The sequence below is a fragment of the Notechis scutatus genome, chromosome 2 (assembly GCF_049901735.1).
Source record: "Notechis scutatus isolate UNSWTSFEM ecotype Mainland chromosome 2, rNotScu1.2, whole genome shotgun sequence".
Classification (NCBI taxonomy): Eukaryota; Metazoa; Chordata; class Lepidosauria; order Squamata; family Elapidae; genus Notechis; species Notechis scutatus.
This window is the reverse complement of record NC_142010.1, coordinates 101,191,537-101,479,894: the sequence shown is the minus strand read 5'-3', so window position 1 is coordinate 101,479,894 and position 288,358 is coordinate 101,191,537. Positions and strand designations below refer to the sequence as shown.

The 288,358-nt window shown below is 40.1% G+C and overlaps 2 protein-coding genes and 2 long non-coding RNA genes across 18 annotated transcripts; 2 read left to right on the top strand and 2 right to left on the bottom strand.

Annotated features, from left to right (window-relative positions):
* Positions 1-6,574: 6,574 nt before the first annotated feature.
* On the bottom strand, positions 6,575-61,833 carry ADGRE5 (adhesion G protein-coupled receptor E5). 3 transcript variants are annotated; one of them, XM_087955593.1, is made up of 20 exons: positions 61,509-61,663; positions 36,978-37,022; positions 34,046-34,192; positions 33,431-33,511; positions 31,103-31,252; positions 26,378-26,512; positions 22,252-22,395; positions 20,540-20,586; positions 19,267-19,359; positions 16,712-16,880; positions 15,766-15,879; positions 13,801-14,030; positions 13,491-13,664; positions 12,118-12,306; positions 11,298-11,515; positions 10,736-10,802; positions 10,139-10,230; positions 9,683-9,851; positions 9,297-9,404; positions 6,575-8,443 (listed from the first exon to the last, which is right to left on the bottom strand). In XM_087955593.1, the coding sequence occupies exons 1-20, from the start codon at positions 61,591-61,593 to the stop codon at positions 8,411-8,413; spliced, it is 2,490 nt and encodes an 829-aa protein (XP_087811719.1). In that variant the 5' UTR covers positions 61,594-61,663; the 3' UTR covers positions 6,575-8,410. The 3 variants fall into 3 exon arrangements, with proteins under 3 accessions (XP_087811719.1, XP_087811718.1, XP_087811717.1); XM_087955592.1 differs by lacking the exon at positions 34,046-34,192 and having other exon boundaries at positions 61,509-61,833; XM_087955591.1 differs by lacking the exon at positions 26,378-26,512 and having other exon boundaries at positions 61,509-61,652.
* Positions 61,834-80,186: 18,353 nt separating this feature from the next.
* Positions 80,187-81,422, top strand: LOC148132146 (uncharacterized). The gene is made up of 2 exons (XR_015747633.1): positions 80,187-80,226; positions 80,726-81,422. It is a non-coding gene; the product is annotated as an uncharacterized LOC148132146 (long non-coding RNA).
* Positions 81,423-89,525: 8,103 nt separating this feature from the next.
* ADGRL1 (adhesion G protein-coupled receptor L1) lies at positions 89,526-239,975 on the bottom strand. Of its 13 annotated transcripts, none has more exons than XM_087955586.1 (25): positions 238,752-239,975; positions 159,468-159,613; positions 149,414-149,630; positions 141,493-141,602; positions 130,232-130,246; positions 127,914-128,109; positions 121,164-121,964; positions 118,758-119,069; positions 118,094-118,197; positions 117,765-117,950; positions 116,875-116,913; positions 115,069-115,252; positions 112,453-112,575; positions 112,081-112,286; positions 111,618-111,788; positions 111,043-111,252; positions 108,319-108,539; positions 107,900-107,966; positions 107,485-107,576; positions 101,397-101,565; positions 100,055-100,183; positions 99,790-99,886; positions 99,276-99,404; positions 98,910-98,927; positions 89,526-97,008 (listed from the first exon to the last, which is right to left on the bottom strand). In XM_087955586.1, the coding sequence occupies exons 4-25, from the start codon at positions 141,559-141,561 to the stop codon at positions 96,230-96,232; spliced, it is 4,317 nt and encodes a 1,438-aa protein (XP_087811712.1). In that variant the 5' UTR covers positions 141,562-141,602; positions 149,414-149,630; positions 159,468-159,613; positions 238,752-239,975; the 3' UTR covers positions 89,526-96,229. The 13 variants fall into 13 exon arrangements, with proteins under 13 accessions (XP_087811712.1, XP_087811706.1, XP_087811705.1 ...); XM_087955580.1 differs by lacking the exons at positions 127,914-128,109; positions 238,752-239,975 and adding exons at positions 187,612-187,684; positions 191,349-191,530; XM_087955579.1 differs by lacking the exons at positions 127,914-128,109; positions 238,752-239,975 and adding exons at positions 187,619-187,684; positions 191,349-191,530.
* Positions 124,485-126,807, top strand: LOC148132145 (uncharacterized). Its single transcript, XR_015747634.1, has 3 exons — positions 124,485-124,550; positions 124,658-124,727; positions 126,722-126,807. It is a non-coding gene; the product is annotated as an uncharacterized LOC148132145 (long non-coding RNA).
* Positions 239,976-288,358: the final 48,383 nt, after the last annotated feature.

The window sequence follows — 288,358 nt, the reverse complement described above, 5'->3', positions numbered from 1 at the left end:
GCAACGAGCGCTGCCCTCGGATTCCCTGTCCGGTTGCCCCCCTTTTGAGGGCGATGGCAGTAAACTGTTCCCGTAGCAGCGGCTGCTCCTCTTTCCCGGCTGGGCTGGTGAACGAGGCTTCGCAGGGCACCTTCGGCTCAGCAATTCTCTCCGCCGGAGCGGCTGGTCCCGGGAGGCCGGCCCCTCTGCCCGGAGGGGCTGGGGGGGAGGGGGCTCCGGTCTGGCCTTCCGAAGCCGTGAATTCGTCCCTCTCGCTGATACGCCTGAGGCGCCCCTGGTTGCCTTGCCGTCTGGTTCCTCCGCCACAGAGCGAAAGACGCGCTTCCCTCGAGGAGAGCAGGGGATGCGGGTCCTGAGGCAGCCAAGTCCCCCCAAATGCTCGCAGTCCCACCTGCCAGCCGGACGGTCGCCGCGCTCCCCTCTGGACTCTGCCTGTGCCCTCCAGAAGGCAGGAGGGTCACCCGGGTGGTTTTGTTTTTAGCAAACAGAGGAGCACCAGGGTGGGGAAAAGGGAACACGTGACTACGCAGGAGCTGTTCTGGGATTCTTTCCTGCTTCTTGTGCAATCTCACGCCCCTCCCGAGAAGGGACACCCTGACCCCCATTTGGGACTTGCGCCTGACAGGGGCCTGATGGAGTCCAGAGCTTTGGAAGTCATTCATTCTTCCAGGCTGCACATGAAGGACATGAAGAGCTTCCAGGCTCTTGAGAAGGGGAGGGGGGGGAGAGGCCAGCCTGATGAGGTCTCTGCTCCATCTGACCCTGCAGTAGTGGGGTAGTTGTGATTGCAGGGAAGCCAGGCAACAAATTACAACTCTGGCCTGGCGGGTTGATTCAGACCGCCCTGAAGGAGGACAGAACCCACATGAAGTTGTGATAACATTCAGAGCCAAAAACAGCCCCCACCCCTCTTCGGAGAACCCAGTAGTTCCCACCAAAGAGAGGGCGAGGGTGCAAAGGCTGGTCTGAACACAGCTCAGATCTGGCTTTTTAATCAGAGCCAGGGGAGCCCCCTGAAATGCAGGTCCTGGGCCGCATCCTGATACTTTCCTTGGTGCTCCGGGCAGAAGTACCTGGCCTACTTCAGTCACAGTTCAGCAGAACACCCCACTAAGTACCCCAAGGTTTAGTGAACCATAAACCACTGTTGGCTCCAACAAGGGGACAGGCCAGGAAGAAGTAACTGGGGTTTAGTAAATCTAGAATCATTTTAATCCCAATCCAGATTGAATTCATACAGTCCATACAGTCTTAACTCTGCGAAGCCTCGTTCACCAGCCCAGCCGGGAAAGAGGAGCAGCCGCTGCTACGGGAACAGTTTACTGCCATCGCCCTCAAAAAAGGGGGCAACCGGACAGGGAATCCGAGGGCAGCGCTCGTTGCGTGCCGGAGGCGACAAGCCCGCTCGGGTGGACGTGTTTGCCCAGAGACCCCGGACGAAGCAGTGGCAAAGCTCCGCTGACATCCGCGGGCAGACAGGCGAACGCGGGACCTTCTCCTCCAAGGGCGCCCGGCGCCTTTCTACCCACCCCCGGCCCGTCTCTTTCAAGCGGCGGCGACTGCGGGGCGGGGTCGTCCTGCGGGGACACTGGTGGGCGCGGAAAGAGGCGGGCGGAGAAGCTCCTCTCCCTGCCCCGCCCGGGGGTGTCTTCCCTTCTCCCGGTACAGGGAGCTCCCGGCGCTGGGCGGGCGCCAAAGACGACGCTCGGGGCTCGGTCGGAACCGTCCGGCGCGCCCGATCCGATGCTAGCCCAGCGGCTGCGCGCAGCTTCACTCCAGCGGCGGCCTTCCAAGCCGTGGCCTTTCCCTTCCCGAGGCGACGCGGGACTGGGGCGCGCCGGGCGGCAGCGACTCCCAACAGCCCCAGCCGGGAAGGGAAAGGCAAAAGCGCTTTGCCTTTCCCTTCCGAGGCGGCGGGACTGGGGCCTCCGGCGGCAGCGACTCCACACCATTTTTTTTTCAGAGGGGAATCTGACTCGAGTATAAGCCGAGGGGGATTTTTTCAGCACAAAAATGGGCTGAAAAACTCGGCTTATACTCGAGTATATACGGTATATAAAAAACACCATATACTTCCTAAGATAGATAAAATCAATTGGACATTTCATCATTTTAACCATAGATGTCAAGGCACTGTGCTAACATTCTCCACAAATTTGGACATCAAACTATCATATCTTGCCACTATGACTGTATGCTGATACATCGGCAACGCTCAACCTTTTGGGCACCAGGGACCATTTCCATGGAGTGGTTTTTCTGTGGACTGGAGGGGGCGTGGTTTTGTGTGTTGCCTGCATCCTGTGAATAGGGCTTCACTTGTTTGCATGGCCAAGTTTCTGGCATGCCACGGATTGGTGCCAGTCATGGACCCTTGTGCTACTTGACTACTTCACCTTTGACAATAACATACTTTCAGTCAGCAATATTTGAAGGTATATTGTGCCCATGGCTCCAAATTTGCGAACATCTTCATGTCTGACCTAGTAGAATTGCTCTTTTCACTTGAGATTCATTGATGACATTTAAACATCTGGACCTCTGGAAATGAATAATCAAATTACCCCATCATCTTTAAAAAAAAGTCCACTTTGATGTCATGGTAAAACAACACAATAGACACAAAACAGCATTCAGGAACCCTACAAATCACTGCTACGTGTTTCCAGTTTCCACCCAGAATATGGTATCAAATATATCTAGCAGTGGCTCCTCCAAGTTTTTTGGGCACCAGAGTCTTGTTCTATGGAGAAAGGTTTTTCCATGGACCAGTGGGGGCATAGTTTTGCATCTGCCTGCATCCCACGGAGGGGTCTTCATTTGTTTGTGTGGTCCAATTTCTGGCATGCCACGGACCAGTGCCAGTCCAGGAATCGGGTTGGGGACCCCTGATCTATAGGATCTACACTACAACTGCATTTGTTCTGGCCAACTTGCAGTGATGAATTAAAGTAGACATTCTATAAACCCACCTAAATTCAGTAGATAAGATAGCCAGAAAAGGGAGGATGTATTAAAATACCACAAAAACACATCATTACTGGTTATGTGCAATTCAAGCCACTCACACAATAAATAGTAGCCTATATTGGATATTGCATTTTTTAAGGCACTGGGTGGCAGGTCTATACTTGACTATAGAAAACCATTCAATATGAAGTAGATGACAAGAAATAACAGGGTTATGATGCTAAGGAAGTGGATAATCCCAACCAACTCCCCACATTTACATCAACAGCACCATCAGGCCCCACCAACTTCATACACATCAGAGGCACATAATGTAATAGATGATATTATCTCTGGATTTTATGTAGGCCAAACAGGCCAAACTTTGCAAAAAGAATTAATGGATGCAAGTTTGATACCAGGACTTAGAAAGAAATGGCAAAGTAATCTTGGAGCATTTGAACCTGGCAGGACACTCCATTACAGATTTCAAAATAGCCATATTTTGGGAGGGGGAGGAATAAGAAACGAGTGAGATTGCTCAACTCATACAGTTAAAAGTTTCAGGCTAGCTAACAAATACTATAGGATTTTAATGTATTACAATTGTTAATTGATATGGTGCTTGTAATCTGTCTCATATATAATTTGCACCTGCCTAACCACCCTGTCTTCCCCCTCCCTTCTGACCCGTCTCATCCTAATTTAAATTCTATGTCAGTTTAGTCTCTCCATGCATCCATGAAAGCTTAAGCCTTTTAATAAAATGTGTTATGAAATCCTTGGTACTGTCTGAGCTTGGTGGTTTGTTTGCAGTCATTTCATTACCAGTTTAACGTCATCAGAGTGAATATGTGATTTGCTCCCTGTTTATATATAAGCACCCCCAGATTAAGAAGAAGTTCTGTTCATTGTCTTTAACTTTGTATTTAAGTCGGAACTCGTGTTTACAAATGGACTGCCTATTACTTAAAATGACATGACAGAGTGTATTGTCCTTTGTCAAACCAACAGAGCACTAAAACTAGGCAATATTTTCAGGAACTATTGAAAACAGATGAAAACCACTATATACCAGGAACACATGGTTTAACTGCTTCATCAGAATGAGGAAGAACTATGTTGTCTGCTGTTTTTAGTAATAGGCAGCATACTTGGGGACTGCCTATGGCAGTAGCTTGCCCTGTCGGTTTTGGTGAGGGTGCTATTCCTTGGTATTCCCTTGATTAGGGTATGATTTTCTGCCTGTTTGCCTGGTGTTAATCCCTGCTTATCTGGGTGTCAGCTGTTGGAAAGAATGCTTCCTGATCTTTTCATTTCCTTCTTAGCCTTTTTTAAGTGTCTCTTGAATGGTATATAAATATGTTTTTCCCCCCTGTGTCTATTAATGGATGATTTGCCTAGCATTTTTGGATTTAGCTTGGTCCAGAATGTTCGTAATGTCTTACTTAAACTATTGTTAAATCTGTTTATGTGTTGTGACAGTAAGGAATTTTCTGTTCTCTGACTGCTAATTGCTGTTCATGGATGTATTCTACCATCTTCTCTGCCTGTCCATCCTACATAATGGTAGGATGGACAGGCAAGAGGACAGGCATAATGGTTGTTACAGTACTTGAATTGTATGATATCGATGACTTCTCTGTTTTCTTCTTCTTGGGCTCCTGGGTCTTTTGGTTTACTTATGTTTTGGACAGCTTTAGTAGGTTTGCGTGCTACATTAATGCCAAGGGCTTGTAATAGTTGATTGTTTCTGAGATGTTTCTGATGTAACGCAGCATTATCCTTTTCATAGCTTATGTAGATTGTGCTGCACTGGATTGAGTTGTCAGGCACATTTGATAAAGTTGTATGGATATCTATTTTGTTGGAAGAGTTGTATAGGTCAGCGGTGAGAAAATTTTGGTGGGCCACAGAGAAATCGCACCCCCAGAGCACCACCCCCCTCAAAGCAATTAATCCAGGCTGCGCAGAAACACAAAGCTGCTCAGCCCACATGGCCCGCGGGAACCCTCCCCGCCCACTCACTCCTTACCCGGCAAACTTGTCTGTTAAGTTGCTGTTTTTCCTGTTCTGCTCTGCCAGGAGATTTAGATTAGCTAGGAAGCAGGAAATGGTTGGATTTCTTGCTTTCTAGCTAAGCACAGCCCAACCTCCCTTAGGACTGAAGGTTTGCTTGCAAGCAAATTCAGTGCAGACTCACGGCAAGCAAATTTGAGAGACTGAGCTAGCCGAGGGCAGATAGATTTCTGAATGAATCTGTGATTCTGTGAGCAACTCAATCTGCCTGCCTGCTTTACCTGATTTTGGGTAAAAGTTGATCTTTTTTTATAAAAAAATTCAATATTTATATAAATATTTATAATATTTACATACAAGCCATGCCCAGCCAGTCACATGACCCCCAAGCCACACCCACAAATTAGGCCACGCCCACAGAACCAGTTAGTGGTCCCTGGGATCTAAAATTATGAGTTTGGTGGTCCCTGAGGTCCAAAAGGTTGGTGACCCCTGGGATAGGTGGTCTATTTCTTTTTTCTAGTATTTTTGGATTGCTGCAGTCTTTGTACTTGTGTGATTCAGAGAGTCTATGAAGATTCTGAGTCATCCAGGTCATGGTTGTCCCAAAGGTACTTTTTCAAGAGGCAACTGGACTTTCTGGTTTTTCTTTGAAGACATTTCGCTTCTCATCCAAGAAGCTTCTTCAGCTCTGACTGGATGGTGGGGAATGGAAGGATTTATATTCCTTGCAGACAACTAGTCATTTGCATTCTTTTAGAGAGTTATTGAGGCCACTTGGACGTTTATCTGTGTTATCAGGGTCACCTGAGTGATGCAAATGGGCGTGGAGCCTTCTTGGAACTGTTGAAAGGACTGTGTTTAGGGTGGAGATGTATCCCTCCCCCTCTTTTGAGAGAGGGCTGTTCAATTTTGATATAGAAGACATTGGGGTGGGATGCAAATATTTTTTCTACCGGTTCTGTAGGCATGGCTAGGTGGGCGTGGCCATGTGACTGGGTGGGTGTTTTTTTTTTTTTTAGCAACATCCCCCCCCCCCATGGTACTTCATTTTTTTTGCCTCCTGGGCCTCAGGGAAGCCTCCTCGGAACAAAAACAGCCCCCCAGGAGGCAAAAAATAGAGCGTGGGGAGGCTGCGCAGCACACACACCCCCGTGTGCCCCCTTTTGCCTCCTGGGCCTCAGGGAAGTCTTCTGGGTGAAGCAATAAGACAGCGGGAGGGGGGGGGGAATCCCGGCACAGCTGATCGTCAGAACAGCTGATCATCGGGAGGAGGGGAAAAAAGCAATACTGAAAGGAGTGACTGGGTGGGCGGGTGAGAATGCAGTCAGCGATGTGCGTGCCTGCGATGTCGCGCATGTGCAATAAGGACCGACTGGGAAGGGAGGGGAGGGACAGGCAGAGAGGGGTGGGGGCCAGCCAGGGGCACGATTTGCCGGTTCTCCGAACTGCACAGAATCGTAACAACCGGTTCTACCAAACCGGTCTGAACTGGTAAAATCCCACCCCTGGATGACATTGACATAGACTGAGGGAAAATGCTTTAAGAAAGTAGGTAGGTAATTGGACAAATGGTTTTTTTTTTTAAAAAAAAAAATTGAACATGTTTAAAGGCACTCTTAGAGTGAATATATTTCAAGACAGGGCAGTTACTGAAACTGAGGGACCATAGTAGAAGCATCCGTAAAATGAATCCATTCCATTTTTTCCTTCAAGTACAAATTTACACATTCCAATACTATAAAAAGGTGCATGCAAAGACTAGGTCTAACTTGTGAATAATTTTAACAGCAAAATTCAGTAGAAAAATATCAGCTGTGAACTCTGGTGTTTCGCTATTTACATGCAAATAAGACAACACCTGGAATTTGAGATACAAGTAAAATAAAAATACCAAACACTTTACAAAAAAAGTTAAGAATACTGAAAACAATTCAAGCCTAGTTGGCAGTTCTTCAATATGTTCTGGGAATGGCCACTGTAGGAAAAAAAAATCATTAACTTCATAGGAAAAAAAAAGGAAAACTGAGTCATCCTTCACTCCTGAAGATTTTGTATTTGTGTTGTTTTCTTATAAGAATATGGAAGAGTTTTTCCATCCCCGCTTCTTGAGATATTGCTTTTAACGTTCTAATCTAACCAAAGCTCTGCTGATCCCTGGAGGTGTTTCATCGAGGTAATAAAAAAAAAAAAACACCAAAACTTTTTCCTTTTCACTGGCTCAAGTTGCTACTTGTCTGAATAAACAGCATTACCTGCATGCTTGTAGCTGAGATTGCTGTATACCCTATACCCATTTTTGTCATTGCATCTTGTTACCGCATGCAGAACTCCAGGGAACAGCAGTAAAACAACATCAAATGAAAACTCTTTCTCTATTTCTGTGCTTCTACTCAAACGTGTCAGATATGAAGCAGCCCATGAGATGCTAGATTATTTAGATCTGCCTTTTGAGCTGAATCTGAATTTTGAGCATGGCAGACATTTAATGCACCAAGAAGCAGAACTATAAAATCTTTAGGCAATGGAAGCAAACTATAATTTAAACAGATTTATAACACAGGGTTACTTATACCTAAATAAGCCTGGCTCAGTGTGCAAGGTTACAAATGAAAGCTTAGTTTTCTATTAAAAATAAATAAAAGGCCTTTTACATAAAAAATTAGATCTCACTCTGAAAGGTCTGTATTTTGCCTACACCATACTATGTTTCTACATTTAGATACATTTTTTATGTGCAGGACTATTCAAATAGCCTCTAGACCTGGCTTTATAATCTCACTGATGGGCAGAATTCAAAATTTATATCATCTTTTGGACAAATATAACCACAAAGCAAAATAATGTGAAGTTCTTTGTCCAGTCCTAAATTACAGCATCCTTTCTGTTTTGCCTAACTCCTTGAACACTCTTTGATATAGCATATTTACCACTCTTGTTTCTATCTCTCTTAATGAGTACTGCAGATAATCATAGGTTTATACTTGAAAATAACTTAATAAACATTAGGGGAAGTGCTATCAGATCAATCCATAGACCGGATGAAAAAGATCATGCCTGTTATGCAAAATTCGCTTCAAAATTTTGATGCATAAATAGCCAGGCAGAAGGCTAACCAGTGTCCACGGTAAGGATCTTTTATGGAAGTGTTATATGTAGGAGTACCTTTTAAAAAGAAACGATCCTCTCTTTAAAAGAGAAGAGCCTTAGCATGAAAGAAAAGGGAACATCTGATGAAGTCCTGTACCAATATAAGATTAAGGTGGGCCCAGTTCCGGAGCTTGCTAGATGGCTCCCTGCATAGGTTTCTGGCAATTTCAGTGTCCTTATTGCAGTAAGTCTGAATCAGCAGGTAACAGTTCTGTTTTCAGCCCATATTTTCCCTGGAAATGTTTATATGCAAAGCAGCACACTTGGAATTCATTATTTCTGAAAACTGTTGTTACATTCCAGATTCTTTCAAAGTTTTGGGAGACTGTGGAAGACAAGAAAGACAGCCTTTAGAATTATCTAGTAATTGTTTGCCTCCACTAGAGTAAATATTTCATTAACTCTTGATAACAGACAAGAATTTCAATAGATTTGTAAGTCCTTCTGTTTTAAGGAAGGACATTTTCCTGTCAATTAACTTATTTATAGGACAGTGCAACCTTTATCTATAACTTTAAAGCAAATAATATGAAGCCTGTAGCACTACAGTTAATTTTTAGTTCAAACTACAGTCAATCACTTCAACTTAAATGTGAGGCATATGGCTTTTAATAATCCTTGGTTAAGTGATCTGGATTCTGCTTGATTTAGAAGCCCTAAATAACTAACCTGTTGGTAATCTACAGAAACTACTGAGATATAGTAATGTTCGGGGATCATGCTCTCTCTCTATTCCTACTTATATTGTGCAATTGGTCAGTTTTATTCTGTGTTCACACCAGGTCATCTGAATTTCCCTTTTCCTGGATCTTAGCGTTGTTTCCTATTTTCTTGACCAAGGTTTCTGGTCAGATTAATCTTTATGTCAAATGTTTTTCCCTCAATTCACATTGACATATATTCTCAAATATTCATATAAAACGACCGGAGAGATATCAAATACACCCACTTGCACCTCGTTAGAAGAAGCAGTCATTATTGGCGATTGATTTGCATGGCTTCTAAAAGCAGGATGACAGGTTCCAGGTCTTAATTCAGATCTAGTCTGAGTCTTGATTGTTTTTAAAAGGACCAAGTGGAGGAACATTAAGGCCAGGCTCGAAATCAAAACAGTATTGCAGGGCAGCTCCACACTCAGAGGGGGAATCTGGAGGATGAAACCTTTCCTCAGCTCTTACCCTTAACGTGTTGGAACCGGATGTGGAACTGAACTCTGAGTACTTGTCAGAACTCTTGGTCTTGCCACGTCTGCCCTGGCACAACCAGCGGTAGTAGTCGTCACGCACCTAGACACAAACAATAACTTTAGGAAATTCTGGTCTTTGTATCTGTTATCTTTTCACTGCTTTGCACACATCCACACCTTGATGCTTGTCTTTTTTGAGTCTTTTTTTTTTTGCCAACACCCAACATTATATGCCCAACTTACAGTGCAATGCTATACTTGTCTGCTGAGAAGTATATCCTATCATATTCAGTGTTCTTTACTCCCAAATAAATGCCCGGAAGACTTCAGCCTCTGAGTTGGTTCCCAACATATTTGCCTTTCTACAAATACAGGTACCTGTTTTTTGAGTACGCAGTGCAGGAGGAAGATGAAGAAACCCTGTAGGCTGTTAAAGATGGTGAAGAGGTAAGACAGGACAAGAGTTTGATTGCTGAACTGAAACAAGCCAAAGATCCAAGTAATGCCTAGAATACAGAGCTGTGCAATGGCTGTGATTGTGAACATCCTGTAGGAAAAGAGATTTGGGACACAACTTAACACCTGTTGCTATGGTCCTTAACCTTATGTAATGAGGGCTAGCCTTGAAACAGAATGTGGAGGACGTCTACTACATCAAACAGGGCTAGGTAACAGTCTATGCCCTAATTCTCCACTAGGATTATATTAGATGGAGCTTTTGAAAATCATTTTATTAAATAAATCATTTATTATTCAAGGGATTATTATAATCTCACCAGTTATTAATTCCTGATCTTTTAAGACACAGATGATCGCTTTTTCTTGGCTACTTACCTCTGCTTTTTCAATTTAGTCAAATCAGGGTTAATGTCGGCAAACTTCTCAGAAAGCCTCCAGACAGTAATAAGAAAGACAACAGCATTGACCTGTGTGGAAAAGATTGGATAAGGATAATCAGGCTTTGAGATGAGCACTAGCGTAAATATCACAGCTTTCCTAGCTTCCTTAATGGAAGCTTAAAGATACGAGTATTAAGCTTTTGAAAGCTGGACAGTATTAGAATTAGAGAATTCTGCTTTGACAAATTAAATCCAAGCTGTATAGTCATTTCAGTTTCATCAGTTTATTTATATCAGATATTTTTTTGGGGGTGGGGGGAAGCGTTTTAATTTGACATTAGATAAGTATGTAAGAACTGGGGTGAATGCTTTTCTATAGGAGAGGCAAAAGTTGTCCCTAACAGAGATGGATCAAGGGACATAGAGCAGGAACAAGACCACTACATCCAAAGTTAAAATACAAATAAACGGTGCCTTTAAAAAAGTTACAATAGACAAGCTGGGATAATGTTCAAAGATTAATATTTTAAGTGATTTCCCAAGGCAGAGATTAGAAGGAAGGAAGAAGACTTGAGTACACATTCAGCATTACCACGATGATGAAGGAGACAGGTCCCAGGAAGCTCCACAAGAACCCACTTTCCCTGGAAAGCCAGCAGCTGTGTAGAAAGGCAGAGGGTGACTTGTTTTGTAGGGAACGACCTATATCGTTCTTTTTTTTGACCATTCACTTAGATCTGCTCCTCTGCCCCTTTAGCAATTCATTTTCAACGTGCCTACCGTCCCTGTCCTTTTGTTTTTCTTGTATGTACCCATTTCATGTATTCACAACTATGTATACACTTGTACTTATAATCTTGTAAACAATTGACAAATCAAATAAATAAATAAAGAAAGAAAGAAAGCTCACTACAACTTATGCAGGAATGTGTAGAAGTGAGGAGGGTCATAGGGGATTTAGGCTGGCCAGGGTAGGTTCCTCTACTTGCCTGCTCAACCGCTTTACTTCACAAGCAATTCCAAAATGACATGCACCAGAGGACCTAGTGACACATTCATATTCAGGATCCTGTCACCTGTACACAATGCCCAGGTACTCTCTGGCTCATGACTGGGGGAGGGGTGGTGGTTGGGGACCCAAATTCAGGACTCACTTTCTGCTGCTGTATCCTTTGCTGTTGATGGCAGCAGAGATGCCCACCAAGACAGCTGGGGTTCCATATCCCACAAGGAAGATGTGCCAGTGTTTAAGGCTATGTGTGTTGAAGACCTGAACTACCATCACGTAGAGCTGCACACCCTCGAGTAGCATCCAGCAGAAGACGCAGAGGAAGGAATAATGGAGCAATCCAGCAACTACAGCGCATGCCGTCTAAAAAGGGAAACAAAAATTAGACTAAACAATTCTGGCAGCAGTTTCAAAATCCAGTCCACATCCTTCTTCCTAGAGGAGGACATCATTCATATTCAGGAAAATTCTCTTCAAGCAGTAATGTGATGCACTCTTCCTACTTGTTTAAGGTCCAACAGCACTCCTTAATACTTCTGCCTCTTGGCATCCTCACTGGTTTGTTAGACACTTTTATCTTGAAGGAACAAGTACAGACCTTTATAATATTAGGAACTGGACTGGACTTATTGACCATAGAAGGAGCTGTCAAACCATATTTAGGCAACTTTCCCCTATGCAAGTCAATGACATTTAATTTGGATAGTGGGAAGGAGGAACGCCCCACTATCAGCTTGGCTAGAAATCCAATCTCTCCCAAATTCTCTATTAAAGGAGAGGGAGGTGCATTTTAATGATATTTTAAAAGTGGGAGGTATGGATTCCTTTTTTAAATGCACATTATAAGGGATTGGCCACACCCAGTCTTCTCCATTAAGTGGAAGATTTTCCACTTATTTCTTTCAGCTGTTTTCCTCAGAAAGCCTCCCCCGAGTGGGTAATCAAAATCCTTAGCAATTACTTACTGTATTGCTAGATATCCCAGTGCCCAAGAAGATGACATGGGCAGCAAAGAGGGACAGGCAAAGGTGGAGGTGGATGGTGGTGCGGATACCTTGGATGGCACGGCAGAACAGGAAGGTGAGGATGGAGAAGAATAAGCAGATCAGAGACACAACCAGCCCAACCTTTGTGATGACAGACAGGCCCCAATCCTGGAGTAAAAAACCAGTATAGGCAATTAATGAAGGCAATGAATGTAGTAGAAGTCGGGTCTTGTCAACTTGAAAGAACCTCACAGAAGCTTCAGGTAATAAAAAACCAATGACTTAAACTTAACTTGCCAATATCTAGTGACAATTCTTTGATGCTTCAGCCCTTCTTATAAGAAGGGCTCAAAAATCAGACTGAAAAGGAGTTGACCAGCCCAGATCTCTGGCTGAAATGTTTTTTGTTTTTGCTTTCTGGACAGCCTCCTTTGATCGTGCTACCTTCTTAAATACCAGGAACCTGACTCTCCTTAAAGCAGTAAATTTCAATAATCTGATCAAAATCTTGGTTCTAATTTTGTCTCAATGCTTTCACTTTAGGAGTCTGTCATCTTCACTGCTCCCACGGTCTTGCTACTATTTTTGAAGTTCCATGGGCAGTGAAGGACCTGAAGGCACCATTTCCCCAATACTCTGCTAGAGGGAGAACAGGCCAGTCTTTCCACAAGCCAACCGAGTTGGCCACCTGCAAAAAAAATCTCCTCTTTTTTTCTTGCCAACTTGGGCTTGCTTTGACTTTATCTCATGACATATTTTGTCTGAGCCTCGTGTGCTTGGATGTTCTTCTATTGGAGGGCTACACTCCAAATGAGTGAGCAAACTGGTCAGCCAAGGAGAGACAAGATGATAGTGGGAGTGGAGAAATGGGTAGAAGTGCAAAAATGTATTTATTTCGACAGATGCCTCCCAACTCCAGGTTGACTCTGGAATGGTTCACAATATGAAAACCAGAGTGGTAAGTAGGCCATGGTGATGGGGATGCTACAGAAACTGAATAGCCTGAGACGCCTGCTCTCTTCTGTTTAAAAACAAAACAAAACTCTGCTATTGCCTTAAGTTGCTTTCCTCTGTTTCTAATAAGCAATTTTATACTGTAATTAGTTCAAATAACTTGGATACCTATAATATATAATTTTTCCATCTCTAACACAGCATCTTAAAAGAGATGGTGCAATTTTATAGGTAAAAGATATGAGTACTAGTACTTGTATCAGAAATGCATATTTCTTCTCTGACAAGGAACTCCAATTATGAATAACAAATCAACCCTACACCCATTTCTTTCGCTTCTCTTCCCTGACTTAAACCCATTCCTAACTTGTCTACAGTATTTTCTTGTTGGGACTTGCCTCCACATCATAGAAGGCCATGAGGACTGCAAAGCTGGTTATGTGGTTGCAGCGGCAATATGTCCTGTTGGCAGTACTGGTGTTCAGACGTTCGCACCCTTTTTGAGACCAATGTCCACCTTTGTCGGTTGGCTTCCAGAAAGCACAAATCACCTTTGCATCAGGCTTTGATTCCTAGAAAGGAAATATAGGAATACGGAGACAGGATGAAACGAGCCAACATTGTCCAATGCATACACATTTGAACTCTGCATATATATTATTGCCATTCTGTAGACCAAGAGAAGACGAAGGAGAAATGGATACTCACTGGTTTTGGATGGTTAAAGGAGAATGTGACGGGACTGCTCAGGGCAGCGGTTTCATTATGGCCTACAAAAGCAGAGACCACCTTGGACAACACTTTATATTTGGGCTTGCTGGTCTCTTTCATCAATTGTTTGGATTTTCCTACTTGTTTCCAGTCGTTTCCTTCAATATCTGCACTTGACAGGATGCTCCCTAGATTCTGGTAAGACAGGAGGCCAACAACACTGGGGCCTGAAAAGGAAAGAGTAATTCAAATGTGAGGATGCAGAAGTTACTGGGATGAGACAATCCAATGCTGGTCTACATAAGCAGGAGAAGGCAGTGAGTGAATTCTCTCTGTTTAAAGTAGCAATGGAGAGAAATAGTATCTGCAAATTCAGGTCTATGTGGGAAAATAATCTTTGCAAGCGGAGAACTAGCCCAGCAGGGAATTGGACAATCTTGGAAAGAGACTCATATAGAATTTTTTTAATACTCCTCTCTCTCCATAGTCTCATTGTACAATTCCCAGTTCATAATTATGTGGTGCTAATAATTCATTTTATTACTCTAGATATTTGTATTCTGTATAGAGTTTAACTGGCATTTTTAGGAATTTAAAGAATATATAAATAAAACATATTCAATTGCTTATTGGAATAATCGCAAATTATAATTTATATAATATAAATTATAAATGATATTAAACAATATATCCCTTGTTTATTCACCTGACTCTATTCCTTTGTCTCTTTTGTGCCTTTTCCTTCTGTGTATATATTTTCCCTGTGTTCAATAAAAATGTATATTAAAAATTTATTGTGGTCATGTATCATTTAGTTTTAAGAAACTTATCAACACAAAAACTGCCTATCATTTCTTCAAAGTATGAGAATTGCCTTTCATCAGACTGAAAGCCCGTTCAATTTAGTATTCTGTTGATAAAAATGAATACACAGATGATTCTGGGAAACACAAGCAGAAACAATCTTTCCCTTAAATTCTCTAACCCACAACATTATTTAGAAATACTTCAGAAATTGAATGCTCTATTCTTCATTCTGTCAAATATTGTGATTTTTAAAAACTACACAAGGTCTCCACTAATAGTGGTAAGGAATTCCATACATTAAATCCAACATTGTGTCCTGAACATTTTCCTAATTAAACTCCTTTGAGAAACCCTCTAACAGAGTAAGAAAAAAAAAAAATTAACAACCTTCCTCCTTGCCATTTTTAAAAACAAAACAATAACATGTCTTCACAATCCGTTGTTTTCTAGTACTTCCCTTCAAAGGAAATGCTCCCAAGATTTCCCTTCTGCTGGCCCACGTTGGTTTTTTAATCCTATTTCTCTGCCCATTCCAGTGGTGGGTTTCAATTTTTTTTACTAACGGTTCTGTGGTCATGGCTTGGTGGGCGTGGCAGGGGAAGGATACTGTAAAATCTCCAGTCAGAGGTGGTATTTGCTGGTTCTCTGAACTACTCAAAATTTCCGCTACCGGTTCTCCAGAACTGGTCAGAACCTGCTAAATACCACCTCTGGCCCATTCCCTTGGTGAGGCAACCTATGGCCCAAAGAAACCTATTTGTCTGCCTAAGTGATGCTGGGTGGAGCAGAAGAGGGATGGGTTTACAGGTCTATAAAGAAAAAGAAGGCAAGTAGAAGGAAGGCCTGAGTAAGAAAGGAAACCCTCTTCCATGACCTGTATCTCTGACAAGAAGTCTTCTGGAGTAGCCTGCTGAAAGAGCAAGTTCCACCCTCCAAGGGCATAAGTTTCTCAGCTAATTACTCCTAAGACAATGTGGCTCCCCACAGAGAAGAGAACTTCTCCCATGCCTAAAGACTGGCCCAGAAGCTTTGACCCCAAGAAGAACTTTTCCCTTCTGTTGCCTTCCCTTCAGCTTTTGTAGGCTGTTAACAGGCATATTCTGTTCTTCTCACGTCATCACCCACGCACTTCATTGAGATGCTGCAGCTTTTTACCTTCTCCCTTCTTGCTTGCTACTTCCCAGCTTACATCCATCTGTGTTTCGTTCAGCCACAGTTGCGCTAGATCTTGGCTTGTGTTGTCTGCTGTCCTGATTTCCATTGCCAGCTCTGTTACAAAAGGGAAGGAAGATGACAAGGTTAGGAAGGAACAGAAAAGGACAAGTTGGCAGGGTCTCTGAAGTAAACACCACTTTCCTCCAAATTTTCCAATTATTCAAGCAACAGATTTACCCAACAAGGGAAGGGGGAACTACCACAAAGCAGAATGAAACTGGGGAAGGAGAGCTCATTTCATATTTCAAAAGTATCCTCCTCATCCTCCTTAAACATACTTTAGGATGGGGTGAGGAATCATGGCTCTTTTATGACTTGTGGACTTCAACTCCCAGAATTCCTGAATTGAGATCCACAAGTCATAAAAGAGCCATGGTTCCCCACCCCTGCTGCAGCACAATTCCCAATCAGCCACAGTCAAATTCATCTGGAAGGCATCACGTTGGGGTGCATAAGATAACAAAGGAGATGCCTTTGCAGCACTGGTGGTATTCAGCAGGTTCTGACCAGTTCTGGAGAACCGGTAGCAGAAATTTTGAGTAGTTTGGAATTACACCTCTGACTGGCCCTGTCCCCCTCTATTCTCTGCCTCCCAAGCCCCAGCTGATCGGCTGGGTCTTCTTTTGTTGCCCTGTATACAGGAGTATGGAGCTGGAAAGCAGGTTAGTGGGGTGGGGGAAGAGAACGGATTTTACAGTATCCTTCCCCTGGAGTGGGGTGGGCATGGAGATTTTACAGTATCCTTCCCTTGCCACGCCCACCAAGCCACACCCACAGAACCGGTAGTAAAAAAATTTGAATCCCACCACTGCTTTGCAGTGGAAGAATTCCTCGGCAAGGCCAGCCATGAGGGAAATCTCAAATCACCCCAACTCTGTATACTAACCTGTGCCTGCTTTGGACCTGATTGTGGTGTTTCCATTGGGTAGGGCCAACGCAAACATCCTGAGCCAGGTTTCCATCACTTGCATTACCTCGGTGGCCACCTGGTGACTCTGCTGCTTATTCTCAGCCTCCATCAAGTTCAACAGATTGTCCAATTTGTCCAGTGTTTCCTAAAGCATGATGACACTTGTGTTTATGGGAAAAGCAATGGCACTCAAGAGACACACTCTGGCTCATTGTTAAATCCACCGTGCATAGATAAGCACAGGAATGGAGAATTTCAAGTGGGATTTTTGAGCATGTAAGATCTAAGAAATAATCTGCCTCTTTACCAGCAGCCAGCCGAATATGCCGGGTGATGTCTCCATTGTTATCGCATTAAAATATTCTTTTAATTAAAAGGTAATCTAGCATGCCATAAAGCAGAGGGCTGGTATCGAGCATTGTATTTGTGTCCATGAATGCCTCTGGGTCCTACCCAGAATGTACAATTTTCAGAGAAAAGAAGGAAAGTGCTTTATTGAAGGGGTGCCCTTCTACTCCTCCAAAGGACAAATGCTGAGATGGAAAGAGAGTCTTTCCTGGTCTGTAGGGACTACGAGCGGCTGATGCCTCCTTGGAGCCATTTGGTGGGTGAGCCTATGGCACATATTCAGAATGCCACATTTTGATCCCATGTGACTGATGATCCTCATGTGAGAGTATGAGCTAATGTGTAACAGCATCAGCTTTCCTCATCCTATAGTTCTTTAGTCCACTGTTTCCAGAGCTAATGACCACATTGGAGGTGATGGTGCCAGTTGTGGACACAAAACTGCTAGAAAGTACTTGAGTGACAAAGTCAAGAGGGGTGGGTGGGGGGGACCCTAAACAAGGTTGATGTGTCCTTCAAATTGACTTTCAAACTATAATCTCCCCATTTTTAATTGTAAAATTATTCAGCTTTTCCAACTTTCTCAGAAAACCACTCTGGGTTAATTGAGATTGAAGGGAGACATTCTGCACATTAATTCTTTATTCAAAGCACAACTATTCAAGATAAAGGTGTTATTCAGCAGGTTCTGACCAGTTCTGGAGAACCGGTAGTGGGAATTTTGAGTAGTTCGGAGAACCGGCAAATACCGCCTCTGACTGGAGATTTTACATTATCCTTCCCCCTGCCACGCCCACCACGCCACACCCACAGAACCGGTAGTAAAAATTTTTTTTTTGAATCCCACCGTTATACTTGCTAGAAAATGGCTAGGAAGGTTACAAATGGTGATCACATGACCTAAGAAGAGTGCAATTGTCACCCATACATGCCAGTTGTTAAGTGCCCAAATTTTGATCATGTGGCTGTGAATACTGATTTGTATCCTCTTGCACTACATTAACGATCACCATAAAAACAGCACAGTGAGGTTCATCCCCCTGCATTGTTTATGAAATGGGCATTTTCTTTATGAAATGGGTGATATGAAAACTGTTTCCTTCCTCATTAACAGCTGGCTGGGATCTATTTAGAAATTCACAAGTAAAAGGATCTATAACACAGCCCAGCCAGGAGTCTGTCAATAAAAAGGATGGTAATGCTGTTATAGAGTACATGTTTCTATATAGTGCGGATACTCACTTGAATTGTTTTTTTGCCTGTTATTATTTTCCCCTTGCTTTTTAGAAGTCATATAAAATAGTACATGCGACTGGAATTGCAATAGTTTTTGTTGTTGTTTACTTTTTAAAGGAATTCATGGAAGAGTATTATTCTACTCTCCATTCTTTTGGGAGGCAGAAATATCTTTCTCGGAGTTAACTGCTAGTGTCACGGATTTACCTATTTGCTAATTTCTTACTTACTTACTAGATTTGCACGGGGCCTTCTGTGGTTCCAGAATAAAAGTTTTCTCCACTACCCATCTATTTGATGCAGCCACCACTTTTCTTTCTCTCTCGCTCCCTCTCCCTGTTCCACATGAAGCGCACAGCTGGGACTAGTCTTAAACAGTCTCTAAACTAAGTTGATCTGCCAGCATTGAGCAATCCTTGTTTGTGTTAAGGGATGGGGAAGGGATGGGGAAGGCCCAGGGAGCCTTCAGAGAGAAGAGTGGTTGGAAGGCAGGGATGCAAATGAAGAAGGCTAAGGCAGGCTCTGCTGAAGCAATGGACCAGTGGGAAACAGGAGCCTCTCGGCTGTGGGAGAAATTAAAGGCTTGCAGAGTGCATAAAAGATGAGAAACCGATTGCTGCTTTTTTTTTTTTTACATCATATCTAGATTGACAGTTCATTTATTGGAGAGTGGAAAGAAACATACACACAAACACATACGCATAAAGGAACCATTGTTATTTGACTAGCGTGTTATCACTGGCTACCCTTTTAGATTGGGACGTTGTGCAATCATGTGCAATGTGAAAAATGCCAAGGATATGAATTGCTTTAGGTCTTAATATGTGATGGATGTAGGGTAAACAGGGCAGAGAGCAGCCTTCAAGGCATCTCCTGTCAGCTTGTCTTCTTAAATATTTTCCCAAGTTGCCTTTAACTCTAAGCCAAGAACCAAACTGAAAACATACCCCCAAATGCTTCTTCGAATCCATTTGGCTGCTCAGAATTGGCGGTGAACTGAAGAGGTTTCCCAGCTGAGTAGTAATGTTGCAAAGGAAACTCTGCAAAGCAATACCCGGCAAACACCATTAGGGGACAAGGATGAGGGGGAGAACCATGATGATGGAATATGAAATCAAAGAACAGCCTTTAATTCACTGCAGTTTTTTATATATATATACCCTACACTGGGATAGAAAACTTAACATTTCGAAAGCCCTATTAACCAATAAATACATTTCGAGAATAAAATTCCAGGAGAATAATTTCCACAAATGCTATAATCTGCCCTTGTTTACCTTAGTGAACAAATAAACCACCATTAGGTATACTTAAGGCTCTCAGCAGTTTGGATTCAAGTCCAAATAAGCTTGAGAGAACATGGGAGCATGACTATAGCATGACGCCTTAAAACAACATTTATCTTTTCCCGATATCACATTCTTGAGTCCAATCCTGCAGAGATCTAATATATTTTATCCCTGCGCAACATAAATGTAGACACCATATACTGTATGCCATTTAATTCTGTAACCTGAAAAATCCTACTGTGTTTACTTAAAAAAAACCATTATCTTCTGATCCTTAAGATTACAAGGGAAAACACAGGCAAACTCTAAGTAATTACTAGGTTGAGGCAGTTCAATGAGATAACTAACTACATGCAACTTTCCACAATTTGATTAACCAAGGCAAATCATGTCATTAAATTGTTTTGTAATGTTAGGTGTTGTTGCTGTTTATTTCCAATGCCATTAGACAGCTGCTCAGGAGGCAATGATTTGCCAATTTAGAAAGCAAACTTAAGTCTGGAGATCCATGGTGGAGATGTGGTGGCTTAGTAGGTGAAACAGATGCTTCTTTTCTCCTTCTTTTCTTCTTCACATGAATTATAGTGAGAAGGAATTCAAGCCATCTCCAGTGAGAATGCCTTTTAGATCCAGCTAATGAGTGTGTCAGGCCAAAGGGAATGAAAGGAATATGTAACCTGCAAACCCAAGTCCATAGGCGACCTCACACCTCATGCTGCATTTTTGTGCCTCCCTCCACAAGCAGGAACTCCATAGGTGGAACAGGGATGTTCTCACATCACCGAGAGCCTCCAGGGTACACAGACAACCTCCTCTTTGTCAGTGGAGCAGCACTTACACAATATCTTCCCCCAAAAGGAAAATTTAGGATTATTCTACACATATCACAAAATTTAATTCCGACTTCAAGGTCTAAGCGTTTAGGACTCACCTGTTTATCTGAACAGTTATTCCATGAAGGTAAGGGAAAGTTGAATTCTGAGGACAGAACAAACAATTTATGGAAAAATATAATTTTTCATTTCTAAAAATCTCTTCATTTTACTTCTTTTCCTAAGCATGTTAAGTTATACTCTGTTTTGACCAGATCACACTTTAGCTCTATCTATTCTGGAAATGAACAGGACCAAGTCTCAGGGTGCAGTGAACTTGCTTTGGCCTAATTCAACTAAAGAGAAACTATGCATGGCACTTTCCCCATATTAAATGCTTTTTATTAGGTTGGTCCTCTTAACAGTGTCACAAGGCTATCCACAAAAAAAAGAGGCTGAACAGTCACCATGCCAAACAAGGGTAGAAGCTGTCCACCAACGTTTAATCCAAAGAACCAGAAGGGCACAGAAACCACATGACAGAAGCGAAAAAGGAATAAGAAAATGGTTGTTCTGTGTACAAAGGCCCAAGGTTGGAAGGGATGGAAAAGGCACCATTCTTTAGCTTTCTAGCTGCACATTTGTGCATGCTTTATTTTCTGAATGTGACCCAACCTTTGGCTCTTGGTCCAAAAATGTAAAAGCCTGAATACTAGGAGCAGCATAAAATATTTTTAAACATGAGATTGGGAACTGTGCAATTTGGGAAGATTTTTCTCTGATGATGACTTGCTGAGTCGCTTCAGTCTGGTAATCCATATCTAACCAGGACTACACTGGAATATATTTTAAGATAGTCTAACTGCATGAAGCCTGCTTGTCCAAATCATATTGGCCCCATAGATTTTCCCATCTGAACTGCTGGGCTCTGGCAAGCAATGCTCCTAACCCCAGAATGGCCTTAATGAGCCAGAACTGAAGAGCAGAGGGGGGCTAATTGTTGCCAATCACTTAGGCTGGAAGATAAAGCTGTCAAACCAGAGTTCCAGGGGAGTGGAAACTTGTCACCCCTGCAGAGATGAGCCATCAGTGGAAGCTGTAAGAAAATAATGCGCCCAGGTAGCCTATTTAGATGTGGCCTGAACAGAAAACGATCACTCTTAACAGGTCTAGAATCAAATTGTTTTTATATGCAGGGAGCCAGTAAAACAAGCTGAGCAAGGAAAGGATTTTCGTTTATTGAGACAATCAAGGTATCTTGTTAAAATGATATTTCCCTTGCATGAGTTTAATTTTATTATAATAAATGCAAACCAAATTGTAATGCTATTTTAAAGCAAACACAATAAGTATTCAATTTTTGAAATTTTAAGACCATCATGATCTTGAAATATAAGTTAACATGAAAATCACTTCTCATGCTGTCTGTAAAAAAAAAAAAACCAATGAAAGAACAAAGCTGACCATTGCAAAACAGAAGAAAAGAGATTTAACGAAATAGGTGGCCAACTACTTTATTAGATAAAGTGGGGTGAAAAACTAAGCCAAAGAAGATTTGAACTTTGCCTTTATGAAAAAGCTTCTTTTTGTTTTACCTCAATTGCTGAAATGCTTTTGATAATAGCTTCCAAGTTTCTTCAATAAATCTTATTTATTCTCGGTTCTTGGACCATCTTATGTAAGGGAACTCACCTAAGTGGTTCCAGCCCTGCCTCTAGCTTGTTGCCTGACCACAAGCTCCTGTGTGGTCTGAGTCATTGTGGGGTTGTTCTCTCTAAAAAGGCTGCTTCTTCCCTTAATTTCTTTGCTCCATTTCTCCTTTTGAATTTACCTTTGCATTTTATCTTTGTTTTATTCTCCTGAACAGTATTGGAATATTGGAAATATCCTGGCGGGCAGAAACATAAATAACTTCCTTCAGTGTTTCTGCAGAGAGCAGTTTCATCACAAACACTTCCATTACACTCATTAATATCTGTTAAAAACAAAAGAGAGATGAATATAAAACTAATGTGAAACAACATAATGCAAAAAAGGACAAAGAGAAGGGAAAAAACTCCAAACAAAAAAAGGAGCTCAGATTTGTTACAAGTATTCCACCTGTGACTTATTCTGTATTCTGTGACATTCTAATCATGCTTCTGTCAACCATCACAACACGGTCACATGGATTAGGAAATTTTTTGCAATAGGAAATTGCTCAATGATCATACAACAATGTCCGTCCTATGTTCCAAATACTTTCCTGGTTATAGAAGTGAAACTGTTAAGCCTCAATATGTGCAAATATTGATGAACAGATTAGAATCACAGGACACTTAGTTTTGACAATTTTGTAGAGGTATTTTAAAATGTGCCAGGAAAGATTTACAGGTAGTCCTCAACATACAATTCATTTAGTGACCGTTCAAAGTTACAACAGCACTGTCAAAAGCGACTCGTGACCATTTTTCACACTTACAATCATTACCACATTGTCACGTGATCAAAATTCAGATGCTTGGCAACTGGCTCATATTTATGATGGGTACAGTGACCCAGGATCCCCTGTGATTCCCCTTTTGTGACCTTCTGACAAGCATAATCAAAGGGAAAATCAGATTCACTTAACAACCGGGTTATTAACTTAACACCTTCAGTGGTTCACTTGACAACTGTGGCAAGAAAGGTTGTAAAAACTCTCATAACAAATGTTTTGCTTAACAACAAAAAAATTGGGCTCCATTGTAATCATACGTCAAGGACTAACCGTACTTACATATCCAGAACCTATTCATTGAGCAATGAGAGGTTTTGCAGATGATTTGCTTTTGATTTCACAAGATCCCCTGAAAGGGACTGAGTTCTTGATGAAAAAAAATTGAAATATTTTAGTAGAGTAGCAGATTTTAGGATTGGCAAATGAATAGGTTGGTAAAAAGTATGACTAGACAAAATCAAGATAAAAAACCTGATTTTAAAATTGAGGAAAAGGTTAAATATTTGAGGGTGATCTTGACTAATATGAATTGTATGTTGTTTCAAAATAACTGATGAAGTTAGAAAAGATATATTGACATGGGAAAACTACAAGTGTCACTTTGGGGAAGAGTCAATGATTAAAGTGAATGTTTTACCAAGAATGTTATTTCTATCCCAGACAATACCCATCCTGATGATTTATGTACCATTTAAGTTATGGCAAGAAGATAATTCTAAATTTCTTTGGCAGAGCAAAACAAAAGAATATCAAATACAAATTTATGTAGAATGCTGAAGAAAGGGAAGGGGGTTGGAATCCCCAAATTTGAAATTAAATTTTGCAGTTTCTTGTTCATTTTAGATAAAAGACCAAGTAACTTTAAGAAATAGGAGGTTCCTGGAATTGGAAAGATAGGATTTAAGATTTGGATGCCAAGGTGTGCCAAAGTTAAAGTGAATGTAGAGTTCAAAAATCATTTGACATGCCACATTGAGAATTTGGTCCAGGTATATAGCAAAATTGTCTCCTAAAATCACTTTATGGTTGTCACCCTAAGTAGCCATTTCTAGACGGGTAATGATAGTTAAACCAAAATTGTTAACTTATGCTGACCTACTGAATTTTTCCAAAGGAGAGTTTAATTTAAAAACAACAAAAATTGTAGCTGGAAGGATTTAGATGCCATTTTTTAAATCTTTGGTGGGCAGTAACAAAGCTAGAAAATATTGGGGATCAGGTATTTATTTTGATGCATAGGATTTTAAAAATGAATGTACAACTGAAACCAGAGGCATTTCTTTTGGGTTTAATAGACAAAAAATAGAAACATCTTACGAACTTTGTTCTTTTACATGCTATCTGGCAGTGAAACTTTTATATATGCTTAAAAAGGGGAAGGATTTATAAATACCTACAATGGAAGAATGGATGGTGAAGCTGATAGAATTGGTGGGGATAGTAAAATTGATAGCCTTGCTGAAAGAACATACTTTGACAAATTTTATTTCCACTTGGAAACCACTTTGGGACTTTTTATAAGAAACTGAAAGAAATTAAAAGTTAATTTTGGTATCTGATGATTAGAATTGCATGGGACTATGGAAATAAGGTGTATTTGTTTACTTATATCTATACCCCCCAAAATTAGAAGTCATTGTCTATTTTTCCTTTAATTTCCTTTTTTTGCATCTTCAGTTTTTTCTTCTCTGAACTTTTGCTTTCTTCAAATCTTTTTTTATGTTTATCTTTTAATTTGTACTTTTTTGAGAATACACACACACACACACGTAACATATTCAATAATCACTGGTAAAGATAACAAAAATGAGATAATTTTCACAAAGCATGGCCTTCATTGTCCAAGGGTTGCTAAGGGTCATCTGCTACTATTAGTGTTGCAAGTCAAAGTGACTAAAATGTTACTTTGCTCCACTGTCTCAAGGAATACCTCAACTTGACGTCTCATCTATACGATTACCAAATAATTTTCAAATAATATGATTTTTGTCAGCCTCTTCTCTCATGTAATTCACAAGCCCCTCAAATATAGTCATTTCTTCATCAATGGAATGACAGAATGTGGTTTCCAACCAGACTGTGACCAGATGGCAACCAGGACTAAACCAAGATATTTTGCTGCCCAAGCTAAACCAATGACATCTTCTCACCACACTAGATTCTGGATATTTCAAACTAACTTAATCAGCAATTGCATCTTATTTCAGCATTGCAGAGGGAACAGGTGTCCTCCACTGATTCTGGGGAAATTGGCTGGTAAGTCACTATGCCTGGGATCATAAACAACTCTCCTAATTCCTCAACACTATTGAGAAACTATTCCCTTCATCCTTAGGTACAGCTGCTTGGATCATAGGAGCACAGTGCATGGACAATGTATATCAGAAAGTGTGTCATGGATTAGGGGTCTTCAACCTTGGCAACTTTAACCCTTGTGGACTTCAACTCCCAGAATTCCCCAGCCAGCTGAAGTCTGCCAGGCTTAAATTTGCCAAGGTTGGAGACCCCTGTAATGGATAATTGTCATATATTTGTTTGCACCATGAAAGACCTTTCCCAAACTCTTTTTTATCCATTAGAAAAAAATTGAGCAAGATGACTTTTGACAATTTTCAGCTATTTAATGTAACTTTTACTGACTAAACAACAGGAATTAACTTTTTTCCATGTTAACCCTATGAATGGAAATAAATGACACTATTAGAAAACTAAGAGAGACAGCAGAAATAAGTTTCCCTGATTTTATCTCCAGACTTGTGACCATGTAACTTCTCCAATTTGAATCCCAGCCACTCTGTGGCATTCTAGGAGTTCTAGACACAGCACATCTGGAGGATGCCAGCTGGCAAAAATTATATAAGAAAACCAGACCCTGCCAAGATCTTACCAGAAAGAGAGACACTGGTGACTTCAACTAGCATGAGCATGTTCTGAAGTAAATAACACATAAAAACCCCAAACATATATGACTGAAAGGAACTGATTCTCCGTGGTAATTCATGCCCCAAACATACCAGTTTCCAAAAATGTTTCAAATAATTGCCCACAATCATGGTTATTTCAAAGGTAAATACTTTTCTCATACAGTCTGTTTTATCTGGAAACTTCATGTGCGGGGTCCTTGGTGCTCTCTGAGCTTGGTTATTTTCTTGCAGATGTTTCATCACCCAAGCTAGGTAACATCATCAGTGCACTGCATCATCAGCGAACACTGATGATGTTACCTAGTTTGGGTAATGAAACATCAGCAAGAAAACAAGCAAGCTCAGAGAACACCAAGGACCCCTCATATCAACCCTTAGCTACATATATTTCTCCTCTATTGGTAACATTCTTGTGAATTTTGACCATCTCTGATTCTATCATCATTTCAAAATCAGTCAGCAAAAGTAGTTAACTACAGTAGTGATTTGCCACCCTTCAATGTATTATTTTGGTTGCATAACATATAAATTGTGTTCTTCTCATTCGGCTGTACCTCTGCATAGCTTTCTATCATCTTTAAAGCTCTTTCCATATCCTTGCTTGCATTTACAGTGATAATCTCCTTCAGTGTTAATGCAGCTCCCGTTGGGACCACAGATGGAAACATTTCTCTTGCACTCATCAATGTCTGCAAGAAGAAAGTAGGGCTAAATAAAACATGGCAGAATGCCACAACCGGTTATGCCAGCATCTTCCAAGCCGGGTATTCTGCAGAGGAGAATGGACTTCAGCTCTTGGAATTCCCCATCCAGCATGGCCACTGAGAATTATAGGAGCTGAGTCCACGTAAAGTGGAGAAGGCCCAGGTTGGGAAAGCCGCGTTGTAGCAAAGAAAAAACTGTTTATAACTGCAAAAGGCCAAGCCATTTCCCATGCAAACTCTGCAGCAAAGCAACATGCTGTAATATATGTGCTTGAGACAAAAACTCTGAAGTGGTGAACTGCATGGGCATTGGGGCTGGGGCACCATATTGTGAGCAGAGAAAACGGTCTCCTACTTTATCCATTTGATTTAGGTCATACCGTTCTATCCATGGGACAATCTGAAGTTTTTGGTTTTTTTTAAAAAAATGACTAAAAATTACTACAACCCAAGGGGCCTAGCTGAAGAAGACAGTCTTTAACTCTTGAAAACTACTCTTAAGCGAGTACATTCCCCAGCTTGGGAGTAGGGTGGGAGAAAGCCAGAATTCTCTTCTCCTTGATTAAACAATGGGCTCTGAAAAGTGGGTTTCTCTTTAAGGAGGCTTAAAAAGTGTTCATGTATTCTAGACGAATACAGATTTGCCTAGAATACAGGAACCCTAACCCCAAAGTCTGGTTTTCTATCAAACGATAATACTTCTGTCTTGTCTGAGCTTATTTTGAGCTTGTTCATTTTTATCCAGTTTCTCCTTACACTCAGGCACTGGTCAAAGGAACTGAGCACATTTTTTTTTTGCAATTAGATGACAAAAAGGACCAGATCTGAGGGCTGTCAAATAAATTTATTTTGAATGTCACTATTTTAAGTAACTGAGAAATCTCCTGCTTAAAAGAGTGAAATAGAGATTGCCCAGAGAAACGAGCAACTTCAATTTTCCAAGTAAACAGAAGCTCATTTCCAGTTATGGCAGCAACAGATAAGAAGGAAATGAAGAATAGGCAAAGCTGAAACCATTCCCTCATCATCAGGCATGGTATATAAAATGAAAGTGAAAACATGGAGATGATGCCCGATGAGCCTGTGACTATAATTCGCTTTCCGTACAACTACTACTTTTTATGCCATTCACTGCAAACCCAAACAAAATAGATAACTACAAATGCTAAGTATTGCAATGACATTCTGGTCATTTTGCCATGAATAATTAGTGAGATTCTTAGTAAATCCTCAGTCCCAATTATTTAATTAGATTCAAAGATGCCATGGATACTAAGACAGCAGAAAAGCGAAAGGAGAACAAGTCCCTTTGGAGAAATTGCATTCTCGTTTTCATTTTGCAGGAATAAAGTTCTAGCAGAGTGAAACAGATAATACTCCTATCTGTGATAGCGAGATACACATTCTTTTCATAAAAAGATCCTGAATTTAAAACCATGCCGCCACCAAAGATGAGGGAAGAAAAAAATATGTAAGCCTAATTTAGAGTATTCTCAACAAACTTAAAACTATTCCCTCCCCCAAATGGAAAGGCAAAGGAACAAGCAAATATTCATTTTAAGTTTAAAATACACATGTTTAGCTGCGGTTAAAAAAAAAAAAACATATTCAGCTGCTGGGAGTCAATCATAAAAAATAATATTCTGATGTTTTCTCCACATGTGCAGTTTAGTAGTGTTAAAATAAAAAAGTAGCATAGATGATTGCCTACTAGCTCAATATTGGCACTGTGTTTACTCCAGTTACATTTAACATATTAAAGATTCCTTTCTTAATATACTCCTAGAAAGGTCCATTTCCATGGATCACTTGGCTTTGTTTGGTCGATTCTGAGAAGTAACTCTTGTAGGTCAAGACATCCACACTTCTACATGTAGGAAGTCAGTGGGAAACATTAGGAAAAGATAGCAGAGTTTGGAGAGTACCTCCAAAATAAGAGCACCTACACCGTAGGCCCTAAGGGGTGATAAAACTCATGAAAATCATTTGGCTGTTTTATAAATTGCCATCAAATTATAATTTTTAACAAAACTAAAACAGGAAATGAGTAAGTACCCCTGTTTTCCCCAAAATAAGACCGGGTCTTATATAATTTTTTTTATTACAAAAGACCCACTAGGGCTTATTTTCAGGTAATGTCTTTATTTTTTTCCACACAGGAGGCTACACAGCACGTCCAGTGGGCAAGTGCTGCTGCCATAAGGTGAGGCAAGGTGGCCCCCATGTATTCACCACCTCCTGTGTGGAAAAGTAAGAGAAAAGGAAAGAGAAAGCAGGAGGGGTATGAGAAAAGGTCTGTCTGGGAAAAAGAAACGGAAAGGCAGAAAGAGCCGGGCAAAAAGTCACACGCTTCTGCCCGCTGGGTCATTTGACCCTTCCAGAGAGAAGCCAAAGTTTCGATCATGCTTCTGGGGTGAAGTGCAGAGTGAGGCACACCTGGCCTTTCCTGCCAGGAAGGAGACAGCTGCCTCCTGCGGGGCCCTTTCCATTCTTCCTGCAGTCGCAGCCCCTCTCAGGCCCCACAAGGCCAACCATCTCTGCATAAGCCCCATCCAAATGGGTGGCCAAGGATACTGCTGGGGTGGCAGTGCATGCAGAGCCCTGATGCTTGCAATAGTGGCATCCAGCAGGGCACCTCCTGCCGCTGCTCCCGTTTCAACGTCAGTTGCCATGGCAGTGGCTGGTACTCTTCCTGCCACTGCCACTGCCACGCCACTGCCATCTCACCCCATCAGTCTTGGAGGTGGGCATGGTCAGCATAGGTGGAGGCGAGCACGCGTGGGCTTAATTTAATGCTCTTAATTTAAAAATGGAAAACCTGGTTGCTAATACTACTTTTCCTTGTTCTCTTCTTTCTTAGCCTTGCTTTTTTCCTTCTCCTTTTTCTTGTCATCTTTCCTCTCCTTCTTCCTCTCCTCCTTCTCCTGCCCTTCCTCCTTGGCATCTCTGTTGGCAAGCTTGTTGTGCAGTGCTACCACTGAATAGATCAGGCGAGGCAGGAGGCAGGGTGGGGGTGGTGCCACACCGCAGCCCCTGCACGCTCCGCCCCCAACAACATCCTCCAGCACTCCTTAGCTTTGCCCGTTCACACTTGTTCTCAATAACTGCCGCAGTGGGAAAGAGGCAAAAAACCCACTCGAGGCTCCAAGGCTCTGTCCGTTGCTGCCTCAAAATGCCAACTCGAAGAGAGCAAATTGATTTTTCTGCAAACGGTTTCAGGAAGGTGCACTGAATCCACTCAGGGTGATGAATTGCTGCAGCATTACCACTGAACAGTTCAGACAAGGCACAGGACGGGGCGGGGGTGACATGCTAGCGTCCTTGGTCCCTGCCATCCAATATCATCCTCCAGCGCTGATGGTGGGGGCCGAACGTCTAGGAGCCACAGTGTGGTGCCACACCTGCCCGGCTTATCTCGCCTGATCTGTTTGGTGGTAGCACTGCAATTCACTGCCCTGAGTGGATTCAGCGCACCCTTCTGAAACTGTCTGCACAAAAATCAATCCACTCTCTTCGAGTTGGCGTTTTGGTGCAGCAATGGAGCCTCAAGTGGGTTTCTTGTCTCTTTCCCGCTGCAGGAGTAAAGCGAATAAGCATGGATGGGCAAAGCTACAAGAGTACTGGAGGATGATATTGGACTGCAGAGGCAGAGCGCGCAGGGGCCTGGCGTGGCGCCATCCCCACCCCGCCCCCTGCCTCGCCTGATCCATTCAATGGCAGCACTGCCCAACAAGACTGCCAACAGAGATGCCAAGAAAGAGGGAGAGGAGGAGGAGGAGAGTAAGAAGGTGAGAAAAGATGACAAGGAAAAGGAGAAGAAAAAAAGCGAGGCCAAGAAAGAAAGAGAAGGAGTAGTATTAGTAACCAGGTTTTCTATTTGTAAATTAAAAGCATTAAAATAAGCCCCCATGCTGGCCATGCCCGTGCCCACATTAGGGCTGACGATCTTAATTGGGGTTTATTTTGGGGATAGGGCCGATATTAGGCACAGGTTAAAAATTATGCTAGGGCTTTTTTAATGGTTGGATCTTATTTTTGGGGAAATATGTTAAATGCAAATTACGGTGTTAATTTGTAAGGTATTCATTGCGTTAATTTATAACACTTACTTTAATTAGTTGATGATCAATTAGATTTAGATTTTGTCTTAGTTTGCATACTTTTTGAAGTACAATCCACAGCAGACTAAAAGCTTAGTGGCCAATTAGTTGGGCCCATTACCAGATCACAAGCAGTCACTGATGGTCAGAAACAGACACTGACAAGCTTGGTAACATGGCTACAAATACATGCTAATCCCAAATGTTTAAAACCATGCAAAAAATTGTTGAAAAAATACAGATGGCAAAAACAGCAAGTGAACTTCATTCTCTTTAGCTATAGATGCAAGAAACTTTCAGTGCTGGGTGGAAAGACACAAGTTTATTGAGAGTTTGCCATAACATTTCCAGTTCCAGAACAGTGTAACATTACAGACTTCTGCCTCTGCATTACTTTCTATTCATGTGCTATCAGTGCATTGCCTGGAATAAGCACACGTGCCATGCATAAACAAGATCTCCAGAAAGCACTTACCTGTACAACTATCTTCATTTGCACTTTTGAACTCACTTCCCCCATTAGGTAAGTGAAATCCTGGTTTGCATTTGCAGAATAAGTCATCACAGTCTCTCATACATGTACCATATTTTCCACAGTGTTTATGTTCACAGATGCTAGCATCAACTAGAAGAAGACCATTCGGGAAAAGAAATAATTTGTCATCAGAAATACATTTCTTCACTAGTTTTTAAAAAATCGAGACCTATCTCAAGAGGCAGGAAAGGAAGGGAAATCTAATTTGTAGAATCAGACTGAGAAAAAGTTTGAAATTTGAAACTTATCCCTTTTTTGTTTTTATATTATGTATTGCCAAATTGGAAATTAAAGGTTTGCCATATGAAAGTTGTTCTTGCATTATGAACTGTTTGCCTGTTGCCCAATCGTTACACTGGAAAATATTTTTTTTCAAAGGGTTTTGCTTCCTTTCTGTAATCCATCATTAGGTTATCAAGCATCCGCCCGGAGTGCACCCTCCTAATATCCGCCCGCTATTCTGCCCCTCTTATCACCCTCCCACTTCGCTTCCCTTTTCACACCCCCATTTCTATAGCCCTGTGCTACCCAAAATCTCCTATTCCACGCTATCTCCCTCCTATGCTATCCTGTCACCTCCGTGCTCCCCCGTGCATTCCAACCTATGCATTCCTTGCAGCCGCCTTCATTAATCCAGCCTGGCTGTGTATGTGTGTGCCCCTCCATTTCGCATCAGCGCCGATGGATTTCATGCCAGATCAACGAGCGCTGGATCGCCAGGAAATTGGTGCTTAGTCCCGGTCTCCTGGGTGGCTGCAGCCTGCCGTTGGCAACCCCTCGTGCCCCGTCGATGTGTCAGGCTCCAAACAGGTCGGAAAGCACCCAGAGCCCGACAGTCTCCTTTCCAGCCTCTCTGCTGCACAGGATCATGGCCTCCAGAAGCTTCCAGTCTCAGTGTGCAAAACATTTGCACGTTGACAGGAGGGTTTGGGGCAGCAAAAATAGCATCGCCTCAAAACGTCCCATTGGCTTGCAAACACTTGGGCAAGGCTTTGCAAGAAGCCTTTGCCAGCAAGAACAGTGCCTGGGAGGGTCACAACAGCCTCTCCCAGGCTCTGTTCTTGCCAGCAAAGGCTTCTTGCAAAGACGATTGGAACCTATAGAGACACAATCTCCCTGCAGGCTTTGACAAGGAAAGGGCAAACAGAGGGAAGGCCTGAAGCACCAAAGTCTGTTTCAAAGCTTTTTGCCACAGATCTCATTCATAGAGGCCTGAAGTAGTGCGAGATCACACGAGATCAGTAGCACGAGATCAGTTGCACTAATGATCTTGCAGTACTTTAGGCCTCTGTTCTCTGTGAATGCACCGAAGGCTTGAAACAACGGAACAGGGAAAGAAACCACAGCAGAGAGGAGACAGCTTACTAGATATTTGCAACTTAAGTCTCCACAGGCACACGGCAGATGGGTAGGGGGAACAGGCATGGCAAATGTTGCAGTGCCCCTGCGCTCATTCGTAAGGGTGAACAACTGATATGGTGCTGCAACATTCATAACCTTGAGACTGTGTCATAAGTACTTGGGGTGGGCTATGTTGCAACTTCAAACTCTGACTAAGTGAACTGTCATAACTCGAGGATTATCTGTACTTGGTATATCAGGGTTGCAAAAGCAGCAGAGCTACTACTTTTACATCCCCATAGCTATTCCAATTATAGTGTACTGGATGTGCTTCAGCAACAAATCCGTGTTTTCGTATGTTTCTTTCATGTGTGTAGCATGACGAACAGGTACTGAAGGGCGTACATTGCCATTGTATAAAAACAGATTATTTCTATAAAACAGTACACGATATGTCAAATTACAGATTATTTTCACGATGAGCAGCCAAAATTCTATAAGTTGCACCCAAAAGTGTTCAGGAAGCAAAATCTTTATTGTACAGTGTTATTAAATTGTGAAATGTTTGGATTATGTAGAGTTATTCTGACTAGGCAAAACTAACATTGGCCAGTTCCCATTTTAAGGTTGAGTGTTAAAAGACCAAAGTTAAGGTACCATCTCCATATTCTAAAGAACTGTTTTTGCTTCCATCCTATCATATCAAAATCCTCAGCTGATGAGAGACAATAGGAAAAACAATGCCATTTCTAATTGCCCTGTGCATGGAATATCTTCAGCTCAGAGTCCCAAAAAACTACAAGCAAGGTGGATGGGGTGATAAACAATCTGCAGGTTGTAACCATGATGCTAGCAACAGTTTGCCATTGCTCCCCTCCCCCCAACGTTAGCTACTCCCTTATGGAAAGTAAGATGTCCAATTACCACAACATGTGTGACTATCATCATTGCACTTCTGATATCCGTTCTTACATGTACCATTTTCTTTTCTTGGGTATTTCTGGCAATCTTTTTAGAATATACAGAGGGAAGGAAAGGCATTAGTTAGAACACATCCATGCTCTAGGCCATGCTATATCATGCGCCTTCCAAACTAGAGTCTTTCTTTAGTAATAACTAATATTTCGGACAGATTCTCAAACTGTATTTCCATCCAATTGTAATTTTTAAAAGGGAATACAATTAATCAGTAGGACATTACATCAGAATACAATTAAACATAGGACATTACATCAGTATACACCAATTAATTAAGTTCTAATCCATTTCAATTAAATCAAATTTAGATTTTCTCCTAGCTTTATCTACCCTTTGGAGTGCAAACCTCAGCAAAGCAAAAGCCCAGGGGTCAAATTGTTTCCTAAATATGGATATATCTATTGCAAGACCTCAAGGAGTCACTAATGGTCAGAAATAAACATTAATAAACAGGCTTTCAGAGACTTAATTGGTTTAATACATGTAGTAACTCTATTTGTTTCTGTGCTGTCAGCATATAAAGAAAGCATATTTGCCATGTTTAAAGAAAGAAAGGCAACTCACCTATACATTTATCTACACTGGAATTCAGGAAAGTTTTCATTTGATTTAATTGTGTCCAAAATCCTGTTTTGCAAGAGCAGCTGTAATTCTCAGAGACATTCTTACAGAAAGCATTTTGTCCACAGATATTTCGACATTTATTGTCAACTATAAGAAGAACAGAAGAACATTGGGGGGGGGGGGGGAATAGATTATTTTCAAAGTTTTTTTTAAATGGCCAATCTGTAGAGAGGAAAAGAGAAAGGGGGGGGGAGTGTGCCTTGATGCTGAAATCATGTAGACTGCAGAGTCAACCGGAAGAAATTTGGATGAAAATTTTCCCATCACTCTATGTATGTAGTTGCTGATCAATTCAGGATGCATCCATGGTGGCCTGTAGGATAGCTATGATGGGGAAATATTGTTCCATTTTTCTTTTCATGCAGTGCTTTTCCAAATGTTGAAATAAGAAACTGATTACAGGTAGTCCTTGTTTGAAGTTACAATGGTACTGAAAAAGGTGACTTATGTCCATTGCAGCGTGATTTTCCGCATTTATGACTGCTGTAGCATCCCCATGGACACATGGTCAACATTCAGATGCTTGGCAACTGGCTCATGTTTACCTGGCATGACAGTTGCAGTGTCCCTGGGTCATGTGATTTTTTGTGACCTTCTGACAAGCCAAGAATCTGGGAAGCCAGATTCACTTAACAACCGGGTTACTAACGGAATGACTGCAGAGATTCACTTAACAAATGTGGCAAGGTCGGTCATAAAATGGGGAAAGATTCAGTTAACAACTGTCTCACTTAGCAATGGAAATTTTGGGTACAATTGGGGTCATAAGCCGAGCACTACCTGTATTGTATTTTAAGGTTTGTCATTTATTTTCAGTTGACAAATGGAATCTTAGAAATTAAAGCTAAGGTACCATTTCCTTCCTTATTCCAATAGATCAACATTTTGATTTTATTTTCATTTTTTGCTGCTGCTGCTGCTCTCCCTAACAATATTATTTTTCCGTACTCACCCAACCCAACCTCCCTGGTTAGTTGAATAAATCTTATAGATAGTAAGATGTCCCATGCCTGCAATGTTTTCCCACCATTGCCCAGGCAAACCTGATGTCCTGACTCATAGTCATCAATGCCTACACCAGATTTGCTATAATAGTTGCAATTTGTTTAAAATATATAGAGATAAGAGCAACATTAGCTAGAAGAAGTCTATGCTATGGCTGTGCTGTAGTGCACATTCTCCAAACTGGATCCTATCCCCACTTCCACCCCAAACATCAAGGTAGATAGCATCCTCTTTATTACATTCCAAGTACCTCATATGATTATTTGGCATAAATAGGTTTCAAATAGTTCAACCCATGAGAACATGCTGTTGCTTCTCATCTCAGTCTTGGACAGAAGTCATTATGACAGGAGCCACAATTCTGTATACGGAGTAACTGTATTTAGCTCTTATTATTTTATATTGATTTATGCTGTCTTCCCATCTCTAAGTGATTTTAGGCATATTCCAAACGTACGTCTTACTTGCACAAAGTATTGTTAATTTATAAGATGTAGGATGTACTTAGGATACAGCAGGGTTCTGAAATTAATTGCCTGTGTATAAACAGGATGATGTCTGGATTTCTTTAACTATGTGAACAGCAAACTAAATGTTGGCAAGACAAGGAAGCACCTCTTCAGAATTAAAACTTTTGAGCCAAGAAGTTGCAATTTTGAATGTATTGCAAAAATAGACAGATTTAGAGTCCCGTCTGTTTTTACTGATAGTCCTATAAAGCTTTTTTACAGTTTAACGAAGAAGTCTTGATAACCTCTAAATTTATTATTTGTGCTGCTGCTTCTGCACAAGGCTTCATCTCTGGACATGAGTTATCAACTTTACCTGACATCAGGGGTGTGATTCTAACAGTTCGCATCTATTCGCTAAAACTGGTTGTTAACATTCTAAGCAGTTCGGAGAACCTGCTGTTAGAAGAAATTACTGGTCTAATCCTGTAAGGAAGGCAGGCAGGAAACATTCTGGTGTTGCTTACAGAAACTGTCTCTCTGTTAACCCTTATTACATTCTTGGCAGACTAGACTTCCTGTCTAAGGAACTTCTCTGGAGTTTTCCCCCCCTCCTTTGCTGGTACTTTGCTTGTGTGGAGTGACCATTCAAAGTTACAATGGCACTGAAAAAAGTGACTTATGACCATTTTTCATACTTACGACTGTTGCAGCATCCCCACAGTCATGAGAGGCTAGGCGAGGAGATACGTGCCTTGATGTGAGTGATATTGAGTTGGCCACGCCCAGCCAATAACATGATCACCAAGCCATCTAAGCCACACCCACAGAACTGGTTGTTAAAAATTTTAATCCCACCCCTACCTGACATGCAACTATATATCATTAGTCAGCTTCCACTCTGGTCCCCCATCTTTTCCTTTTCCTGTCGCTCTAAATGGAGATAATCAGTTCCATCCCAACTGCATGTTTTTCTCTCTTAAAGAAGTGTCATGCTTAGGCTCATTGTGATACTAAAAAACACCAGATATCCATTTAAAATGTCTAAAACTTAAAGCTAAATTCCAACGGTGCATAATCACACAAACTCATTTGAAAAAAAACACGCTTCTATAAGACCCGATCCTTCTGTTTTTTTTGCTTTCAGCATCTCTTGGTCTGATTTTTTTTGGAATGTGACTGCACAATAGCTCTTGCTTATGGAATTTCAGCATAGTTTACATTACTCAAGAGTAGGTCGACCAGTATTTGGATCTAAAGAATTAAGAGTCTTCTCTACCTTGATGCTACTTAGTAATCAATACTTTTGCTATCCAATTTTGGTATACCTACTCAAGAGAAAGCAAATTTGTTTCATGACAGTGGATTTGAATGAGCTTTCTAATGCTTCCAACAATTTCTTCATCCGAGAAGCTTACCTTGATTTTGGACCAGAACTGATTGGAAAAGAAAAATGAGGAGGCCTGAAAAGAAAAAAAAGAGAGAATATAGAGTCAGGGAATATCTTATTCCACAAACTGGCCATTCGCAATTTGGCCCCCTTCAGATAGGTTAGACTACTTCATCCTTCATCTCCAATTTGCAAAACTAAAGAATGGAGAGGTGTAAATGCACTAGATTGCACACTAATCTTTCGCCCAAAGATGTCAATGGTCTTAATCCACGGTGCCCTGACTCTTATATCCTGACTGAAGTTCTTCTCCTCCAGGGCTATTAAGTTCCACCTAAAAGCTCTCACATCACTTTGTTGGAAATTGACCAATTGCTACAAGCAAGTTTATTGTTGCTGGGAAATATCAGCTCTTTGACTTGAATGCCAAATGGATGACAGATATGGGGATTTCACAGATATCAGAGCATTTCTCCACATTAGGAGATTATGAATAATGTGGGATCCAAAAAGCTACTCCTATGGGCCTTATGTATTGTAGCATCATTTTCCCCCCTAAAAGAATTCTCTCAATTTTAACTGGGTGGGTGGGTGGGCAGGATTGTCTTAAATTAGGAAGGAACTCAAATATTCTGCTAGTTGAAACCCAAGTACTTTTGAGGAAAGTAGAACAACACTTGGGGGCTGGTGTTTGTTAATTCCTCCTGGCACAATGTTCAAGTAATGGGAAAATTACTACAGGCAGTCCTTGACTTACAACAGTTCATTTAGTGATTGTTCAAAGTTACACCACCACTGAAAAAAATCATTTATGAGTGACCATTTTTCACACTTATGACCTTTCTAGCAGTCCCATAATCATGTGATCAAAATTCAGATGCTTGACAACTGGTTCATACTTATGACTGTGGCTGTGTCCCAAGGTTATGTGATCATCTTTGGCAACCTTTCAACAAGCAAAATCCATGGGGAAGCAATGATACTAACTTATCAACTACAGTGATTAATTCTCACTGAACAAATGCCTCCCTTAACAACAGAAATGTTGGGCTATAAAAAATCAAAATATTGGGAAAGCACCAGGCCTGGATGGTTTGCCAGCGGAATTTTATAAGACATTTCAGGAAACATTGAATCTGCATTTATTAGAAGTTATGAATGAAGTTATGACAAGGAAAAGAATACCCAAACATAGTCAGAAGCATATATTACACTTATACTGAAGGAGGACACAGACCCACAGCAAGTTAAAAATTACAGACCTATATCCCTATTAAACTCAGATTATAAAATTTTTGCTTCAATTGTGGCAGAAAGACTGAAAAGATTCTTAACAATTTTATTCATTCTGATCAAAATGGATTTCTGCCGAAGAGACAAATTAAAGACAATATGAGAATAATCTTAGACACACTGGAATACTATGAGGCATATCCCGAAAAACAAATGGCTTTGATGTTTTTAGATGCACAAAGCCTTTGATAATGTGAATTGGTGTTTTATGTTGCTACAATTGGACCAAATGGGCTTTGGCAAAAAATTTACCCAAGCCATAGAAACGATATATTGTAAACAAACTGCAAAGGTTATGATAAATGGAGAGTTAACAGACTTTACAGATATAAGAAAAGGGACTAGACAAGGCTGTCCACTGTTGCCTCTGTTGTTTGTGTTAACACTGGAAGTGCTGAATAGGAACTTTAGAGAAGAAATAAAAGGAATGAAGATTAAAAAAGAAGAGTATAAATTGCAAGCTTTTGCAGATGACCTGGTATTCATAATAGAGGATCCATTGGAAGTCAGCACCTAAACTGATAGAAAAGATAGAAGAGTACGGGAAAGCAGCAGGTTTGAAAATAAAGATAAAACAAAGATCTTAACAAAGAATATATTAGCAAGACAAAAGAAAGAATTGGAGGAAGTTTTGGGGATCCAGGTTGTTAGGGATAACATTGTTTACCCTAACTGTTTTGGGTAAAAATAATAAATAAGGTATCATGGTTTGTTAGTTAAAGTGTGTGTAACTTTAACAGCAAGAATGTAATTAAGGGTGTGGTTGTAAAAGCACTATATAAGAAGCGAGGCAATTGCAGCTCTCTCTCTCTGGCTTACTGATCCCTAATTACTGGATGGATTGATGACTGCGTTCTTGCTGGAACGGGGAGAGAAAAAGGAGTGTTGATTTTCTCAACGGAGAGAAGATAAAGATTGGACAGATTTATTGTAAGTGAACTGACATTGGCTATTCAACACGGACTTTGCAAATAGAGTATCCCCGACAAGACTTGACTGAAATTGATATATGACTAATGGACCGTTACATTTTGACTATGCTATAATTCTTAAATGGAATAAACTATATTTTTGATAGTACAAGCGTATCTGTATTTTTACTGCGTGTTAACTAGAAAACTTATCTCACACATTTACCTGTCTTCCTATCTGACTTCGCTGCACGTTCTGTTTAGTTTGTTTTCCTTAACACCCGTTGGGGAATCCAGGCTTAACACAGGTCACAAATAAGGTTATGTATTTAGGGATACATGTAACACCAAAATGTAGCACACTTAAGGAGGATAATTATCTTAAACTCAAACAACAGATTGCGACAGATTTGATAAAATGGGAAAATTTACAATTATCATTGATTGGGAGAATATCTACAATTAAGATGAATGCACTGCCTAGAATCTTATATTTATTCCAGACAATTCCAATTAGACTAGGAAAAGAATTTTTTGAAGATCTAAATAAAATAGTGCTAAAATATATATGGCAGGGGAAGAAAGTGAGAATAAAACTTAAACTGTTACAAGATGCAAGAATAAGAGGAGGATTCACTTTGCCCAATTGGGAATTATATTACCAGGCATTGAGTTTGATGTGGGTAAAGGAGTGGATATCACTAAGGAATATTAGACTTTTGAATTTAGAAGGACATGACTTGCTGTTAGGGTGGCATGCCTTCCTCTGGTATAAGGGAACTAAAACACAGGGGTATTTTAGAAGACATTCGAGAAGCATTGTTTTTAAACTGGGAGAAGATAAAAAAGCAATATTATCTAAAAATTCCATTATGGTTATCTACTATTGAAGCTTTTTCTTGTCCAATAATATACTGTATAAAAAGGAACAAACAGTTCGATATGGTGAGATATTGAATGAAAAGGGTGAACTTAAATCTATGCCAGCGTTGGAAGAACAAGGTGAAAAAATGAATTGGTTTTCATATTTGCAAATATGCAAATACAATCTAGATTTTATAAAGATATTAAAACAGAAGGAATCTATGATAAGTTGATCGATGTAGATAAAATTTTGACAAGTACTGATAAAAAAGTAATTAAAAAACTTTATGGACATTTGCTGGAGTTTAAACTAGCGGAAGAACAAGTTAAAGAAACGATTGCGTGGGGGGAAAATTTTGGATATGGAATTGATCTAGATAAATGGCAAAAATTGTGGTCTCAAAATTATAAAATGACAATGTCAACTGCATATAAAGAAAATTTGTATAAGATGTTTTATAGCTGGCACTTATCCCCAACGAGAATTGTGAGAATGTTCAAGAATAAATCGGATAAATGTTGGAAATGTCATCAGATACCTGGCTCATATTACCATATGTGGTGGACATGCTCGGATGCAAAAAGATATTGGACTATAATCTACACATGGTTGGAAAAAATGATAAAACACATAGACTTTAAACATGAGATATTCTTATTGGGAATTATACCGGAAATATACAGTAAAGAACTGAAATATTTGATGGCAAATGTTTTAACAGCGGCTAGAATTGTATTTGCTAAGAATTGGAAAAATGAAAAAATATCTATGCAGGAGGAAATTATTAAGAAAATCATGGATTGTGCTGAAATGAGTAAATTGACATTTGAAATCAGAGAACAAGAAGATAAACATTTTTATATGATATGGGATTTATTTTATCAATGGTTAGATAAAAAGACATGGTAAAGAAATAGATTAGGAAGCCTTACAATAAAAAGTTAATAGATATAGAATACAATATAAAATATATAACCATTGGATGAATGTATAAGATTAAATTATAATGAAATTTAGAATGTCTCGTATAGAATGAAGGAAAAATAGTTTAGTGAAATGAATGATTAATGATTGATATTATATAAGCACGTTAGATTGGTAAGGTGAGAATTTACATAATTTGTGAGCAATGGTTAAAAAAAAGGATGGCACAAAAGATCGTAACCAACTGACACACTGTATGTATATATTGAAAGATGGTTTTATGTTTCTATGTTTTGTTTGTATGTTTGTTAAAAATAAAAACTTAAAAAAAAAGAAATGTTGGGCTCAACTGTGATTGTAAGTCGAGCACTACCTGTATAGTCTTTGTGGAAAGTTTAAGGCACAGGCTATGAAGAATTAATATGAAGAACGGTTGCAGGAATTGGGTATGTCTAGTCTAGTGAAAAGAAGGATTAGGGGTGACATGATAGCAGACTTCCAATATTTGAGGGGCTGCTATGAAGATGAGGGGATCAACCTGTTCTCCAAAGCACCAGAAGGCAAGACCAGAAAGAATGGATGGAAATTAATGAAGGAGAGAAGCAATCTGGAAATAAGGAGAAATTTCCTGACGTTGAGAACAATCTTCAGAAGAACAGCCTTCAGAAGTTGTCAGTGCTTCATCACTGGAGATGGAGGAGACTGGGCAGTCATTCATCTGAAATGGTATAGAGTCTCTTGCTGGAGCTGTTGTGTTGGACAAGAAGACCTCCAAGGTCCCTTCCAATTCTGATGATGTCCAGGCAACTTCCTTCTCCCTGTATAATGTTTCTACCATTTCCCATCATTTTTAATACCACATTTGTTTTTAGAGAGAAAATCTACTAAGGATAATATTTGGTATTTGCACAGGTGTGCTCTGCATCCGGACTGTCCATCTCCCAGGCCTTTGTGTTAGGAAACCTCATTACTACATTCCTGCCTTCTGCAATATGTTGCCCTCATGATGGAATGCAACTGGCTTGGAATTCTGGGAATTGCAGTCCAGCACAACTGGGAAGCAGCAGATGAAGAAAGAGTAAGTTATATTTGTTTACATTAACAAAGAATAAGCAAAAATATTAAAAGGAAGCTATGACTTTATTTGGGACAGTGGCAATTTGTTGCTTCTTTTATTTGCCATTTAGACTTTAATGTTTACAAAAGGGTTTGCTAAGATGTTTTTATTTCCGTGTATCTAGCATACATTTCTTCAATAACCAAGCACCTATATACATTGTTTCTTTAATTTATGTGTATCCAAGAGTTCATTCTACCAAATATTTATAATTTACAGATGATCACTATGAGCACTGTTCTGTTTCTAAGAAGCATTTTCAAGTCTCGGCCAGCAAGACACGCTTTTTTCACTTGGATGTAAAATGTATTTAGAACACACCATGGCTTGCAAAATGCTTCCTGCATGTTCTTAGAGGGTACTTTCTTCTTTAATATTTCCCAAGTTCTGTTACTCAGTTTTTAAGTGCGCAAAAGATTTGAACACCCTCTCAAAGCTGAGTACATATGGCTCTATTTGCAAGATTTGTAAATTTCCCCAATGAAGACAGACTCTGGGTGGTAAACACTGACCCGAGAATAAAACAATCAAAATAAAAATGCACTTTAACTATGTTATTGTTGCTCTTAGTCCAAAATACTCGACCAGCTTCTCCCTCAGTCAACTCACTTATATATCTGAACTAGCAGCACACAATTTGGAATAACTAAGGCAGTTACAAATTACCAAATATGATCCCCTCCCAGCTGCCCCAAAAGGATAATTTCCTGTATTTTTTTCCCCCTGACAGTTTTAAAAAGACCATTTCAAATTAAAATGAAGAACAAAAACTGTGTTTAGTCACCTCCACCTTTTCTACCTCCTTTTCACAGCCAGGGTAGGTAGCCACAGGGGAAGTGAAAACTAAAGCAATATTGTACTCTAATTTTCTCTTCATCATGGCAGGAAGGAAGCTGGCTGTTAGTCCCCACTCACATAAGCTGTTCTGATGAACCAGCTGATTGTGGAAAGATGCTTTACTATGCCAGTCAGTTTAAGGCTAACCAAAACTTCTCAAGGTTGATCAGTAAGATCAGATGCCTGGAGTAGGATATCCACATGACATGTTACCCACCAGCCCAAGACACATGGGAACACGGCCACTTCAGATCATTCTGGATCATGGCCTCATTCTGTAACCCATTCTGTGTCTTATCAGCCACAGTACTGGCACATGTTATATGCTATTATCAAGTTTCTGTAATATAGTTTTTTTTAAAAAAAACCTCTACATTGTATCTTCTCATTAATCTTTGTTGTTTCATCATGTTTTCTCTAGCTTTTCGTATTGTAGTTTCAAGCAAGTATTTTGAAAGTTTTCAGATTATTGTGAAATAAAATGTAGAATATTTTTCTTTTTGCTTACTGCATGCTATGAAGTATTATATCACAGATTAATAGTATAGAGCAGTCCAGTACTCAACAGTTATCTGCCAAAGGGGCCTTTTCTAGCTCAAAACCTCAGCACTAACCTGCCTCTCTGGCTTGGAATTTGCTTACAGTATTTGGATAGGCTTTCTCAGATTACACCCTGTTTACAATGCTCCTGATTTGTTATACTCAATAGTGAGAGGATGGGGTTCAGGCCTCAAAGCCAAGAACTGTTCAAGAATCATTAATCACAGTTACTCTGATGAGGCAGGCAATCTTCAAAGTCATCCTCCCTGTGTCTTGATTCAAATGGACAATATGCTACCCTGTTTTTAGCAACTTTGAAATTTTCTTAGCCCCTGAATAGGTTCTATTCAGAGTTCCTCTTCCAAAAAATCAGGGAGAGTTCTTTGTTTCACTAGCTTGCTTTCTGTCAACTGCATTTTGGGGGGTGGGGGTGAGTGGCCCACACCAGCCATATCTCAACACACTTACACAATTCTAAATATTATATGCTGAACAGACTATAAAATTAAGCCTTGCCCAAATCTACCTGACTGCCCTTCAACAACATCTGAAATATTTCCCTGAAAAATACAGAGTTTTAAAAGCATGGCTAACATTATTCAGGTTGATATGAAAGAGCCTCAGTATCTCAGGGCACTTTTACATGATCCACCCATCTGTCTGCAAAGCTCTCTGAAGCTTTTTAAAAATGCAGTGGAGATTGACCCAGACCGCTCTATTTTTCAGACCTGACTGAACAGAAAACATGAATGTAGATGTTTCTTATGCATTTGTGTGGCTTGAGTTTGCAGAGAGCCACTGTTCCCTCTTTTGACCAAAATCAAAGATAATAAATTGCTATCATTTCCCTCTGTTTTTGTGTTTGCCATGGTGATGGGCTTCTGTTATTTTCAAAATGCCCAACACTGATAGGACGACATGCCTATTTTACCCTGATCATGCCAGCTCACTCTGTCTGTGTTCCCAGGAGCTGGGAGGCTGGCAAGGTTCAAATTCTTTTCAGTGGAAAGCCAGAACAATCCTCCCAACACAAGGCTACTTTATTTTAAACACATTGCCATTTCTGAAGCACTGGTAATGCGATACGGCAAAAATGCCTGCGGTTGCAAGCCCCAAGGCACAAAATCCCAAGATTAATAGCATGTGTGTGCGAGTGAGATGTTATCACTCAATGTGCTGTTCTTTTGCAATTGATTAAACTGGGCCAGTTCTGGACATGTAGAAACCTGGGTTTTTGCCTTTGTCTTTTGGCTCTGAAATAATATCGCAACTATTTTACCACTAACCTCATGGCATCCCTCAGGACAGTGGTCCCCAACCCCTGGTCTGTGAACATTGCAAACAAGTGAAACCCCATCTGTGGGATGCAGGCAGCATGAGAAACCACGTCATCTGTGGAAAAACCTTTCACCGCAGAACCGGTCTCTGGTGCCCAAAAGGTTGGGGGCTGCTGCCTCAGGGGACTCATTGTGAAAGTCTAACCAGAGGAAGTTGCAGTGGCAACTACAGTAATTCTTTCTATAGAAACTTCTAAGGAGAAGGAGAGCCAGGAACCAAATTATGATGCTTCAGATGTACAGTCTGATACCGATTTACATGGTAATCTGTCACAAGAGACATGTATGTAAGAAAGGTAAATTTGCTCCAGAATGTTCTACCCTTCGACTGTACAAAACAGTTTTCCATATCTGTCTCTGTCTCTCTCATTATTCTGAGAAATTCAGGGATTTGGGTACAGAGTTTTTAAATATGTACGTAGCTGTTTACACAAAAGTTGCAACAGCTGACAGTTTCTTCCGAATGATATCTGAAACCATCAAGACACATTTACCACATGGTTTAACCAAAACAAGGTTTTTTTTTACATCTCCTTCAGAGGTACAATGTTTCTGTTAACCACTCTGCTTCCTTGAGCATTTCTATTAGCTGTCAAACTATTTTCTTCTTGCGTGTAGCAGCTTTCAATATCTAAAGATCTCTTTATGAGAATTCTTACTTTCATTGTTCTGGGAGTTTAATGGCTCCTGACTTGACTTCTAACAGTATAATAATCCCTGTCTCCTAATAAAAGAACCAAATTTGCTGAATCTTATAAAATAGATAATAGCACCACTGATCTGCATGAAGCAGAAAAATATTTAGTTCCAAGCTTGAAATAAATTTACTCCTTTCAAGCATTATGCCAATAAGACTCGATTTTTTCAAATTCCATTGGAAGAAAACACAAAATTGAAAGTTCCAGCGGAGTAAAATTCAGCATTCTACTTTAAGGTATAATGCACCTTACTCTTTTGTTTTTCATATATACTACCGAGCATTATATAAAATCAGCCACGGGACCAATTTAACAATAAATAAACATTTTAAAAATCCTATGCTAAATGATAAAAGCAACCATGAAATGTATTTTTGTAGCCTGGTTTGCAAATAGTCTCAGAACTAATCCAACAAAAAAAGCCATTATTAGCAATAAATTCACTTCAATCAGCCCTTCAACAATATAATAACACAAAAGCACATTAGTCTGGTTATTGGCTTGAGTCTCTAATATATTCTCACGCTGCACTCTTTTTCATTTGGCAGTCTGCCTGCTTAACTCAGCAAACAAATCAGTATAGCATATTTGATTGTCTAAATAAAGCATTCACACATGCAGAGAATATACTGGGATCACTGCATTACATTATAAAACCTGAACCCTAAAGACTCCATAGAAAGAGTTTGCAAACAACAATACATTTGTATATTGGGCCTCAGTCTTTTTTTTTTTTTTAATGTTTTGCTAGTTGGGCGTATAGATGGAAGTTGGACAGTTGATGGATTTCAGTGGTCTGAGAAAGAAGAAATATTATCTTTATTCTCTGGTTATTCTTCCAGTGGCAGGAGCTATACAAATCGCTTCCTCGCATGCTTGTTGCTTGGGATGCTGGTTGATTGACACAAGGAACTACTTGCCACAAAGAAGAGGGAGTCAGTCTATTCTCCAAAGCACCTAAAGGCCGGATAAGAACCAATGGATGGAAACTAATCAAGGAGAGAAGCAACCTAGAACTAAGGAGAAATTTACTGACAGTTAGAACAATTAATCAGTGGAACAACTTGCCTCCAGAAATTGTGAATGATCCAACACTGGAAGTTTTTAAGAAGAGATTGGACAACCATTTGACTGAAATGGTATAGGGTTTCCTGCCTAGGCAGCGGGTTGGACTACAAGACCTCCAAGGTCCCTTCCAACTCTGTTATTCTATTCTATACTGCTGAATTTGGCTAGACCTGAGTGTTGATAACTTAAAATACATTAGACCGCTCAATCTCTTCTATCTTGAAGGGTAGCACAAAAATATTGTATTTTGCAATATCCAAACAAGAACCAGCAGATGTCATTTTTCTTCTCCTTGATAAAGAACCAAAGGGTGGGAGGAGATGCGCTTGCCAGGGAGAAGCTGGGACTCGACTGCAGCTACTGAAATGGACTATTTTGTTCCACATTCTAGCCTCTGCTCCGGATCTCCTTTCCTCTGTGGAAAGCCCATGCTCCACCTTTGTTTCACCCAACCTCACCAATACTAAATTGGCACTTTGAGGCAGTGCACAACAATCCCAACACTTTGGCTTGCCTTGCAATCCAACTTGTCCTTGGATATTGGTGGCTTTTACAAGAAAATGGCTGAGGGTAATTCTTGGCTTGATAGACAATAAAGCTGAGTTTAATCAATAAATGCACAACAAAGTTGAGTAAAAAATCAGCATATTGCTGGCACTTCACTTTTTCCTGACTTGTTCCTTTCTTAGTAAGTGCTTGTGTAAGGCTGCTTGACCTTTTGGTGCAAGTTTCCTGTTGAAATTTCTCAAACAGAAGTAAACCTAGGCGACAGATCACTGCCGTTTTCCTGAGTGATTTATTTTGGCCATTTTAAATGAGAAAGAAATAGGATGCTTTCTTGGCAAGTTCTTTTTATGACAATACTGACAGGTTGGTTAATTCAATGTTCCCTCCATAGAGGGGATGGGATACCCCTCTCTTCTTTGGATTGCTACACACCTTCCACAGAAAAGCTGAAAAAAGTTACTTCTATATGGTAAGCAGTGATGACATCAAGAAATGAAGGAAGAGGAAGTATGAGTGACTCCATCTTTCATGGTCACAAACTCCATTAAAGCAGGGGTGTCAAACTCAAGGCCTTCAGGCTGGATCTGGCCCATGGGATGTTTAAATCTGGCCTGGAAATATCGGTGCCTCTGCCAGCCAAAATGGGCCATGAGGGGGCCACATGACCCCCACCGCACCCTGTTTTTGACCTGGACGGCCTCCTGCAACATTCTCCCGGCTGAAAACAGGCTGTGCGGCAGTCCCGTGAAGCCTCTGTGTGGGCCATTTTCGGCCTTCCCAGCCTCCAGCAGCACTCTGCTGGCCAAAATTGGTCCCATCGTGCCCTGTTTTTGGCCAGCAGGATGCTGCAGGAGGCATCTGTCCCATCTCCCCCCCCCCCATGGTCCCTGCCCCCCACTGGCCCACAGAGGAGAACTACAATGTTGATCCGGCCCTCGAAGAAATCCAGTTTGACACCCCTGCATTGGAGGGTAATGTTTGGAATATATATTTGAAATCGCAATAGCACTTAGATTATATATCACTCCATAGTGCTTTACAGCATTCTCTGAGCAGTTTACAAATGTCAGCATAATGTCCCCAGCTATTTGGCTCCTCATTTTAACCGACCTTGGAAGGATGGAAGACTGAGTCAATGTTGAGCCGGTTGGGATCAAACTCCTGGCAGTGGGCAGAGTTAGCCTGCAATACTGCATTCTAACCACGGTGTCACCAGAGTTCGTATAATTGTCAGGCACTATGTACCAATGGGTTTGGGGTTAGTTAGTTGGTTTCTGTCAGGGTAGAAATAGACAAGCTGCTCTCAAAATGGTGTAGTTAGCTGGAAACCTTGTCAATTAAGCCAAGATCAGCAGGGGGCATAAGCTCATTCTGATTCCTCCTTTCTTCACCTGCTCCTCTCCAGAGTACTTCCTACTATAATGGATGTCTTTCACGTGTTACTTTGGGCCAGTTGTGATATCTAGGCCAATTGGTACTTAAAAATAGAAGTGTGAGATTTACTTTACGGATTGAGGTTTATGGATTTATTGAGGTTTACGGATTTTAAAAACACGTGCATTTTTCCCCTTAGCTCCTTCTTAATTTTCTTGGAGACGATTCCTGGTATTGACTAGATACAGACGATGCAGGCAGGACAAAAGTGGGAAAGAAGGCTCTCTCCACCATAGTGAAAGGCTATAGATTTGACCTAGATGATAGCAGTTACCAGTAACATCATTGAGGGCATTAAAATTTCCGTGTACTGAGAAGATAGGAAGATTTAAGGATAAAGTATGATAAAATGGCATGGTAAGTTCTGCATAGGAGTTTCAGGCTTGAACTCTGGCATTTCGGTTAGAAAGTCATGTAGCTTTTGAAGTTAATGTAGAGTTTAAATTTTAGAGCAAAACAATCCTATCTATTTCCATAATATTCTCTGTATCTTCTAGGTATGTCTAAATCACATACATAAGTTAACTTTCCATGTGAGAAATTTTGAAAACTGAGGTTATATGCATGTGGACATGTACACCTTGCTAAGCAAGCCATAGTTAATAATGAATAAACTTAATTGTAAACTAAGCTACGTAGAACATAGCATACCAAGCATATTGGTTAGATTCACAAGACACTTTAAGCCCAAATCAAATAAGCTGCATCATGACTTAGCATGGTATCTGAACCCAATACTGCATATACCTATGTATGTGGGGCAGGCGAAGCATCTCTTAGCACAATCAGCCCATGGTAGAAAGTAGTAGAAAATCCAATATGGCAACTAAGTCGAACAATCTAGACAGAGTACAACAAGGCACTAATACTACCAGTATATACTAATCAGGACAAGTAGAAAGCCCATGACCACGTAGAGTGGGAATTCTTTTTCTTTTTTTTAATAAAGTTTTATTGAGTTTTAACAAAACAAAGAAAACATCTTATTTGAGTACAGCATCGTTCTGGGTTATCACATTTCCATACAGACACAATTTCATATGCATATTCATCTTATGTATTTAACTTCATATCTTATTACTCTTTTTCCAACTTCTCACTATTTCTCCCTTTACTTCTCTTAATTTTCTTTTATGGTTATCTCATTTTCTTCTTATTCAATTATATTTCTTTTACCTAAATTTCTTTATCTTTTTATTCATTGTACTTATACTTTTGTCTGTCTTGTTTACAATTTCATATGTTCTCTTAGTGGGAATTCTTGATACACAATTACAACACATATCACATATTGATACTGGTGTATCATATTGTAATCAGCAGTATAGTGCAATGAGATGACAAGTAGGTACACATAGGACAGTGTACACAGAGAGACAAATATACAATAAATATACTGAACTCATCAAGGCTACTAGAAAACAAAGCAGTCTAGCTACACTGATTAGCTTTAAGCTATTTGTGTGTTGTCTCCATTCATCTCTACGGAAACTTGAGATTATTTTATTACTGTAGCGGTTAGAGTGCAGTACTGCAGGCTACTTGGGTTGACTGCCAGCTGACTGCAATTTGGCAGTTCAAATCTCACCAGGTTCAAGGTTGACTCAGCCTTCCATCCTTCCGAGGTGGGTAAAATGAGGGCCCAAATTGTTGGGGGAAATATGCTGACTATATAAACCACTCAGAGAGGACTGTAAAGCACTGTAAAGTGGTATATAAGTCTAAGTGCTATTGCTATTGCTGTAAATCTAACCAATTATACTTAGTTTAAATGGCTGAGAGTTTTCACAAACCTCTGGTGCCTTCAACACTTGTGTGACCCAATGAGATCTAAGTAACCAAAATCAAGAAAGCAAAATTTAGTATTATGATCTCAAGTCTGCTATTATGAAATATGGCTGGGGAAGATTATTTTGGTATATGACGTCAATCATTAAGTAGTACCCACGATTGGCCAAGTTACAGAAAATGCCAGTCATTCTTCTTTCTGTCACTGAAATGCAATATTATACTGAATAACCAACCATTTATAGCCTTTTTGGGACATACAAAATTACCAGAGGCAATTCCCTCACATGCTGATGCTAAGGCCAGACCCTTAGGGAAGTTCCATAGTTTGGGGATAAGTATTTGCTAGTGTCTTAAGACCAAAATAACAGGGATGGAATGGGCTATTCACAAGAGGACCCACACATCTGAATGAAATGGCATGGAGTTTTCCAGGGAGTTTTCTTTAGTGCCTACTAAATTATTCCTTTAAAAAAGATTTATCACATCCTTAGCAGCTGAGATAAAACAAATAAAGGGATCAATCTGTTTTAATTTTAATAGCAGATTGTAGCAGATGAAACTTTTCTTTCATGACTTATCTCCATGCCAGGAGAAAAAAAAAAATAGGACTGGCTTCACACATTACATTAAACCTTAATGTAAAGTGTTAGGTTTGACTTATCATGTTTTACAAACTATCACTTATTTAAAGTTTAAAGGCACTCACTGGGTGAACCACACTGATGTAGCAGGCTTTTGAGGTACTCATATCTAAACAGATAGCAGTCTTCATTAGAGTATTCAAGCGCATTTACAGGAGGGAACCAAGGAAATTTTTACAAGGTTTTGTAATAGTCAGCAAAAATCATTTGGATTCCCTGAGTTAGACTCCAGTTTTGCAAATCTCTTGAAGATGGGCAGGACACCATCTAGTATGATTGCTTAGAAAAAGTTTGAACCAGTGATTCTGTGAAAATGGAACTGTGAGGGCAGCTACCTCTACATCTCTAGTGATTGGTTAAGGCCACAACATGTCATTGGATCTAAGGGGTAAAAAATGATTTCTTGAAGGAGACAGTGATACCTCTTAGCTCTTCAAGAAGCCTTCCCTGGATCCAACAGAATTTGACAATTTCCACCAAATCTCTAACCTTTCCTTTTTAGGGAAAACATTAGATGGAAATCTAAAACTTCATCTGTCTCATTGCTTGATTGCAGGAAAGTACAGATTTTTCATCCCATTTTGAAATTACCCTTTTTATCTAGGGAACAACAAGTGGAGGGAAGAGTAAAGGAAATTGTGGCAGTTTTAGAATTACTATATGAAATCAGGGGTTAGAAAGGCACTTCGTTTCCTGAACAAACTGTGAAGAAATAACCAAGGTCTTTCTCCACCTCCAAAGCATAAACAAATGTTGCTACCAAGGAAAACAAATGTCATATGACCAAGGGCCACTTAACACAAAATTTCTAAAGATTCCCACTGAACTGCTTTATAATCATACAATGGAAGGCCAAATCTGGGTAAGACACAACAAAGCACTGCATAGGTTATATGAAAAATATATGAGGATCAGAATTGGATTATAATGTTCTTTCCCATAAGACTTTACTCCAGTTCACATCAGCTAGGGATCTATCACTGCTAACCTCCTTTCTCCTCTCTCGTGTGGAGTACTTCTTCCAGGAGAGTCAATATTTTGATCTCCACAAGAAATAACTATCTACATCAACGACTGTGATAACTTGTCCCATAGACCTTTGTACTTAATATTTATTTAACTTAATGTTCAGTGACCACAGGGCCACTGTGAATTGATGGAAATTTCCATAATATCCTGTTTTCTGGCTTCTTGTAGCCATTCTATTATGAATGACCAGAAAATTATTTGAAGTAACACCTCAAATACATTGATACCTGAACTCAGATGGGAAGGCTCATTAAGAGCGTGTAATACAATCAGAACAAAACAACTTATTTTTTTTACTGTGATGCCCTGGAAATACCCAGCAGCTTTTGTCTTTCCTCTCTGAATGACTAAAAGACCAAAACTCTGTTGTGAAGTCAAGATCAAACTCTTTCATACTTAACTACATGGATGTTGATTAGAAGCTGCTGTTCCAGGACCTACACATTCCATATGAGCAGGTGTAGCAATAAGTCATTGTTTTTGGTACCTGATATAGCCTTCTGGAGGGCTCTCCTACTCCAGCCTTGAGTGGGAGTTCCTTGGTCTTATAAATAGAAGGAGGAATTCGTCTAGATTCTTCACATTTTATGTCTGCAAGATATGCAACTAAAGAACAACTGTGGCTACAGATATATATTAAATACAAGGTGCAATTCTCTCCCTAATTTGGTGATCCAGAAACCAGTCTGATTTGATTAAAACCAACTTGGGTATCATCTGGTTTGTTTTGTGGTACAAGAATAAAACATCTTTTATAAAAGGTTTCATTCAAATCAAGCGGCAGCATCCTGACATAACATGAAATAGTTTCCCACCCTTTTTCTTTCTAGGATAAATAACAAACTCTATTCTGCTATTTATAGGTCATCTGAGACCCTAGATTACATTGTCTAGGAATAAATTCCTAATGGGGTAATACTTAATCTGAAATATTTTTAATCTCCTTGATTTTTAATTCGCATTGCACTGCTTTGATCTAACACTTTAGCACCAATTCAGAAATGAGGGAAAAATAATCAAAGGAAAAGAATACTGTATAGCACAATGTTTCAGAATGAAGGGAGAGACCAATGTGAAAATTTTAGTTGGTTGCTATTACAGTATAGAATTAAGATTTTAAACTTAAGAATTAAAACTTAATTAAGAATTAAGAATTTTTTTTTTCACATTCTGTGAAAGGCTGCCTAAGCTTTGATAGAAACTTTGATATATACGTCAACCATATGACAGAGACCGGGCTAAGGCATAATATATTAGCTTGAGGAATATATTTAATACAAGTTCACTAGGGACACAATTATAAGTAAGTCACGTGTGACGCTGAAAAAAATCAAGTCCTGAGGGAAAGTGCACTGAAGTGTATATCCAATGTCACGAGGGAAGCCATGGCTAGGAAAGCTGATAAAGTTTCATCAGAGTTTACAAGGTTAGAAATTGGAGGGGATGGAGCAGATGAACCTCTGGTGTGATTGTCATCAGAGAACGGAAGAAATTGACATGGAAACAAACTACAATATCTCTCAGAAGTGAACTGGCTCAACCAGAGGCCTGTGCAAATCCGGTCATTTAGCAAATATAAGCCTAGGTAACTATGACAACAAAAGAAAATCATTTGGCTTTGCGGGAGAAATTTGATAGACAGTTCCACAGAGAGCCCTGAAGAGAAATCAGAATAGGTTTCTAATCAATCAAACTCTCTTCCTCAGTACTGACTAAGCAAACATACATAAACATCAATTGCTCTTACTTCTGTGCTTCTCTCTGGCCTGGGCTTTGTATATTTGAATCTTCTAGATTCTATTTTGACTGCACCATCCTTAAACTCACACACACTATCCACATTTTTTAAAATGGCAATTTCTAAATTCTCTTGTTTGAAAACATTATGAAGTTAAATATTGGTTTTTAAATATCCCTCATTATCCCTCAGACAGGATAATGTCATTTGCTTATTGCCCGGGCTGGGAGTTGGGGAGCCTTTACAGTCAATACCAATGGGATTTCACCATTTCACCGGTCCATTATTTTCATAGAAAAGGCAATTCTTATCAGATCAGTGAGCACAAGGATTAAATTGGATTATTATATCTCATTGAAAAAATGTGTTAAAAAACTCATCTCCCACATAACCGGTCCTTTTGCAGGAACTGTAATTAAGCTAAAAAGCAATATATAATCAAACTTTTTTAAAAAAAAATCAAATCAAAAAGTTAAGCCAATTGTAAATCTTAGTTTTTCCCTAAGAAATAATAAGCACTGTTACTGAGAATATGGGAAATTTTGATTAACCGAAGATAACTTTTTCATTTCTCTACATTAGAAAGTGATGCAAGAAATCTATATGCATGGACAAAAAGGTTTATTCACCTCTCAGTTTATTAAATCAAGCTATGTTTGTCTAACTCAGCTACACCATCATTATAAGTTAAGGAAAGTTTGACATATGAGGATCAGTTTTAGAAAACCATCGCTTCAGATCTCACATGTACAGATACTGTAGAACATTTAACATGTTATATGCAAATAGTCCTCAACTTATGACCATAATTGAGCCCAGAATTTATGTTGCCAAGTGAGAAATTTGTTAAGTGAGTTTTGCCCCATTTTACAAGTTTTCTTGTTGCATTTGTTAAGTGAATCACTGCAGTTGGTAAATTAAGTGTATCTGACTTCCCCATTGACTTTGCTTATCAGAAGGTCGCAAAAGATGATCATGTGACTCCAGGACACTGCAACCATCATAAATATGAGCCAGTTTTCAAGCATCTGAATGTAAATCATGTGACCATGAGTGTAAAAAATGGTCATAAGTCACTTTTTTCATTGTGACTTTGAATGGTCATCAAACGAACTGTTGTAAGTTGAGGACTACCTATACAGTGTATTAAGGGAATCTTTGATCACATGCACTTATTGAAAAAGCAGCACATAAAAAAAGTTTTAACTTTTAAAAAAAATAATCTATAGATATTTTAAGGGAATGGTAAATAAATAAATTTAACACCAATTTGATTTAATCTCCTTTCATGAACTTTTCTCGCAAGAAGCATGAAGATGGATGGATGCTTACTCTATCGAGAGAAAAAGAGCTAAGCTACTAAGCAACAGGGCTAGACATTCAGTCTCTATAAGCACTTAAGATTTAGAATTTACCATCTCTATGTTTTGCAACTGAAAAACAGTATATTGCTAAATCACATTGATGTCATCCCTTCTTCTCTCTAAAAGTCACTTAAGAAGTGGAACCAGGGTCAAAGAATGTATAATTCCAGGAAGTTGTCAACATGACAAATATTAAAATATGTCTTAAAGTTAAAAATATAATCTTTCTGCCTTATATTGTGGCCCCTTCAACTGTTTCCAAGACTACAAGTCTTCCCAAAAAATAGTAGTAACCAGAAAACTATGATGGAGCCGATGAGAGGGGGAAAAAAGGATTAGTGTGGACTATAGATAAGGACATTATTTAATTTTTTGGCCAGGATTCCGGGTGCCCTATCCTGAGTGGTACATTATTTGTAGCCTTTGAAGTCCTTTCACTATAATCCCACATATATGGGCCCCCAAAGTCATTTGAAAAGTATTCTCCGAATTGCAAATATTAAACCTGGCAAAGGTGAAACAGTATTAACTGTATTGAAATAAACCAAACTTAGCTCCTACACCTTTTTCGGATTATACATGGCATCCGACACAAAAACTAAATCTAGATTTTGGCGCAAACATTACCGTATGGAAAAATCCTGCTTTATATGGTGGTGATGTGTAAAACAGTAATCAGTTAAAACTTTTTAAATGATAAAAAGTTAAAAATGAATAGTAAAGCTATGGAAACTTTATTCTTTTTATTACTGCTATTGTTATTATGGCTGAGAAAAAATCTGAACAAAATGTGATCCTTACTGTACACAGACACTTAGGCAGCATTTGTTCAGACACGTTAAACTAAACATATCTTTGCTTAGGTTTATTTAGGAAGAGATTTGTTCATATAAGAGTCTTCAAATGGGGGATCTGCATCCCATTGAGCACTCTGAATTCATTCTGAATTCTCCTTGGAACCTAATTGTTATTGACTAGTCATTAATTTTATATACAAACTCTCATAAAAATTATTTCTATGCTAGTAAAGATTGTATGCCTTTTCCTCCCTCCCTCCCTCCCAGTGTTGACTCCTGGCAATTGACTCAACAAGTCCCCACAGTTTTCTTTTCTAAGATTTCAGAAGGAGTTTTCCATTGCATTGTTTCTAGGACCGGGAGAGCATGACTGGCCCAAGCTCATCTAGCTGGCTTTGTGATCTGCAGTTTTTAGCCTGGAGTCTTAACCATGACACTAAACTGGCTCCCCGTTGTCTAAATGTAACTAAACAAATGCAATCGAATACAACACTACCTACTCTACTAAAATGTATGTTATTTATAACTGATCAAGTCCTAGGCAGGTAGTCCTCAATTTACCCCCATAATTGAGCCCAAAATTTATGTTGCTAAGCAAAACAGTTGTTAAGTGAGTTTTGTCCCTTTTTATGACCTTTCTTGCCACAGTTGTTAAGTGAATCACTGCAGTTGTTAAATCAGCAAGAATTATTGAGTGAATCTGGCTTCCCCGTTGACTTTGCTGGTCAGAAGGTCGCAAAAGGTGATCACATGACCCTGGGACCCTGCAACTGTCATAAATAATGAAAACCAGTTTCCAAGCATTTGAATTTTAATCACATGACCATGGGGTTGCTGCAACAGTCATAAGTATGAAAAACGGTCATGTCACTTTCTTTAGTGCTGTTTGGATGGCCATTAAATGAATGGTTACAAGTCAAGGACTAGCTGTGCTTTCGCCCACAGAAGCCTGTATGATTTAAAGGAAGTAAAGGTTCCGGTCTAAAAATATATACAGGTAAATGTTAAAAAAAAGAGGGAACCAAAGTTAGCACTGACTTAGCCACGGTAAAATTCTAGGTTAAAACAAAAGGGCCATTAATTCTTCAGGAAAAGCTTTCTGATAAAGCCATGGCTTCACCCTGTGACATCAAGATGACAGACTGAGAAGATAGCTGGCGAAATGTCTGTGAACTAGCTCCAGAAGTCCTGGCGGTGTGTTTTTGCAGCTCTAAAAAGAATGCACAAAGCAGCACCTCCAAACAGATTGGAAGAGGGTGGGGGAATATTTTGTAAGAATAACACACACAAGTAAGCCTTGAGCTCATGCCAGGAATAATATATATAGTCCCTTCAAAGTAAATCCCTGTTTAGGGTTGTATACTCATGCAATAGATTTGAGAAAGAAAGAAGAGCTGCTCATTCCCCATTTTTTCCCCCCCTGAGGTAAGTATTTGACATCACCTCAAGAGTCCCCTCTTTCACAGGCTAGGTTCACATGACACGCATATCCACGGTTAAATAAACCATGACTTTCTCTATTGACCCAATTTTTCTGTGTTCACATCACATACTGAAGTTCACACAATATGTTAGAGGAAAAGTATGGTTGGCTGTGGTTCAACATTTTGGATAAACACTGTTTTTGTGGTTTTTTTTTTATGTTGCCTTGAGCTCCTGTAAGAAAAGGCAGGATATAAATAACATAAATAATCATGAAAGAGCTTTTCACTGAAACTTGCCAAACTGCAAGCTGAAAAAAATCTCCTTATTGTTCCCACTCCCCTCAGCCCAGGAGAAGGAAAAGCAATCTTCACCCTGAAGGGAAAACTTGGTTTTATTGTTTTAATTTACTAAATGTGTTCATAAAATGGCTTATAAAGCATTCCTTCTATCCTATTTCAAAAGGAAGTATCAAGTTTGCTGCTCCACTAAATAGCCTCCTGTCCCACCCCATTCTGTCATAACTATTTTTCTGATATCTTCTCAAAACCTGGAGAATTCTTGGACACGCAATCTCTTCAACTCCTATTTCCAACAACAGACATATATATCTATATCTATCTATCTAGATCAGGGGTGGGCAAACTTTTTGGCTCGGGGGCCGCATTGACTTTTAAAATTTGACAGACGGGCCGGGTCAGCAAAAGATTTTTTGGGAATCGCCCCCCCACCCTTCCCCCCCTCTTCTCCCCCTTTCCCTCCCCTCGGAGGCCCCCTGAGTCAATAGTTGCTACCGCCGGCGCGGCTCCGCGCGGCTCCAGTCCCACGTTGCCTCGGGAAGGGAAAGGCAAAAAGGAAGAGCCGCGGCGGTGCTTTGCAACGGGAGCAGTGGCACCGGAGGCTCAGGCTCAGCGGCTCCTGGTTTTGCCTTTTCCTTCCCAAGGCAACACGGGACTGGAGCCGCACGGAGCTGCGCCGGCGGTAGCAACTCCTGACAGCCCCAGCCAGACACCTGAGCGGAGCCCGGGCGAAACTGCCTGTTGCTGCTGCCGGAGCACCGCCGGGTCGCCTCCTCCAAGCAGCCCGCCCGCCCGCCGGGCTTCCCCTCTGCCGCACGGCTCGGGGCCAGGCGCGAGCGCCCGCGAGTTAAAAGGAAGCCGAAAGTTGCTGGGAAGTTGCTCGGGTGCTGGGAGCAGGCTTTTAAAGTGCCGCCCGAGCAAAGTTTAAGCAGCCCGCCCGCCCGCCAGGCGGAACCCTTCCTGCTCCTCGGCGGGAAGACGCTCCAGCCTGCAAACTTTGCCTTTGCAAAGTTTAAGCCTGGAAGCCCCGGAAACCCAAGCAACTTCCCAGCAACTTTCGGCTTCCTTTTAACTCGCAGGCGCTCGTGCCTGGCGGAGGGGAAGCCCGGAGCCTCCTCCAAGCAGTCCGCCCGCCCGCCGGGCTTCCTGGGCCAGCGCGGCCCCGAAAGGAAGCCAGTTGCCTCGTGCGCTGTGCCCACGGAGCCCGCGCCGCGGAACTTCTGTTCGGTGAAGCCAGGGCCTTGCAAGAAGCGGAACCAAGCACTTCCCAGCAACGTTCCTTTAAAGGAAGCCAGCCAAAGTTGATGGGAAGTTGCTCAGGTTTCCGGGCTTCCAGGGCTTTGCAAAGGCAAAGTTTGCAGGCGGGAGCGTCTTCCCGCCGAGGAGCGGGAAGGGTTCCGCCTGGTGGGCGGGGCGGGCTGCTTGGATCGGGCTGCTGTCGGCAGGCGCGAGCGCCGCGAGTTAAAAGTTGCTGGGAAGTTGCTCAGGTGCTGGGAGCAGGCTTTTAAAGTGCCGCCCGAGCAAAGTTTAAGCAGCCCGCCCGCCCGCCGGGCGGAACCCTTCCCGCTCCTCGGCGGGAAGACGCTCCAGCCTGCAAACTTTGCCTTTGGAAGCCCCGGAAACCCAAGCAACTTCCCAGCAACTTTCGGCTTCGTTTTAACTCGCGGGCGCTCGTGCCTGGCAGAGGGGAAGCCCGGAGCCTCCTCCAAGCAGCCTGCCCGCCCGCCCGCCGGGCTTCCCTTCCGCCGCGCGGCTCGGGGCCAGGCGCGAGCGCCCGCGAGTTAAAAGGAAGCCGAAAGTTGCTGGGAAGTTGCTCGGGTGCTGGGAGCAGGCTTTTAAAGTGCCGCCCGAGCAAAGTTTAAGCAGCCCGCCCCACCCGCCGGGCGGAACCCTTCCCGCTCCTCGGCGGGAAGATGCTCCAGCCTGCAAACTTTGCCTTTGCAAAGCCCTGGAAGCCCCGGAAAACCGAGCAACTTCCCAGCAACTTTCGGCTTCGTTTTAACTCGCGGGCGCTCGCCCCGAGCCGCACGGCGGAGGGGAAGCCCGGAGCGCCGCCGGGTCGCCTCCTCCAAGCAGCCCGCCTACCCGCCCGCCCGCCAGGCTTCCCTCCACCTGCGGCTCGGGCCAGGTGCGAGCGCCCGCGAGTTAAAACGAAGAGGAAAGTTGCTGGGAAGTTGCTCGGGTGCTGGGAGCAGGCTTTTAAATTGCCGCCCAAGCAGGACCGCCGAGCCGGGAAACGGAGCACCAAGGCAGGGCAAGGCTCCACCAGCAGCGGCCTAGCTTTAGGTGGCTCCAAGCAGCCCGCCCGCCCGCCGGGTGGAAGACGCTCCTCGGCGGGAAGACGCTCCAGCCTGCAAGCTTTGCCTTTGCAAAGTTTAAGCCTGGAAGCCCCGGAAAAAAAGGGGATCGGCGGGGACTCACCTTGGAGAGGTCGCACTCGAAGGTGATTTCGAACTCCCAGCCGAGGCCTTTGCAAATTTCTTTTCTTTCCTACCCTAGATCGCTCCGCACTGTTTTGCAGCTTTGGGGGCCACGTGGCACAGGGCAATACGCCACGCCCAGCGATTTTTTCAGGGGCGGGCCGGATTGGACAGACCAGCGATTTTTTTCAGGGCGGGCCGGATGTGGACCCGCGGGCCGTAGTTTGCCCACCTCTGATCTAGATAGATATAGATGCTAAAAATGAAATATTCTGTCCATATTTGTTACATTTATGTATGATTCTCTTTCTTTTGAGCTAGTAAATCCTCAGTTTAATGTGTGATTTTATTTCTCATAGATTTCCTTCCATTGTTCTTTCATTCTGCAACTTCAGAGGTTGGTCTGTGGTCTCAGATTCTTCTGATTTGGAAGGATTGCACTTTCCAGGATAAGTTGGTATTGCAGTTTGTTGTTGCTACAGAATTTGTGTCTCCTTCCTTCTTTTTTTCTTTCAAAGTGCAAGTAGTGCTTGATACTCTTAAGGAAGTAATTAGCCATTTGCCCTTCTCAAAACTCACAGCTAAGTAATGTGTTTTTCTTCACTTTTGGTGGTGGCATTTTATCACCTTGCTTGAAGAAGAACTTTAAAGTTGCAATTTTGTGACTCTGAATAATAATACTAGTTAATTAAAGACCAGACAAATTCAGGTCCCTTGAGCATTCAGCCGTAACATTTCACGAACGATTTTGACCAGTTATCCTCTCTCAGCCTACAACCATCCATTTTATAAGGTTGCTATGAGGGTAAAGTGGGGAGAATTACGATGTACACCAGCGTTAGTCCCTAGAGGAGAATGCGCCAGATGAATAAATATTGCCCGGCTTATCACTAGCTATTTCCAACAGCTTCCTTACTTTTCTCCCGGGATATTGTATCACCTTTTAAAGAGGTATGGGAAAAAAAACAACAATTTCCATTTACGCTTCTCCGCCGCGTTCTCCCTAACTTTGGGGCGTGGCGAGAGGTTTTTTTTTTTTTTTTTTTTTGAGAACACAAAGAGCCGATAGACAAAGGGTTAAACGGCCTGGAACAGAACGGGCAATGGCTTCTGTTTGTCCCGCTGGATTTTTTTTAAAAAAAAGCGCGAAGGAAAAGTTTTAAATCCATTTCGCAGAATCTCTATCTAGCGCGATCGGGCAGGGAGCACCTGGTTTCTGTTACTAATGAAGAACGAGCTCACCACTGGCCACTTCAACGCAGTGTTTAGCATTGGGGCGGGGCGGGAGGGAGAGACATAATAAGTTTGATTTGACCCAACGTTTTTCCATCCCGAAGACGGGACGGCACCCCGGAACCCTCGCTTTTAAATATTGAGACTTTGCGCCTAAGCCGCCAACTTCTCCTGGGGGGGAAAAATGCAAGAGGGGCTTTCGGGAAGCTCAAATAAAATAACACTTACAAGCGGCGTGGAGGAGCCCAGCTGAGATGGGAAGCGCGAAGGAATAGCACAGAAGGAGACGCTTACCCGTAGCCAGAAGCTGCCAGGGGGGAAGTTGAACCATGCTGCTCAAGAGCTCCAAGGCCGGTGGCACTTGGAGCCAGAAGTTCATGGGGATGGGTGGGAGAGGCGGGGCGGCCCCTCTTACGGTCAGAACCGCCCAAAGAAAGGAGGGCCGGTGGCCGAGAGTGGGGGCGTTTGCTGGGCTGGGCCCAGATCCTTTCTTCTCGCCCCTTCGAAGTCTGACGTGTCTTGGGGTGTGGTGCGGTTTTCCTCAGCGGAGGTGCGAGAACTGCGACTTCTCCTTTTTAACAAGTAAACGTGGAGTTCCCAGCAGGCACCCATTGCCGTGCGTGAGGCTCGAGACCCAGATTCGGGGCTTTGTAACGTCAAGCGGCTTTTTTTTAGCCCGCGACGAACAAAAATCTTCCACGGAGGTTTGAAGGGACTACGGGATTTTTTTTTTTTTTTTAATTGAAAGGGTCACCTGCTTGAGCAGCGGGTTGGACCAGATGACCTCTAAGGTCTCTTCCAACTCTGTTATTCCGTTACTGTACTGTTATTTCTGGTTCTGGGCTTTAGTCAACTTTTCTGATGCTGACACGATTCGGTCTCATGGCATTACACCGTATTTCTGGAATCGCAGCCATATTTAAAGTGGTGAGGAACAGGATTCTTCCCGAAACCTGAGGGTTTTGTTTTTTCAGTTTTCACTTTTCGCAGGTATTGAATAGCACTTCCATTCTTCCCACTACTCCAGATAATGTGCATGAAGAAAAATAAAATTCACAGAGGAAAAATCAAAATGCAGGCTAGGGTCTGTTGCCCACACCAAGACCCATCCCATTGGAAGAGATTGGATTTCATAGCAAGATTGCAAGGAAGATGAAGCCTTCCCATACATATTGGGTTAAACCCTTCCACATTGGGTGAGCTGCCACTGAGAAAGTGTGTCTCTGAATTCCAACCCACTTTTACAAGGGGTGAAGAACCTGGACAGACCTCTTGAAATGAATGCACAAATTAGGCTGATTGTGCTTGGGAGAAATGATCCTACAGGTATATGAATGCCAAGCTCAGGTCCAAGAGTCAATTAGGTGACTATTATTATTACCTTTATTATCAGAGTACAACATGTGTACAATGAGATTGGCTGAGCCTCCCTTCATGCACTCCCCCCGCCCCAACGCAACTCAAAATGAGAACAGAAGTCCCTAACCCAGTCTTAATCTTATTACACTATGTGAACTTGTTGCACAATGCCCCGGCCCCTCAAGTCTATCACACCATGTTGACATGAAGTTATTTTCCGTTCAGAAGTTTGACAGCCCACGGGTAGAAACTGTTCCTCAGCCTGTTGGTGCGGCTGTCTTTTACTTCTATATCTCTTACCCATGCTGACGTCGTCCCTGATAATTTTCCTCACTCTTCTAAGGCAGTGAGATGAGCATGTAATGAATGCATGAATGAACGAACAGATGAATAAGCAAGCTCTTTAGGGCTTTTAAGATCAAAACCAGCACCTTCAATTGGGACCAGTGGCCTCTGGGAACCAATGAAGTTATATCAGCAAATGTTGAGTCTCCTTCCTGTTTGGGGGCTGCATTTTGAACCAATAGTTCTGAGTTGTCTTCAAGGATAGCTCAATGTTCAGAATTTTGCAGTAGTCTAGCCATGAGGTGATTATTTATTTAATTTTTATTTTGTCAAAAGCTTACAATATAACAGAAACAAGAATAAACGTAAGTTTAAATACAAGAAATAGAAACTAATAATTGGGGACAATAGGACAGGGACAGTAGGCACGATTGTGCACGCCCCTTACAGACCTCTTAGGAATGGGGTGAGTAGTCAGTAGTGGTTAGTTTGAGGGTAAAAGAGTGGGGGTTTGAGCATGTGATAACAGAATCAGGTAGTGAGTTCCAGACATTGACCACTCTGTTGCTGAAATCATACTTCCTGCAATCGATTTTGGAGTGGTTTACATTTAGTTTACATCTGTTGTGTGCTCTTGTGTTGTTTTAAAGCTGAAATATTCATTAACTGGTAAGATGTTGTAATATATGATTTTATGTACTATGCTTAAGTCCAATCTTAGTCGGCGTAGTTCATAATGACATATGTCACTGCTGCAAAAGAGTCCTGATCTCCAAAGTCCCACAACTGGCACACCATCCAAATGTCTATGGAGATTCTCAGTCATCCAGGTCATGGTTGTCCCAAAGGTTACCTCTTTCAAGAGGTAACTTGGACTTTGTTTTTGTTTTTTTCTTTGAAGACATTTTGCTTCTCATCCAAAGTTGGACAAGGCCCCATGACTGTGCCTTCTATCTACTGCTTGAGTGGTAATCATGGGACCAGGAGAACCTCAAATCATCAACCTGCCTTTTTAGGGAAGCCCGAAGCCAAACTGGTAATTGGAATCAAGCCAAGTTGATCAAACAGCTACACAGTCTTGTAGATATTTAATCGGAGTGGGTTCGTCTCACCTGGTTCCATGTAGCCTTCTAAAGCTGAATCAAGGTCTTCATAGCACCTCCAGCCCAGCCTAAAGTGACTATTATTAAGTATCATTAGTGTACTGATGATACCTCACCCCAAAACATAGCAGATAATGTCTCCCAGAAGTTCTAGACGGAAGCTAAAAAGCATTGGGGGGAAAAGACAAAAATTGTGGCATCCCAGACTGGAGGATTCAGGGGGATTACTTTTTCTTCTTGCTGATTGATATTACCTACAGGCAGTTCTCAAGTTACGACCACAATGGAGCCCAAAATGTATGTCGCTAAGTGAGAAATGTGTTAAGTGAGTTTTGCCCCATTTTACGACTTCTCATACCGTGTTTGTTAAGTGAATTACTGTAGTTGTTAAATTAGTAATATGGTTGTTAAGTTTATCTGGTTTCTCCATTGACTTTGCTTGTCAGAAGGTCGCAAAAGGGGATTGTGTGACCACAGGATACCTGCACCCATCATAAATATGAGTCAGTTGTCAAGCGTCCAAATGTAAATCACGTGGCTATGGGCATGCTGCAGTGGTCATAAATGTGAAAAATGGTCATAAGTCACTTTTTTCAGGGCCATTGTAATTTGGAATGGTCACTAAACAAACTTGTTTTAAGTGGAGTACTACCTGTACTTAAGTGGGAGATGGTGTTGCCCCTCTAGCCCTTGAAGATGGTTCATGGGGATGCCATGGTTGATGATGGTGAATGCCAAAATGCAGCCCAGAAGACTAGGAGGAGTGCACTTACCCCAGGCAAGTCCTGATGTAATCAAATAGGACAATCAATGCTATTTCTGGCCCATGCCTGAATTCTAGATATTCCAGAAATATAGAATATGAGCTGATTTAGTTCTAGGTTTATTGATATGGTATACCATTTCTGCATTTCAGAAAAAAGGGCACAGGACCGAGAACACAAACCACAATTTTCAGTTGTCATTTGAGCTCTTGGTTAAACTCAAAAAGAGCAGTACTCCTTTTGTATAGGCAAAAAGCTGGATATTCTTTCTTACATATTTTTTTGACATGTCCTGGTGGATGAGAAGCCAGGAGTCTTATCAAAGTCGGTTTGGCAGAAGGAAGAAAACAAGCTAGAAACCAACCGTCTATAACTCTTTTGAGAGAGAAATGCAGAACTTCAAAGCCCTCTGTGACCTAACAAATATTGTACTGCTAGTTTCTGTTCTGTACATATCAGCACAAGTGCAGTGCCATGGATAAACATCAAAGGATGAAATAGTTTACTTTGACTAGTACCTGAATGCCTTTTCAGGCTGCTCATCCTACAAATTGCTTTATAAAAGTTTTTCTTTAAAGCTAGTAAGAGTTTTCAGAATGCTTTGTGCTATGGAACTAAATGATGGAATACTATTAATAACTGGGTCAATTCATTTGGATCCAATTGATTTATAGAATATAGGCACATATATTTTATCCTTGTTACAACTGCATGAGCAGATAATATATGTTCACTCAAAGACCATTGCTGTAAGACTGAATCATGCTCTTACACAAAAGTCAGAAATGAAGAATATGCTAAACTGGGTGAAATACAGCTTCTTCAGATCTAAATCTGAATACTTTAAGAGCTTTCAGTGAGTCAAGGCAAACCAATGCAAACTTTTTTTTCCTGCTCCACAGATGCAGGGGTATTACAGCCAAAAAGGCAGCTGGATGTCAGATCCAGATTGCTGAAATTCCCCATAGAACAAAGAACTGGATACTGCCCATACAGTGGATCTATTTTTAAAAAAATTATACACCCCTGCTAAAATGCCAGGTTTTGAGATGTAAGAAAAAAATGAGGCTACATCTTGGAATTTTTCCCATCTTTAATATAAGATATAAACTGTGCAATTCATTTGAAAAACAAACTGAAATCGTTTAGGGAGAAACAATAGAAAATGTACAACAATATGATTGCATAAATGTGCACACCCTCTTATAAATAGAGATGTGGCTGTGTTCAGAATTAACGAATCACATTCCTAATGATGTTAAGTAGCAGTCACTACACATCTGCCATTAATTAAAGTGTCTCTGATCAAAGCCATATAAAGTTCAGTTGTTCTGGTAGGATTTTTCTGACATTTACTCAGTTACCTGTAACAGCAAAAGCCTCAGTCAGCAAAGAGCTTGCAAAGCATTAAGAGGGATTCCATTGTTGGAAGCTATCAGTCAGGAGAAGGGTACAAAGAATTTCCCAAGGCATTGGGTATACCATGGAACACAGTGAAGACAGTCATCAACAGTGGAAAAATATAGCACGACGGTGACATTAGCAGGAATTGGATATTTCAAATTGATGAAAAACAAGAAGAAAACTGGTAGGAAAGCCTGCCAAGTGGCCTAGGCAACATTAAAGGAGCTGCAGGAATTTCTGGCAAGTACTGGTTTTGAACTACATGTGATAACAATCTCCCACATTCTTCATATATCTGGGCTGTGGGATAGGGTGGCAAGATGAAAGCCTTTTCTTACAAAGAAAAACATCCAAGCCTGGCTACGTTTTGCAAAAATGTACATCAAGTCTGACAAAAGCATGTGAGAAAATGTGTTACAATCCAATGAGACCAAGGATGAACTTTTGGCCATAATTCCAAAAAGTATGTTTGGTGCAAAAAAACAACTTTGTGCACTACCAAAAGTACACCATGTCCACAGGGAAGCAGGGCAGTGGCATGCTTTGGAACTGTTTTCCTTCAGGTAGAACTGGAGCTTTAGTCAAGGTGGAGGGGGAATTGTGAACAGTTCCAAGTATCCGTCAATTTTGGCACAAAACCTTCAGGCGTCTACTAAAATGCTGAAGATGAAGAGGATTTTGATTTTTCAACTCAAAAATAAGTATACCTTCAGATAAACAAAACAATGTCTTCACCAGAAGAAGAACAAAGTTTTGGAGTGACCCAGTCAGATCTTAGATCTGAATCCAATTGAAAATCTGACCTGAAGTGGGCTGTGGGTAGGAGATATCCTTGCAATATGACAGGTTTTGGAGCACTTTTGCGAGGAAGACAGGGAAAAGATTCCCAAGGTAGGATATGCCATGCTGATTGGCTCCTACCCCAAAAGACTGAATGTTGTCATAAACATCAAAAGGTGCTTCAACGAAGTACTAATTTAAGTGTGGGCACACTTATATAACCATGTTGTATTTTTTTATTGTTGTTTTCCCCTCTAAAATATTTCAATTTGTTTCTCAATTGAATTGCATAGTGTATATGTTATATTAAAAGTGAAAAAAATTCTGAAGTGATTTATCTTGGTCTGATTTTTTTTAACATCTCAAAACCATGGCATTTTAACGGGGATATGTAGACTTTTTATATCTACTGTATGTAGTCCAACCAGCTGATTTTTGTAAGTAGACAGAAGAAATCAATGTTTTTGCAGCTGTTTGCAATAAGATGGGAGTTATGGGTTCCATCATACTCTGAGTTATGAATGCAGCCTTTCATAGATGCAAGGCTTGACCAAACCGCTTTTTAATGACTTTGTTTTATTTCTTCAAAAATTGCCGGTTTAAGATTGAAAAACCTTTTGAACTTCAAGCCTACCAGTCTCTGGGAGAATTTCCCTTCGATCCATTTCAAAAATTATATCTTTTCAGCTTTATAAGATCTTTATTTTTTCCCAGTTTTTTGCAATATGCAGCAAAGGAATGGCTTCAGGCAAGATGCTAAAAGCGAAATTGCAAGAAAGACTTTGAAACTTAATGAGAAATATCCTCTTGTTAGAAAAATCTCTTGTTTACATTTTAGATGCAAAACAAGATGATTACCAAAGCATAGGATTACTTCTTTTTAAAAAAATGGTTGATCTGGAGTTTGTGAAGTGCTTGAGCTTTTTAACTCTACTAGAACCAAACTAAAGATGAACAAACTCCTTTGAAGATAACCCAAATGAACTTTAAGGTGGACTTAGAAACTACAGCTGACAAGAACGTTGATAGAAATACTGAATTTACTCATGGATTTTGGGTAATCATTTTCTCACGTCTCACTCGACCCGATCCACCTCAGATCTAACACATTTAAAAAATACAAAAGGACAAACTAATAATATATCAAAAGAAAGATGTGGACTACCTTTTAAAATGGAAATACAAGAGACTTATTGGAATTATTTCATGGAAATTATAAGTGGACTGGGATAAAGATAAGAACTTTGAAAAAAGAGACAAAGATAGAAGAAAACAGAATTTTATCTAGGGGGCTTAAGGATGGCTTAGAAAAATCTAAATCCCAATACTAAATTAAAATATGCTTTACAATTCTTGATATAGTTAAATACACAGTAAAATTTCATAATTATCAACTGAAATTCACACCATCTAAATGAGCAAAAAGTGCAGTTGTTTGAACATTTAGTTAATAACATCAACCTCTACCCTTTATCAAACTAACAGATTTTATTTTTTAAAAAACATAAGCTTTTGTAAACTGTAGCTCAATCAGATGTACAGAGTGACTACTATGGTAAGATTTAAGTTGGGAGTGGGGAAGAGAAGACAAATTGGTTATGCAGACGCTAGCTACCTGTGAGGCAGATTACAAGTACCTTATTAAAAGTTAAAAACACATTGTGTTGCGCGTGCACTGCTTGACATATCCTAATAGTCATTCCAAACAACTGGTGAAGTGAACTACTGTATAGCTCACATTTTTAACTTTTAATAACAATTGTTAGTCTGAAAAGGTACTACCAGACATTTTTGCCTTCCATAGATTCCACAGTTTCTCCTCTACAACCCCCAGCTTTTAGTTTGGGGGGGAGGGAGTGGGGTTACCAAATAGTAAGAATTGTTTTTAGATTTCTGCTGACAAACGCCACAGACTGAGAAACTGTAGCATCGGACACACCAAAGAAATTCCTCACTAAAAATGTCTGATTCCCAAGCAGCAAAGATATTCTTTTGTAAAACACAAACATAAATTTGAATGCATTTGTAGAGCTTTTGTGACATACGGAAAGAAACTGTGCACCTAAAAATTCATCATATCTTGGCTCTGAAGCAACTTCTAATTGTTCACAAAGTTCTCCTGAAGTCTGGTATAAAAGTTTTGTTGCCTAGGGCAAAATACAAGATGGCTATTTTTGCAGTTTCATTTACCAAAGCTTGATGGGCTGCATTTAGATCTTAAACATTGTCCTTCGAGCTGTCTTGTCCCATTCGTTTGCTTGTTTGTTTATATTTAACAAATTTAAACTGTCCATCTCCCTATCCAAGTGACCATGTCAACCAGGAAGTGAACCTGGCTGAGGCCATCTTGGAGGCTTCAGGGTTGCCATCCAACAGAGGGAGGGGAGGAAATAGCTGGATGGGGTTTTGTAGCCAAAACAATAAAGTTTCCCTGTGGGAACCAAGCAGGGGTGGGATGCAAATATTTTTACTGCCGGTTCTGTGGGCATGGCTAGGTGAGAAGTGGCTATGTGGGCGTGGCTTTTTTTGCAGCAACCCCCCCCCTTTGTTTATTTATTTATTTATTTTTATTTTTATTTATTTATTTATTTATTTGATTTGCCAATTGTTTACAAGATAAGTATAAGTGTATACATAGTTGTGAATACATGAAATGGGTACATATAAGAAAAATAAAAGAATAAGAGAAACAATAGGACAGGGACGGTAGGCACGTTGGTGCGCTTATGCACGCCCCTATTTATTTTGCCTCCTGGGCCTCAGGGAAGCCTCCTGGGCAAAGCAGTAAGACAGTGAGGGGGATCCTGGCACAGCTGATTGTTGGAACAGCTGATCATCAGGAGGGGAAAAAAATACCGCAAGGAGTGACTGGGCGGGGCGGGCAGGGGAGAATGCAGTCTGTGTGCGATGTCGCGCATGTGCGATAAGGACTGACTGGGCGGGGAGGGGAGGCACGGGTGTAGAGGCGCGGGGCCAGCCAGGGGCACAATTTGCCGATTCTCCAAATTGTGCAGAATCGTAACAACTGGTTTTACTGAACTGGTAGAATCCCACCCCTGGAACCAAGGACATTCTCACAGGTGGCTGGCCAGAGGAGGAGTGAAGAAACCAAGCCACCAGCCAGCACCTGGATTGGACAGCGTGACCAGTGGCTTGGAGGAAAGGGGAATTTTTTACTTTTTAATTCGTTGAAAGCCGCAGGAACTTCAGAGTTGGCTTTCACCAGGTGTGTCAATATGATGCATCCAATAAATTGTTCTTTGAGGAATTTGCTTGCCTCAGAGTTCTGCTTTCTATGGGGTGCATTACTTGGAACACTGACATGCCATTTATAAAATGTTTTGGACCTATGTATCAGCTGTACAAAGATCTAGTTCCGTGTAGAGTATTCTGGTGTATTAGTAGAGAATTATTAGTTCCTAGTCCCAGAGTGGGTGTCAAGACCTGCACAGTCCTCTGCACAGATGAGAAAAAGCCAGAAAATTCAGGAGGATCAGCTGGGGAACTTCCACCTGCCGATTCTCACTCTGCCTGATGGCTCTTCTCTCCCTTCTTGATTGTCCTACTAACAAAAGAATTCATTAAATGAGAGATGGTAGCTGGTGTGCTATTGCATTTTATGGCTTGGGATTAATTAATATGTATTTTCTTCCCTTGAGTAGGGAAATGCATTGCAGTACAGAATTGACATGATTTGTAGAATTCTCCGAAGTGGGGAGAGAGAAGAGTTCAGGAAGCCACAGAAGAAGGATAGTTGTTGGACAAGCCCGCTCACCCCCACCACCATGGGACCATTTTCTCAGGAGAATGAGCAGATGAGAAAGAGAAGGCTGAAAATGCACAAAAGTTAAAAATAACTGCATAAATTAAGAACATGTTTCTTTCCTCATAGCAACCCAAAGGAATCCCTAATTTTGGATTATAGCAACAAAACCAGGAAACAATGGGAATAAATAATTGCTGCAAACGAATGTCTGTTCAATTAATTCCGATGCTTAAAATCATCCTGCATTTAAATCTATTTATGAAAGGCAAGTTGGCTCAACCAAATTTGTCTCTGTAGTCATTGAGTTGAGGATTTATGCCACATGGCAACATCTATGGAAAACATATTTGAAACTTGATATCACAGGTAGACGTAATGACTTTACGAATGAAGGCAAATATATGTGACCCAGGATTGTGTTGCAGGATCCAGTCCAAGAGTGTCACTGGGACTAGAGGTTTAAGTCTTCTGAGCTTTCGGACGTGTTCTGGAGCCCACTCTCACGGAACTTCTCTCACCAGAATGTGCCAACACATTAGGGATTCTTTGCCAACACATTCTGGTGAGAGAGAAGTTCCCTGAAGGTGGGCTCCAGGAAGATTCTGAAAGCTCAGAAGCCCAAACCTCTGGTCCCGCACAACTTTGTTTATTACATCAGAATACATTTTCCTAAACTTGGTTGGAATTTGTTTTCACGGCATTTCAGCTTTTTTTGATATACTTTCTTGAGGACCAGAAGGCAAAAGCAGAATGCAAACATATTTTTGTGTCTAGAAAACATGCTTGCAGAACCCAGAAGTTTCCTGAACAGATGGTACAATAGCAGCCAGTAACGAAGAACTTGGTGGAAGTTCTCAACCAAAACTGCAGTTCAGGGGCAAAAAAAAGAGTGATAATCTTTTATAAGCTTTCTTTTAATTTTTGTATTTTAAAACATCAGGTAGAACTGAAAGAGGTTTATGCTTGAAACCACAAATGCTTGCCAATTATTGTAGAATAATTTGGGGGCTTTCCAGATGCGGCATTTACATTCTAGCATATATTGAAAGCTCTAAGTTGAGGAAACCCAATGGTGGTGAACTTGTGGTAAGTCAACCATAAAAACTCCAAGACGCAAGAGTTCAAAAGACTATAGCGTCAATTCACCTTAGGAAATTCCCTTACACAAAATTAAATTATTACTTTATTTAGTTTAGTGCCTGTTGCTTAATGTCCTTGTATTTATTTTGGAAATCTCATCTGTGCACACCATATCTAGCAACAGGTAACTGTAAAAAGTTAAATGTTTCTATCTCTCTTTTCTATTATCTTGTGGGTATGTGAGCTTTTGCACCCTCAGTATGTTACTTCTACATGAAGGAGCAGCAACTCCATTTTAGAAAAGGGAGAATGTATTGTAAATGTAAGTTCTCTTATTATTCTCATGAGCTATACCTGCCAGAATGTTTGCTTGGTACATTCTGGTTAGGCCAGAATCCTGCGTTTTGGCAAACTGGAGATAAGCTGCCCAGTGTCTTATTATAGAATGAGATGAATGCCATATAAATTTAAGAAAGAAGTAAATAATAGTCTCAATTAAAAGGAAAGGTGCACTTGAATAAAATATTAATGTGACAGTATGATGAATAGGCAGAATTGGTTTCTGAAGAGAGATGAGCTGGATTTCTGGATAATCAGCAGGAAATGAAAATCTGGGTTGGTGTGAAGGACTTCTGTGCAAAAGATTATACTTAAACCAGCCCTCTTTTTCCATCTTCAAGATTTGTTGACTTGGCCTTTAGTGGTTGGAGTGAATTTGTCCTATCTGTAAGATACAAAGCTGTTATACAAACAAAATACATACAAAATTTAAGAACTTCTATTCAAAGCATTGCTAACATCTCATTTAAATATGAAAATGTATAGTACAGTGAAGGAGCTAGGTGGTTAAGAAATATGAAATACAAATCAATAAATAGGTAGGTAGGTAGGTGCTATCTATTAAAGCTTCAGCAATTGTTGTTAAAAAGAAAAACCCACAGTCCACAAAATGCCTTCATAAACATTCAACTAATACTAGAAACTACTTTGACTCAGAAATATTTACAGAAGACAGAATAAATAAACTTAACCAAATTATCCACTAAAAACCAAGCTTGGTCTCCCTGCATTTTAAATTTTTTATAGCCTTGAGCTTTTCCTAGCTATTTAAAAAAAGTCATTCTCCCTCATTTGAAATATGAGTATTTAAATATATACTTCAGATAGCTTATTTTAGCTCACTACTTTTGTGATTATGTGCTTATTGTTTTCGCAGATTGTGTATGTGGTAATACTAGTATTTTTAACTTTGCCCACACATTCTTCAGGGATTTTTGCCTTATAAACTATTTTTTCACATTGTTTTCTAATTAATGGCTATGGTTTTTTTTTTAGATCTCTTCCTTTCCTTCAAATAGAAAGTTAACTCTTAAATACAATGTTTTTCTCCCCAAAATCTTTCCTTCTACATATGTTGAGTTTTGATATTGTCATTTCCAAGAAATTCAGCTATATTTAATCCTGGATTTGTTCCCACCTCTCACTAAAGAAAAATTAAAAAGTGACTCCAGACCTAGCACCAGTAGAAAGCAAATTACTGTGACAAATATCTCTGTTTACTTCCTGTGTAACTTCCTTCATAAATATACCAATTATGAGTGTGGTAGTTGTTTTTCTAAACTATTTAGTATTAGAATTCTAGATCAATCTCCACATCTGGACAGGGAAGAAGAGCCTATTCATCACACCCACATTATATTGCAGTGGTTCTTGGTTCATCAATCTTTAACGTCTACTTTTTTTTTTTTTTTTTTACAACCCGGTTATCCTTTGTTTCATGGTGGAGTCAGGGCGACTGAATGGAGCTGAGCATTTACTGACCGGATGCCTTTCCTGATGCCTAGGCAGACTTCGCAGCAGGCATTTTCTCTTTGTGCCCTGATAGAGAAACATCTGTTGCTGCCTAGGATTGAACTCTCAATCTTCTGAATGGGAAGCTAGCGTCTTCACCTCTAGGCCACCGCACCGCTTCCTTAACATCTACTTATAAACGTGTGAAAAAGGCTACGATGTGCATGTGTTGTATGGAGTCTATGGAATGCTGAACTAAATAAACTGATGATTGTATTAGGCCAGGGGAACTTGCTGAAGTGACAAGTGAGCAAAGGTGGTCCTCCTTATGTTATTTCAAAATGCATGAATTGTTTTTGCAGCACAATCTTAACAAGAATTTTAAAGGGAATTCTAAATTCTAGAATCTAGATCGTAGCCCAAGACAACTCCAAAGAAAGGTTTTATTTCATAAACCAGATCTTCTACTGATAATGATTTCAATTTTGTTAAACTTAAAATTAGCCATCCTGAATAATTACTATTCTGAAATTTATTATAATTTCCCCACCAAACTAGTCTCATTGATGGCAAGAATATCATAAGATAGTCTTTCCCAACCCAATAATTTCCAGATGTGATGGATTATAGCTCATGCCACCCTCTGCCAATAGTCAAGTTCAAAAAGAATTGAAATCCATAATAGCTGGAATGCACCAGGTTTGGAAAGGCTGCCTGAAAGGAGTTGAAGACGTAAATTGTGCCCTTTGATTGATGTGCCACCAAATCCTGAGTATTACCACTTCTGGATTTCCAAACATGTGTTTCTTTGGAAATATCCATATGCTCCTGCTTAATAAATATAACAAATGTCAGACCAACATCTAGTGATAGAATCAATCTGAATGCAAATTGCTCAACATTCTCCACAGAAAGGGGGAAGCAACTGACTTCCCTCCCCCCCAAAAAACAGTAACCAGCTTTGTTGAATGAGCATATAGGCCAATGATGGCGAACCTTTTTGTTGTGGTGTGCCAAAAGTGCCAACACCCACAATGCAATGTGCCCTGCCCACCACTTCCCCCTTATTTGCACTGCACATGTGCATGCCTCCTAACTGATTTTCGGCCCATTTGAGGCCTTTTTCGCCCTCCTGGGGACTCGAGGGAAGCCTCTGCGCCTTTGGAGGCCGAAAAATGGGCCTGTTTCGGCACTTCCGGTTTCGGCACTTCTGCTATTTCCAGAAACACTGGAAGTGCTGAAATGGACCCATTTTTTGGCCTCCAAAGGCTGCAGAGGCTTCCCTCGAGCCTCTGGGAAGGTAAAAAAGGCCTCAAATGGACTGAAAATCAGCTGGGAGGGGCACGCACGCGCAGTGCAAGTAAATTTGGCTGGGACTCGTGTGCCCGCACAAATGGATCTGTGTGCCACCTGTGGCACGTGTGCCATAGGTTCGCCATCATGGATATAGGCACTGACTCATGCCCATGCAGTTTTCACATCAAAAAGTTTGGAATGATGGTCTGACTTAAAGAAATAATTAGACAAACTCTTCTGGATTCCTGTTTTGCCCCCTACACTGGTAGGCATAGCTATACTCTCAGGATTATGTCTTTTCAAACCCAATCAACAGTATGAAACAGCAAATGAGAGATGCATGGAGAGTTGAGCCTTACTGCTTAGGATATTTTGCAATTTTCTAAGAATCCAATTGATTGCTAGGAGGGCTATAATTTACATTTATCTGCAATCTCTTTACAATTCCAAATTTTGTAGGATTGTATATAAGCTTCTGAAACATTACTTATATTCACAGCAATCCCCAAGAGAGGATTCATCTAAATTCATCTAAATTCCAATGTTTAGTTCTCTGATTAACCTGCATTTATAATGAAATAAATTGGCTGATTACTTCACAAGAGTTTTGAACAGTGGATATATCCAGTGAGATATATGGGCTAAGGAGGATGCTTGACTTAAATTAAGGAGCCCTAATTTAATTCTATACTTGAGAGACCCTTTGCGGAACATAAACATCACTTGCTAATAATTTTAGTCTTCAGGGCTGCCATGAAGTTGTATTTATCTCATTCCCATCCCATGTGGGAGACAGGTTTATGTCGTTTTCAGGCATACTAGAAAGTTATGGTGATGTTTTCCATTTTAAGCCAAAAGCATCCAACAGCAGCTTCAAATAATATGAAATGTCACTGCTCATTACACTAGAGTCGGAGCCAGGTGACCAGTCGTTGGAAGGATTATAGAGTGTGACTTTGGACATTTCAGGCTGATGTGACCACATGTTCCCTTCCTCAAATCCTTGATCAGCCTTGCCTACTCCTATGTTGCTATTGTCTTGCTATTGTTGGACACAGCAATGCAATACTTGCATTTCAGGTTATGGATAGGAATAACGGAACTGTAATTTAGCAAGAGAATTTCCTGTTTGTTTTTCTAGAAAGCCACTGTAGCTGTGTGCAAACAATTCCCTGCCACAAACATATGTGTGCCTGTATAGCACAACATGTTGATCACTATTTGCATCCTCCGTAGAATGGGGGAAGCAATTGACAGCTTAAATTTGGAAAGCACCAGATTCTCTGTTTCTGTTGTGGCCAATATACTAGTTGTTTTACCCATGATTATATCATTTCCTTTGGCATTACTGGAGTTTAATGAGGTTATTGCACTAAGCAAGGCTGCAAATAGAGCTACCATATAAAGCTTGTAAAAAATCCAGATAATGACTAGATAGTAGCAAAGAGATACAGAAAAATAAACTCTTTATTGCTGCAGAAAATATTATCACATAAAAATGAGGCGATGGTTTTGGTTGTGTAATTATTAGGATTAAATAGTCACTGAAAAGTCAATCTAAAACCCACAATTGAGGGGCAAATATCTGGTTTTATATGATTGACAGCAAATATTAATATCTCCAGCATACTAAATGGCCATCATAGACTCCACATGTGTTAGATATATACTCGTGTCTTGTAAATAGTGGTCATAGGCAAGAATCATGGTTTGGTTTGTGTATACTAGTTTGACCAACCTATTATATATATGGGATATTAAGACAGAAAGGCCTCATTTTGACACACTTGGTTTGAACATCTCCTTTGGTAAGGTAATTTAGGATCCTTCCTTGTAAATTGAAGGGTAAATATATTATATCTATATACTACTAAAACTCTTGTTGTCATGACATGTAACTGGGAAAAATGGTGCCTCGTAGGGCAACCATTTTTGAACCAAGGTACCTCGAATGGGCTAACATACAGAATGTGTCCAAAATCTGGGAACTATGATTCCCAAGGGAATAAAAAAAATTTAGGGAGCTTATGGCTGCTGGGCTACTGATCCTTATTTTCAACGTTCTTTGATAGTTTCCCAACCAGTCTCACAATCCTTCATTCCATTCCCCACCCAGCAGCAGCCACTGGGAAGGGAAAGGGGAAGGGAAGAGAAGGGAGAAGGGAGAAGGAAAGGAAAGCCAGTAGGAAGTCAGAAATCATTCCTTCTTCCACTGACTTTTTGCTTGACCTTGGTCATTTTATTTTTCTGTTACTAGGAATTAAGGAAGGAAGGATGACCCAGAGCATACGTTTAGTAGTAAAACTATTTGTTAACTCCCATTTAAATATGGTTGTAATTGTAACCTCTTGAATTCCCTCTTCTTTATTAAGCATTCAACAAAGAGGGAGAGAGACATTTAGGGCCCATTCGGTGCAAATTTGCATGTTTCACCCATTGAGTGCTATGCTCTCTGGACTGCTTCCTTTCTCTGACTTCATACAATTGATATTTAGTAGATGTCTAGCTGCTTGGCCAGTCTAGGCCAGTCATGGTTTTATGCAGTGCAGAATAAATAAGATGCTTTTGCAGAATAACTTCTCAGGCCATGGGCTGACTTTCAGAAGAACTTGGGAAAAGGAACAAGGAAGTCATACACATAGCCTGTGACCTTCCCATGCGTTATCTGCATTACATGGCAGACGAAGTCCAAAGCACTACATTTCCAAAGGGAGAATGTACCCACAATGTGCCGCCATATATAGACTGACCTTTGGAGATAGTTGTACAAATGCCCAATTCATACCTTTGCCCAGATTGCCTCACCATTTAATTTGCTTCGCAAAATTGTTATGATGCTGAAATTGCAGTGTGATAATCCTGGAAAAAGGGACAATAAGAATAGTGTTTGGGGTGGGGGGTGGGGAATGGAAATAGAATTTAGATGGTGGACACAGGAGAGAGAGCTTAATGAAGAATTATCCCAGGAGTACTTTAGAGATGGAAAAACCTCACACTCTTTCTTGCTTTAGAGCTATGCTTCATCAGTTTATAAAAGTTCACCTGCCATTTCACGTGGATAACACAAGGGAAGGTCACAGGCTATGTATTACTTCCTTGTTTTTTAAAAATAAAGGATGACAGTTCCTCATGAAGAGGATGAGAAAGTCACAAGAAAGAGAAGAGCACTTTACAGAGATTTTTTTTAAAAGGGGGCCCCTGAGCCCTTCTGAGGAGACTTACTCCTGCTGATGATTCATCAATGTTTTCAGCCACTGGGGGCCATCCAGCCAATGGATGTATTTACTTTCATAAGTGTTATTTTATTGCCTTTCTCTAGATGAGAAATGTGATTGTAGGACCAAAGATTTCAAAAGCTCTTTACCAGAAATCAGCTCGAACTTTGGGAAAGAGAGAAAACAAAATATCAGAAAGGTAAAAGAGAAAGAAAGGGAGAGAAAGTGATGTGCCAGGGAAAGAAATGGCATCAGAATGGAAGCTCTGAGTGATCAGCTCGCAACTGGTTTCTACTGAGCAAATATGGCCCTGCCATAATGCAGCTAAGAAGATCCAGTTAAACCTAGAATCTGGGCATGTATCTCATTCCTCTGCTTTGTACATATCCTGGTTGCTATCTAAGAGCTAGTCTGTCTGTATAATAACCTATGAAATTCTTATGACCAGGTATCTTAACTATTTGTCTGTAGTTAGCTGCCATTTCAGATCACACCCTTAAAATCAGTTTTACTTTTTTCCCCTCAGTGCCCCTGAATTGTAAAGCAGGGGGACTTACTGAGCCCTTATTGTTAGGATCATAAGCTTGTTTGGTGTTTACCATAGTATTTCTCTCTCTGTGTATGTATGGCTTAACATGTTATGTGAATACAGCTCATTTTAGCTTATGAATCCAGGAAAAGATTTAATTCATGATTAGGTTAAGTGTATTGGGTGAACATACTGGTCATAATTGCATTTGGGTTACTCATTCACATCCCCTGATGTACAGATCATATCATTTTGTGGAACATTTAATGTCATACTGATGTTTCCATTTCTGCTCTCCTGTCATCAGAAAATACAACCCAAATGATTTGTCCTCTATTGCAGAGGCTGGGTGGGTGGGAGAAGCAGCCACCCACCTGTAAATTAGTCTGTAGTTTCCTATTGCAGTGTCAGCACTAAGTCTATTGTCTGGCATACTGGAGACAGGGGTGCCTGCTGTTGTGTCTGAATTGTTGATTGTGCATTCTGTTCGGACCAGTATTATCCTATTCACACCATGTTTGACTCAAAGGCACAATCTGTGCCATGACCTTTTCCTTCTCACTTCCTCTCCCATTAAGTAATGACAGCCAGAGATAAATACACGACTATTGTGGGACTATGTGGATGATCTCAGCCTTTTTTAGTGATATGAAGACTTAAATACATACATATCCCTCAAAATACAAACCCAGGCCATCTCTTTCCATGAAGTAGCTCAGGGGCCTATTGCTTTGTCCTGGGAAAAGGTGATAGGATGAGACATCTAAATGTTGTATTTCAATGCCTTTGCTTTCTCTGCTTGTGAAACAACAAGTGGATAAGACTAGAAGTCAGTAAGAGAGTGAAAATACTGCTACAAATAAATAATGAAGAATCGGTTTACGCGCATTTTATTATTAACAACATTGCCCAATTATTTGGTGGGTAAAATGAGGTGGGTAAAATGAGGACCCAAACTGTTGGGGTTAATATTCTGAGTCTATAAACTGCTTAGAGAGGGCTATAACGCACTGTAAGGCAGTATATAAGTCTATGTGCTATTGCTATTTAGAACATGAAGAAAATAGGTCCAGCAAGGACTCTGTGGGATTGGCACACCTTGACCAGGTGGGAATGTTTTCCTTTATCGATCCATTTGTACAGATAAGTGACACTCAGTTAAAATTTCTCATGGCCAAGCAGGCTGGGATGGACAAGATTTAGAGCACATAAAGATCAAGAGGACTGCCACAAATGGGATATGTTGGTTATTAGACTTTCTCCTGAATATAAAGCGGAAGTCCACCAAAGCAGATCCAGGTGTTCAGCATATTCCTTCGCTACAACTTAGCTGACGTGCCTACATGCATAATGTCAAGGTCACGTCAAGGCCAATCAAATCACACAGCTAAAAATAAATTAGCTGTTCCAAAGCTGATGCAGCATGCACATCTTGAGTACGTAAATCTTGTTCCCAAAACTATACAAATTCTCTAAAAAGTGCACTTCTTCTTTTGTGTGGCACCACACTGTCCCTTCTTCAGAACAGCCACGCCCAGAAAAGAGGAAGGCAGAAAATAGAACCCTTTAAAGGCCCTAGTTCTTAGTAGGAAGGAAGCAACACAGAACCACAGACATGGCCAAGAGAAGATCCCAGGCAGGTTAGTCTAATTGTTTTGATAAAACCATAATTGTTTCTTTGCTGGGAAAAACAGCATTCAGGTGTTTGTCCTTTAGAGTACTTTATTTTAGATTATCTAATTAATCTGTGTGCTCATATATGAAAAGCTGATGCTCTTTGGTATTTGGATCCAGGAGTTTCACCATAATTAAAAGCAGAGCCTCGGCCATTCATAGCTGTATTAGTCAGAACTAAATCCAAACTATTTCCTGTTTAATTACAGCAGAGCTTCTTTCCACTCTGAGAGCTTCAAGCACAGCACAAAAGCAGGAAGGGCAATTTGTGCCCATTGGCCTCCTATTTTTTTTCCTGCCCAAAGCCAGATCCTACTTCTCTCACCTTCTGTGATGGGAGCAGGTCTCACCCAAGCCATAAATGGCACAGTGATATTGTTTAATGGTTGATAGTGGGACTGCAGATGTAGTTTGTGTAGTTCATATTACACCTTGCCCCAAACCCCCTGGTTTTTCTCTCCTCAGCCCCATCTGACTATTGACCTTGCTGATATGAAGGGGACAATCTTGGATGCAGATCAAGCCAAAACCAAACCAAACACGTGATATTCATATAATGTATGAACGCAGGCTTGAAGTGGAAGTAGCTGGAATTCTAATTCTCTCACACAACCAAGTCAAACCTTGTTGAGACAAGACAATCTGCACAGCACACCTCAACTGCATACTTTTCATTTGCACAGATTGACTGAATAGTACATTGCACAACTGCATGCCCCCAAAAGAGTCACATGCAGATCAACAGACAGCAAGCACAACCAAATGTTCTGCACCGGCTGAAACTGAGTAGACATTTCCCCCTGAAGAACACTGGATGGCCTAGAGATTGCTGGGAGAGGTGAACACTCAGACTGATTTAAGGGAGGACAGGATCTTTGACTGATAGACTGTGGGGTGAGGAAGACTAAAGGTTCATTGATACTGTATCTCACTATAAAACCTTCTGATAACTATAGCCCTATGATGGCTGCTTGAAGAACATTCCTCTCTACTATCTGAGTGAATTCAGTTCTTATAACAAGTGGTCTTTCAGATTTCAGATAGCTACATGTTCATAGCCCTAGGAATAACTATACAGATTTTCCATACTGAACATTTTTGTAGTCAAAATGTCTTACAGAAGCGTATATGCATATATGAAATATATTTTTTCTGTAATTAAGTGGATTCCTTTTTTAAGTCTACACAGAGCAAACATGCAGGTAAAAAAAATATGTATCCTGCAAGTGCAAAGTAGTCCTATAAGTCTATTCCTCCTTTCCTTCTTGCCATTTTGGTGTTGTGTACAGACTGGATGGTACCATACCACTTGCCCAACCATAATGTGTGGTAGTATGAACTTTGTTAAGTGGGTGCACTGAATGAAGAGGCAGGACACGTAGACTCCAGGTAAACTGTTTATTTAAATCCGGAAGAAAAGTGCTCAGCCATGGCTGGCGCCGGCTTTTATAGCCAGCACTGTCCAATGTTTAAGCCACTGACAGGACTTTATTTCTCCCGCCAGTGGCTGAGGCAATGAATGGAGTCTGACATCAGACTCTACTCTTAGTGACCATTTAAGGCAATACTTAACAAACTTAGTCATTGTGGCTTGGAATGGACTTGTCTACTATGCTTTATTCAACAAAATATAGGTAAAATAACGAAGGCTCAATAACTTTCTTTAATTTTGTAAGAAAAGGAATAAAGAATATCAAAACACATATTTAGTTCCCACACAATGCTAACCTATCCTTAAAGCCTATAAGCCTTGGTTTCAAATTATGATTTCTGATAACTCAAAATAGCAGCTACAAATGTTTGGTTGTTTAGTTCATATAAGGAAGGAGATGACAACACACACATAAACACACACTTATTGTGCTAATCCTCTAGAGTAGCTTATTGCAATTTGGGGCAGTTTTGTCACTCCCGCTATGGCACAAATGGGTTAACCTCCTATCTTGAAAATATTTTTCCCCTTTAATAATCTTGATGGTTTGCTGGCTCACTCTTTTAGTTCCCACAAGTCAAGATACTATGTGTGCATTACTGAGTTCAGACTTTTATGATTTTGTAATGCTTTGTGGCTTTACATAAAATGAGCTGTTATTTCTAATGGCATTTCCTCCCAGCTCCAAAGAAAAACATATGTAAAAAGAGGTCTGTTACCCAAGTCTGCCTTTTCAAAATCCCCACTTTGTATATAGGTCTCTGCTAAGGCATTATTAACATTCATATTTAATAATATCAATTGTTAATTTAACATTAATGTTAATAATAATTAATATATAATTATTAGCATATTAGTATTCCGAATGGCAATGTTAATATAGCACAGTGAAAGATAGAGCATGTTAGACTGAAACTACAAAACATTACTGAGACCTCTAGAATAGCTGAAGTATGAACTGCTCATTTGGTATTTGAACCCAACCACTAAGGTTTTAAATATATAACTATTCCAACTGTGGTTTATGCTGCGTTATTGGTTAAGCAAACTGTATCTTAGCATACCCTAGAATCCCTCCCATAATAGGATCCTTCCATGGGGCCACTGGCTTTGCCCCCCCCCCCAACAAACCATCCCCAACATTTTCATGCCATTATGTGGGCTCTTGGGGGTCCTGTGTGTTGGCATGGCTTTGTCCACTTTTATCCTTTGCTAAGAGCAACACTTAGCAACCTAGAATCAAGAAGAAATTTCCTGACAGAACAATTAATCCAGTGGAACAACTTGCCTCCAGAAGTTGTGAATGCTCCAACGCTGGAAGTTTTAAAGAAAAGATTGGACAATCATTTGTCTGAAATGGTATAGGGTTTCCTGCCTAAGCAGGGACTTGGACTACAGGACCTCCAAGATCCTTCTATTCTGTTCTGTTCTATTCATCTGAGATAGGTAGCCCACTGCCCCTTCCTTCTTCCCCTCTGGAGTTGGCTTTTTCCTTCAAACTCCTCCAGTTGTCTACTGTAGAGAGGCACAATATTGCCATTCTCCAAAAGAGCCAGAGTCATGGCGACAATGGCAGCAAGGAGCTGTTGCCCCATCAGTTGTGAGAGAAGGTAAATTCTCACAGGATGGACAAGGTGGGATTTCCAGCCAATTGGAAACCACATGCCTCTCAGATACAAATCTACTTTTGCCATTGTGACTCTCCAACAGTAGCTGGAATGATGGAACATCACAGGTTGATTCTGAGTATGAAAGTTGGATAGAGCTTGATTTCCTCAGTGAGAAAACTATGTGAAAAATAGCCAGAGAGAATGGGGGAGAAATTCAGACAATAATTCTAATCTGCTCAGGAACTTTCCCTCTACCTAGAATTTTTTTATTCCCCAGTGAAAGATTAGTTACCTTAAATCATCCTGGAAATCCAGCCCCGTCCAGCTTCCAAGTAAAAGGTTCCCCAAACCCCAAAAACTTTAACTTTAGACTTTCTACTATTGACCTCACCCCTTTCCTAAGAGGTCTGTAGGGGGCGTGCATAAGTGCACCAACGTGCCTACCGTCCCTGTCCTATTGTTTCTTTTATTTTTCTTATATGTATCCATGTATTCATAACTATGTTTTTACTTATACCTATTATCTTGTAAGCATTTGACAAACCAAATAAAATAAATAAATAAATAAAAATTAACTGAGTTCCTTGAGTTAATTCTGGAGAAGTGGTTACACTGAGCAAGGGTGATCAATATTTTTACATATGCAGTGATCCCAAAGTAACAAATATATTTGCAATTGGGGGAGAGGGAACGTCAATACCTATAAATGCTTAGTTTTCTTGCTGCCGGGTTTGTGGTATCTTCCTTATGTTTATGGATTTTAAATCTGGAATAGTCTATGTTGAAGGGGCAAAGGAAGTTGAAAAATCTCCCTATTTCGAACTGGAGTGGCTTACTTGGCCTGGACTTCTCCATATTGGATGGACCATAGTTGTCATCACCTCAGAAAATATTAGTGCTGGCTGGAGACTATAGTAGTGTCCATTTGTAGTTCAATGCATCTGGATAGCACAGAAAAGCTGCCTCACTCTTTATAAGCATTTAAAGAAGAAATTGCAGTCCATTCTGAGGCTTGAGGAAATCATCAGTTTAGCGACACTCAAAGAACACCTTCAGATCTGGGAGGAGAGCCATATTAAGCTTGTCACTTTGCTCTCCAGCTTCCAGAAGGTCTTCCCAGTTGTTTAAGGGCTCTGGTTCTTCACAGAGCTAAGTTCTCACATACTCAGCCAAATAAACAGCCAAATTTTGGTCTTTATTAAAAATAGCTTCAAGCCCATCTCCTCCATCTGGGAACCATCTGCCATGAGGATGCTTGAATGTTTGTGGCCAGCAACTTGTAACACATGCTCCCTCTTTATTTTTAAAGCCAGGAAGAATTATGGTGCTAATTTAAGAAAGAAGTTCAGCATTTCAACACAAAAGTTATAGAGGAAAATGCTGCCCATAAACTTGTATTTGTGTTCTTAGCTCCTTCTAAAATTTTATAGCTTAGCGGAAAGGTAACTGATCTTTCTGATTTAACGTCCTGGCTAATAAGAATTCAGCATGGATGTGTGGGTGGATATGTTTTTAAAAAGTATTTTATTAAGAGAGAAACAATTCAGGGACTGAATCCAGATCATTTGATGTTTCCTTACAAGGAGCCATTGGTTATGCCAAAGAATGACAATACAACTCTAAAGGTGCATTGCATGTACACTTTCCAGAGCATGTGATTTACTCCCACCATGTTGTAGACAGGTCATGTTGTGAAAGTTTTATTCCATTTGATTCTGGGTATGACTTTATAGACAAATACCTTTATTATAGTTCCCCTATAAAAGTCAGTAGGCCTGTCTGTTTTACCAAGAACGGAAAGAAAATGTTAACAAATATCTGAAATTCTGCAGGCAAAAACCACAAAACTGTGTTTCGCTTATTTTGGCCATGTCATGCGGGCGGAATTCATTGGAGAAAGCAATTATGCTTTGAAGAGTTAGCAGTAAAAAGAAAGCAGGCTGTCAAAGAACATGGTGGCCAGACATCATCAAAGCTAACACCGGCCAGAGCACAGTCAGTCATGTCTGACTGATTAGATATTATCATCATCATCATCATCATCATCATCATCCAGGATGGCAAATATCCTTTGACCTTAGGTCAATTCACAAAACTCAACATTGTTCCCAAATATAATTCATCCATAGGCCGTATGGCTAAGTTTCGTTTATTTTAAATTTCATGTGTCTGCATCTTGTTTTATCTCACTGCATATTCATGTCCTTGTTTTTTAAAAACTTCTGTGTGTTTTTTTGTGTGCATGCTCAGTGGATATTTATATGAAGAGTGGCAGAATAGAATTGTAGCTAAACTAAAAAACCTCATTTTTCCAACTTGCAGTAAGCATGCTTATCTTCATTAGCATTCACTACAAACAGAATATAGTAGCTGCATTCTTTTTAATCACAAGCCAGTAGGGAATGATATCCTGGCCAAATCCCAACTACATAAAGATTTAGGATATTGGCAGTTTAGCCAACATGAATACTCTCTTTGCTGCAGTGAATTTCAGATGAGACTGAGACATCAATGATAGGATCTTGTGCACTATTTGCTCATTATGAATGCAGGTGAGGAGGTGTAATGTAATTCATATTTGACTCAGGGTCAAAATGCTAGATAATTTGCTACCCACAATGCAATCTTCATTTCTCTCCATGCACTTCAAGGTGGTTTTTTCTCTTGTGTGGGAAAGCAGGAAAGTAGCTTGTAAGGAGGAAAAAGGGAAGGAAGGAAATATATCTTTTTTCAGCTTAGTACCCTCCAGATTGATTGGACCACAGCGGCCATCGCCTCAGCAAATAGCTATGCTGGCTCAAGACTATAAGAGTTGTAGTTCAATGTGTCTGAATGGCACAGAAAGGCTGCCTTGCAGCTTTTAAAATGTTTTAAGAAGAAACTGAAGTGCAACCTTTTAATGAAGTGGTGAGAATTGCCTGTGTCCCATTCCTTCTTACAGCTGCGTTTACATCAGCTGCATTATCATAGAATAATTTCATTGGTGGGATTCAATTTTTTTTACTACCGGTTCTGTGGGCATGGCTTGGTGGGTGTGCAGGGGAAGGATACTGAAAAATCCCCATTCCCTCCCCACTCCTGGGAGAAGGTTACTGCAAAATCCCATTCCCTTCCCACCCCACCCCACTAACCTGCTTTCCAGCTCTGTTCTCCTGTGCAGGGCAACAAAAGAAGACCCAGCCGATCAGTTGGGACTCAGGAGGCAGAGAATAGATGGGGAAGGGGCCAGTCAGAGGTGGCATTTGTCAGTTCTCTGAACTACTCAAAATTTCCACTACCAGTTCTCCAGAACTGGTCAGAACCTGCTGAATACACCTCAATAAATTCCCTTTTGATCATCACCTGCAAGGTAAAATGAAGCTTGTTCCTTACAATACAAAGATGCTTTACAAGGCCAGAACCACAGAGAACATATTGTGGCAAAAGCAGTAACACCAATAATACCATGATCACTGCTAGATCTACTGTCATGATTGCCATTATTATTACAACCACAGATTCTGTCTTGAACATTGTCTAAATCAGTGGAGAATTTAAGCATGTGACTCAGAGCTCCATTCTGTGCCATTGTCAAACTACCCCATGAGTCTGTGGCATGAAAAGGAGGTGGTGGTAGAAGTTATGCGGAACAGATCTCCAAGCCATCCGAAGGGATTAGTGTACCATATCGGTATACACACAACATAGATTTAAGAGTATTAAAATTTAGGGGTTGGCAGATGACCTGAAGTCTAGTCTAGATTATGACCTCCATCATGGATATGTAGCTTACCTCCAAATTAGAGCTCAGCATAATTCTGTCTTTGGAGGGTTCTTGACTCAAGGGCATGAGACTTAATTATCCTAAGACAGATCATGCATCAATGTTTAAGTTGCGTGTTTTGTATGCAGAAGCTTCTAACAAGGAGAGTCAATTTGGTGTAATGGTTAAGGTGGTGGCCTAGAAACTGGGAGAGTGTGAGTTCTAGCCCTACATTAGGCATGAAATCCAGCTAGGTGATCTTTAGAGAATTGTTGTGGGAAAAATAGGAAAGAGTATTATGTATGCTCCCTGTCTTAAGTTATTTATAAAAATAATACAGAGGGGATTAAAAAATACTTTAATAGTTGCTAGGTATCGGTATAAACAACATTAAACTATGGTCCAAAGCCCTGAAATATGATTGATTAGTTTGTATCTCAATATATTGTGTAAATCCAGCCAGCATATTTAGTTTATTGTTCAGTGTATGAATCCAATTACCGTACATTAATTCAGTAAACCTTGGTTTAATGAGATGCAGGTTAGTATCCAGTGAGAATTGAGCCACTCTACAGTGAATACAAATCTTATGGCTAAATTGATTTATCTTATTGGGGAAGGAATAATTACTTTGATAAAAGATGGAAACAGTTTATGGATTTTTTGTTGAGAATAAATAAAAATGAACTGATGATCTTGGGATTTACTAATTAAAAAAGGATTGTTTATAGGAAAAAGACTGGAAGGGTGGAAATACTATCATGTTTATAACCACTGTAGAGTAGATCGGAAGGTACTCGCTTAGATTTTTTTTATTCCAACTTTGTTTTTTTAAATAAGGCAGAGAACATATTTAATACTCTTTCCTCCTCCTATTTTCCCCACAACAGTCGTGTGAGGTAAGTTGGGCTAAGAGGAGAGGAAATCACCCTGCTGACTTTCATGCCTAAAATAAGACTAGAATGCACAATATCCTGTTTCTAGTCCACTGCCTTTTTTTTCTTTTTTCTCTACTTTGTTTTTGGACTTTTACTGCTTCTCATCATTTCTCTTTTCCTTTTTCTCCTTCTTTCTTTGCATTTCCATTGTTTTTAATTCTGTATAACTGTCTTCTCCATAAAAAATGCCATAAAATATACAAAAGAAAACACGAATCTTGCAGCAAAGTTGGCTGCAGTTCGTTCCGTTTTTTGTTTTTTGTTTGTATCCCAAGTGCATTTAACAGTTCCTTCACACTCATCCTCAGTGTGTTCCCCTGAAAAGAGTCCACCATGAGGTAAGAGACGGAATGGAATGGGAATCAGTATACATACACCAGGTTTCCTTTTTTTTGTAATCTGTTCAGAGAGAACTGAGCAGGAGGTTAAAATCCATACAAAGGCAGTGCCAGAGCGGAGGCTGCTCTGCGTGCTTTGTGGGGAAAGAAAAATGGCTCCAGAGATAATTGTGGAATAGGTGGAATACAGCACAGCAGCTCCTTGCACAGTTGCTGAGGCCTTTCAGCTGAGGCCTAAGCTGAGGCCTTTCAGATATTCTGGAATTACAACACCAAGCATCCCTTCCCTTTGACAGAATGCCTGAGGAGTCCGGGAGTTAATAATGAGTAGCCCCAGGATCTCCTCACCCCCAGCCTTCTCATGGAGGGGGCATTCCTGAGCACAACCAATGAGGATAATGAAGAATCGTAGTGGGTCTCCTCGAGAGGGTGGCAAGGGTAGCACAACAGCCTCTAGGTCCAGGCTGTGGTTAGCCTGGCATGCCGAGTTCTTCTGTGGGTGTCCTGCAGAAAAAATGGTGGAGAGACGCCCCCTCCACAGGAGTTCACAATGCAGACGCCTTTCTTTCTCTCCAGCTCCCCAACAAAATAGAAAGAAATCTCACGAGCTAGAATTTTTTTGATAGTTTGGCTCCTTTAAAAATACAGGGTTTCCCTTATTATAAACCAAATTGTTGCCCTTCTAAAGTAGTTTGGTTTTTATTTTTCTAGATCAGCAGCATAATAACCAAGCTACTGAGGCCTTTCCTGATCCAACAAATGGAAACTGTTGTTTGGGTTGTACCAGTGAGTTGTGTCCCTTTCTCTACTTCTTACTTCTTGTTTTCATCACAGCAGCAACTATTTTAAGCTGTGAAATGGGAACAGACTCTTGTCAACTTTTCAGTTCTTATCCAGACAAAGCAAAGCAAAATATGTTTAGCCAATTCAGGCCGTTGCTAGGAAAACAAGACTATTCTCAGACCTTTTTTTTAAAAAAACCATGCATGTTAGAACAGTGTTACGTTCAATAGTTGGTTTCATCCTTAGAATGAATGACCCTGACTGAGGCTTCGTTATTTCAGTACCGATACAAGGATTTGGCTTGTTTTAGAGCCCCCAGGAGAATTATGTTAGATTAAATTGTTAGTTAAGAGGCTTAACCATCCTTGGCTTTGTTCTGCTGAACAAATTAACACTGAAAAAAAATTCACAGCCACCTAGAGTTCCAAGAAATTGTATTTCCTTTATTATTTTAATTTTTTTTGTAACTCAACAAGTTTCCATTTTTTTAAATATTTTTAAAATTTTCATTATATATTTTTTTTCTGTTTAATGCACTCGACCCAAAATTGGTTTGGCATGTTGAAGGGAAGGGAAAGGAACTGAAAGACAGAGAAATGGAAAGGAAGAAGAGACGTACTAGACCAAAGCAATGGAGTGGAAATAGAAATGGATCAGCACCATGGGGAAGAAGGGGAAGTGAGGGACCAAGGTGGGAGAGCATGAGTCAAACTGTTCCCCACTAGCCCTGAACTACTTGGCCCAGGCCTTCCTTCACGCTGCCATTCAAAAGGCACGGCTTCACCGGTAAACCTGGAGGGAAACTGAACTGGGAAAGCAATGGAGGCAGGGAAAGGGCTGGGATGGGACAGCTTCAAAGAGGCAGTGTGGCTTGAACCGGAAACCAGAGTGAAGTTCTCCAGAGTCTGCTGCCATCATCTCTTCTGCCATCACACATCCCCTCCCTGTCCTAGTGCAAACACTTCTCTTGCACTGTTGTGCTTGCTTGATATGGAAACATTTAATGCAACCTTCCCCAACTCAGTCTCTCCCTGACAGTGTAAGTCTCACAATCCCAGCCAGCACCACTGTTGGGGTAGACTAATCTACTGGCACAAGAGCTCTCGCTGGAACCCCTGGCGGTCTTGTTTTAAGGGCATCCCAGCACACACAGAGAGGCACAGGCTGGTGCATAGGACCTTAAAAACAAGACCAGTTTCAAGTGAGGAGCTGCTGGGATAAGGAGCCGACAGAAGACTCTTCCTCGTGAAATAATAGGAAAACGGACTCCCCTTAAACAGAGATCCTACTGGAACACCAGCCTTGTTCATGTAATTTGAGAAGGACGAGCAGTTCTCCACTTTTGAGAGCTGCTGGTTGCTGGTTCAGGCTTTATAGCTGTCCTCGCATGGACTTTGCAAAATAATAACCCTTCAGTCTCACGTATGAAGACTTTGGAAGCAGCCTGAGAGTTCCTAGCAGAGAAAGAAGTGCATTTCACTCTCACACAAAAAGGTAACAGAGCCCGTGTGCCACTGCTTCCAGTGATTAAGCTCAGAGTGATATTTAGAGCAGCAGAGTCTGAGTTCTAAAGTTGCCTTAGAGGTAGTGCTGTCCTGAACTAGCTTATGCATATGTGCCCCTTGTGTTGACTTGCAGACAGCCAGGTTTAGAGACAACAGAGATGGCCTTGATGAGCAGACAACAGGGTAGCTGGTGAGGGCTGACTTCCCCGCCCATCTTCAGAAGAATGGAGAACATAGTCCATATAATGGCCCATGTCCTCCATGCTATGCTGGCCTGAAGGCCAGGGGGGACAATTTGGATCAACTTGCACATCTGATTGCATTGCACCAAGGCAGCGATTAAGAAATGGCTCTGGAAAAGCTGAATAGAATACTTTTGCTAAAGTGAGTGGAGCTCACGGATTTGCATAAGTCTTAGACAAAAGTGTAGAGAAAGAGAACTGTAGTCCAGGCCCTTCAATTAATGGATTGCAAGCAGAAATGAACGCCATGTACAGAACAACCAGAGACATTTAAAACAATTCTTGAATGGGAAGCTGGGCAGGCTCTCATCAGGAAGCCTATGCCCTCTCTGGCTATCAGCATGTAAGTAGCAATTACTGTCTCCTAGCACTGATGATGAGCGATACCTATCTCCTGGTTTTCTTCTTCAAACATTTGATATTTTTCATTCCTTCCTATGACCTCCAGAATGAGATTTCAGTATTATAAAATAAAAAGACAAATGTAAAGAGGGATCCTGTACAACGACATGACAATTCAGTATCTGTACTATATTAATTTGCACAAGACCTAAGCTAACGACACTCCCCCTGACCAACTCAACCCAGGACCTCGGACTTAATGACACTGAGTTTTTTGGAAGCAGCACAACAGGACTCAGTGGTGTCCTTCTTTAGTGTATGTTGCTGGAATGAGGCGAGGGCATCTGAATGATGCGGTTCCCCAGGAAAAATCTTAAGAAGCAAAACTTTATATTCTTCCAATAAATGCAATTTTGAGAGAAGTAATATCATTACGGCAGAGGGAAATTATATTCACCCACCAATTCTCTACAACCTGCTAATAGATCTTAATGACACACATACACAAGGTCTTGGATTCAAGGTGGAAAGTACAATGGTATCAGCTTTGCTGTGGCAGTAAACCTCACCCCCACCCCCAGCAACTTCAGTGTTAGAGGAGCAGCAAGCAACACAGTGCCATTCTACAACCTATGGTAAAACCCTATTTAGAGCATAATGTTATTTTGGATGTTATATGTCCCTCCCGCCCCCTTACAAGAGCTGTAAGAACAAAGAAGTGGGAAACTTCAAAAGCCTGAGGAGAAAGATTATAACATGTGACTATAAATAAAGAGGTGTAATGTTGAAATATAATTGCAGCCCAGGCATGTTATCTTCTGAAATATTGAGCATGGAGGTATCCTCCATTTAAATTATAATAAGCTCAGTCTGCTTTAAAACTAGTTTCTGCAAATCACATATCTGGATTCTCACAGCTTGTTGATATGTTCCTTGGGCCTGCCTTCCAAATGCAAAACAAAACCATTTAAAAAATTCTGCTACTGGGCAATTAAACTAGAACTCACCATTTGCACTGCTTTGTTACATCAGGGACATTGTGATGCTGTTAATCTCCTCTCCTCACATATTCCTACATGAAATTATTGCAGCTTTAGACTAGTGTTTCTCAACTCAGATGAGTGGACGTCAACTCCCAGAATTCCCCCAGGCAGTATGTTACATTGGGTGGGAATTCTGAGAGTTGACATCCACCCATCAGAAAGCTGCTGAAGTTGAAAAGCACTGCTCTAGACAGTCATATTGAGTGACATATGGCCCCTATTCCGTCCCCCCGTGTTTGCTTACAGCTAGTTGTATCTCTACTCATTCTCATTAATATAAAGAACTTTTGGGGCCTCTCTGTTTAGCTTAATTTTAAAATACCTGTCTCTGTGTCTATATAGCTTGTTCAAGTTCAAAACATTAGTGTTTTGCATGGAGGCAACTAGCATTCAAAGAACGGGGCAATGTTAAATTCCAAATGTGAGAACAGGAAGAGGCTGCCTGTCTGTATAAAGCTGACAATGTTTGAAGCTGGACCCTACAATCCCCTTATCACAGCTCCTATCAATATAGCCCCTTTCCCCACATTTTCTCTGATACCAGAAAAGTGCATGCAATAACACTGATACTAACTCATCTGCCTTATTTCTTCTTTCCTCCAAATTTCACCAGCTGAATGGACCTTGAACACCTGACATGCAGGAAAGTGCAAAGCTTTATGTTGGGCTGCCAGAAACTCAATCCTCATAGCTTCAACTCTTCCCAAGGAGAACAAGGGCAGTCTTTGGTTTCTTTGTTTTCATTTTGCTTTTAATGCGAGGTTTCCGCATGGAGGTACCTCTTGGTATAAAAGCCAAGGAGGTTCCTGAACCAAGAGCCTTCCTTGGATCAATGCAGCAAAGGGATGTGGGGTGAATAAGGCCATTTGGTATTGGAAGGGGACCGATCAAAACCATAGGTTGTGGATGGAACAGGGAAATGAAAGTGGACCTTATTTTCACTTAATCACACAATGACTTGGGGGCAAAATCAAAATTGTGGCAGAAGGAGTTTGGACTCTGAAGGGTTTATTAGCAACCCTAGCCAATCCTCTCCATTTCTTGCGCCACCATACCAATGAGTAATACAACAGCACAAAAAGCCCTGCTATCCATTCCCTTGTGCCCTGTGAATTTATGATCTGGATATAAAGCAAAAGATGTTTGAACACCTTTAATAAGTGCCAGTTTCATTGTGACTTAATACAGGAGTGTGGCTATTACTGTGAGCTGGAACAGTGGGGGGGGGAGGTTTTATGCGGAATATTCCATCTAATTCTGCTATGCATAATTCCTCTTGATTTGAACACACACCAGCCCAAGCTCTGCACTCCAGAGAGCTGTCTATTTATCTTAGATGTAAAGCTATGGAATGCAGTTCACTTACATGTTTTGTTGCTGCTGGCAGATAACCTTCCACAATATTTGGGTTACTGGTCGAAAAAGACATGTAGCATGGTTTCTCTTTTCCCCCAAATTATTCAAGGACAGTTTGTGGGGTTTATGTGGGGTGTGCCCCAGTGTTTGTTAGAAAGATCTAGTCAAGCCACACTCCAGGGGAAAACTGAGGAACTGAAAATGCAAATGCATTGGGATTAGACTTGTCTCCTGGTGAAATCCAAAGCAACTAAAGGATCCTATGTGGTAATTTACTGGGAGGGGGGGTTGGTTCATTAATATTGGCAGTGAGGTAAGAGACAAAGGGACAAGACACCGGAGGATGGTTCATCTTCCTCGCTGATGCTGAGAGAGAAAGCCCAAGCTATCTAGAAAGCTTGCTTAAAAAGAGCTGATTCTCTGTTTTTGCTTTGAACAGTCACCAATCTACCAGCTCTCAGAGGATCAAAAGCCAAACAAAACGAAACCAAAACACTGAATGCTTTGAGGCTCTGGCCAGTGAAACCACACATCACTTCCCTTTTTTGATAGAATGTCACCTGGCAAATGCTAGCCTGGATGGTTCAAATAAATACGCGCAGTGTGGTTCCTTTAAAAAAAAAAAAAAAGGAAATGAAATGCAATTCTGCCCACCCCTGCTACTAAAATTTCTAAAAGCAAAGGATTTTCCTGGCACCTACAGCGTTGCAGAACTACAGCATCTTTGGGTCTTGCGGTAAAAACTTTGATTTTTCCCCACCCACCCACAGTTGCAAAGTGTCAGTTAATGAGAAAATAACCAACTTCATCAGGATGTATGAAAAAAGTACCTCATCTGGAAGGAAAGGGAAAATGCTTCAAGGTCACAGAAATGACGCAGTATATGTTATATATTACATAAAAATTGTGCCAAAATGTTTTTTTTTTCCCCATTGATTGTAAAAATCTGCTCTTGGTAAGCTCCACCCCCCCACTGTCTTCATCAAAGCAGGGGTTTTCTTTCCTCTTGAACGCTCCCATATACACATATGGGCCAGAGCAGAGCGGAGTGCTATATATCTATATATATCGGGATATAGATATAGATATATATTTCAAACCCAGACAGAAAAAGTTCCTTGGTTTGTAGTTTTCCTTTTTTCAAGTGAGTAAATCAATTCTTGGTTGTTGTTTTGAGGATCTCCTATTTACAGCATTTCAACTGATATCCCTTCCCCCTTGTTCACCCTGCCCACCGCCCGCCAGAGATATGGTGCCTCTAGGTGAGACCGGTCCCTCCTCTGGCTCTCCCATCACAAGAGCTGCTGAGAAAAGTCGGAGTTGTGCTTGAAGAGGGAGATTTGCTATTTCTTCCTTTGGGGAAAAAAAGTGCAGTCTGGGTTAGTGTTTTTGTTTTGTTTTTCTTCGTTTGTTTGAAAGACACAATCCATCCAGTTTGGGTGGGGGGGGTGGGGGCGGGGAAAGTTCAACACTCATTCTCCCTGCATGGTCCCAAATATGTTCGGATGGCAGCCATATTTGCATTGCAAGTACTCCTGATTTTTGCTTTTGCATCTTCACAGGCAGGAATGAAAGAGAAGGAAGGTGATTCTTCTTAAAGTGTTGGAGAAGGAACACGGTAGATTGGGTTGAGGGATCGACCCAGTTGACAGTTGCCCTCAATGCCATCCCTCCTCATCTGTATTTTGTATGATTTCAAGCTTGGTGGCCACAGAAAAGAAATTAAAAGGGGGAATGACCATTAAATGTGGCAACAAAAAGTAAAGCAAAAATGAAAATAAGCCAGCTTAGTGCTACTTCCTCCTTCTTCCCCAGAAGCAATGCTGCAGCTTAAGTACATCTATGTAGCTTTAAAAAGACAAAGGGGAAAAAAAGGAAGATCATTTTTTTCCCTGCAGTCTTGCCACTCAGAGGCAACAAATAAGGAGCCAATAGAAATCCCACTGATAACCTGTGGGCTTTCCAACAAATGCTGGAAGGCCAGTTGTGGTCTTAGCATCAACTGAACAACTCCTTCCTTTCCCCCCCACGTGTACCTTTCCCTATGACATAGGGCAGGGTGGTGGCCATTGGCAGCATCTAAACCCTAAGAAGGCCGTATGCCTTTTTGTTCATGTTTTCTTGGTGTTGAAAAGAAGCCAATAAAGGGAGGGTGGAGAGTGGGTGCAGGGTATTTCTCCATGTGCCCCATTCTCTGCACATGGCACCCTCATGGCTTTGATTATTGAAGCAATAAAAATTAATTTTCAACTTTCAAACTTTCTCAATCTATTGTTCCTTCTCCATTTTCTAGGAGGTATAGTCATAAGTCTGATCTTCTTGCCTAGATACTGCTCTCTTTCCTCCATTGCATTTGCCTGGAAAAGGAAAGGAGATCGTCTAATCGGCAATGTCTCACTTTCTGTCTGGAAAACGAAGTGGATGGAAAGATAACTGGATGAAATGGCTACCCATCCCTTTGGAGAAGACCTCTGCCTTCCACTCTTTCTTCCACCTTCTCTCTTCCACTCATCCCCCAGCCTGCTCCATTCTCTTCTTCCCCACCATTTCTCCAGCAAAAAATGAAAATGTTCAGGTCACAGCAAGGATGCCATGTTGGGGTTAGGAGGTATGGTCCCTTAAGTCCCTTGTCAGCCCCTCAAAGGCTGGTCACCAGCTGCATTTGGCCATCTCCCTCCACTGCAGGGTTCTCTAAGCTTGCTGGGACCAAATACCCATCATGGCTGGGTCTCCGGACTTGGTAGTAGGCCTGGAGCTGGTTGCGTGGCACCAAGGCTGGCCGGTTGGTATAGTAGATCTCATTGATGGCTTGGGCATGAGGAAGCACTTCCCCAACTGCCTCAGGGCTGCTGTCCGGATACGGGGAGTCCCTCAGATTGGTCATACTGGTGTATAATGAGTCCCTGTTGGGTGAAGGAACTTGGCCGTCACCCCCCTCTGTCAGGTCAGCTGTGCAGCTTTCTGACTCCTCCAGGTCGCTCTGGTAGAGGATGGACTGTGCCCTCTGAAGCAAGAGTGGCTCCTCTAAGGCCTTATACATAAGTTCAATTTCCATGTTCTCCTCATGTGTCAAGGAAGGGGCATCAGGCACAATGGCGTCATCCTCATTGTTGGTTCCCCCTCCCCCTGCTACTACATTGGGAGGGGGAGGAGGCCCAGGGGGGTTGGAGGTCTCAGTGGAGCCCCCGCCTCCCTTGACTGCCACACTGCCTCCCCCTCTCAAGTTGTTATGCACCAGCTCAGAGATGATCATTTTTTCAAAGGCCGCAGCATCACTCAGGTTTCGTCGACAATCAGCCATCTTGGTACCCTCGGCGGAGAAGTCACCACTGCGGAGGGAGTAGCTGTTATTGAAGTTGCCATTGAGCGGGAGGGTGTCCATGCCACAAGCGTCTCGGCTGTTGTTCAGGGGGTGCTCTGTAAGGGGCAGCACAGATAGGGGCATTAGTGGCAGAAAATAGGGAGGGAGGCCCTGCGCACCTTCTGGGGGTAGTGGCAGCAGTAACTCCAAGATGTACATTAAAAGGCAAGCTGTTCACCAGAAACGTATGAAAGACAGCTGAGCAGCATGAACTTATGAATGTTCAGGCACACAAGCACTATGGATGTGTTTGTGCTCTGGGACAAAGGAGAATTGCCCGGATGGGAATCATATGGGATGATTCCCAAGATAATTGGCTTGTGCTCAGAGAAAGAAGGTAGCATCAAACTGACTCCACCTCTACCCTCTGCAAAAAAAAAGCCAAGAGAAGTGAATCTAAAACTGCTGCTGGAAAGGCAATTTATGCTGAACTGAATTGGCCAGCGCATTTCGGGGTGGGGAAGGGCTTATTTCAGAGTTCTAATACGGGCTCCTTTATTTCAACAAGATGCTCTGAAGATTTGATCTAACTATTTCTACCATCCTGTGGAAAAGACAAGGAACCTTCTTAACCAAACCCGCTCCTAGTAAACAAAAGAAGGTGATGGAGACGAAAACAGCCATATGGGAAATGCCAATTGGTTTTTACTGATTTGCTCTTGGCTGAAGAGCCTTCAAGAGTAGGATTTTCAGGCACAGATGCAACAGACACCGGCTACCCAAAGGCAACAGGGCTGGATAACCACATTTAGAAGTATTCATCTAAGGCAGGGGTCACCAAACTTGGCAACTTTAAGACTTGTAGCTGGCTGGAAAATTCTGGGAGTTGAAGTCCACAAGTCTAAAAGTTGCCAAGTTTGAAGACCTCTGATCTAAGGAAATAGTCCCTCTCCCAGAAAACCCTAGAATATCAAGTTATATAACTGCACCACTGGGGAAAAAATTATCAGACTATACCCAATGTGGAATGATCCCTACATTTTTGAGAAAACACTCAAATTAAGATAGGGAGTTGCTGTCCCAAAGTAAAGGAGCCATACTCCCTAAATAAGCAAGGCTCAAATATTTCCGGAAGTGTTCAAAATGGGTGTATGCAATAGCATCTTATTTTTTCCCTTGTTTTGGGCTCCCTATATTCACAAGCTTTAAAAACAAGCATAGAGTCACTTTGATTATTAGACCCCAGCATTCTAAAACAAAGAACATATGGAGCTGTTGTCATTAAGAAGGTGTATTTCTAAATAGAAGTTGGATAATTTTGATTTTCTTTTTCATGTAGTCGGCATCTGTAATTCACTTCTCCTTTGGCTGTGTGCAAAACCACTCAGGATTCAAGGGTACAGGATTTAAAAATGCTTGTGTTAGAACAGCTGCATCTTGAGCAATGCCCACTTACACATGTCAAATGGGGTTTTTAGGCGTTTAAATGTGTCCGTGTGTAGAAAAGTGTAATCGCGCATAACTTATAGGGTGATGGAGAAGAAAGCAGCCATATGGGAAATGCCTAATTTAGCCAAGCACAGCCACATGCATTATGCAGTATGGATGCCACCTCTTTGCCCACAGGAGAAAGATGTTGAAAGGCAACAGAGTAAACTATCTTCCAGCAGTGAAGGAGATACTTTAGGGAGGGAGCCCCAGCCAGATCACTGAGCCCACTGCTTTAGCCCAGTGTGATTGGGAGAGTGGCTAGGTTGGGTATTTGGGGGCTCTGTGGGTGCTATTTGCTCCATCTGGTGCCCACAGCTAGTACTGCAAAAACATGTGGCCTCCCCACAGAGAAAGATATGGAAAAGTAAAGCCCGAAGAGTCCCTCCCGGAGCCAGCACTCCCTGCAGCCAACAGATAGAATGGCACACGCTTGCCCATGCCTGTTGCGCACCCACCCCAGCCTGCCAGTCAAACTAGCAATGAAGGAAACATTACTGCGAAATGGAACTGGAAAGGAGGGACGTACTGGACTCTCGGAAGCTCCCTGGAGGCAGCATCGATTAGGAGAGAAAAAAGGGAAGAAAAAGAAAAGGGAGTTACCCAGGTGGCCACAGCTTTTTGTCAAATATTAGATATGATCCATAATCGTTGTATCCCAACTGGTCAAAGTTTGGTGGAAGAGTGTGTTGTTTGCATGGGTAGTCTCAAATCCAACCTCTGCAGAGTTGAAAAGGTTGCTCTGCCCCAGTGTGTACAATGCATGTCCTGTGGTCCAGGTTTGTATCATGTCCCTTCTACTTACTAGGTGCATGGAGGTAGGCAGGGCCTTTTTCCAACCACAAACTCAGAAATGAAAAGGAAGGATTCTCCTTCAAGAGGGTGACTATCTTACCTGGAGAGTTGAAGACAGGGGGTGAGGCAGGGTTGAAGCCCACAGACTCAGCAATGAGTGTGTTGTAGGGACTGCTCCCGCCCCGTGTCTGCAGCACGGGGTTGGTCAACAGGTGGTTTCCCATTGTACCTGCAAAGAGAGTGTATGCCGAAGTGTTACGATTCTGCAGGACACAAATGTCCGTATCTAGACAAGAAAAAGTGTCAGAGTGGTGGGTGGCAAAGAGTGGTAAAACATAAAGAAGCTCTTTGGAGGAATGATATATACCATATAAACTAGACTGGAGATCTATCGTTCTCGGGAGGACATCTGGAAATAGCTAAGAAAGAGAAGGCTACTTCAGAAGAAATTGATGCAGAGTATTGGGTTAGGAGTTGAAGAGGGGGCTTTGTAACTGCCTGCTTAAGGCAGGAGATATTCTTACTCAGCAGTACTGATTTCCCTCTTCACTTGTACGGGGGCAGATGGCCATTCTGGTTTAGAACAGGGTCATTGGAAATGATGGACCACTCACCTCGGTTAAGTGTCGGAGTGCTGTTGAGATCACCTGCCATGAAACTGGACTCAGTCTGTTTCCTCACAGTATCATTCCACATTCTCCGGATTCGGCTCTGAAAAAACAGCCCCATTCTGCATTTAACAGAACTTTATCTGACTGTTTCCCCCATTCACCTTACATTCATGCCTTGGTCTTCTTAAACACTTTTAGTTTGGCTAAATAGGTTTAACTAAATCATCTATTCAATGACTGATTTTCACTAATCCCTGCCAGATTTTACCTGTGTTCCAGAGTAGTAACGGTTGTTGCTGCGGATAGCTGAGGTCTTGAGGGAGCCTAGTGTGGCACCTGGTTGGCTCCGGAGGCAACAGGATGCATGTCGCAGGCATTTGCTGAACTCGCGGTGCACCTAATGCAAAAGAGGGGAACGAGAAGAAAGGAAAGGGAGAAAATGCATTGTTCCACTCTCTTTCAGACAAGTCATTCATTGTACTAGGCCTTGAGAGGGGTCCAACTGGCAACATATTGCGCCTGGAACTTCCTTTGCTGTTGCTTCTGTCTTTTTCTTTACTTACCACGTATGTACATGCATTAACAAGAGAAAGACAAAATGCTTACACAATATCCTTTGACTCAGTGGTGGGATTCAAATTTTTTTACCACCGGTTCTGTGGGCATGGCTTGGTGGGCGTGCCAGGGGAAGGATACTGTAAAATCTCCAGTCAGAGGTGGTATTTACCAGTTCTCCGAACTACTCAAAATTTCCGCTATCAGTTCTCCAGAACTCGTCTGAACCTGCTGAATACCACCTCTGCTTTGACTGGTGTGCATAAGAATACTTCCCAGTAACACAAGGACTCTTCATGATGTTCTGTTGTTTTACCAACTATTCTTAGCTTTTCAGAAACAATCTTTACCATCATGCAAAACTAAAGATGCAATGTTCATTTAATTGCATAAATAAGGAACAGTGTATAAACTAAAAAGGTGTCTCAATTTGTCAGCAATATTTCTAAAATAAATAGTAGTAGTTACAAAACCAAACAAATCCAGGTAACAATCACTGTCTGAAAAAGTCAAATTGCTTTTTCTCACAAATCACAATGAGTTGTGCATGATTTAATTCATCTAGGTTCAAAACTAGAGTTTTTATTCATATACAAAATCTATACCAATCTGATGTCTTAATCAGCTAAGTATTAAGACTAGTATCTATATTCTACCAAACTCTTGTGTCTGTAACTCTTAACTAAGCAAAACGGGGCAAAACTTTTTCAACCAAGATACCTCAAATGGGCTAACTTAGAGAATGCACCTAAAACCCAGGACCCAGGACTCCTGGAATTTGGCAAATTTTATAAAAATGACCTAGCGGTCATAGGTTGTCTGTGATTGAATAACATTGCTTCATCAGAAAGTTCGATCCATAACTAGTCAATGCAGATTCAAAGTATCCTACAGTCGATGCTGCTTTTCTGCAAAGAAGCCCAGACCTCGGACTAGGAAGCCCCTCTTGCTTTTATAAAGCTCCTTAATCAGCATATTGCAGCATCAGCTCCACCGGATCACCTCAACCTCCCATTCTAACCCGTGTCATGTTCTTCAATACCAAGACTACCCACCTTTTTCTGCAGTGCACAATGAAAAACAAAGAAGAACATGCCCTGGAAAGCATTGAAGGTAGTGAAGAGGTAGGCCATGACAATAGACTCCTTGTTGATAAAGAGGAGGCCGAAGGCCCAGGTGAGGCCCAGGAGAAAAAGCAGAGTAATGGCTCCAAGTGCCCAAGACCTGTAGAAAGAGAGACGAGTAAATTCAAGATGGGCATTGATTCCCCTCACCTGGAACATTTGCTCATTTAATATTAAACAAATAGGGATGGGAAAGCTTATAACTATTTGTAGACCCACTATGTAAAGGGGAGGTTAATTCATCTTTTTTTTTTCTCCCCAGCATCCAGCCAGGGTGGATTCTATATGTTGGATGTTAAATTTAGTTGATACTTGGATCATTTTTTTTTCTTTTTTCTTTGTACATCAATCTTTTTTCTTTTTTGTTGTTATTAGTGCTAGATGTATATTTTTTGTTGTTTTTCCATTTTGTATTTTACTTTTGTTAATAAAACAAAACAAATATATTATATATATAAAAAGATGAGCCTGGATAACATTGGAGCTTCACTACTCACATCTTCCTCCTACCTTCGGAAAAGGTTCTTCAACTTTGTACACAGGGCAAGCTGCCTTGAGAAAACGAAGATGGTTTTTAAGGGACGGACTCAATGCTTGATGAGATGGAGCTACTGGCTAAATGGACCAGAACAGTGGTGGGATTCAATTTTTTTTACTACTCGTTCTGTGGGCATGGCTTGGTGGGCATGGCAGGGGAAGGATACTGTAAAATCTCCAGTCAGAGGTGGTATTTGCCGGTTTTCTGAACTATTCAAAATTTTCGCTACCGATTCTCCCGAACTGGTCAGAACCTGCTGAATATCACCTCTGGACCAGAATCTGTTTGTGCTGCACATTTTATGACAAGAATACACCAAAGTGCTCTTTTACACAACAAGCCACAAGGAGAAACTTAAGGACCTTAAGTGAAATTTAAATGACTTGTATCCTGAGCAACAGATAGTGATTATAAAATCCAAGGTAAGGTAAAAATTGCAGGAACACATTACTATTTCTCCAGGCCAACTGACATTCCCAAGCCTTAATAGTCATGTCTTCTTCCTTGCTCTCTAAGAAAGAATTTATTAACTGTTTTTCATAGGGTTTTTCCCCCCAAGGGTAAGTTTAGGAGTGAGGAAAGAGAAAGTGTGTGTGACTGAACACTGAGACTTGTTTTTCTGTATACATAATGAAGGGAAGACTTCCTCTGTGATGTTTGCCGACGCCAGAGGGTGAACCAGAAAGAAATGGGTGAGAAGATATGAGATGAGAAAATACAAATAAAAATCTCTTCCAGTTCTCTGATGAGGTTGTGTGTGTCCAATGTTACTAGTCAAAAAACTGCTTAGTGGGCTGTTTTCTTACTCATCTTTATCCAATCATGCTGAGGTCTATAAAGCTGCTTCTTTTACTTTTGCCCTCTGCTATTACCCTCTGGTTTTTATTCATGTATTGCAAATGAAATTGGAGGCAAGCAGGGGTGGCATTCTACCAGTTTGGACCGGTTCTATAGAACCAGTTGTTATGATTCTGCACAGTTCGGAGAACCGGCAAATTGTGCCCCTGGCTGGCCTCACCCCTCTCTGCCCGCTCCTCCCCTCCTCGCCCAGTCAATCCTTATCGTGCATGTGAAACATTGTGTGCATGCCCGACATTGCTGACTGCGTTCTTCCCCGCCCAGCCACTCCTTAAGTTATTTCTATTTTCCCCTCCCGATGATCAGCTATTCCAACGATCAGCTGTGCCGAGATCCCCCTCGTTGTCTTACTGCTTCACACAGGAGGCTTCCCTGAGGCCCAGGAAGCAAAAAGAAGCGCGCGGAGGGGATGGGTGGGTGGGTGGGTGCTGGGGCCCCCCATGTGCCTTCCTAGTCCCCTAGGGAAGCTTCCTGGGAGCAAAACGCCCCCCAGGAGGCTTTCCTGAGGCCCAGGAGGCAAAAAATGGGGGCTGCCACAAAAAAGAAGCCGCACCCACCCAGTCACATGGCCACATCGACCTAGCCATGCCCTCAGAACCAGCTGTTAAAAAACTTGAATCCCACCCCTGGGGGCAGGGGAATATCACATCACACTCCCCATTCACAGTTCCCTATAGTTCTGTGTCTTAAATTTAGTTTGGTAGTCATCCAAGCATTTTTCCCCCCTCTTCTTTCTCTCTCGCACACATAGCAATATTTATTTTAATCTTCTGGTGTTTTAAAACATCAAAAGTATTCCAAATTTCACACACACCTCTTTTTTTTGTAATACAACTATGCCCCAGCCTAGCCCTTTCTTTGTAAGCTGGCCTCACACCAGAAAGCCTGAATAATTAGATATTCAGTTTTGTTTCTGAGCACACATTCATACATTTATGCTCTTTCTTAAACTTCATTCTATAGGAATTGATATTACTGGAATTAGTAAGAAGAAAGTTCCAGAAACTCAGAAATGAAAGATACTTTCTTTAGATTGAAGAACATTCAATTTTCATTAAAACAATGGCTTTTGCTGCTCTTAGATTCCATAAATATGTTTGTTCTCAATAATGTTTTTTTTAAATACAGGAAGTTGAATATTCCCCGTCATATACCTTCCACTTTATAAGGAACTATTCATGTATCTTAGAAAGAAAGAGCGAGCTTCCTCAGATAGAAATCATGTAACAAGGCGTGGCCTCATTCTTTTCTATTCAGAATATTCTTCATATGATTATTGCCTTCCCTTATTCTTCCCATTCCCAGTAAATTTTTATTTATATCTGGATCTTTGAGTACATTCTTTTCAAAAGGGATTTCTCACTAAAATATCCCTGATATACAGTTGCATTTCTGGTTATTTTCCCTGAAAGGTTTGCTTCCCATTTCTGCTTTTACAGCAAAGAAAGTCCAAATCATTGTCTTACCCTGTTCTTTTTATAGTGATGCTGATAACAGGCACAGAATATTGCCACATAGTGGGAGAGTCGGGGGAGGGGGGCTTGCAACAGAAGGTCTACCTCTTGGTCACCTGTGATAAACTACTTTTAGAATACAAAGTATTTTCAAAGAAGTGGCCTCTAGTTTTAATTATATTTTTATATTATTATTAGCCTCAATCCCAGAATCATACATGGGCTGAATCAACCTTAACTCATTTTGATTCTCAGATCAGCATACTACTTGCTCTGCCTCCTGTTTCATATGTACAGTAATACACCTGAAAACCTTCAATAAGCCTTCTCATGTATACAGTTTTTTAAAAGCATAACATAAGTGCTCTCCCAGTTGAGTGACATATGAAAGTTAGAATGTACATGGATCTTTCTCTCACTGACTTGATATTTGCACTAGCAGTCAATGTTGAATGTATGTTCTTATAATTGGGCAGTTAGAACAATGTAGGGTTTCTGTTGTTATACCACTTTCCTCACAGTCTTTTTTCCTGGACTGGCTCAGCCATTTGGAATATGGCACTGGGTTACTCTAGCTTCATTTAAGGGTAGCTCAGGATTTCATCCAGTCTTGCCATGCAACCATGGAGAGTATCAATTAATATTTGGCCCCATGTGTCACTATTCCACTCAGATGATAATAAGTGACTGGAGGGTAGAGAAGCACTATGTAATTTCACTGTTGTAGACAGATCATTATCTGGTTACCTTAGGCTGGCCATCAGTATAAACTTTTGCACAGGTTATGGACTAGTCAAAATGGTTTTCCCCTAGTGTCTAATGGATTTGATTTCCTGAATTGAATTCACATGGGTTTTTTCCTGTACTGGTTGATCAGCGGAACCACAAAAACAGTGTGAACAATACATAAGACTGCCCCCCACCTGATTTGATGGGGAGCTGAAAAGGATGAAACAAAAGGCATGGCAGCTTTTTGAGAACATCTGGAATAAATCTTGGGATCAGTCAGGACACCAAAGGTTCAGGTTGATTAAGAACATTATTCCATGGCAGCAGAGACAGCAACAATTACCTATTTTCCATTGCATCTGTTTTTCTATCTCCTCCACCAGGATTGCTGGGAGCGTGGGATGAGAAGCTGGAAGACTTTATGCCTCATGGTTGATATGATTGTTTGCAAAGGAAGCCACAATAGATGCATTCTGATTTGGACTCCACCATCAGAGCAGGTATGATGTTGCCTTTTGGGGACTACAGTACTTTATTCTGTTTAATATTCTCAGCTTATGGATACCGAAGATCCGAATAGACTGTATGGAGAAATGAGTCCATACCACCCCCACCATATGTCCCTCTGGAATGAACCAATAAATACCTATGAAATTATTACAAGACTTATTTTCTGAGAAAACCTAGGGCGCAAAAATCCTTCCTTCTTCTACAGACGTATTACGTATTCCCTCTCTGAATGCTATGTATTTTTCTTTTTTTTATTTTTATATCCTTTATCTATTGATGGATGTTTGTATATTATTTATTAATGTATTATTATATTTTTCTTTTGTTATTTGTATACCATTTTGGGATGCTTACATGAGAAATATATTTGAAAGGTTGAATAAATAAATAACCATTAAAATTGATTAATTTGCTCTTCTGAATAAAGATAAATATCAGGAACTGTCAATTTGTATGAAATATTTAAAAAACCAAAACAACATGTTGACAGACTGTGCTAAATTAGAATCCAAAATAGACAGCAAGAATAAAAGAAGTGAGATAAAAAATCATATCAATAGTGAATACATTCTTTGCCGTTAAACTAATTGGAAAAAACAGAAAGAAAAAAATCAGCATGAAAGAACTGAACTGTTTTCTGAAAATAATAGTTGTACTCTGCTGATAACAGTATTCGAAAACAGAAACTACTATATCAATTCCGGCTATAATCAAGGTAGAAAACCTCCACCTATTACTAACTTCAGATCCCAGCATCCCTTCCTAGCTAACTTACTAGTTTAGTTAATCCCTGCAGAGCTAAAGTTCCCCATTACTGAATTCCAGATTTACAGGATTCTTAAATCATGTGTAGATCAGGGCCATGCTATATAAACTAGGTTTATTGAATGTCTTCTATTCAGTTTTCATGCATTGCCTGATTGAAAATGAAGGGAACCAACACACTGATATTCATCATGATGGTTAGAAGGCATTCTGGGAGCTGCTAAAAAAGGGCATGCAGGGATTGCATTCGGCCATGGATCCTCAACTTGCCAAACTTAGTTCTTGGAACTCCTAGAGATTATCAGTCTCTCGTAGATGCATCCATTTACTCTTGCTCCAGCTACCCTTAAGCATGGTTCTGAGCCACTTGAGCTAGGTTAAAGAAGGTGAATGAATTCTGCATTTCTCAGTTTGGTAGATGTTAAAGTGAAACTATTTGTCTTAGCTTAGCAACAAGCAAGGTATGTTCTGCCCAACAAAACACCATTGCTGGATTATTCTATTATGAAAACAAACGAGTATAAGAAGGTGTGAACTGTGAGTAACACATGTGTTTTGACAGTTTTGTCATTTTTGTCATAAACTATTTGCTGAAAAAAATATTTCCAAATTTTCTTAATGAATATGCTTTTCACCTCGTTTGCTGTTGAATTAAACAACTGTATTCATCTGAGGGAATGGGAATTCCTTTTTACAGAGATATGCCAGGTTTTGTGCTTTCTGAAAATGAGGGAATGGCTTCAAGGTGTTTTTGCAGTGCGCTGTTTTGCAAGAACATCAGCTATCCCAAGGCCTTGGCTTCAAGGCATCATCCTGTTTCTGAGCTACCCCCAAAGCTCAGCATGCCGAAAGGACCATTTCAACCCTTCAGACTCTTTTCTGTGGAACTAAGGCTTCCATTCCCAGCTGTGAGTTGGTAATGAGCTATTGCTGGACCTCACTGATGAGGGCTTTCTGTCCTATTGTCTTGAGAAAGGTCCTCCATTTGAACACAGAGGTGGCTATTTTGTCTGGGCTGGGACATGTTTTGTTCCGGTGTATCGGTTTGAAAGGATCCAAAAGACACTGTTGTGTTCAGACAACATTAGAATTAAACTGTTTAAGATAAAAAGGCACTTCAACCTATATCGGAAGATCATCAAAAGGAATCCAAAGAAAAACTTACTTGATATTGTCCAGTCGGCTGGAATCAGGCTTGAGGACGGATGTATTGCGGATCATCTTGTGCAGAGTGATCATGAGGAATACAAGATTGATCTGGAAGATAATGTACAGATGGATGAATGAATGAATGAATGAATGAATGGATGGATGGATGGATGTGTGTGATGGAATCCTTTGCTTTACAGTTCCCCCAGTTAGTAACTTCTCTCTGTCGCATTCTGAGGTTGGCAATGAATTCCCACTGCACTGCAGGGTTGCATGGTTTGGAGTGAGATGTGCATTATAGCACATCTTCCGAGCTTTGGAAAGAAAAGGGACATCTAATGGATTGGGAAGTGTTGGACTTTAGTTACTCTTCCCAGGTTGAGGAAAAAAATCCCACCTCAACTACTCCAAACAATCCTTCAATGACTCACCCCAATAACAAAAGAAACAGGTCCAATGAAACTCCAGATGAAGTAGTTATCAACTCGAAGCCAACAACTGCCAAAAGTAGAGCAAGACATGTTTAAATAGAGACCCAAAAGACAGTGGATATCCCATACCTTCACCACTACATACAATAGTTCGACTGACAATTCCACCAAAACTTGCTTTGAAACCTAGATTAATTTCTTGTTCATTCAACTGCTTTGGGCTTCTAGCATGGCTTTCTTTTAGGTATCCTTTGTCTTACCTCTAAATTCTTACTTCGTCTTTCATTAAAATCTAGTATTTCTACTGTTTCTCAAAAAAAAAAAAAAAAAGTATTTACCCTCTTCCTTAAATTAAACACATTGGATCATTGATTAAAAACAGAACATCATTCTTGTTCATCCTTGACCCCTCTACTTACGCCTTTTCAGTGCCATAGCTGCGGTAGTCAATAGCGGCAGCAATTCCCACTACCAGGGCAGGAAAACAATAGCCACCCAGGTAGTAGTATTTCCTACGGGAATACTCGCTTTCAAAGACTTCAACCAGCATGAGGTAAAGGTGAATGGCCTCCAGGCACATCCAGGAGAATGCTGCCAGGAAAAAATAGTGCAGCAGCCCAGCAAAGATGGGGCAGGCAATCTGGGATTGAGGGGAAAAGAACCACCAGTTAGCATGGATTTCTGTGTGTTTTTTTTTTTTTTTTTGGGGGGAAGGTAATATAATGATTTATTTAAAATCTCTACATATCTCTACCATAAGAAAACAATCTATATGTTAATATTAGAAAAAGAGAAGGCTGTCTTCATCTCTACGAATAGAATAGAATAGAATAGAATAGGAATAGAATAGAATAGGAATAGAATAGAATAGAATAGAATAGAATAGAATAGAATAGAATAGGGAATAGAATAGAATAGAATAGAATAGAATAGAATAGAATAGAATAGAATAGGAATAGAATAGAATAGAATAGGGAATAGAATATGGAATAGAATAGAATAGAATAGAATAGAATAGGGAATAGAATAGAATAGGGAATAGAATAGAATAGAATAGAATAGAATAGAATAGAATAGAATAGGGAATAGAATAGAATAGAATAGAATAGGGAATAGAATAGAATAGAATAGAATAGAATAGAATAGAATAGAATAGAATAGAATAGAATAGAATAGAATAGAATAGAATTCTTTATTGGCCAAGTGTGATTGGATACTCAAAGGAATTTGTCTCTGGTGCATAAGCTCTCAGTGTAGATAAAAGAAAAGATACATTCGTCAAGAGTCATTCCAGTATCATTCTGGGGCCAAAACTGCTGCTCTTTAAAGGCAGTCCAAATTCCAAAGCACAGATTCCATCAGCGTAGCCAGTCTAGGTAACGGTGAGCAGTGATGGAATCTCTTGGGTAACCACATATGCAAGGCCACACACTATTTCCATTTCTTTTGTGCATTGCCCCCCTGCGATAATATTCTTTCACTCAGTCTCCCTACTTCCATCAGCATCAGGTGCCCTGGGTCTTCTTTGGGGGCAACAGGATTGCCTGCAGCTCTTGGTTGCTTGCATAGCAGTGCTGAATTGTATTCAGTGCTTGCTTCCCCCAGTCTTAAATATTTCTTCTGTCACTCGTAACACAGAGATTCTTCTCCCAGTTTTGATAAGCTGGGATGATATTATTACAAATGCTCTTGAATGAAAGAACTATTAATCTCTTCTACCCTGTTCCCTCTCTTTGCCAACTAATGAGAGCAAGCTGCTCAATTTTATCTTTTTGTTTTGTTTCGTTTATCTTATGGACACATAGCCTAGACCAGGGGGTCTTCAAACTGGACAGCTTTAAGACTTGTGGACTTTATCTCCCAGAATTCCTCCTCCAATCATGTTAGTTCAGGAATTCTGGGAGTTGAAGTCCATAAATCTTAAACTTGCCAAGTTTGAAGATCCCTGGCCTAGACAGGCAGGCAGGCAGGCAGACCTCCCCACCCCAACAGGTAACCCTCATAAATGAATGGTGCAGTACTATTCCTGCTGCGGCCATCATCATCACCCTCTGCAATTATAACCAATGCCATCATCTTTAAGACTGCACTGAGAAGGGGGAACAGGTAACCTTCCTCCATAAGGAGACATTTATATCTCTAAAGGGAAGATGCTTCACAGAGAAAACAGAATTCTGCTTCCAAGCTAGAGTAACCTCTCACGTCTTATTTTTATAATAATTTTTATTAACATTTTTAAACAAGGCGATAAAATTTAATACAAACTAGTATAAAGTATGGGGGCGGGGGGGAAGAAAAAGTAAAGAAAAAAGCAAAAAAGACCAAGAAAAGAAAAAAAATGTTGAAGAAGAAAGATATAAAGTGGTTTCGGATATTCTTTACAGGGGTTATATAGATACCGTGTTTCTCATATAATAAGGCGGGTCTTATTTTTTTGAGCCCGAAAAATGGCTAGGCTGTCTTTTCGGGGTGACTTAATTCCCCCTTGCATCTTCAGGCGGGCGGGCAGCGATGGCTTGGATGTTGACCTCGGCATTGGTGGGGCACTTCATATCAGGGTCAACGCAGGCAGCACCATATCCGGGCGTGCAACAAAAGTACTTCCTAACGGCAAGCCCCCCACCATTCCCCCCATTCGCATGTTTTAATATAGGCCTTAATTTGGGGGGAGGGGCTTAATTTCATTTCATGCCTATAAAACATGCTGGGACTTCCTATTGGGGGAGGCCATATTGTTGGAGAAACAGGGTATATTTTAACACCTCTCTCTAAACTTATATTGTATTATTCTTTCTGCAATCTATCCTGTAATAACTTCTCACTTTTGTGAACTACACAAAAAGATATTTGAAAACATGTCATCTGGAAATCTTTTTGCAGTCTAAAATTTCCTTCATAATACACAGGGATCAGTGAACTCTTCGGTGGAACAGTGGCCCAAGAGACGTAGGTAGGCTATACATATACACACTATTTTCTGAATCCAAAAGGCTTATCAATGTCACCCTGAATTTGGCAAGCCAAACGGAACCTGGTGAGATCCTCATTCCCTCCCCCTAATGTGCCTTGCAGATCCCACTGTGCAGAGGAGCAGTCGTCGGTGGGACTATTGTATATAATAGAAAGGGAAAACCATCACCTACCTCATACTGCGTCTTGTCAATTCCAATAAGAAAAAGGAGCTCAGTCATGAAGAGATTGATGCAGAGGTTCTTGTGGATGGTGTTGCGGTCAGTTTGCAACCCACGGAGGAAACAAAAGGTGGATATGCAAATGGCCAAGCAGACCAGAGAAATCACAATGCCCACCCATGTGATGACAGACAGCAAAAGTTCGTTGATGCGGCCCTGATACTGAAAAGAAAAAAGGAAGAAGCCTGGTGTTTGTGTTTGTGTGTGTGTGTGTGTGTGTGTGTGTGTTTCCCCTATCCCCTTACCCGCATTCTATATTTTATACTGAATTTAGTAATTAGTACAATGGTCTTCATTATTGGGATAGCTGTGGTGTGCTTTGGTCATTGTCCAAATACTGCAAAGCCATTCCATTTTTATTGACATCATAGACTGCCCATCTTCTTAACATTTTGAAGAGAAACAGCTGTCCTTCAGCAGGCATTAAGAGTTTAAAGGATGTCCCTGATGATAGAAAACCATTTCTCTCCCCCTAACAACTTGTCATATTTTCTCCCCACCCTGATTCAGGTAAGTGATATTCTTACAATTTCGCGGTGTGCCATGAGGACAGCGAAATTGGTGAGGTGACTGCAAGCACAGGTGGTGTGGGTCTTGTTGGTCTCCATCAGTCGGCAGCCCTGGGTGGACCAGTATCCCATCATGGAACGCTCCGAATAGTTCCAGAAAGAGCAATTGGCATTGAAGTGATTCTTGTCCTATGTGGAAAGAGGAATGGGTCTGGGTGTCCTCAATAGAATATAGATGGGGGAGAAAAGGGCACTCCCTGAATACAGATAGTTCATTACATTGGAAAAATGTATGACCTGGTAAAAAGTGAATTTATACCCAGTCAAAATTTTAGCAGTGAAGCGTTTACAAAGTGTAAGTTTGCCACTGTTGTAGTTTAGTATGAAGCTGATTACAAGGCAAAAGTACCAAGGTATGGGACTTAGTGACATAGGCAAAGAAAAGGAAACAGAGTGATCCCAGGAATAATTCTTATCTCACCTCCAGGTGGGAGAGAGTAAAGATGACAGGGTCCATAAGGAAGACACGACTAGATTCCTTATTGATGGAGGCAGCGATAACTTGGGAATTGACAACAAGTGAGGGGCTAAGTGGACCAACTTCACTTCCAAGCTTGATTGTGGCGTTCTCCGTAGAGAGGAAAAATCCCAAATTATTGTAGAGGATGAAAACAACTTTGACCACTCCTAAGGAACAAAGGGAAATGAGATACAGCCTGGGGTGCAATAGACAGAATGAATTATTGTTAGAAAGGGAGGAAAAGAGATAATTGCATGATGATGGTTTCCAAAATGTTCTGGGAAGATATTTATCAAGGTCCTCCCCAAATCTGGAGTCCCTTCTCTTGCTCACCATTACGACTGTTCTGCTTGATTGTGTTGGCTGATAGCTGGATTGAGTTTCTGGTAGTATATTCGTGTGGGAACACAATATCTGGCACTTGCCCTTCTGTATTTAACACAGAGACCTCCAACACTACAATAGGAGAGAAGAATGGAATAGGTTAACACAGAACACAGGTCAAACAACATAAGAAGCTGTACCAAAGAGGCAGCTGGGCTTTCTTGTTTTTCTTTGAAGACATTTTGCTTCTCATTCAAGAAGCTTCAATCCAAGATGAGAAGCGAAATGTCTTCAACGAAAAACAAGAAAGCCCAGTTGCCCCGTGAAAAAGCACCTTTGGGACAACTATGACCTGGATGACTGAGACTCTCCACAGACCTAAGAAACTGTAGTAATCACCCTTCTTTCATCTGAAAATTTGCATGTTTCTGTATTGATACTGAATGTAACCTTCATGTTTCTTCATGCTTAGACAACCAGAATAGAAATGGGGTGGCTTGATTTCAACCTCTCTTTTGTCATGCTGAGTTTATACTATGACCTTGTAATGTTTGATAGTTGTTAAAGATCATCTCTACTTTGCTTCTCCTAATACTATATTTCTTTATAATCAGTTCTGTTATAATCATATTTCTACAGTTAAACTGTGTGCTAAACGCAAGAATTCAGTATAGGCAACTGTACCCTTTCCGCTTATTCTGGTCTGTTTCCAGTCCATTGTGGATTATTGTTTTCATTTTGTATCTAAACAGATGGGCCATTTTACAGTTTTATTGCTTACTCTATTGGTCTGAGGTCACTTAATCTAAGAAGCAGGGACACACCAGGGAAACCTGGCAGGAGACTAGGTTTTTCTATTTATTATTCAAGAGCTATAGGTTCAGTCTGGCACCAGACACAAAAGGTATGTTTCTCCAGGTTGCCTGGGCAAGATACTAATTTATACTTATGCAGAATGCAATATTGTGAGAATTTTTTCCACACAAGGAAAATGGTTTGCAAAACTGACTGGATTTTCTGATCTTTTTGATCTAGCTAGCATCACATTATATGACATTTCCATGTAATGAAATGGCTTGGATTACATTGCTAAAAGGTTGGCAAAAGTGTAGGAATGGATTTGACCTCAAGAAGAGATAGCCACTGCCTGAGATACTGGAAGCTACCTACATTTTCAATATGACAGGATATGCCCAAGAGAACTGGATGGGAAATTTCTAAATTCTACTTCTCCTAACTCTTCTCTTCTCTTCTTTCTATTCTCCAGTTTAATACCCTGTCCTTTTCTACTTGCTTTAACACTAGCAGCTGCATTTGTACTTTCTGGCTAGTTAAAAACAAAACAATTTAATGTGGCATATGTAACCATGTTTGATATGATTCTGCAACTGATGAGTTAATGAGTTTTATGATGAAAAGGTATCTTGAAGGCCACTTGATTTAGTGAGATAATGCTAACATGCTATCATCCTACCACAGGCTGTGCCAAGCAGACCCAGTCTTGTGCCTGATCAGCGAAATCCTTTCTCTTCTTTTTACTTCACAGACCTATTTGTAACAGACTCCTGAAGTATGGAAGTGGGGAATCCTACAGATATCCTTTCCTTGTACATAATGAAATTTAACACTGCTTCCATGTAAGAAACCTGCTTCTTCAATGTGCCATGGGATGGAAATACAGATCACTTTTCTATGGGTACAACGGAAAAATAAGGACACTGCCAGGAGGTATAAATCAAGAGCCTTTAAAAAGTAAATAGTAGATAGAAAGGCATCATACTCTGATTAATGATTTCAGGAGAAACTGATTTTCTTTTTTTTCATAAGGGATGAGACAAAGGGATGATAAAAAATGGACAAAAGATACAAATATAATGATTTAAACTAAGATGATTAATTAAGGTAGAATTAAGAAGTGTGAAATATGTGGAGAAGTTAATATAGAAGGCTTAGAATGGTAAATAAAATAAGTAATGATATGTAAGATGAGCATGAATATAATTGAAGTCCATGAAGAGAGAGACACCTGGGTCCAAGTTACTTTCCAAAAGATATTTTTTTATGTTTTGTGTGTTGTGTGTATATGTCTTTTTGGGGGAGAATTGGTAAAAACTTGTAGAAATATAGAATGAGAATAATGGTAACTAAGTCAGAAAGAAACAGATGAAATAATAATAATGATATTGAATAAGAGTAAAGAGAAGTAAAGAGAAATTGAATAAGAGGTTTTGGTATATTATATGGAAATGGTTTAAAACAGAATTATAATTTATCTGACTTGTTAAATTTATAAGGGAAAAAGGTTTAAACATGTAATGAATAATGATAATTTGTGTGTTTTAAAAATTAATAAAACTTGTTTAAAAAAAAAAAAAAAAAAAAAAAGTAAATAGCACCTTCCTCTATTTTTGACAGCCTACATTTGATAAAGTCTCCCACCTCTTTAGGTTTACAAAGGCACAGGCACTGTGTACAATAATGTTCAGTACACAGTTTGAAGAAAGAATGGTTGGCTGGCTTAGAATTGCTTCAGAGAGGCACAAGTCTGCTGCACCCATACACTTTGTGAAGTTCCCTCCCTCCCTCTTGACTTCTTCAAGATAAAGCAGACAAGCTGATGCTTACCAACGTTATTCTTAGCAGTGACAAAACGGGCTGGTTCTTTGACGTTGTCCGCCAGAAGGAAAGCTCCCTCTTCTAGGATATCAAGCAGCATGGTGGCAGTGTGCACCTGCTCTGTGGCATTCATGTCCTTCCATGATTCCAGGGCCTCTGGACGCAGGAGGTTGTCCACCGTCTCCACCACAGCCTAGAATGACATTGAGTTTTGAGGAAATGGATCCACTTCTCATACCCCGTGTTCCCTCCCAACAGTTATTCTGCTCTCGCACTTTCCTTTTCTCTTCTTTGCCATTGAGCAAAGATGGTTACAGATCCATTCTTCATGCTACTGCTTATATTTGACAGACATATGTGTTATTAATCTTTATCCATGACACCCTGGATGTTGTGTGTTTTTTAACCCTCAAAACCCAGAGGATCTGAGATTGTCATTTTGCTATTGTTCGTTAGGTGCATCTCCTGACTAGAATGGGCCAATTCAAAGATGTTACCATTTATGGAAGTACTGAAGTAACTGTGTATTCTCCCCCCTGCCCCATTTTCTTACCTAACTTCTGCTTATTCTCATTGGATCAAAATTCTTGTATGGATGGAAGGAGATTTTCAATTTCTGAAATGCTAATTTGGTATTCAAGGCACGGTATTTTCCAAACAATCCACAAGTAGAAAATGCAATTCTTCATCTCAGGAACTACAGGCATTGCTCATCAATACTTTGAGTATTATAAAATGGGCAAGGCCATTCTGCAAGCAACTACAAGGTACAACTACCGTACTTTACTTGCAGAGTGAGAAGTAGCATAGCTCCCATGTTTAAATATTCATATAATTCATCACTGTTTTTAAAAAATTCTTTCTCCTTTATTTTTAAATGACTTTTCCCCCCTCAGCATGTATCCTTCAGATTAGCTAACATCTTTTCTGGTGGGATTTTTTCTGTTATTTTATTTAATCTAGGGATTGAAGTTCAACACAATGGGATGGGTGCCAAGCTGAAAAAGGTTGACTTAGAGCCTCTTTTGTGTCATTCAATTCAAGAGCTTGCATTTAGGACCCTTGTTCCAAATAAATGATCTGCAACCTTTTTTTTATTTATTTATTTTTAAAAACTCACCCAGTTTTATATTATATTAAATTAGCCACACTGGCATAGCATGAAATGTAGTTTTTTAAGCAATACTAATAGCAGTAGTAGTTGAGAGATTACTTGCATGGTTATTTGTGTTCTGGACAACTACAAATAGCTTCCTACATAAAATGAAAATGATATAGGCTTGGTGGAAGTTTTCTATGCCTTGTTTCCAGCATTAAGGTTTTTACATTTGATTATCTTGTGTGGGATATTTTGTGGATATCCATATTGGTTGTATATCCAGAACAATTAAAATGAGAAGCATTGTTATAGAAAGGACTTTTCCTGTGCTCCACTTGTAATTCAGATAATATTGGACAAGACCAAAGGAAAAAAATATTTTTGGTAGCAAAGCTTGTCCTTCCCCCAAAATTCTCTTGTCTGTTTCCTCATAATTTCCACAGGTTGCTGAACAATTTCATATATACTACTAGAAAGTTATAGAATATAATATGCCTATATCATGTGTGGGATAAAAATATTTTAATAAACATAAACAAGCAACTTTTTAATGCTGCTCTAAATTTAGGGTGCTTCTAAATGAAATGATTTCTTTGAGATAGAAACATGCAGGTCTCAGAGAAATGTCAGCATCTCCCTGAGACCCACAGATGTTTGACAGGTTATTTCTTGCCCACAGCTATTCCTACCTGAATTTAAACCATTGATGTCCTCACCTTGATATAGTCTTTGCAGGTTCTTTCTCTCTTATGCATCTGTAGAGTACAGCATACAAGCCCAGAGTCAATGATGGTCCATATATCAAAACAAGGAGAAAGTAATTAGAATTCCCCAAAGGCCTCACTCTACCCCTATACAATTTATCTATGAGTTTCCTTAATATTGTTTGTTCCGAACATAAAGTCACTATATAGGCAGAAGATAATAAAAAAGAAATATCCTAAATGACAATGTGAATCCATGTAAATTTTAATTTACTGGTTGTTTGTTATTCAAAGAGACAGGCTGAATTTGACAATTGTATCCCTTTTTTCCCTTTTTTAATTTCCTCGCACTGTGCATTTGATCAGTTTTTGATTTATGCTTTCAGGTCCGAATTCAAAATTATCACCAGAATTGTCAGGTTGTAATCCTAGACATTTACATAGGATTGGGTTATATTAACTCAATAACACATTATCTCTTCTTTGAATGCATTCACATGATCGACCATTATTGAAACATTCTGGATTGTTATCATCAGAGCTAATATAGAATCCTATAGGAAAACCAATGAATATGACCAGAGTCTTTATATAGCAACAGCATCTGGTAGACTGTACCGCAAAATTAGCTATCTAAAGATATTTCTTCATAACTATTCTCATATCAAGGGTAATAATCAGGAGGCATGGAAAACTAAATTTGTTGTTGTTTATTGTAAGGCAAAAAGAAAAAAAAACCCATTCAGAAGTTTAACACCATATTTTTCCAACCACTGGATCTAGGTTGCTAAAAGGTTTATGTCAAATTGCTATTCTGTTTCAACAGCCCAGGAAAGTGAGATATAAGATCAGGACACACAACCTGCTGAGAACAGCCTCCCAGTTAACATATCACCATGCACCTTGTTGTAGTTTTTGCCAGCTGACTCCCTCTCTATTGGACGCAGGGCCTGCAGCTGAGCATCCAAGATATCTAAGAGCTGCTCCATTAATTTGACAGAGGAACTAACATCTCCAGCGTAGATGGCACCACGCGTATGTCGGGCAAGCTCGGTAGCAATATTGGCTGCGTTCTCTCCACTCTTGATCTGTCAAGAGGAAAGAAACATAAGACTACCTCAAGCCAGCAAAAGAGTTATGCAGGCGTGAAGAAGCCTGATACCCATTGTGAAGATGAATTGTCTGATTAACAACTAGAGGGTGGGAAGAACTTCTGGGAAGAAAATGATACCTTTTGGGCCACCTGGTTGACCCAAGGACTTGTGCAGTTGCTGAGATCAGGCCCTCGTGGGTTCCAAATACCAAGAGTAGCAAGGCATTGGAAAGAAGCAATACCTGTGGGTGGGACAGCAAGAAAGACTTGTTAAGCAATGTCAGTTGTGGCTTCAGCCTCTCATCCCTATCTATGCCCACTACAAAAGCAACCCACTGTTAAAGGTCTATGAAGAAGCATCATTAAGCTTGTCCGGAGCTGGCTTCGCCAGGTACATTGCCCTTAATTACAATACAAATATGCTCCAGCAGCATCTTTATCCAGCTACATCTTCATATTGCTGTTTTCACCTCATCCCAAGCTCACAATGAAGAGCTACACCAAGAGCTCAAAGGTGTCCAAAGACAGCCTGAAGGTACATGAAGACTGAAATCAGGTAATTGCCATAGAAAGGCAAGTTGAGAAACAGGAATAAGGTCAGCAGATTTCATTCCAATACAGGGTTTTGCCACTTCAAGGATAGCACTACGACTTTTAGCATTGGCTAATGGAAGAACTACACACTGCCTGGACCCCCGATTCTTTCATTTGGATCTGGTAAGCATCCAAAGGCATTCACCTCTGCAATAAAGACTAGAGCAATTTGCCTAAGGTTACCCCTGGTGAAGCTGCTTATTTTTACCTCTCGTGCCCTTTGGGCAAGGCCTTTCCACCAGCATGCCTTGTTGTGTGGCTGGCCACTGGACACGCCTCACCTCCTTTGCTTCACAGAAGAGTTCTGGAAAGATGTGCTGGTTGTTTGCTGGTGGGCGGCGGGTACTGGGCATTATGGCAGTGACTGTGTGCAGTTCTGTACCCTTCTGATTTATGGCACCTATAGGGTGGGTTGTAAGGGGTGGCTGTCGAGTGGTTGTAACAGCAGGCGATATTGTGCTGGTGACAGTGGTGGGACGAATAGTGGTTGTCGTGCTGAGTGGTGTTGAGGTGACTGGGCCTGTAGGCAGAGAGACAGTTGAGGACAAGCAATTCTTCCCAAAAACAAAATATCCCTCCCTTCCCATTCAGGTCTTCAGTTGTAAAATTTTAATTCTTAAAAATGCCTATGCTTATTACAACTCCATTTTCGTTGATGTTGCTTTTGCATTGATCCAATCTTATGGTACATCTTGATTTGCAGGGGATCCCTAAAATCTCCAGCAGAGTCTTTTCTTGCCCTGTATTGCTATTTCAGATCCTTGACCCTGAAAATATCAGGGGCTGCACTTAAAACTTTGCACATGTAAAACATATCTTCCCTCGCTGAGTTCTCACCACAGTATTATTTATTCTAGCCAGAAAATCTCATTGCATGGAATCACCATTTAATCACGATCACATTTGTAACAAAAGATGCAGTTCTCCAGGTTATAAAGAGTCCCAGATTTTCTTTAGCATCACAAATTCTAGTTGCCATGGTTGCAAAAATATTTTTTTTTAAAAGGGGAGATAGTGATTACTAAATGTTCCAATGCAGAATATTCTGAAAAGGAGCTAATGATACCAAAAGAATTATATGTATTCTTTCCTCCTTTCTATTGATTCCAGCCCAATATTTTTGACCCTTGTTTTACTGCTAAACAAATATTCCATGAGACGTGGTATACAGTATATTCCTATATTCCCAGTGTGTCTGGATCTTCCCTGTGTAGATGATATAAATGGCAAAAATTCAACAAATTTCCAAGTTATATTACTTTTTCATTTCAGTCTATCTAAAATGGTTAATCTGGATCAGCTTCCTCATATCCTTTTAAGCCCACATACCATTTATGACATCTTCTGTCAGATCTTTCTTAGGAAATACAAGCCATGTCTTCACACTGAAATCATTTTTAATTTTAAAATATAGCAAACTGTAGCATTTAGTGCTAATTTAAGTAAAGGTAAGCTTCATTCTGTCCCATCCCTTCTAAAAATATGCGTGTGACTCCTATAGATACAACTGATCCATTATTCTCACTAAGGCTAAATCCCATTCATCCAGCCACAGCATGGGGATATTAACTGTGGAAATGCTCAGTTTCAAATACCATTCAGACACAAGCTGTGCCACTGGGATGAATGGAGAATGTATGAAAAACAAATTAGTGGTATATTGGGATAAACAGATCTTAATCTGGCCCTATACCAGAGCATGACTAATCTTGAACCTCTTTTATTCAAAAGTAAACTGAATTTTTCTCCTTCTGCCCAGCTTTAAGGAATTATTTTTGTAGCCTCTAGGCTTCTGCCAAATACTGAACATCAGACAATCCATCTCTCAATTTAAACTCCATGTGATGTTAACTGTCAGAACTTCAGGCACATGCTGACTCTGTTGGGGTCATAGGGAGTTTGAATTGAGGTGAATAAAACTTTCCAATACTTACTATTTGACTGGAGCCTGAAGAACTGCTTGCAGCAAGTAGCAAAATTAAAAATATTTTAGATGTCAGTGCAAAAATTTAAGCCTTTCTTTTTAAGGTGATATTGCCTATACATGTTCAAAAATTTCTTGAAATGTGATTATTGTCCTTCACATCAAATAGTAGGAGCTGAGTTGCCTTGTAGAATATGTAAAATATATGTTTGTTTTATCTAATTTAGCTCAAGTCAAGAGATAGCTGTCAAAAGATATTTAGCTCAAGTCAAAAGATAACAATCCTAATTCATATGCAACGGGGGACTGGTGATATATGAGATTTAGTGTAAAAAGTCATCTGTAACCTGATGCTCTCCAGATGTATTCGCCTACAAACCCCAGAATTTTCAGCCAAAAGGCATATAATAATTCTAGTGGTCCAACCCAGTTGGAGGGCACTGGTTTAAAGAAAGTTGGTATAAAATACACATTAAAGAATCTATTTTTTAAAAAATAATTTAAGGTCTATGTGCCACATTGTATAATTAAGAACATCACATCTCTGCAAGTTGACTCATTATTTTTGTCCCCAAATATTTTTATCAATACTGTAAACATTGGAACAAATATCAAGCATTCACAATTTCCAAACACTGACAACTCCTTTTTCTTCCCCACCCAAACTTTTATCTTAGGATGATAGCTCACCAGTGCTAGGATCAGGTGGACCAAACTCAAGAGAGTAACGCAGAACAAAATAATTATTCCATACATAAAGCTGATTATCACGGGGGTTATAGTCAATGGAAGAGATGAACTGGTAAGGATTAGGAAAGGTCAGAGAGATTGGTTCTTCACGATTCATGTTAGTATTGAAGGCATAGTCGACACGGTTCCCTGCGGCCTCACTGTCGTCATCCACGTAGACTGTCCGTACCACATAGAGGACTCCACACACCATGAAAGCATTGGATGCCGAGCGTTTGTCATAGCCAGTTTCCCATGTGCCTTCAAAGCGTAGAGTGTAAGGATTGAGCTGGCTTACCACTAACCGTCCATTGTTGCTTTCAGTGGCATAAATGACCCATAGCCCATTTTCATCAACAGCCAAGTCAATGTCAGTCTTGCCACCCCAGCGGTAGGGTGAAGTGTCATGATAGTTGGCTGTATTGATAACCGTTTCTCCACTTTTAATCCGTGTCCGCAGATCATACTTGATAATATTGCGTGTCCGCTCTTTATTGTAGAAGACTGCTCCATCGTACACCACAAAGCCGGTGCCATCGACTCTGTTGGGTAAGCGATATGTGGTGGTATGCCGGGCACTTACATAGTCTTCCCATGAAGCATACTCTGTCAAGGTGTCTGTCCTGTATGGGATCCAAGGCATGACATATATTCGGTCTCCAGCTTGAAGAGGATCCTTGCACCAAGCTCCAGACTGGTGCTCTGATTCATGGGCCGAGGTAGGTTCCAGGATCTTGTGCAGCGTCCCTGGGCAAACGAATACTAGGGAGGGGATGTAAGGGAGGAAAGGATGTTTGGGTAAAAGGGGAAGGGTGAAAATTCAGAAAGAATGTGACAGAACAAGGAAAAAAGAAAGAGAGAAAGAAAGAGAGAGAGAGAGAGAGAGAGGATAAATTTGTAAAAGGTTGTTGGCAGGAGAAGTGAAATCCGCGCTGAGTTTTCAGAGCAGCTGCAATCATGACACTTTTATCTGTTATTGAGCTGAGATGGCTCAGTGATGTTAAATAATGGGAGGAATGGGTGGGGAGCATCAGAGGAAATCAACACTTTGTCCAGATAAAATTAAAATGGGCAATTAAATTGTTTCCCTGCCAAGTTATAAATAATTTCATTTGGATAGCTCAGAAATATGAACAGGAGTACTGGTGAACTTACAGCTACAACCCCTATTCCCTGACCATATGCTTTACTCATTCTATGGAGGTCAGAGTTAAAAGCTCTAGAAAAGCAATTACAGTGACCTCACAAATCTTCTCCACCAGAGATATCTAGGGGATACATCTAATGGTATGGAAGTTAAGCTTCCACATCACATCTTTGAAATTAAGTATGGAATTGTAGCACTGTCTATCCTAAGGAATGCACTGAGTAGTGTTGTTGGGTTTATAGGACTGATGGACCTTTATCTTCTTTGGGTATATCTAGAGGAAGGACACCTTTTATTTTACTTTATTGGAAACTTATAACATATTGGTTCCATTAAATCTTGAAGTACACTGATCAAAGGATTATAGCACTCATAAAAGGAATTTGCTTCACCAACTCCATTGACCAAGATTAATCTACGCCCGTCATCATGCCGCACCTAAAGCCCAGGTTTATGTTGGCATAACCATCAATAATAATGAGGCAGAAAGAAACTGGACCCATTTCTGCATCTACAAAGGCAATTATTAGTGGTCTTTCTTTTCCTTGGGGTTGCAGTAATTAGCTAGAATATCAGAGCTGCAAGTTAGCTCAGTGCAGTTCCTAAAACAAAAAGTAATCATGCATTTAGAAGCAGAAATTAGGAGCCCAGGTTTCAAACTTCCATTGCTTCAGACTCTTTTATCTCACGCCCTCCGAGAAATGTTCTTCTACATCTTATCACTGTCTTCCAAACAGTTTTGAGGAAATGGAAAAAGAATGAGGGCCTGCCAGCCTGAAATATTCTAACCATTATTAAACATTGTTGAATGGGCAATGGGAAAAGAAAAACAAGCACAAAATAATTCAAAGCTTGGCTGCTTAGAAGCCCACTGAATATAAAAGACAGGGTGTTTCCTCTTCCTCTGAAACAGACTACTTTAAGCCCTGGGGACAGAGAGCTGTAGATTAGCACAGGGACTGTCTCCCTTCTGGAAATAAGAGCTTACAGAATCATAGCAGAAGGATGCAATTACCCAAAGCTTCTGCTTCCCATATCCTGGGTGCCATTCAAGCAACTTATCAGCCAGGTTTGATTCGGAGCAGCAAAGTACATGAGGCTAGTGCACATGGCAGGAGGTGGAGGAGTGAAGTGACAGTGGGGGAAAAAGGAGGCTGGGCAGGGGGGAAAGGAAGCCCCTCCCTTTCACCCACACCCTAATTGGCCGCCCGCAGTCTTGGGAAAAGCCAGGAGGAAAAAGTTTGAAAGGAAGACAAAAACAGGCCAGCATTCTGCAAGTATCTGCCTCTGGTTAGCTGGAGGAAGGCTGGGAGGAAAGAAAAGCATTTAGTGGTGGAAGGAGGAGTGGAGTGAGGAGAGCAGGATTGCAGCAGAGAATTCACCTGTCCATTATGGCACAGTGTTACTAAGTGGCTACAGAGAAGACAATGGAGCAGTCAAACCAAATGAAAATTGTAGGGCTTAAAGGCTGTAAGACGCTTTCATTTAAGAAGACCCAGGACTATATTTCTCTGGTGTAAAAGTACTGACACACTGGTACACGGCTGGGGGAACCTGGATCGTCAGCAAGCCAATTACTGCTGGGTGCTAGCTTATATTTTCCACTGTGAAAGTTTTTTTCTCACTCTGCAGTCTCAATGGCATTTGGGCTTTGTTATAGCAGCCCTAAAATGTCTGGCAATAGTTTTTGTGGATACAGTAGTGAATTCTCTGCTCTCCCATTATTATATCTGCACAGTTGTTATGAAATGCCACAACACTCCAAAATGTATCAAGTCTTATCGGAGTTGGGCATAACTTAGATTCCACATCAAACCATACCACCACATACTTGGAAGTAGACCAACAGCCTTAGAAATGATTGGCAAATAATCCAGGAAGGAGACTGGCATCAGTCATGGAGGAAAATAGCATTTTTGACAATGCCGGCTCTCATAAATATTTACAAATACCCCTCCCCTGATTTCTCAGACTCAGGCAGAGCTTCATTGCAAATGGATAGAAATGCATTTCATATCCATTTTTGCATAAAGGAGATTAGGTTGGGATTCTGAGCATACGCTATCTCATAGTTTTAAAAGTTTAAACCTCAAAATCAGTGGGATTTATACGAGCTTAAGAGTGTGATGGACTGTTGTTTTCAATGGTCACAATCTCTGAATAACTCCAGAGGGAGCAAGCAGGGCTGAGTCAGCAACCTGGTGAGTTCACTCTTATTCACGGTATTTGGGTCTCCATGGAGATGTTGTGCTGCATCTTACTTAGTAATAATAAATAATTCTGATTAATAAATATTCTGCCATTCTAGCTGCTGGCAAATTCTGCCTCCTGAGCTCATTTGGAGAGCTGGTACATGGAATGGAAAAGAGGTATTCACAGTGAGTAATAATGAGTTTGGAAGAGAGCTGAGCCAGGGCTTTTCTGATGTAGGGACCATACTTTTATTATTATTTTGTCTACGGAGGCTACAAGGATTGTGACCAATAACACTATGACACTAGAAACGTTCAGCCTGATTTTGAAGAATGAAAGAAACAGGCTTTATTAGAGTTGATGATGTTTTTTAATGCTCAATAAATGTGTTATTTCCTCCCCCCCGCTCCACCGGAGGGTTAATACAACTATTTTGCTCCTTCCCCTACTGTAAAAAAAATGTTGATGAAATTCAGTGTTACAACCTTGGGGGCTCTAAGGGAAGGAAAAATGAGGTTGGAGTAGCCACATATGGCCCACATGTTGCCCATCTTCTGTCAAAAATAAGGAAGTGGGCTACCATAAACCTAACTAGTAAGCATCATTCTTTCCTTGAGAACTGGAGATAGTTCTCAAGGAACCAGGCTGAGAGAGATAATGGTTATTTGGAAGTTACATTTCATATTACAGCTATAACGTGCCAGCTAGAGAGATCCATAGTGTATACATTTTAACTTTTTAAGTACTCTAAGCAACTTGTGCAAAGATTGCATTGATACAGCAGGCCATGGAAGACCACCTGCAATTTGCCTATTCACTTTTAATTAGAAAGAAATAATTGTCTCAATTATTGTCTACCAGGTGTTTGAAGATCATCTACTTAATCTTCTTGCATACAACGACAGAGCTATTATTTGATTTATAGTGCAGTGGAAATGTAAAGTGACAAATGGATTTACCACTGTATGGCAATGAGTCAAGGAGGAGAGAAGCCAACTAGCCTAGATGTTAATGACAAGGTCTGTTAAAGATCCCTGTAGTGTTTTCTGTTGTGAATCACCAGACAAGAACTGCTTAATGGGAAACAGTTGGATTTTATAGCATTGCATGATGTTCCTCGTACTAGCTATCTATCTCTGTCTAATCCATGATTTTCAAACTTTGTCATAGCAAGTCCCTCTAAAGTCAAAAGCAAACTTATTCAAGACTCACAATGTATAAATTATGACCATTTCAGAGGTTTTGCATTTACTGACATGGGTTTCAAGACTTAGTTCTCAGGACTATGTCGGTGTTGCATCAATTTGGCTGAACACAATTTTTTACTTTCATATTGATGACACCTGTATTCCACAAAACACTTTTTATAATGTTTCAAACAAACATCACTTTTACTCCCAGAAATGTTATTGATTTTTTTTTGGCATTCATGTCAGGAAAAAAAAAAACACTACCAAAACCCTGGAGCATAATGTAAGAAATAACTGTCTACATTGCTCCCGTTGTAAAATAAGTCTAGAAATGAATGTTAGCCATAGAGAGGATTCCATAGCAAGGTGTATGACTTGTTATCACTCACTGATCATGATGCTTTCCTCCAATATTCACTATGGACTTTCCCCTTTTGGTAAAGAAATTGTTTCTCTGCTTATTATTGGGAGGGGCCATGTTGGATTTCCCAAACTAGATAATTCCCTCCCCCGCTTACATTCCCCAGAAGATAAAAGCAATCATGTGACCCCCTGGCCATGTTATATCATACCCAAATCCAACCAGTTTTCCCTGCAAAATGATGATCATGTCTCAGGGAAATAGTTCATAATTGGAAAAGAAGTCATAGGTGAAAAGTCAGAGTCTGAACCTGTGAGCTCCAAATGCCATGTCTATTGACTATTTCAGCACTTGAAATCCTCTTGGTACTTATTAATGGAACTTTATGAGTATCCTTGCCTAAAGAGTGTCCTTCTGATAAATTCAAAGGAAAATTGCCTTCAGCCTAGCAATTCCTAACCCGTTTTATCTAGGTATCCAGTATCCAGATGTGTTGAACTTCATTTGCCATTGTTCTGAAGTAAGAAGGCCCTAGGAATGGTTGGCTGGTCTACGTATAACTATCTAAATATTGTGTCACTATTCTGTCATGCATTGCACATTGTGTTTTTCCTTTCTTTCAAACAAGGCTGTCAGTTATAGGATTGGAAATGGGCAGATTGCCTGGAGCCATTCTCTGATCCTGCTTCTTCAAAACCTGCAGCTAAGCCCAAGTAAGGACACTACAAACTTGAAGAAAAAGAGGAGTCTCAAGACCGGGAACTACTATGAATGTCATGATTTACAATACATCAAATTTTATGCTTTTCTATACAGCATTTGTGGAGATAGATACATATCCTTCTATCTGTTGATGCTTAGAAGAACAGCTGGACCATATTTAAAAGTATACTTCCAATTCAATGATGCTTATGGTTTGTGTTTCTTGTGTATTTGTGTAAGGTATTTGTTTGCACATGTGTGTTTTTATACATATGCAAACATTCAGATGAACACACACTCAAAACGCAACCAACTATATTGTTCTTAATGTAAAAATATCTACATGCCTCTGGTTTTGTAGGTATCTACAGGTGGTCCTCAACTTACAATCATTCATTTAGTGACTAAAGTTACAATGGCTCTGAATAAACAACTTATGACCGTTTTCCACACTTATGTCCGTTGTAGCAGCCTCATGGTCATGTGATCAAAAGTTGTGCTTGGCAACTGGCATGTATTTATGACAGTTGCAATGTCTCGGGATCACGTGATTACCCTTTGCGAACTTCTGGCAAGCGTAATCAATGGGGAAGCCAGATTCACTTAACAATCGTTGTGACTAACTTAACAACTGCAGTGATTTTCTCCACAACCATGACAAAAAAGGTATGAAATGGGGTGTGCAACTCACTTAAACAACTGTTTTGCTTAGAAACAGAAATTTTGGGTTCAACTGTAGGTCGTAGGTTGAGGACTACCTGCAAGTGAATGTGCTGCCTCCGGTTTTTATTTTCACCCATCAGACTGGAGATGTCGGCTGCAAAATAATTTGACCTGAATGGTGGTTTGTTTTACACGAACACCTCTGCCATTTTCAGTTTCTTGTCCCCCATTCTGAAGCTAAGGAACCTGAGGTGGGACAGGATGGGGACAGGGAAGAGGTGGCAAGAGTCAAAGATTTCCAGGGCTCTAATCTTGCCTCCCTGCCCTGAACGCTTGCTTGGCAACCTTGCCCCGAAGCAGCTTCCTGGACTTTCACAGGTTCAGCTCAGCCCAGTTTCCCATCTGGGTTGGTGGGGTGGGATGGATGACTCCTGGCACAGGGAGGAGAAACACACCATTAAAGAATGAAGCGCTGGAGAGGGAGGGGCAGCACAAAGCGTTAACTGGTTCCGATCCCTCATGGATGGGGTAGTGCCGACTCAGCCTTCTAATTCGGGATGGGGGCAACTGTGTTCTGGGGTTGGGGGAGAAGATGTCAGAAACAGAGAAGGAAACCATCAGTGAAAAACCACATCCAAAAACCATGGAAACCTGTGGAAAAGAAAAGTATAAGTATATGCCTCCATCCCCAATCTTGGGAAAAAATTCCAAACCAATGTAGTGGGGGGGAAAAACGTGCTTTTAGAACAAACTAAACAGAGAGAAAGAGAGGGGAGAGAGGGAGAAAAGAAAGACATGGTTTGGGTAGAATCAAGCCTGGCTTTTTAGTTGTACTACCTCGCAATTAATTGGTTGAATTCCTAGATCTAACTTGACAGCTTGTCTCTTGTTCAAAGAGGCTCATTGCAATTGTGATTTCAGATACTTACATTAGGTTAATAAATCTAGCCAATATGAGACATTTACTGACCCCCCCTTCCTTCATGCACCATCCCCATCTTCCCCCAATAACAGACAGAGCCAATGATCATGACTGCAGCTTTCTTCAAATTAAAAAAAAGCAGAAATGGAAAAGAATTTTTAAAAAAACACAAAATCACCCAGGATTTGATCAGGAATTAAGAAAAAAGAAAGGAAGGAAAGAAGGAAGGAAGGAAGAAGGAAAGAAAGAAAGAAAGAAAGAAAGAAAGAAAGAAAGAAAGAAAGAAAGAAAGAAAGAAAGAAAGAAAGAAAGAAAGAAAGAAAGAAAGAAAGAAGAAATATGTACAAAAATTAAAAATGCCCACATTGAAGTGATTAGTATATCAGAATAACTGACTGTATGCATATCCTTACTTTGGGCTTATCTAATTTCCATGTCATCTTGATAGGTAGAGCTCACCAAAAAAGAGAGAAAGGCTTTTCAAGCCAACTCTGAGTATATTCGCAAGGAAAGCAAACTCAATTTGAGATACAGCTTGGGAATTCTCATCAAAGAACTGTACAAGCTTTGAGTGAAATTTCCACTGAAGGATGGATTACAAATGAAGTCATTAATGCTCAGCTTTAGCCACACGATTCACTTTGCTTGTCAGAGCATGGCGAAGGCGGAGTTTATCCTTGCTTAGGGTGATGCCACTTAGTGTGAGCATCTATTCCTTAGGTAGTGTACTACTAATTGTAGACTTCCCAAACCTGGTGGCATCCTGAACTACAGCTACAGCTCTCATCATCTGCAGACGCTGTGGTCAAGGAACTGTCAATCCATACTTCTGGAAGTTGGGGGAAGGCTCCAATGTGTAAGAAGCTCAAAAGAATATCCACATTACATCCAATAGTGGATTTAAAAAAAACCACACCCTATCATTTCAGAGAGCATTTTGAGGCTGAACACGTAGCTTGGGAGAAGGAAAAAAAGGCCCCATTTTGCTGAATATAGGATCAAAAGGTATACATATTTTCTGGGATCTTATTGAATGTCTAAAACCACATGGCTTCCATAATGGTAACAATGATCAATGTATGCATGTAAATACTTTTTTTTAAATACAGGAAAGCTCTGGAAGAAGTATTTAGAAATGCCCAAATTGCAATCAAAGTAAGGGGTGAGAGGATTAAATATAAAAACAAACCAGCTATTGTTCTTTTGTAATTTCAGAAAATTGTAAGCATTTTTAGAAAGAAAGAAAGAAAAGAAAAAAAGAAAGAAAGAAAAGAAAAGAAAAGAAAAGAAAAGAAAAGAAAGAAAGAAAGAAAGAAAGAAAGAAAGAAAGAAAGAAAGAAAGAAAGAAAGAAAGAAAGAAAGAAAGAAAAGTGGTTGAGGTAGGCCAAGGTACCCAGTTGGTTGCCATGGAAACATGAAGAAAGGAGCAGAGAAAATCAGTTGAATGATAAAAGACGCAGGCAAGAACGGTTTGGAAAAGTGTATTTCCCCTGAAGGAAGCAAAACCAGAGAAGGACAGGCATCGCCCAAGCATTCATGGTGCTTCCCCTCCACATGTGAGCACGGAAACATGGAACGTTTGGCAGGGCTGTTGTTAGATGATGGCTTTACCTCCTTTATTTGCTGAGTGGCTGTTTAGTGATTGGCAGATTTGTTTCTAGAGAGGATGCCAATTGGAATTAGTGAGACCAAAGAAAGAAGAGGAAGGGAAGCCAAGGGAAGGGCAGGTGGGAGGTTAGGAGAAGAAGGGACAGGGAGAAGAGGGAAAGGAAGGTCACATTAAATATGGCCACAGAGAAAAAAACAAGGTGCTGGGTTAGGGGTGGGGTCAGTGGTAATGTTGTTGTTTACCTTTCTGTTCCACTTCTACTTTATGCATCGAAGGGAGAGAAGAAAAAATATATTGAAAAAAAAGGTGCAAGAAGGAAAAAAAAGAGAAAAGAGATTAAATTCCTTTTGTTTCTGCCCCCCACCCTAAAGTAACCATTTTTTTCCTTCAACTGTCCATCTCCCACCCTCCCCAATCTTCCCACCAGCCCAACAAACACCAGCCCCTCCCGCTTTGGAGTCACATCAAGGCAGAGAGCGTGTGGGGTTTGCTGGGGGAGGTCTCCCCTGAGTCTCCCCCTCCTGACAGCAACTGAATAGTTTGAGGTGTGCAGGGTCCTCCCCACCCGCCCTTAAACTTGGTGCCAGCGACATTGCCCTTCAAAAGAAAAATCAGAAATCAAATCAGGAAGGACAACAAAAGAGCAAAACACAAAAGGGGTTTGCTGGGTGGAAAGCTTTTGCAGGAGAAAAGAGCAGAATTGGGAGGGGTGGGGAGAGAAAGAGTCAGCAGAAATATGAAAAAAGGGAAAGAGTCAGACTTTGAAAAGAAAAAAAAATCCCCCAAATCTTTACTGAATGTCTAGGGAAGGCATACCCAACGTGACCAGAGACATGTGCTACTACTCTACTCACCTACTCTAAATCCAACCAAAACTATTCTTCTGTAAACTATAAATCAATATACATTTCTACATGTTAGTATTGTTCCTATATCTCTCTTCCTCATGGCGTAGGACCAAATTCCTTGCAAGACTGCTGGTCAGTCCTTAAGATGAAGGGCAGACTCTATGGGGCATTCTTTATGGGTTTCACCACAAATACATCAACAGCAAATTTGTTTTGCCCAAGGGGTAGAACATACTATCGAATATATTGCAGTCACCATTCCTATTAGTCCTGAGGAAGGGGCTTAAAACCCTTCTACCTGTACTTTTTGGTGCTTTCAAGTCAATGTTGACTCCTGGTAACTGCAGTTTTCTTGGCAAGATTTCAGAAGTGGGTTTGCCGTGGCCTCCTTCCTAGGGATGAGAGAGGGGTCTGCTCCATGTTCACCCAGCTGGCTTCATGTGTAAGGCGGGACAAGACTTTGCAATCACCCAGTTTTTGCCTGATTCCTTAATGACTGCATTAAACTGGCTTTCTTCTGTAACTTTTTGAATAATTTTAAAGTTCTGAATTTAACCCTTGTTTTAGAATTTTTAAACTGTTTAGAATGATCTGTTAAATGTGTACTTTTTTGAGAGCTCTTGGAGTAGGCAGCACTGAAACTTATAAGTACAGCTATAAATAAATACATTTTCTGCAGTTTTGTAGATGTTGAAATGTAACATTTTGCAGGGTCTAACTAATGTTCTGCTAACTTAGAAATAGCTCTGAAGACATTTTAGGAAGATCCAGCCCTCAATCTAGGACTTTATGAAGGAATTCTGCCATTCAGCTACAGCTTCTCAACTTCATATCTAGATTAAAATCTCAAGTCACAGGTTCACATTCAAAATTAAACAATGCTAGTTACGAGACATTCCAATGCTCGTGCCAGTTGTTTACGATAAAGGACTTAGAGACTCTCTGTAAGAAACACCCAATCTTCAGTGGACAAATGGAAGGTTCCTAGGACTGGCCTCAAATAGTAGAGATATGATAGGTGGCAGGTGAATAATTTAGAAGGTAGTAATACATGAGTTGGGAGTCTGGGAATTCTGGGAGTCTGGCAATTCTACCACCAAAGCCAGCTAGGTGACCTTGGGCCACTCACTTTCTCTCAGCCCTAGAAAAGAGGCAATGGCAAAGTACTTCTAAAAACTCTTCCCAAGAAAGCTGCAGAAACTTGTCCAGGCAAACTCCAAGAATTGGATACAATTGAATGAAATATATACATATGCATATACATATACATATATGTATGTATTTTCTTGGCCTTTGTTGAAGAAAACAACAAATACACCAAAAAAACAACAACCCCAATTCAACTGGTAAAAAACAACAATATCAACCATTCAGATTTTCAAGACATATGGACAAATTTTCTGGAGTTGATCAGTTTATAACATAATTTTCCAGACATGTTTTATTGTCATAATTACAATGTTGCATTTATATTATACTGTTAATATCATCCTCAGTATATGGTTTTCTATTAATTAGTTTAACCTAACAAAATATATAAGTTAAGGTCTGTCAGGCCTCATTTCTTTAGATATATTTATTCTCCCAAAACCAGATCTAAAGCAACATACATTGGAGTGGTGACTTATGAATAATTTGTACAGTAATCTACAGGTATTGTAACGGCAATGTTACACAGGACAAAATTAAGCAGATAGACAAGAAGGAAATGTCAGAAGTAGCATGTCTTTACTCTCTGATGGAGTATTCTTTTTATAAGAAGCAGGAAACAAAACAAGGATATAGTGTTATAAGGAGAGCTATGGCTTGGATGAAGCTGAAATCTTTCTGAACTCTATGTAAATAATGGCATACAGTAGCAATCACCCCAACTCATGATCTGAGCCCAATGGCAACTTGGGTCTAATTTAAGCTGCAGTTCAGAATGTAAATAAAGGGTAGCTCTATTGTGCGGTAAAGGCAAGACAGGACAACACAAATTCATAGAAAAATTGTCCCAATTATCTACTAGTCAGGATATTTAATTGGAACTTCCACATTCAGAATATGGTTCCTCCAAGATTTCTTTGCTCTTTCTTTTAATATTTTGACTGTGACCTTTATGGAAATATCTGTCTGCCCACAATATGGAAACAGTGCTAAATTAGATCTTTCTGTTTACTATCAATATAAAATAAAATTTGAGTAAAAGAAATATCAAAGTAGAAAGATTACTGGAGGTGAACTTTGTCTTCAACTGCAGAAAGATGCATAAAGAGCACTTTTATAAAATTAACAAAATTGGCATAAACAAATATATACACAATGGAAATTTTGCTAAGCAAATTCAGGTCATGCTAGTACTATCCTGAGAGTATACTAGGACATGCTCAAGGCACAGACTAGAGTGAGAGGTTAAAAAAAATTCCCAGAAGAAGGTAATGGCAAGCCATTTTCATGGGTTGCCAAGGAAACTACACTATATGGGCATGCCCATGAGGTCATCAGAAATTAAAGGAAACTTTACATTTCACAATCCAAAACTTCAGGGAACAGTGTAGGGTCCCAGATAGCTTGGCAAAAGTTATAGAGTAAGATAAATTATAACTTCATAGTATCTTCAAGTTCTGTCTCTATAATTCTCCAAATTATCTGTTGGAGGGATTAATTTGGAAGGGTTAATCTTAACTTTTCAGTGCCTTTAGCATATATTAAAAATTTAACATTAACAGATAGAATATTATTTTTCAATTAGTGAGACTCTGGATCAGCCTTTACCAGTTACAGTCCTCTGTAAGAACTAATAACCCTAACTCATATGATCACTGACCGAAGATGGGAGTTGTAATCCACTGCATCTACTGAGTGTTAGCAACTCTCTGAATTGCTAAAAAAATACACCAATGCTCATGGTCAGAATCAGCATATGCAGTACATGACATCTGATTTTCTGATCATTTATACAGAATTTGGATAGAAGAATAATAGCAATAGCTATTAGACTTGTATATTGCTTCATAGTGCTTTACAGCTCTAAGCAGTTTACTCTCTAAGCAGTTTACAGAGTTAGCATATTCCCCCCCAACAATCTGGATCCTAATTTTACTGACCTCGGAAGGATGGAAGGGTGAGTCATCCTTGAGCTGGTCAGGATCAAACTCCTGCCAGTGTGCAGAGTTAGCCTGCAATACTGCATTCTAACCATTGCGCCACCAGGGCTCCACATAATATAAGTGGATTGACAACAAATGTTGTAATTCAGAAGATTAGAATTTCATCTCATAATTTTTATCAGAATGCTTATTAGATATTTATTATCTATTATTTATTTATTTATGAGCCTTATAAGTACAAATTTCTTATATATAAAGGAATGAATCTAAATTGTGTGAATATATGTATGTAAACAAGAATATAAAGGATGATGGTGGGATAGCTGCAGCCAGCAGGATCTTGAAACATCGAGAAACTGTCACTCAGATGAGTTTAAAATAAGATGGTTTGTACTAAGTCTATGGAACAGAGGGTCTCCAAAATTAAAAGACAACCCCTTTAGGAAGTTATACAACAATTGACTGGCACTGTCTTGGCTAACACTGCAGAAAATATGGCTAGACATCTAATTTTGTTGCTGGAATCAAGTTTAAGTTTAAGAAGGAGATTCCAGTTCTGGATTTTCAAACCAATCAAAAGTGTGAGCGTGGGGGGAAGAAAGGTATTTCTGGTCCATAGTCATTAACCAAATTAACACCATGCTGCCTTTAAAAAATTATATAACCATTTTTACATTTTATATGTTAAAAACCATGCACAGCATGGTGGTATTAAAAGGAATTCATGTAGAAGTTCCTAAGTTCTTACAAAAGAATGTAGGACATTAATATAAGGTTCAGATTTTCTCTCCTCTCAAGGGCAAAGTGTAATGGAGCCTCAAGTAAGATGACAATTGCACAATCAATCACAAAACTCTGCATTATTTGTCACCTCCATTGGCAAAGGACATTTCGGGCTAATCGAGTCCCAAGGTTGACCTATGAGAACCACTTCCCAGGGTTTTCCAAGAAATATGCATCACCAGCTCCCTAGTCAGAAGTGGAATTGGAATATCGGAAGCCTAGAAGAAATGGTCTGAGTGCAGAAGATCAGGATAAAGAGAGACTGCATCCGCAAGTGCTCATAAATAAGCACAAGTAGATTGCAGCTATAGATTGCAGCCCCAATTTTGCCAACACATAGATGTGAGCAGAGAATCAATGAAGGAAAAAATAGAATGATAAAGACTTGTTCTTTTAAAATAAATCAAGCCAGAGCTGTTTAAAGAAACATGGAGTCTGCAGCAAGTCCTAAAACTTTCCTCATATATCTAGTCACTTTGTACCTACGCTATTGTTTATTTCAGCAATTAGTTCCTTTGTTAGCTGCTCTTGTTACTACAATAACATTCCAGTACTTCTATTGTATCACACCATAAATCTACTGCTTTTAGTCCTACTCTCATTGGCCACAGCAGCTATTATTTGACATTCTATGGAATTATCGAATTAGCTGAAGCCACTTAAAAGTCCATTTCATCTTCACCTGTTTTAGAACATTAATAGGCAATTCGAGCATACTTCCTTTCAATTCTTTATTATCTCTTTGTTTCTCATTCTCTTTTGAAGGTGATGCCAAAAATTGAACATGCTCTTCTAAATCTAATGGAACTGTATAAGCCTTATTTCCTGACCTCTGCTAACAAACGGAGCCAAAATAGTTTTTCTAATAATAATACTGATAATTAACTTTTTTAAAATTTTGAATTCAATCTAAACCAGGGGTGTCAAACTCGCAGCCGGCGGTCCGGATGCATTGTGTGCTGGCCATGCCCACCCCCATTTTAGTGAAGGGGGGAAAAGTCACAATATGTCATGTGACGATGTGATGACATGAGTTTGACACCCCTGATCTAAACCATTCGCTCATAGCACAGCTAGAATGAGTATATATTTTTTATTTTCTACTCTTCAGACATATATTGAGTCAGATTTCATGACTCTAAAGCACCCCCCCACCAAAACCTTCAGAACTTATTTCTCCAAATAACAGAGAAGGATCTTTCAAGGCATATGCTGCATCCTTATTAAACATTTTACAAACATTTTTGGGGTAGCCATAATGATTACATTATTTAGGGCAAGGAAAAACAGAAATTAAATTTGTATTTACTGATAGACCTTAAGAGTGATTTGCAGTACATTTGCAACAACGTATTCCAATTGTTTAAAAATAGTGACAACTGTAAGATTTTCTTCTGCCTAAATGTGTTACTGAAATAGTAATAATAATAAAAAACTTGGTGCTGGCAAGAATGGACTTTCATGTGAAATAACTCTGCATTTAGTTCATTCAGATATTGAATTCAGATCCCCAGGTTTGTGCCTAGAGATGCCTTCGTTTTTAATTCCATGTATGTATAAAGCCTTGGTTTTACTCCTGTGATTCAAGAAAAGAAAAATTAAATAGAACTCACAAGCCTGAATGTAGCCACTTCTGGGTTATGGAACTGACTTCAAATGAAACTGATAATATGATTTTATTTGTTTTAGCAGACAGCTAAAGGCAGTCTAAAAGGAATTTCATTTCTTGATGTGTATAGCTGTCTTATTTTTGCCTTCAGCAAACAAGTTTTGTTGATTTGTGTGCGTATGTGTTTTAAAATTTCCAAACTCTGTTTAAAAATAGATTGAAAAATGTAGCCAGGTACATCTCAGATAACCAGTATCTAATCTTCCTTTTTCTAACTACAACCAAAATTGGAGACACATGTGACATAGTGTTAAGAAAGAAGGAACATGCTGTGTAAAATTAAGCAATGAGGTTTCAGGCTCAAAATTGGTTTTTAATAGTCTCTGAAATTACGCCTCCCAATGCCTCTTCCTCCTCACATATCTTGATTCCTACCACACCTCATAAGAATTCTGTACTGCTCTGAAAGCAGCTCTGGATCTCTCCAATCCTATCATGCTGGCAGCGTTAGAGAGATGAACCAATTTATTTCTTGCTCAAATACAGTGTAGGTGAAATTGCAGGAAAACTGGTATTTTCTTTTGCAATACTCTGAAATGCTGTGACTTCACAGAGCTTGTGAGCAGTACATTTCCCTAGTGAAGGGCACTCCTGCTTCACCTTGGGTCCAGCTCTTCGATGTAGGCTGTCCTCCTTTATTGAAAATGATGGTTTCTCCACTGCACAATAAAGTCTTTTTTTTCCAGGTGCACACAAAAACACACATTTTCTCCAAGAGCTGACATTACTTTAGGAGGCCTCTCCTCCATCTATCCCCACAACAACAAAACAGTTGTTGATATCAACCATTCAAGGACTTTGTGATTGAATAAGGGCTCGGACATATCTCCTGGCCTAAGCCCAACTAATAAATTAGATTATTTATACAAATGGCCAAATTAAGAGGAAGTAAGCTCTCACAAATTATGAATAAAGAACCCATTGAAAACAACATCATACATTCATCTTAGAAATCTGGACAGTGTTCTGCAAAAGTGTTGACAATATGAGGCTTTTCATCTAATCTAAATCTGCCCAATGCGGATATAAATATTTAATTCACCAATAGGGACTACTAAGATCAGGCTCCAAAAATGTGTATCTTGACTACTCTTTCTGGCACAATTCCTTACAACTTCCTGTTCTTTGCTTAGTTTTAACAAAGTCTTGTTTGGCAACTCCTCAACTGTTTCAATCATTTATAGGAGGGAATCCAGATATTATACAAACAGCTACTTTCCTGGGCAAATGGTGGCATCACAAGTTGCTTAAATATCCACATCCCATCATTTGAAAGTTTCCTCAAGCAGAGAGGAACTAAGTGCCCCTGGTCTATGAAAAAGCAAAGGAAGCAAGCAGCAGAAAAAGGTGGAGTGAAAGAAGAGAAAGGATAGCTGGGAGGAAGCTGAAAGAAGGTAGGGGAGAGGGAGGTTGTGTTTTTTAAAAAAAATATTGACACCATAATAAAAATCCACTTAAAAAATCAAAACCAAAAAAATAGGACACATTAAATGGTTTTATTTTTCCACATGACAGACTGGCCCCTGAGGAAGGAAGATCGGTGTATGGTTAGAGTGGAAGGAGCTGCAAAGAAAGAAGCAAAAGGATCTGACAAAAGAGGCCACTCTCACCTCTGCTCTTGCTCTGTGACCCATCTCTCCCCGCCACAACTCCAGTTACTTGCTTTTCCCTCCCATCACCTGCCCCAGTCCTGAGCCCAACAGAAACAGCATTGGATCAAGCTTTCCCCTGTTTAAATAAACAGGATAGAGCAACCAGCAGAGAATAGCAGAAACACAGAGACAGGACGAGGTGTAACAAGAGCAGGAACTGAATTCTGGTTCTACAGAAAGCCCAATGTGACCACAAGGCATTTTTAAAAGAAGACACAATGGCTTCACTTAGCCATACTATAACCTTGGCTTTCATTAACAGTGGCTTGGAAGTTGTTGATGTCCACTCTAGGTCTGTGTGTGGATTTTCTAACTCATTCATAAAGTGATTTTTGTAGAAAAACCTTTGGTTTAGCCTAAGTCAACATCTCTGCACGCCAAGACCAGAATGTGAGAAAAAAGGAGGGAAAAGGAGATCATAGAAGAGTTAGTGCTAACATGCTTACCCACAATTTCAAAAATTTGGTGGACGAATGCCTAAACAATGCCATATAAAGTCTTCATGGGAAAAATATAGAAGTAAATTAGCCAGTGCATTTTCATGATAAGTATAACTTGGTATGGAATTCATAAATAAACATGAGCTGTACCAACAGATCTATATGGCCGTCCTTGTCAGCATTTATACAGTACATACTTCTGTATGTACACTATACTACATATATGTCTTTTTGCCTGAGTTTGAAAAAAATAAGGGTGTTTGTGTGCATATGTGTGCATGTGACTATATGTAAAACTGAGGACCAACTTGGTGTAGTGGTTAAGGCCTCAAGAATCTGTGAGTTCTAGCCCCAATTTAGGCCTAAAGCCAGCTGGGTAACCTTGGTGCAATCATTTTCTCTCAGCCCCTGAGAGAAGGAAGCAATGGCAAACCACTTCTGAAATTCTTTGCCAAGAAAACTGCAAAACTTTGTCCAGGGGCTCTCCGAGAACTGGATTTGACTAACAAGTCAAAAATTGTGTAAAGCTAAACAAATGAGGTTTTTAAATGTACTTATATATACATATTACTTATATGAATAATATATAAAGTGTGATGTATGCAAATGGATGCAGTGGGTCATTTCCAGGCCCCGAGGTCACCTGTGCTGAGAAGACAGTTATTTCCACAGCTATGCTCTTTGGCATATTCACCCATCCTGCTTTCCCACCACAATATCATCTGCATTTTCTCTCCCCTTTTTATAAACCAATAATTTAGTGCCCTTTGCTGGTTTGGTGTATTCTCAGTGCTGTTAACTCTGAGGGGTCAGGACTGGTTACACCCTGAGATGAGTGTTGATTGATTTGTTTCGGCACCATCAGGTAGCTGGAAGGAAAAGGGGCAGGAATGAATGTTAAGAAGTTAAGAGGCCACGTCTGCCCTGCATCACTCCATTTCATCTGTGAGGAGAAACCAAAGGGATATTAGCATGGAGGGAGGGGGATACACCCTGAATGATTTATCCCTCCCACATGGAACCCAAGCCCCAGTGGAGAGTGGGTAAGGTATGAAGCAAGGGAGAGCCAACCTCTCCACACACCCCCAAATAACAGAACAGGAAAGGAGAGGGTGTATCAGTTGCTGACCCAGGGAGGAAGGACATCCCAAGCTGGCAATTCAGTAGCTCTTATCAAGCTTGCCAGGTGAGACTTACTAGGCTTGATTAGGATCCGTGATACAAAGAGAAATAGATTTAAGTCAGGCCCCGTGAAGCTAGTCTGAAATGAAAAGTTTCTTCCTTAATCGACCGCCACAACATTACAGGATCCAGTTTTAATTCAGATTCCTCAGCAAGTCCTAGTGTTGAGAAACTAGTTCAGAGAGGGGCAGTTATACCGCACCCACCTCCGCAACTATTCAATAGGAATGAAAAAAAGATGGGTTCCGGGAGACAGGGGCAGCTTGTAATAAAGAAAACTGTCCTGTTTCCAGTTTTCACAATTATCTTACAAGCCAGAAAATCAAACTTTTCTTAAGCTCAATTGATTACATACTTGTGTTTTTATTTTTTTTAAATCACGCATCCTTTTTGAGAAAAATAATTGAATTATCTTAATTTTTTAAGGGATGTCTCCCTTGATTTCCTCTTTTTCCAAGAAAGAGAACAGCTGTCAAGTTTCACCTTAAATATCTTAGTCTGGATGATGGTACAAGTGCATACATGGCCACATTCAATAAATATGCGTAGACATACTTATAAGGCCATTGATATATCATTCACACCATGTGGCCTCTCATACAGACACTCAAAACCGAAATGTACCTATACACCCAAATGGCCAGTTGAGCTAAGCATCATTCAGAGAATGTGTGTGTGTATGCAAAAACTCTTAACCTCAGTGCTTGAGGACAGCCATGTGGCAGAATCATTTCCCACTTGCCTCTCCTCTGTACCCTTCGTCCTGCTGCCATGGCTACATTCAAAACAGGTTCCCACCTCCCACCACCCAGATGATTTAGCTCTAATACAAAGCACACAAAACCACCTCCAAGCACACACCAAAACATTGAGACATGCATGTGTGTACATACAGAGAGTCATGTGCATGCACACCAACATGGAGATAGCCATATGGGCATATAGTCCATATATACATGGATGCAATGCATATATATATGCAGATCATATGAAGCATGAATATGTATGTATGTATATCCATATGTCTATATAGATATAGATAAGATAGAGTGTGGGTATATCTTTTTGATGGGACACTCACATAAGGGTTAGCCAAATGCTATAGAGCCATACGTATGTACAAAAACAAATCTACAACAATCAGAAACATACAGTGCATGTTAGGAGCATGTATTTCAAACCCCTGCACCTTCCATATGCAATCATGGTTGGTCTTATATGCGATGAATTTTTATTTTTCTTAAATTTGGCTTCATAGGAGCTGGACTGAAATATGATCCTGGAAAAGACCAATGCTAGGCAATATTTAGCTCTAAATTCTCAAAGGTGATGGAGGAATCAGGTAATAATATAAAAAGGAACTGGTATTCAACCTTCATCCAAATATTATCCCCCAAATTTAAGCTAGACCTTTGGGCCCGGTCATGTACTTGGCACCCAAGGATACAAACTACTGGATGGCAAGAAAAAGTGGAGAAATGAAAACAGTGATAATCCAACACAAGGTGAGTTGACAATGGAACAATTAGGGTTCCTCTTGGCCAGCTTTCCAGAAGTAATGCATTAGATTCAATCCCATTCTTAGAACTTGGGAATTGGGTGAGCTGTATTATTCTTTTAGCCATTGAAATCCCCTGGCACAAGAGGCACTATAATCAAGACTTGTTTCTTGTTTCAGTGCTAAGTAGTATTTTTCCTAAGTAGATCCCCTGCTCTGTGCCAGTAGATGGGTGTGCCAGCCTGTGGAATCTCTCCTCCCTGGGTCAGGTGGGGATTTCATTTGGATCAAGAGCAGAAACAAGACGATGCACTGTAATACAATGTGAAATGAACTCACTGTAGGGGACACAGTCGTATTGGACCTCCAAGTACTTGTAGGTGCCAGGGCAAGGGTCCGGGAAAGCATCTGAGCCAGCCACCACTACACACTGTGTCCGATTATTGCACCTGAAAGGCAAAGGAAAATGAGGAAATATTATTAAGGCAGAGACATAATGCAGTTCTAAGGGGAGCCACTAGATGGAACTGACTGACACTTTTAATTGCAGTTGCTTTCCAGAACTTTCAAAAAAACAAAAACAAAAAGCACCGTTATTCAAAGCTTCAGATGCATCTCAAATAAAACAAAATATGTCTATCCTAATGTACACATAGGGACTCTTCCACTCAACCCACAACAGAACTGGTCCGCTGAAAACTTGTCAGAAATCAGAAAATACTCTTCCTTGAAACAAGGGAAGATTATAGGCCGACTACTGTAGTGGCTGGGTACAGCCTGAGAGGCAGATCTCAACACAGAACATCTCAAGCATATTCAAATAAAATTCAAATATTGAAGTTTTCTATTTAATGCTTATCCAGAAACCTATACATACACGTTAATGCTTGAGCTATATTTCTTTCCAGTCAAGACCAAACATGTATTTGTACAAGTCCTGAAGAAGATGCATAACTCCTGTATAGCACTATTGTTCAGACATGGACATTGTCTTATAGGGGCAACATACAATTCAGATAGTTCCTCCCCTGCTGTTGGTTAATAGGTCCATCCGGCCCAGTATAAGAAATGTACTATAAAAAAAATCAAACTTACTACATCTTAAAAACAAGCACAAAATGGGGGAAAGTGGGGAAGGGGGAGTATGGATGAGCAAATTTGATCTGGTACATTTGGGGATCAGGTAATAATGAACATTATTATCTGATCCCAAAATGTAACCAGCCAAAAATTAAAACCTGTATATGCTTAAAAAAAAAAAAAAAAAGCATTCCCCAACCTATCCTTCCAGATATAATCTGACATTTCAAGGAAGCAGTCTCCTCACAGCCTGTTGCTAAATAATTCGGATCTTAGCAGAATGGAGGTCCAGAAGGAGAACTAAGAATCACGGGCTCCTTATTTCCCACTTCGTTAGCTTCTGCCACCTGCTCTCCTCAAAAGGCTGATGCAACAGGCAAGAGAGGTTGGAGGGGGACTCCCAGGGGCTGTCGGCTGCCAAAGCAACTGGAGCCGGATTCAGCTTAGGCCTACTGGGACCAAACAGGCACCACCTGCTTTCACAGAATCTCAGTTTACCTGTAAAATAAGTTGGACAAGTTTAGGGCAGCAGTGCTTCTAGGCCTGCCCAGCCCCATCAGTCAGTATCTGGTCAGGTGGTTATATCATTCTATTTGGAAAATCCACATATTATGTCCCTCATCTCTGAATGCTTCATTCAAAGGACCAAAATGTGAGATTTGAGGAATGCAGTTCAGAGAAAGACTACAATACATCTAACTGCAAGCTTAGGAGATAGGTCAAGATTTAAAAAAAAAAAACCTTGTGGGGAAAGAAGAATTAAATTCAGTAATAAAATTGTTACTGGTGATAGTTGAGTCAAAATTAAGCAATATAAATTTTTCTTGAATCTATAATGAGGTGCACATCTGTTTCTCACCAAGAACTCTGCAAGAGTTGGGAAGCTCTTTCTCTGAGAAAGTGTTCTTTAGGCAGAGGGAATCTTGTACATAGAAAAAAAAATTACACACACACACACACACACACCAAGCTAAAAACTGGCTATTCAAAGAAAGTTTTTTGATTGTATATAATGTTGTGAACTGCAACTTCTCACATGACTCCTTTCAGCATTAGAATTCTAACAAAAACCACAGTTTTAAAGAGAAAAACAAATTAGCTTGCTTAGGAAAACTTTCAGACAAGGCCTAGAGGCATCAGAATACAAGTATCTTGAAAATAGTTTCTATTGTTTGCTAACCCTTTGAGTTTTGCAATTGCTGACAGTTATACTTTGAATTATCCCATTTCTTCATATAGTAAGCCATTTCAAGATTGTCTAATGGGGAAAACAACGTGAGTATGCTATTAATAGCAAAAAGGGAAGTGGTATTGAAAAGGCTGGAGCACTATCTGGGAAGTGAATCCTACTGTGTCACAACTGTAAAACGGAGGCCAGATCTACTGTCCATAAACCATGAGAAAGAACAGAACTGGAGTTATTAGAGAATAATAGCGGGAAAAGACAAAGGAAGCCAAGAGCAAAGTTCACACACTATAACTGGGTGGAAAAATGCATGTCACTGGAGTTAAAATGCAGGAACAGAGCAAATAATTCTATTTTTAGTTGTTATTGTTGTTTTTGCTTCCTTGAAGTCAGTGTTGACTCTTGGGGTGACTCCCTGGAGAAATTTTCTTGGCAAGATTCCAGAAATGGTTTGCCATTTCCTCTTTCCTAAGGCCGAGAGAGTGATTGGCCCGAGAACATGCTGAAGATGGAAATAGAAGTCACAGTCTCCTGGTTTTGTAGCCTGGTATCTTGACCCCCACACCAAACTGGCTCTCTGTTTTTTGTCAGAGGTTTTTAGAATTTTTATTGTTTTGTTGGCTATGTTGGGTTGGAAGTACTTTATGTTTCTCGAACCATACAGTGTAAGGATTGGGATGTACCATGGAGATCCCCTAGCCTAGTCCAAGTTCCTGTCCAGTGCAGGAATGCACTGCCACAGCATCTCCAACAGATGGCCACCCAGTCTCTCTTTAAGTAATTCCAATGGAGGAGGGTCCCAAGACCCTCCGATATCCTGTTGAACAACTCTTCCTATTTTGAAGTCCTTTCTTACAGCCAATCAATACCTACATTGTTGTAATGTAAATGATTTTTGTCCTATCTTCTGAAATACTCTAAATAATTCTGCCCAGACTTCTACATGACAGTCCTTCAGATACTTAAAAGACAGTTATCATGTTTCCCTGCAGTCTTTTCTCCAAATTAAGCATATTGCCTAATGTTCCTTCTATAATTTCTCTTCCAGACTCCTCATCATTTTGGATGCCTCTCCTTTGAACATACTTTAATTTGTCAATGCCCTTCCTAAATTGCAGCACCCGGAACCGGACACAATATTCTAGATGTTATCTGAATCTACCGTATGTAGGATAGAGATGAATGATTACTTTTCTTGGCTTCTTTCATTCCTATACTCATGCCTTTCATTTTTCTTACTCCAATGAAACACTACATTTGTCCCCGTTGAAATGTATCTTGCTGATTTCTTCTCCAACCTGTCAAGAGCCTTCTGATTTGATACCATCTTTTAAAGTGTTTGTTGTTTCTCTGTCTTTGGGTGATCCAAATATATTACTAATTTCTCCTCCAAGTCACTTACAAATAAGTCGAAGAGTATAGAGCCTAAGAGAGAGCTTCACAATATGCTGCTCCACACATTCTCCTAGATTGAACACAAGACTATGCTCATTGGGTGTGATTTGTTCAATCAGTCTGTATCTAGCTCATGGCAATACAATCTGGTCTATATGAAAAAAACTGCTTAAAAAACTGTTCCATACTTTTGCCCACCCCCTCCAACCAGTCTGTAATTATTTGGATCTTCTCCCCCACCCCCCTCAATCATTCAACTTATAACCAGCTGTATTTGAGGACTCTTGGTGCTTGATAATAATAATGCAACAAAAATGTCCATATAATACAAATAAGTTATCCATAAATAAATAACAATATTCCAACCAATCAAAGCCCAAAGCAAGTAAAAATAATAAAGCAAACTAAATGACACCTACTCAGGCTACAAAAGCTCTTTGGAACAGTTTTATTTTCAGCATTTTCCAAGAACACACCAAGAGGGACAGCCAGATCTTAATTGGGACGGTGATGCTGTTCCAAAAAAATAGGCCTTCCATGCTTCAGTCCCCCTCGTGGAAGTGGGGCACTACCAACAGTTTTTCCTGAACAAATGAGTTGGTCAGTTCAATTCAGGCTGGAGAATGAAGTCTTGGAGGTATCTAAGTGTCAAATCATGTAGGAATTTATAAGTCTGAACCAACCACTTCAACTGTACCCAGAAGCCTTTTAGAAATTAATGCAGGGCCTTGTAAAATATTCCTGATGATGTGTGCCACTAACAAGCAAGAGGCTGCAGTTTGAACCAATTGTAGCTTCTAGATGCTCTTAAATGCTGACCCATGTAGAGTTCACTGCAGGTGATGAAGGCATGAATTACGATAGCGAGGAACAACATTTGTCCTCTTCCAATCCTCTGGCTGTACACCTGTCCTCGATGATTTTTCAAAGATCACAAAAAGGCATCCTGAAATGAAACCCCTTTAAGACTCTTGGATGAAAATCATTCATTTTTTAAGATTTCAAATATTAAATTGGCCAATCTTTTATCACATTTTTTTTTTTTTTTTGCTTATAAGTGACTATTCTGAAAAAAGCTCTCTATCTTGGAAGACAAGAGAAAAATATTGGTTCTAAAATAAATACTGCACAGGGGATGCTGACGATATAAAAGAAATGAAAAACTGCAGTATACTGAATAAAGATGTTCCCATCACTGGAACATGGGAGGAAAATGGGGGTGGGGGGGCAGTGGAGGGCTTCTAGCGGTTTCACAACAGGTTTGGTGAGCGCGTGCTTCACCTGAACCCATGCAAACCTGTAGCAGGTTTCCTCCCCGCTGGAGGGGGGAAATAAATATTCTGAATATCTCTGTTTCTAAAGAAACAATCCTAACTCCCAGGTCCACTAATTGGGGGAGTTCAGAATTTGACCAGAATCCAGGGCAAACTGGAGACTCTTTGGATCCAAAATCTCTTCATGTTCTGAAGCTCCCAATGTGAGCTCACTGACCACCAGTCAAGAATTGCTAACTTAATCCTCCCCTTAATATTGCAAAAGGCATAAGCAAGAATTGGTAAGGAATTTCCTGGGGAAAAATATTGCCCAATTATGGCCTGGTATGTAAGTGTGTGCGTGTGTGTGTGTGTGTGTGTACTCTTGTGTGCACCTTTGAGTCAGTCTTGACTCCTGGCAATTTTCTGGACAAATATCTGCACTTTGCATGACAATGTTTTCAGAAGTGGTTTGTCCATGTATTCTTCCTGGGGCTGAAACAGAGTGATTGACCAAACTCACCCACCTGGTTTTCATACCTAAAGCAAGACTAGAACTCATAGTCTCCTAGATCAGGGGTCTCCAACCTTGGTCATTTTAAGCCTGGTGGACTTCAACTCCCAATTCTGGGAGTTGAAGTCCACTAGGCTTAAAGTGGCCAAGGTTGGAGACCTCTGTCCTAGATTATATCTGGATACTACTGCAAACTGGCTTTCAAACAAATTCCTATACTTCATCTATTTAGCAGATATTCCACTTAAGCACATTTTAAAAGAATGAAGTATTTAAATAAAGCTATGAAAAAGACATAAAGTAAAAAAAAAAAAGTTGTGTTTTCAGAATTCAGTATCACTTGCCCAAGTTTACAATGATGGTCATGCTGTATATCTTACAACCAGATCTAAATTTCGCTTAGTTTAGGGAAAAGGAATGACAGATGCAGCTCATTAAATGGACACTTCATCTCTCTCACTTGCCTGAAGACAATTGGGAGCCTTATGTTTTGACTACATGTCATCCTGCTACACAATGCACTAAGAAGAGCAACTAGATGCATCCTAATCTCTATGGCAATGGAAAAACAGTTGCTAACCATCTTCCCCATGGCACCTTTTGTATACCTAAATACTGGTATCTTGTTTTTTTTTCTCCAGACTGACCATTCCAAATTCCTTCAATCTGTCCTCACGGAAGTATGTCTTCAAATACCTGTTATCATTCTTGTCGTTCTCCTCTGGATATGTTCTAACCTGGTGGTTCTCCACCTGTGTGTCAACTAAAAAGATGCTCCTTTGGTCTTTTTAGCTGCCAGAAAAAGGGAGTGGGGGAAAACAAGGCATTCTTGAAATGCCTAGATAATCACCTCAGCTGCCCAAAGTTGTCAGAGCATTAGAAGGTAATTGGAGAGCATGATGGATGACTCTTGGAGACGGATGTGTCCCATAGGAGAAGTCAAATCCAGGGGGTGGGGGAAAGACCAGGGTCAAGGGGGAAATGTATGATGTGATTTAGTATCGGCTACACCCAGCCACGCGCCAACATGACAATTTCTAATAAATCAATTTACTTTTTCTGATATGCAGCTAGAGATTTTTGATTCGAAGAGGGTGGATTTGTTGGAGCCCTGACACTGTAGTCCGTGAAGCCTTGAAGAAATGTTATGATTTAAACCCTGCGTTAAGCCCTGGTGGTCTGTGGCCATGATCCGTGACCACAAAAGGTATTTAAAGAGACTTTGTGGTGAAGAAAATGTTGAGAACCACTGTTCTTCTAACCTGTCAATATTCTGGAAATGTAATGGCCAAGACTGTACACAGTACTCCATGTATGGTCCAACTAATGCAGAGCAAAGGGGAATAAGATCTTCATGCACTTGCTACTTCTAAAGCAGTCCAGAATGGCATTAATCATTTTAGTTGCCATGTCACACTGCTGGCTCATGGCTTATTGTCACTGATCACACCCAAGTCATCTTAAATAGTGTAGTGCTTCCAAGCCATCTTCTACATGTCCAATGAATTTTCCCTCCCTACATGTAATACCTTACTTATTTCCCTGTGAGGACATCTTGTTTTTCTCAGACCAGTCCTCCAACCTATGCATATTAAACTGCAATTGTTTTCTGAGGGTTGGCCAGACCTCCCAATATTGTTTCATAAATGAATTTGAAAAGTAGCCCACCAATCCTATTGCCCAGGTCATTAATAAAAATGTTAATAGTCCTGCCTTGAGACAAATCCTTGCTGGTCCTGCCTGGCTACTGCTCTCTAACTTCATCTAGAGCATTAATACTGAGCGCAGTTAGCCAGTCGGTTCTAGAGCTCCCCTTATCTAGTGCCATCCAAATCCCCCTTGTCAGTGAGAATGTTCTGGGGAACCTTGTCAAAAGCATTGCTGAAATTGAGATAGATTCTAACCACACTATTTCTCATTAAAGTAGTTACCTTGTCAAACTACTTAGATAGAAAGATTTCCTGGAAAGTCTGTGAAAACCTGACCTGTATACATAATGGAATATGTGGAGACTTCAGGGAAATTTTAATGAGGAATAATAAATAGAATAGTTGATGGCTTGTACAAACTTGAATTATTTTAGGGTCAAAACAATGAATGTAGGCTGGCTGAGATTTGAATTGTTGAGCAGTTGTCATTTTCAATGCTGTGAATTCCAAAGTTTTCTCTGTAATTTATTCTGTTTGAGGTGACCCACTCACCCACCCTTTTCTGCTCATTTACTCCAAAACATATGCACGTTCTGTCTTTTGTCATCCTCTCCTGGACAAAGTGGGCTCTGGTATCTATAATGAAACAGATTTTCAAATGTCTTCAGTAAGCTGAAGGTTGTAAGTGGATTTCCTTTTAATTTCATGCAGGGTTCATTATTTGAAATCTAGTTGCAGAAAAACCTTGGTAAACTGAACCAAATACTACTAATACATGACCGTAGCTATACTAGATGATGATGAAGAAGAAGATGATGATGATAGTATTAAATTCTACCTTTACTTTCAAGTGATCAGGAGGAATATAGGATATTCCTTGCTCATCCTTACAATAAAGAACAGATTCCTTGCATTTTGCTTCAGAGAGTCATCTTGAATTCCAGTATTGTGTGAGAAGTAACAATAGTACATGTGCCAAAATTTTATCATTGTGCATCAGTATAATTATACTCCTCGCTATTATTTTTAAGACATTCAATTGCAAAACTGCTCAGATTTTGCTTATTTGCAACTTCTCCATCTCTACAATATCATTTTTTGGATTTACTAGCATGACAGAGAGAAAGATTATGGAAGAAGGATTGCTCCATAATATTTCCTGGATACTCATAAAGCTATTTACCTTTGGGACATGATTTTGAAGGCGTCCGGCAGGTAGCACTGGACATTCTCCATCTGGAAGGGGTCAGCATCACAGATCTTGTCATCTGTGCGACCATAGTTAGCATTCTCCACCATGATGACATCACTGCCTGGGCAACGCAGCTCAATAGGATAGCCCTCGCATGCCAGTTCCCGCCGAACCAGGCCAAAAGGTAAGCCAGCTCGGCTTAGGCCCGCTGGAATAGAAAAATGAGAGAGAGAGTAAGGAAACAAGTTAGTATGCAACTCAGTCCTGAAATTCGATTCCATCTCCTGATTGCTGGCTGTAATTTTCTTCCCTGTTTAATGAGACCAAAGCCTGAAAAACCTACGGTTATTTTCCACACTGTGGCTACACAGAATAGGAGATAGATAAACCAGAGATTTATTTTTCTCTTATAGTTTCTCTTATATTTTGTTTGTGACCTGCAACATCTCTCTCCACATCTTTTGTTTTCAGTTTCAGTCCTTGATGAGAATTGTAGGGATCTGGAATCCTTTATACCTCCACTGTGGCACATCTGTGGAGGTCTTAAATGTGAAGCTATGTGTGTCCTGGCACCACCCAAGAAGTAAAAAGAAAAACCACTGGCTCCTATTTGTTGGGCTGAGTTGCATATTCAATCTAAACTTTACAGATTCAGGCAGGTATGTCTTTAAAAACCCAGACATGTTTTTCATAAAGCTCTTGGCTTCCCACACCACCCACTTTAGAGACAGCAGCTGAAAAGGGTCTGAGAAAATTCTTTACAATCCTTTTGAATCCTGCAAGGTTTTCAGAGACTGAAGAGGTGGAGGTAGGAGGAAGAGAAGTAAACAAGAGGAAAAACCCTTTGAAGGCCAAACATGTCATTAGGAAAGTTTCCGGAAAGATTGTACTCGATGTGTCTGTTTATTTTTTTTAAAAGGGGATGGGAAAAGATAACAATGGACACAGAGCTTGAAGTTCACATTTGCAGAATTCTATAAGCCAGAGAGACAATGACACCAAGCATCTATCACAACAGTTAGATCTTTGGAACTAGTTCCTAGTCATCAGACAATTGTGGTTAAATATTTATTTTAGAAATCTTTCTATATGAGGTTAAAAAGTCGTGGGGAAGAGGGTGTCCTGGGCCCAGCTCAGAGGTGGTATTCAGCAGGTTCTGACCAGTTCTGGAGAACCGGTAGTGGAAATTTTGAGTAATTCGGAGAACCGACAAATACCACCTCTGGCTGGAGATTTTACAATATCCTTTCCCTGCCATGCCCACCAAGCCACGCCTACAGAACCGGTAGCAAAAAAAATTGAATCCCACCACTGGCCCAGCTATTCCTGGGAATGCTATAGGCAAAAGTTCACTGACACACAATTTAACAATTTTCTTCCTCACTCAGATTCATCCTTCCTGTGCTTTGGAATATCTATCCACCTTCAGAGACTACCTTTATCCCAAAGGTTTCTCCATTGTAAATTTGCTGTAACTGCATACTAATGTCATGTGACGTTCCAGTTACAATGAAAGCTGTCTCAAAAAGGAGATGACTCGTTGCCTAGTGCACAGATGATCAACAGGTCACCTCTTTGCATTATAGTTCTTGTCCTCCGAATGATAAACTAGAAGGATGAGGCAGTGTGGCTTCTTACCTGGCAGGTACTGCTCTCATTTTGTGGTCAGAACTGCTGAAAGGTAAGATGCAGCAGCCCTATAGTATGCGTTCAATTCATCAATCAGAATAGAACTTGAATGGACCTTGGAGGTCTTCTAATGATCTAATCCAACCCCCTGCCCATTTCAGACGGGTGGATGTCCAGTTCTTAAAAACCTCCAGTGATGAAGCACCTACAACTTCTGAAGGCAAGCTGTTCCACTGGTTAATTGTCCTCAATGTTCGGAAGTTTCTCCTTAATTCCAGGATGCTTCTCTCCTTTAGTAATTTCCATCCATTGTTTTTTGTCTTGCCTTTTGGTACTTTGGAAAATAAGTTGACCCCCTCCTCTTTTGGCAGCCCCTCAAATACTGGAATACTGCTAGTCCTTCTTTTTCTCTTCATATGTTTTTTTTTTAATCTCCAGGCCCTTAATAATCTTAGTTGCTCTTCTTTGTACTTTTTCCAAAGTCTCAACATCTTTTTCGTAACATGGTGACCAAAACTGGATTCAGTATTCTAGGTATGGTCTTACCAAGGATTTCTAAATCTAATACTTCACCTGATTTTGATTCTATGCCTCTGTTTATACAACCAAGGATTGTATTAGCTTTTTTCATAATCCCTTCAAGGGATGACTAACAAAGACAAGAGCTTGATAAAATGGTAGGATAGCAATGAAACACTGGTATGATCTAGAACACTTTTGTATGTGAACTGATGATTACATTCCACAGCATCATCCAGAATCAAATGTCCCAGTTGTTCAGAGCTCTATTTGCTTTGGCCTACCTTCTTTCCAGCTGCTTTAGCCATCACAATCAGCCTCACATTGGTTAACATGTCCATTTTCTCTCTCCTTGTCTCCCAAGGAGAGAGGAGAAAGGTGTTAGTGCATCACCAGGTAAAAATAGCAGGAAAATCTTAGCAGTGGTGCCCCATCTGGCAGAACATCTGCATGTCTTTTGGGCTTCTTATTTCTTCCTTGCTGGTTGTTCTAATCAGCCAAGAGGTTCCTGCATTTGACTGCAAGGGCAATTGCCAAAGCTTCTAGTGGGAAGCATACATTAGTGGCACTCAGGACTTCAAAGGGAAGATAAGAGAGGGGGCTAGAAAGCAAGCATGTCATAGATGCTCTTTGTGTAATTTTTCCTTCCCCCTTGCTGGGTTAATGGAAGAGCCCCGTGGAGGCAGTCTGTAATTAAACCATTAGCTGAGTAACTAACTAGTACAGCCTGGCGCTGGTGTTTGAGATGTGGGGAGAGCCCAGCAGACAAGAGAAGGTCGGAGCTGGAAAAAAAAAACAGGTCAACTGAGAATAGCAATACCAGTGGAGGAAAGTAAATGAAGAAGGGATGAAAGAGCTGGGTTCCAGTAGAAAAGGAGATGTCAAAGCCATGGATTTTCACACTGGTAGCCTAGGGAGAAGTTCACTTCAATAAAGACCATAGCCTCCCAACTGCATCTTAATGTGTTTGCAACTGCTAGGACTATGGCAGCGATTTGGTTTCAAGGCAGAGATGCCTAATTGTGGATATCAGAATTGCTCCCAAATGTTTGGCAGCCTGAAATGAAGAACCGGATCCTTTCCACCCACAGTCTACCCAACAGAGGCTGGCTTGTAGCTTCAACACAGCCAATAGAACAATGATTGCTGCTCTGCTACAATGGAGAATAACAGGCTAGTTTAAAGGGATGGTATACTTACGTCTGTTTTCCAGCAATTCACACTCCCTCCCTCCACCCCGCCTCCATCAGTCCTGGTAGGTGTGATCAGAACCTTTGCTAAACACTTCATGAGCAGCATCATATGGTAGAGAAACCTTTGTTTCCACCTCTTCATTTCATTAGCTGTCTTTACTACAGCTTTTTTTGCTACATAGCTGTGATTTTGAATAGAAAGATGATCATAGAGTTGGGTACCGTTGCTAGCTCAAAACCCCAAATATCTGTGTCAGAAGCTTTAAAGGCTCCAGCAGTGTGTGACAATAGTCTGCAGTGACAATGCCAGCCCTTCTTTGGTCTAATTTCCTTTCCTTTCCTTTCGGCCTGGCTGGACTATGGTTTCACTTCTCCACAGCAAGAATGAAGGATAGCTAAAATGACAATTATGAACAAATATGAAACGTCTCTAAGTGGCAGATTAGGAGTTACTTGTTCTTCACATAGGCTGACTCTTCCAAGGTTTGTAGTCCTAAAGAATTAAATTTCACCTCCAAACCTGAACCTGGCAATCCTAAAGGTGGTGTGCAAAGATGAGTATATTTTTAGTAACTGCTGTCCAAAGCTTGTAACCTCCCTCTTTACTCTTACTCCTTCTCACCATTTCTAGCCTTGTCTTCTTTCCCCTTCACCACAAGATGATCCCCTAACCAGATGATAGATGACGACATCTATCTGATTAAACTACAAGAGAGTGCATTTCCATTCCAGAATACCTATGCATGCTTAACTCTCACTGTGGACACATAAGAAAAGATATACCAAGAATAAGAATTGGGCAGAAAGGTAGAACTGGACAGGAAGATGGTCAAGAAGATTTAATTGACAAGAATTGACTTGTTATTCATCACAGAATGCAGAGACCTCATGCTCAAGAAATCATCCATACCCTTGGTGTGTTTATGACTTGCTGACTTTCAGATGATGGATAACAGAAATTCTGGACATTCAGGATTATGTGTTTAGTAAGAAAAATGGGGGAATAATCTGGATTTGTGTGTGTGAGAGAGAGAAAGAGACCTCTACTGTCCTCCAAGGTGCCAATTATGTTTCTGTCCACTATTGTTTTATGTGGAACACAGATGGCCATTAGCCTTTTCTATTCAGGTCTCAAGCTCAGTCATGCAGATTGTGAGCCAAGCATTATTGCACATCTGGGTTTTTTTTAGAGACACACAGACAGAGCCTCACTCACACACATACACACAAAGGCAAGGTCGCTATTGGCTTTACGCATCTCCCAAGTGCCAGGCTGGTGTCAAAAGGCTGTAAGAAATGAAGAACCAAAAAACAGCCATTGCTACAGAACCACGCTGAAGTGAAAAGCAGAGAACAGAAAGGTCCTGATGTGGGACAGCTTGGAAGATTCATGGTGAAATCTCCTCCACTAAAACTTTCTTTAGAAAAGTAGAATGCTCATCTCTCACAACAAACTGGATAAGACAGAAATCTCATTAGTACCGTCTGCTTTCTTGCAACATTACACAGGATATTTGTTTGTGGTTACATACTTGTGTACAGTATAGTAATTACACACTGCCTACATGTGCATTTTTTTTTCTTTTTTATACATCTCTTCAAGTGAGCAACATGATTCCAGGTTACAACATTTATACAAAGTCATAATTACATTTCTAACTTTCTTATCTAATTTCATAGCAAATCATTATCTGTTCCACTGATCTTTAAATAAGTTCTTACTTCATATTTCAATTCATTAATTCAATATCAAAAACATTTCATCCTCGCATATATTTTCCACTTTTTATCCCCTATTATTTCCATTTTCAGCTTACCACCTATTTTATTTTACATTATTCATTATTATCTTCATTAACTTTCTCAAATCCGATATATAATAAACAAAAAAAAGGGTAAAAATAAAATAAAACTAATAAATTTAGGATCCACATGGTATATCCCCAGTCTACAATAAATCTTGTATTTATTCCATAGATATTCATATAACCATTTCTTTTTTTTTCTTTGTTTCCACTTAGCCAAAGTTTATCTATGAAATTTTATTAAATTTTCATCCCCTCCTTCTTAATCATAATATAATACTCTCATTAAAAATACTTTACTTTTCAATATAATCCTTTCTGGTTTACCATATTGTCTATTTTCTCATAACCTTTATATAATCAATTATATTTTCTGTTTCATGTCTAATATAATATGTATACAGAAAGAGAAAAAAAGAGAAAATTAAGTTTCCCTTTTGTTTCCATTTAACCAAGTTTAACCTATAAAATTTTATTTAATTTTCATTCCACACTTTTTGGTCATAACAGCATATTTTTCTAGTTTACCATATTCCCTGTTTTTCTAATATCATTTGAATAATCAATTACATTATATATATGATTTGATAATAATAAAGCCATCTTAATTTCTCTTACTCTATCATCATTTTTCTCATATATAATTATATAATAATCTTAAGGTAATTCCCAATAAGTTTTAAACTTCAAATCTCCCCAATATATTTCTAAAAAAATACCAAAATATATTTCCATGTGGTATCCCCCCTTTATATTATCTTTAACCCTTATCTCTAAATCTCTCGGCCTTATAGTTGCTTATAATTTTGATCAACTTTCCGTTTTCTAAGTTTTTCCGGTCTTTCCTCTTAACTCCTCTTTTTTCCACTAGTATTGTTTTTATTTTCATCTGCCAATCACTTATTTTCCCCCCACCCTTTCCTGTTCTTTCTTTTGGAATTTCTTCTTGTACAGCTTCTTCTTCTTTTGTTTAATCTTGGGAGTATTTTCCCTTTTATTTATTACATATATCATCAATGTCTTAATTTTGATTCTTTTCATGTCTTTTTGCAATGTCCCTCGTTCTTTGTGCTTCTAAGCTGCTTTTCTCTTCCTTTAACTCCTCCTCCTACATGTCCATTTCAAAGTGATGGTTATTACCTTCAAAGTTCTCCACAGCTAGGAGCATGCTTCCCCCAAAGGTATGCTAGAGGCCAGCTGTGACATTTTGCAAGGCTGCAAAAACTGCCTTTTCAGCATAACTTTGACCACATTTTCTTCTTGCTTCTTTTATGCATATGAAGTATTTTTTAATTTGGTTTGTGACTTTCTGCTCCCCCCTCCTATTGTTTCAATTGTCTTTAGCTTTGTTTTATTGTCTAGCAGGCTTAAGACTTGTACATTCTTAAGACACCCATTTTTGCCACTCAAACAAAAAGAAAGTTGTGGCACTACCCATTCTGAAAGATTTCTTTTAAAATTAAGGTTTTACCTATGGTCTGTTGAACTAATTAAAGTAAATTTGTTCAGACACCACACTGAGTTACATGTTACATTTTGATAGGTTCACATCTCTTGCTAAGTCAATGCCAAAGTAATTTGTTTCTGATAGCAAGAGGAATACAAAAGAACTTTTATTTTAATCTGGTTATAGTTTTATATCCTAAGCAAAGATCCTGACTTAAAACACAGTCCATGGTTTAAAACTGATTAAGGTTTGTTTCCAAAAAGATTTCCTGTTTTAAACTAAGTTAAGATTCCCTTTCTGATGCATGGGAGAAGGGTTCTCCAGGTTTATTTCTCATTTAAATTATTTCACACACAGGCCTAAGAAAACTCAGAGAGTTTGAAAACTCGCATAATAATCTGCCTTTGGCATTCAAATCTTTTCACAAAAGATTTGATTACATATGATTTTGATGAGTATTTCTTCAGTTTTGTTTATTCTTTCATTAAGTTTTCAATATTTGAAAGACTCAGGGTAGGAAACAATTATCAATTCATAGTCAAAGTATCTGACTATGATACTAAAACAAACAGCTAGAGTAGACATCAGAAGGGCTTTAACAAATTGCATGTACTCAGTATTATAATGACCAAGCCTATTTTAAAGCAGTTTTCTCCATATTTTTTCAGAATCCAAATTGTCAAGTTAAAAGCACACAGGTGCAAATGGGAAACTGAGATTACTTCTAATTCTTAATTTAGGCATACAAACTGACACTACCAATCAAATCCGGCTGAGTGAAAACCCAAGAGGGTGATATGAAATAAGATTTAGGACAGAAACCATATGGCTAAGGCGTCAACATTTCCATCACCTTAATTTCTTGACTATGTTCACAGTTCACAATAGTTAAAGTGAAAACTACACTAATTTGCATAATTCATATAGCTCATCATGGGATTCAGTAAAGATCATTTTGCAGGATTTTTGTTTAAAAAATCTATAGGGAATATCAAAACATGTAGCACTTAAAATATATTTGATAGGCCAGTATATATGTGTGTAAGAAGCATCGGTGGTTAAGTATATTAAAAGTATATAAAAGATATTATCAAAGTGGACAAATGCTCAAATGAGTCAAGATACTTGGTTCTAAATGCAGCTGGCTTTTAGTGGTTCCAATAAGTAGTACTCAATTACCTATCGTCCTTTCATTCAAAATCTGAAAACCAAAGCATTAGAACCAACATGGTAGGCAACTTTCTATGAATTCTGAGCATTTCATATTAGGAAACAAATCTGTTCTCTTTCCTCTTGGCCTTCTTAAATATGGTAGATCTTCAAGGGTATGTTCTTCTAAACCAATAGGGTCACCCAGTACTCTCAGGCTGAGGATGCCCATTCTTCCTCTTGGCAGGAGTCCTGAGACTTCTAATCAACTCTACCCTAGTGACAGTCACCCAGTCTAAAAGATTGAAATATGACACAGATGGTGGTATGTGGATCAATTTTTTAAAAGAATAAAAATAAAATATCTTCTGCCATTCCTTCCCCTCCAGGAACTTTAGAATTGAAATAGTACTTGAGGGATAAGGGATGTTGGATTCCAAAAGCAGGAAATATTTAATATTATACAAAATTGAATGTGCAAATGTCATACAATCACTGATGAACATTCTCCTCCCCAATTAATTTAAGCAGGACTATATACAAATAATGAAAGGAAATCATACCTTATTTTAAGGAGTACCCATTACATCCTCATCCATTTCCCCCCTTTTCTTTTAAACCAAGCTGGTAACTTTCAATGCATTTTTTCCTGCATTCTAAATCCCTTTTCAGAAACCTTTTAGGACATCTATGGGGATGTAAAAGACGTGAAGTCTATGGGGCAAACCAAAGCTGAAGAAGACAAGAAGCAATGGATAGAAACTAATCAAGGAGAGAACCAATTTGAAGGAAGGAGAAATTTCTGAACAGAACATTAATCAGTGGAATGAGTTGCCTCCAACACTGGAGGTTTTTAAGAAGAGATTGGACATCCATTTGTCTGAAATGTTTTAGGGTTTGTTTCCTGCTTGAACAAGAGGTTGGACTAGAAGTCTCCAAGGTCCCTTCAAATTCTGTTGTTCTGTTATTCTGATAATCAGGATTCCTGTTCTTAATCCACTGAGTGTATATCACATGTATGAGCAACATATGAGGGTATTTTGGAAAGCAACTACTACTTAGCCAATACGTGAAATATATTAATAAACTGCATATTAGAACAATCAATCTCTTTTTTTTTCAACTTTATCCCATCTAGGATCTTTAGATGTACTGTATTGGACTACAACTTCAGTCATCCACACCAGAATGACCATCACATCTGGAGGGTGTCTTGAGAAAGCTGCTCTAACCATAATATGGGGAAAATATGCATGAGAGGATGAACTAGAAGCATTTGTTGAGCTTTCATTAGCCAAGATGAGAAGAAACATGACAGGAAGACTCAACAAGCTTAAAAACAGAAGATCGACATCAACTGAGGAAAAAGGTTGGTCATTTTTCTCCCTATCTGCCCTGTCCAAGATTTGATAACAAATCTGATCACACCCCCCCCCCCAGATTCTCTTACCCAACAGTTCTTTTCAATTGTCTTAAAAAGGCTTTGGTTGGAAACCCACTGCTAGACAAGGTTTCCTTCTTAATGTTCACTTTTCCTGTACTTGTTACAAGTAAGGGATGCCTACCAGAAAAAAATGATAGCAGTCACAGTAGTTGCTAGAAGTGTTCAAAAACCTTCCAAGTGCACAAATTCAGTATGAGCACCAAAACGGCCTGCTAATTTTGCAGAAAACTGTGTCACTCCACAATGTACACATCTAACCATCTATTACTAGAACCGAGTCTCCCAAAAGCAGCTTCAGGTTATTTGCTTACAAGGTTTATAATGTTAACATGCTCATTCCTTTTGCTGCTCATGTTTTCTCACCCCCATGGCCTTAGAACTGGAATTCAGCAACTGTCCAAAGAGCAGTGCCATAGTACCAGGATCTCCTTTGCATTACTAAAGCCTCTTCTTACTAGTTAGGAAGAAGAAGTGATATTAAATACAATTTGATCAGGTACCTCTATACAGGAGACAAAGAGACAGAGATTTCAATTGTAAACACTGTGTATTTCTAAATGAAGCAGTCCTGCTTTTTAGTACTTAATTGGAAAATATTTTGACATTGTCAAGGAAAGTGGCTAAACATTATTCTAAAATTCTTTTTACTGTTTATTGTGAAAGGAAAATAAAAGGTTTTATTTTAGAAGTTGCAACAGAATTGACATTTTTCATTTTGTCTACAAAAGAAAGGGTTGCTCTTCCTCAGCTTTTTCTAGTGTCGAGTGGTGCAGGCTCATGAATTAATTCATTGCAAGGCCTGTCCTGTTTTGGAAGCTGCTCTCCTTCCTGAGGGATGTCAAACCTCTGCTCCCCTTACCTTGTGTGGCTGAGGTGACAAGGACAGTGGTGATGCACAGGCTCCAAAGGGCATGGATGAGCTGGGCCATCCTGCAGTGAATGCTGGAGTTGTCAGCGACCAGGAGCCACTCTGTTCATCCCCAAGGAGGGTAAATCACAGCAGGCCTGGCGGAGAAAGAGGAGAAGACTTGAGTCAGGAATTAGCACAGGGGTGAGTTATTACCTGCTGTCCTTAATCTGCCTCCTATAGAAAACACACTAACATTATTTTTCCTGCTCTAAAAGATACACCTTGTGGTCCTTAATCAACCTCTCCATTCTTTGGCCCTTCAGATTGACATATCTATCTCTTCCCAGAAAAAATAGAAGCCTTTTATGAAACCCTGTCTATCCTCTCTAGAAGAGGATATTTGAAGAATCAAAACACTGAACTGGAATTACTGTTTTTATCCAAAGGACATGTACCCCAAAAGAGTAGTTTTTCCCCTCAAGAATACTTTCATCAGAACATACTGTGCAATAACATGAAACCAATATCTCCAGACAAGAAGTAGCTGGAATCCACAAGGATTCGTTTCTGGCCATGGCTAAAAAATGATAAAAACATTTGAAGCAGATTCTCCTTATATCTCTCTGTTTTTCCAAAAGATAACTTGTTTCTCTACAGGGGTTTTTCACCCACTTCCTCATTCACACATCTCAAAACTTAAGACATTCCTGCAAAGAATCTTCAACAAAACACAGCTATTTATACTCCCATTTAACTTCAAAAACCACATAAACGGTTTATAAATGTATCCTCCATTGAATGCCTCCAAATCAAATGTTTACCAAAGACTGATGTCAGGTAGAGATGCATTTCTTCTGAGTTCTTAAAACAAAGGAACAGTGGTAACCTTTCTAATACTTGAAAGCTAAGGGAACTTTACTGCAGTGGTTTTCATTTTTTAAAAAATGATATTAAGAATGTGTAAAAGAAAAAAGGAACAGTGGAGAAATATTCAGAAAATTAAAACAAGGAGTTAATAAATGAAATGTATAAGGGTCATAAACAAGATTAGAATTTTCAATATTTTGTTAATTGGATTCATGTAATTCATGAAAATATTATATCATTTTAAAAACTACAGATGGTTCTTAAAATCCAAGTAATACATGAATATTATCACTATAGTAAGCAAAGTATATATATCTTAAAATAAGATTCGAAGTTACTATAAGTTCTACCAAGTTTTTGAATATTTATTTTGATTTAATAGATTCTTTAAAGTCAGAATATTAAGACTTTATATTAAGGGAAACTCAAATTTTGGATAGGATACATATATAGAAGTATAACTGAGTTAAATTCTGTCAGATTTGTTTTTAAGATACAGACTTATATTGGACATTACGAGATATTCTATCAGAAAGTAAACCATATTTCTATCTTTCATCTCTTGTAAATAAAAACAACAACATCAAGAACACTTTTCAGAGTTTCTCTGTCTGCTAAGAAATTTTTGTATCTGAGACATGGAAGCAGTTGTGCGTTGTGAAGAGGCTGGAGGCACAAGAGAGCATCAATCTAGTGTATCCATGACATGTGCCAGACTTTCTGGATCTGGCAGTCTCCTTGTGTGAACTGAGTATGGGTCCTGGAATACACCCAGCAGTTTTGGTGGAAACTTGTCAACTACTGACAATTTTGTCCTGAGTAAAACTGAACAGCTTCCAAGGAAACTCAGGATCCTTCAAAACATCATTTTCAAAGTCGTCTTCAGTTTGAATTGTGCCTTTATTCCCCACCTCCCAAGATAATTTGGTTGAAATCATGTTAACAAGGACTCACTTTAAAAAATAAAACTCTCCCAAGGCACCTCACCTCCCAAACCCCATGAAAAGTCTCTTCAGTACTCTAGCATTATTCAAAAATTATCAGTAGTAATATTGATAAATCTTATCATAGTAATATTGGTAAATAAGACTGAACAAAATAAGGATTTTTTTTCTTTGCAGCCTTCTACAGATTCCTTCGGTACAGTATTTCTTCAATAAAGGAATGGGCAAATTGAACTTTGTGAGGCTATGAAATCCATGGTTTGGCTTGTAAAGTTCAGTGGCATGGTTGCCAAATTATGCAGTGTGGTTTTCCATCTTTCTGTGGCAGGAATTGCTGGAGCTCTAATATAAATGTAACACCATTAATCCTGCCATTCAACTGGCTCAAAATTTGGGTGAGGGAAAAGGATAAATTCTGGCTCTGTGTGTGACAAGACCACACCTGTTTGGGGTGTGATCAGACATCATCTATATGCAACGAAATTTCATTTTAATGTATGCTGATTAGTGTACATTCAAAGTGACAATAAAGTTATTATTCTATTCTATTCTATTCTATTCTATTCCATTCCATTCCATTCCATTCCATTCCATTCCATTCTCCTGGCAGCCTGGTCAGTGGCCGTACCAGCATCAGTCCTGGCACAGGAAAAATCAAGATCTACGTTTGACTGTTCATGGTGCTTAGAGCTACCATTTCTGGGTGTCCCAAAGATGCTTTTCAAAAGGCAACTGGATTTTCTTGAATTTTTTTTCCCTTGAAAACATTTAACTTCTCATGCAAAAAGTTTCTTCAGAACATTCCCCACTATACAGACAGAATTGAGAATCTCTATAGATATTTACCATGTCTGGGCTGCAAAAAACTAGATCATCACTAGATGGCAGCAAATAAGAATGTTCTGCTGCCCCCCCCCCCCAAATCATCTAGTGGTCCTCTGTATGTTTGCAGATAATGATGCCCAATTCTGCCTACACACTTACTTTAAGTTATAAATTAGCATTAATAAATATGCAAATATATTCAAATTAATGTGCCCTGGTTTTATTTTTGGAAATCTGTTTACTCTACTTATTACTATTCATGACCATGCCCACTCTGACCCTCCCCTCTCCCTCAAAAGTTGGGCATGGCTCCTTTTCACCAAAGAATTGCAAAAAAATCTCGGCAGAAAATTAGCAGGAAAATATTTCATGTTACAGATATGAAATTATAGGAGAAGCTTCGCCTAATACATTTTGGCTTGTCAGACCACTCTTGAAAGCACTGGAGTTCTGTCAGAAAAACCCAACACAGTCATATGACTGAACAAATAACACTATCAGCATTTGTTATGTGTGTACTTCTCATATCAGAGCACCGATAATTCCTTAAGGAAAGAGGGTAAGTTACACAGAAGACCCAAAGAAGAGATCAATAATGACAGCATAGTCTTTCACTGCAGGATTAGTCTGTCCAGCGTCTCAATCAGATGGCTTTTGGTCCCTGCCTTGAGGGGAATCTGGTGCAGGCAAGAGTAGGAAAAATAAGACACAATGTAAACCACAGCTATATATTGAATAGATCATACTCTCCCTTTTCCAGATGTCATTTACTAGATTCAGCTATAGGGGGATTCAAGAAACAGGCCACACAGGCTACCATTTCACATTTATAGCAGATTTTTAGACTAGGCAGTTGTCAGATGCCAGCCTAAAGGACATCTTACAAGGACTCAAGACTTGAAATATCTGTCAGTTCCAAGACTGCAGAACTGCTTCAGGGACTGGCTGCGGGGAAGCCCAGAATACATGGCCATTCTGCCATATATCCGAGATGCTTTTCCCTCTCTTTCCTCAGTGACTCCTTTCACACACATATACTGTAAGATTGCCAGCAACTTTAGCTTTAGCATTTCCAGAGAGCCAAAGGCAAACTGTTTTTCTGCTTTCCTCTGGTTTTTTTGTTTGTTTTGTTTTTCTTCTTTTCAAAGCTTTTAAGTATTGCTCTGGAGTCTATTCTCATAGCCCTTAGCTATATCTCTAAACTTCAGATGATGTGCATCCTGTACCTACTGACCCTATTTCTGACATCAACAACTAGGTCTCTACAGGACCATGGATCTAGTTGCATGTAAGAGTAAAAACGACGTACATTAGAAATAGCTCATTTTAAAGACACTTGCTGCACTTAATTAGGCCTTCAGGTATTTGGTGAGGGGGAAAAAATAACGATTTATTTATTTGTTGTTCAGGGACCGGTCATCTTTTGACAACTGGAAGTCATATATTTTAAATTATTATCTTTAGCAGTTGAGGATTATAGGAAAGAGGTAATCATGTGAAGCGGGCAAGGCTGACTTTGGAGACATTGATTCTGCTATAGTATCAGCTGAGGTCTTCCACAGGAAATCAGTCCTATTCAGAAAACATTCATGTATAGCACTAAATGTATGAGCGATAGTGCTCATTATGCTCATTACATTGGATTGTACGCAATAGGGAACTTTCATGTGTACATACATACTGGATGTGGTACCTTCACTAAGGAACCATCAAGCAGGTTCTTTAGGAACTTTACTAATGTAACTTGGGACATGCTGGTTTCCTCTCCTAGCATGGTTGGGAGCTGCAAAAAAGAGGGCTGGGCACCCATATGCACTGCAAAATATTGGTTATTCATATCTGTATTATGGTATAATAATACTAAGGTTCCTTTTCATTATGACTTAACGCTTGGTTTGCTTACCCACAACCAACTCTGGTTTTTCTGAAATACTATCTTTGAACATCCTGACCTGGTATAGAACAAACAAGCATTCCTCATCCGGGGATTTTCTTTAAAAAATGGAATCAATTATTTGAATGGAAAATTTTCCAGTTGATAAGTTTATTTGCCATGCCAGGGTATAATTTGCTTGTTCAGGCCAGTCTTCACAGAGGAATCTATGGCAGGTCTCTTGTCTTTATTTATTTTTAAATAAACTTTATTAATTTTACAATTAAAACAGACAAACAACACATACATAAATGTGAAAGAGAAAAAAGAAATAAAAAAGGAAAAGTGGAAAAGAAAATTCAGAAAACAATTAAAAACCATTTCGTCCTCGACAGTTTGCGGGACCTTATTTTCAACCTTATTTTGTACCCTCTATACAATTAATCCTTGTGCGTGTATGTGTGTGTGTGTGTGTGTGTGTGTTACAAAAGAGCCAAAAAAGACAGAAGATATCGAGACACCCATACTGTAAATATATATATATATATATATATATATATATATATATATATATATATATATATATATATATTCATTACTACAATATATAACATATATATATATATATATATATATATATATATATATATATATATATTATTACTACAATTATAACTATTTTCTTTTGCCCTTTATTGTTTACTTGATCTTTGTTACATCCATTCATACCAGCAGTTCCAACTGTTGTAATACATTGATGTATCTTTTCCTTTTAATGCCAAAGTTAATCAGTCCATCTCTGCACAATTTGCTATTTTTTGAATAATTATTTCCTCTGATGGAATATGAGGTTGCTTCCAACATTGTGCAAAGGCCAGTCTGGCTGCTGTCAAAATATGTATTGTTGTGTACTTCACTTTTTTTGAGAGTTGTTTATTAAAGATCCCTAATAAAAAGAATTCTGGTTTAAATTCGATCTGTTCTATTGTCATTTCCTCCAACCATTTTCTAACTTTCTGCCAATATTTTTGAGCCTCTATGCAAGACCACCACATATGGAAGAAAGTTCCCTCCTTTTTTTTACATTTCCAGCAATTCGGGCTCATGTTGGGGTGCATTTTTGCTAATCTCGAGGGGGGAAAGTGCCATCTGTAAAACATCTTGTAGGCATTTTCCTTGTAGGCTGCCGATTTTGTGATTTTGTTGTTTCTACTCCAGACCTTCTCCCATTCGATTAAGGTGATACTACGTCCTATATTCCTACTCCAGGCAATCATATTCCCTTTGACAATTTCTTCCTCTAATTCTGCCTCTAGTAAATAATTATAAAATTTTGTTATTTTTTTTAATCTGGGCCTAATAGACTTTTGTCTAGTTGCTGAAGTTTATTATTGATTCCAAATTCTTTCTTATCCTGTTTGTATCTACTCTGAATTTGAAAATATGCCCATCTATCAATTTGTACTCCCTGGTCTTGAAGATCTTGCCACAATTTCAAATTTCCTTGTGCATCCAATAAGTCCTTATATTTAATCATCTTAGTAATATCCAAATTATTTTCAGTGGATCATCGCTTCCATTGTTGAAATCCAGATTGGTATCTTTAAGTAATGTTTTTTCCTTATTTTCTTCCAGTTGGTCAGTAATGCATCTCTAATTAAATGTCTGTGAAAGTATTTCTGGGTGGTTTTCCTGATATCCCATAAAAAAGCATGCCACCCCCTCTGTAAATCGTGGCCTTCTAGAACTAATATTCTCTTGTTTGTTAAATTCACCCATTCTTTCAACCATACTAAGGAGGCCGCACTATAGTACAACTCCCAGTTTGGAAGGGCCATCCCCCCTCCACTGCTCTTCATATCTTACATTGCTTTTAAATTTATTTTCGGTTTTTTCTTTTGCCAAATAATTTTTGTGATTATTTTGTTAAGTTCTTCAAAATACTTTTTGTGTACTTTAATTGGTATCGTCTGAAATATATAAATAAATTTTGGGAGAATAGACATTTTAATCATAGCAATCCTACCTAATAACGAGAGTTGCAGTTTACCCCATGTTTCTAAATCCTTCTTTACCTTTTGCAATAGTTTGTCATAATTGTTTTCCTTTAGTGTTTTGCAATGTGATGTCAGCCATATTCCCAAGTAACTTTCTTTATCACTTGAAATTCCATGATCTTTTCAAATTCTAACTTCTGTTTTCCTGTTAGATTTTTAGTCATTAATTTCATTTTCTTTCTATTAATTTTTAATTCTGCAACTACTCCAAATTTTTCTAATTCGTTCATTTTTGCCTTTTTCAATTGGCTCTTCAATAAAAAAAATCATGTCATCTGCAAACGCTTGCAGCTTATATTCTTCTTTCTTAACCTTTAATCCTTTTATGTCTGGATTTTGTCTAATATATGTTAGCAATGTTTCCAATGATAATATGAAGAGCAGGGTGAGAGTGGGAAACCCTGTCTGACTCCTTTCTCTATTTTAATTGGGTGGGTATATTCCCCATTTATCATAATGTTCACCTGTTGTGTATCATAAATAGTAGTTATAATATTTTTGAATTTGGTGCCTAAATTCATATTATAAATTCTTTGGATTAAAAATTGCCAATTCAAGTTATCGAAGGCCTTCTGTGCATCTAAAAACATAAAGGCTACTTGTTTTTCGGGGTGGGCTTCATAAAATTCCAGGACATCTAGTACTATTCTGAAATTATTCCTGATTTGTCTGTTCGGGAGAAATCCATTTTGATCTTGATGAATAATTCATTCAAAATTCTTTTTAATCTGTTTGCAACAATAGACATGAATATTTTATAATCCGTATTTTACAAGGAAATTGGCCTGTAGTTTTGTATATATCAGGGGTCCAAATCTTCCTTCGGGATCAGCTAAATCAATGCGCCCCTCCATGAGTCTGGCATTCTGGCTGCCAATAAGACATGGTTAAAAACTTCCACCATAAGGGGTCCTATTAGTTCACCTATTGCCTTATATAATTCCTCTGGGATCCCATCTGGTCCCGGAGATTTACTATTTTTCTGGTTCTCTATTGCTGTTTTCAATTCAGACCAAGTGATATCTTTGTTTAATAATTCTTTCATCTCTTCCCCAATTATTTTATCTTTCATTTTATCTAAATAGCTTCTTATCCTATCCTTATCGACAAGCAGGTCCCTTGTCTTTATAATGAGGATGATATAAGCCTTCTCACTGGCACTGTTATGAATTATTTTGGATTTTCTCCTTGTTGCGTTCCATCGAGTCAATTTGGAGGTGTGGGCTGAGCTATAATGACAATGAAAAGAAATATGTATTATGCAAGCAGGATGGCTTCAGGGTTTTTTTTAAGTGATTATGTAAAAAATGCAGATTACTGATGTCTAAATAACATAATAGAGGAAACTGCAAACATTAATTTTTGTAACAATTCCTCAAGAATCATTACGTATTATACTATTTTTAAAATTATAGGTTTTAATTAAAAGTTATAGTGAAATATATTATTATATTTATATACTGCCTCTTAAATGTATTTTGAAAAGGTTATTTTTGATTACTTTTTAAGATATCAAAACATTTTATTTTAACACTTCCTGGGCAGATTAGTTTGTTTTGCATATGAATATTTCCCAGTTGAATATTTCCTGGAAGACCTCCCTGCTCCAATCATGGCCTGATATTCAACTCCACTTTTAAAACCCCTAGCCAAATCTTAATGGAGGATTTTGTGAGCTTTAGTTTCCAAGTATCTGGCTTGCACCCATTTAGGGAAACTTCATGTAAGGTGTCTTGAAGTTATCTTTGTGAGTAGTTGATTGTATCTAATGAAAAATCTCCAGTTAAGAAACAGATGACTTTTCCTAGCCCCTAAATTTTTTCTCTACTTGTCCTGTAGAGCAGACACAGTAACTTTCATGATCAATATTTTTTTATGGAACATAGTCAATTATTGGAAAGAATATCGTTCTTAGGAGAAATAATCACATCTTAATAACACTTGGTCAACATCTTTTCCTTTAATCAATATGTGTTCAGGCATCTTTAAAACTATTTACATGCCCAAATATTAAAAATACATATTTTTATGACTAGAATTTTTCTCTTTCGTTAAGATTTCTGAAGCAGATTACAAGTGGGATCTATTCTAAACTAGATGAAGTGTAGGTTCCCATCATAGCTAATAATTCCTTGCATCAGCATGGCCATTGCACGTTTCTTGATAGCATAAATTCTATAAAATTAGGAAATCATTTTATCTTTGTAAAGACAGTGTCCTCATCCAATTCTCAAAATTAGGATAATAGATTTCATAATAGGTTTATTGATTGGTTCTATACTGTAGATACAAATAGATCAGAGGTAGTATTCAGCAGGTTCTGACCAGTTCTGGAGAACCAGTAGTACAAATTTTGAGTAGTTCGGAGAACCGGCAAATACCACCTCTGACTGACCCCACCCCCATCTATTCTCTGCCTCCCGAGTCCCAGCTGATCGGCTGGGTCTTCTTTTGTTGACATGCACAGAATAGAGTTGGAAAGCAGGTTAGTGGGGTGGGGAGGGAATGGGATTTTGCAGTAACCTTCCCCAGAAGTAGGGAGGGAATGGAGATTTTACAGTATCCTTCCCCTGCCACACCCCACTCACCAAGCCACGCCCACAGAATGGTAGTGAAATTTTTTGAATCCCACCACTGAAATAGATTCAATTTAATGTGCTATGTTGAGGTGATGCCTTTACAATATTAGGTCAGTCAACAGCTAAAGAATATTGTGTGAGCTTTCTTTATGTTTGCATTGCCTGCAACTCTGAATTCGTCTAATAAAAGTATTGGCTAGTGAGGATTTTTTAAATAGAACATTCTCCTTTGCAGCCAAGAGAACTACTTTGCCTTTTTGCAACAAAGTGCTTCACTGTTTCTAAATGGTGCAAACCTATACACTTCACCTAGTTTAGAATAGATCCCACTTGTAATCTGCTTTTCATTTTCCAATGACATTTATCTTCCTTGGCTTTGTGCCATGTTATGTAGACTGTAATCCTGTCCATTTGGTCAGAAACACATTTCTCTTGATTCAACCAGCATGGATTCAGGGATCCTAATCAAATCAAAGGTTGGGCTTTTTGTAATGATTTTTCTTTTGTGTCCATGAATTAAAATGCTGCCTACGAAGACAATGATTCCTTTTGTATTTCCATGGCCTTCTCATTTTTTTTCTGAAAAACTTTAGGAGTATGTATTACGATGGGAAAGTTAACAACAGACTCTCTCAAAGAATATGATAAAGGTAGTCAATTTAGCCCTCTGATTGTCAACAGCATTTTCCAAAAGCCACCTGGGACATACGGCCTGGAAAATACATTGACTTCTATTAATGGAAATATATGCTTTTAAAATGTAACTTTAAATTTCAAGAGCTAGACATATGCATATATGGTACAACACAAGCATTGTGTTTACTTAATTATGCAATATTTAAATATTTATTTTACAAAACATAGCCTGCCTTTTTGTTCGCAAGGCACTAATTTTTCTTTTTTTTCTAGAATCATTTTCATCTTATAAAGAATGGAATGATGTATCCCACAGGATGTTTGTATGGTCCATGGTTTCATATAGGTTTAGAACAAAGTACGCAGAGAGTCATTCTTTCAGCCCCTTCCATTTCTCCCAATTTTAGCAGTCCTGTTATGAAACTGTTTCACAATGGAGGAAGCTATCTAAGGTTATGACTGTATTTTCAAACTAGCTGCCCAACCAATTCTTAAACGTATGCCATAGTGAGAATATATCTTTGTGAAATTAAAAAAATGGCTCTCTTCTACTGCTGTGGCCATTATCTGAATATATGAGGCCCAAGACATGAGTATAATCTTTTAGAAAACATATCTTCCCTTAACTGGGAAGTGGTTCATAATTTTGAAACCTAAGCATGTTATCTAAGGGAGTGTTCCTTGTTGCTTCCGAATGCTGAGCTATATTTTTCTGGACTTTTGTAGAACTGTGAATGAATTATTCTGAAAATAGTTCCTGCAATATTTATGGAAAGCAGGTTATCTCCTTCAAGACCTTCTCTTATTGTCCTTAGACTCTGATCAATTCGCAGAGCCTTGCCATCTCTATAGCTTTGTGAAGAATTAAATCCTGCATTAGCTGAAATATTGCAGAAAGACTTTTGTCTAGAATTCCAAGCATCGATCTCCAAGGTGCCCCTCTTTTTAAATTAATAGATGCACATTTAGACTATTTGTTAATGCTCTAACTAATTCTTCAACATTTTTCAATGCTTCTAAATTCTCTGCCTTTTCAAAGATGACATTCCTCTCAGGGATGTAAGGGACATCAAACTTTACCCAGAACATTCTTAAAATTGGGTTTATCTTTAACAAAGGGAAAACATTAATAAATGCTGTGGGTTTATTTCCTCATTGTACAAAAGAATTTATTGTGCCATCCGTTTCTCTCCTTGTGGAGCTTGGAGACCAGGGCAAAGCAGCAAATCTTTGCTTCCATTAAGGCTAAGACACAAGATTATTAAAACAGAAGGCTTCCACTGTAGGAAACAATGCTGTATTCTTTCCCTAATTAGGAAAGCTGAAATTTAAAGAAAAAGCACCTGTGCATATCCTTTCATATAGGTCATGGCATAAAGTAAGCTCTAAATATTTAGAATAATGAAAGAAAATCCTGCTTACCTTTTCCTAGAAGAGACGGAAACCTGAAAAATATAGTCTTTATATACCATTACCTCCCCTTCCCCCAAAACTATTAGTACAGCTCTGGACTACCAAAATGTTGTCCACCTAGACTTGACTTCTAAATACACATCCAAGAAAGAATCAGTGGACACCCCAGTCAAGAACTAAATACTAAATTGTTTTACAGTGCTATTCATTCAGTTGTGACAGGGCATTTTTTTGGTCCTATTTTACAATAGCAACTCCTCTTTAAAAGAGATCTCCACTTCAAGATAATCATAATATATAGAGCAAACCTTTAGCACATGGACAGCATAGTGAGTTATGTCTAGTATTAGTCCTCCTAACTCAAATTACAATAATTCATTCAAAAATCTAAAAATTTACAGCTTATGCAAATACACATGCTCCTCATGTTTGATTATGTACCTCCCCCTTTTCTCTCCCATTTTTGAAATGAAGAAATAGCTTAAAGTACAATTAATGTCCGTGCTCCTTAATAATTAGAATATAATGACACTATCCAAAACACACCCCTATCTTGGTTAAATTAAACACTGAAGACAATAAATAATTCATCAGCACAAGTCAGAAAAATGAAATAAAGCCTATTAGTCCACTGGCATTATTACAAAAACCTGTAAGACATCATATCATCCACAAACTATTTTTTACCTACCTTTTTTTCTTTCTCTTTCTCTTTCTCCCTCTTCATCTCCATCTTTCAGTTCTATCTGAAAATACTTCTTGGATTAATTTAAAATCTTTAATCTAAATTCCAGCATCCCACTTTACATTGTGAGAAGCCAAATAACTCCAGGAAGCGATAGTATAAGAAAGAAAGACCTCCATCAAAACATCTGGTAGACAGAGACATACATTTTATATACATGCAGGCTTCACTAAGTTATTATCCCTCAGGAACCATGTCTAATCTTCTTTTAAATCTACTTAAACAAGTGGCAATTAACGCATCTTGGGTTAGTAACTGCACAACTTAATTATGTGGCAGGAATCTCCAATCAATTAGATTTATTACTGAGTCCCAAAATCTACTATATTGAGGTGTGAGAAAAAATGCTCTCTGTTTTCTCCATACCATATAAATTGTGTTCCTGGTCTTAATTTCTCTAAAGTTACTCTAGTTAACTTTTAGCCAAACCAATGGAATACTTCAATGAATGGAAGCGGAAACAGTTCACAGAATAGAAGGTATGATTTTTCTGTCTCTCTGAAGCCTTCCGGGCATCATTAATATCTGTGAGAGTCCCTGAAACCTTCAGATAGGTTGGAGGGCATATGGAGGCTGAGGGGAGGGTGTTTCTGTCCATAATGTAACAATGAATTGCACTCTCTGTTCTCTCTGCTGTAGAACAGATTTCTCTGTATCTCCATCAATCTTCCTTTTTCCATTTTTTCCACTACACAGCTCTCTGCATTGTCATCTCTATTCTCCCTTTTCTCTTTTCTAATATCTTTTTTTTTCCTCAAATACCTTTTCTAGTCACAGTGCTAACCATTCTTCTTTCCTCAATGGTACACAAATTTTACTTCTCACTAAAAAAACCGCACATACAGGCAATTCAATGGAATAAATCAGTTTTGATGGGCACTGGAATATAGAGGTTACTGCATGGTAACTTGGAGAATACTGAGCTCATGCTGAAATAGTTGAAGTTGAAGTAGAAATACTTGAAAATAAATCGTGATCAGATATCTACACCACAACAGTATAATGTATTGAAGACAACAATTAAAAAACCCAGCATATCATCCAGAAAGTTGCCATGCCTGAGGTTTTCCATCACCTTAATCACTATGCCACACATTTGCACCATCATTGGTAGATAAAGATTCCCTTTCATAAAGTGCAGTGATTATAAGAGAGACAGAACTTTGATTAATGGATTTTTCAAGTTTCCAAGACAATGGACGAGAAGGCTTTATCTGTGCTCTGTTAGTTTTAGAGAGATACTGAGTAAAGCTTGGTTAATGTAGACCCAATAACCATCAGAAGAACATGCGATTGCTTTGCTTCTCAATGCACCAACATCTGAAATTTAACATACCATTAGAAAATAGGACTGGACACAGAGGTTCTGATCCAAAGCACCATTTATATAGAAGATTTGATCAATGGAGGGCTCAACCATAGCCCTTGCTTACTCAAAGGAGGATGTAAACATGGGATTAAGTAACTCTAACATAGAAAAACAATAAGAAACCCCTGAGCCCTAATCCCCCCTGCTGATAGACAGATGCTGCACCAACTACTAGCAGTTGAGCTCTACCAGAGGTCTTAACTGAATTAAACACAATGGCTCTTTCTTCTCCTTGGCCACCTCCTGTGCTACAGCTCAGAACAGAATCCCCTTACAGAGTAATGGAACACAAACCCTACACCTCTTTCCATTTCACAAACCCACAAACCCTACACCTCTTTCCATTTCCTTCTATGGGAATCGACTGGCATTCCCTGACCTGGAAGAGTAATAAAGTTTGCTTTGAAGAAAGACTTTGGAAGCTGATTCTAGGAAACCCTAAACAATAAAACAGACATTGCAAGCTAGGAGTTCTCAGGACTTGTGGGTCCTATAAAGGAGATCCACTAACCCCAAGCTCATTTCATTTGGAATGTGAGTTCTGCATATGAAAAAGGAGATGCTTTGTTGGAGCAAAGCATTAATAAATCACTCAACATTTTCAATGAAGTCTACAAAAATAACTAGTGTTAAACTGCTGCTTTCAGTTTCTCTCACATCCTAAGCCTTCTGCTATTCTTCCTACTGCATTCTTCCCACTAGTTCTTCCTACGGTGGCGGAAAGGTAGTGCAATCCCTGTGGGAAAGAGTGCTTGTTCCTGAGCTCTGTAATTCTCCCCGGTTCACTAACGTGAAGGAGAATGCTGACAGCTACAGCACAAGGGAATGAGAAGATACAGATGTCCAAGTCTTGGCTTCAGTGCCTGGTTCCCTGGCACAGAGACAGTGATTCCCCATAGAAGCTGAGGACACAAAATGAGCGAGCAGTTGTAAATTTTCTCACAGAATAGGGTAGTAGGAGATGGGGTAAAATGAGACCGTATACATCACAGCCAGGGAACACTGTGTTCTGAGCAGGACGCCGAGAGCTGAGGCAAAAATCACTTCCATTGGCACCTTCTGTGTGCTCGCATGGTGACTGTTCAGATTTTGGGTAGCCAAACTTGATTGATCTTTACAAAAGCTCAGCCATATTGGACATGATTAGTACCTTGGGTAGGAAACCATCAGGAAATCTCAAGGCTATAATGTAGTCTGAGAAATAAAAAAGAACCTGGGAAAAGCCAATGACAAATTGCTTCCTTATGGCTGAAACTACAAGCAACTCAGGTTGACGCAAGATGGTCTTTATCTTAAACAGATGTTCCTCCAAACTCTACATTACCTACAGTTAATGTGAAAAACAATTTACCCTCAAAGAAGGTTCTGTCACACAAAAGGAAACATGTATACGCCTGACTTATTCAAGAGATGCTGCTTTCTTATTAAATGCACTTGTGCAGGGCACCCCAAATTTCTTCGCCCAACCCTGCTAAACATTCTGAATCTACATCTTGACACAGAATACTTGTTCCACTGAAGCTCTACACCCAATCTTTTTTACTCTAACAAGATCAATAAGTATTAACTTCTGTCAGTTTAATCACAGCTCAATGCCATGTATCTCTGTGGTGTAATGTTTCTATGACTGAAGAGGATCACATGAGCTAATTGAATCATATAATACATACACCACTGACCAAAGTCCCTGCTATTAATTTTTCCAAGGAAATAGCTGTCCCAAACTGCCAATATTCAATATTCAGATTTTTATTATCAGGCACCAGATGGGGTTAGTGCTCATCCCAAACAATAAATGTTGAGTGGTCACAATGATGACAAGAATTTACAAAGTGCTTGAGGGAACCGTTGTGGTTTCAATATGCATTCAGGGAGGAAAAAAAGACTTATCCACCAAGCAGCCTTTATGCTAGGCTGGGTGTGCAGGGATGGTGCAGAAGCACCCTTGCTCCAACTTCACCTCCTTCTCTCTTTCTTTGCAGTGCCTGGCTCTTGACCAATTGTGTCAGCTCTTAATGATGGGAGAGATTATCCCTGCAGAGTCTTTCATGTTAATTTCCTGCTCTGCCAGACAAAGTGACTCAAACCATCCCAGCTTAAGCTAGAGATTTAACAAGCAGGCGGGAAATTGTCCCCCTGCCTGCCCTTTCCCGGAGCTGAGAGAAAGCTGTTCCTCTGCTGGGCCTCAAGTCTTTGTCCTGGGATGCTTCCGCTTAGTGATTCTGGCCTTTCTGAAACAGGACCAGGAATACACTTCCCCAGGCAGGGCAGTGTGCATTAAAGACACTTTCAAAAACCTTCCCTAATTATGGATTTATCAACTCTCCACAAGGCTGCTCTCTTGCTTGCACTCTCTTGGGAAAAGACAGGGCTTCTTAAGAAATTGCCTAATTACATCTAAAACTGCCAAATTATTGCATTACCCCCAAGAGGGCAGTGATGTACATATCTCTGCAATGTACACCAGGGTGAGACAGCAGCCAGATGTAGGCCCATGATTATGCAGGGGGAGCAAAAAGCCATTTGTCATTGTGTGCTGAGCAGGTGCCGCATGATCCAGTGGTTGAACATTGGAGTGGAAGCAAAGGCAACACAGCTTTTGCCCTTCACTTTCGATGAGTGGGTTTTATTTCTAGGTGCTCATAAGCAGATCTTCTCTTTTAGCTTCTTTAAACCGCACGTTCTAGGAATGGATCAAACCGTAATCTCATTCCTTTGCTGGTATTGGCAGCATCCAACTACAGGACAAGAATAAAGTAGATTCGTATGGGCCAAGAATAAAGTAGATTCGTATCCACCTAAATCATGACAAAAACGCGACAGCAATGTGATGATCATCCCAGGAAGATGTGTGCTTTTACAACGCCTTTATTTTCCAGGCAGCAAAAGCTTCTCGGAATGGGAATTTTGTTTAGCATTGACCTCCCTTTCCTTGCCAGACTGATGGCTAAAGCGGCTGGATTCTGAACTCCCAGAACCAGAAATCAGATTCACACAGGACGGATATCTTTTTACCTCTCATTAAACCTTGTGCACTTTCAAGCTGGTGCCTTTTTAGTTTATTTGACTGGAGGTATGTAAGCCCTTCTGCAGATTAACTCAACACCTGGACCGTTTGATAGATCATTTACCCCAATTTGGTCATACAGCAAATATCCAGTCTACAGTAGGCCTGTTCTTAATTTGGGGGTGTGGAGGATGATATTGACAAACAAAGTATGTACTGATGGGAAAAGGAGTATGCAATGTCTATGCTGAAACTGCCATGAAGAAGCTGAACAGGTCTTGCCATAGTCACTGTTTGGAGAGAGGAGATGCCTTATGAAAGACTGGATATATGAAAGGCAGGATGCATGCTTGTGTATAATACATTAAAATTGTTCAGTGGCTTTAGTCAGAGAGTTGAGAAACCACATTTAACACTCCAAATAGCTATCCATGAAACCACTAGCCCAGCAAAGTCTCACTACTATGTTATATTGCAATTTTATCACAAGGAAAAGCTGTACTGTTGAAAGAAAATCACCTCCTAGCAAGAAAAAAAATCGTATTCTACACCAAAAATGAACCGCTACTCCAAATTGATCATCTGAAATGCTATAGCTTGGTGGTGGAGTCTTTGTATTTATTAACTTTATATATTTAAAATATACCGCTTTGTAGCTTTAAAAACCCCACAAGGTTACAACAGTAATAAAATACATGTCAAAACCAAGATACAGCATATAATTAAGTCAGTAATTCTGAACAGAAACTGTCTCTGCGCATGGAAAGCAATATATAACAGTATAGGAACTTGATGGCTCAAAAGTTGACCTATTACCATAACATAACTGACAAGCTGTACTTGTTTTAAAGCCAAACTTATGGGCATTATATCAATATCCATTATATCTGATTTCTGAAATAACGGCCTTACATGCCTCTGGTTTTTGCTAATGCAAAAGATACATTCCTAACAGATCTTCTTTAAAAGTCTAAAAGGATACTCCCCTCCCAATTCTGCCAAGTTTGGCTAAGTAAGAGCATTTACAATAACCCAAAGGAGGTACAAATAAGAGAGTCCAGCAGTACTAACAGAGACCAGCACCAGTGGATTTATTGGCTGTCAAGAGGACTAGATTCCACTTCTAAATACAGAGGTGCCCTGGCAACTTCTGTCATTAAACTCCTTTCCCTGCAGTGTATCCTGTGCTTTTATAAACAGCACCACTGTTATTTTATAAGTTCAGACAAAAGCCTTGTGAACAGAGAACTGGCATTGGAATGAAGATCTCTCTACCTTCTATGGTCAGTAGCTGAAACGTAGGAGTGAGACTTACTGGTTACATAGAAGACAAGATGCTGGGTATCCTTGGTGCTATACATAACTATTTCTGCAGCCCATCCGGTTCACCATCCGGCTCACCATAGAAACCAGGGCCTTTTCAAAATTATTGGAGGAAAGAAAAACAATTACAGGGAGCTGGTTGATGAGACGTGAGGATAAGAAGAGGCCACATGAACTGAAGGGCAACCACGGAGGTTGTGTTGTGGGTGGGACAAGGGACATGACTGCTTACTAGATAACAATATTTAGCACACAGCTGAGTGTCATAGTCAGCCAAGAAGGATGTTGGCAGTCAGAAGCACCCATGTGAATCCAACTACCTAAAGAGTTTGTAGCTTAGCATATAGCTAGACAACTGTGGCTTATGATGTATTGCTATGGCTTAGCATAGTCAGGTGGACCAGGTGGAAATAGAATACATTATAGGTTCTGAGGAGCCCCAACATTATGAAATCTTGCACACTGCTTCCCTTGATGAATGGAGTAGTGACATTTTGTGAGTGATTCTTGAACGCTCTCATCCCTTTTCATTAAGACTTGTAAAATTGCAGATCTTGCTGGAGGTGGGTGTCACACAAGTAGCCACAATGTAATAGCTTAGTTGAGTTTAATCTTCCCCTTCAAAACCAAATGTAAAGAAAAATTATAAGTCAGTTTTACTCAGGCTAGCACAATTGAAGTTTTAACTGTTGAGAGGAACAACAAAAAGATTAAATACCACAGCATTTTCACTTATATACTGCTCAATAGCACTTTACAGCATCTCTGATCGGTTTCCTATGTCAGCATATTGCCGCCAACAATCTGGGACCTCATTTTACCAGCCTCAGAAGGATGACAGACTGAGTCAACCTTGAGCCAGGCAGGATCGAACTCCTGGCTGAGGGCAGAGCCAGCCTGCAATAGTACTGTTTTTTTTTAAAAAAAAAGATACAGGAAAGGACGTTCATACAGCTTCCCTTCCATACTGCTGATATGAATCTTGAGATGGGAGGTATATAAATTTAGTATATAATAATAAGAAATAGATTTGGTCTTCTCAGTGGGGTCCTGGATAAAGGCAATCACTGAAAGATTATCTCCAAACTGATCATTTGTGAGAGTTTGTCCCCCCCCCTCTTCTTCATCCCCCAAAACAGAGGGGAAAGCCATTTTCAATTTTGTCAGGAAAACACACATTCCCAAAGTCAATGTCTTCTTTGCCTCAAGGCCTTAGTTTATTCTTAAATGTCTGCTTCCTAGGAAATTACTTTATCAATAGGTTATTACTATTTTCTTTCATCAGACTGAGAAATTTATGTGACTTCTTTAATTTTATCTTAGCATGTGGTATGAACCTAGGCTCGCCTAATTACCAATCATGGCTCAGTGCAATGTATAAAGCTAATATTAAACCTCACTATACATAGTTTTTTTAAGGTTATTATGGATGACTGTAACTCCCTTAATGGTTTTAATATTCTGAGTTAGATTGATGATTGCATTCTTTTAATGTAATGATTTGAATTCATTTTAGTACTTTAATAAACAAACAATTTAGTTTCCAAGCCTGCTTTATAGGAGAAGATAGTTGAATCTTATACATGGTCACCAAGCAGCCAGACTTTTTTCCCCTATTAATTGCATCTATAAAAGTGGAAAATGCGATATCCTCTTACCCAAATATCTCAGTTTTTTTTTTATTTTGTGGGAACTGTGCAAATAGAAGATACAGAATATTTATAACGTGTGTGAAATGTTTCATTCCAGCATACAGACATTACCTATGCTGTGTTTGCTCTAACAGGTAGCACTTGGCAATTTATCTCTTTAACATCTCTTAATTTATCTCTTTATCTCTTAACATGAGGTGTACACAGGGGTGGGATTCAAAAATTTTAACTGGTTCTGTGGGCGCAGCACCCTCACACACTCCATTTTTGGGCCTCCTGGGCCTCAGGGAAGCCTCCTGGGGGCCGTTTTTGCTCCCAGAAGGCTTCCCTGGGGCCCAGCAGGCCCTACTTGAATTTCTTACAACAGATGAGCTTATCAGCTCCCCAAACAACTTCAGTTTTCCCCTCTTTCTTTACCCATCATGCTGGGCAGCCTTGCAGCCACTGCAGCTTTCTTGGGGCAATCAGTAAGTCCTAGGAATCTCCAGCTTTGAATTTAAGAGCAAAGGCACTCATCTAGACCAATGTTTCTCAACCTCACAAACTTTAAGTTGGAAGTCCACACAAAGTTGAGAAAAAACTGCTCTAGATGGATCCCATCTGGCCCCTATTCAAAACAATATTCATTGAACTCATCCTGGAAAATGACTTCCTTCGATGCACACATAGGCTCTTTACCCAATAGGCCTGGTGGTTTAATGTTTAACACAAAAGAGGTTGGTAACTTCAACCTTGTAAAAAGGACTACTAAAGAATTATTGTGCTGTTAAAAGCATTAAAATAATTTTTAACCATAATTAATATTTTTCTGTTTGCAGAAATCAAATGCCATGTGGCTAATAAGGTATGTATCACAGAAAACAGATCTGTTTCATTTGAATGGCAGTTATTCTAAACAATACAACTTGGACCAAACATATGAATTTTCCTCTTCCTGGAAACACCAAAATGTACAGTACTCCCCTCCAGAAGCCCCAAGCATGGATTATTTCTGAGTATCAAACCAAGGCCTGATTGAATCACCAACTTTCAGATTTGCATAGTACACTGTTTCCTCATAGGCAGCCCTTCCATTTGGGGGTAGAAATTTCCATTTGTTTGCCATTTTCTCTAAACTTATGAAACCAGAGTCTTATTCCGGTTTGCATAACAAACACAAATCATCACTTTTTTTATTCAAATTGTAAAAGCAGCTGAAGTGCTGCTTGAGCCTTTTTTATCAACTCATGTACAAGTGTCACAAAGGATAAAAAAGGATCCTTGGCAGAAACGGGCAGAACATTCACCAGAGCATCCTTAGTGAAGGCAACTGAGAATATAAATTGTTTCATATTTAAACAAATTAAGTGTTTCTCAACCTTGGCAGCTTTCAGATAGATGGACTTCAGCTTCCAGAATTCCCCAAGCCAGCTTGATTAATCTGTTGTTTCTCAACCTTGGCAGTTTTAACATGTAGGGGCTTCATCTCCCCAAAATACAGAACTTATGAAAACGAGTACAGATAGTTCTTGATTTATGGCTACAATTGGGACAAAACTTCTGTCGCTAAGTGACACAGTCACTAAGTGAGTCATCACATGACTGTGCCCAATTTTTTGTCATGGTCATTAAAGCAAATAGCCATGGTTTTTAAGTGAATCTGGCTTCCCCCCTGGACTCTGCTTGTTAGAAGTCAGCAGGGAAGGTCACAAATACAAAACCAAGGTGACCCAGGGATACTGCAACCATCATAAATACATGCCAGTTGCCAAGACCCTGAATTGGGATCATGTGACTATGGGGGTGCACAGGCAGTGATGGGATTCAGTTTTTTTTTTTTTTTACTACCAGTTCTGTGGGCATGACTTAGTGGGCGTGGCGTGGCTTGGTGGGTGTGGGTTGGTGGGCATGGCAGGGGAAGGATACTGTAAAATCCCCATTCCCTCCCCACTCCTGGGAGAAGGTTACTACAAAATCCCATTCCCTCCCCACTGCACTAACCTGCTTCCTATGCATGGCAACAAAAGAAGACCCAGGCGATCAGCTGGGACTTGGGAGGCAGAGAACAGATGGAGGCGGGGTCAGTCAGAGGTGGTATTTACCGATTCTCCAAACTACTCAAAATTTCCGCTACCGGTTCTCCAGAACCTGTCAGAACCTGCTGAATACCACCTCTGGGACACTGCAATCATTGGAAATTCAAGGACCTGTCATAAATCACTTTTTTTTCAGTGCCATTGTATTTTCAAACTGTTGTAAATTGAGCCTACCTGTAACGATGGCAGAAGTTCTTTTCTCACCCTCAGCAGGAGAAAGGAGAACATTTGTAGTTCAACCGCAATTTCTTCCTTGTTTTCCTTACTTTATGTTTTCCAATTATGCTTACCCTCTTCTTCCTCAACTTTGGGCTCAAAAAAAGGGAAATCCCTGTTTACCTTTATTTACTATTTACATTTGCCTCATAAATGCATCAGGCTGTTTCCTGTGTACTTCCTGTCTTTGCTCTGAATATGATGATCTCTTTTAATCACCCTTATTTAATCCCCTAAAATCCCTTAATCATTTTTTTTTAATTTCTCTAGATCTCCTCTCATTTGATTACAATTCTGTCTCCCTAAATTGGGAGTTTGGGCTACCCCAGAAACTAACCAATTTTGGATACTGTATATACTTTGCCTTGATGGATGAGTACAGACACTTGTTTGATCCTTAGAGGGCTCTTCGTGTTTTTAATCTCAGTACCGCATAGGGTCTGCAAAAATCTTGATTTTTCTGTTTTCACTTGTTCCTTGAATAAAGTTTCTGGCCAATGAACAAATTCTAACTGTTAAAGAGAAAGGGCATTAGAGGTAATCTTATGTGGAATCAATTTGATCCAATAACAATATGAATTTCTCCTCATCCTTTCAGTGATATGACACCTCAGAATAATTATTAGTAACTAAATACAATTTGAGTTACAGCAACTTTTTCCAGTTCCAAATTTCTCCTACGTGATGAGACCCAAATCTGCCTCCTTATCAGTGGTGGTATTCTACCGGTTCAGCCTGGTTCTAGCGTACCGGTAGTGTTGAAGATCAGTGGAAACTGAATTGATTTTCTCTGAGGAGCTGCTGTTGGGCCCACCCGCCCGCCTGGGCTCCCATACTGACCTTTATTCCCTGCTTTTGAAGCGCAGCTGCTTTGCGCGGCACAGCAGATTGCCGCGCGTCAGCTGCTAAAGCGACAGGGAGAGGGCAGGATTGCAGGTGGTGAGTCAGAAAGCCTCTGTGCCTGCGCAAAGTGTGTGTATGCACACACAAAGTGCTCCCATCAAGCCACGCCCACCAAACCGGTGGTAAACTATTTTGAAACGCACCACTGCTTCTTATGATAATCATATTTTCTCTTCCCTTCTCCTTTTTCTCCTTCTTTCTGCTCTCTCTCGTGTCTACCTATTTTTCCCTCGAAGACCAGCATCTGCGGTCTATAGCAGTCCAGCCCCTGCTGCCACAGGAAGAGCAAGAGACTGGGAGGAAGCTTGGCCCACAGGTGAGTGGGATATTCTGGCCGTGGAGTGCAGAAGGCAGAGCTTTTTTTTTTCTTCCTCTTCTAACTGGATGCAACCTCTTTCATTCCTGGTGCACTTGATGGTTGAGCCTCTGAACTTGAGTGTCTGCCTGCCTGCCTGCACTCTGGCCTGTCTCTCGTATTCTCCCTGTCATCGTAGGCAGCAACTGGGTCAGGAAGAAGTAGAAAATTGGGTGAGGTTGGATGAAATCAAGCTGAGGGGATCCTGAAAAAATGAGACAGACGGGGGCGGGGGGAAAGGTGGGGGATACGTGCTTAAAAATAACTAAAAGTCTGAAAGTTCTGAATGTAAAAGAGGTTCCGGGAAGACAGGCAGGCAAGCAGGCAGATAAGGAGGCTGCTGAATGGGTCCATTTCTCTCCAATCCAGAATGTGGTCCTCTCTAGTCTTGGACCCTCCTCCCAAACCTGATAACCTGGACTGGGAGGATTCTGGGGCAGAGGCTATTTTGTGTTCTGCATTGGTTCACTGCCTAGCACAGCATGGCTTTAAGCCGAAGCAGGCCTGCTCTGTAATAGAAACAGTAATGTCACCATCATGCTGGGACTAATTCTCACTCCCTCTGACTCTATTTGCACAGGGCCACGCACAGATCAATAGAAGCCAATGTTTTTGCCGGCTGATAAATTATCCTCACACAGCTTAGAGCAACAGCCAAGGTGTAACCCTTTATCCACCCATTGCATTGATCTTAATCTGGACCCCGTGTTCTAGCCTTCTGTAAAGAGATAGGATTCAAACATTCAGTGAGGTGCTGTTCCCAAGCACTGGGTTAGCGCAAGCCAGGTTCCTACTCCTTTTTAAATATTATTGAGGAAATACCAGAAACAGTAACCAGCAATCCAAAGCCTAATTCTTAGATGGGAAATCAACAGCTGGGCAATCCAGGTTTACATTAAACCAAGGGCAAACTATACAGTGCAACCTTAATCACCCACTTTTCTATTTCTTTAAGCCATCGTACTGTAATCTTCAATATTTCTCAATATTACTTGTATCACAAGGCTCACATATCACGAAGCGAACAGCCAGACTTGTGTCTTTTTATGATTTCCAAATTCCTCTGATGTGGCTCTTCTGAGTAAACCAGTACTCCAGAGATACTGCATCACCCAAGAATCCATTATGACATTTTGTCAGCCAGCCAAGAGCAAAACTGAAATGCACAGATTTGTTGTCTTTGACAATTCAGTGTCGTGACTGCATGCATATCTGAACAGTAAGCTTACTGTGTCCATCTATGGTCCCTCTAGACTTATTTCTATTCCTGACATGCCTCCTATCTATGGAACTGGATAATGGCAAAGCAGCATAACCAGATATTCCAGTTTCATCAATCATAGCCCAATTCTGTCAGCCTACAGTTTGGGATCAGCATCTGCAAGATGATGAGAGGTCTAACTACCTTAGCCTGAGATTCCATCTTCCACCACTCTATCCGGGCACTTTTAAAGAAATTTTAGACAATTTTCCATCATCATGTCTAGAGTATATCTATCATGAATTAGAAAGCCACTTAGATTTACGAAAATTTTTAGATATCTCCAACCTCCTCTACTTTCATTGTCTAATAAAAAAAAAAAAAAAAGTTCTCTTTAGCTCTTTATCTGCATGGCACAACAGGGTGTTGAACCTTATGATAAAATTGTTGCCCCTGATTCTTATTTTTCCTTTTGGTAACAAACTGGAGTTCACTGCTAAAATATCTTCTCATCTATGTAGCTGATAGAAATGGAAATCTACATCTGCTGGAAAATGTTTTAATGGTACCACGAAGTTCAGCTGAGCTCCACTAAGATATCTGCATTTTGACAAGAATGGGAATAATCTACAGATTCTTGTACAGACTTTAGATGAGAACGGAAGTCAGAATTGGATTGGGGCTATATGGTCCCCATTATTATTTTTTTGTATTATTTTCTAGCTGCTGCCTTCTCTTCCTCCCTCCCTTTTTAATATTACTGTAGTCCTACACATGCTGTTCTCTTTTTCATGAGAATAACACATTGCACAATATTTCCAGGAAATTATGGAAACTATTCCAAGAGTTATTCACTGAATACAAATAGCTCATTAAGATGCCCAATAGGATATAAGCAAAGTGGGCGTTGTTATTATTTTCTTCCTCTATTAATATGTGTCATTTTGCAAACTGGGACTTCATGTTGCAGAGATGAAGCTAGACATGACATGAAGTTGCATCTCTTTGTTCCAAAGGTGATCTGGGGTGGGTTTGTTAATTTAAAACAACAACAACAACAAAAACAAAGAATAATTTCTAAATCTGAACAGATACACAAGAGAGAGAAAGGGCTAATTCTTCTGTTCTTGATTGCCATATAGATCCAAGCTTCCGTTTTTCTTAAAATCAGGTATAATATTTCTATATTTGCTTTGGGATTCTTTGTTGGGAGCTCTGAATGCATAGGCATCCTCACACTCTCAGACTGTTATACACACATTCATCTGGAGAGAAAAGATCTCATCTCCTCTTGTCTGCCCTGGCAGACTGTCAGGAGCACAAGCTCCCCTCTAGGGGAAAAACTTGTCAGTACTTTACATCCCACCCCACAGAATCAGCTGCTAGCCACTGAGATCTGCATAGGGGATGGGGGGGGGGGCAATATGTGGTCCATCTGTGCTTTGAGTTAAGTTAACTTAAGAAGAAGAAGCCTGTGGCAAACCATCACATCTAGTTCGGCTCTGAGTACAGGATACTAAAATTTAGATTGCTACAATTGAATTAATGGCACTGTGTAATGACAGCTGGTATCCCTTAAGACCCCTGCATAGGTCTGTGAAATCAAAATTATTGGGCAGATATTGAAGATATCAGATGAATGTCATTCTTCTCATTATTTCTATTTCTTTAAAAAAAATAGGAGTTTTTTCAGGAAAAATATTTCATGTTAATATCTAACGGGTTTAATACTGTTGTTCTTGCATGATTCAATCAATATTCTACATTGCAACAGTTTCATTTTTAATAGAGTAAATATTGATAAATTTAGTCCATACAAACAAAAGCTCTTTTGGGGTCCTCCAAAAGCAAGAAGAGGTCCCAAGAGCAAAAAGTTTAAGAAACACTCTTATATACAAATATATATCCTGTAGATAGGAAAAAGTTAAGGAATGCCTGTCCCTGGAAACTGGAATTGGAGCATAGTTGATTTAGACATCTAAATCTGGCCAGATTTATTTCAAATATGTTTCAATAGTGCCAAAAGCCACAATAGTCTTCCAGTCCTTTTATTATCTCAGCCCAATATATGCCCATTGAATAATGGGTTCCTATAGCGAAGGAAAATAATTTTCTATATTTAAACTTTGGACTTTATTATTTAAGTTTTTTTCAAATTCTCATTCTAGTGGTTGAAACTATTACTATTTTGGCTTCCACTGACTTCATGGCTTTGAATATATTTCAATGGGTGCTCAACAATAGTTTCCTCGCTTCTTTGTTCCAGCTATCCTTGGAAAAGCCCTGGAGATAAACTGAAACCATCTCAGTGTCTAGCACAGCAGAGACAGGTGATCCCATACCCCTTGGCATTTTGTTCAAAAACACTGGGGGACATCAGGTTATCTATACTAGTAGTTAGACCTAATTCAAAAATCTATAGGCTTCTGTCATATTTTAGCTGCCTAAAAGCAGTTTCCATATGGTAAATATCCCTTTTCCTTCCACCTTTTTCTTCAGTTTATCACTCCTCCCCCCACACACATAAAAAGATCTGGAGAGCCTGAAGAGCAATAGCGCTGAGACTTATATACCGTTCCATAGTGCTTTACAACACTCTCTGAGCAGTTGACAATGTCAGCATATTGCCCCCAACAATCTGGGTTCTTATTTGACCGATCTCAAAAGGATGGAAGGCTGAATAAATCTTGAGCCGGTCAGGATCGAAGTACTGGTTGTGGGCAGCGTTGCCTGCAGTACTACATTCAAACCACCACCATAGTTTATATTGTTAAACCATAAGTCTTTAGAGTTATGCTGAGCATTCTTTCTCAAGTCAACACACCACTTCTAGAAGGAACCAATATGCCATTATAGTTATACAGACATCATCTCTAATGACTGACTTGCACCAACAGTCCCAGACCAGAAGGAAAGCTGTCAGACTACTGAGAAACAAGCAAGGCAGGAATTGAAATTACCATTTGTATTTCCATCTTAGCCCAGAGACTGGTCAAGTAGCAGAAAGAAAGCATTTGCTTAGTGGAATACTTTTTTTTTTTTTTTGGCAGATGCTGCTAGGAGTATTTCTAACACCAACAGTAAATTCTGCTTTTTCTATGTGGAACAAGCTAGCCAGAACATAGTTTGCAGATTTGTTTATTTTTTTGCTGCTAATTGAATAATTTTAATGCATGTGTATATATGTATATATAGTGGCAGGAGAAGAGAAGGCAAATTACCCAGAGTTGGTGACATATAAGTTCACAGATAAATAAAATATAAGTGATACTTGCTATATTTTTGCTCATAAAAGCTCTTAATATTTTTAAGTGTTTTAACTATTTCAATCCCAAATTCTGATTTCCCTCACTTGGGAAGCTGGTGTTTTGGAACCTTTTTAGTTGCATAGTGAAGTTTTGTGCAGTTGGCATTTTTACCTTTCGATATTAGTGAAGAAATATAACTAGGGCACAGGGATCTATACACTGTATGCCATATATATAGACTGTCTTGAAAACTATAGTTCAGAATAAAACAGCCAGTTTATGTTATTATTACTTCAAAAACTTTAAGGGATGGTACTACTAGAGAAATTTCCTTGGGCGTGGTCTTAACGTCTCCAGAGAAAACTTAGGTGGAATCAAATCTTTTGACATCAATTAAACACTTTTTAATTTCTAGGTTTTTCAAAGTTCTAAGTGAATTTGGTTTTATCTGTTTTTGCCATTTTATATGTCCACTGTCCTGTTCTTTTATTCCTGTTTCCTTTGATTATCAATTTTCTTGTTTTAATAGAGTTTGTTTTGTTGATTGCCCTGTAAGCAGCAATTCTGCACAAAGTAGGGCATTATCCACATTACATTGCATCCATCATCTTCAGTGGCAGGATTTAAAATCCATTATGCAGAAAATTATATCAAATCCACCCGAGGTCTCATTCTCAGAACCAGAACTTAAAGAGTTACCTTCTAATAATTAAAACTTGAGGTCCCTATTGTTCTTTAAACTCTGTGACCAAACAAAGTTGCCTCTTTTATTTTGTTATTGTTCAGCTTACTTTGTAAGAATAGATCAAGCTAAAAACACATTCAACATTGAGGCTTTTAAGACCATTCAAAATATCCAGGATACATTATACCTGAAGACTGAAGGCATTCAGGAGTAATGTATTCCCTTTAGATGCAGTATTTAGGAGTCCAATTTTCTGCAAAATAAACATGGCATTGGAGCAAGAGAAAATGACAGTATTAACACATATGCACATATGATACATTGTTTTGACCTTGAGACTCCAAAAGTAACCTCTGCATACCTGAAATATTATCATTTGAAAATGCTTGTATGTGAGTCATTTTGTAAATCACTTGTACCAGTATTCTAATCCTTTTAAATTAGAGATACGAAAATATCTTGAGGCTTTTACAAAGCATGTATACTATCATGCATGTTCTGTTCTGTTGCATGATAGAATTTTTCTTGAATATTCTTCTCAAAGTAAGCTTGTAAATGGACAAGATCTGAGATCTAGGAGAAGCTTGCCAGAAACATAAACACAAACTTTGAGATGATACATTACCATGTAGAATTTAACACACAACAAATGATGAGCACATTTAACATTCTAAGGCAGGTTATAACCTCAGAAATGGCATCCATATGTTACACTGCAATCATCTACAATGAGAATCCATTGCATTCACACAAAAGTTTCTACATGAGGGAGGGGAAACCATGTATTAGTATGGTTCCTGCTCATGTGGCAACTTCTGCAAACATATAAAGGCCTCCCCTCTGCAAGTCAATTATGCCATTTCTATGGAGGCAGACTTGTCAGTGATGTCACCAAAATAACTTAGGAAGCAGAGGGATTGCTATCATTTCTATCTATCATTTCTGAGATCTACACAGTGCAGTGTACTGTATTGCCTAAGCTGGGCTATAGGATACTCCAGTTATAATCCTTCTACTATAGATGTGAGTTTATACGCAAAGGAGTTGAAAAAAAAATGCTTCCTTTTCAGACAATGGAATGAAGAATAGAAAATTGATGTAGTTCTTTAAAGGCTATGGACCATTGCACACATTATTATTTTTCTCCTATACAGATATAATCCTAATATGGGGAAGGTAGGGAGAGTATTACATTGTCATTTCAAATCAGGCCAAGTGTATATGTCACTATAATTATGCTTATCTGGAAGTCACTTCCAAAAATATATAATCAGAAAAAAATAGACAAATGTGTGATTCACACACAATGGTGTAAACAAGTAGGCATATTTTTCTTTGTATTTTTTTCCCTGGCGGTTGGCGGAGGAAGAGACATGATCCTAATTGATTTGCACATGTGTTTTTGTTTGGGGTAGAAGATCTTTGAGGAACAGGTTGATTTATCACTGTGTATATGATTTGTCAGCATGAAGAATACTGCCCAAGGAAATATCATTTTTCCCCTCCACGTAGTCGCTGTTGATTTATCAGGACATCAGGACACCTATTTCTTATTAAAGTGGGCTCCTTAGAGAAATTAAAGAAATGGCCATCAAACAAGACTCTCTCCCTGTACATATATAGCGTATTCCTTTCTTTTCTGGCCTTTGCTGATACCCAGGATCCCTGAAGAATGTGTTCACAAAGGCTCCCTATGAGCAGGCACTTTCTAGGCTGGGTGATGCACTGATTTAGTCATTCTGGGTTTAGGATGCTTTTCTGTGGAGCCAGACAGGCCTTTCCTTTACCCAAGGGCAATGCTGAAGTTTGTCATATCCTCTTATTCTTGGCAGCTGCTGCAAAACCCATTCCTTGAAGAAAAATGCTTAGTGACAGACACAGCGCTACATTGGTAGAGGCAATCTAAGAGATTTCAAGGCCAGCCTAGATAAAAATGGGAGAAGAATGTTTCTCAACAGTTTCCGAGTCAAAAATGCATCATCAGAACAATGATGAAGAGAAATCTACCAGTGTTGCTTTGCTTTTCAGTCAAGAAAGCAGTTTTATGGCCAGATACAGTTTTGGAATTTGCCATGTCTGTCACTCATAATTTCTCCAATTTTCTTAGAAATAACACGTTCAGAGACCATATTCCCAATAAAGAGAAATATTTAAAATCTTCTCCAAAACTGAGATAATCAGCCTAAGGCAACAAATCCTTCTATTGTTGTCTATGGACACTTTCCACCCAAGTATAAAAAATCAAAAACTTGGCTTCCCACCATTTTGCTACAGAGAAAAACAAAACACTGAAAACAGAGCACAAAACCTAAAGTAGTATTAACATAATATAAGAGCAAAAAATACCCTCCCCCAAATTCTATTCACATCTAGGCTGTTTTCTATTATTACCCATGCCCCACAGCCCTTCTCTCTCTCAAAAATATTAGTGTAACCTTAAGATACCATAAAGTCAGAGTCCTTCCTCCTGAAGAAAATAGTAGTCAAGAACCAGAACTGTATAAGAAATACTAAATTTAACCTTAATAAAAATAAATGATCATTGTATTGAGCAAGAACTAATAATGGCATGCTAGCAAATTTGCAGAAAGATGAACTAGCAAAGACACAATGAACAGAATTAAACATATACACCTCCCCCCCCCAACCATATTTTTTTTTCATTCAGAATTGCTGGAAACGTTTTTCTGAAAACGTTATTTCACTTGCATTGTACATAGGAATAGGGAGCTTTATGCAGCTCCACCTTTTGAATTTTAAAAGTGAAAAGTGGGCACTCTCACAAAATGGCTGCCAGGATGAACGTAGTCAGAAAATACTGATTTAATGGAAAGTAAATTGGTAAAACCTGTTTCCCGCTATTTCTCTATCCTTATGAGGAATCCTGTAGCACTTTTCAGTCTATCTTTGCTTTTGACTGGGCAATTGAGTGTATTTTGAAGTAAACCAGTCATGCATGATTTTCATTTTCTAAAAATGTCCACAAAACCCATATGGAGCCCAGAGATATTCTTGGAAATATAATATTCTATATAATTGTCCATTTCACAGCTTTTAGCTCAGGATTCCCAGGACAAGTCTGAGATATTTACAGGTGCAAATATACATACCTCCCCCCCTCCCCCAAAGGGCAAGGAAAAATAAACACATACGTTTAACTTAATTTGAACAATACAAATAATTACTGGCTAAAATGGCCACATTCACCAAGCTAATTGACCCTCATCTGGATATATCCAATCATTCCTTCACACATAGATATTTTGTTTTCTCCTTCAAAAGAATCTAGAAAAAGAAAGGGGGACACAAAATAGAAAATAGTATATTCTGCTGAAAAATGGCTGTGGCTGTGAGTTAGCTGGCATCTAATGTACTCCCAGCCAACTCCTATATTAAAATTGCAGAAAGCATACACAGTGTTCAGGGCAGCTAGCAAAAACAAAAACAAAACCTCCCACATAATTAATTGTTTGTTTATTAAACTTCAGCAAACTACAAAACTGTTAACTGGCAATACCAGGTGCTACAGATATGCGCTAGCATTTAAATATTGCAACTCATCTATTGTCTCCCTCTCCCTCTCCCAAACCTTTATAGCTTTTTATTCCACTTGATAGTCTATAGTTATTCCAAATGCAATTGAATTTCAAATTTCTAGGTTCTATCCTATCACAAGACCCTAAAATGGACACCTAACATCAAAAATGTCATCAAAAAAGCACAACAGAGAATGTTCTTTCTGCGCCAACTCAGAAACCTCAAACTGCCCAAGGAGCTGCTGATAACAGTTCTACAGAGGAATCACTGAGTCTGTCAACTGCACCTCTATAACTGTCTGGTTTGGCTCTGCAACTCAGCAAGACAGACACAGACTTCAGAGGATAATTAGGACTGCAGAAAAAATAATTACTACCAACCTGCCTTCCAGTCAAAAAGTGGGCTGTGAAAATATTTACAGGCTTCTCACATCCTGGACATAAACTGTTTCAACTCCTACCCTCAAACGATGCTATAGAGCACTGCACACCAGAACAACTAGACACAAGGACAGTTTTTCCCCTAACGTCATCACTCTGCTAAACAAATAACTCCCTCAACACTGTCCAACTATTTACAAAGTCTGCACTACTATTACTACTAATCTTCTTATCATTCCTTATCACCCAACCCCTCTCACTTGTGACTGTATGACTGTAACTTTGTCGCTTGTATCCTTACAATTTATATGGACTGTTTCCTAGTACGATTTGATTGCTTATTTGTACCCTATGACTATCATTAAGTGTTCTACCTTATGATTCTTGACTCTTGAATGTATCTTTTCTTTTATGTACACTGAGAGCATTTGCATGAAGACAAATTCCTTGTGTGTCCAAGCACATTTGGCCAAAAAAGAATTCTATTCTAATTTATTCCCTTTTTCCCTTTAAAGATATATGCATAAGCTTTGCTTTTAAATAACTTTATGTACTATGTGACAGATTGGGTTGCTCCTGTTCCATAATCACATGGGATTTTACCTCCATTTTTGTTGGAATAAAATGTTTTGCAGATAAGTAGCTATGTGGTGCTTTTTCACCAAAAATCCTTCAGTAAACTTTGCATCAACCAAAAAATACCTTATTGTGCTTAACAGCCTTTTTCGATTTTACTCAGGGTTATTGCTTAATATTCAGAAGTTGTGGGTGCTCCATCACTGGAGGTTTTTAAGAAGAGATTGGAGAGCCATTTGTCTGGAATTATATAGCATGAGGCATAATAATGCTTGGGCATGAAGTTAGACTAGAAGACCTCCAAGATCCTTTCAAACTCTGTTATTCTGTTGTTCTTTGTGTTTTGTGCCTTCATTCTTCATGTTGTCCTCAAATTCCAGGATGCAATATTCTCCCCAATATTGGACCTTAATAACTTGATTTTTCTGTTAAACTTGTTTTCTATATAAAAACAGGACAATTAGAATTTTTCTAATATTTTACTCTTATTGGCTAAGAGGTGGGTGCAGCTATACTTTGAGTTGCAGGCTATGAGCATTACAAAGTAGTTTCCCCCCATCTTTTATTTTGATTGGCATGGGATCCCATAAGACTGAAAATACAAGTTCCAATAGCTGACGGGCTTATTTGAATTCAACCTTGGGAAACCTGTTCCTTTTTCCATTAGCTTTTAAACAACAGTCATATCTTGATTCCTTTGTTTCTTGCAAGGACAAACATTCAGTCCAATTGCTAAGTCCTTAACCCTTATTTTCTTCATAGCAGACACATCTCTGGAACTAAATCTTCTAAGCCATTTTGCAGGATTATTATTATGTATGCATCCTGCTATTTTGTCTGCCTCGGATTACATAACTCCAGCAAATTAGCTTCACTGTGCTTTTCCATCAACACTACTTCATGTGTCTTGGTAACAATGTGACTTTATTTTTAAGCACAATTTTACAGACCCATTACATAAAAACATAAGCAATCTGCATACAATTCATGTATATAATATACTTCTTGAAATATTTCTCCTTTCATGATGATCTATTAGGCATTTCAGTTTAACGCTACTCTTTCCATAGCTATCAACATTCAATGTCTTAATTTAACTTTTCCTTGTTAAGGTTCATCAAGACTTAAAAGCACATCTTTGTTGTGGATATATTGATTTGATGCACTATCTAGAAGAAAACATTTTGTTTTCAAATTCAGAACCATATCCAACGGCAAGTAAACATTTATTTGCTGTTTCTTTGCATCTCATTTTTTTTTGCAATTCCTCGGCAGTCTTGACTTTTCTTTTATGACATTTGATCTCATTATTTCTTTTATGAGTCTTAGCATTGTAAAGTCTGCATTCTCTTTTAATATGTCCCTTTCTTTTACAGTAATGATGGATGACATTTCTCCCTTTTTTTCTGGTTCACAGAATTCCCTTCAGTTGCATCTTTCTAATCATGCTAGTATGCTTCCACCTTCTCATTTTCTATTCTCAAAGAAAATTTTATGAGGAAGGTTGATTAACTTTTCCATGTGTCTGTACTCTTTTGGTAATGAAATAAATATCAATTCCTTGATTAAATTGTCCGAAAGCTTCATACTATTTTTATTGTCTTCTGAACAGAGAGATACTCGGTCACATATTCCATTGAACTTCCATCCACTGATAATTTTAGATTTATGAGTTTATTTAACATTACAGTTGGTCATTATAAGCATAAATATGTCTTATTTTGTCCCAGATCTCCTTTCTTAAGCACTACTGTAAATCAACTTAGGCTGGTCAAGTTCAGCCTCAAAATTATTTCATAATTCAGTAATCTATCCTTTTTCATCCAAGTTGTCCTGATTTGTGTTCATTCTGGACATAGCATCTCAAGAACTTCTGAGAGGTCCACCTTTTCAAATAGTATCTCCATCTTCATGCTGGAGAATAAGTACTTTTTTCCATCTTCAAGAGCAAGATGTTCCAGTTGCAATGTCACTCTGCCATTTTCAAAAGCTTTATGCTAGTTTTGTAGGTGGTTAAAAAGTGTTCCTGGATTACAGCACTTAAATCATAGTACCGTGATGGTGAACCTATATGGTACACATGCCAGAAGTGGCACACAGAGCCATCTCTCCAGGCACGCCAGCTGTTACCTGTTGCTCTTCCGGTTTCCAGTGTGCGCATGCATGCTGGCCAGCTGGTCTTCGTGTGCAACATGTGCACCAGAAACCAGAAGACCAGATGGTGCGCACATGTGCGCCGGGAGCTGCTCTTCCGGTTTCTGGCACTCTCATGCGCACGCACCAGGAGCTGTTCTTCTGGTTTCCAGTGCTCCCCTTTGCAAACACGCACTCCCATTTCAGCACTCGATGCCAAAAAGGTTCACCAACACTGTCTTCATAAGTATCCATGAAGAGTGGTCCTTAGGTGCTGATTCAGTATATGCTTGACCAAATGCCTGAAAACAGGATGGGACATGTTGTGCGTATAGTGTATTGGGGTACTCTGATCACACAGAATTAAGTTCTGGCTCCCTGCTGGGCCCACTATCTTTTTTTCTTGACAAATTATAATGGATAATATCCAGTTTAGCTTGCACCTAACACACTCCCAGTCAGTCTCTCTATCTAGTTCAGCAGAGATACATACAGCTTGATATTTATTAAACATCAGCTAACATCAAAACAATTAAATGACATAAACAAGACAAAAGGCAGGCAAAACAAGGAGAGAGGAGGGGGGGAAAGAGACAAAGAGATGAATAAGCAAGAATTTATAGTACACATCTATCAAAAGATACAGAACTTTCCAGAGTCACAGGGAAAGCATGAAGAATGCCAAAAGTAGCTTTTGGTTGTTCCAGCTTTAACTCTTTGATGTACATTGCAGAAGCAGTACAGAGGGGAAAATAGGCCACCATATGATGATCTCTCCTTAATTAACTCCAGACAGATCTCTCTCCTCTATTGACACAAAACAGTCAAGCAGAAAGCATTACCCTAATCAAGAAACTACCAAGGAGAAAATCACACATCCACCAAAATTGGCAGAGCAAGGTACTGTATATTGTATAACCAGAAGCAAACCCCACGCTCATTATCACTGATAATGTTACATAGTTGGTTAACAAAACATCTGCAAGCAAACGACCCAGCTCAGAGAGCATCAAGATCTCCACATTCAACCTTTATGTTATCTTCTCTTGGGATAGCTTCTCTATTCTGCACCACACAGGAGACAGGATGATGTTACCCAATAGATTCAATGGGTAAGGAAAGGTTAGTGGAAAACAAAACTGGATGGCTGGCAGAAGGGATAACTGGGCAGAGAAATAAAACAGTGAGCACCACTGTTTCACAATGGGGTAAATTCCAGAAGGGAAGAAATCCTTCCTAAGCAAAGATTGACTTTTAGGTTAATCTTCAAAGGCATCTATATTTTTTCAATAAAGATGTCTGAAGACATTTGCAGAACCTCCCTCCACCTTTGTTTTCAACAGTCTCTATTGTTACAATAAGACAATATATTATATTCTATGCAGAGAACCAGAAACACATTGAGAAGGGATGCTAACAATTAGAACACTAAACCAAGTGCCTCTGTACTAATTAATGAATGGCTTGAACATCCGTAAAATGAGGTAGACTTAGAAACTACACATGAAACAACTTTTGTCTGCTACAGTAAGTTGAGGAACATGGAAAAATCAAGAATTAAGACACAATTGGGAAGTTTGGTCTAATCTGTATCTGATTTAATAGCTCTCTTACACAATGTAAACCAAATCTTAAATACAAACTTGGCATAAACTGTATTAGTATGCCTATCAAAATTTCTAAAAATTCCAGAACAAATAAAAGCCTTACAATGGGTAACACTATATGCAATAAAAATATAAATGAGTGAAAAATTTAAATCCTGAAATGTACAGCTAGGTTCCAAGAAGGTTTGGCAACTCATTAACCTATGTATTTATCCTGTTGCTAGCATTAAAATATAGACATTGTGTTAGCAACACTGCATGCTGGAACTTTTGCAAGATGAAGGATCACAAAGTAGCAATAGGAAAACCCTTATCGGCCATGTAAAAGCAACTAAAAATATTGGCTTCTTTGCTGCTGCTTATAAATTATAGTCTGAATTAGTTGGATGTGACAATGAAGAACATTTCATAAGACAACTATTTCACTGGATGACTAAGTCTGAATATCTAATACCAACCAAAGGCTAAACACAGTCATCCCTACTGGGAGTTCATACCTGAGAGACACATTTAGAGTTTTGAGAGAAAGGTGTGGGTATGCTCTACATAATAGTTGACAGCATAGTGTGGGTGCTCTGACACAAATGTCAATTCACCAGTGAGAGAGAGAAAAAATCCCAGCCCTTAAAATATTCTCTACTACCTTCAAATACAACTAAGGCTAACCTTGCTTAGCTTATCAGAATAACCAAATTCAGCTAGGTGCTGCTTTTCCTATTTACTTATTAATAAATAAACAAGCCATTTCCACACAAAAGCACACACATGGTTGTAGCAACCTGCCATATTTATTTTCAAGAAGTATCTGTGGAACCTATGAAGTCCTGTAAAAAAAATTTTTTTTTAAAAAAAGATGACATTAGTGCTTGTACGATGCTGGGTTTTTAAAATCACAGAATTTAAAATTACAGTTTATTAAAAACAAGTGAGCTGGGAAATCTGTTGAGTCCAAAGGAAATTTCCACCTACTCACTAATGTTCATAACTGGCACACTGGTTGCTCTTGCTCTAGACCAGGGGTGTCAAACTCGATTTCATTGAAGACTGCATCAGGGTTATGTTTGACCTCGGGGGGGGGGGGCTAGGGGGCATGGCCAACTCGACATCCCTCATGTTGGTGGCGCCTGTGGTGGCCCGAGTGCTCTGCCACGGGCTCCTGAGCTCCATTTCTGGCTGCAACAGCCTCCTGTAACCCTCTGCCAGAGAAAACGGCGCTCGGGGGGGACATGTGCCATGAGCTCCGTTTTCACTGGCAGAGGTGCCATCGGCCAGTCCTTCACCATTTCTAGGGCATCCCCGTGGGCCAGATCTAAGCACCTCTTAGATCTGGCCCACGGGCCTTGAGTTTGACATCCCTGCTCTAGTGTTCATACAAAATCACAATTTGTTCAACAAACTGCACTAAAAAAAATACAGTGAGTCCCCCCCGCCCCAGTTATGGACTTTGGCACTAAACGCATGATCAATAGTAAACTTTTCAGCACATAAACTTACGACAGTTCTAAATTAGTATACAGTTTGACAGCAGATTTTTGATTGGCAGATAAAATTCTTCCTATCTGCTTCAAGTCTCCTGATCTTCGTCTGCTTCAATTTCTGACAGGTATTTTTCCTAGACTGAAACACTTTTGGTTGTGTCTGTAGATGATCCATGGCAGAGCCACAATGGCAGTGGTGCATCCATCCTTACGTTGTGTGTCCTCTTGGTGACTTTTGATAGTGTTGATCATGGTTTCCTTCTGAGCCGGTTTTGTGGAGTGGGGATTTTACAATAGCTTTCTTCCTGTTTCCAGAGACAGCTTCAGATTCTGTTAGTAGTAGAGGGGGACTGATCATTCCTCAGGTCCCTCCTTTATGAGATGCCATAAGACTCTATTCTCTTTTCCCTCCTTTTCAACATCTACATGAAACTGCTGGGTGAGACTACCCTCCAATTTGAAGTTTGGTATGAACAGATCTTAACAGATAATCAGAGTTGGAAGGGACCTTGTAGGTCATCTAGTCCAACCCCCTACTCAAACGGGAGATCCTACACCATTTCTGACAACTGGCAGTCCAATCTCTTCTTGAAAGTCTCAACTGATGGCGCTCTCACAACTTCCGAGGGCAAGCTGTTCCATTGGTTGATTGTTCTCACTGTCAGAAAGTTTCTCCTTGTTTCCAGGTTGAATCTCTCCTTGTTCAGTTTCCATCCATTATTCCTTGTCTGGCCTACAGGCGCTTTAGAAAATAGCTTGACCCCTTTCTCCCTGTGGCAGCCCCTTGAATATTGGAAGACTGCTATTACGTCTCCCCTGGTCCTTCTCTTTACTAGACTAGCCAAGCCCAGTTCCTGCAACCGTTCTTCGTATGTTTTAGTCTCCAGTCCCCTAATCATCCGAGTTGCTCTTCAGTAGTATGCTATTGATGTCTAATTGTATCTTTTCACTCCAGGACAGCCAAATGAGGCTGTTGAGATTTTGTCCCAGTGTTTGGAGGCTGTACATGTTTGAATGGGGAGGAACCATTTCTGACTATCAAGATCAAGTATTTGGGCCAACCATATCTGGGGATATCCCACCTTTAATCTTGGAAGCATTGGTACTTCCTCATTCAAGGGTAGTGGGGTAATTTGGGAGTCATCCTAGACTCACAGGTCCTGCTTGAGCAGGTGGCAGTTGTGATGAGGAAAGCATTTGCACGGCTTCATCTGGGGTGCCAGTTGTGTTCTTATACAGGGATAGACAGTTTTCCACACCTTGGTTACCTTGTGGCTTGACAACTGCAATGCACTTTATTTGTGGCTGCCCTTGAAGACCATCTGGGAGCCTCAACTGGTTCAGAATGCAACTGGGAGGCAGTGATAGGCGTGACTTGGTATCCTCATGTAACACCTCTGCTTTGCAAGTTGTACTGGATATCAGTTTACTTCCGGATGCAGTTCAAGGACCTGGCTGTCACCTATAATATAGGATACGGTTACTTGATGGATTGCCTGTCTCCCTTATATCTGCCTGGCTAATCCAATCTGGCAGGGTTGGCACTCTCCAGCGTCCTTCACTTAAACAGATCTCAGAAGTGTTCCTTGTCTGAGAACATTGTTTGCCCTTTGGAGTGAAGTCTCCCTCCGCTCCCCCCAAGATTTTAACAGCCCTGCCCTGCTGGTGTCTTGAAAGGTCTTGAAGATCTGGCTCTTCCCCCCTGCCTTTGGCAAGCCTGGTTGTTTTTTCCCTTTTTTTGCACCATTTGGTTTTGTCATTTCTACCATCTTTATTCTTTTTTATTTTCCTTGTTTTTTACGATTTGCAAATAGTCCAGAACCACCGGTAGTCAGGCAGCACATAAAATTAATTAATTATCATTATGATTATCAGACTGGGATATTATCCATGTCCTGTGTGACCTCGTTAGACTGATGTCAGCATTTCATTTTGAAAAAGATCCCAACCTAGAGCTTGCATTATGCACCCAGGACATTGAATTGACCAGAACATGGGTGTGAAATGGCTACCAGTTTGTCCCAAAATCAGGGGGGCTTCCTAAAGGCCCCCTCTTTTGTAAAGGAAGACGAGATGTTTTCAATCCTTGTTTCCAGGTTCCAGAAGTAACTTCTTTCTCTAGCTGGTCTTGTCCTATTCTTCTCCTCATCTAATCCCTTATGAATAACTGAGACAGGTTTCTTTTAGTTTGAGCCTGATAGCAATAGCAGTTAGACTTATATACCGTCCCTTAGTGCTTTACAGCACTCTCTGGGTGGTTTACAATGTCAGCATATTGCTCCCAATAAGATGGTTCCTCATTTTATGAATTTTGGAAGAATAGAAAGCTGAGTCAACCTTGAGCCCCATTAGGATTGAACTCCAGGCTGTGAGCAGAGTTTGCCTGAATATAACTAGGATTCTTCCTCTGTACCATCTCTTTGCTAATTCTTAGAATTTAAGGACTATTTTATGTTGGACCCATTGTTAATTTTGCTAGTGTGTGCATGTGTAGGAAAGATTTAAAATAAAAGAGAATAAAATGCCTATTTTGGGAAATTCATATTGGGAGTTCCAGAAAGAAAACCAGGAAATAATTATACTCTGTGGGGAAATTTGTTATTGTCCTAGACATTTTGCAAATGCTGGCGATAGAACCATAGCATCAGTATCTCACACTGGGATGGCTCATCTCCTCAGCAAAATCTTTGCACCTTTCCTCCACTAGAGAAAAAATAGGAAATTGTTTTCTACGTTCTTTTAATCCACAGCTTTATAATGCTGAGTTTTGCTACTTTGCCCCTTGAGTTTTTTTTCTTTTCCTTTCCATTGTGTTTATTTTAATGAGATTTTAGGTAGTAAATAAAAGACAGAAGAGAGAAATGGTCTCAAATCAATTAACCTTAAGCTTAAAATGGCTCTAGCAAGTCAGGATTTAGGATTGTAAGTGTGAGAGCTAAACATTTACCTCTGCAGGTAAATGTTTAGAAGCACATGGCTGGGTGGGAGATCCAATCCAATCTTCTTATCTCAGAAGAAATAAGGGGAGCCCAGAAATGGAATGGGCAGAAAAAATGGGATATAGAGAAAAGGTAAAAGCTATTGCAGTGGATGTCCTTCAATAAGCCTAGGCCCGAATGTCAATTCTATATATATATACATATGGTTTTGTGGGAGGACAATGAGAGAAAGAGCTTAAAAACCCTTATAGTTCTTTCTCCCATTCTCATCACAGTAACAAGATGGGTTGTCATCCTAGTTTAAAGTTCATCTGGTCCAGAATGTTGTTCATGTGATACTCAAAACTATGAACATATATGTTCCATTTAAATAGATCCTTCTTGTTAAATCCTCCATCCATTTGTCTTATTTAAGCCTTTCTTTTACCTTCTGAGATTTTTTCAACCATGTTGAACTACATTCCTTAGCCAAAATCACCAGCAAATTAAATTTTTTGGAGCTCGGCACATTCAGGTCGTGTTTGGATTGGTAAAGGTAGCATCATCTTTTCCTGAAATGATGATGATAATGGTAAGTCACGTAGTGCATTTTATAAGTTAATTACACACTTCTTTTGGGCTGTCCTAATATTTGGAGAAAGAAATTAATATAATTATATAATCCCCATCATACCCACTTACTTTTTAACAGAAATATATGGGTTTCCAAATTTAGCTTTTTCATGACAGAGGAGCAAAAGATGCACAGTCTCCCCTTTTTCTGTCCAAAGATGATTTCTTTCTTAATTCTTCCAATCTTCCTAGATTGCTCATACACTTGACTTTGTAGTAACAGTAGGAAGGGGAACAGAAATTGCAGGTGAAGACTAAAGACTAGTGATAAGAGAGAGAAATAGAGATCTAGTTTATCCAGGTTTGTTTCCCTGCGTAGCTGTTCCATTGTCTATTTTGGTCATGAAGGCTTTTTTTTCTTTTTAATGTGCTGGAATCTTCAACAGAAGCAGTGTTTCTTGCATATGATCTGATACGAAGCTATGACACGGCAGACACTAATTTCCTTGTCAGTTTAATGACACAACCATTGTGGGTGACATGGTGCTATCTCAAATTTGTTCTTGCACACACACACACACAAAAAGGCACTCGTTTCCGAGAAGGTATTAGAATCTCAAATCCATAGAAACCTTATAGCTCCTTAAAACTAGAATGGCAAATTGTGCACTGTTGGGAGAGTTGAGTGGCTGCTTTCTTACTGCCAAGCTGGTCTCAGTTCACCAAGAAAAAGATATAGGCTGTTATAGGTGAAAATTTGGTTATTACACCTGAGGATGTGAAGAGCTAAACTGAAGCCATTTTGTGTTCACAGTCTGAACTTTTGAAGCTCAGAACATTTATATGTAATGTGTTTTCTGCTAGGAATAATACAATATTGTAAAACTATGTACTTGGCATAAGTTAGAGGTATGTGCTGGGGCACTCTGACATTAGACGTCACATTAAGACAGGGGTTCCCAACCTGGGGTGCTCGAACCCCCTGGGGGTGCAAGACAATATTCCAGGGGGTGCGAGAAAAGTCCAGGTAATTTTTATTTATTTTTATTTTTATTTATTTATTTATTTATTATGCAATGGATTAACTTTGTTTTCATTTTAGAGTTAAGTATCGTTATTTAGTGACCGTCACATACATAGCTGAAAAGATTCAATCCTACCATATATTTAACGCGTTCAGTAGTTCCTAAAGTCTAAATTTCAGGGGGTGCGAGGTTCGAGTGAAATTTCTTTAGGAGTGCGGGGCGAAAAAAAGGTTGGGAACCACTGCATTAAGAGATATTAATGTTTTCTTATAATCTTCTGGAATTTGAATAACAGGAAATCTGACTATACTGAGAATGTTGGGAGTTTTCCATGGAAGGTTGGAACTTTCTTATGAAAACGTTGTATAACATCTATATATGGACAACAGGAAGTGTTATGTAACCGTGTGATTTGATAAACCTATATAAACTGTATTCACTAAATGGAAAACTAAACATGGTTTTGGAGTGAAGGGGTCCATACTGCAGTATTTTCCCCAATAAAGCATCCTATGGATCAGATTATCAAAAGTCTGTTGATTCATTTTTATGTACTTCTCCCAAGGCTATTGCTAGATTCTCAGCACAGTAAACCATTCCTGAAAACATGAGAACTCGGTAGAGACACTGTGCTCTTAGGCTTTGATTCCTAAGGGTGTATAGACTCGCAGCTCATTTTGAAACTCTCTCTGAATGATTCTGTAGCAAGATCTCAGTTCAGATGCCAGCAAGACAGATGGGGAAGGAAAACCATGAGCAAAGGGTTCAAAAGATGGAAAGAGAAAGAGAACATGTGTGGCCATCAATGTTATGGGATAAAAGTACAGATCATAAAATCAAAGGAAAGACCACAATAGGGCACACATTTTGTACGGAGAAGGTCTTAGATATCATACTGGCAGGATCGGGTGGCAGATACTACCATGAATCAGAACAGAGAAGACATTACTAGGCTGGATACAAGACAAGTTCAATCTGAAATAAGGTGACCATCCGTATATACCTATATTCAAAAAGAGTCAACTGTGTATAAACCAGCACCTTCCTTAGCCATCTCAAAAATCAGCCTATATTACTGAGAGAGAAAAGATGCATAGTAGAATAAGAAAAACATAACAGAAAATCCTTAAAAGCAAACAAAACAAACGAACAAATAAATGGAAGTTTATACAAGAAATCAATAGGTCACATGCTGAAAAAAGGATCACCACCAAGGACAGCTTCCATATCATTATTTGCTTATGAAAAAAAATCTGTGATTCTAAGTACAATATGCATGAAGCAATAGATTTTTAACTGATAATAATAGGTAACTATTAACCCCTGACATCTATCTGCAAAAGCATAAAGCTTAGGCAAGTGGACAGCCTAGACTTGTATTTAGAAACAGTCACTCCTGAAATAGTAGAGCAGCAATTAATCAACCATCTAACCAACCAACCAACTACATATAAAGCAAGTAGTATTAAAAACCTACTTAGATTTTTTTTCCTTTCGGTTAGGCGCCACTAATTTTTTCACTCTTCCCATTTAAAATAAATGGCCTATTTCTGCCATTATTATAGTGGTTCCTCTTTCTACTTTTTTCTCCCAGGAATTAATCTCATCTTGCACTTACATGATGAAGAAATTCTATTTACATGGGCTTTACTAGGCTCTAATTCCAATTACCATCTTGGCAGCTCTATTGTAATTGTGGTCCAATTTTCCATCATAGAATTTAATCAAGGTAATCTATCTATCTATCTATCTATTATCTATCTATCTATCTATCTATCTATCTATCTATCTATCTATCTATCTATCTATCTATCTATCTATCATCTATCATCTTCATCCATCCAAACTGATAATACAATTGCTCTAGGGCTGCCCTCAAATGAGTCTTAGTTATAGCAGAGCTATCTACCTGCTCCTCCCTTTTTCTAACCAATAGAATAACCAATCTCCAACCAATAACCAATCCCCAACTTTGCCTCTCTGACCTTTGTCTAAATGCCTGGCTTTCAAAGCCTGACTGTTTCTACTTTGTCCTCAATAGTTTTGTGTTCAGTGGCCATTGGCCAACATCCCCATTTCTACATCATAAACTGTTGAATGTGAAATGCAGCTTCCAAGTCCACACAAGGGCTGCACAAAGAGAAGCATGTCAACCTATGCTCCCTTTGTACAAGGAAGGGCTGCTACACCTGCTATGTATCTGAGGAACATCAAAAGTGTTTCAGTGTTCCTTTCACGTGTTAAACATATGATAACTTTATGTATCACACAGTCTCGCCTGTCAGAAAAATACAGTATACACTGCTGACCTCTGTGCTGAATGCATAGTCTAGGAAACTTGTCGTTCTTGCTGCATAATGTGCAAACAGCTCTTTAAACTTTGGAGGGAAAATAAACTTAGTGACACTGCAATCTAATGCATGTTTATTCAAGAACAAGTCCATCCTAGAACAATGGGAATCAACCCTCATACCTGTAGTTTTATTCTGATGAAAAGCCAACAGCCAATATGCACAAAAGCTCTGCTGAGTATGTAGAATCTGAGTAGGCAGCAAAAGGTAGAAGCATGAAGTCATATGAAATCCTCTGTTCCTTCCATGAAATTGAAAGCCAAAGCTTGCTACTTTTTAAAGTACAGGTTTGCATGTCTTTGCTCCAACTTTTGCACAAGTACAGGTAGTCCTTGACTTACAACCGTAATTGGGCCCACATTTTTTGTTGCAAAGTGAGACATTTGTTAAGTGAGTTTTGCCCCATTTTACGACTTTTCTTCCCACAGTTGTTAAATGAATTACTGCAGTTGTTCAATGAATAACCCAGTTGTTAAGTGAATCTGGCTTCCCCCCTTGTCAGAAGGTTGCAAAAGGTGTTCACATGCTATGCGGACACTGCAACCATCATAAATATGAATCAGTTGCCAGGCATCCAAATCTTGGTCATGTGACCATGAGGATGCTGCAATGGTCATAAGTGTGAAAAATGGTCATCTCACTTTTTTCAATGATGTAACATCGGTTGCTAAATGAACTGTTATAATTCAAGGACTACCTGTAGACCATTTCTGCAGGCATCGCTTCAATACTAATACACTTTTGGAAACTCAGGGACAGTAGCTATGCAAGGCCAAACAATCAGCCAGCTGCTATTCTATGTATCTGGGGCTGGGCTGGACCACTCGAGGCAGCAATCATAAGAGCTAAACAGAATAGCCTCTGATGTAAGGAAGCTTCTATCTCAAAGAAGGCTCTGGCTTAAAATTAAATGGGTCAGAGAAAAGATTAAATCAGGGTGGGTGGATAGGGTTGATCTGGATTGCTAAGCTTTAAAATGCAGGAAAAATCCCTTTAATAGGTACAATTTATCACTCAGTCGGGTGCCTGATCTAAATCAGATCCAAAACAAACAGATCAATCAAAATGAAGACACCACTCCCAACAACTAAGTGATACCTTCTAGGAAACTTCCGTCACCAACTGATCCTATTGAATCTTATCAATAGGATCTTAAATATTGCAAGGCAACCTCTGCCCCCCCATTCCCTCACCACCCCACCCCTTTCTGAAGGGTAGTCTGGAGGAAGCCTAGCAAAGATAAGAAACAAAATGTCTGCAGAAACCTTGATTAAAGGGAAGCGATGGCTCAATGCAGAGGTGGGTATTCAGCAGGTTCTGACCAGTTCTGGAGAACCGGTAGTGGAAATTTTGAGTAGTTTGGAAAACTGGCAAATACCACCTCTGACTGGAGATTTTACAGTCTCCTTCCCTTGCCATGCCCACCAAGCCATGCCCACAGAACTGGTAGTAAAAAAAATTGAAACCCACCACTGGCTCAGCGGCTAAGACGCTGAGCTTGTCAATCAGAAAGGTCGGCAGTTCAGTGATTCGAATCCCTAGCGGCCACGTAATAGAGTGAGCTACTGTTACTTGCCCCAGCTTCTGCTAACCTCGCAGTTCGAAAGCATGTAAAAATGCAAGTAGAAAAATAGGGACCACTTTGGTGGGAAGATAACAGCATTCCGTGCACCTTCAGGTTTAGTCATGCAGGCCACATGACCATGGAGATATCTTCGGACAGTGCTGGCTCTTCAGCTTTGTAACGGAGATGAGCACTGTCCCCTAGAGCCAGAAACGATTATCACATATGTGCGAAGGGAACTTTTACCTTTATTGATCTCCCCAGACTTGGAGTACTGGACCAAAAGGTATTTAAAGACTATTTTACCTGAAAGCTAAGGTGGCACCTTTCCAGCCACAGAGACCTTCACGCAAATGCCTTCTCTTCTAGATGTGACTTCCTGAAGCCTTGATTACCTGAGGATATCAGAGGAAGGGGCTCTCAGATCGCCCTCTTGTGTCCCTGAATGCGGGCCCTGAACTCATTTCTCCACTTTAAGCGATGTGAAATGTAGGAGGAAGAGGCAATGATTTTGAGTAGAAAAAGCAGGTTTTGGGGAGGAGGCCAACACCAAACCTTTTCCTGCAGTTTCTGCTTTTCTATCCTCAGCCATTTTGCCCTCCATGGCTCAAAATCTGAGCTGCATGGGGGGAAAGCACCTGATAAGGAGCTTTGGGGAAAAACAGCAGAACAGAGGAAAGGTTTGGCGCTAACATCTGCTATATTGCTTTTCCCATTCAGAAATCATCCACTTTCACCTTGGGTTTTTGAGTTTTTCCCCAAGTGCTCTGGAGATGTCTGAAGTCAAAGGAGTACATTTATAGCAAAATAAATTGGATGTTTGTAGGCATGATAATTGTAAACAAAGACGAGTCTGGATCATAACAAATAGCATGAGGGAACTACCCCACAAGTCTGCAGGATTTGTAGTTGAAAATCCTGGCTTGGCAACTTTAAAATGGCATATTCAGAGGCATATACACCATGCTGTGAAGCTAAAAACAGAAACATAATGAGAAACCAATTGGAGCTAAAGCAAATTCTCCCTTTTTGTAACACCTTTACTAACATGTTGGGAAAGGGCCAAATACACTACATTCAACACCTTGGAAGAGGAACATTACTATATTAGTAATCTCTTTTATTTATCTGTAAACAATTATATACAGCACTTTTAAGGCTTTTTAAATATCATTCTCACTACAAATATCTGAGGGGGATACTGTTACTCTCAGTTAACTGCAATATGGTTGATTACAGTTAAAAATGTCAAATAACTACCCAGCTGAGTTTATAGCTAAGGTATAACCAAAACACGTTTTCAAATCTGAATCTCAGCTTAATGCCGTACACCCCATTTAATTTCCATTTTCCACAATATTTTGGCCATCAAGTGTTCAATATTAAAATAAAGGTAAAAGGAAAGGAACGGGATATATGCATGTATCCGTTCTAAATACACAGAAGTATCCACCCCAAGATTTTAATTGTTTTTATCTCAATGCCATTTATCTTTACTGGTACAAACCAGTGCAATGTAAAAACCTAGTAATATAAATTCGATGAAAAAGGATTTCATGTTTCACACACTGAACAAACAATACTCTAATAAATCAAAGCCAACCCTTCTCCACATGTACATTATGCATGCGACATGCATAAAAAAGAGGGGGGCTTTGATTGCACAGTTGCTACCATTATCTTGATTTTTTGTTTCTTTACTTGACTCTCACAGATGCCCCTGGCTTTGCTCAACTTGTTCTTTTAAATGTTTTAAATGCTATTTTATTTAATATTTGTTCAAAGAAGCTGGCATGCTACAAAGGGAATGAGTAACCTTTAGTGTCCTTTTATTTACAAAGAATGACTCTGAAATCTGTAGGCGCTTTCTTAGGAAATAAAATTGGAAAGGAGAGGGGCAGCTCAGTGCTTTGCTTGGAAGAGGTCCAAAGACCCAGGGCAGAAAATAAACTGGGTGAGTGGAGGCAATCTCACCACTCACCACTTATTGGCTAGAGCCATACTTGTCGTGGCATATAGATGGGATATATAGTGCATCCTCCTCTTGTTTTTCACCACAGTAACCTTGTGACATCGGTAGGGCTGAGAGAGGTGACTGGCCCAAAATCTCCCAGGGAACCTCTATGGCTGAGCATCAACTTGAACCAAAGTTTTCCCCAATACTGATCCAGCAGCCGAAATATTACACCGGCTCTCTGCTAAATGCACAGTTCTTTGAATGACTCTACCGTGAATGGCCAGCATGTTGTGAACAGGCATTACAGCCCTTTTGTGAGAGCACACTGCACACTCTCAAATATCTCACCAGCCCCCAAAATTTCCTGTCCCTGATCTCCCCTAGCTGGCTGTTGTACACAGGGAGCCTTCTTTGTGTTGCTTTCTGACATTCTTTTCACTGGAAGCGTCAGGAACCAAACCTCATTCTTTCTGTCACTGTTGATGAAACTACTTTTTCTCACAACAGTCCAGGATCAGGGCTGTCAAACTCGCGGCCCATGGGCCAGATGTGTCACACGCTGGCCATGCCCATGCCCGGTTTAGCAAAGGGGGGAAAAGTCGTGATACGTCACATGACAATGCAAGGTTGACACCCCTGGTCCAGATGTTCAATAAAGGATCTAAATTCTAGAATTATCTAAATTCTAATAATTAGACCAGCTACAGTAAACATGATGGTCATGCCCAGTGGTGGGATGTAAAATTTTTTACTACCAGTTCTGTGGGCATGACTTGGTGGCCATGGCCTTGGTGGGCGTGGCTTAGTTGGGTGGCAGGGAAAGGATACTGTAAATTCTCCGTTTGCTCCCTACTCCTGGGGGAAGGTTATTGCAAAATCCCATTCCCTCCCCACCCCACTAACCTGCTTTCCAGCTCCGTTCTCCTGTGCAGAGCAACAAAAGAAGACCCAGCCAACTGGCTGGGACTGGAGGCAGAGAATAGGTGGAGGTGGGGCCAGTCAGAGGTGGGTTTTGCCAGTTCTCCAAACTACTCAAAATTTCTGCTACCGGTTCTCCAGAACTGGTCAGAACCTGCTGAATACCACCTCTGGTCATGCCATTTGATCATACACTCATCTGTGTAGTTATTGTAAACAGAAGTCAAACTTAAAAAGAAGTCAGACCTAAAAAGGATTCCTAAAATATTATATATATATAGCTTTGTTCGGGTATTTTACAACTGTAAAAGTCTGACTCACAGACGAACACAATACAGAAGCCTGATGATGGCAGATGAGATTCTGCCAAAACGTTGCCACAACTTTAAAAGCACAACTATAATGACGTGGGAAAATACCCGAACAAAGCTGAATACCATGTGTGTGTGTGTGTGTGTGTGTGTGTGTGTGTGTGTGTGTGTGTCTGCTGAAACGTTGCTACAACTTTAAAGAACTACAATGACGTGGGAAAACCGAACCAAGCCGAACACCATACATGTAAGTACCCAAAACTTAAGAAAAAAATATATATATATATATATATATATATATATATATATATATATATATATATATATATCTTTGGTTATTCGGGTTTTCTCCCGCGTAAGATTCAAAGTATCTAGGCAACGTTTCGATGAAGTCTCATTCATCATCTTCAGGCTTGCTTCTTCAGCTCTGTGCTTCTCAGAGTGATGTGAGCTTTCAGCTGCTTCTTCCTTCTAACTGCCAGTGGGGTGTGACTTGACTGGGTGGGGGCTTGGCTGCGTTCCGATTGGGTGGGGGTGTGTTCTCATTGGTTGGAGGCTTGGCTGTGTTCTGATTGGTTGGGGGCTGGCCGTGTTCTGATTGGCTGGAGGCGTGCTCTGTTCAGGTGGGGGCTTGGCCGTGCTCAGGCTAGTCCCAGCTGCTGGGGGATTTGAGCTGGTGAGCTGGGATCTTGCTGTTTGGCTTTGAGTTCATGGTCGTGTCACATCTTCATGGTGGGGTCAGTTCGCTTCATGTATGGCTCAGATGGGTTTGAAGTGGGTAGTGATGCAGCTGCAGTGCGGCTTCTGGTCTGTGGTCGTGTCTCATCTTCTGTGTGGGTGTGAGTCTGATTTTTACGTGGAAGTGTGGTGGTGGCATCTTGTGTGGCCCTCGTGGGTGTGGGTCTGGTGTCATTCATCTTGTTGGGTACTCGTCTGTTCATGAGGGCGGGTTTCCAAATGGCTGGTAAGAGGGAGGTGTCATCTCTTTTATTCATGCTGTGTGGGCGTTTTTCTATCTCTATGGCTTCTCTGATTATTCTGCTGCTGAAGTGTTCAGTTTTGGCGATAGTTCTGGTATTTTTAAAGTCAATCTCATGTCCTGTGGCTTTGAGGTGTTGGACCAGGGAAGAGGTTGGTTCTTCTTTTTGATTGAGTTCTTATGTTCTTCAACGCGTGCACTTATTCTTCTGTTAGTTTGTCCAATGTATGTGGTGAGGCAGGCAGTGCAAGGGATTTCATATACTCCTTGGTTTTCTAACTCGATTTTGTCTTTAGGGTTTCTTAGGATGGTGGATATTTTTCTGTTTGTGCAGAATGCTGTTTTAATGTTGTGTTTTTGGAGGATCTTGCTGATTTTGTCTGTAGTGCCTTTTATATATGGGAGGAGGGCTTTGCCGTTCTCTTGTTCTCTGTCTTGGATTTTGGTTGGGGTTTCTTTTTGGATTAGGTGGGTGATCTTCTTTCTTTGGAATCCATTGGCTGTTAGTACGTTGGTGAGAGTGTTTAGTTCGGTTTTTAGGTGTTGTTCATCAGCTAAGCATTTTGTTCTGGAGATGAGTGTCTCAGCTACGGAATTGATCTGTGCTGGGTGGTGGTGTGAGAGTGCGTGTAGATAGCGGTTTGTATGTGTTTTCTTTTGGTAGATGGTGTGTCCTAGGGAGCCATTGGGTTTTTTGTATACCAAGACATCTAGGAAGGGAAGTTGATTGTTAGCTTCTGTTTCCATGGTGAATTGTATTTTGGGGTGTAGGCTGTTGAGGTGTGTGAGGAAGTTGTTCAGTTTTTCTTTCCCTTGTGGCCAGATTATGAAGGTGTCATCTACGTATCTGAGCCAGAGTTTGGGTTTGTGATCATATTTTTCTAGAGCTTGTGTTTCAAAGTGTTCCATGTAGAGGTTTGCGATGACAGGTGAGAGGGGTGATCCCATGGGTGCTCCTTCTATTTGTTTGTATTTTTGTCCATTGTAGGTGAAGTATGTATTGGATAGACAGTGATTGGTCAGATCTAGGATGTGCTGGGGGGTTGTATTTGTTTTGGATGGCTGTCAAGGCTTCTTTTATTGGCACTTGGGTGAAGAGGGATATGACATCGAAGCTCACTAGTAGGTCGCTGGGTTGTAAGTTTTGTTTCTTTATGATCTCGATGAACTGGAATGAGTTTCTTACATGTGAGTTGATGGATTCTGCATAGGGCTGTAGTTGTTTGGCGAGAAATTTGGCTAGGTTTTGTAGAGGTGAGCCTATGGAGCTGACTATTGGTCTAAGTGGAGTTCCTTCTTTGTGTATCTTGGGGAGACCATAAAGCTTAGGGCATCTGGAAGATTTCTCTCTGGGTATGATTCTTTGCTGGATTTCTTCACTGATGGGGGAGGCTTTTATTTTGGATCTGGTGGTTTTTTCTAGGTAGGTGGGGGGGTCTGTCTTTAGGGGTTTGTATGTGGGGTCTAGGAGTAGGTTGGTTAATTTGGTTTGGTAGTCAGATGTGTTCATAACCACTGTCGCGTTGCCCTTGTCTGCTGGTAGGATTATTATGCTGGTGTCTTCTTTCAGGTTACGTAGTGCAGTTTGTTCTTCTTTGGATAAGTTGCTTTTGGGTGGTTTGCTAGTGCAGAGGATGTTGGTGATTTCGAGTCTGATTCTATTAGCATCATCAGGGTTGGTTTTGGTCAGGCTGGTTTCAACTCCGCATATGATGGTTTCTGTGGGGATGTGTTTGGGAGCAACAGCAAAGTTGAATCCTTTTGAAAGGACCTTGGTTTCGGCTTCGGTGAGGATCTTGTCTGAGATGTTGTGCACTGTTTGTTTCATGTGTGGCTGTGAGGGAGAGGAGTTGGTTTCTGGCATTGTTGTAGTTTTCTGAGTTTGTTGGTGTGTGTGTCTGTCTTGAGGGTGGTCTGTGTTTCGGCTCTCCAGACAGCGAGTTGTTTGGATTTGTCCCAAAGTAAGGGGTGAATCTTGTTGCTGAGTCTGAGGTGAAGTGTGAGAAGATCTTTGTTGATTTGGTCTAGGAGAAATCTTTTTGTGTGAAGTTCATTTCTAATTAGGGCCAATTCTGTTCTTTTTAGGATGCGTTTGGTGGCTGCTGTGTTGGTGTGGAATTTCAATTGGAAGCTTGTGGGAATTAAATTTTGATCTCGGCAGTTGCATATAAATGCGAGGTCACATAAAATGGAAGCTCTTTGGACTTCAAGTTTTTCATAAGTCCTGGTCAGATGGTGGGTTTCCTCCCGTAGAGGTGCAATATTTGTTTTCTGAGGTTCTCGCGGGTATTTGTATGTGGATCTTTGGTTATTCGGGTTTTCTCCCGCGTAAGATTCAAAGTATCTAGGCAACGTTTCGATGAAGTCTCATTCATCATCTTCAGGCTTGCTTCTTCGGCTCTGTGCTTTTCAGAGTGATGTGAGTTTTCAGCTGCTTCTTCCTTCTAACTGCCAGTGGGGGTGTGACTTGACTGGGTGGGGGCTTGGCTGCGTTCCGATTGGGTGGGGGTGTGTTCTCATTGGTTGGAGGCTTGGCTGTGTTCTGATTGGTTGGGGGCTGGCCGTGTTCTGATTGGCTGGAGGCGTGCTCTGTTCAGGTGGGGGCTTGGCCGTGCTCAGGCTAGTCCCAGCTGCTGGGGGATTTGAGCTGGGATCTTGCTTCTTCCTTTTAACTGCTAGTGGGGGTGTGACTTGATTGGGTGGGGGCTTGGCTGTGTTCTGATTGGGTGGGGTGTGTTCTCATTGGTTGGGGGTTTGGCTGTGTTCTGATTGGTTGGGGGGTTGGCCATGTTCTGATTGGCTGGAGGCGTGTTCTGTTCAGGTGGGGGCTTGGTTGTGCTCAGGTTAGTCTTAGTTGCTGGGGGATTTGAGCTGGTGAGCTGTGATCTTGCTGTTTGGCTTCGAGTTCGTGGTCGTGCCGCAAAGCTGCAGCTGAAGACACAAGCCTCAAGATGATGAATGAGACTTCATCGAAACGTTGCCTAGATACTTCCAATCTTACGCGGGAGAAAACCCGAATAACCAAAGATCCACATACAAATACCCGCGAGAACCTCAGAAATATATATATATATATATATATATATATATATATATATATATATATATATATATATATATATATATATATATATATATATATAATGAATGGTGTTAAATATAGGTTGGTACTACAGTACATTTCTCTGGAGTTCCAGTATAGCTGAGCTGTTAGGAAGGAAGCTGGTCAGTATTCTAGCTGTTGCTCTTTAGATATTCTATACTTGATCAAGTAGAAGACTGTCCTATAAGCAGACTGTGAATCACTCAAGTACTTCAGGTAGTCTCTGAAAGCTGGAAAACTCCTCAAAAAGTCAGCTACATAGTCTCCAATTCATGCACCACTGGCAGAAGGGACCATAATGGAAAATAATGGAGTCTGCTCACCATTATTCAGATGCCATGAAATACAATTAACTTTGGCCTTGCAAATTCCTCTCTTCCAACCAACCGTGGGAAGGCTTTGGTTGCTACTGCTGCTATTTTAGAATAATGGAAGTTTAAGCTTTCCTCGGAAACTTAATTATGATTCATTAAACTATGGCTATTCTAAAACCAGCCAGTTTCAACTCCATTTGAATTTGGCTTGATTTCATTTATCAGAGAAATCACTACTTGTCTTAATGAAACTACAATATATCCTCACAACATGTGAAGCATTGACACAGAAGTCAGGTCTGCTGCCAACTACAATCTTGCTTCCTACTTCCCTAAATTCATTGGACCCAGCTCGTTATCTGCAAAGATAACATTTTACACACACACACACATACACAAAAACTCTCAAATCACATGTATGCATATCACATCTCAGTGATATTTCGCAGAAAGAAAAATCTTGTCTATCTGTAATATTCTTGTTCTCTCTCCAATTCCATTCTGTATATTTGTTTTTGCTGTAGCTCTATTGTGTACTGATGGTGTATTCTCCAGATATGTGAAGTACTCTTATTAGTTAATTAACATAAAAATTTCCTTAACAGCAACAGGTTTGTCTTCAGCTGGTACCTCTTACAGGTTGCTTTGAAATTCAAAAGTATTCAACAACACTTTTTATTTGGATAAGCGTTCATGCTGAGAAATAAAAGGGTGGCAACACATGAATGTTTTGTATCAATGCATGTTGTTCTGAAGCTGAGGAAGATGGGAATCCAAATGTATCCATCTATATTCAGAATTTCAGCTTTTAGAGCAGACTGCACTTCTGGAAGCCACATTCCCTAGGAAGCTTGGGGGGTTGTTTTCCCAACACATCTGGAATGCACCAACTGGAGAATAACTATGTTAAAAATCCCAGAAAAATAATAATCTCAAAGCTGATGAATTAGTGTATATATAAGTCCCTGATGGATTGTTTTAAATGCATTCCCTTTGAAAGATAAAATAACAATAGGAATGGAACAGAAAATAAACAGGAAGAGACAAAATGCAGTATTACATAATGTCTGTTCCAACTTTTACCTGATAGCACTGGAGATCTGAACTTCCCAATATGTCCAGAGGAACTGCAGTACTTGCTTTTAAAGATATGGATTATCACCAACATGAATTTGCACATTATTTTTGCAGTGGTGGTTGTAAAATGCAACAAGACATACAGGAGTTGCAAATCTTCTTTTTGCCTTTCAAGAAGTCATCAAGGCATCCTCAGATGATTGCTATCTTAATGGCTTTGCTAGCTGTGGGGGTGTATGCCCTTTGAATGGTCTCTGGCTAAAGTGATTGATATCTTTTGTGGCTTGGCTGTTATTAGTAATTTACATCTTTTCTCAACTTTGTTGCTGCCTAGAGACCTTTTAAAAATATTCTGTAAGTGATTTTTTATTTCTAAGTGTTCAGATATGTGAGGACTAGAACGGTCAGAAAAAAAGGGCGAAAAGATAACCTCTCAAAAAGTCAGGAAAAAAAAAGCTATTGTGTATCTTTGTGTCTTACTGTTTTAATGGTCCGATTATGCCATACACACACTTTTGCCCTTTACAAAGACATAACAAGGCATTTAAAACACACCGCTGATCTACAAACCTGTGGCTCTATGGCAGGAGAAGGGCAGGGAATAGCAACAGTCTTGGCACCAAGAGACTGTTGAAGCACTGGGCAATAGATTGGTGTAATAATTGTTTAGCACTGCAGAACAAGACACACAAAAACAATATGGACAAAATTCTTACAGATTCTTGTCAATCCCATATCAGAGTCAGTGACTTGGTATAGACTTACTAACTCCTAGACCAGACAGGGTAAACCAGTGGGATTAAAATAAATTATGACTGTCCTATTGATTTCAATTGATCTGCTCTAACTCTGGATCCAACCCATGGAGAACAAGAAAGCAGCTGGCACAGATATGTACCCACCAAATCTGCCATTCTTTGGAAACACTTGCATGAAATGTTATTGTTTAATACCGCAGCAGATTTCAGTGCTTCATTCTCTAATTCAGAGGCATTCTATCAGCAGGACTAAGCTTACTCCCACTGTGGTCTTAATTCTCATAATTTGTCATCTGGTTCTTTTCTCTTTTCTCTTTTCTGCTCAAAATCTGCTCGCTGGAGAAGAAAGCTGGAATATGTTCCACAGGCACAGAAACAAAAGGATACATAAAAAGACTGAATGGTTATCGGAAACGTTCCCACCCCTCATTCAAATGTGCATGTTAGTAGAGGGTCACAGTTCAGGGAAGTAATCTATTCTCTATGTACACCATCATAGCATCAGTCTCTGAAATGTAAATGGATCTCAAGTAACAAAATTGGGGGGGAAATATCTTCCTCAGGAAGTCTTTGGTGGTCATACCTAATACCTTTTCCACTGCCTAAGCTGGCTACAGCTGATGGGAATAAAAAGCTAACAAATTGGGGGATGGGGCATCATGTTGGCCACCTCTGGACAAGTAATATGATTCCATGCAATCCAGTACAATGGTGATATCATGCAACCCAATTAATGTATCTTTCAGTGGGTGCTCTCTAAATGACGTGGCAAACTACATTCACTGCATTTCAACATTTCCCACCTTTCCATCCAGCATCCCAACCAGTGGTGGGATTCAAACATTTTTACTATCGGTTCTGTGGGCATGGCTTGGTGGGCATGGCAGGGGAAGGATACTGTAAAATCTCCATTCCCTCCCCACTTCTGGGGGAAGGTTACTGCAAAATCCCATTCCCTCCCCACCCCACTAACCTGCTTTCCAGCTCCATTCTCCTGTGCTGGGCAACAAAAGAAGCCCCAGCTGGGACTCAGGAGGCAGAGAATAGATGGGGGGCAGGGCCAGTCAGAGGTTGTTTTTGCCGGTTCTCCGAACTACTCAAAATTTCTCCAGAACTGGTCAGAATCTGCTAAATACCACCTCTGATCCCAGCACCCTTGGCAGCATTTCTCATAAAAATTTACAACAATTGCAGAAAGTGAAAAACCAAAAGGAAAAAGCAGAGATGCACTTCTAAAAACCATAGTCGTTTCTTCTTCTTACTTTGTTTACCAAAAATAGTGGCTATGGTTGTTTAATTCTGCGAATGGTCTGGCTTTAAATGTACATTGCTTACAGAAAACTAACCTAGAACAAACAATGACTTCAAATGTTGGTTAAGACACACCTAACCACAATTTAAAGTACTGACTACCATTATAATTCATACTACAACATTGCTTAATGCATTTTATCAACTCATCACTGAGAAATAAAGACAATCTAACAGTGAAGAAGGAAAATACAGTATACTGACCAATTAAATATTCTAGGAAGCCCACCATGAAAATTTGAATGCCAAGCTACACTTTCTTTTTGTATTGGTGAGTACCATGTGAATGGATGCATAATGTGGAAGAAATATAAAATCAAAATAGCATGTTATTGGAGACAATATATACATATCCTTGATTAGTATATATTGATCTCCTCCTCTTCCTCCATGATTTAATTCCCTTATTTAGCTATTCTGAATAACACCACTTCCTATGGAAACGAATTCCAATAGCTCAATGGTATTTAATGATCAGCGTTAAAGAACAAAAGGTGAAATAGGAATTGGTGTGTGGATGTAGTGGAAGCAACAATATTTGCAAGGCTATGAAGATATACAGAGATAAAATGAATGGGGCCGATATAAACTAATTTTAGCTATATTTCATTTTGCTTTTATCTCATGCCTTTAACTTTTTGGCTTGCTATTTCTCATAAACACACACATACACATTTTTTGGAATCCGCAAGATATAATTTAAAAAAAATAGATGAGGCGGGCAGTATGATGGGTATGTACAGGGGTGGAGTTCAAAAATTTTAACAATGGGTTCTCTGCTCAGTTGCTGGCTGGGTGTGGCCATGGTGGGCCACGCCCTAGTTGGCCTCCTGCACCACAACGGGAGAAGCGTTTTTGCCCTCCCTGGGCTCCGGGGGTTTTCCTCCAGCCTCTGGGAGGACGAAAACAGCCTCCCTGGGCTCCGGAGGCTCTCTGGAAGCCAGAAATGGGCTAGTTTCTGGCCTTCCCGAACTTCCAGGAGGCCTGTTTTTCACCCTTCCCAAACCTCCTCGCATGCCCTGCACTTACCTGCATCCAAAACAGTCTGCGTGGGGACTCCTGGGAGGGGCGGGGAGGGGCCAAACAGGAGTGGGATTTGGGGGCTCTCTGAACTTTGCAGAATCTTAGCTAGAGAAACCCTGTGAACCCCCAACAGCCCATCCCTGGGTATGTAGGTACGTACTGACCAATATCAGCTAAAAGAAAAACTAGTTCTTTAATGCATCTTTAAAACAGGGAGTGGCCAAGTGTACATTTCACTCTTCTGGGGCACAGGCATGCATTGCCTAAAATCAAAGTTTTGCTGTTTGTTTTAGAACAATTGCCTAACTCATTTGCAAAATTAATTGAGTAATCAATTATTTAATCAAGTAAAACTCATTATGCTTAATCAAGTAAGATCTCCTTAATTAGATGATAGCCTAATTCTGAAGAGATGAAAGACTGAGCAGCCCTTTCTAGCACCTTGTCACTCAAACTCTATAGCTAGGCAACATGGATGTCTTTATTTTTATATTTTAATTTATTGTTGGGGGTTATAGTCTGCTCTAATCCAGATGCTCTGATTATAGTTAAAAACTATAAAATGGAAGAATGGGTCCCCAAGGAGGTCTTCTTCTGTTCTTGGACTTGCATTTACCTCATCTTGAACTCATTGCCAAAGGAAAGTAAAGAACCACAATCATTTCAATCACAAACAGGAAAATTAATATAACACTGGCATTTCAACAGCTAAATTTCAGAGTCTGCCTTCAAGTTTCTGGGCTAGAATAATAGCACAATTTAATTTTTCTCCCCCTCTGGAAGAGTTTACAGACTGAGATAAAGGGGAACCTTTTTATCTTTTTCAATCCTTGGCAGGAAAGATACAGGATAGATTTTAGTAGATGTAATCTGAGATTTATGAAGGTGTGCCTTTGAAATGATTTTATGTAGGGAAATAATATGCAGTTTTATGAGTTGCTCACCTTCATATGTTGGGTGTTTCATTTAAAATGGATATTCTTGTTCAGACTTGGCTCATATACAGAAGAGGATCACAATATATATATAACACATATATCTTCATTTTCACATGCCTACATGAATATATGCAATTATGTGTAGAAACCTATTTTTATCATATTGATGAATATGAAAAAGATTAATTTTCTTTCGTACAGTATGTATGTTTTTGGGGTGGGGTGGGGAGTCACAATTAACTCTTGGTGACTGCCTGGACTAGTCTCTGCGGTTTCCTTGCAAGGTTTTTCCGAAGTGGTTTGCCATCGCTTCCTTCCCAGGGTCGAGAGAGAGTAAGTGGTCCAAGGTCATCCAGCTGGCTTTGTGTTTCGTGTAACATTAGAATTAAGGGTCTCCTGGCTTCAAAGCCCTAATCACTGTATTAAACCAGCTCTGTCTTTTTCTGCAAAAGTGCACATAATTCCAGTCTGTACTAAAATACATAAGCACTGCCAGCACACAAACATGATTAGACTGGGGCTGGCTGGCACATGGGAAAGGCATTTGTCAAGCTAGGCTGGTAGTGTTCATTTACATAGCCTTACACTCTTTGCTCATAGGTCTTAGAGCAGACATCTCCATCTCTTAAGATCATGGAGCCAACGGATTAAGCAAACAATGCATAACGCAAAGGAAATTCAATAGCTCTGCTGCTATGAAATGAATCTTATCCCCCAAGATTCCAGTGTCAGATTCCCACTCATCAGCAATTCCAGCAATCAAGGTCAGGACACAGCTGGAACACTACCTCTTCTAAAACAATAACCTCAGCTGGGCGCAAGGTAGCAATCCATCTGATGTGATGGCCTCTTCTCACAGACTGCAATTCTGCTACCTGCAACATTGGGATAGAAAATGTCTACTGTCCAATGGCCTGGCTTTCATTAACAGGCTTTCCAACATCCATTAGTATGAAATTAAAAGCAACTATACCACAGCCCACTGCTGATTTAGGGCAGGGCTGTGGGAAACGGGAACTCATTTTATGTCGATTCTAAGTACAGCCAGTTTATTCAGGGAAGAAAGAACTTAAGAGGAAGAACTCCATTTTGCCCAGAAACTATACTTCTGATTCAATTCAGGCGATCTAAGTTCTAAAAGAAAAAAATTGTTCATGGATCTCTTGTTATCACATCAAGTGTGGATTTAAATCGGTCTCTTAATACACCTGCCCTGCCCTTGAACCTGGCTACTTTTAGCCCTTAAATCGTGAATTCCTTCTGGGTGCTCTGAGCTCCACTAATGTGCATTCAGTGTAGAGGATTATAATAATACTTAGCATGTTTTATGTAGCACTCTCAGATATTCAAAGGATTTGTGTATTTAGCTTGTTCCAACTTTATAAGGCAGCCCAGCACAGCTTACCTACCTACTGCAGATGGGGTTTGCCTAAATAATTGACTAGATAATTAGGATCTCCATTAATGGCAAAGGGCAAGACTTGAATCATAATTCATATCTTTAGCCCACCAGGACACACCAACTCTAGAGCAGGTTTTCCAGCCAGAACTGATTTGGAGGACTCAGAGGACAGTTCCAGCTTCTCCAGTCAATGGGGCTACTGATGATACTAGCTGGGGTTTACAGGAGTTCCAATTCAACAGATAATACAGGTTATGGGCTAGTGGAACTTGAGCCGCTATAGTTCTAAATTCAAAGAAAAAAAGAAAACAGGGGAAGAACAAGAAAGGAAAGAAGGATTCCAGTGTAGACCCTTTCCAATGATTCTGAATCCCACCTTGTTATAGCTTCTTTGTCTCTCATTAATTCTTACTGGTGGTGGTGGTGGTGGGAGATCCAATTAGTTTCCTTTCCTGACTTCCAAATGATTTTTCATCCCTGTAATTAATGGGCAAGTCGGAGCGGAGCTACATGGCAGGCAAATTGCTGGTTCAGGGGAGCGGGGTAATTTTCTAGATATGATAATGAGGGTTGCTTTCTTGCTTTTAAATAATGTATTCATTATTGGAAGGGTTGCAAGGGGGAAACATCCAGAAGTGTTGGATTCTTGTTCCTTTATTGAGAAGACTCTAAATTGTGAATCATGCTGTAGTATTGGCATATCTGATCACCACTCCTATCTAGGTCAGTGATAGAAGCCAAATTCAGGAGGAGAAGAACATAGCTTGCTCTCCCATTTTGTGGCAGTCACAGGAGGTGAAATTCTGACCAAAGGGAAATATACATACATACATACATACATACATACATACATACATACATACATATATAAATATAAATATATGTATGTATGTATACATACACACACACACACACACACACACACACACATATATATATATATATATTTAGCAAAGGCTTTCCTAGATTGACCACCAAGGCCCTCTGCTTGCTTAAGTCAAGACTGAGATCAAATTGCAAATGGCTTGTACCACACGTTGAACTGCAAACTACCAAACCATAATTTAGCTAATTTTGCTATCAAAACATGATATTATTTATGGTTAATTTACACTTCACTGTCACTCAAGAAATTCACTTGATTAAGCCACAAGCATAGGTAAGCATGTCAAGCAAATGTAGTCACTTTCTAATAGATTCAACAAAAATTTCATTTGGCTACAGTTAGTAATTAAAAGTTATGTAGATCTTTCTGTCCTAACTATTTGGACAATTTCATATTCAGGAGAGTTAAATATTCAGTAGGGTGGTACATGTTTCAAAATTAATTAAGAAGAAGAACTTTGGAGCTCCTATGGCATATTTCTCTTTGGTATTCATTAAAGCAAGATGACTTTTTCAAGCTTTTGCATGAACCTTGGGGGGAAAAGAAGCTGCTCTTTTAATGCAACTTTTAAAGCAGCAGCACCTTTTTTTTCAGGTTTGCATGGAAGCCTGAAAAACAGCCAGTTGTGATGAATAACAAAGATGCTGTCTTCTCATAGAGTTCAAATATTTTTTGAACCATTTTTGAAGCATGAAAAGCCCTACTTAATATTTAGGTAACATGCGGCACCTAGTTAGTTCTGTGAAAAAAAGTAAGAACAATAGGTTGTTACACATAAAAGCTCTCAATCTAATGAGGGCCCTTTTATCAGTAACTGAATGACAGCAATTGTATGTATGAGAATCTGTTTTGTGGAGGATGGCCTTCCAACCATGGCTTTTGCCAGAGATGCACTTTTTGCTTGCTGCTTTGTGTTAAAATGAAAGGAATGTGATTGCTGGGTGCTGTGATTCATCAGAAGTTGGATGGGAATAGGGAACTGGCAACTATAAATGACCCAATTGTCAATTGGTGCATAATATATAGCATTATTTGTCTCAACTTTATAGAGCAATGGAGCATATTCTTTTAATCATGTGTGATTCCATTCTCAGCTCCTAACCTTTGAAATCCCTCTCCCCTTCCTTTATCTTAGCTTATACCACTTATTTATCCAGCTGACTTGGGGCTAGCCATTTAATTCAAATTGTTCCTATGATCAAAATCAGAATGAAATTTCAATTAAAGACTGTTTGTAAATAGGACCAGTCTTTTTTTAAGCATACTAATTAAGACCAGCCTTCAAGAAGCAGACAGGTGCCCTATAAGCTTGATAACAATTGGGCATTTAAACCAGGATAGTACCATGAATTTTTACCATCTGTAGATCATTGCAAGAGGGCTAAACTCACAACTTTACACATGGACAGTCCAAGGCAAAATCATCCAAAATTTATGGGGTGAACACAAAACCCTCAGATCAGTACATCACCATCAAGGCATATAACCCTCTGATCATCCATGGGATAGGAAAATTGACAAATATATCAAACTTGTCAGCCTCCAGGTCTTCCCTGGTATTCTGTTCCCTTATATTCATTCTTGTCCTGAACTCAATTTGCCACTCTTTTTCAACAAAGTTGGAAGAGTTATGTAACCAGAAAATTAAGGGAGTTTTCACCCAATGGGTAGAGGAGAGATAGCTAGATTAGAGGTGTGCTTATGGAGTGGACAGAACTAATTAGCCTATGTGGGAACTGATTACAATTAGTGCTGAGAGGAAAAAGAAACTTTCCCTTTTTTGTCTTTTAGAAGAACTTACATGTCATTGTCATCTCCAACCTTATTAAAATATTTTATTCATCCAAATTAGTCCTCAGAATTTCCTCCTGCTGTGGAATATTACTTCACTAAAAGATTATTTCACTGGTGAGTGGGTTGGAAGAAATGACATCTCCCACTCCCCTCCCTGTGCTTATGTCTCAGCAATGAATGATATTATTGACAGGAAGAGAGTGATATTATTAAGAGTGACAGGATCGCAGATAGTTAGAAACACAGTGCAATAGACTCTTCCCAGAATTGCTCTTACTGACATCCAGTCAAATTCTAATGCGGAGAACAGCCAAACATAAGTTTCATTTCCAGAGGTCAAGCCTTTTGCCCTGTATGCCGTCAAAGAGGCTGTTGCTGTTGCCCAAAAATGTAGAGCACATTGCAGAACCCAAGGTTTCACAAAAGGGAGCTTCAATCCAGCCATTTCAAGAAAACAGAAGCCAGAGAACAGGCTAGCGTGTACTAAGATGATCCATCTTCAGGGCAGCATGTGTACCTTCTCCTTGAGAAAAATGTCATACAGACCAAATGAAGCTCAAGTACAGATCATAGCCAAGAGAAAACTGTTCTACAGCATAAGGGCCTTTTAAAAAAAAACAACAACAATAAAGCAGAGCATCACCTTATAAAATAAAAGGCATATGAAAAGATGCCCGGCATTGTATGTAGAAGAACAAAGGAAGATATTTTCCTTCTTGCTCACATACTATTAGAATCTAAGAAGTTCAAGGGAAATAAAAAATAAAGTTACACTTTTTCAAACTATGCATAATTCAACTGTGGGATTTGCTACTGCAAGATAATAGTGATGATCACCAACTTGGGACACCATTAAAAAGGGATTATTTAAACTCACGGAAGAGGTTCCTACTCATTAAAGCTGCACACACTTCAAAAATGATTTGGAAGAATTGCTTCAGGCTTGGGATTAGCACAGTACCTCGGTGTGATTCAGTAAAGCAGCCCAACTTTTTTTTTCCAGGCTTCTCCTGAAGCCTGCATAAATATATTAACACTTTAATAGTTCTACTGGACTCTTTTTTTTTCAGGCTTGTATGGAAGCCTGGAAGTGTCAAGTTAGTTTAATGCATAAGAGAGAGGGGCAGTGTTCACCTGAGGTCGAAAGCACCTTTTCTGAATCCTGTCCAATGTCCTAGACAGTGGTGGGATTCAAATTTTTTTACTACCGGTTCTGTGGGCATGGCTTATTTGGTGGGTGTGGCTTGGTGGTCATGTGACTGGGTGGGCATGCTTGGTGGTCATGTGATTGGGTGGGTGTGGCCAACTCAATGTCACTCATGTCAAGGGCTGCCTCGCCTGGCTCCTCCCCTCCCAGCCATTCCTTGTCACCCAGCCTCAACTTATCTATAGTTCTGTAAAAATGTTGTTCACCTTTTTTTGACTTTATTATCTGCATACTATAGATGTACTTTCATGGACCACCGAAAGGAGGAAATGGCTCACATGCTTTGCCCACGAGTGTGATAGACAAAAGGCTTTTAAGGGGCTGCAAGAAAGAAAGGAGAGGCAGTGTATTTTCCAAAGAAGCAGAAGGCAAACAAGAATCAATGGATGGAAACTGAACAAAGACAGAAGCAACCTAAAACTAAGAAGAAACTTCCTGACAGTGAGAACAATTAGCCAGTGGACCTGCTTGTCTCCAGAAGTTCTGGGTGCTCAATCACTGGAAGTTTTTAAGAAAAGACTGGACAGCCATTTCTCTGAAATGGTATAGGGTTCCCCCAAGGTCCCTCTAAGTGTTATTCTGACACTTTCCCAGGATCTCTACTCAAATTTATTTCATAATTTCACATATAAAATAGCCATTCATGTAATATAACCTGCATATTGTTCAAAACAGTAATTATTATGGCTGATGTTTGACAGCAAGCCTAAGTCAAAGATCATAAGAGTGCTTCTTTCTCTGTATGTATACAAAATATCACATACGAGGAATAGCATATTAAACTGATCTTATGCAACCTGATATACAAAATAAATACACACGTAAATACCTGAAAAATATGTGGTAGCCCTGGGCAAAAGAAAAGCAGTAAAATCACTCTAGATGTAGTGTAGGGACAGTGTAAAATATTAATATAAATAATGAAACTGTCGGGCTCCGTGGAATCCTTGCCCAACAGCAGCGTGACTGCGGAGGGAAGAGATAGCCTCGTCAAAAGAAAAACGTCATCAATGTCAGCCAAGTAGTTTAGAGGCTGAATAGTTTAGAAGAGAGATTAATCTGAAGAGAGGGGGAGGGAACACTCTAACCAGCCAGCTTGTTTATCAGGGGCGGACTGAGGCCACGAAAGGAGCTGTGGAAAGGAGTTGCAACAGAATGCGAGGGGGAATTTCTTTCACAGGCATACAAATGCAGAAATACAAGCACACTCACAAAGATAAAGCCATCATCCTGATTTATTTATTTTTACCATCCAATTTCCATAGTTTGCAGGGAAAGGAACAGTAATATTTTTCCCCAAAAGAAGAAAAGAAGCATCTACCAGCAGAGGGAAGAACTAGGGGGAAACATGATAGCATTGTTTACACACACGCACACACACACACGCACACGCACACGCAGACACACAGACACAGAGACACACACACATACACACGGCTGATCTGGGACGATCTCCAGTCAGCAGTGGGCGGGGGAGGGGGGAAGGAAGAAACGGGTGGCGCCCCCCCCCCCCACTCCAGCTCTCTCTCTCTCTCTCTCTCTCTCTCTCATGCACACACATACATACACGCATGCTAGCTAGGCCGCACCAGCAACCAAGCAAGCCAAGCAAGCCTGGGAATGGGGGGCTTGGCAAGCTCAGGGGATGGTAGGGAAGGGGAAGGCAAGCTCCGGGGATGCTGGGAGGGGGGCTAGCGCGACTCGCAGGCTTACCTTTCATCAGGAAGATCAGAGCTGCTCACTTGGGACATAGGGCCAGGCACCATGTGGGAAAGCAGGTTAAGCCACAAGGACCCAGTGTGGAGTGAGGAGTGACTGGGCAGGGTGAGCGTAGGGCAGGCTGCAACTGGGAACCGGTTCGGGGGCGTGTGGCCAGCCAGAAGTCACTACCTGTTCGGTGACTCACGCCAAATTATCACTACTGGTTCTCCCGAGTAGGTGTGAACTGGCTGACTACCACCTCTGGTCCTAGAGTATTATCTCCAGTACTCGAGACAGTATATTCCTCAATGATAAATAGTTTGGTGTCGTGGTTTCAGGTACCAAGCTAGAAATCCAAGAGTTTGTGGAATCTAGTCTTACCTTAGCACAAGGGCCTTCAAACTTAACAGCTTTAAGACTTGTGGACTTCAACTCCCAGAATTCCTGAGCTAACATGACTGGAGGAGGAATTCTGGGAGTTGAAGTCCACAAGTCTCACCCTTGCTCAGCCCTAAGAAGGTAAGGACAAACCATTTCCAAAATCTCGTCCCGAAAGCTGCAGTGACTTGTCCAGTCACTTTAACAGGAGTTAAGACTGACATGAAGTCACATACATATTCCTCAGTACCACTTTGCTGGGAAACACAGGTGGGAACATGCTATTATGCTCATACCCTATTTATGGTACCCATATTATGGACTAGAAAAGAACTGAATAACAAACTCCTCAAGTGATGGCTTGCTCCCAAATGAAAGGAGTCAGCACACCATGGCACTACATTGAGGAGGAAGGGGAGACTGCTGGTGGTAGGCTTGTAACAAGCTGGTTTTGTTCTGTGTATGCATGCAGTCATGCATATATTGCTGTATCCCCACCTTCTTCCTGCTGTTTGGACACCAGGCAAAGCCAAGGGGATGTAGAAGCTCTACCTCTTGCACTACCATCAACACCCCCCCTCCCCCCTCCCCCCTGGCTTTCTAGGGCTTTTTCATTTGTATGCTTGCTCAACCCCTGCATTCCCTTTGTGAAAGAAGAGGTGGCCACCAGTGCTTGCTAAAAGCAAGAAAGTATCTTGGGGGCGGGGTGGGAATGGGATTATTATTCCGTCACCCAGCAGCAAGACATAATGTCACATCCTGCCATGCAATTAAGCTCTTAATCTTTTGAAGTCTGAGTGATCATGACTACTAGCCATCTCCAATTCCGCTGCTACTCTATCAGCTGTTTTTGTAATCACACAATTCATCCATAGGGTAGCAAGTGAAGGGTAGGGGCCCTTTGTGTGGGAGTTTCCTTTCAGCAAATGGTATGCACATATGTCTTTCAATGAGATGTGACTACATATTTAGTACACTCAGTGCTATCCTGCAGATAGACAAACAGACAGACAGACAGACAGACAGACACACACACACACACACACACACACACACACACACATATATATATATATATATATATATATATATATATATATATATATATATATATATATATATATATATATATATATATATATATATATTTGTTTTCATAGATTTTCACGGGTACAGGTATACAGCTCTTGGTGTGTTTGGGTCTTTTCCCGTGTAAGATTGAGAGTATCTTGGCGATGTTTCGACGAGGTCCCACTCGCCATCTTCAGGCTGGTGCTTTCAGCTTCGTGCTTGTGCGAGCACCAGCTGAAAGTACCAGCCTGAAGATGGCGAGTGGGACCTCGTCGAAACATCGCCAAGATACTCTCAATCTTACACGGGAAAAGACCCGAACACACCAAGACTTGCATATATATATATAGAGAGAGAGAGAGAGCTTTTTTATGAAAAAAAATTAAAGATGAACAAATTACCAATAGGACTGATAAAATTAAGACTAGCTCTTAGTCTTACGCAGAAAGCCATTGCTTCAGTTAATGTTACCTTCACATTTTTTTTATTAAATTAAGGGATTTTAAAATAAATAAATCTAAGAAAAGTGAGAGCAAATACTCAGACGACCCAATGTGTAGTATGATTATCTGTGAATTCAGTCCATGGATTTCCAAGATCTTAGACCCAACCTTTTCTCATTACCTGCTACTTCATCTTTGAACTAGAGATGCCTTGGATCAAAACTGTGCCCTTCTGCATCAAAATATGGGGTTCCATTTCCCCTTCTCTTCCTGTCATACCAATAATTGATATTGATTGCCAAAACAGATTGCTCTGCAGCATTTTACACTTTTTGTTTCAGATAGCTTGCACTAAAATGTATCATTCACATTTCTTTCCATGCAGCTATATTAGGACAAACCAGTTGATCTGGAAGATATGGATGGCATACTGTGCTTAAATATACCGTATTTATCACAGGGTATAATCCAAATAGTGTCCTATGAACAATTCAATATGGAAAGTGACATTACAAAGCAACTCTAATTAAAAAGTACAAACATTTATGGTAAACTAGAGCTACTGCCATAAAGAAGATAGACGGGTTTCCGCAAAAGCCAAGGCTCTTTTGAGATAAGGTTAGAAGTAGGAGATAGAAGGGGTTATTAAAACAAAGCTTGAATAAAGTTCCCCTTCTCTGTCTCTCTGAGCCTATTCAGCCCCTCTGCAAGGTGTATTGAGATCCCCTGGTGACAGGCAGCCAGGAGATAATTAATGCTCATTAATCTCCATAGCTCCTGCAGGGACCATTCCTGGGAACACTTAGTCAATGTTTACAGTTTGGATTTACAGTTTTCAGTCAATGACCCTCATAGTATCACATGTAAGAGCGGATTGAAACAAATGTAAGAGGCTCTATCCCATTGACTGTAGAGCAATGGAACTTCATGTCAAGGATCCTGTTCAAGATCCCCTATGGTACTAAATATCAGAAGAAGCAAGAATGATTTATGGAAAAGCAACTTTGAATGTAATGGGCCCATCCCCTCCCAAAGCTTTCACTGAAAAAGAACTAAGAGGAAGATATTTTAAACTACTCTTCCCACAACCTTTTACTGATTATCATTCTAGCTGAAGGTAATGAGAGTTGAAATCTGAAACAGCTTGGGATCACCAGCTTGCCAGTTCCTGGATTAACTCTGAAGAACTATTTAACTGAATTGCTATTTGTCAAAGATGTACAGGGTTGGTTTTTGAGCCCTATATCATTTTTTCCATCATCGACATTTCTAAGCAAGAATGTCAGCAAAGAAGGACCTCTCCTCTTTCCTCCTGCAGGAATGTGTGGCTTTGGACGAAAGCTTGGTTTGAAATTTTCCCAAACACTCCAGGTCCTTGTCCAGATTAACCTAGAATGCTTCTCCCCAACTTGGTTGTCATGATTTATCACACAGTCACATCACTGTCCATTTATCAATTAACTGCTGCCTTATCAGAAAACTGAGTGGGAACTATGGGAAAGTGCTAAGAGAGAGAGAGTGTGGATTGGGAGGAAGGTAGAAAAAGGGGTGGAAAAGTTGTGTGTTGTTTAATGAGAATGGAAAATAGCCATTTAGTGTTTCTGCAGAAATAACAGTCATGTTGAGCACATAACTGTCAATACATCTAACATCCATCTTGGTCTTGATTTATATATTTAGAACAATGTATGTGTCATCATCATCCATTCAGTTCTGTCTAACCCTTGGCCACTCTATGGATCAGGACTCTCCGTGCCTCTCTGTCTCACACCGCCTCCTTCAGATCTGCTATGGTCAGCCCGGTGACGAGGTAAACACGAAATTGGCAACATTTTCTCCCCACACAGCTCCCTAACAGTGGGTCAGAGGGCACAGATGTTTTGTCTACATTTATATTATTTATATATTAAAATACATTGAGCAATTTTCATAAGAAAAATTTTATTGTGTATGGAGACAATTCACGTCCACAGTGCCAACTTTGCACATATATCAAGATCATTTTTGTCTTGAAGCAAAAAAAGAACATTTTGAATTATATGACTTCTCTAAGAAAGGTTGTTGCAATAAACCAGAATCTCCCCTAAAGGAATGAATAACTCTAAGTAGAATTCATATTGGATCAGAAGCACAAAACTTTCTACAAAGGAACAGTTTATATATCTACCCACCACTCCACCCACATAAAACAAATACAAAATAAATAAGATATGGATATGGGTAAGAGTGGGAGGCAAAAATTAGGACATAGGTTTATTTTCCTACCATCTTCTGTCTTTTACATTTTTATTTTCAATATTTATGCATGAAGAGCTCTGGCAAGTACCTCTTTTTAGTATTAAAAGAAGTTGCTCATGAACACTGCTCAGTTTTATTTTGGAGAAACAAACGCAACCAGCTACACTTAATGTGATCAGCAGAAGAGACTATTTTTTTAAAAAAAATACCCAGACTCTAAAAGTGGATTAAAATCTTACATTGTAGTGGACATTTAGCAATTTCAGAAAAATAAAACTGCCTGTACCTATAAAAGAGTCAATGAACAAATTCCTCTGCTTTATAATTTAGTTTCAGATGGGAAACAGTCCTCTTATAATAGGCTCTCTCCCCATTTGCACTTAATCAAGATGCAATCATGTCCTGATAACACCAATTTTCTCCCAGCATTGCCCTTATCTCATTCCTAGCCTTTAACTGAGACAACTTTTCATTGCCCCTGGCTCCATTGATCTAAAATTAGTATTTCCCCCCTTGTTCTAACATCTCCCAGCAACAGCATCAAGGTGTCCCTCATCTCACTACTTCTGCCTTTTTTTTTAACACCAAGGTATCTCCAGGTATCTGACATGATAAAGAAGAGAAGAGGACAACTCTGCTATTTAGTCAGGGGAAGAAGAAGAGAGGCAATTGTTTGTCTAATCTGCTTTAACTGATATACATTTCACCTTCAGATGCAGCAGCCCCATTTTTCTTCATTACACTGTTCAGAAAAATTTTTGTGGCTGATTTGCCAGGTCTCCTGTATTTGACACCTTCAGACATTTCTTTCCCTCTCCCGGCCTCACTCCCAATGAAGTAAGAGAGTGGTTCTCTAGCAGCTGGTTGGCTTTCCATTTCCTGAACTCCAGGACCACCTCAATAGTTACAGATCCCTAATGTGGGGCTATTTCTGTCCTGGCATCTTTGCTTAATAAATGTGCTTCATATTCATTTAAGTTGAGAAACGCCACTCGGTTGCTATTGCAATGCTACTTGATGGTTTTCCTTACTAGCTGGTGATGGGTTGAAAAAGGATAGCAGCAAAGCCGGACACTTGCCCATAATGAGTACCACATTCCCCTATGAGGACATTATTTGGTAGTAACTCAAAACCAATGCAATAGGCAGGACAGGGATTGGCAATGGGAATGATAAATTTTATGGGCAGCATTTCTTGGGGTGTACATTGACTCAAAGGTGAGTGGGTAGTGGTTTAACTCAATAGTGAGGGAATAAAACTATCTTTTTATTCTGATTATCACCCCGAACTCAAGTTCCAACAAGATCTAGAATTACCGCCATGACTTCTCCATTAGCCAGCATTGCCACTGTGTAAAAGATAGGAGCAATCTCAAACTGCCCTCCATACTATGCTTTGGCAGCCAACTTGATCAACTGATGCCGAGACATACTTTTGCCAGTTTGCTAGAGTGTGCAGCATGAGGACCTCCCCTACCTCAGTGAGTTTCCTCTACATAGAGCACTTTTTTCTACTACTGAAACGGAAGCATTAGCTAATAGGATAAGAAGAGGCAATCTCATAGTACAGTGTCACTGTGGAGAACCATAAGATCTTCTATAGGGTGAGAATTAAAGTTGGGGTCTTCAGATATGAACAAGTGCAAGAATCAAAATGTGGAACAGTAACAGAGCTCTAGGAGCTTTCACTTTTAAAAATCAGGGTCCAAAACTAATGGAAACACAAAGCCTTGAGGGTTAATGGGAATAATAATGATTGAGAAAGCTGTATGAGTCTATGCATATCAAGCAAGGTGCCTAAGTGAATATGGTTCATGATCTACATTCACAAGTGTGGAGATATCATTGTTAATTAGCCTCACTCATAATGGACCCTTTTATTTTGTCCATCAGTAAACAAGGACCTAACCCATTCTCCTGGGAAGTCAAAGAATATGGCTTGGCATTTATTACAATAAGCATATTTTAACCATGACATCCAATGCGTTAGAAATAACCTAAGTCAGACCATGAATTCTGGGACCATCTACTACTTACACTTACCAAATAGTCAAAAGAATTACCTTTGGTTGTATCTTTGGAGTAGAGTACACCTTCCATTATTCCATAATCCCTTTTCTTTCAAGCTGAATGCTTCATTCCCCCCCCCCCCAGTTCCTGGGACAGGGACAGACATAAACGGATTGTAAATCTACTCCTAGCTCTAAGCAATTTGCAAGAGTTTCTGATTTCCAATTGTCATACATTAACAGCAAAGAGGTTTTCTTTACACATATCTTAAATTAGGCTTCTGAGATAGAAAGCCTGGGAGAAAGCCAGAAGTGGATTTTTGTCATGGACTTGAAAGCATCCTGCTCTTAATTGTCAGTGCATGTCTATCCTTTTGAACACTTTTTAAATACATGTTCTTCAGGATTCGTTGGGGTTCCAGTAACGTAAATAAATACAGATTCAGTTTTGCTCTTGGGGAATCTTTTACAATGCTCTTCCCCTTAAATAACGTTTCCCTCAGATCCTGAATCCAGATCTTGACTCTCAGTTATTCAACACTTGTTTTCTATTCAGTTTTCACCAATATTCTACCAATCAATTATCATTAGAGTCTGCACATCTTCAATTGCAACTGTGCTGAACCAGGTGTGCTTCTAAACACCAGACAAGAGGCCATTTTAATTTTGCATGCAAGTAGTCAACACATGCAAATGAATACTCAGATGTTTCTTTTCTTCTTCTTGGAATAACAACCATCCTCTTCTGTTAAAAAATAATATTTTGACTTTCTGGTTTGCTTGAAGAGATGCAAAGAGTGTGTGGAATCAGCATAGTTAACTAGACAATGTAAATGTGTTAGCAGTTCCAAGTGTATGACTTACAACAATATGGTTTGCTAATCAAGAGTGTTTTTATATACACAGACCAAAAAGAGGATATTGTGATTCTATTCTATCTAAGTCTGCACTGATGTTGCAAAAGTTAAAGTTCTTACACAGGACTGAAAGTCATATCAAATCCTTATTAAGCTGAATAAACTTGTACTCAAGATAGCATTAGCAATAGCAGGTAGACTTATATACCACATTACAGTGCTTTACAGCACTTTTACAGAATCAGCATATTGCCCCCAACAATTTGGGTCCTCATTTTTACCATTCAGAAGAATGGAAGGCTGAGTCAACCGGTGAGAATTGAACTGCCAAATTGCAGGTAGCTGGCAGTCAGCAGAAGTAGCTTGCAGTACTGCACTCTAACCACTGCACCATTGTGGCTCTTGCATTTGAAGTACCAATATGGCAAGTTGCAAACATTAAATTAAAAAAATCATTGATCAGTTGTAAAATATCCAGTGGGGATTCAGATGAACCATAGAAGGGCTGAGGACCTTGGATTATAACTCCTATCAGCACCAACCAGCTGATAGGTTAGTGGTAGTAGATATCATGGATGGGAGGATATTATACTAGAAGTGCTTGCTAAAAAACGTTCTGATGCTATCAAAGGCAATACAATGGACAAGTGTTTCTACTTTCCCAATCTGCAAGATTTTAAGAGGGCGCTACCAAGGTTTGAAGAAGCAGAAGGTTAGAGAAGATTAAAGGCAGCAAGCATAGAAGAGATGTAGGCTTTCAGGACAAAATCTGAATTTTAATGGATCAGCCACAAAGATGGACAAGTTAGCTCATACACCTATTTAAGATGTGAAATGAGAACAAACAGAAGGGTCTTTTCAATGAAAAACAGAAATTCATTGTAAAGGCATACCTTGTTTTATTTCACTTTGTTTTATTACACTGCACAGATATTGTATTTTTTTAACAAGACCACCACCAAAAAGATAATGGTATGCTAAAGACTCAGGTGATAATTAGTAATTTTAACAATAAAATATTTTTAATTAAGGTATGGACATTGGGTTTTTTTTTTTAGACATAATGCTATTGCACACTTTAATAGACTACAGTATACTATAAACGTAACTTTTATATGCATTGGGAAACCCAAAGATTTGTGTGAGTTGCTTTATTGTGATATTCAGTTTATTGCAGTGATCTGGAATATCTCCGAGTTATGCCTATAATGCTTTATAGTACTTAGAACTATTACTACAAATAACATAATGGTCAAAAGGGCATGTCAAGATGCCAAAATTCTATGGTTGGATGATTTATCACACCAGCTCAGAGTATGCCTGAAATTTAGACAGCCTTGGTTCTCATCAACTTTCTAGGTAATTTAGTAGTCCCTTAAGAGGGCCTGAATATCAATCAGGGAAGAATTATACCCTTTCTATGAAAAGTAAAAACCCTCCATAGAAATTTGACACTGCCTAAGCATTCATAATGAAAGGTGATAGCTTTTCAGCATATGCTCACTAGGAAACATGACGAAATGCTGGAAAAGAAAAACAGCATGAGGTTTGAGAAGGTCCTGGACAAAAGAAACCCTCAGATAGACCCTCTCTCCTACCAGAAACAGCTAGCCCAGTTTCCCTGGCACAGTAATAAGTAACTCATAGGTATCATCAGCTATGAAGAGATAGTGATAGTCTAAATTGTAAGTTTAACCACCATCTCCCATACTGCCTTCACTGCAGTACCTCTACGGGTATTGCTGGAAATCAAAACAATGGATTCTGGCTATTTTAAAGATGGTTTTGGAAGATTTGAATGTTGGTTCTTCCAGGTTAATTTATTTGTTTGTATACCACCTTTATTCATTTTTACAAATAACTCCAGGTGGCAAACATATCCAATACACCATCCTCCTCCTATTTTCACCACCACAATAACTCTGTGAGTTGAGTTGGACTGAGAGAAAGAGAGACTGGCCCAAGGCCACCCAGCTGGCTTTCATGAGACCAGAACTCAAAGTCTCCCGCTTTCTAACCTGGCGCCTTAACCACAAGACCAAACTGGGGTCTCCAGCAGTTCTCTAATAATGCCACTAGCTCCATTGAAGGACTCTTGGTATGGGAGACAGGCACGGGCGGGTTTGTTCGTTAACACAACGCTTGAATAAAAACAATGGAAAAGAATCTGTTTCACCTCAAACAGCGTCCAGCTGACTGCCCTCCCTTAATCATCTTCAACATATTGTTTAAAATCCCTACAGAGCTGCTAAGACTGGGCATCCCATCAAAGAAGATAATATAACAAAAGAGAAAGTATGTGTACATGTGAGAATACACAGGCATAATTATGTATAAGAGAATAGGGTTGCATTTACCATACAGGCATAGATGGATGCTCAGAGCACAGATGACAGAACACTAATATATTCAGCACTACACAGGGAGCCTCTAGGGATATATCCCCTCTCTCAAACAAGGAACAGGTAAGACATCTTGAGATATCTACCCATTTCTTGACTTCTTAAATACAGCATTTTTAAAGAAATTCTGTATATATAAAATAAGAAGAGGGTACTCTCTCTCTCTCTCTCTCTCTCTCTCTCTCTCACACACACACACACACACACACACACACACACATAGGGAGAAAGAGACAGAGAAAATACATTTTAAAATGTTCCCCCAGTCAAACCTAGTGGTTAGCTTGCAACACAAGTCCTTAGTTAGGTACCCAACTGCCTTCTCATTTTTCTTTGGAAAATCAAGACTTTTTAACTCCAACAAAGCACTCAATGGCTTGCAAACGGCTGGATTCTGTTGAAATCTGGATCCCACATGATCAAGCATAAGAAATAATTTTTCCAGTCATTAGTGGTTCTTGGTAGAAATGGACATCCAAGATAACCCCTTGAGCTTAGGAGCTGCTGAGATGTCTAAGGCAAGGTTGCCTCTGTGCTGAGAGATGTTGATTTAGATCTGATTGAAAAGCTCTCTGCTCAGAGGCATTTTTTTTTTTTTTTGGCGGCTGGTCAATTTCAGAAGGCAGGGTTCTTACAAAGGGTGGGGGGGAAATCCTAGCTCCAGGCATACGTCATAGGCTCATATAAGTGAAGAATCTGCCACATAATGTGCATGTACCACAAGAGCCACAGCATAAATGTGTTTGGCAAAAGGCTTCATACCTCCAGCTGGTGTTAAGCAGCACAGCGCCCCTGCGTTCAAAGAGAATAATGCCAATTTACATCCACCAGAAAAATCCATCTTTATTGATTCATGGAAAATGAAACCAAGCAGGGGTTGATCCGTTTGCACAAAACTCCCAAGAATTGCTTTCAAAACTCCTAAGAATCACTTATGTAGTAAACGTTTCATAGGTGTAACAAATCTGGAGGTGTGCACCCCAAAAGTAAGCAGATGCACTTGTTTGGAGGACGAGGATATATCAGCCAGTTCTCCATGTATTGCATCTCACTTCAGGAATACTGGCTGCTATACCCTCTTCCTCCAAACAAGTGCATCTGTTGCATGGAATTCGTGGTTATAATTAATGTTTGACCAGTGTAACGTTAATTCTGAACAACCATAATTGTTTGGAAACACATCCAATTTTCAGAAAAGAACTTCCAGGAAGAACTTCCTGGGCACCCAGTTATTAAACTGAACAGTGGATCCAAAGGCAACAGTATTCAGTTGCAGTAGATTCAATAGTAATGGATCCAGGAAGGTTTGTTCCCCAAAATCTTTGTGATCCTATTAAACAGATGATATCCCTGTCTCAGTACTGAGACCATAAACCATTGTTATTCTTGTTGTAGAAAAAAGGAATAGGTTTAAATTCTCTTTGTTTAGAGTATCCTGCCTTTAGTTTTGCTGCTGCAGAGATTCTCTGAAGCTGTTACAGCCACACTGGCTTTGCTCTGCCTTCTCCTCCCGCTACCTTGCAAAAATGCTCCAACAGCAATGGACTGGTGCCCCACTTTTCCAAGACAACACTCTCTCAAGCCTATGTGGGTGGGTACTGGATACAACCTGATGTGCCAAAAAGGTGGCAGTGATGTTCTATATTATCTTCCAAGAGTCTTCCAAGCAATAGAAAGCAAGTATGGACATCACTGTTAGACTGGACAAGCAGAGGGGAGAAGGGAGCTAGAGAGGATTCAGGGCAGAATTGAAGATATTTAACCAAAGATGTTCTTCTTATCTCTTTTATCTTATCTCCCCAACTTGGAGATTTCAGAAAAAGCAAGGCCAGTTTCTGCTACCTGGTGCCAACTTTCCCTTTTAATAACCCTTGTGGGCTGCTGACATTCCCCCAAGAACTATTGTTTGACTTCTTCCAGTTTCCTCACCTTTGCCAAGCAAGCCAATGCTGAGAAAAGACATTTATGGTTCACAAGGGGGGAGGGAGGGAGACTATTCAATTGCCACTGAAAGCAGAAAAGCTACCACAGGAAACTGGGGAGTGGGGGAGAGATTTATGTATAATAAATTTGGAGAGGCAGGGGGGGAAAGACAGTATGATTTCTAACCATTTCTTTTTCCGAGCTTCTGTTTCCCCTTTATCTACATTTCTTTTGGTTTATTGACATTTGTATTCACCCTTACCTTTTACCAACCATTCTAGCCAATCCCTCCTAAACATAGAAACACACACAGCCCCTTTTCCCGTCATTTTATTTTCCAACATTTAAAAACATTAATAATTACAACTCCACAGCCTCTATATTCACCAAATTAGGGAAGAACTCAAGGCACCGTAAAACTGAATCTCCTCTCTTCCTTCTATCTTCTCAGCCCTGCGAAGAATTTTAAATCACTATGTGTTGCAGCAATCAATCTACCATCTCTGTCAACCTAATTTTGGGAATAATGATGGGGGAAGGGGGGGCAGAGATAATTTGATCCCATCTCCACTCCCATCTTAAAATCAGTGGAAGTCTAATAATCATGGATGTCAGCTAATTGAGGGGGGGGGGGGAGGGGGAGAATAGACTTGAGCAGATGCAATAATTTTAATCTAAGTTTCTTCCAGACAGCCCACTGCCCCTTAATTCTTTGCCAGCCTTTCTTTCTTATGGGGCAGAGACAATCAGGAGATATTATACAAGGTACCAAAATGTGTGTGTGTGTGTGTGTGATTGCGTGCAGGCGTGTGGCATTCGCATCCACCATTCACTGAAAACCTTCCTGTGGACAAATCAAGATCAGGCCCCACTTGCTGGGGAATTAGATTCACAGCCATATTTTCAGCTCAGGGACCCTTGGGCGGCCATAAGGGAGCTGCTTAGGGAAGGCCTGGCCTGAGGTGAAGTCAGGGGCACATCCACTTACCCCTAGAGAAATGTATTGAGGGTGGGGTAGGCACTGAGGGGAGTGGATGGCATAGCTCCAGAACCATCACAACAAACCCATGCCCCCCTCCCCTCCCCTTCCCCCCACCTCCCCTCCCCCCCACATTCCCAATTAACCATTCTGCCTGCATCCTTCAGCCTCCTCATCTTGAAGCTATACTTGTGGGGAGGAGGGGAGGGAGAGGTTCGCGCGCGCGTATATGCTCGCCACCCCCTCCTCTTCCTTCAAAACCTGGTTGTTGCACATAGACACGTATCAGAGAAATTTGGGGCGGGGGATAATTACAAGAAACGGACCGTTGCCGCGATGCTAAAGCAGGTTCCGGGTCCCTCCCCCTCTCCCCCCTGCAGCAAAATGAGCCCGGAGACGGGCTGCGGGGAAAAAGAAGAATAAGACTAGAAGGGGGGGAAATGATCGCCAGAAACTGCCTTACCCTCCTCTTTGTGCATTACGGTATTTTGACGGCAATTTCCTTTCCTCTCCAACCCCCCCCGCCCCCAACGTATATACAAAATCGAGGGGGAGGAAATACCGCAGTACCGGCGACGAGGAGCAGGATAATTTTTTTTTTTTGCAGAGGGCTTTGTCTTGGGCATCACAGAAACCGAACGGAGGAAAGGCGGCCGCCTCACCCGTAGGCGAAAGGGACCCTCACTTGCAAACCACCACCCCCCCGTGACTCGATCGCAAATCTCCAGAGAAAATGAAGGGGGGTGGTGAGATAGAAGGAAGGAAGGAGGGAGGAAATGGTCCCTTCCTCCCAGCCTCGTAGTTCAGCAACACCCCCTCCCCCGTTCAAGGCTCACGGCGCAAAGCTCACGAGAGACGCTTATCAAACCAGGTCCAGCAGTATCCAAACGGGGGGGGCAAAAAGAAAGCTCAGGTAACGAGGGCGATGATAACATCCCATTTTGTCCCCCATAACAATCACCACCACCACCATCACCACCATCATCTTGCCAAACACTACCAGCGCCCTCTTGCAAATAGACTCGCCATCTATCCGATTTCTCCAGGTGTCCGAAGCCAATAGAGTCAGTGGTGAACGGGAAGGGGAGCGGGGAGAGAGTACCGTTCAATTTCCACCAACACGTCAACCCCGCGCGCAACCCCCGCACCCCCTCCACACACACACACACACCCGCGAAAGCGAGCCTCCCTCTCCTTACCGTCTGCGATCCAGTCCTCTCGGGTTCCTCCATTCAGAGATCTCTAATCCATCCCTGCCGCCGGAATGGCAGGGCTCGAGCCCCCGCAGATATTAGGAAACACGAGGCAATCGGATGCGTGATCTCGATCTTCTTCCGATCGCTCCCCCTTGGGGCGTCAATTTCAGAGAAGCGGGGGTGGGGGGGGAAGAGAGAGAAGGGGAGGGCGAGCGCACACACACTGAGAACGACGCGTCCGGATTTCGGATTGTTTTTGCCCCTGGTGGGCCGGCGAGTTAAATGGGGCGGGCAAGAAAGAAAGAAAGAGAAGGGGGCGTCTCTTATCAATCGACTACGTCCCTATTTTTTTTTTTTTAATTTGTTGTTTGTTTGCAGCCGCCCCCTCGGAAAATAGCAGATGAGAGGAAGAGGTGCGGGGGGAGAGAGAGGAGGGAGGAAGAGAAGGACCAAATCAAAGCCCTCCTTCCACCGACGAGATGTCACTGGCGGACGCCTCCACAAGGCGATGCCCCTCGCCTAGCTTTGCCAAAGGAAATCTCTTGAAATATAGCCATCCGTATGAAGCAGTCTGGGCATTTTGGAGCCGGCGGAGGCAAACGAAACCAAGATCCACCCCCCTCCTGTCACCACACACACTCACCCGCGCGAGCGCAGGGCGACGGCGGCGGGGTGGGGGCTCCGTCTGCCTGCTGCTCCCCCGCCACGGTGCACACAGACAAGCACGCGCGCGCTTCCCCACCAGCACCCCGCCGCGAGGAGATCGGAGGAGGAGGAGGAGGAGGAGGAGGGGAGGGCGGCTTGGGGCTCTAAGTCGGCCGGGCACAGCTTTGGCCTCGCCACCGCGAGCTTCCGACCAGCCCTCCCTGTGTCTCCCCGTGGAGCGAGCGCTCCCGCTACCCCGCTGCCTTCCCCGAGGCAAAAACACACTCTTCCCCTTCCACTCCTTGCGGCGGACGCCCCCTCCCGGCGGACCCGCTCGGGCAAGGCGAGAGGGGGAAGTAGATGCAAAAAGGGAAGGTGACTGAAGGGGAAAGAAAGAGGGAGCGGGGAGGGGTTCCTAGGCCTGAGGCGATAGACGGCAGCGAGGGCGCGCGAGCCCCTCAGCCACAGAGCCCGGAACTACTAGCCAGGGTGCTTGACGAAGAAGCCGAACGGTTCGCTCTGCTCCCTGAGGAGCGGGAGGCAACGGCGAGCCAGCCAGTGCTATTCAGGGCTAGGAAGAAGGCGGGAGGGAAAAATCGGAGCGGATTCCAGAAGTGACGGATACACCTGGGAGGCGTTCACAATACAGCGCGCAGGAAAGAAAATGTGGGGACGGAGCTTTGAAAGGGAGCGGGGAAGAGAGAAATTGAGCCCGGGAAGAAGGAATACCTTGGATGGATCCGCAAACCTGTAAGGAAGCTTAAGTTGAAGAATTTGAATAAAATGGGGGGTGGGGGTTAAGGGGATGTTTCAGATGAAGCTGCAGATGAGTATTAAGCAGGATCTTATGTAAAGTCCTGGAGGATCGACAACAAGAGGAGGAAGGACTGCACTATAAAACATCAGGCATCATGATATAGTGAAGAAAAAAAATGCACAGGTATGAGGGAACTTATAGGAAACATCTTTCTCCATGTAGCCTTCCCAAATGGCTGCTTTTCAGATTTGCTTAATTCCCAACCAGAAAGTCCAGTTGGCCCTTGAAAAAGCACCTTTGGGGCAACTATGACTTGGATGACTGAGAATCTCCATAGACTCCCAACTGTTCCAGTCCCTTCCAGAATTATGAAAAAATGGAAAGAAGCAGGGAGAGAAATGGAATTTCAGGTAGGAGTCAATTCAGGTAAATGCTCACAAGGAATAGATAACACCTGACTAGACCTAGAAGGCATTCCAGGGTATGGTGTTGTTGTTGTTTTTTAAAATCAATATGGTGTCTGCGATGGGGCAAAGCTTGACTACATTTTTTATGGGTGTCACTGACAGAGTTTTCATTGGATCATCATGCCATCTTGACTGCTTTGACTATAGACACCCTGGCTGGAGAATTTGATTAGGCATTTTCAATGTACCCAGCAAGGAACTCCAAAATGGATTGCACACCCAAATCTTGGGTGTTTATGTTTCAGTGTTGCACAGTAACAACTTTGGTAGATTAGGGTTGCTGAAGGAGTAAAAAAAGATACTCTTTCAAAACAAGACTTGCACTCCCTAAACTGTCGCCATCACCAGCCACCTTTATCTATACCTTTCTACTTACCTCTGATGAGACTGGTGATTATGGGCCCATGGTGCCCATATAAGGATATGTATGGGGACTATGCAGCTTTAGAATCATTTTCAAATTCCAGCATCAAAGGCAGTGGCAGATTAAGGCTCACTGGTCCCCTAAGCACTGATAAATCTTGGTCCCCCCTTCCTTTGTATATATACTGTACTAATGATGCCAAGTTTAGGTTACATAAAAGTTTATGTGGTGCCCCCTTTGAGCCTGGTGCCCTAAGCACGTGCTTAGTCTGCTTAATACACCACTGATCAAAGGGGAGCATTAAAAGAATAAAACAAATATCTGAACCAAGATCTCCAAACTATCAAGTAAGCCTTCTTTACAGCTTTCTTATGCATGTAGAGATGCTGGCTTACAAGTTACCTTTAATTGCCAAAATCTAGCCCATGAGATCAAAAATAAGATGATTGGCATGTGACATCACTACTGGTCAGCATTAGTTATACAACTATTCAAAGGTTATTTGAACCTTCTTTTAAGTGGTGGTGGTGGGAGATATTGTAGTTTCTCCCCAATGTTGTTCATATAAAGTTGGCTCAAGCAGATTGTGTGGTCTCCATTCTGTACATTAGATCATTGGGAATTTTTACCCTTCATTGCACAACTTCATATACAAACTAAGCAACCACAATTTAATCCATTTGTGTATTTATTACACTGCATACAGTTCAAACTCAGAAACCTGTGTTATCTAAGAAAAACATGATAGGTTTGTCCTATAAGCACAAATCTTGTGGTTAACTGTCAGTGCTAGCAAGCAGAACCATCCAGTTTTCAGTGATGCTGACCAAACTGACCTGTGAAAGACTAAACCCCTCCAGTCTTGACAGGTACATGGTGGGCTAGTGTGACACCTGGAAGTTTAGGATAATGTACATGTAGGCATGTTTTGTAGGTCATTCCTGGACCAAAACAGATCCGATTCCTAAACAAATAGAGGAAAACCCCTGGATCTTGGGGCAGAATAGATGTGGGGCATACCACATCTAAGTGGAAGCTTGAGGTTTGTGGCATCTCCAGGCAAAAAGGATCCAACAGCAGCCGGTGTTGGGAAAGACCTCTGCAAGAAAGATCTTGTAAGACAGAAGGGATGGAATTACAATAGATGCCTCTATGGCCTGACCTGTTGTCTCTGTGGTCTGATCTGATAGATGGCAGTTTCCTATATTTTGAAGATATTGACATATTTTCAGGTCATAGTATTAGAAATTCACTATCCATCTCAAAACACGCCTATCAGGTTAATTCAAACCATACAATGAAGGCTTATCACAAGCAATTGGGAGAAATAAACAAATCTAGAGATGTTTGCTGGTGGAGCAATAATTTCAGTGAGATCAGTTAATTATAGGGGGAAAAATCAAGTCTTCATTTGTATTTCACAGACAGCTCAAATCAAAGCTGCAGCTCCTAGCAGCCCTCTTCAGATGTGTCTAAGATGAAGGATGCTGGGAGGTGTAGTTTAGTTGCACCTGGAAAGTTATCTCTGTTCTATTGAATGGCTCATATAAAATAAGTCTTGCCATAGAATTATCTTACATTGGATCTTCCATGATTATACACCAAATAACACAGGCTATTTTTGCACAACCAACCCCATGGTTTACTTCAAAACTGTTTACTGAATTCATTGCTTGAGTTTGCACAGAACACCAAACGACAGCCTTATCCTAAGATCTATAAAATGGGAATAAAAGCATGCCAATGTGCAGAAGTGGCTTATAAATTTCTGTTACATTTATTGATATGAGGAGATGGGATTTAAGGCTGTCCTCTCAACATAGCAGCTAGAAAATAAAACTCTCTAATATCCCTGGTATACTGAATTATTTAAAATAGACACTGCATATGAATTCATGCAACACAGACTTTAAGATCATGGCACCTTTAGTGCCATCTGGTGTGCATTGTTGATCCCAATTGACAAGATAAGAAGGGTCCTCTGCTTCTAAAACTTCTGTGAACAAGAGAGTTGCAACCTCTTATGTGTTATGTGAGGATAGTATCTGCTGTTATATATTGCTACTCTCATGATAAAACTAAGAAATACTAAACCTGATTATCACTGAAGCTGCATTTTAAAAAAAACAAAATCTCCTAGTCACATTTTAGAATTATGTGTTGTGCAGTTCTTGCCATGTGGTTGGTTAGTTATTCGGTGGTTGGTAACCTTTTGTATTTGAGAAAGCTGTTAATTTCTCACTATACTGTGGGAATAAAATAGAGTTTTTAAATAAACCATGGTTATGGGTAAACATGTTGGATGGACACAATCAGGGAAATTATCTGTTATATCTAAAGTTGTTTGCCAGGCAGAGATTTTTCTCAGCTCTGCTTCCTGGGATTTTCTTTTGTTTGTTTGTTTGTTTGACTGTAGAAATTTTGAGAACAATTCATGAAAGAATGATGTCAGGTTCCAAGTAATGCATCCATCATAAAATGAACTCCGGGTCATTCCAATTCCTCAAAGAACATTTTTATTTAGATGCACCATCTTGGCATTAACTAGTGGAAAGCCAGTACTGAAAGTTCCTGGGCTTTCCATGTCACTATAACTAAGATTTTCTCAATTTTCCAAAACAATAAGTCACATTGTCCAACAGGGGTGCAAATTGGTTGCTTGCAGACTTTGCTCCTCCCTCCTCTGGTCAGCTGCCGTTGGCTATGTTGTTTTGGATAGAGACTCCATCCACCTCGGCTCTCCCCCCTTTCAGCTCCCAAGTGTGTCAAGCTGAATTCATCTGAATAACCCAATTCACAATCTAACTAACTTTAGGCTTGACAAATGAAGTCACTGGTCTCTAGTCCCTCACATAGATCTGCTATTGAATATGTCTGCACACAGTCCCAACTCTTGGGTAAACTGATCCCAGATTCACAGAATACATTGAGCCATAAATCATCTACCTGAGCTGAATTCACACAATATTTTTAGGCTACAATATGGTCTGCTAGTTTGTGGTTACATGTCCTGTAAACCCAGCCAATGCTAGGTTAAGGACCTAAAATTATTTTGGTTGGAACAAACAGTGTAAAGAGATTTACCAAAATCATATTCTGTTCATCTGCATGCATATGTTAAATAAGTGGTGTTTGCAGATGTATTTAGTACAATGTGGTAAAGAACATACTTTTTCCAGAAGTTGTTAGACTATAGTTCCATTATGGAGGTTCACTGGAGTTGATATCTAAAGCAGTTCCCCAAGTTTGGCATGCTGTATAGAATTAGAAAGCCAGGAAGAGAAAAGTAACGCAAGCAAGCAAAGAAATTTATTTCTTTGTCCACAAAGCCTCACAAAAACTGATTATCTTCTCCATTGTTACACATATCCTAATTAAAACATATTAATAAAGCAGTACAATAAATAATAACATTTATAAGGTAATACAAAGGTAAACAATACAAAATCAAACATAGTATTTAGTAAACTAAATCTTCACATGAGACCAAAAGACCCTAAAAAGAAATGTAGCTATTCTCTTTACCATCCTGGATACTCAATCAAATAAAATAAACAGTCAATTTTCTGAAGTGTAGACCAATTTCTATGGGACTTCAATCTATCTTGAAAGTGTCTTGAATAAATGGACAATCAAATGGAGTTATATGGGAGATCTTCTACCTACTTCATATTATAATGGTTAAAAAAGATGTGATAAAGAACTGGGGAATATCTCTTCTGTAATACAACAGATGTCATTAACTCAAATCTAGCTATTGTATACAAGTTTCATAAGTGAGATGTGTCTAATAAAGAAAGCTATACTTCAGTGTCTGCTTTTTTAATCTTTTATCAAAAGCTTATCTTTAATCTTTTATCAAAAGCTTATCTTCAAGGAGAACAAATCATTCTGTAAGGACATGTCTGATTCTCTATTTGAATTGTATCTGTGTTTGTAGATGATCACATTTGGACAACTGCGGCTTAGAGAAACTACATTTTTGAAGTAGGTTTTAGAATTTTGCCAACCTGGAATTATTTGCTTGACAGATATGAATCTGCTCCATACAGTGTCATTGAGATCATGTACGTTCCCACCGTCGCACGGGAACTTGTGCACCCTTAGACTGAGAAGATCTAGAGAAGTTGAAGCCCACAAGTCTTAAAGTTGCCAAGGTTGGACACCCCTGATCTAGAGAGTCAACTCTTCTTGTGGACAGAGAAGAACTATAGAAAAATTCTTTAGAGAAACAAGCCTTGCTATCATAATTGTGCTCTCGAACCTGGACATATTTTCCCAGGGCCATTGAGCATTTTTGTCACTTGACCAAGAGGCAAATTGAAAAATATTACTATTCCAAGAAATCAAGGTTTATCTAGTAGCATGACATTGTAGGGGAGAGCCATGTTAGTCTGTGTGGCAAACAATCAGGAATCCAATAGCACTTTTTCTGACTAACATTTTTTATTAAAAGGCATATAAGCTTTCACTGCTGCTTACACTAAAACGTGTTAATCGGAAAAAGTGCTACCACATTTTTTTTGCCATAATAATTCTCCAAAAAGAATCCTAATTCGTTTCTCATTTGATCTACTCTTAACCCTTGAAGAACATTAAAATAATGCCCATATTTGGACAGATTTTCTAAACCCCAAACTGGTAGTATAGTACCAGGATATTTCTAATGCTATACATTAATCATGTTTAGGGAAAGAATAAAGTAGTTTCCACAGGAGAGAGCTTTGAATCAGAGTTACAAAAACAGTAAGTTGAAGTCTGAGGAGATAACAAATGTTTGATTTTTTCCCAAGATGATAAAAGCTTACTTTTTGACCTGCTCTAAGTATCTCTTAGGAATGAACTCTCTCTTTGCCATTAACTTTTTTTTTTTTTGCCAAGCACTTTGTTTTCCTAATCAGGGTTTAACTGCTTTGGGATTCTGCAAATCTCTACAAAGAGACGTCTATGGAATCTGAAATCTAGTGTTCTGAGGCTATGCTTTGTGCATGGAATATCCCTGTAACCCAAATGTGGGGGGGAATTTGTATTTAAAGGTTCTCTCCAATATAAGATTGTATGGAAAAAAAAACAGGCAGTATTAATAAGTTTTCCCAAACAAAACTGTTTGAAAAGATTTGATAAAACTACGCACACTTGCTTAGGAATAAATACTCCATTGACTTTAGTGAGGAAACATGCACAGCATTAAATAATGTGACTTATTTTCTCCCACTTGGCTGAAATAATCAGATACTATCAGTGTTGTTCATTCTTGTCAAGGGATAACCAGTCCAGTTTTTGTTTTCCACCTACCAGAGATCAGAATTTATTTCACTGCTCCTTCAGCACTCAGGAATCCACCCCAGTTTTGTCCTTCAACCCGATCTCCTTTTTCTGTCATTTGGATTCACCTTTTCAAGCTTTTTTTTTCCTGCTGCCACAAAGGTTAGAAATTCATTTTGTTTAAAAAAAAAAAAAGGAATCGGAAATGCTCATATAATACACTTTGTCCTCCAAAGATCTGGATGAAATAATGGGTATCTGCCTGGGTTAATCAGTTTTTCTATGTGAGCATTTCCAGGAATGAATTTAACTAGAGAAAAATGTAAGCTTTCTGTATTGCAATCTGGAAAGGGGAATGGAGGAGATTGTACAAAAGCTATCTGTCAAGTAAACTGCAAGTACAACCAAATGTGTGGACTCAGGAAGAGACTATTCTGATATGTGCCACCAATTTCAACTCATCTTGTGATTTGATCTAACAGTAAGTAACATGAGCCATGTGGCTGTAATGGGAAGGAGGAATCACAGCTTGGATTCTACTGAAAATTTATCATGATCCTCTATCCAAAGGTTCACTAGTGGCCTCTTCCTGCCTCAAGCAATCACCGCCAGCTTGGTGGGGAAGTCACTAGAATTATGAAAGTTGCAATCCAACACATCTGGAAGATTTCAGGTTGGAAAGGTTGCTTGAAGGCTTTCTTACTTTGGAGAGAGCTCTGAAGTTTAAAGCCAATGTGCCTAAATCTACCACAGCTTCTGAATGGAATAAGTTTTTTAGTAGTCCTGTCACCTATACCCTGTGGCTTCGACATCTATTCCAAAGCACACTGTAGCAGCCTATTCCTTGGAGATGACAGTGCTCCAATGCAGAAACAATACAGGTTTTTATTGATCAGTCCTTGGCCACAAAATACTTCATTCTCTCTGAACCATTTCACGGGTTTTCTCTTGAAACCTCCCTCTTCCTGCCACTCTTCATATATAAAATTCCTGATTGCAGAATTCTCCTTGGCTGAAACGATAAAGCCTCTTCACATTCAGCTGAGATGGGCATCGTGTAGCTTTAGAAAGTTTGAAAATTCCCATCTGAGCTAGCACGGGCCCTGGCGAAGGTGGATGAGAAGTACAGTCCAGCAATAACTTCCCAAATATGATGCCCACTATTAATAGAAAGGACTATAGAGGGACTATAACTTCCCAGCTGCTGGTAATGGCCCATATAGTCCCTACTTTTCCATTACAGGTAGAATGTATAAGCTATTTGTATTTAAGATGTCATAGATACCAATACTAATGTCTACTGCAGGGTTCTGCATTTCCTATCATGTCCAAGGCAAGGGTAAACACCAGTCTTCTGGGTATCTACAGCTGATAGTTTAAGCAGCCACAATACATATTTATTTTTCATTCACTGAACATCTTAAGAATCATCAAAACTAGAATTAATTTGGTGCTTAAGCAGAATTGTTGTTATTGCTGATTGCAAATATCACAATATAATTGACACCACATTCAAATCTTATATCAAATATTTGGCACCGATTATTCAATCTATAACATAGGCCTGTAGATAGGAATGTATGTATAAAGGGGTATTCACAAAGTGCCTGATTGAATTCAGATTTAACTTGAAGGTTCAATCTACATATGAATTTGGTAGTCTAAAGCATTGGGTCTACCACTTACATTTATAAATAAATAGCTGTAATGTTTTGTTGGTCTTTAATTAAATTGAATGAATTTTTTTTTTTTTGAAAGAACAATTGATACATGTTTATCTGTTGGCAGAAAGGGGTGGAATTGCACAAAGTCTGGACAGTTTCTGGATCTTTCTGGATCAGTCTATTTAGCAAATCAAATATGCAAAGCTTTAATTACACCGGGAAGAACTTTTCCAGTCTGAGGGATAAATTGTTTCTGGTTAGCAGATCACAGCTTCATATCAGCAGTGTACAAGTTCCTCAAAACACTATTGCCATTGGGAGCCTGTAATTTCATGGTGGGAAATATCCAAACACTCCAACACAGCCATGCATCTCTCTCTCTCTCTCTCTCTCCCTCCCTCCCTCCCCCTCTCTCTCACATGCACAAAGAGAGAGAAAGAGGGAGGGATAGAGGTAGAGAGAGGCTCTTATTGATCAGCTTCATCTCATGCCGGAAAACAGAAAGCATCACCTCCAAAGCAGAAGAGGGCCTTGAAGGAGGGTCTCTTTTTGAGGACCTGGCTTTGTTTACAGCCTCAGGAAATTACCACTTCAATTTGGTGGATGTCTTTTCCAATAATGTGCTGGGACAGAGCAACCCTTCAGGCAGATGCCTTTAAGTGCCCTTCATGAGCCAGTTTTGGGACATGGAAAACCAATACCGCCTCACAACTTAATGGTTCCCCTTATTCTTTACTCTTCTTTTTTTAGCTTTTTAATTAGTAGATCCAAATTTTAATGCTCGAAGCTGTGAATTAAGGGCGCAACATTTCATTGAGGTTATTTTGCTTCTGGTGTGTTTAATTTAATAACTAAAGCAAAAAAAGACCCCAAACCCACAATATAGTACTCTGTCAAACTGAAGGCAAGATTTTGTTTATTATTGTTTATTTTCTCTTGCTTCCTTCAATATCTCAGAAACATGTGTTTCAAGATTTGCTAATATGCACATTTATTTAAATTTAATCAATTCATTTACTGATCAGGTAAAAGTCAAGTTTATTATAATGAACTAACAATTCTTCACTTGTCTGACAGCCTTAATTAATTATAAACCTAAAACATTGGAAATTACTGAGGTGGCACAGTGACCTATCTTAGAAAGATGAACATTAAGTAAAGATGTATGAGCTTCTGAGAAAACCAAATAAAATGGGAACAGCTACAGCAAAGTACCCATTCTAACAGTAGTGACAAATACGGACAAAGAATGCACAGTAGGAAACACTGGATGATTATATAGCATGGAAATACGAAATCAGGGTTGAGTGGGGTGTACCTTAGAGGACCAGGTCAATTCATAAAGAAAGCTGGAGATGAAACAGGAAGGGTTCAAAATAGGAGGACAGGGAGGGTGTTTGTTTGTTTGCTTGCTTGTTTGCTTGAAAAATATGCCAGGGACATAGAGAAGTAGTGGAATGAACAGTCAAGATTGTGGAGGAGGGGAGCCTGATTGCATTATCTGCAGATTCATAATTTGTGAGTATAAATATGTGAATAAAAACACACATTCATATTTGTTAAACAAAAGATGAACATAAAGATACATCTCAAAAAAACATAACCACATTGAAGAGAAAAAGGTTGTAGATGACTTCCCACTTCCCCTTTTTATTTTTCTTCTGAAGCCTTGTGTTGGTAACGAAAACATGTAGGGCTATGAAGGGACAGACAGAGTGATTTTATTGGTGAGGGCAACCGATGTATTTTTTGAGAAATGGACTTCTCCTGGATATCAGTGGAGCTACCAACGATGGGTAGCTCAGAGGGCATCTGGAACTGATCCAGTATTGAATTTGCATGTTCTCTTGGGACAGGATCCCAGAAGCTGAACCGAGATTATATATTACTGAGTTTTTAATTGAAGATTCAATTGACCAGTTAATCAGCAGCAAGAGAGCAGCTTTAACCAATTGACAGCACTGAGTACAATGATTTGCCTCTTTTGAATTCAAACACCGCAGGAAGGACTTCACAAAGTGGCAGTTTTGTAACAATGCCATAAATGTGGCTGGAGTATTACGTTTATGAGATCTCTGCACTAATGCTTTCTATTCCCTCTACTGCTGCTGATCGTGTTATTGTTGGGCTACTTTATTTGTCATAAGCCGTTCTCTATTTGTAGCAACTTAGCTAATAATTAGAGGAAGGATTTGCTTAAAAGGATGAGATATGTAGAAGCAGAAAGTGAAAATAGTTCAGAGACTGATTTTTAAAAGGTTATGTGTGGGCTGACTGTATTGGCTGCAAGATTGATTGATTCTGATCCACATGGGAACATCACGTCATTGAGTATCAACACATTTTCTTTCTTTAACAAGGCAATATATATTTCAATATATATTTAACAAGGCAATATAATATATCTTTCAATATATATTACAATATATTTAATGTATAATTGATTGATTAGGAATTTAACATCAATGGGGACAGGTATTTTTTTGCTAATAATAAGTCCAATATGAAATTCTAACTTTAAAGTACTGTACATGCAGATTCATGGACATGCACACATATCCTGTTGTCTATGTGATGTAGTACTTAGAGTGAATCTAGAACTAGAGAGACCAGGATTCAAAACGTATGGTTATCCTTGCTGTTCACTGTATGATCTCAAGCTAGTCAATATTTGTATGCCTGGACTAATCCACAAATTTATCAAAATGGATGGTTGGGTGATGTATACTGCCTTGAATCCCAGCAAAGAAACATAAGATTTATGTTTGTTTAACTGTTTCTTAGTCTTGCCCTTACATTTCCTAGAAGCTTTGATATCCACAAAAGCCAACTGGGATAGCTGATTAGTTCTAAATATGGAAGAGAGGTCAACAGTACTGAATAGTTCATGAGTTAAAAGAGAATGAATGTGTAAATCCTCATCAAATTTATTCCTTACTGCTGCTAAAATTCTAGGAACTTTCTTCCAGCTGGCTATAATGTTTTTTTTTTAAAGTCTATATGACAATAGATAGTTTGAGCCAAGTTGAAATGCTTCTTAACTGCCTCTTGTTCTTCAGTTTTAAAAGATACCCCAGAGAAGATACCCCAGAGAAATGAATTGTATGCAAATCACAAAAAAGGAGCTCTGGTATGTTGCTCTAGGTTTCTTTCCCCATCTGTGATTGTATTTTGTTTAAAACCTCTGATAGACTGTATAAGCGCTCACTGAATTTCATCTACCTCCTTCATCAATAACAATTACTTTAAAAGTCAGTGTAAAAATGTCAAGTTGGTACTTTCTTAACCAAAATGGAGGGTTTTAGTTTATGCATTCCCTCTGCTACCACCATCATTTGAATAGAAGCAGAAAGTCCATACTATCCTAAATCCAACCACATTTAGGATCACGCTTTTGCTCTTTGAAGAATATGTCTAATGTCAGGCAGAAAGCCAGCCACCACAACCCCCCCCCCCCCCCCCCCCCCTAGGCCTTAGAGTGGAATTAAACCCAGACCAACCCAAGGTCAAAAAGTCACTATGGTTATCCATCCCTGCCCTAGGCCAGCCCTATTCCCAATAAGGAAAACAGGAATGCAGGCATAGCCCTATCTAAAATAAACTGCACCCCACTGTTCTGACCAAGGCTTCCTGAGACCATAATTAAGCACACACTTAGTCCAAACAACTCTCTTTTTATTTCAATGCTGGGAATTATGTTCATTCCCAGCCCGTAATGAGCCCCAAACAGTCTCTCGAGATAAGCATTCACCTTTATCTCATTTGAATTGCTACCAACAACTAAAGTGCCAAATTAACTGTAAAAAGCCAAACAGAGTACAAAGTCCACACAGAGCTTCAAGGTTTAAACCGAACAGAGTGAACAACATTGCTTCCTGCAAAGGTTCCTGTCCCTTTGCACTTCCTTTATATCTTATGGGAGGGGCAATCATCTCCAAGCCTTACTCCCAAGTCACCCCTTTTGTCTTAACTGCTCTTGCCTTCTGGCAGCTCTGCATACACGCGCACTGGGAACAGGCTCCCCTTGTTCCCCTGCCTCACTGATGTCAGATTCTAGAGGCTCTGGAGTCAGCACATAACTCCCAGATGGCCCTGGCCCCATCTCTCTATTGGACGCAGGACCTCATCCAAGTCCTCCCCAGACTCCTGGACTGGCCCATGTTCTTCCCCACTGTCCGATTCTGCTGCCGTCTCTGCAGGCGCCGGCAGACCACAACACCCAGATGCTACTCCCGAGTATTTAAAACCTCATTCCAATGCTATTGTGCAACAGTTGCATAGTGCATAGATTGCCCAGCTGTGGAACTACATTATCATTAAGGTTTGCAGGGGAAACCCTTGTGAGACTTCTCGGAAGACAGAAATCTATATTACTGGAAATGTAGGAAAATATTTCTCTTTCTTACAAACAGGAATACCTTCCATGAAACTATGACTTGTTCTTTCTCTCTTTTTAAAAATCAGCCTTTCCCTTTTTGGATTGGCCTTCTAGAATACTTATAGGCTGTGCTCCTGTAACATATCAGGTTAAAATAGCCTGGATAAGCTGTAATTCAACCTTTTGTGCAAAACAGACCTTATTGTTACGGAGAGGTCATAGTACAGTGCCAGTAAGTGTCATATCACCCATGTCTACCCCAAATAGCAAATGTGGGGTTCTCAAAAAAATAAATAAATCAATGTTCTTAGGCATTAGTGTCACAAGGCGGTAAAATTTTTGGCAGAATTGCTGAAACATGTAGTTTTTGTTTTTTTTAGTAGTCCACATATGATCACATGAAGTTGCGGTTACAGACTCTTCCACTCATACAATGCTACTTAGCTCTTTGGATATTGCCTGTATTCTGTCACACAACTGTTTTGTTCTACAATTTCCATATTGTGCATATTTATATTTTATGTACTTGCATGTTTATTTTTTTAAGAATTGCTTTCGTTCTTCATGGCTTCCAGCAAAAAGAAAGTATATGAAATCGATTACTGTGATAAAGTGCATGTGTGTATATTTCTCCTCCCGCTTTATTTTGTGAGCAGGGATAGAAAACCTGATGTCCTCCAGCTGCTTGGAAGTACAATTCTTCTAAGTATCAAGTAGCTTATCCTCCCAAACAGCTAGAAGGCCAGAAAGTGGTTTTAAGAAGAAGAACACATACATTTTGGTTAACTATTCAGTCTCTTTCTTGGAACACAAATTTGAGAAACACAATGCCACATCAGACAGTATTGCATAGTTATTAGAGTACTGGATTAAAATTGAGCAGACTTAAGTACGTACGTATGTACATACGTGTGTGTGTGTGGGGTGGTGGTCTTCTAGTCCAATCCCCTGTTTAGGCAGGAAACCCTATACACCACTTCAGACAAATGGTTATCCAATCTCTTCTTAAAATCTTCCAGTGTTGGAGCATTCACAACTTCTGGAGGCAAGTTGTTCCACTAATTAATTGTTCTAACTAGCAGGAAATTTCTCCTTAGTTCTAGGTTGCTTCTGTCCTTGATTAGTTTCCATCCATTGCTTCTTGTCCTGCCCTCAGGTGCTTTGGAGAATAGCTTGACTTTCTCTTCTTTGTGGCAGCCTCTGAGATATTGGAACACTGCTATCATGTCTCCCCTAGTCCTTCTTTTCTTTAAACTAAACTAATATAGTTTAGTTTAGTTTAACTAATATATATATATATAAACTTCCCCTGTTACCAACCCCACCTTGTATTGTACTAGCAAAGAAATATTGAGAGAAAGAGATACATACTGTCAACTTTTTAATCAGTGCTTGTCTTTCCAAAGTATTTTTTAAACATACAGTAAAGGGAATAAGTACTGTTATCTTCACAACAGCCTGAGAAACAGATTAGGCTAAATAAAAGTAATAGGCCAAATATAATTTATTGTGCTCTATTGTTATGTGGAGACTTGAGTCTGGTTTCATCTGTCCAAACATGACATTGCAGCCACTACAGTACCTTTGCCTGCCCAAACCTGGATTATTTTCCTGGCTAAGTGTTATATGAGCTCAGCTTGTTGTGGATAATTCAGTGAACAGTGATTAAATAGCTTAGCATGATGTATAAGTTCAGCCACTGAGTTGGCCCATTGGTTCAATTCAAGCCATTCTCTGAAGAACAACTGAGGCATCATGCAGCACCAGAGAAAAGACATCCCGCTTTTTATAGTGGCTAATTAGACTCCTCTATCTGCCAACTTTCTCTGATTGGCCACGATGGTCAAAGTTAGAGTAAGAGCTCCTGCCCAAAAACCTGCCCCAGGAAATCCTCCTTTTTAAGCTTGGCTGCCATGGTAGGAAACAAACAGAAAGAATGCCAGAGTAAAGCAGATGCTCCTATTTACCGGAGCAGTGGAGACAGTGCAGAGGTGGACAAAAAAATAGGAGAAAATGAAAGTGCTAGCAGGTATGCCATGTATATGGATTGATTAAACCCACAGCAGAGTCCCGCCTCCTACTCCCTACTCCTACTAGTTGCGGGTAGGCATAATATGTGGAAGGACCTGAAGACATGATGCAATCTAGGGCCTGAGCAATTGCTGAGCAGAAAAAAACATAGGAAGGGACAGACAGTCCCTGAAGTCAGCAAGGTCATTTACTGATCAAATTTTAAATAATTGATAAATGGGTCCGTTATGCTTACCCCAAAATTGTAAGGTGGAGGAAAATGAAGAATATAAATCTGACTGTGATAAAAAGCCAGGAAAATCAAGTTTTAACTACAATAACTCTTGCATAATTGCTAATATGAACAAATTGGTAGTGGCACCTGGCAAGATAACCAAGCCAGTAGAACAATCCAGGTCATATATTGGGCAGGTGAAGAATGTACAGTGGGCTTACACCTGTCAGCATAGTCTTTTTCTTGCATAAGCAGCGCGCCTAGTTTCTTTCTCAAGGGCACACACACACACACATACACACACACACACAAATACTACTTGTATTTTGAAAAATATTGCTTCCTGAATCACTGAACAACTTCAAGAATCCAAAATACACCGGATCCCTTTTTCAGCCCTATTGGAACAAAGTTTAATTTATGCCTGTACAATTTTGATGGGTATGATAATGTATCTCTACTTATTGGTTGTTTAAGGATTGCCTTTTTCTTCAAAGAATTAAATATATTATTTTTTGTTTGTTTGTTATTGTTCTCATCTGTTCAATCTCAAGTTCTATATTTTTCAGGTTTTTTAAAGGAAATAATTCTTAACATTCATGGACACATCTATCAGTTCTGTTTAAAAAGCAGTTTCAGTGCTGAGGGAGGATTCACTGTTCTTGTGTTTTCCCAGCGCACTCCAGCCATGCTTCATGGTCTGCTAGCTACTTCTCTGTTAGTGGGAATAGGTGAAGAAAGAAAGCCTTGTGTATTTTTGAAGTAGGGTTGGGGGATAGAACAAAAATAGTGTCGGAAGGGAAGGATGGAAAGGTGGAGAGGAAAGGCGGAAGGGAGGGAAGGGAAATGAAGGGCAGAAGGGAGGAAAGGAAAGGGAGAAGTATGGGCAACTGCAGGGTAAGTTTGCAATAGCACTTAGACTTATATTCTGCTTCACAGTGCTTTACAGCCCTCTTTAAGTGGTTTAAATATCAGCATATTGCCCCCCAACAATTTTGGGTCCTCATTTTACTGACCTCAGAAGGATGGAAGGCTGAGCAACCTTCAGCCTGGGGAGATTTGAACTGCTCAACTGCTGGCAGCCAGCAGTCAGCAGAAGTAGCCTGCAGTATTCTAACCACTGCACTACCATGCAGATTACATGGAGAATAGACCAGAAAACAGAAAAAAAAAGAATCCAAAGCTGTCAAACAGCAGAACAACAAGGAGGGACAAGGAATGAAAAGGGCTAAGAAAAGTAAATAGGCACAAAGAGCCCAATAGGTGCCAGGATCATTGGAAGCCTAGTGGGCAATGAGGAACAGCGGTGGCGGGCAAACTAATAATTGCAGAAGAAAGTGGGAGGATGAATAGGTTGAATACTGTCACCTGTGCCATTTACTCATTTGTTTCCCCAGACTTTGATGGCCACTCCACCAAAATGCGCAAAAGAGTTCCTGATGGTGCACTTGAATGTCAGGCTGGTGAATGAAAAAATAATAATAATAATCAGGCAAGATCAAATTCCGTGGGAAAAAGTTGACCCAACATTCATTATGAAGACCTGGTCGAGTGAAAGTGGTGGGCTGAATCTATCCAGCTCGTCCTCCAGGATTTTCATTGCAAAAGTGATAAGATTGATAGAGGGATAAAGGTCTTATTCAGAAGCTGTTCATTTGAAAGTTATTCTTATGGAACAGAAGCAATGAGACAGAATGAGATTCTGTTGTTGTGCAGCCCACTCTATTGCCAAACAGCCTTGCCTATCTAAACTAGTGGTAGCGGAATCCACTAGACTGAAAATTCTGGGAATTTTAACATCCACATGGAGGCTAAGCGTTCTTCCCTCTACATCTCAGAACTTCACACTGACCATAGGAAGTGTGGGGCGAATTTCAAAGGCTACCCGGGCCCACTCTTTACTTATTTTTTTGCTCAGGACAAGAGGATGTCATCAAGCTGCAGCAATAGAGTTGTTCTTCATATCTAAATTGTATTACTGCAAGGTTATTTAGTTGAATTATGTTGAAGTTTTTGGAAATTACAATTGGACAAAACCATGTCTTCTTGCTTTCCCACCTCTTGCCCACACCATAGCAAGACTCCCCCCCCCCTCAAATCTTTATATTGCAATATAAGCATGTTGGACTGAAGCTAATTTTTTTTATTGATTTTACGAAATTGAACCCTCATTTCTTCCTTGCAACAGAGTTTCCATGGACCTTCAGCGTAACATAGGAATAAAGGAGCAACTGGTTCCTTTTACTTGGGTCCTTTAAGCAATAGTGGAGGAAGGAAGGAAGGAAGGAAGGAAGGAAGGAAGGAAGGAAGGAAGGAAGGTTTTCATTAGTATCAAAGCAGATTACCTGAGAAGAAATTATGAAGGCATCCTTGTTTGCAAATATGTGGGAAAGCAAATGAGAAGAGACTAGTGAAGAGAACAAGTAAATGAAAACGTGGGCATTCACAGATCCACCTTTACAAGACTTTTCATGGATCAGAAGGACGGGCCAGGAGGAGAGAATGGCCAGTCAAGGCCTGCAACGGCTGGAGTTCAGAAGGAGCACCATCCTGGCCAAACAGGGATTGCTAAAGTCAGCTTCAGGAATAGCCAGAAGCAGGAGAGGAAAAAAATTGTTTAGGCTGCCATGCAGAATTTCCCATAGGAGGAAGTAGATTAATGGGACAGCAGCTTAAAAAAAATCCTATAGTCTACATTAATCTGCAATTAATGTAGCAATGTGAGTTTCTTGAGTTAATCAAGATGTCAGCATGGCTGCAGAGTGAGTTGAACCATAGGTTCCTATTGTAGGCAGAGTTTGGTTTCTCTTTTAACATATTCCACTCTCATCCCATAAATCAGAGACATCGCCAGCTCCTCCCCTTTGTTTAAGGGCCAGGAAGTTGTACTGCTGCTCTTTTTCATTTTTTTTAAAGAAAAGGAAGGGAGGGAGGAGTCGGGGGGGGGGCACAGGAAGATCAGTTCCTACACTCCTTAGGTGTATTTCCTGTCCTCACTGAAAATGGATGCTGCTTTAGGGGAGCTAGCCTCACCTCTAACTTTGTCTCCGATTCTCTTCCAGCATTTGTTCACAACAGCATGGAGCGTTTCATTCGTTGGACCATTGACAGATAGACAGACAGACTGACCAACCAACTGGTCACAATGGGGAGGAAACGAACAGTACAGCTGGTGCCCAGCATTTTCTTCCCTTTGAAATACCACAAAATTGTGTTGGATTCTGTTTGTTTCATGACATTTTTGTTAGTTTATTAGTATGCAATAAAAGCTTAAACTGAGATTGAAGTGGTGGTGGCATGCTGCATATTTTGAAGAAAATGTATTCTTTTTTCCATTTGCTACTTACAGCGTAAGCAATTTTATGCTTATTTCAAGTCTTCTAATTCCCTTTGTTCGTGCCATTCTATTAATATCCTGCATTCTTATGAAAAATCATTTCATTCAAGGCATTTGTAATTATTTTTTTTCACCTGAAATATAGCCGGGGTAAACTCATTTGTAAATCAGCCCTTTTGCATTATATATTTCTTTGTTTAAGAAAGAGGTGTCATATGCAAAAGCTTTTGAACTTGAGATATTTTTTTTATTTAACTAACACATTGCTACTTTCAACTATTCACAGATCATGAAATAAATTACATATAACTTTCAGTGCCCTCCAGATGCAGGTAATCACTGCCAGCCAGCATTGTCTGATAGGTGATGGGATTTGTAATCCACTCATTTGGAACCTGGCAAATGAATAAAAGGGAATATATAGGCATTTGTAGATTTATAAATTTCACTAAGGCATTTGACAAAGTAGATCACAACCTACTTCTTGGTAAGCTAGAAAAATGTGAGACAGATAGCATCACCATCTGATGGGTTTGTAACTGGCTGATAAACCACACTCAACATATAGTCTTTAATGGAAATACTTCTACATGGAGGGAAGTAAGCAGTAGGGCACCCCAAGGTTCTGTTTTAGGCCTAGTACTTTTTAATATCTTCATGAATTATTTAGATGAGGGAATAGAAGGGGGACTCATCAAATGCTTAGGCGATGCCAAGCTGGGAGGAATAGCCAACACCCCAGAAGATAGTCACAAGATGACAGGTGAGCCATGATAGATTTGAACGCCGGGCCCTAACAAAAATGAAATTCAATGTAGAGAAAATCAAGGTTTTACACTTAGGGAAGAAAAAACAAATATAGAAGTAGAAATTAAGTAAAACCCAGCTCAATAGTAGAAACTGCAAGAGAGATCTTGGAATCCTAGTAGACAATCACTTAAGTATGAGCCAGAAGTGTTCTGCAGCCTCCAAAAAAGCCAGTGCAATCTCAGGCTGCATTGATAGAAGAATAGAATCAAGATCTTGTGAAGTGTTAGTACCATGTATGTAAAGTGTTATAAGTCCTTGGTAAGACCATACTTGGAATATTCCAATTTTGGCTACCATGATATAAAAAAGATGTTGAGACCCTGGAAAGAGTGCATAGAAGAGCAATTAAGATGATTAGGGGTCTGGAGGCTAAAACGTATAAAGAATAGTTGCAGGAATTGGACTTGTCTAGCCCAGTGAAAAGAAAGACTAGGGGTGACATGATAGTACTATTCCAATATTTGAGGGGCAGCCACACTGGAGGGTGTGGAGGGGCTCAACTTATTTTCCAAACAACAGAAGGCAAGACAAGAAGCAATGGATAGAAACTAACCAAGGAGAGAAGCAACTTCAGGAAAAATTTCCCAACAGTGAGAACAATCAACCAGTGCAATGGCTTGCCTTCAGAAGTTGATGGAGGTTTCACTGGTTACAAAGGAACCAGAGGTGGTATTCAGCAAGTTCTGACCAGTTCTGGAGAACTGGTAGTGGAAATTTTGAGTAGTTTGGAGAACCAGCAAATACCACCTCTGACTGGAGATTTTACAGTATCCTTCCCCTGCCACGCCCACCAAGCCATGCCCCCAGAACCGGTAGTAAAATATTTGAATCTCGCCACTGGAAGGAACCATTATTGTCGTGAAACTGTAGCAGTCTTCAGATCTAGGGAGAAAGACTGGTTATTCTGAATATCCTAGTGCTGTTAGACCTGATGAATATAAAGATGCTAAGTGTCATAGCCTGACATTGCACATTGCCTGTGACATTACTAATAGCAAATGTAATGTTTCCTACAATATTATTTTTGTAGTTTGAGTCTGTTTTTATGCTGCATAGAAGCCCTCTTAAATGGTACACCATGAATTAGGCCATTGTTAAAATGATTTTAGAAAATTGGAATGATAGAAGATAAATCCAGCTATTATATCTGTTATTATTATTCCTTCTCCTTCTCTTCTTTATATGTATGTGTATATGTACATTTTAACCTGATGATAAAGATGGTGGGGAAAGTCAATGGTTCCAATTCTTATTTGTTCAGCATCCAGTGCTGGCAGTAGTTTGACACCTTTGCAAATCTATAATGTGAAGAGCTGCAACACAAATAATAACCCAATTATTCATTTTTAGAGACATAAATAGCCTTGGTTCTTTTTTACTGTATCTCTCTCCAGCACTCTTGTCTGCATTGCTATGAGTTTAGCTGGCTTGATCATTGTAAAGCAGCAGTCAACACCTTGACAAAATATGTCAGACGCCTTTATGAAAGTAGATGGCTCTCGCTTCATCTCAACTTATCTTTAACATTCTCCAAGGTAAAAATAAAGGGCCACTCAACAGTTTTTATTTTCTAAAAATGCCTTTGAGACTTATATGGGGCTAAAAGCACCTTGCCTGAAACATTACTAATAGTAAATGTTATGTTTCGTACAATATTATTTTTGTAGTTTGAGTCTATTTTGCAATGTGCATTCTTCTAAAGAATATGTTGAAGGCGACTTCTGGTTTGAAGGGCTTCGGCGACAGACAGAAATCCGCGATCGTGCGCGGTTTCTGTCTGGGCTCGCCGCTGGAGTGCCCCGAGCCGGCTGGTTTCGGGGCTAAGCCACCCCGTAGAGGTGATGAAGAGGGGGGGACACCGCCAGCAGGGTCAAGGAGAGCCGCATCTCTCCTCCTCAGCTGGCCATTACTCCCTTTCCCGAAGGCGGTTGCAGCGGTGGTCAGAAATGGCCACCACAAAGAAGAACTCGACTGGAAAAGAATGTGCAGGAGGAAGATAAGAAGTGAAAGTTTTAGCTGACCGGGTTAAATTGTAAAAGCAACAACCAAGGTACCCTGGAATTTAAACTTACAAAAAAATAACATCGCTCCCAAAGAAGAGTCGGAAGCAGCGAAGGAAAGTGAAAAGGGAAAGGTTTGGCTTTTTTTCCCTTCTCTCTCCTTCCCTATACTGACAACTAAGAGACTTAAATAAGAAATTGGAAAAATCCGCTTTGACATCAATAGGCAATTAAGCTGAAAATAAAACAAAATGCCAAAGGGATAATAAAGATTTCTGGACATTAAAAATTTTCTTTTTCATAAGCAGGAAGGGAGAGAAAAAAAAAGGGCAGGATCTGGAAGGGGGAGGAGACTGCCTGGAATTAAAAAGAATCTACAGTAAAACTTCAACAAGACTTCTAAAAGATACATTTTAACTGAAACTTTGCAACTAAATAGTAACCCCAGGAAGAGAAAGTGAAAAAAAAGAGCAAAAAAGAAATAGCTTGCATGTATTTGGATTATTTGGTGATCTTTGGATTCTTGGTTATTATATTTGAATGACTAAAATCAATTGGGTGGTTGTTTAAAAATTTATACAATGGCACCACTTCTGGATGAATTGAAAATGGAACTTAAAAAGTACAAAGAAGATGCACAAGAAGGGAAGGGTTCTTTTGGCTTCGTTTTTCAATTCTTAGAAATGGAGATTTGGAACTATGAGAAACAACAAGAAAAGACTGCAAAACAAGAAGACTGGGACAAAGAAGAAGCCATCTTTAATGAACAAGCAATTTTATGTGGGAAAGAAAAAGGAAAGGGGGAAAGAGAATGGAGAATTTAAGACTTAAAAAAACAACCAAAGAAAAGAAAAATAATTCAAAAAATAAGTATAATACTGGAAAGCAACAGAAAAGGGGAATACAGAAGAGAGAAATAGAGGTAGAGAGACAAGGGGGTAAAAAGGGAGAGAGAAGAAGAGAGGGAAGAAGGAAAGGAAAAGAAGTTACAAAGGACTGGAGCAAGATATAGAGAAACAGGACCTATTTAGAGATAATGGGTGAAAATCTAACTGAAAAAGGGATTCTGTAAAGGTACATAAGATTGTATTGTTATATTAGTAATAGAAATAACTTTAGAAAATTGGAAACAACGTATGATTAAAATGAGGGATAAAATAGTTAGTGTAATTTAGTGAAATGTTTGTGAATAAAATAAGTGAAATAAAATAAATGAGAAAATTGAATTAGGAAGGAACGGGAACATTTTAATTAGTTAATGTTTTATAAAATATAAGTGAAGAGGGGGGAAAATTAACTATGGAAAGCTTATAATTGTTCCCATAGAAGTATGATATTTAATTGAAAAGTAATGTTAAAGTTGTTAAGACTTTAATGAATATTAATATTAATAATAGAATTGAATTGGAATGGAATGTTGTTTTAATTATATACATTTATAATTTTTTCTTTTTTTAAGAATACAGTGTGTATTTTAAGAATGTACCAAGCAGAATCCGAATGGAAGTTATGTATTATATTGAATGTTACAACTTTAGGGAAAAGATATAAAGGCGTCATACTCCAATCAGTAACTACAGGAGAAATTTTGTTTAATGAGAAAAGATAATAGATAATTGAAACAGAACAGACAAAAAATATAAATACAATGATTTGAATTGAGATGAGATAATTAAAATAAAATTGAGAAAATTAAAAGGGGAGAAGCTATGCAGAAAATGTAAAATAGTAATAAGATATGGAATAGAATATAAAAATGAGCATGAACCTGAATTTGTGTCCGTACGAAGAAATGTAACCCGGGATTACGCTACTTTCAAAAGAGACGTTATATTTGTATTTTTTTTCTCTTTGTGAAAACTCAAAAAAAGTTTACAAAAAAAAAAAAAGAATATGTTGAAGGCAAATGCTTTTCAGCATTTCATCTGATCTTCATTCTGTATTTTAATCAGATGGAATCTGAAGCTTGGCGGAGGTCAAGGGAAATATCCATCCTTATACTGAGTTCCACTGTGTGGAAGTCATATTCTGTGGTCTTAGGCAAACATCTTCCCATTGTAACATAAGGAGTCCATGAATTGAACCCAAGGACTTTCTGCATGGGAACTGTGCATTCTACAATTTCCACTCCCAAGTGAAGCCCATTTTTTTTTTAAAAAAAAGTATTTCTGATTTGTCTTTTGGGAGGCAATGATACTGAAGGGATACAAGGAGGCAGGAGAGGAAGTACGTGAATTGGTTGTTGCTTAACATCAGGGTATTTATTTATTTTTGTGTGGTTGCACTCCTTTGTCCTTCCTTTCAATGTACACCGGAGCATATTTCATGAGTACAGATTTGGTTCACTTCACCAATCGTATAGCAGTAATTCAGCGTGGAGACATGAGAAGTCAACCTACAGCTTTGTGCTTGATGGAGAGGCCTGGGTGGCTGAATAAATGTGTGCCACTGCATGCAGTGGGTCGTGTACACCAGCCCTTGGGAGACAGAGGGTGGGTCGGATTGCATGCAGGCATGATGCGCATCTGAGATGTTTGCTCTGATGCAGGCTATGCAAAAGGATGCCACGTGCTCCAGGTGCTGCCTTTTCTTTAAGGCTTCCAAGAATTAATTTTGTTTGGTAGAGCTGCTAACACGGTGCCTTGCCGGTCCTGCAGTTTCTGACAACTGCCTCCATATAGGAAGGGGGGCAGGGGAGAGAGAGAGAGAGAGAGAGAGAACTCATGCACAGCAGCCTCTATTTCTTTTTAATTAAACTCTTCAATCAAGCCCCCCACTCCTTTCTCCCGTCTCCCAAGGCTCTTCCATTAGGGTTTCCCTCCTCATCTCACTAATGGCCTTGCCGGCCTTTCCCTGCGCAAAACCCTCCCTCCCTCCCCTTCTGGGCTTTGCCACTCTCTCTCCCCCCAGCTGTACTTCCCAGCCCATTCTGTTCCGAGCATGATTTACGAGAAGGCCACGCCAATTCCCGTCTGGCAGGAGAGTCGGGTACCACGTTGGCTGTGAGAATGGCGCCGGTGCCAGGCTCAGGGGTGCAGAGGGTGCAACTTCCCAGAAAGGAGGTCAGACGGGGCAGTTGGTGGGATATATAGCAGCAGCAGCAGCAGCAACAATAGCAAGCAGAAGCTCCGCAGGAGCAGAAAAGCCAGACGGTAGCATCAGACCCCAGAGCCTCTTCAAATTCACGCCCATCAGTCTGAGACAACAAGAGAAGGGGATCCCTTCAGACCGAGAAAGGGACGAGCCGCAGCATAAAAGTTCAGTTGTGGCTGCTGTTTGAAATCCCATGAGCAAGGCAGCCAGAACAGCACCCCAAGGTTTCCACTCAAGCTGCCAGGGTTGTTTTTACCCCCCCCTTTTATTCCAGCTATGGATTCACTTTGTGGCTTCAATGCTGGAGAACCTTATTCTGAAAAGCCGACACTCCCGTCCTCTTCGTGTCAAGTGAAGAAATGCTTTCTATGTTTCTACAAGGCACAGGAGCGCTGCCAGATTTGTCTTCCCCCACCCCTTTAGTTGGGCAATTCCAGCTAGATTTCATTAGCGCTCTCTTCATATTGCCTGGAAGAAAACATTGATCGAATTGCCATCGCCCATAAAAGAACGCCATGACACAAATTAGGACAGTCATCCCCAGAATTAAGCACTTCTGATGGGAGATGATGGGAGTTGTAATCTATCACGTATGAAGATGTTACCAAGGCAAGTTTTGCTTCTTTGTCAGGGTAGTTTGAAATATCTTCCTTCCTTCCTTCCTTCCTTCCTTCCTTCCTTCCTTCCTTCCTTCCTTCCTTCCTTCCTTCCTTCCTTCCTTCCTTCCTTCCTTCCTTCCTTCCTTCCTTCCTCTCCCTTCTACCACCTATCTCAATACAAATGATTCTGGGTGGCAATACACTTGGTTGTTTAACTGCAAACAGCATTTTTTTAAAAAATGAAGCAAAGAATCAGGATGCTTGAAAGCAGTTACTTTTTATACCTGTGAATATCTCTAGCAATATTAAGCATTCAGTAAGCATACCCTTTAAAAACAAATATAAGGCAGCTTTACGCTTTGACATACATTCCTAATACCTACCTCCAATCCACAGTTTATTACAAAAGCCATTTTGTATAGTAGGTAGACCTGCAAGGTAGCCAACACAAAGGCACGCTAGAAGAATATTTGCAAGAGGAGCTGAAAACAGAGGATAAGCTGCTTCTTTTACTTATTCAAATAGGGGAGAGGAGCTTTTCTTAATATTACTGTAGGTTTGTTTGTTTTTTAATGGAAAAAATAGCCTGAGAGCTTTTCTTGAAGCCCAGTGATGACCCTGTACTCTTAAGCTACTCCTAAATCCATCATAAATAGGAGAGACTGTAAGAAAGGCACCCAGTTTTTCAGCATAGCCATTTAATGCCCTCCAGAGGCACTTAAAAAAAAAAAGTAGCTTACCTCACCTGGTCCCCTCCAGATGTTCTGAGTTGTATCTCTCATCACCCCCCCCCCCCATAGTGCTTTGAGAAAGGCTGACTATAGTATCACTAGAAGCGGAATAATCGGAAGGTGTCACGGTCAGATCTCCATTATCATGGAGAACATAAATTAAGCGCCACAGATATTCACCTTTCTTTTGCTTCACGTTGTAAATTCATTGCACATTTATACAAATGCAGTCAATCACAGGAAGAAAAGCAAGTTGCTTTCGTGACACGTATGATCATGAAGTTGTCCTCTCTGCATGAGGAAGATTTGGGGGCATTCACCGCTTTTCCTTAATATTCCTTGGTTATTCTTCCCCTGCTTTTGAAACTATCCAGCTGTACAGCTGTTCCACCAATCCATTCATGAATTCTTTGTTATTAAACTGAGCCAAGTAGGTCTCTGCCATTATGGACAGCCCCCAGGATCGAATGCATGGAACTGATGAATGAATACTCATGAGATATCACTAATTTTCTTCCTGGTGTATTTTACAGGGTCATTGTTGAGAGGACTATATACCTCTAAAGGGGGAACCTCCCAATCTGTGGAATATATGCAGCCCCCAGAGCACTCCTAAATTGCACCACCAAAGTGTTTCACTTCAAAGTAACAGAACAGGGGGGGAAAAAAACCCATGATTGATGCCTCAAAGAGCCATTGTCAGTCAGAGTGGCAATATAATAGCCGGGCTCGGTGTAAAGCAGTCCCATATTTTTAGAGCTTTTCAAGCAGGGAGTGTGAAAAATATAACTGGGTTTTTGCAAGGAAGTACAGTGAACGCTGCAAACCGATCTGGTTTCCACCTCCCACCCCACCGCCGTAAGCCACAAAGACACCCAGGGAGCTGCTCTGCAACACCGTATTTGCTGACTGAGGATTGTGATGCCCTGAACCAAACCACCTGATCGATCCCCCAAATGAGAAATCTCTGGTTATATCCAGAGGGACGCTTGTATCTGGTAAGCACTTCTGAAAAAAAACAACCAGTGCCAGCTCCTCCCCGTGAAGAACGAGTGTTGCATCGTTCCTCTTGGTGGTGGATGGCTTCTGGCAGGTGCCCTCCCCCCTTTCTCTCCCCCTCCCCCCGCCACTGACACAGGCGATGGATGAGTGCTGCTCCTGCTTTCTCCTTTAGGAGAGCTCCCAGAACCGGGGCTATCCCTGATGGCTGATGCCCAGGATTTTCTCTCCAGAGATGCAATCCTGCGTTTTTGCATTAATAATTTACGGTGTGTTGTTCAGCCAATAATGGCCTTTCCTTGTGATTAGCTTGCTTAATGGGCTAAAATTGGCAAGAGAACAATGGGGCTTTAATCTTCTTAGGGAGGTGGGAGGGGGAAGAGGAGAAGGAATGCAGTTTCCTAGATCTTCTGCACTTGTGGAATATCACACGCTTGCTGTGTTTGGAAAGGGAAGGGCAGAAATGGGCTTGCAAGTGCTGCAGAGGCTGCATCTTTGAATGCATCGATCCTACTTCTGTGCAGTCATTCTAAGTTCTCCAGCTGTAGGGAGAGAGAGAGAGAAAGAGAGAAAGAGAGAGAGAGAAGGAAAGGAAAGAAAAGAAAAGAAAAGAAAAGAAAAGAGAAGAAAAGAAAAGAAGAAGAAAAGAAAAGAAAAGAAAAGAAAAGAAAAAAGAAAAAAAGAAAAGAAAAAAAGAAAAGAAAAGAAATTTATTTATTCTGAGCAAGAGCTTTTGGCACGTTCGCATCTGGTTTCTAGTGTGCTCACTGGTGCTTGAGTTGGCCTGTGGCTACCTTAAAACCAGAGCACACATTGCTTGTTATTGCCCTCCTTACCAGAGCCAAGATAGTGCTAGATGGTGCACATGAAGGTACTAGCTGCTGAGAGATGATTGAAAGCCAGGTCTCCTTTTGCAACCGTTTTCTTGCAGAATGGTAAGCCTATTGGCAGCTGTGTGTGTAGCCAGGGCCATAAGATGATGCCTTATATGGAATGGTACTCTATTAATATACAGTAGTACTAATGCCATTCTTCCACAGTGTGGTACCCTCCAGTTGTACAGGTACCCTTTAGAATTCCAAAACTACAGAACTGCTGGGCATAGGCAGTCTAGATGCTGTCATCCAATACATCTCTAGGGTACTTTGAGGTAAACGCATCTAGTAATAGCAACAGCCCTTAGACATATATACCGGTGCTCTCTGGGGCTTTATAGCCCCCCTCTAAGCCGTGTACAGAGTCAGCACATTGCCCCCAACAATCTGGGTCCTCATTTTACCAACCTCGGAAGGATAGAAGTCAACCCTAAGCTGGTCAGGAACGAACTGCTAGCAGTCAGCAGAGTTAGCACGCAATGCTGAATTCTAACCACAAAGCCGCCAGGGTTCATCTATCTATCTTACTGGCAGCGAGTCTACAAGATTTTCAATAGGAGCCTCTCTTGAGTCTACTGAAGTAGCTTCTCTAACCTGCACAACCCTGCAATTATAGAGATTGCAACTCCCAGAATTCTCAGTGATGCTTGGGAAGGTTAAAGTAAGAGATATTGAGGACTCAGGCTTGGCCTTTTTGCCAAGCAGCTGTGTGTGTGTAGCAAGCCTGGATTCTCTACCAAGGAACTCCACCCCTTCCCAAAATATCTTGTCTGCTGGAGGTTTCTTCCTGCTTTAACCTTTCCTCAACAAATGTGGAAAACTGAAACAATGAAGGAAAGTAAAAAGAAAAATATTTAGCAAAAATTACCACTTTTTACTAAAGAGTAAAATGCTGTAGCAATCTAAGCTTGTAGCAATGTAGACTTGGGGCAACATTCAGGGACATCATTTTGAAGGAGCAATATTTGTTCTCTCTAGTCTATTAAGTCCACTTTGGTTTTGCTTCTCCCAGTGGTATGTTTGAAATGCTGAGTAAAGTTCCTGACCTGCCTTTCATGAGCTTGATGTTTTGTGCTCCACCCCACAGATACTTTGGTTTTGCTTAAGTCTCATTTTAACTTTTCCTCTTTGCTTGGTTTTCCCATTGGAACCAACTTCCTGGCTTCTGGCCAATTCTCTGCATGACGTCCAACAATTCCAGAACCCTAACCCTAACCCTCCATCACCTCAAAAGTCCCAGGCGAGGTCCCATTCATTCTTGCTAAACCCTGCTTTGCTTTCTAAGTTGGGATGGGGGAGATAAATCAGGATGAAGCCACTAGTACGAGAAACTCCCTTATTCTGGGTTGTTAAACTCATATCTTCTTTCTTTTGTCTTGCAATGCTCTCCTCCCATATACACCGGCCAATGGTTTTTATTCTGTCTCCAATCTGGAGTGGAAGCATAGTTTCATGCATATTTACCAGAGGTTAAATCCCACTGGTTTCAGGAGAACTTACTTCTAAGTAAACCTACCTAGGACTGAGCTGAAAATCATTCTTCTTTACTTCTCAAGCAAATGCTTGCTCTCTTAAGACTGCCTCTCCATTTTTGAACTGCACATCCTAAATCCCAAATCATGAAGATGAATCAAATAATTTTACTGTCCTAGATTCTGCTTTAATGCAACTATAGAAAAAAAAAAGTGAAGCAATGAAATGATTGTCTCTCAAAACTCAGTTCTGTCAGAAGTACCATGAGTTGAAAAAACACTATATTTGCACAAAAACTTCTATTATACCTTTGTACTGTAGCTATGTTCTTATGAAGAAGAAACACAAAAATTTAGAATAGAAAGTAGTTCTGATGTGGGCAGGTTTTGCCTCATACTCGCCACATTTGAAGGTTCTCAAGGTTCATTTGGAACTTTCTTTTTCTGGATATATTCATGGCATATTATGCAATTGCTGAAAGTATTGCCAAGGTCATTGAAAAATGCCTCTGATTCAAGACTCAGAGAATTTTGCAGTGTTTAAGACAAAAGCATTGTTTAGCACTTCTGGAATGACTGGCAATAGAGTTCTACAGAAGAAATTATGGGAAAACGTATAGTGTTAGAGGTGCACATCTAACAGCAAAATATGGAGCAGATTTTACTTTGATCCATGTGATTTTCTGGTGCATTTCAATTACCATTTTGAAAAAAATGTAAACCCCCCCCCCAAAAAAAAACTTTTCAGAGAAGACATTACATTTTTAATGACAGTATTCTGCCTGTCCTGCACAAATACTGTACAAATACTGTACAAAGGCAGATAGATAACTCCACAAAGCATCCACACAAATTCTTTTTTATTGGTTCATCAGGCATCCTGTCAACTCACATTTATGACAAAGTTCTTCTTAATGTCCAATCCTTTGCATATCTGAATTGTGGTGTAGGAAGATAATAAAGTCTCAACCCCATGATGATTGAAGAAGCCGCATGGTATGGTGGCTTCAGGCAAGAGTGAAGGAACCTCCCCCAACCTGCCAAGGTTCAATTCAGTGACCAATCAGGGTTACAGATGTGGCCACATGACATGGACTACATTTCCCAGGATACCTTAACTATATTTACCATGATGCATTCCCTTAAGGGGACAGCTCTCAAATCCCAACTAACTATCCCAAATCCCATTAACTCTAAACTGTCTGGACAGCACAGACAGTCAGAAATGTTTTCCAACATTCCAATATCAGTAACTAAGCATATTTCCCACATCTGAAACCCAATTGGGATGGTTTGAAAGAGAATCTCATATCTCACTGTGGTGATGATAATGAGCCATAAAGCAATAGGTACAGAGAAGAAACATCCAAAAATCTGAGAAAACAGATAGCAAATATATTCAAAGATTCAGTGTATAAATTATGAATGAAGACAAAAACCTACGTTTTCCCAGGTTACCCGGGAATGTTTCAATAAAGGGAAGTTTCCTGAGGATGGGCTCCAGCATGATTCCAAAAGCTCAGAAGACTAAACCTCTGGTTCCGGTGACTGATCCAGATTGGATCCTGCAGTGTATAAATTATACATTCTGTTATTTCAGTACAAACTATACCTTAGTTTGAAACATTTATTCTGTTGCTTTGACATGAGGACATTGAATCTTTCATAATATAATATGTGTTGATCTATTAGGATGTCCGACTAAACCACAAACAGAAGTACATGCTTTCTACTGATATCACCAGGGAAGACTTTCAGAAATTGAATCAAGACTTGTTCATGGTTCTTGGTTTGCTAACTCCATCTCAGCTATTCCAAAACTGGAACTTGACGGACCATCTGAAATTGTCTTGTCCAAGGTGAAGTGTGGAAGTTTTAGTCAGTGGAATATACTCTCCTGTACATATTGGCATGTGATTTTGAAGGCTGAAGTATAATCTCTTGGCCATTTGGTGGTTGTTAGGAGTGATATCATGGGAATTGGTAGGCCTGAATTATTTTGGCTTATCTTTTGTCAAGTTGAGTTTAATCAGTGAGAGGGAGACTTTGGAGGAGAAGGCCATTTCTATCTTCTTGAAAACTTGAACATCCCAAAGTCATGTTGTCAAATATGAAAAGTTAAAAAATTTAATAATAAATGTATGGTTGAATTTAGTTGAATTTCAGTGGAAGATTTATGGCAGATTTTTACACTTGGGGAAGGGGGGTGGTATAAGTAGGAACTGGGGCAGCTTGCCACCTAAAGTTCTATTCCCATTCTCACCTTTGTTTTTACAACAAAAATGGGGTGGATGGGGATGGGTTGTGAGCTAATTCCACCATCAGAAATCAGTCACTTTATAGACAGATTTTGGCTGTAGGTACCTGAGAGGCTGTTGGCTGCAAATTAGATGCTGCAGAGTGACATCCATCCTGTGAATCAAGCATTGCCCATTCCTGCTGTATTTAAAAGGGAAATGGATTTTATTTATGAGGATCAATGTGGGGGTTTTATCTAAAAGATACATAAAGGACAATGTTGGACATTTTATAATATTTGGATCAATGTAATAAAAAAAACCTACATTGATTTTCTTAGATGGAGAGAAGACCTTTGACAGTTTGAACTGTGCTTTGCTGTTTTGAAAGATATGAATTTTGGAGGGAACTTTATAAAATGGGTAACATCATTTTATAGTTCCCAGAAAGCACAAATAACCATTAAAGGTGACCTAACAAAACTAAGGAATAAGACAGGGATGCCCACTGTCCTCCCCTTGTTTATTTTGGTTTTTGAAATACTATTTTGACATTATAGAGATACAAGACAAGATGAGAGAATATAAAGAGATATAGCAATATAAGACAAGATGAGTGTGTGTGTGTGTGTGTGTGTGTGTGTGTATGTATTCAGCTTTGTTCGGGTATTTTCCCACGTCATTATAGTTGTGCTTTTAAAGTTGTAGCAACGTTTCGGCAGAATCTCATTTGCCATCATCAGGCTTCTGTATTGTGTTCGTCTGTGAGTATACAGAAGCCTGATGATGGCAGATGAGATTCTGCCACGTCTAAATGTTCTACAACTTTAAAAAGCACAACTATAAAACTTAGAATATATATATATATATATATATATATATATATATATATATATAATGCTGTATGTATGTATGTATGTATGTATGTATGTAATGTATGGTATTCGGCTTGGTTGGTATTTTCCCAAACTTAAGAATATCTTAAGAAAACACACACACACACACACACACACACACACACACACACACACATATATATATGGAGGGGGGAGGGAGGGAGAAGATGAGAGAGTTGTTTGTGACAATAAAGGTTAAAAAAAGAAACTTACAGGTTAAGGGCTTTTGCAGATGACTTGGTGTTGGTTCTGAAAGATCCTTTAAAAGGAACTGAAATATTAATGGGCAAATTAAAAGAATGTGGTACATTAGCAGGTTTTAAGATTAATAAACAAAAGAAAAAGATGTTAACAAATTGTGAACAAAGAAAAATCAAACAGAATTGATGAATAAAATGAATTTTAAGACTGAAAATAAGATAAAATAACCAGTTATCACTATGACAAATATAAATTGTATGTTATTTCAACATAACTATATTAAGAAATGGAATGAAATTTAAAAAGATCTGTTAAGATGGGAGAAACTATAACTGTCATTGCTGGGGAGAATTTATGTAATAAAAATGAATGTTTTGCCTAGAATGATGTTTTTGTTTCAGACGATACCTGTTTTGAGAACTGATGCAACATTTAAACAAAAGGATTTGTGTGGTGGTGGTGAAACCACAAGTTATACATTTAAAAAAATCATGGATGTTTGTTTTTACACATGATAACTGCAGCAAGATTATTGTATACACAAAGATGGAAAGATTTGACACTATCCACAAGGGAGGACTGATTGGTAAAGGTGATGGTATTTGCTGAGATGGCTAAATTGACTTCTTTGATCAGAGAAAAGACAATATCTATATTTACAGCTGACTGGAAACCTCTTGTAAACTTTCTCCATGAAACAGAAAACAACGAACTTATGATTTATGTTTTTTATGATTATATACAATATAGAAAGAGAATTATGTTGTAACCATAGAATAAGAGGTACATTTTATTTGTATTTGTAACTGCTGTAAAGAAGATAAAAAGCTGCTTCTTTGTATTTTTTTCTCCCCACCCCATTCTTGCATTTTTAGCTTTCTCTTTTATTTGTTTCTTCTTTTCTTTTTTTTTACTTTTTAATAGTTTGTATTAGTTTTTAATCTTTTTTAAAAAAAATCTTTAATAAATGTATAAAATATAGGGAAAATGCTATTTGCTGACCTGGTTCTGAAAGCAGTACAGTAGTTGGGTATATCCTTCAAGGAAGAAGAATCTCTGGTTCTCTTTGATAAGAACTCTTTGGGAACAATTTCCCGATGCATTATTCCTTAGGAGACAGAATTATTTTTGTACAGAGTTCAAGGGATACCAAAATTTCACAGATCTACCTGCCACATGCTTAGCAAAACCAAGGATTGATTTGTTTTGGCATCAGCTGTCCAAACAGCAAGAACTAGTTATTGGGTAATCACTGTTTCCAGCACTTGAACATTTTCTAAAATAGGTGTTCCCCATCCAACACAGCAATGTTTTCAGTTAAGGTATTTTCAAGCTTGGTTAGGAAAAAATACAACTGAGGTCAGATTGTCCTTAGGGAAGGCAGCAAAAGGACATTCTGCAGCTGGAGCAATATGCACAATACACAGGTATTCGTCTCTCTGTGCTGCAATAACGTCCAAAATCAATATATTCAAGAAATAACGGTACTGAATAATCACCAGACACCAATCTAATCATCAGAGCAAATTCTGTTACATACAGAAACTTGCAGGCAAAGAAAGAAGCTTCTTCAGAGTTGGGGTGGCTGTTTGTTTTAGATCCAGCTATTTTTTATTATTATTATTTTTGATTTCGGGTTGGGGAAAGAATATCTCCTCAGCCCCAAACACGACTTCAGCCTAGTTAGCTCTCTCATTATTTGCAGGTTTTTGTTTGTTTGTTGTTTTGGGAAAACTGCTCTCTCTGGGCCAGACACTTGGCTTCAGACCCAGTTAGAGTTAGTCCTCGACTTATGACCATAATTGAGTTTTCTGCTGCTAAGCGAGACCTTTGTTAAATGAATTTTGCCTCATTTTATGACCTTTCTTGCCAGAGTTGCTAAGTGAATGACAGCAGCTGTTAAATTAGTAACACTGTTGTTAAGCGAAATCTGGCTTCCCCATTGACTTTGCTTGTCAGAAGGTTGCAAAAGGGGATCCCATGACCCCAGGACACTGCAACTGTCAAAAATACCTGCCAGTTGCCAAGCATCTGAATTTTGATCACGTGACCATGGAGACTCTGTAATGGTTGTAAATGTGAAAAATCGTCATAAGTCACTTTTTGCAGTGCCGTTGTAACTTTGAATGGTCACTAAATGTGCTGTTGCAAGTAGAGGATGACTTCTGGTAAGTTTTTTTTACCTCAGTCTCTCTAGGGATGAAGGAATATAATGCATATAGAGAGGACGACAGAGAAAACTGTGAACGATGTGTTGGTTTTGTCACTCTGACACGTTGACAGAGATGGAAGGAGTGATCATCAGGAGGGCCCTGACTGACTCTCCAGCGTATCTTCTCTTGACTTTTACCATGCAACCTTTACCATGCCAGGAAGGCAGGAAAGGAACATTGTCTGTTGTTCTGCATCGCCAGTCCAACAATTGCTTCATCACTGGAGATGAAAATAAATGAAATCCAAGAGGCAGGGAGGGAAGAACGAGAATAAAATAATGAAAACTTATACAGCCGATTACACAAATGAATGCCAACTGGAACCACAACATGGCATGAATATTTTAAAAGTACATATTTAGGAAATGTATTTGTTTGGTAATTTTTCCCTCTGATATTTTAAATGAGTAAAACATAGCATTCAAAGTGTAGATTCATCTTATTCCAATTCGGTCACCATTCAGCTACAAAAAGAAGGCTGAATATATATCTAAGTTACATTTGAGATTAGACTGGTTTTTTTTTTTAAAAAAAAAAAACAAGATGAGGAAAAACACTGAAGTAGGTTTTCAGGGAGAATCTCCCTGAAAACTTCCCTGGAGAAATGAATATTAAACCAGCAGGCAGCAGTACAGTTGTATGAGAAGAATATTTCCTCTGTGTTGATGAATTTATTGAAGTCTGCCCTCAAGTCTGCCTTAAAACTTGTGCTGTTTGCATGAACACCCTTTCCCCACTTTTAGGATCAAAAAACAGATTTGGGATTTTGAGAGCGTCACTATGGATACCATCAAGGAAATGTGGGTATGGATACCCATTTCACAGAATGGCTGCCATTGTATAAAGCCAAGAAAGTGTCACCTGCTACCTTATGCTTACTTGTACTTCGCTTCCATGCAGTGACGGTCTGCTATGAACTCTGTGGAGGGTGGAGGGGAGGACAGATGCTTTGGGGGAAAATGAAAGTGACAGCTATGTCTCCCTGAGATGCTGCTTCAAGGTTACTCAGTTGGGAGAAGAAAGCACTCCATACCAACCTATGCTTGAAGTGACAGTTCTGAAAATATCTTGCTTAAATCTGATTGGTCATGTGTGTGTGTGTGTGTGTGTGTGTGTGTGTGTGTGTGAGCAATGAGAGGCAGTTAAGGGAGGGAAGAGTTGAACTTATGGGTTTTGGTGCACGATTCTCAGTTCTGGCTATGCTTGATCACAATACACTTGACGGCTAATAAAACTATTCCTTTCCCAACAAATGGAGCCAAGGAATGTTTTTATTTAGAGGTTTAAGGAGTGGTGGGTCTGACAGAAAGTGTCCTGGTGCCCATGGGCACTGTGTTGAAGAATCCTGCCCTGAAAAGAGTTCATAGATGCACTAGTGAACTCTGATATTGTTTGCTCTGAGGAAAATACATCCCATATTTTGATGTGGGATCTTTAAAGTACATTACAGAAATTACCAATAATATGACATTATCAGATTAACATTAATATTAATATCATCATCAATATTAATATCATTATCAAGCTGAAAGTACACAACTACATGGCATTGGTTTAAATACCTGTAAGGAAGGAATGTTTATGTAAAGAAACTTACTTCTTCAGCTGAAAAGCCAATAAAGAGTGAAATAAGAGCAAAGTGCAGGAGTGATAGCACTGGGGATATCTCTTGTGCTAAAAATAGGGAAGACTGAGGTTTTGCAATGAATCGAATATTGTTGATTTTTATCAAAATGTAATCATCTGACAGCATCTAATTAGATTGTGAAAAATTTAGAAAATAGGTTCGAAGAGTAGATGCTTTTATTTCCAAGGGAAATTAATATTCTTTTAGAAGACAGAAAAGAATAAAATGACAATATTCTTTGTGTGTGCCAATGAAAGACACATGATACCCATGACAACTGACCCACCCCCAGGAAACAACTCTCTGCTTTACACACAAAAGGTGCAAAATCAGGCTTCACGCTTCCTGTTTAAAAGGAATCCAGGTTCAAGGGCTACAAGGGATCCAAGTCTGGGATCACACAGGATGGCCACTCAAATCAAATTTACTTTCATTGCTATTATCACCATAAAAATAAATAGTAGCTGTGTTGGTAGAAAATAGCCTAAACGGGTGGCATCACCTAGTCCACTCTGGAAGCTGACCCAGATCTTGGAAGCTGACCCAGAATTTACCTCATTAGCCTTTGGATAAGAAACTGTAGGAAATCCATGGCTGGGAAGTCAAATATAAAATCCCAATATAATAGAAGGGTGAACTATTATGTTAATACTGCCAAGAAAGTTGCAAGGATATAGTTACCAGAAGTCAAAAGTCACTTGTGGGTGGTCATTATCTTAACAGCAATATGGCATTTCAAACTTGCTTTCCAGAATATTAAGTCCAACTACTGTAATGTCAATCAACATTACATACAAATAAGGCAATTACTGTGCAACAAACACTGGAAAGCAGGAAACTGATGAATGCAGGCTAACCAAAACTGAAAACTGTTCAACCTATGGTGGAAGAGACACGAAGCTAGCAAAGAGTTTGAGCAGTAATTGTAGACAGTACTATGCTAGGTAGATCGGTGGCTAAAATTCAAAATGGGACAGTTTCATCTAGTTTGTTTGAGTGGGAACCATTTTTAATTAATAGCTATGAATTTTTCAGGGTGTTTGCACTTGTTCAGGGCAAGCAAATTCAATGATGCATCTCTGGTGTTTGTATAGCATATAAATTGAAATAGATATCATCCACTGCATGTGATCCAATATCCCAAACCCTGGGATTCTGTCACTATTGTAATCATTAGTCTTCTCCTCCCAAGCAGTCCACCTGCAGCAAGTCCTTTACTCCGAGGAGTATGGCTTAAGGATACCTTTCGCTGATATCACTATAGACTACCGTTTCTCAACCTTCATCAGTCATTCTTTTTCAGACTAACTCTCAAAAGTTAAGATAGGCTCAAGATCCAGAAGGATCTTGACAGACTGGAACCCTGGCCCTATTTAACAAAATGAAATTCAATGGTGAGAAAACTATTACACTTAAACTTAGGCAAGAAAAAAACCAAATGAATTCGTATAGAATAGGCTCAACGGCTCAACAGCTAACTGTGAGAGGGATCTAGGAGTTCTAGTAGACAACCACTTAAATATGAGCCAGCAGTGTGCTGCTGCTTCCAAAAAAGCCAACATAGTCTGAGGTTACATTAATAGAGGGATAGACTCAAGATCACATGAAGTGTGAACGCTACTTTATAATGCCTTGGTAAGGCCACACTTGCCTGCATCCAGTTTTGATCACCACAATATAAAAAAGATATTGAGCCTCTAGAAAAAGTGGAGAGAAGATCAACAAGATGATTAGGGAGCCGGAGGCTAAAACAAATGAAGAAGAGTTGCAGGAACTGGGTATGTCTGATCTAACGAAAAGAAGGAACAGGGACAACATGATAGCAGTGTTCCAATATTTTGGGGGCTTCCGCAAGGAAGAGGGGGCCAACCTGTTCTCCAAAGAATAAGCAGAACTGGAATGGAAACTAATCAAAGAGAGAACCAACCGAGAACTAAGGAGAAATTTCCTGACAGAACAATTAACCAGTGGAATGGCTTGCCTCCAGAAGTTGTGGCTGCTCCATCATTGGATATTTTTAAGAAGAGACTGGACAGCTGTTTGTCTGAAATGGTCTCTTCCTTGAGCAGGGGGTTGGAGTAGAAGACCTCCAAGGTCCTTCCAACTCTATTATTCTGTTATTCACCTCTTAGGGTTGTTGCAGAAAAGAATTGGGAGAAGCATCACATAGGCTTATAAAGGAAGAATGGGACACAAATGGAATGAATTTGGCTTTTGTGCCTCATCCTTTGCTTGAACCCTTAATGGCAAAAGAGCCCCAGATCTCCCAGCATCTTCAAGCCACGAGTTTCAAATTCTCCTGGGCCTCAAAAATAAACCTCTTCTTTTTGACCTCTGCTTCATAGGTAGGGAATTCTCTGTCTCAGCATGGCTTTCTCCCACATCAGCTGAATTGGCAGGGAACTTGGGATGGAATCTGAGCTTTTTCCCAAATAACTTGGGGGCTGGGAAACAAAGAACTTGAGGGGGCAAGATTGTGGCTTGTCTGTTAAAATTCAGGATAATCTGAACAAAATTTATTTATTCAGGTAAGCTTCCCGCAAACGAATGTCATCTAATAGTATGATCTGGTATAATGGCTGAAATTCTACTACTCATACTTTTTCATTAGTTCTGGTTTTATTGGATTTAAAACAAAAACAAAAAATGAAATGCTACAAACATTACCATCATTTGCCTTGAGTAATCCTATTTTAGAACAAAATTAATAGATAAATAATAGTTACCTATTAGTTCTACTAATTCTCAATCATTTTTAGTCATGCTGGTCTGGAATATTGAAAATATAGTCCAAGCCAGAGGTGGTATTCAGCAGGTTCTGACCAGATTTGGAGAACCGGTAGCAGAAATTTTGAGTAATTCGGAGAACCGGCAAATACCACCTCTGACGGGAGATTTTACAGTATCCTTCCCCTGCCACGCCCACCAAGCCATGCCCACAGAACCAGTAGTAAAAAAAAATTTGAATCCCACCACCAGTCCAAATGTATCTGGAAGTGCCAGATCTGGGAAAGCTACCATGGGACAGAAAGAGAAAGAAAGATAGGAGGGAGATGCCATAATCTGGACATCCACGCAACAGTTGCAAGGGGAAGTTTTAAATCTTTTTTGCCAACTGAATTTATGCAACTCAAGTCTGGTAGCCCTTGTCTGCAACTTTGGTGTACAAACACATATTTGACATGGAAGAATCCAAATTTGTAAACTTTTGAGCATTAAAGTTTCTCTTAGCTTTTACACTTCTCCATTTATCTCCTTTGCCAAATAGACATATGTTTCTGTTTTGTGTGTGTTGCTCATTTGCCAGTTAATATAACTATGGGTGTGGTGTGATGTGTGTATGTGTAGATACACAGATATTAGATATGAGAGAGAGACAAAGAAAGACAGAGACAGAAACAGAGATACAGAGAGAGTGTCCACATAAGCCATACCCAGTTTTGTACCTATTGTGCAGTTATTTTCCTGTTCTCTTTTGTGCATATATGTGAAAGAGCTGAGTTTGCTTCCATTTTTGTGTGGGAACACTGCCTGTGTGTCACACCCTCAACAATCATACCAGGCTCCCATAGGAAACAGGGATTGGATTCTAATGATGTCAACACAATATAAATAACATGAGGCTCGGGGAAGCAGGAAAGGGGGTGTGTGATACCCTGATGTGTCCCTCCCACCCCCACTCTGGCACCGTGACGACTGTTGCTAGGAAGCAGAGAAAATTTAGTTTTGCAACATTCATCTGCCTTCTTGCAAGTACCTCCTCCTGGCTTGAGAGGGAGAGAAGACAAAGGGGACAAAAGTATTAGCAACCAGGATGCTGAGCTTTCTATGGGTCCCTCCAGGATTACACATTAGGTACCCAGGAGTTGGGGACTGCAAGGTCCAAGTCATACAAAATAGAAATGCACACCCTTGGGAGTGAGGGAGTCACGTTTATTAGTGTATGGGCCTTAACATCCTGCCTTGAATACCACATGGAGTAGATAACACAGGCTTGGGATTTTAGCTCGTATGATTTCCTGTAAGCCTATGTGACAAAGCCCTCTGGTGATTGTAGACCAATACGTTTGAAGACCAACCTACTGTTTAATCTGGTCTACTAGAATACTTCTGATGGGTCCTCCTTACTGTGATATTTGAAGTCCAAGCTTAGAGGCAAAGCATACTGTTTGAAGGCAGAGGTCTTAGGCCAAGCTTTAGCATCTCTAAGGAGATCAAGGAAAGGCTGAAACTGCAGAGAACTGTGTATAGGCAGAGTTGTCCATGCTCAAGGAGATGACCCAACCATCTAACTCCATATCAGAACATTTCAAAGGTCATGTATCAGAACTTCCTAAGATTCTAGAGTCTCTGAAGCCTTTAAAAAAACCTTTTCATGTTCTCTTAAGTGCCTAGAGTTCCATAGCTACATCAACAGCCAATGATCCATGCTGACTGCAGATTAACATGAAAGATCTTTGCAGTCAGGGAAGCTCATGCCTCCATTCTTTCTGTAGGCAAAATACTTCATGCAAATTAAACAGCTTATGAACATTTGATTTACACCACCTTAGTTCCCAGGTATGCAGCTAAGGGATCAAAGAACTGATTTTCCTCATCAGCAATGTGTGGCTTGAAGATGTGGGGATGGGGGAAGTTTACACACATCTCAGACAGTTTTATAGTTTTCCTGTCATTTCTCCACTTAGATGGAAACTTCCATATAGAGCACCCAGTTTATCCAACCTTATCTTCCACATTTTAAGGTGAGGAAGATGCCTTTCTTTTGTTAACAGAAATCCTGCATGTGCATTTGAACAAAGGCTAGCCATCCCAAATAATTCCACTAAATAAATGGGACAGCTTCTTCTGACTGAGAGCCAAAGATGTCATGAAGTTGCAGAGTCAATACTGGAGATGGCAGAATTTTTGGCTCTGCCTTTAAGTTTTTGGATTTGTTCTTCAAGTAAAATCAGAATATTAAACCTTTTTACATATTTTAAAATAGTGGAAATTTTGGTAGCATCCTTTTTTTGGCCAGAAAGAAGGAGAGAGCTAGAACTCCATGGAATGCAAGTTTCTTATAATTTTGCTCCAAACCTTTGCTCCAGTGGATCACAACAGCCTTCTCTCACCCGGTGATATCTAAATGTGTTTTATTAGCTGGATAACAACACTGTAAGGCTCCAGTTCTGGAAAGATTGAATTATCTTTGAATCGCAAACCTAGTAACACATTCAATCCATGCACACCGGATAATACTGATTGTGTACATCCATATAAGCTCTAACCTGCTCTTCTGAGACGAAAGTCTTTTCCCTCCCCAAAGGTCCTTTCATGAAGTGTGGTATTCAATACTGCTCCTAAGAAGGATGCTATAGGTTGCCACCAGTGGTGGGATTCAATTATTTTTCCTACCGATTCTGTGGGTGTGGCTTGGTGGGCGTGGCAGGGGAAGGTTACTGCAAAATCCCCATTCCCACCCCACCCCACTAACCTGCTTCCCAGCTCCGTTCTCCTGTGCAGGGCAACAAAAGAAGACCCAGCTGATCAGCTGGGACTCGTGAGGCAGAGAATAGGTGGGGGTGGGGCCAGTCAGAGGTGGTATTTCAAACTACTCAAAATTTCCACTACCGGTTCTCCAGAACTGGTCAGAACCTGCTGAATACCACCTCTGGTTGCCACCCTTCTCCAATTACAGGTAGCCTTCAACTTACAACCATTCATTTAGTGACTATTGAAAGTGACAAGGACGCTGAAAAAAAATGACCTGTGACCCTTCTTCACAGGACTGTGGCAACATCCTTGGGGTCATGGGATCAAAATTTGGATACTTGGCAACTTGCATGTCCCGAGCTTCCACAACCAAAGTCAATGGGAGGAAGCCAGAGTCGCTTCATGATCGCATGATTCATTTAACAGTTGAATGATTCGCTGTAGCAAAAGGTCACAAAATGGAGCAAAACTCACTTAACAGCTGCCTTGCTTAGCAATGGAAATGATGGGCTCAATTGTTGTCATAAGTCGAGGGCTACCTGTACCTGATAAGAATAGTTGTCCGATCCTAACCACAGTGATGCCAAAATGAGCCGCATGACATTGCAACGCAAGGCCCGTTCTTTCTTTAGGCATTCTAACATCACGCACGAAAAACATGAGGGGCAAAGTGTGGTCACTTGGGTTGAGAAGGACTCCAGCCTCTGCCATTTCACCCAGCAAGCTCACAATGAAGAAACTAGCTCCTTAGCACAGAGTTTCTCACAAAGTACTAACATGTTTGTTCCCGAGTTATTTGGGCTGCTGCTGGAGGATACAAGTGTGAACTTAACATTCTGGCAGATGGTGAGAGAGAAGGGCAAGGTGGAATAATGTTTCTGTTCTTGGAAAGATACAGAATGGTACAAAGCCAAGAGATTGATGCATAGCGTTAATGCAAGGAGGGGCGTTAGTCTGCAGAGCCCTTCCCAAAATTCAGCAGCGTCATAACCCAAAATCACTGCCCCTGTTTCCCACATTTTGGGGGTTGAAAACAATAAAAGCAGCAGAAAAATCCTTAAAGCAAAGCAAAACATCCAATCCTAAACGCCTGGAATGGGAAAATAAATGGAAAAGGACAGGACAACTCACTATGTGATATAAGTTTGCCGTTTTGCATCATAGCCTTTGTTTACTGTACTTTTTGCATCCAGGACTGAACTACTTTGCCAACTCGACTCTAGCAGATCAAATGAAAGGAATGCTGGCTTTCGGGATCTGATCTGAGAACTTTTCCACAGCAGAAAACCAGGCCCTTGAGGTAGCTTCATGCTGCTTTGTCTTGATTTTCAGTGCCACCCTAAATGTTTTGTAAGTGACAAATCAGATGGCTGTGTTTGGTGAAGGGAGGAGCATGTCATTCAAATACCAAAATTTCATGGGCACTGAAGTTAGTGAGTTGTTGTTTTTTTAGCCCCAAAACATTATTTAGGGATAAACAAACCATCCTCAGTCAACTGTGAGCAGGAACCAGAAGGATTGTGGGCAGGGGATATTTAACCCCGCTGCCTGCACAGAGGAAAAGTGGCTCCTCTGCAAAGCAGCACTAAGACATCCTCAGGCACTACTCTTACGCTACACTCCTGCTGAGGGGAAAAAGGGAGGGAGAGAAGAAAAGAAAATGGCCCGTTGGGGTGTTTGATCCCTTGGCACCAAAAGTCCTATCTCTCCCCTCATGAAGTGGCAGTTGAAGAACCCATTTTCTCCACTTCCTCACCCATAGGGTTTAAGGTTACGAGTTTCATCCACCTGGTAAAGTCAAATGCAGCTTCACCGTAGACATACAGTGGTACGGTTGGATTTCTTTTTGCCAGGAGGCCCATCATGTATTCACAAATAACTTATCTATGGGGTTAGAATACAGGTGCATTTGCCCAGACCCATAGAGGTTAGGTGTCTCAGATTCAAGATAGACATGCCAGTGATCTTTGGAGCCATGTGAAGAACATCCCTCTGTGGTCTTGGCACTGTTATCATCCGAGATATGGCAGATGTTATGCTGCAAAGAAAGCAGTTACTCAGGCTGCACCCCTGGGGCAACCTTCCATGGAAGGACGTGGAAGCATATCTTGTTTTGGACCAGGAATACTGTCAATCCCAATACCCCTCCAACTCTTCCTTTGTTGTTCCTGCCACTTATGGGATGGAAAGAGAAGAGGCACAGCTTAGCTGGGTTGTGAAAAGACTCTCCTACTGTAAGGTGAATGTCCTTAAATGGATGTTGAGGGGCCAGAGAGGAGATTGAAGCCTCAAGTGACCTATAGGAAAAAGCAGCAATGAAGAAATTGCTGCTTTGAAGGTGCTGGTTGAACAGGTGCATGCCTTTACCTTTAATAGATTGTAGGGCAGGGGTGTCAAACTCACAAACGTCACGGTGTCGTCACGTGATGTATCGTGACTTTTTTCTCTCCTTTGCTAAACCTGGCATGGGCATGGCCAGCATGTGATGCATCCGGCCTGCAGGCCACAAGTTTGACAGCCCTGTTGTGGGGCATTTCTATGTTGGGAGAAGGTGAATGTGAACAAGGTCAAAGTCCTAGAGTAGCCATGCACAAATGTGATTTCTCCTAATACCTCCACAATGGTACTTACTGTGATTCACTGAGTCCTTCCTTCCTTCCTTCCTTCCTTCCTTCCTTCCTTCCTTCCTTCCTTCCTTCCTTCCTTCCTTTCTTCCTTCCTTCCTTCCTTCCTTCCTCCCTCCCTCCCTCCCTCCCAACAGGGCAGGAAGTGACTTTGCTGCAGCTTTGAGATTACCACAGAGAACCTGGCATCTCTGATCTTCCCCTCCTGGGGATTGGAATATAGATTGCCCTGAAGGAGTAGGGGACTGGCTCAACCATGTCAGCTCACTTCATCCAAGGTGTTGCCTGCATGGGTGGAGAGATGAACATTATCATCATCCAGGCTGATTGATTAATGATGAGTGGCATATCTATGCTATCCTCTTTCTTTAGATGTCTAACCATCTGTCATGTCAATGTCATCCTGCTTGGGAATTACAATCCAAGCCTGGACATATGAATGCACCCCTAGAAATTTGGGCAGAAGTAGTAGCAGTTTACTCACACTGGCCCTGTGGTGGTACCATGACAGCTAAACAAGGAAATATTTATTTTTATTTATTTTATTTGGTTTGTCAATTGCTTACAAGATAATAGGCATAAGTAAAAACATAGTTATGAATACATGGATACATATAAGAAAAATAGAAGAAACAATAGGACAGGGACGGTAGGCACGTTGGTGCGCTTATGCACGCCTCCTACAGACCTCTTAGGAAAAGGGTGAGGTCAATAGTAGAAAGCTTAAGGGTAAAGTTTTTGGGGTTTGGGGAAGAAACCACAGAGTCAGGTAGAGTATTTCAGACATTGACCACTCTGTTGCTGAAGTCGTATTTCCTGCAATCAGGTTTGGTGCAGCTAACCTTGAGTTTGTATCTATTGTGTGCTCTTGTGTTGTTATGGTTGAAGCTGAAGTATTCATTGACAGGTAGGACATTGCAATGTATGATTTTATATACTATACTTAGATCGGATCGAAGGCGGTGTAGTTCTAGGTTTTCTAGGTCTAGAATTTCGAGTCTGGTGGCATAAGGTATTCTGCAACGAGTAGAGGAGTGGAGAACTCTTCTTGTGAAATATTTCAGGACTTTTTCAACTGTGTTAATATCAGATACATAATGTGGGTTCCAGACTGATGAGCTGTATTCGAGTATTGGTCTAGCAAATATTTTGTATGCTCTAGTTATTAGTGTAATATTACCAGAGAAAAAGCTACGTAAGATTAGGTTAACAACTCTTTACGCCTTTTTGGCTATGTAGTTACAGTGGGCTCTGGCACTTAGATCATTAGAGATGAGTACTCCAAGATCCTTTGAATCATCAACAAGGTCTTGACTATTCAGCCTGTATTTTATTTTCTGATTTTTTTTGCCAATATCTAAGACAGATGGCATGTTTGGAGATATGGGGAAAAAACAGCAGGAAAAGTTATAAATCATGGCCTGGGTACAAGACAAGGCTGGTATCCTGGGATCGTGGAGAAAAATAGGGGTCACCAGGTCACTCCAGTGGTGTTATAAATCAGTAATGAAGAAAACTCTGAAATGGAACATCTCTTTTCCTAGTAATGAAGAAAATGAAAATGAAAGCAAATGCCAACAGAAATGAAGTCAAAACCCTCCAACACAGAGAGAAATAGATGAGAAGAATCTGAGAGAAATCGGAGGACCAAGGAAGCTACACTCAACCAAACAAGTTAAAACAATCCTGAACCCAATGGTCAGTAGTTAGGGTATTGAGGATCAGAAAAACAAATTCCAGAAATTGGGGGCCATTAAGGGGAATACGTTGACTTTCAGCTTCCAACATCCTGGCATTTTTCAGGGATGGCAGCATGTATCTTGGAAACAAAGCACAGCAGGACACGTGCTGGATGGGAATGGAAACTATCTAGGAATTGGAGGCTGGGGGCACTGAGGCTATATTAGGATGTTGAAAATGATTGGAAAAAGGCAGGAGCAATCCACATGGTACTTTTGCCCAGTAAATTGTATGGTTATGCCTCTGAAGTCAGTAGGGATCCAGCTTTTATTGAAGGATATCTTTTTTTAAAAAAAATACCCTACAAAAGAATGTAGCTGAATGGCAGCTCTTCTACAAGGATGTGCAGAGCAGTACAGGGTATATAGCAACTCCTGGAGTGCAGTCCCCCCCTCCCTCCCTTTTTTCCTCCCTCTCTCCCTCTGGGGCTGCCCGCTTGGACCTTTTCTTCTCACTTTTGCACACAGAAGCATGCCTTTCTCCTCTCTGGCTCTTTTTATCTGCTTGTTCCTTCAGGGGTGCTTGGAAACTCATTCACACCTGTCTCTGAAAAGCTTGGGAGGAAGCCAAGGAAACAATCAATGCTTCCGGCTTCGGCTATTAAGAAAAGTCCCTGGTTGAAAAGGAAGCACACTCCCCTGCCGCCTGCTGGTGAAAGGTAAACAACTGGTGTCCCTACCGACCCCCTCCCTGTCCCTGAACCTTCTTGCATTGAGACAAAACATGGGGCTGCTGCCCCACTTGGTCTGGGGAAGGAAGGATGCACGCACATTCCCGTTGCCAGAAACGGATCCAGGAAGAACAGAAGCATCCCTTTAGCATCAAGTAAGAGGATTGGCAGCCCCATATGCATTAGTGGGCTGCAAAAACGAAAGCCTTAGACAAGAGTCACCGTGGTCTTTCAATGGACCAAACAGGTTATTGTTCATGACCATGTGAATCCTTCTCTGTCTCTCTCTTGCTATCCCTTTGTTTATGTTCCAGTGCTTATGTCCAGTGATTGTGTTCGCACAAGCGACTAAGCTGCAAACATAAGCTACATTTTAGCTTAACGCCAATCCAGTCCATGCGGTTAGTTTATGGTTCAGCATGTTGTGCAAACCCAGAAAATCTAATTAATTCCATACAATTATAATTAAGTTACCCATGGGTAACAGAGCACCGCCACAGCCATCACTGTGAATACCTTTTGATGCTTAAACTGCTTTCCAAAAGGCTTAGCACCTGAGCTACTCTTACTGTGTATGGGATCTCAATTTCCCTGCCTTCTCCCATATGCAGAACTTTAGTTGAGTGCAAGAATAACTGGCGGAGAGCCTCAGCCCACCACTTAGAAATGGCAGCTAGAGCCAAGGTGCAGCTACAGTACCTGGAGTGATTTTAGGGTTACTACGAGGCGGTGGACTCAGCATCAGCAAGCATGGAAACTCTTGAGAGGGTTGGAATTATGGCAGAGATTTGTCAACCCAACACCACAAGGAAGAAGGGGCAGGAAAAAGACACTCAAGGAGAATGGATGAGCCGGAACTATGCATGGCAGTAAAAAAGAAAACCCAAGTTTGATGGGAGATTCAAGGTTTCTGGAGAAGCATGCAAAGAAGCATGCTTGACCTTCAAGGTATAGAGTAGGCGAGGCCAAGACTGGGCTTGCCTTAGACATGTACTGTAAATAGCCAACAAGTGTCAATTAAGCACCAATCCTGCCCTCAGCATGCACCTAGGGAGCCATTGGATGTGACAGCCCTTTTCTGGTACTCTTGACAAATCACAGGAGGTCTATTGGAGAAAGCAGCCTATGCAGAAAGCACAAAGGTTAAGCTTTGCCAGCTCCAGTAGAACGAATCCTGCCGGGCTGACCGACAATTCTTTTGGGAAGCCCTGAGCAGTCCACACATGCTTTTATTTCTTCCTGCATCAGGTCAGGCAAGTCTTTTCTAGTCTAAATCAAACTTTCTTTCATAAAAGGTACAGGACTCATTTCGGATGGAGTGTGAAGGCAAGGAGTCCATCCAGCACTTACTCGGTAGAGAACAGAGCTGCCTCTGAGCTATTCCATGTTTGTCTGCATTCTCTGCTACAAGAGGACTAATAAATGTAATGGTCTCCTGGGCATCCTGGAATAAAAATGTTTTCTTTTACCATGTCTTCCTTAGGTATTTTCCCCCAAAAATGTAATATCTGTGCTTTGTCCTTGCATCTACCATTCCCCTGGTCTCTTTCACTGTTTATCCACCGTTTATCTGCCTATACATTTAGGTTCTCCCTCCCCCCCCCTCTCTCTCTCTCTCTCTCTCTCACACACACACACACACACACACACACACACTGCAACCATCGTGGTTAAGTTTTATTTGGTTGATTTCAGCTCCCTTCTCCACTTCATCAAGAGCATTCATTCTGTGTGAATCCACCCATATATCTGCAGCCTTTCCAGATTTGTATCTTTTGCTGGCTAGACAAACTCTCTCTCTCCTTTCTCATCCAGGCTATATAGCGAAGATGCCACTGATTGATTGACCTGAGCCAAAGTAGCCTCAGGTTTGTGTGGTTTGAATGAAACTCCTATTTTGGATGAAAAGAAAAAGAGCAGCTTCTGCTCATTTATGAACTATTCAGAGGATGGGATACTTTCACAAGCCGGCTTCAGTGTGGGCAAATTCTCAGCAGAGGGTGATGTGAACGTGTCCTTTATTCTCTTAAGTCAGTTTTCCTAAAAGCCTTGTGACTGAAAATGTATCCAGTAATATTTTTGGTAGTGAAAAGAGCGGGTGGAATGTAGTGGGAGATGATTTTAACACTTTTTCAAAGCCAGAGTGATGGTACCATCTGTTAGAGCTCTAGGCTAATTAATCTCCTAGCTCAGGCAAGGAAGTGAGGTGATAATGAGGCTTTCAAA

Excerpts from the sequence above, each read along its gene's own strand:
- ADGRE5 (XM_087955593.1), bottom strand. The coding sequence starts at position 61,593 with ATGAACTTCTGGCTCCAAGTGCCACCGGCCTTGGAGCTCTTGAGCAGC. Across the intron at positions 19,360-20,539 it reads ATAACTGTTCAGATAAACAG|AGTTTCCTTTGCAACATTAC; the intron begins GTGAGTCCTAAA and ends ATTGCTTTGCAG. Across the intron at positions 8,444-9,296 it reads CCGGTTCCAACACGTTAAGG|TCTCCCAAAACTTTGAAAGA; the intron begins GTAAGAGCTGAG and ends TGTCTTCCACAG.
- ADGRL1 (XM_087955578.1), bottom strand. The coding sequence starts at position 159,537 with ATGGCCCAGCTCATCCATGCCCTTTGGAGCCTGTGCATCACCACTGTC. Across the intron at positions 117,951-118,093 it reads TCAACCAGGTGGCCCAAAAG|ATCAAGAGTGGAGAGAACGC; the intron begins GTATCATTTTCT and ends TCCTCTTGACAG. Across the intron at positions 111,253-111,617 it reads TCATGGCACACCGCGAAATT|TATCAGGGCCGCATCAACGA; the intron begins GTAAGAATATCA and ends TTTTCTTTTCAG.